The sequence below is a fragment of the Marmota flaviventris genome, chromosome X, assembly GCF_047511675.1.
Source record: "Marmota flaviventris isolate mMarFla1 chromosome X, mMarFla1.hap1, whole genome shotgun sequence".
Taxonomy (NCBI): Eukaryota; Metazoa; Chordata; class Mammalia; order Rodentia; family Sciuridae; genus Marmota; species Marmota flaviventris.
The window spans coordinates 59,614,582-59,902,939 of record NC_092518.1 but is presented as its reverse complement, the minus strand read 5'-3'; the positions used below and the strand labels follow the sequence as shown (position 1 = coordinate 59,902,939).

Below are 288,358 nucleotides of genomic sequence, written 5' to 3'. Positions count from 1 at the left end.
AAGGCATTCCCTCCAAAATCTGGAACAAGACAGGGATGCCCTCTCTCTCCACTTCTGTTCAACATAGTTCTCGAAACACTGGCCAGAGCAATTAGACACACAAAAGAAATTAAAGGCATAAAAATTGGAAAAGAAGAACTTAAATTATCACTATTTGCAGATGATATGATTCTATACCTAGCAGACCCAAAAGGCTCTACAAAGAAACTATTAGAGCTAATAAATTAATTCAGCAAAGTGGCAGGATATAAAATCAACACGCATAAATCAAAGGCATTCCTGTATATCAGCGACAAATCCTCTGAAATGGAAATGAGGACAACCACTCCATTCACAATATCTTCAAAAAAAAATAAAATACTTGGGAATCAACCTAACAAACGAGGTGAAAGACTTATACAGTGAAAACTACAGAACCCTAAAGAGAGAAATAGAAGATCTTAGAAGATGGAAAAATATACCCTGTTCATGGAGAGGCAGAACTAACATCATCAAAATGGCGATATTACCAAAAGTTCTCTATAGGTTTAATGCGATGCCAATCAAAATCCCAATGGCATTTCTTACAGAAATAGAGAAAGCAATCATGAAATTCATATGGAAAAATAAAAGACCCAGAATAGCAAAAACAATGCTAAGCAGGAAGTGTGAATCAGGCGGTATAGCGATACCAGACTTCAAACTATACTACAGAGCAATAGCAACAAAAACAGCATGGTACTGGTACCAAAACAGGCGGGTGGACCAATGGTACAGAATAGAGGACACAGAAACCAATCCACAAAACTACAACTATCTTATATTTGATAAAGGGGCTAAAAGCATGCAATGGAGGAAGGATAGCATCTTCAACAAATGGTGCTGGGAAAACTGGAAGTCCATATGCAACAAAATGAAACTGAATCCCTTTATCTCGCCATGCACAAAAGTTAATTCAAAATGGATCAAGGAGCTTGATATCAAATCAGAGACACGCCATCTGATAGAAGAAAAAGTTGGCTACGATCTACATACTGTGGGGTCGGGCTCCAAATTCCTCAATAGGACACCCATAGCACAAAAGTTAATAACTAGAATCAACAAATGGGACTTACTCAAACTAAAAAGTTTTTTCTCACCAAAAGAAACAATAAGAGAGGTAAATAGGGAGCCTACACCCTGGGAACAAATCTTTACTCCTCACACTTCAGATAGAGCCCTAATATCCAGAGTATACAAAGAACTCAAAAAATTGGACAATAAGAGAACAAACAACCCAATCAACAAATGGGCCAAGGACCTGAACAGACACTTCTCAGAGGAGGACATACAGTCAATCAACAAGTACATGAAAAAATGCTCACCATCTCTAGCTGTCAGAGAAATGCAAATCAAAACCACCCTAAGATACCATCTCACTCCAGTAAGATTGGCAGCCATTAGGAAGTCAAACAACAACAAGTGCTGGCGAGGATGTGGGGAAAAGGGTACACTTGTACATTGCTGGTGGGACTGCAAATTGGTGCAGCCAATTTGGAAAGCAGTATGGAGATTTCTTGGAAAGCTGGGAATGGAGCCACCATTTGACCCAGCTATTCCCCTTCTTGGTCTATTCCCTAAAGACCTAAAAAGAGCATGCTACAGGGACACTGCTACATCGATGTTCATAGCAGCACAATTCACAATAGCAAGACTGTGGAACCAACCTAGGTGCCCTTCAATAGACGAATGGATAAAAAAAATGTGGCATTTATACACAATGGAGTATTACTCTGCATTAAAAAATGACAAAATCATAGAATTTGCAGGGAAATGGATGGCATTAGAGCAGATTATGCTAAGTGAAGCTAGCCAATCCCTAAAAAACAAATGCCAAATGTCTTCTTTGATATAAGGAGAGTAACTAAGAACAGAGTAGGGATGAAGAGCATGAGAAGAAGATTAACATTTAACAGGAATGAGAGGTGGGAGGGAAAGGGAGAGAGAAGGGAAATTGCTTGGAAATGGAAGGAGACCCTCAGGGTTATACAGTGGAGGGGGTAGAGAGAGAGGAGGGGAGGGGAGGGGAGAGGTGGGGAGGGGGGATGGTGGGGGATGGGAAAGGCAGCGGAGCACAACAGACACTAGTATGGCAATATGTAAATCAATGGATGTGTAACTGATGTGATTCTGCAATCTGTGTATGGGGTGAAGGTGGGAGTTCATAACCCACTTGAATCAAAGTGTGGACTATGATATGTCAAGAAATTTGTAATGTTTTGAACAACCAACAATAAAAAATTTAAAAAAAATTAAAAAAAAGAATTATAATTCATTCCACAGTCATATATAAGTAAACAATTTAAAAACAGAATGTTTCCAAAGAAATAACATGGCCATCTTTAACATTAATTCATATAACTATAGATAGAATTAAATTAGGTAATGGAGGCTAGAGTTGTGGCTCAGTGGTAGAGTGCTTGCCTAGCATGTGGGAGGCACTGGGTTCATTTCTCAGCACTGCATACAAATAAATTAATAAAATAAATGAATAAAATAACATCAACATCTATAAAATTAAATTAGGTAATGGATGTAAACAAAGTTCTTTTCACATAGAACATTTGATTTTTCCTCTGTTATCCTACTCTTAACTTCTCAGCTCTCTTCCAGCTGGCCCCAGATCCTCTTGCAATCAAATTATCCTTCTCAGGCTTTGGAACAAGTGGTTCCTTGCCTTCATTAAGATGAAAATAGTTATGAATATAAAGAAATTCAGAGACTCACAGAATCTCAGAATTGATCTCATATTTTTCATCAATTACACATTCTAATAATAACTGAATCTTGGTTATCACTTTGCAAAGTCTTTCACATCCATACTCTCATTTTTTCTTTTCAAGAATACCTACCCTATAGATGAGGATATTGAGACAAAGGGAAGGAAAAGAGAACTAAAGTACCTAGTGGCAGATTAAGAACTTAAAAACACTAACTTTCCAACTTGAAATTCTATCTTTTTTCTTCTACACTGCAGACTGAATACTGAATTCTCTCTATAATTATTTTGCAAAGTTGTCAGTTTTCTCAAAACCAACATCAATAATGGAATATGCATTCTCATTATCACAATCATCTTGATAATCATTATCTGGTTCATAATAATGGGAGGTTGCATCTAGTCAACACTTAAAACATGTCATATACTTTGGTTTGAATGCATTATCTAATGTTAATCTTCACAACAACCTTATGAAATAGATATATTATAGCTGTGTTTTACAGATGAGAATATTAAACTGCAAGGCTTTTCGTGCAGAACACCCAAGACTCTTTATTCTTAAGCCACTACTCTTAGTAATGCCACACCATGTCACCTGAATAGCAATGACTCTATCTAAAGGATAGGTTGCTAGTTTGGGAATAAACTTTTATTTTGTAATTCTCCCAGAGACTCCTAAGATCACATCACTTTTTATTTTGCTTTTAAAGTCTTAGAAGTGGATGAGAGAAATTATGGGAACAATTAAAAAGAACACTGACAGGATGCTTTGGCAGTATAGAAAACCTCCTTCTATCATCTTTTCTGTTTGTAGGAGTTTGTAATACTGGTTTTTAGATACATGACATGCAAAACAGTAGAATGATAATCAAAGATATTAATGTGATTGTGTTTCTGCCAGGTATCACTGTTTGAATAGGACTTTCACTACCTAACCACATTCTTCTATATTCAAGAAGCCAAGTTCATGTCTGCATGAATAAAACCACAACATTTCATTGGTAAATTTCACACCTTACACCATACTTTTTCCTTCTTTCTTGGAGAGTTTTTAAAAATATTTTTATAGTTGCAGATGGACAGAATGCCATTATTTTATTTATTTTTATGTGGTGCTGAGGATCGAACCCAGTGCCTGACATGCACTAAGGTAAGCACTCTGCCACTGAGCTACAGCCCCACCCCTCTTAGTGAGTTTTCCTACAAAGAAAATGCAAAATTCTGTTTGGAAAAGTATACTTTGTTTGAAGTCTGGTCTCAAATAATTCATGTAGAAAGAAAGTTACAAGGAATAATAGTTCTCAGTTTAAAAATATCATAAAATGCAGAAACAGACAAGATATCGTGAGCAAGGGTCAGTAGAAATAATTAACTACAGACACAGGTACAGAAAGCTACTAGATTTTAGGTTGATTGGAAATAAAACAAGAAATAATTATCAATGTGTGGAATACAGTTAAAGCAATATTTAGATGGAAATTTATAGCCATAAATGCTTGTATTAGAAATATTAATTTATAGCAACTACTGAAAATTGACCATACTACTGAGAAATTGTACATAAAATAAAGAGAATACAAAACTAAGTTAAGTTGGGTATCAAAAAGAAATCATAAATATAAAGTAGATGAGATTTAAACAATAAGTAAACATTATTAGTAATTTTATGCCCCAAAATTAGAAAACTTAAGTGAGATGAAAAGAATATATGCCAAAATGAATTAATTAGAAGACCTCCAAGTTTTTGTGTCAAATGAAATGAGCAGCTGAAATTTTTTCCAAAAAGAAAATAATGTAGAGTGATTTTACAAGCAAATTCAACCAAACATTTTTACAATAGATTACTGTAATTCTATGCACAAGATAAGTAAATAAAGGATATTCCCCAATTTACTCTATAAATCCAATATAACTATCAGACAAAAAATGAAAATCAGAACATTTTTTAAAGAAAGACATTACAATTCATGAACATGGTTTTTAAAAAGAAAAGAATCTGGGCTGGGGATGTGGCTCAAGCGGTAGCGCGCTCGCCTGGCATGCGTGCAGCCCAGGTTCGATCCTCAGCACCACATACAAACAAAGATGTTGTGTCCGCCGAAAACTAAAAAATAAATATTAAAAATTCTCTCTCTCTCTTTCTCTCTCTCTCTCTCTCTCTAAAAAAAAAAAAAAGGAATCTAACAACTCACTAACCATCTTTTTAGTTAGTCTGCTTTTTTCCTGCTGCATTCAAAAGACCTGACAACAATATCAGAAAAGGCAAAGTTTTTTTTTGGGGGGGGGCTCATTTTTAGCAGTCTCAGTTCATACATGGCTGGCTCCATTGCTCTGGGCCCCAAAATGAGGCAAAACAACATGGCAGAACTAGGGGAAAAGTAACTCGATACATCACACCAGGAAGCAGAAACTACCCTCACAACAGTCAAAATATACACCCAAAGGCACACCCCAAATGACCCACCTCCTCCAACCACACACTATCTGTAGTAACTGTTTACCACCCAGTTAATTCCTACCAGATGATTAAGGCACTAATTAGATTAAGGCTCTCATATTCTGATTCTGTCATATATAAGTTTTCTTACATTGTCTTGCACATGACCTTTTGGGGGACAACTCATATATAAATCACAACAAACATTGTATTTATTTGAAAAACACAAATAGGTTCTATAATAAAAAATCAATGTAATTCACCACATTATGTTTAAGGGAAGAAATCATGTGATTGTTTCTTTACACGGAAAATGTCTGGTAAAATTCAACATCCTTTTATGATAGGAAAAAATAGTAGGGAATTCATTGGCTTGATAAAGGGTATTTGAAAAAAAATTAAATATCACTTCAGGGACTGATAATTTTATAGGACAAGTGTACAAGTACTAGCATAGTATGTGCAAGACGCTTGGTTGCATATCTAGCAACACACACACACACACACACACACACACACCCATGCACACACAAATAGAACAGACATCATACATCATAGCAATAATGAAATATTAAAATCATATCTGTTAAAATGAGAAGGCAAGAGTATCTATTATTGTCACATTTTTCATTTCACCAAAAGTCCTTGGGAAAAAATGACATTAATGAGAATTAAAGAGTCAGGGAAATTATTACTTACAAATCATGCAACTGCCAACATAGAAAATACAAAGAAACTCTCAAACTATTAAATTCAGAAGAAGGTTCTCCAAGATTTCCTCATATACAACACTATACAAAAGTCAATTATATTTCAAAATATGAGCAATAGACAAAAAGGTGCTTATTGCCTTTAATACTATGCCATTTAATTGAAGATTGCAAAGAAAGAAATAAAACTGCACCTATTTGTGAATGACAATGATTGTATTGTAAAAAATCCCAGGGAATTTATTAAACTCCTAAATATAATTTGTGCATTAAGCAAGATTACAGGACACAAGAATCATACACCGAAATCAATTACATCTTTATATATAGACAACGAACATATGGGAACAAATTTAAAACAATATCATTTACAATAACTCCAAAGAAAATGAAACACTAGGGTGTTACAAAATGGTGGGCTACTGCAAGACTGCATTCCTAGTTGCTTCATGGCTCGGGATTCAATCAGTAGAAGGACTGCTTTTCTGAGAGGGAAGTGAAAGAGGGATTTCACTAAAATTCAATATTGGATAGAATGCCTTAGATTCTCAGAAATTTGGGTACATTAAATGAAGAAGAAAAACTACACTGGAACCAAGCCAGTTTTGTCAGCAGTGGTGGTTACCATAATAGAAGTGCTGGTTCATCATAAAGAGAGGGAGAACACAGAAAGACAAGAAACAGATTAGATGGAAAAAACAGAGATTAGAAAAGCAGCCTGCCTTTTAGCTGATCCAAATGCTGAACTTGCACTGGTGATTGAAATGTGCCCCATGCTTCCCAATTAGCGATGGAAAACTGAGGCAGGAGCCATTCTGAATTGGCCATGCTACAGCTGCTACTACAGGAGTCAACATATCTGAACAAACATGACTACACTATCCTCGAACACACCTTTAATGTAGCCTAGGGTATACCTACCAGAACCACAGCAAAACAGGCACAGAAAATATTTTACCCAGGGGGATTTAAGTCAGAAAAGTTAAAGGGGCCCCAACTCACTTCTCCCTTTGAGTCTGGTGGTTCCTGTAACCAGCTGAAGTGGTTTGTGAATCCAAATAAGTGGGTGCAAATACACTCAAGTACTAAGCCTGGGAAGCATGGAAAGGCAGTGTACATGGGGAGTAGAAGGGGTGAAGGATTGGCTCCCCCACCCAACAAGTGCCATCTGTGGAAGGCTCCATAGATCCAGACTCCCAGCAGAGACTTGCTACTGTGAGGCCCTAGGGGTGCATTGATCTAATCTTTCCAGAATAGAAACCACCCAGCAAAGCCCCTGAGGCCTGCTTAACCTAAACCTCAATTGCTGGAACTCTACTAAACTACAGTGGTTCTGCCCCAGAAGTGCATCACTCTGCTCTCTGCAGACAAAACTCCAATGGACAGTACTTCCCATCCCACCCTACCTTATATTGGAAAGAAGAGAAGCTGAGAATTATTTCAATCAGATTCAGTCTTAGTCCACTCCAACTGGCGGCTTAGTGAGCAATACAAAAAGAGGAAGGGCTTAACAATTCTCAGCCTTTGCTCTAGCTCTCAATACATAGCCCATAAAGAAATGAGAAAAAAGTCAGTTATAGACAGTGATCACCTCAGTGAAAATAATTCAATTTTTCATTAAGAATTTTTTTCTTTTTTTAGTTCTCATGTGTGCTTTTGCTATACTGATTGGTTTATGGATAGATACACTTATACAAATTTGGGTTTTTGTTCTCATTTTTAGAATTTTTAAAATGTAGTTATTTTTCATTGCCTTGTCTTTTGGGAGTTAAGGGTTTTGATTAGTTTGATTTGGTTTTGTATTGTTTTTCATTTGTATGCTTCTTTTCTTTTTCTTTCTCTTTTCTTCTGATAACAGCCAAATTATATTATATTGTTCTCTCATTCTCACTTTATTTTCTTATTTCTATTTTTCTCCTCCTTTCTTATAATCATCACATGCTACATCTTTTATGCTTTCTCTTTTTTCACTTTTTGAAATTATAAACTCTTTTCTGTATTCCTATCACATTTACTTTTCTCTTAGTTAATGTATTCTTACCAACTTTAAGCCCTAATTAATTTCTATAACTCCTGCCTTTGCCATTAAAGCTCTTGCAATTGTTACTGCTCTGGATTACATAGTTAAAACCTGTTGTTTGCTTTATGACAGACAGAGCTCAGGGTTATTTATAGTTTTGCTGTTGGTAATTGCTGAAACTACCATTTCTGATTTTGTGGCAAATAACATTGTAGATGTCATAGTAGAAACTAAATATTTAGTTTAATGCTGTGTATCCTTTGTATTGGTTGTTGCTATTATTTGTTTCCCCATATTTTGTGAGGTGCTGGGAACCAACAGGAGTACTACAAGTTCATGGCATATAAACTCTGCTGATGAACTAAACTTAACCAAAAGGCAAAGCACCTTCCTCCCCAAATAAATGAATGACACTAAATCTTCAGTTATACCTTAATACAAAGAATGTAAGAGACAGAAACCCAAACTAATGACCAGCCCCCAAGTAGAAACAACTAGGTTTGGCTCTGTAGGTACCATCATTACTATAGTAGAAACAGAGAGAGATAACACAAAGGCTGTGGACACCACACTTATGAGAGTGTCTCAGTATAATTCATTCTAGGTCACACTGGCAAGAGAAGACTATTCCCTACAATGATCCACACATAAGAGTGAAAGAGATAATCCCTACCAAAAAATGCACAAAGCCCAACAAATGAATACAAGATATATGAAAAAGCAAGCTAACAAAACACCTTCTAAATTTCATAATTTATCAGCAAATGACCACAAAATTCCTGAATTAGATGAAAAAGCAGATAAGGAATACAAAAAATTATTATAAAATTATCAATAAATTCCAAGAGAACACAGAAAAACAATTAAATGTATTAATTAAGTCAATGCAAAATATTAATGAGAAATTCAATAAGGGGATAGAAATATTGAAAAAGAACCAAACAGAAATCCTGCAAATGAAAGACAAAATAAATCAAATGAAAGGTTGAGTTGAAAATCTCTCTACTAAAGTAGACCATATTGAAGACAGAATATCAGAACTAGAAGACAAAGTGGCCATCCTTTAACATTCAGACAGAATTAAAGAAACAAAAAGTAACCATTATCAAAAATATGAGAACTTTAGGATAAAATGAAGAGACCAAATTTAAGAATCATCACAATTTAGCAGGGCTATGAGGTGTGGTCTAATTGAATAGATAAACCATCCAGAGAAATTATAGCAGAAAATTTTCCAAATCTCTAGAATGAGTTGAACATCCAGATGCACGAGAATTTCAGAGCCTCTCCACAATACTTTATAATTAAAATGCCTAACATACAGAACAAGGATAGAATTTTAAAATCCTCAAAAGAAAAATGTCAGGTCATATTTAAAAGCAAGGTAATTAGAATCATTTCTGATTTCTCAGTACAAACTCTACAAGCCAGGAAGGCTGAAATAAAATAACTAATAACTAAGAATGCTGAATGCAGCAAAGCTATCATTCTGAATTGAGAATGAAATGAAAACCTTCCAAGATAAGTAGAACCTAAAATAATTCATGACTACTAAACATTACTACAAAACTTAAAGCAATTCTTTACAAAGAAGAAATTAAAAACAAACCTTAGAGCTCACAAAAGAACAAATCTCATTTGAAGAGTATCTAAGCAAATGAGAAACAGGACCAAATTAAACATGATAAAAAGATAAAAATGGCAGGAATTTATAAACATCTCTCTATAATAACATTGAATGTAAACGGTATCAACTCTCCAATTTAAAGACTTAGCCTGGCAAAATGGATTTAAAAAACAAGAGTCAACTATACATTGTTTGCAAGAGACACATATTACAGTCAAGGACAGCCACAGGCTGAAAGTGAAAAGACAGAAAATTTAATTGATGGAAATTAAGGGGCAAATGGAGCCTCCAAAACACGCAGATGGAGCTACTCTCATATCTTACAAAACAGATTAGCACCAAAATTAATCAGGAGAGACAAAAAAGTTCACTTCATAATGGTAGAAGGAAAAATTAAACAAGAAGATATAACAATCATAAATATTTATGCCCCAAACATGGGTGCAACTAATTACACACAACAGTCACTACTCAAAATGAGCTCCAGATAGACCCAAGTACAATAATATAGCATGATTTCAACATACCTCTCTCACCATTAGATAGGTCACCCATATATAAACTCAGTAAAGACTCTTTGGATCTGAAAAATATTATAAATCAAATGGACCTAACAGACATCTATAGAATATTACATCCACCAAAGCTTCATATGCTTTATTCTTAGTGGCTCATGGCTTATTCTCCAAAATAAGTTATATTTTAGGCCACAAAACAACTTTTACCAAATACAAACAATTGATGTAATCCCTTCCATCTTATCAGATCATAATGCAATAAAATTAGAAATTGACATGATCAAAACCTCCATAAATTATATGAACACATGGAGACTGAACAGCACACTTTTTAAATGATGAGTGGGTGTTTGAAGAAATTAAGGGAGACATTTTAAAAAATTCTTAGAAGAAAACGAGAATAGTGATACAATATACCAGAACATCTGGGACAATATAAAGGCAATCCTAAGAGGAAAGTCTATAGCTATGAACATGTACTTAAGAAAATCAGAAAGATCCCAAAGAAAACCTAATGATGCATCTCATGGTCCTTGAAAAAGAAGAATAAACACATTTCAAAACCAGTAGAAAGAAGAAAAACAATTTATATTAGAGCCAAAATGAATGAACTTGAGAATAAAAAAATAATACAAAGGATAGATGAAACAAAGTGTTGGTTCTTTTAAAAATTAAACAGGATTGATAAGATTTAGCCAAATTAAAAAAAAAAAGAAAAAGGAAGAAAAACCAAAATAATAAAATTAAAGATGAAAAATGAGAAGTCATCAGACATTTTAGAAATCCAGCTGATCATTAATAATTATTTGGACAACTTATATTCCCAATAAATTGGAAAACCTAAATGAAATAGATACATTTCTAGATAAATATGATCTTCTAAAATTAAACCAAGAGTACACAGAAAACCAAAACAGACCAATAACTTATAATGAGATATAAGTAGTAATATAAACCCTTCCAACAAAGAAAAGCCCAGGATGAGTCTCAGGTAAATTCTACCAAGCCTTTAAAGAGGAACTGATGCCAACAATCCTCAAATTGTTGCACAATAGAGACAGGGATGGAACACTTCCAAATTCATTCTATGAAGCCAGTATCACACTAACAACAAAACCAGAAAGGACACATCAAGGAAATAAAACTATAGACCAATATCCCTGATGAACATAGATGCAAAAATACTTAATAAAACATTAGAAAATCATATTCAACAACAATATATTACAAAGATTGTACACCATGACCACGTTGATTTGAATCCAGAGAATCAAGGGTAGTTTAATACACACAAATAAACAAATGAAATTCATCACCTATCAGAATTAACGAAAAAATTGCTTTGATGCCAAGAAGAACTTCCAAAAAATTCTCCACCCATTAATGATAAAAAATAATAAAGAAATTAGAAATAGAAGGAATCTATCTCAACTTATAAAGGCTATATATGAAAAACCTAAAGCCAGACTCACAGTAGATGAAGGAAAAACTGGAAGTATTTTCTTTAATATCTGGGACAAGACAAGCATGTCCAATCTCACCATGACTATTTAATCTACTACAATAAATTCTAGCCAGAGCAATTAGGCAGCATAAGGAAATAAAAGGGATAATAATAGGAAAGAAAAAAGTCAAATCATCGTGTTTGCAGATGATATATAATCCTATACATAGAAGATCCAAAACATTCCACCAAAGAATGCTAGAGCAAATAAAATAATTTCACAAAGTATCAGGGTACAAAAACAACATACAAAAATCAATAGCCTTCCCATATGCTAACAATAAATCTGCTCAGAATGAAATCAGGAAAACAATTCCATCAACAATAGCCTCAAGAAACAAAATATCCAGGAATACTTCTAACCAACGAGGTGAAAGCCTATTACAATGGAATCTATAGAGCACTGAATAAAGAAATTGAAGACCTTGGAAGACACAAAGACCTCCCATGTTCATAGATAGGAAGAATCAACATTGCTAAAATGGCCATAATTCCAAAAGATGTATACAGATTCAATGCAATCTCCATCAAAATACCAATGACATTATTCACAGAACTAGGGGGGAAAAAGTCCTAAAATTCATTTGGAAGAACAAAAGACCCAGAATAACCAAAGCAATTCTAAACCAAAAAACAATGCTGGAGTCATCAAAATATCTGACTTCTAGTTATAATATATTAAAGGCCTATAATAACAAAAACTTCATGGTAGTGTCATAAAAACAGGCACATAAGTCAATGGTACAGAATAAAAGACACAAAGACAAACCCATGTAGATTCAGTTATTTGATCCTTGACAAAGGAGCCACAAACTTACTTTGGAGAAATGATATATTTTTAATAAATTGTGCTGGGACAACTGGTTATCCAGATGTAGAAGAATGAAACTAGAGCCTTATCTTTCCTCCTACACAAAAATAAATTCAAAATGGATTAAAGACTTCAAGATTAGAACAGAAACTAGGTAACTCCTAGAAGAAAACATAGGGTCAACACTCCAGTTTTTAGGCACAGACAATGACCTTCTCAATAGGACCTGTAATGCTCAGTTAATAATGCAAATAGTTAATAAATGGGACAGCATCAAATTACAAAGCTTCTGCACAGCAAAGAAAACAAGTAGAAATATAAAAACAAGTAGAATGGGAGAAAGTCTTTCCTATCTACTCTTCTTTCAGAGGATTAATATCTAGAATATATGAAGAACTCAAAAAATTATACAAAAGTTAAATAACTCAATTAATAGGCAAATGAATTAACATTTCTCAAAAGAAGAAATACAAATGTCCAACAAATACATGGAAAAATATTTAAAATCATTAACAATTGGGGACATGGAAACCAAAACTTCCCTAATTATTTAATTTCATACCAGTTAAAATGGCATTTATCAAGAATACAATTAATAATAAATGCTGGAGAGGCTGTGGAGAAAAACGATTACTTTTAATCTGTTGGTGGGAGTGTAAACTAGTGAAATCACTAAGGAAATCAATATGGGGGATCCTCAAAAGATTAGGCATGGAACCACCTTATGACCCAGCTATACCACTTCTCAGTATTTACCCTGAAGATTTAAAGTCATCTTACTACAGCAATACCTGTATACCCAGGTTTATAGCAGCACAATTCACTACAGATAAACTATAGAATCAGCCTAAGTGTTCATCAGTGTATAAATGGATAAAGGAACTGTGGTATATATACACAATGTAATTTTTTTCAGCCATAAATAAAGATTTTGTCTCATATGCAGAAGCTAGAAAGGAAAATGGAAAACAAATGTGTGGATGGTTTCTTAAAAATCAAAGCAAGACCAGTAGAGTAATAGGTTGCAAGGGGTGGGAGGAGAAGTGGGAAGAGATGTGCTGGGAAGTAATATCAGTCAACTTACATTGTTATATCATGGGCATGTATGAATATGTAACAACAAATTCCATCACCATGTACAACTATGAAACACCAATAAAAATGTGGAAAAGATAAAACTGAAACACTGAAATATAAAGTCAATAAAACATGTACAGGATGTATATGCTACAAACTACAATGTGTTGATTAAATAAATAAAAGAAGACCTAAATATAGGTTCATAGATTGGAAGGAAAAATAGAAAATGTGTCAATTACCCCAAATATATCTAAATATTTAGTAAAATATCCATCAAATTATGAACAATGATTTTGTAGACACAGACAAGTTTATTTTAAAATTGACATGTAGGGAGACAGCAAGACTGTGGCTGAATAAGATCTGCCATAAGATTTCCCCACAGGTACACCAAGTTGAACAGCTATACACACACCAAACTAACAGCTCAGGAGTTAAGGAAATCAGGTAAAATAACACAGTTCTTGCTTTTAATATAACAAAATGAAAAGATACATTGAAGAAAACAGGAAGTAGTTTCATTTGTAAGTCCCCTCCCATGACTCTAAGGATCTTGGCATGGAGCGAGGTTTCTCAAGCTTGGGGGAAGGAGAGAGAATTAAAAACAAGAAGAAACCTAAGAAAATCTTTAAAAAGTCACTTCTTAGATTATAAATACAGTACCAAACCTACCAGTGTGAAACCTAGTGTTGGACACAGACATCTACCACCTAGCGAATACATGAAGACTGAGCCTCTGTAACTGTGTTAGGTGAAGAAGCAAGGAGATTATCTCCAAACACCCCTCTCCCAACCTCAGGTGGAAGAACAAGGAGCAGAATTTCACTCTGTGGGGAGCAGGGCATGAACACTAGCATAGGGCTTGTTTTGGAGCTAAATGAAAAGTCCAACACAATGAGAGCAAATACCTAAAATGAATTCAAGGCCTTAAGGCAGGCCAGAAGTAACAGACACAGCCATTAGACCAGCTACATCATCAGGCAGAGGCCTGTGTACCTGTGTGACAGACCTGAGTTTCTACTATATCACTTTCAGGTTTAAAGCAGGCCTGGGAATACCTTTCTTCTCCTGAGATGCTACAGGTCCCACAGCTGTGAGACTTGGACATGACCCAGATTAGCGCCAATCTTAGCAACCAAAGAACTATCTTTACCACCCATCCCCATAACCTTGGGCAAAACAACAATCACCAGGCCAGTGAGTACTGACAGACAGGTCTTTGTAACTATCCTAGCATCAGGCAGAGGCTTGGCCCCTAGTGAGACAGATCGATGTTTCCTCCTGTATTACCACTAGCTGTAGCATGGGCCTCAGCATACCCCTGAGATTGCCCATGTCCTTGAAGCTGTGAGACTCAGTCACAGCCCAGTTTCCTAGCAACTCACGTGACCAGGTACTTCCTTCATCAGTTCTACCCCAACCTAGAGTACCACTGTATGGTGCAAGACCACATGTTCTGGGGATAGAACAAGACAGTAACCACAATACTTTATCTTGGACCTTAGTGTAGGGCTCTTGATTTTGAACATATGGAAGATCCTAATGGCCCACATTACAAGCTCTACCTGTGGAAGAAGCCTCCTCAACAACTCCAGTACCAGGAGAAGATACACTAGTGCAGGCAATTGAATTTCTATTCCAGTTAGTATCACCTGTAGCAGTGTTGGGCCACAAGTTCATGTCAGCAATGGGCATCCCATAGAAATTTTGGCCTTAGATCTAACTAGTGCTGTGAAGTTGTGAGCTCAGGATTTGACTCAGCATGGTGGCTTTAATGACCATAGATGTTACATAGGGGCCTAGGGATGATCCATCCATGAAAGTTCTTCCCAGAATCAGACATAATTCTGCACTTTCTGGCCACAGGGCAGTGATGGTGGGCAAAGTGTCTGGGCCTACTCTAGCCCCAGGGAGAGGCTTGGGGTGACAGTGCTCTCTGTAGTTATTCTGATATTTCCTTCTAAACAAGGCACCAATCAAATATGTATAAAAAAACCTGGGTTTGGATTGCCCTCTAGTACTGAAATTGTGCAAACACACAAGCAGCAGAATTCTGGAAAATCTGGACCTAAGAACCATCTAGTGCTGAAATAGCACCAGTGACTATAGGCTTTTGGGGTTCTTTATATAACCCTAGAGATTAGTGCTCTATCTGATGGGTGAGTGGTAAAGATTTGCTCCCAAGATGTAGACCCTCTATTCACCTCACAGATTGTTTCATTTTGCTGAAAAGAAGCTTTTTAGTTGGAATCCATCCCATTTATTGAGTCTTGACTTTAATTCTTGTGCCACAGGAGTCTTGGAAGCATTTTTTGATTTAAAAATAATTCTTGAACTGAAAACTATATTTAGTAAAAATAAAAACATGATATAAGTCATCAATAACAAAATAAATCAATCACAAGAATTAGTGAGCTTGAAAACACTCTATTTCAAAATACACAGTTGGAGGACAGACAATAATAAAAAATGAAGAAGAATAAAGAATGCTATGGTAAATTTGGGACAATATTTAAAGGGGCAAATATTATAGATATTGAGGTACAAGAAGGACTTGTATGTCAAAGGTATACAATATTTATTCAGATAAATCATAATAGAAAACTTCCTAAACCTAGAAAAAGATACAAATATCTAGGTAGAGGGAGATCAAAGGGCACCAATCAAATTTAACTCAATTTAATCTACCCTCAAAACATCTTATACTCAAGTTCTCATATGTAAAAGATAAAGGGAAGATTAACAAGGATGCAAAAGTAAAGAAACAAATTACACATAACAGTGCCCCAATTTGCCTGAGCATTGACATGTCAGCACAATAATTATAGGCCAGGAGTGGTGTGAAATTTTGGCAAGTGGCAAATAAAAAAACCAAACTTTCCATGAATACAGTACCCAGCAAAGCTATCCTTTAAAAATAATGGGCGATAAAGACTTTTCCAGACAAACAAAAGCTGAGAGGATATATCATCACAAAATCTGTTTACAAGATATACAAAGTATCTTGTTGTTTAATTTTTTGAGTTCTTTGTATATTCTGGATATTAGGGCTCTATCTGAAGTGTGAGGAGTAAAAATTTGTTCCCAGGATGTAGGTTCCCTATTTACCTCTCTTATTGTTTCTCTTGCTGAGAAAAAACTTTTTAGTTTGAGTAAGTCCCATTTGTTGATTCTAGTTATTAACTTTTGTGCTATGGACGTCCTATTAAGGAATTTGGAGCCCGACCCCACAATGTGTAGATCGGAGCCAACTTTTTCTTCTATCAGGTGCCGAGTCTCTGATTTGATATCTAGCTCCTTGATCCATTTTGAATTAACTTTTGTGCATGGGGAGAGAAAGGGGTTCAGCTTCATTTTGTTGCATATGGATTTCCAGTTTTCCCAGCACCATTTGTTGAAGATGCTATCCTTTCTCCATTGCATGCTTTTAGCGCCTTTATCAAATTAAACAACAAGATAACAAACAACCCTATCAACAAATGGGCCAAGGACCTGAACAGACACTTCTCAGAGGAGGACATACAATCTATCAATAAGTACATGAAAAAATGCTCACCATCTCTAGCAGTCAGAGAAATGCAAATCAAAACCACCCTAAGATACCATCTCACTCCAGTAAGATTGGCAGCCATTATGAAGTCAAGCAACAATAAGTGCTGGCAAGGATGTGGGGAAAAGGGTACACTTGTACATTGCTGGTGGAACTGCAAACTGGTGCGGCCAATATGGAGAGCAGTATGGAGATTCCTAGGAAAGCTGGGAATGGAACCACCATTTGACCCAGCTATCGCCCTTCTCGGTCTATTCCCTGAGGACCTTAAAAGAGCATACTATAGGGATACTGCCACATCAATGATCATGGCAGCACAATTCACAATAGCTAGACTTTGGAATCAACCTAGATGCCCTTCAATAGATGAATGGATTAAAAAACTGTGGCATTTATACACAATGGAGTATTACGCAGCACTAAAAAATGACAAAATCATGGATTTTGCAGGGAAATGGATGGCATTAGAGCAGATTATGCTAAGTGAAGCTAGCCAATCCTTAAAAAACAAATGTCAAATGTCTTCTTTGATATAAAGAGAGCAACTAAGATCAGAACAGGGAAGAAGAGCATGAGGAAAAGATTAACATTAAACAGAGACGAGTGCGGGGAGAGAAAGGGAGAGAGAAGGGAAACTATGGAAATGAAAGGAGACCCTCATTGCTACACAAAATTACATATAAGAGTTTGTGAGGGGAAAGGGGAAAAAAAACAAGGGAGAGAATTAAACAACAGCAGGTGGGGTAGAGAGGGAAGATGAGAGGGAAGGGGAGGGGGGATAGTAGGGGATAGGAAAGGTAGCAGAATACAACAGTCATTAATATGGTATTATGTAAAAATGTGGATGTGTAACTGATGTGATTCTGCAACTTGTATTTGGGGTAAAAAATTGGAGTTCATAACCCACTTGAATCAAATGTATGGAAGATGATATGTCATGAGCTTTGTAATGTTTTGAACAACCAATAAAAAAAAGATATACAAAGTAAGTTTTTCAAACTGAAAGAAGGAGATATTAATTGGTAAGAAAAAAACAGGAAGGCATAAAACCAGCAGGAAAGAAAAATTATACAAATAAATTTTGAGTGCTCTAGTGTTGTGTGATGTGCAATCACAAGAATTAGTTTGAAAATTCATAGCTTTAGTGTGAAGACTAAACAAACAAACAAAATTTAAAAATAACAACTAAATCAGTATGGTAAGTGATATAAAATATAGAAAAATGTAAATTGGATATCAGAAAATTAAAATGTGTAGAGAAATGTAATGCAACTTGAGAGTTTTCTTATGAGTACATTTTCTCTTTCTTTTGTTTCTGATCTTTATGATCATGCTCAGTTGCTATCGTTTCAAAAATAACTACTTATAATCAAGAGATATTTTGGTAAACCTCATAGTAATGCCAGTACGAGAACAAATCACTAAACCACAAATGAAGATTTTAAATGAAAAAGAGAAAGGAAGAAAGAAACTAAACAAACATGTAAAAAGTTTAGATTTCTGTAGTTACAGCTAATGGAAATTACCTTGAATGGAAATGGATTAAATTCTTGAATTAAACCAGGCACAGTGGCAAACGCCTGTAATCCCAGCAGCTTGGGAGGCTGAGGCAGGAAGACTGCAAGTTCAAAGCCAGTCTCAGTAAAAGCGAGGCATAAAGAAATTCAGTGAGACTCTATCTCTAAATAAAATACAAAATAGGGCTGGGGATGTGGCTCAGTAGTTGAGTGCCCATGAATTCAATCCCTGGTACCCTCCCAAAAATTCTTGAATTAAAATACACTAGCTGAATGGATAAAAAACAAGACTCAACTCTATGTTGCTTACAAGAAACGCAATTCTAAGGACACTCAGAGACTGAACATGAAGGAATATAATGAGATATTCCATGTAAATTGAAGCCAGAAAAAGAAATACAGCCTTACCAATATAATATGAAATAGATTTCAAATCAAACAGTAAAATGTTACAAGGAAGTTTATTATATAATAACATTATATAAATATATATATATATATATATATATATATATATATAATATATGATAATATATATCAATAGCAAATAAAAATTCTACATATGTATATACCCAACATAAGAGTACCTAAATTAATAAAGCAAGTATTAATACATACAAAGGGAGATATCATGTGTGGTGACACATGCCTGTAATCCTAGTAAATTCTGGGGGCTAAGGCAGGAAAACAATAATTTTGAGGCCAGCCTAAGCAAATTACCAAGGCTCTCGGCAACTTAGGAAGACCCTCTCACAAAATAAAAATAAAAAATGGCTGGATATGTGACTCAGTGGCTTAACATCCTGGGTTCAATCCCAAGTATCATAAATAAGCAAAGTAAATAAATAAATAAATGAAGATGTAGACACCAACAGATTAATAAATAGCTCCAAGCTTTAAGACCCCCACATTCATAAATAAACAAAACATCCAGACAGAAAATCAACAAACAAGACAGAGTTAAGTTACACCCTATACCAAACTGACCTAAGAGAGATCTATAGTACTTTATTTTTAAAAAAGAATTTAACATTTATTCTATTTATATGTTTGTTGTTGTCTGTCTTTTATGTGGTGCTAAGGATCAAACTCAGGGCCTCACCTGTTCTAGGCAAGCACTCTAACACTGAACCATAACCCAGCCCCTATAATATTTTCAATTGAACAGCTGTGGATACACATTTTTCTTATCAGCAAGTGGACAATTACCCAAAAGAGATAATATGATAAGCCACAAAACAAATTAGCAAATTAAAAAAATAAAACTAAAATCAAACTGAGTATTTTTTTACCACTTGAAGTATAAATAAAAATCAATAATAAGAAAAACTTTGAAAACTATATAAATACATGAAAATTAATCAATTTACATTTGAACAGCTAATTGATTAAAGAAAAAGTTAAGAAGGAAACTTAAAAATTTCTTAAAATGAATGAAAATGGAAATACAGCATACCAAAACTTATGGAAAATAAGTACTAATCAAATAAGTACTAAGTACTTTTATATGTCATCTGGACATGCCATAGTTTATTCAACTAAGACGCTCCTAAACATTGAATTTTACACTGTCCCCAAATATGCATTATATAAACAATGTAGTAACAAGCATCTGTGAACACAAATCTATTATATGTATCTAATTTGGAAAGTTCCAAGAGATATGTTGACTACATTAAATTTTATTGGTTCTTTTTAATTATACATGACAGTAAAATCTATTTTGATATAATTATACAGGTATAATATATGTTATTCTAATTATGACTCCATTCTTGTGGATCTAAGCAATGGTGAGACTCATTGTGGTGTATTCACATATGTACATAGGAAAATTATGTCAGATTAATTCCACTGACTGTCCTTTTAGTATCTCCCTTTCTATTCTTCATTTCCCTTTGTCTAATCCATTGAACTTCCTTATGTGGGTTAGATTCCACATATCAGCAAAAACATTTGACCTCTGATTTTGGGGCCTGCCTTATTTCACTTAGCATGATAGTTTCCAGATACAATCGTTTACTAGGAAATGTCAAAAAGTCATTCTTTTTAATGGCTCTGTAATACTCCATTGTGTATATATACCACATATTCTTTATCCATTCATCCATTCAAGGACACATAGGTTGGTTCCATGTCTTAGCTCCTGTAAATTGTGCTGCTATAAACATTGATGTGGTTGTGTCACTATAGTATGCTGATTTTCAAATCCTTTGGATATATACAAAGGAGTGGTATACTTGGTCAAAACTAACCATTCTTAGATTTCTTTTTATAATTTTTTAGTTGTAGATGGACACAATACCTTTATTTTATTTATTCATGTTTATGTGATGCTGAGGATCAAACCCAGTGCCTCATACATGCAAGGCAAGTGCTCTGCCACTGGGCCACAACCCCAGCCCCCACTTCTTAGATTCTGAGGAATCTCCACACTATTTTCAAAAGTGGTCACAGCAAGTTGCAGTCCCACCAACAATGTATGAGTGTACCCTTTTTTCCACATCCTCGTCAGCATTGTTTGTTAATGATATTCTTTTTTAAGTCATTTATTAACACTGGTTGTAAAGTCAAATCTGGATCTTAGTACCAGCTGTCATTAACTTACAGTGACCTTGAGACCTCAGGCCTTTTCCTTGAAAGTTTTAATTTCTACATTGTAAAATGAGATGGGATACATGACTTCGGATTTAATAATGTTTCCAAAAATATGACTCCAAATGCACAGACAAATTTTTTTAAAAAGTAGATAAATTGGATTTCATTACTTTTTATTTTTCTAATTAGTTATACATGACAGCAGAATGCATTTCAGCTCATTGTACACAAATGTAGCACAGCTTTTCATTTCTCTGGTAGTATACGATGTAGAGTTGCGCTATATTTACAGTCATACATGTACCTAGGTAATGATGTCCATCTCATTCTATCATCTTTCCTACCCCCATGTCCTCTCCCCTCTTCTCCCTCCCCTTTGCCCAATCAAAGTTTCTCCATTCTTCCCATGCCCCCCATTATGGATCAGCATTCACTTATCAGAAAGAACATTCATTTATGAAATCTAGCAGTTTTCTGGTAGACTTTTTTTTGGTTCTTCTAAACATAAGATCATGTCGTTGGCAAATAGAGATAGTTTGAGCTCTTTTCCTCTGTGTGTTCCTTTAATTTCTTCCTTTTGACTAGTTGCTCTAGCTAGTGTTTCAAGGACAATAAGGAATCTAAGTGGTGTAAATGGATATCCCCATATTGTTCCTATTTTTAGAGGAAATGCCTTAATTGTTCTCCATTTAGAATAATGTCAGCCTTGGATTTGTCACATATAGCTTTTACACTTGTTGAGGTATGTTCCCACTATCCCTAGTTTTTCTACTGTTTAAATATGAATGGATCCTGGTTTTGTCAAATGCTTTTTCTGCCTCCATTGAGATGATCCTGTGATTCTTGCCTGTAAGTCAACTTATGTGGTGAATTTCAGTTATTGACTTCCATATGTTGAAATAACCTTGCATCCCTCGGATGAAACCCATTTGATCATGGTAAACTACCTTTTTAATGTATTTTTGTGTGTGATTTGTCAATGTTTTATTAATAATTTTTGCATCTATGTTCAAGAATATTGGTATGAAGTTTTCTTTCCATGATGTCACTTTTTTTTCTGCTTTTGGTACCAGGATATTAGCTTCATAGAATATGTTTGGAAGAGTTTCTTACTTTTGTATCTCATGGAATAATTTGAGAAGGATTGGTATTAGTTCTTCTTTAAAGGTCTGGTAGAACTTGGTTGAGAATTCATCTGGTCCTGGACTTTTTTTTCTTAGTAGGCTTTTGACAGCTTCTGCAATTTCATTACTTGAAACTGATCTGTGTAAATTTTCAGTATCCTCCTGGTGCAAGTTGGGTAGGTCATATGTCTCTAGTAATTTCTCAATGTCTTTAAGATTTTCTAGCTTAGGGGAGTATAAATTTTAAAAATAGTTTCTGATTATCCTCTGTATTGCATCAGTGTCTGTGGTGATATTTCCTTTTTCATCACAGATTTTAGATATTGAATTTTTTCTCTCTTTCTCTTGGCTAGCCTGGCTCATGATTTTCAATTGTATTTATTCTTTTAAGGCTCATATTTTTGTTGTGTTGAGTTTAGAATTGTTATTTAATCTTCTTTTTAATGTTGTATTTGTTTTATTTAGTTATACATAATAATAGAATGAATTTATGCACTTGGATATATCATGCATAGATGGGGTATAATTTCTCATTTTTCTGATTGTACATGAGGTAGAATCATACTGGTCATGCAGTCATATATATACATAAAGTAATAATGTCTGTTTCATTCTGCTACCTTTCATATCCTCATATACTCTCCCCTCCCCTCCCTTCTCTCTCTTCTACCTAATCTAAGGTAATTGTGTTCTTCCTTAGTCTCCCCACTTATTTTGAATTAGCATCCATATATTAGAGAAAACATTTGATTTTTTGAGATTGGTTTATTTTGTTTAGCATGTTATTCTCCAACTCCATCCATTTACCTGCAAATGTCATAATTTCATTTTTCTTTAAGTTTAAAGAGTAATATTCTTCCATTGACTATAGCATATTTTCTTTATCCATTCATCTATTGAAGGAAACCTAGATGGTTCCATAGTTTAACTATTGTGATTTGAGCTGCTATAAACATTGACATGGCTCATCACTGTAATAAGCTGATTTTAAGTCCTTTGGATATATAAGCCGAGGAGTAGACTAGCTGGGTCAAATGGTGGTTCCATTCTGAGTTATCTAAGGAATCTCCATACTGCTTTCCATAGTGGTTGCACCAATTTGCAGTGCCACCAGCAATGTATGAATGTACCTTTTCCCCACATCCTTGCCAACAAACTTAACTTCATTGATTTCTGCACTTAATTTGATTATTTCCTGTCTTCTACTGATTTGGGTGTTGATTTGTTTTTCTTATCTGGGTCTTAAGTTATAATGTTACATTATTTGGTATTTTTCTATACTTTTATGAACTTAATGCTGTTAACTTTTCTCTTAAAACCACCTTCATTGTGTCCCAGAGATGTGATATGTTGTGTCACTATTCTCATTTACTTTTAAGTATATTTTTTATTTTATACCTGATTTCTTCAACTATGTATTGGTCATTCAATAGTGTATTATTTACTCTCTAGGTGTTACAGTAGTTTTTTTGTCTTAACATTGGTTTCTAGTTTTATTATATTATGATCTGATAGAATGAAAGGTATTACCTCTATCATTTGTCCTTGCTAATAGTTCCTTTGTGCCCTTATATATGGTCTATTTTAGAGAAGGATCCATGGCTGCTGAGAAGAAAGACCATTCAGTAATTGATGGATGAAATACTCTCTCTCTCTCTGTGTATATATATATATATATATATATATATATATATATATATATATATATCTGTTAAGTCTAAATTATTAAATTTTTTAGTTTCTTAATGTCTTTATTCAGTTTTAGTTTAGAAGATCTATCTTGTGATGAGAGAGTCATGTTAAAGTCACAGTATTATTGTGTTTTATTCTATTTGACCCTTGATCTGAGCAGGGTTTAAGTAATATTCCATTGTATATATATACTACATTTTCATATGGTATGAAATGTTTGCACATATGTATGTATGTATGTTTGATTATGTTTTGATGGACACATGTATATATTTTGGATATATGGATGCCCCACTATTTGGGACATAAATAATTATGATTTTAAGTTCTTGTTGTATGATTCAAATCAGCAGTATGAAATGAAATTCTTTGTGTCTTCTGATTAACTTTGGCTTGAAGTCCCCTTTACCTGATATGAGAATTGAAAGCCCTGCTTGTGTACAATATCCATGTGGATGATATGTTTTTCCCATCCTTCCACCTTTAGTCTTTGGATATCTTTGCCCATGAGGTGAGTTCTTTGGAGACAGAATATTGTTGGTTCTTGTTTTTTAATCCAATCTGCCAGCCTATGCTTTTGATTGATCAGTTTGGACCATTTGTATTCAATGTTATTATGGAGGGATGATTTCTATTTCTTGTCATTTTTAGTTATTTCTAGTTTTTAAGTTGAATTAGATTTCATTTGATTGACTATTCTTCTAGAGTGATTTCTTCTTATGCTGGTTTTCATTTTATTTTTTATTTCTTCTCAATGCAATATCTTATTGAATTTTTTGTAGTGCAGGCTTTCTAGTTGTGATTCTTTTAACTTTTGTTTATTGTGGAGTGATTTTACTTCATCATCAATTGTGAAGTATAATTTTGCTGGATATAGTATTCTTGGTTGGCATCCATTTTGTTTCAGAGCTTGGTATATATAATCCTAAGACCTTCTAGTTTTAGGTTCTGGGTTGAAAATTGGTTGAGATCTAGATTGGTTAACCTCTAAATGTAACAAGTTGTTATTCCTCTATCAGCTTTAAAAATTCTGTACTTAATCTATATTTTAGGTATTTTCATAATAATGTAACTTGGAGTGTTTCTGTTGTAATTTTGTGTATTTGGAGTACTGTATGCCATTTGTATTTTATATTCCATTGCATTCTCTTGCATTCTTAAGGTTTATAAATTTTCTGATATTATTTCATTGAAAAGATTGTACATTCCTTTAGTTTGTACTTCAGAATCTTCATGTTTCTTAAAGAATTTTCAATTTGGCCTTTTAATATTATGTCATACTTTTTAAAAATTTTCTGTTCATGGTCTCTTAACATCTTTTCTCCATGGTCAACTTTATTTTCAAGATTATGTACTCCGTCTTTATTGCCTTAAACTCTACCTTCCAAATGGTCCAGTCTATATTAAATGCTTTCCATTGAATTTTTAATTTAGTTTATTGATTTCTTCATTTCAATGGTTTTCAATCGGTTCTTCTTCATAATATCTCTTTATTGAAGTGATCCTTTACTTTTATTGTTTTCTCCCTGATTTCACTCTTTACATCATCATTTAACACTTAGATCAGTTTGACTATGTACTTTCTAAATTCCTGCTATGACATTCCTCCACTGTAGTGTCAATGAAGTCTGTTGTTGAGGCATTCTGGGTTGTTTGGGATAAATTGTTCCCTTGTTTTTTGATATTTTGTGTCTATTCATTTATCTGAATGGATCTGAAGCACCAATGTTTCAACTCTACAAACTTGTAATGCCTCTGCATGTTTCTAGTTCCTCATCATTTGGGGAAGCCAAATAATAGCAATCACCTATGCAAACAATATATAGTAATAAACTGAGTACTTAGTTACTATTATGACATCTTCAATGTTATTTGATCCAATAGACAGAAATGGTAGAAGATAATTTTAGCAATTTCCAACTGTAAAAACAGTAAGTAATCATGCACTATGTCTGGCATAGAATCAAACATCAGGTGTTATTAGATAACTTCCACAGTATTTATTATTACTACAGCAATAGTGGTAAGAGCTGGCATATTATAAACTAATCAGTGCTACAGACTTCAAGAATAGAATTGATTAAGAGGAAAGAAGTGCTAGGTTGGTATAAAGGGGTTTACAATTTCAAAAAGTGAAAATAACAGATGCAAAAATTACATAAGATGTGATGGTTTTGTGGGGGAGCAAAAAATAGAAGTAAACATTAAAGGAAGAGTGAAAGAGAAAACAATAAAATTTGGATGTTAGCAACAGAAAGGTGAGAATAGAAACAAAGGAGAAAAATATTGAATAAAACCATACAAAACAAAGCCAAAATACACTAATTAAAAACCCTAACCCTCAGGCTGGGGTTGTGGCTTGGTGGTAGAGCACCCCTCTAGCATGTGCAAAGCCCTGGATTCTATCTTCAGCACCACATAAAAATAAATTAATAAAATAAAGGTATTGTATCAAATTGCAGATAAAAAATAAATATTAAAAAAGCCCTAACCCTCAAAAGATAGAGCAAGGAAAAATAACTGCCATAAAAAAAGCTAAAAATGAGAATATATATATATATATATATATATATATATATATAATATATTTATATATAAATGCCCATGAATCATTTAGCACACATTCAAAAAAAACGGAGGGTCTTGATGAAAAATTAAGGAATTATTTTCATTGCTGTGGACAAAATAGCCAATGATAATACATATTCACTCTCTGTGTCCAATTGTCTTTCTTTTTGTTTCTTCTGTAGGTATGAGCTGAGCACAAGAGTAGGGATCACAGACTGTATAATTCTTTTTTTTATTATTGTGTTGCTCACATAGATGCAAGTTGGAGTTCAAAACTTTTCAGCTTCTCTTATCAGCAGTATGATGTAGGGTGGACTGGGAAGTACTGTCAGCTACACTCCCATGGTGAAGTTGCCACTGGGTTGTGTGAGATGGGTTCCTGTAGTTGGAGCTTCTGGCAGCATGGCTTAGTTATAGTAAGGTCCCATGTCCTTTATTTCATGATGAGTTGTCTGTATTAAATCAATGCACCTCTAGAACCTGGCACTTATTGATTTATGCTGGGAGACTCTAGAGTTTCCTCAGGGTTCCACTCATGAGATGGGGGAGCCAATTCTTTGCCACTTCTGTTACTTATGGATACCACCACTTTTTTTTTCCTCCACGGCTCAGTTCTGGAGCACAGACACACTGGACTGTTCAAATTCCAAACCCGTTTCAAGGGTCCTGGGAGCCACCAGACTCAAATTGAGGAAGCAGCCAGGCTCTCCCCAGCCTCCCCAAATTGTATTCCCCAGGCAAAATACTCTCTATGTCTGCTATTCTCTGGATTTATTAGGCACAGAATAGGTTACATGGCTGGTGATACCTATTGCCAAGACTGTATGTCAGTCCCAGCCCCTAACTTGGATGTACCACCACAGCATGGTTGCCTCAAGATGGCTCCTGCCCCAGCTCTTCATGGAAAATTGGGGAACATTGGGGCATCTTTTGTGCACCAGTTTATTGTGCCAAATAACCTTTAGATCATCCTAGTGTAGCCTACCTTTTTGATCTCAGGAATTTTCACAATAAGACCATCCATAGTATTTCTCAACTTTTTCCATCTTTGTGTGTTAATTCTGCCACTTCCCCCAAGCAGCTTAACTCTAATTTTGTCCCTTTTCTTTGTTTAATGTTTCCAACATTTCTATGTCTCTGAGACCCTCTGACTGCCCAATATTTAGTATTAGGGAAATCCCTATTTCACCCACCTTGCAGAGAAGCAGTATTCCCACTGCTTTAATCCAACATCACTGATCCATGAGAAATGCTGCTTTTTCTCTGGTCTGTCATCATTGATGTTACTAAGTAGTTAGAAGAAAGTTTATAGAAATTAATGCCCATAAAAATAAGATCTCATATAAAAAATCTATCACTGCATCTCAAGAAGCTATAAAAACAAGAACTAAACCTAACATTAGTAGAAGAAAAGAAATAATAAAGATCACTGAAGGGCTGGGGTTGTGGATCACAGATAGAGTGCTAACCTACCACGCCTGAGGCTCTGGGTTTGAACCTCAGCATCACATAAAAATAAAATAAAGATATTTTGTCCATTTATAACTAAAACTAAATATTTTTTAAAAATCTTAGAATAAATAAATAAAATAGAAACTCAAAAAGAACCAGTACAGATGAGCAATGGGGGAAAAAGATATCAAAAGTATAAACAAAACAGACAAACCTTCAGCCGGACTAGGAAAGGCGATAGAAGACTCAAACAAATACAATAGGACATGAAAAGGAAAATATTATACTTCACACAAAAAATTAGAGATTATTATGAACAATATAGGTCAACAAGTTTGATAATCTAGAAAAAGTCAGCAAATTTCTAGACACATAGACTTTACTAAGACTGAATCATAAAGAAATATAAAACCCAAAAAGACCAGGACCAGATGGATTCACAGCAGAATTCTATCAAATATTGAAAGAAGAACAAATACCAATTCTCAAGTTATTAAAAAAAAGAACTGTAAAGAATTCTTCTAAACACATTCTGTGAGCTCTGCACAACCTTAAAATTAAAACCAAATGAGGACACAATGACAAAAAGAAGACCATAGGCCAATAAACTTGATGAACATAGATACAAAACCCTCAAAAAATATTAGAAAATGGAATTCAAAAATCACATTAAAAAGATTATCCACTGTGAACAAGTGGGATTAACTCCAGGGATGCAAGGATGGTTCAAAATTATTAAGTAAAAAAAAAGATGATACATATCAACAGAATGAATGATTAAAAAAAACATATGGCCATCTCAATTGATATTGGAAAAGCATTCAATAAAATTCAATATCCCATCATGATAAGTATTCTAAACAAATTAGCCATGCAAGGAATGAACCTGAACATAATAAATATGTTGGCCATATATAATAAGCCAAAAGCTCATGTTTACAGATTCAATTCAAGTCCTATCAAAATAAAAACAGTATTCTTCACAGAACTAAAAAATAAAATGAAATAAAATTCCTGTGGAACCACAAAATCCATGAAGAACCAAAATCATTTTGAGCAAAATGAATAAAAGAAGGCATTATGCTCCCTGATTTCAAAGCATACTACATTCAAGATGGTCAATTAGAGGAAGACTTTATTTCCAAATGTTCCACAGCTAGAGATTAAAGTGACAGGAGAACTGCTTCTCAGTGAGGGGGACAAAAGAGGAAACGCACTGAAATTCCATATCAGAAAGTCAAAGTCTCAGAGAGACAAAGAAATTTGGATGCATTGAACAAGGAACAAGAAAGCATACATGAAGCCAAACCAGTTGTGGCAACAGCAGAATCTGTGTTGCACAGCAGAGGGGAGGGAAGTAATAGAGAGAAGAAAATGAAAAATTTGGTACAGAAAATCTAATACATCAGAAAATCATCCTGAACTTAGCTGATCCGGAGGCTGCAAAGTGAACTTGTGTTTAAAAGCTCATTTAAACACAATGTGTTTTAAAAAGCTGTAGCTTTCTTCTATGGGAGCCCAGGATACCAATAAATGTGTACCCTGCCCTAATAAACCAATAAATGTGTACCCTGCAACCTAGGGTGTGCCTAGCAGAACATGAGTGAAATGGACAAAGAGAAGATTGTATCCAGTGGGATTTGAGTGAGATAAATGGAAGGAAATAAAACTTGCTTTCCCTTTGAATCTGGCAGCTCATATGGCCAGCCAAGGAGGGTCAGGAAACTATAAACATGCTGGTTTGAATACACTCAAGGACTAAGATTCTGAAGGCTGAATTGTGGGCAGCATAATATGTGAGATCTGTGGAGTGTTATCTCCTCAGCCCTTTGATAATTCTTGGAGAGCTCTTAATGTCCAGACTCGCAGCAAAGATCAGCATCTTTCTAGGTATGTTGATCTAATATTTCCAGAGCAGATCTAATATTTTCAACAAATTCCCTAAGGCCTGATTGGAACAAAGCTCCAACTACTAGAAAACCCTTCTTAGAACTTTGCAGTAGCCCACACTGGGAATTCTTTGATCTGTTCTGTCTGGAGAAAACTCCAATCAACCCTACTTCCACTTCATTTCTAACTTACACTGATGAGAAGGAAGCTGATAAATATTTCAAATATTTTAAGTTTTAGATCACTCCAACTAGTAGCTTGGTGAGCAACAAAAAAATGGATGGGCTTAACAATACCCAGCCCTTAGGAGATCTCTCTCTCTCTCTCTCTCTCTCTCTCTCTCTCTCTCTCTCTCTCTCTCTCTCTCTCCCCCACATCTATATCTGCATCTCTATCTCTCAGTACATAGCCCAAGAAAAAATGGAAAGAAATACAATCGGCATAGGCAGTTACAATCCATCCTCTTTGACTGTTTTAACAACCTCAGCAGAGACAATTCTTTCATATTTGATTAGAATTTGTGTGTGTGTGTGTGTGTGATTTTGCTGTGTTGATTGGTTCATGAATATATATATATATATATATATATATATATATATATATATATACATATACATATATGTATATATATACATATATATGTATATATACATATATATGAATATGAGAGAGAAAGATAAGACTGTTTTAGCATTTTTATGGTAGCTATTTGTCACTATCTTAGTGGTATATTTTTGTTTTGCTTTGTTTTGTTTTTGTTTGTTCCTCTTTTTTCTCTTTCTCTCATTTCTTTTCCAGTAATGAACAAATTCTATTGTTTTCCTTCTGTCCAACTTTGCTTTACTTTTTTAATTCTATTTTTCTTCACCTTTTTATAACCATCATTTACTACATCTTTTCAGCATTCTCTCTTCACATTTTGAACATTATAAACTTTCTTCTACTGTCCTAACACATTTTATTTTCTCTTAGTGACCTGTATTTTTACCATCTTTTGAACGGATATTTCATAAATAATTAGCTTATGTAAAAATGCTCCTGCCACAACCATTCAAATTGTGGTAATTACCAGTACTGTGGATGACAGAGTTAATATCTAATGTTTACTTTAATATGAGATCTAGTTCACAGCTATCTATTGTTTTTTGCTGTTGATAATTGCTGATCCACCATTCTTATTTTTGTAGAATTAGTGTCTTAGATGTGATAGTTGTCAGTAGTTATTTAATTTAGTACTATATATTGTTTGTATCAGTTATTGCTATTATTTGTTTCCCACTTTTCTGTGAGATATTGGGAATTGACAGGGACACTACAAGTTCATATGGATGAGACTCTGTTGCTGAACTAAACCCAAGCAAAGGACAGTGCACGGACCTTCACACAAAATTAGCTACACTCAAACTTCAGCTATAACTTAATATATTGAATAGAAGTGACAAAATTCCCAAACTAAAATTGAGGCCCCAAGTAGGAGCAGTTGAAGGATACTTGGGTCGCACTCACAAATGTCCATTCCTACAGCAGAAACAGAGAAGTACCACAAAGAATGTGGATACCATACCTATGAGGGATCTCAATCCAGATTACTGTAGAATATTGGCAAGAGAATCTTGTACCATAAGTAAGAGTGGAAGAGAAATCAACTCCAACAAATGTATTAAACCAACAAAGGAATATAAGAAATATGAAAAACACAGTAACACAATGTCTCCTAAAGTTTACAATTCATTGGCAACTGACTCCTAAAATACTGATGTGGATGAAATATCAGGTGAAGAATTTAAAAGAGGGCTGGGATTGTAGCTCAGTTGTAAAGCACTTGCCTAGCATGTGTGAGGCACCGAGTTCCATTTTCAGTACCACATATAAATAAAGGTCCATTGATGACTTAAAAAAAAATTCAAAAGAGTGAGCTGGGAACAATGGTGCATGCCTGAAATTCCAGAAGCTGTGGAGGCTAAAGCAGGGTGATTGCAAGTTTAAAGCTAGCCTCAGCAACTTAGCAAGGTTCTAAAGCAATTAAGTGAGACCCTGTCTCTAATAAAATATAATAAAGGGATGAGGATGTGGCACATTGTTTAAGCACCACTGGGTTCAATTCCAAATATCAAAAAAAGGTGATTATAACAAATGATCAATGAATTTCAAGAGAACCCAGACAAACAACTGGAAGGATTAAGTATGTCAGTCCAGGATATGAGTGAGATATTCAATTGGAAGATACATATTGAAAAAGAACCAAATGGAAATCTTGATAATGAAAGACACAATAAATCACATAAAATGTTCAGTTGAAAGTTTTTCTAATAAAATATACCAGACTGAGGATATATAGTACTAAATGAAATAACCCCTGACAACTATGACATTTAAGACACTAATTCCACAAAAACAGGAATGATGGGGTCAGCAACTGTGAACAGCAAAAACAATAAATAACTGTGAACTACGATCTCAAAGTTGGAAGAAAAAGTGGACGAGCTGGAAATTTCACACAACACTAAAGAAAAGAAAATAAATAACAATGACCAAAATACAAAACCAAAACTCTGGGACAACACTAAGAGACCAGATATAAGAATTTTGCTATAATTGAAGAGGGTGGTGAGATGCAGGCTAATGACATGAATAACCTTTTCTGGGATAACATAAAAAATTTCGAACTATGAATTTGAGATGGACATCCAGATACAGGGGGTATTTAGTACCCCAAATAGACAAGATTTGAAAAGAACCTCTCCATGTACATTATCATTAAAATGCCTAACATACAGAACAGGAATAGAATTTTAAAATGTCAGATTACATTTAGATGCAGGACAAAAAGATTACTTCTGATTTTTCAGCACAAATTTTAAAATCCAGGAAGACTTAGAATGATGTGTCAGAAGCCCTGGAAGAAAATAACTGTCAAATCAAGATTTTTAAATCCAGAAAAGCTATTCTTCAGGATCAAAGAAGAAATAAGTATCTTCCATGATCAGCAGAAACTAAAATAATTCATGACTGCTAACATAGCACTACAGAAAATAGACAAATACCTCACAAAAGGTAAAAACAAACCCCAAAGATCACAAAATAACAAATCTTATTTAAAGAGTAGCTAAGTAAATGAGAAATTGGACCAAATCAAACATTAGAAATAATCAAAATACTAAAAATTAATAAACACCTCTCAGTTATAATAGACATGGTCTCAACTCTCTAATTAAAAGGCAGGCTGTCAAAATCAATCAAAAAAACAAAATTTAACTATATATTGTTTTCCAGAGATTCACATTAGAGGCAAAGATAGTCACCTCCTAAAAGTGCAATGATGAAACTTGATATTCCATGAAATTGTAACATGAAAACAAGGGAGAATAGCTACTATCATCATATTCATTAAAGCAAACTTCAATCTAAAATTAATCAAAAGAGACAAAAAAGGACATTTCACAATGGAAAATGGTAAAATGAAACAGGAAATATCATATTATTACATACTTATTCCTAAAACATTGGTCCACCTAATTCTGTAAAGTGGATACTTGAATTATAGACTCCACTAGACCCCAATAAAATAGCACTGGGTGAATTCCACATACCTCTTTGACTGATACTTAGGTTTTCCAGATATAAACTCAGCAGAGACTCTTCAGACCTGAAAAAAATCATAAATATAACTGACTCAATACAAATCTATAGAATATTTCATCCAACAAGAGTAGACTATACTTCCTTCTTAGCTGGATATAGAACCTTCTAGAAAAAAGGGCTATATTTTAGGCCCAAATCACCTATTAATTAATACAAAGAAGTCATAATTCTTTGAATCTTATCTGGTCATAATGGAATGAAATTAAATTAATGCCAAAAACATTTTTTAAAAATATAAAAACATAGATACACTGTATATCTATGTTTTGTATAATACACAAATCTATACATGTAATTCACCATGAAAAGAAAACTAAGGACAAAAATCACAGTCATCTCAATAGATGCTGAGAAATTTTTAACAAAATTTAGCAACCATTAATGACAAAAAACACTGAAGAAATTATGGATGGGGAATAAATTAAAGTATTTACTTTAAAATTTGGAACAAGATAAGATACCCAACCTCACCATGCCTATTCAATACACAATTAGAAATCATAGCCAGAGAAATTAGGGGGATTGAAAGAAAAATATTCTATGAATAAAATAAATTAAATAGGAAAGGAAGAAGTCAAATTCTATTTACAGATGGTAGAATTTTCTATTTAGATGACCCCAAAATGCTCCATGAAAAGACTTCTACAGATAATAAATTTGGCAATATAGCAGGTTACAAAATCAACATAAAACAATCAATAACTTTCTTTCATACCAACAATGAAAGAAAATATGAAAAATAATTCATTCACAACAGCCTAAAAATAAAACAACATATTTAGGAAATAAATCTAACCAATGTGGTAAAAGATCTCTACAATGAAAAGTATATAATATTGCATAAAAAATTGGAGAATGCAGAAGAAGATAGAAGGACTTCCAATGTCCAAGGATGGGCAGAATTAATATTGCTATAATGGTAATACTACCAAAAGCAACATATAGATTCAGTGTGATCCTCATCTAAATACCTATGACATACTTCAGAGAACTAGAAATTTACCAAAAAAAAAACAGTTATAAAATTAATTTGGAAGAATAAAAGACACAGAATAGCCAAAGCAATTTTAAGCCAAAAAACTATGCTGTAGGCATAACACAATACCACACTTCAAATTATACTATACAGCTATAGTAACAAAAAACTGGATGTTACTGTCATAAAAACAGACACAGAACAAAGGTACAGAATATAAGACACAAAGATAACCCACAAAGATGCAGTCATTTGAGCCTTGAAAAAATTGCCAAAAATATTCAATGAAGAAGAGACAATCTTTTAAAAAAATGTTGCTGGGAAAACTTCGAATTGATATGTTAAATAATGAGATCAGATCCTTATCTCTCACTCTGCACAAAAATCAATTTGTAGTGGTTTAAAGACCTAGGAATTAAACCACAAACAATGCAACTTCTAGAAGAAAATATAGGGTTAACACTCCAATATATATGAGCAGCCAATGACTTTGTCAATAGGACATATAAAGTTCTTGTTGGCAAGAGTTAATAAATGCGATGAAATCAAATTCCAAGGCAAAAATTCAGAGTTTGAAAGAGAACCTAAAAAATGTGAAAACCTCACGGCTAGCTACTTCTTTGACAGAGGAATAACAGCTAGAATATATAAATAACTCAAAAACCTTAACATAAACCCCCCAAATAACCCAATTAAAAATGGGCAAATAAACTAAACAAAAATTTCTCAAAAAGGGAATACAAATGGCCACTGAACATATGAAAAATTGTTCAAAATTATTCGTATTTTAGTTATCTTTTGTGCCTCAAGACCAAAAATCCTAATAAGAACAACTTAAAGGAGTAAAAACATATTTATTTTGGTTCCTGGTTTCAGATACTCAAACTACGGTCAGCTGATAAAATAGCTCTGGGCCCAAGGTGAGGCAGAATATAATAACGAAAGTGCATGGTGAAGAAGCTCAGGACATGGTAACTAGAAAAAACAGTGAGAGCTCTGCTAACCAAGGACAAAATATAAACACCAAGGCATGCACCCAGTGATCTATCCCCTCAAGCCACACCATACAGCCAACAGTTACGCACACATATGAATGGATTGACACACTAATTATGTTCAAACTCTCATAACATAATCATCTCACTTATAAACATCCTTTCTTTATCATGACCCAACCATACCACTCTTTGCTATGTATTCTAAAACATGAAATGATAATCATGGGGCTGGGGTTGTAGCTCAGTGGTAGAACATTTGCTTTGCACATGTGAGGCCCTGGGTTTGATCCTCAGCACCACATTAAATAATTAAATAAATAAATAAAGATTTTGTGTCCATCTACAACTAAAAATATATTTCAAAAAAGAATGAAAATCATGATATTATATAGATGCAAGTATACCCAAGTATGTAGCAGGACAATTCACAATAATCAAACTATCAAACCAGTCTAGTTGTCCATGTATATATGAAGAAACTGTGTATATATATACACAATGGTGAACCTGAGAAAATTATGTTAAGGAAATAACACAAATTCAGAAAGTCCAGGGTCATGTATTTCCCCTCATATGTTCGAAACTAGAGAGGAAAAAGAAAATAAAGGTGGAGGAGATCTCTTAAAAATCAAAGAGAGATCAGTAAACCAGGGAAAGCAAGGAAGAAAGGAAAGGGGATACACTGGGGGACAATATTATCCGAATTTTATTGTTATATTTTATGTGTTGTGTAACAATAAATCCCATAATTATGTACAACTATAAATTCACAATTAAAATATGGACACGTGTCAAAGGATAAATAAACATACTACAATACTTTAATAATCAAAATAGGATGGTATTGGCATAAAACATACATAGAAACCAAAGGAACAGAGTAGAACTTAGAAAATAAATTGATGAGTCTACAACCAATGGATTTCTAAGCAATGGGTTTACAATACACACTAGAGGCAAGATTTTTTTTCCAATAAACATTTTGGGAGGGTCTGGGGATGTGGCTCATCAGTACAGCACTCACCTAGCACATGAGAGACCCTTGGTTCAATCCTCAGCACCACATAAAAACAAATAAAATAAAGGGATTGTATCCAACTACAACTAAAAAATAAAATATTAAAAAATTTTTGGAAAAAATTGATATTCATAAGCAGAAGAAAAATATTAGAAAACTATCACTGCCCAGTTACAAAAATCAACTCAAAATGAACTGAAGAGTTAAATTTAATAGCTGAAACTAAGATACTACAGGAAGAACACAGGAGGAATAGGTTCAAGACACTAGAATGTGCAAGGATATTTTGGACAATATTTCAAAAGCAAAGGAAGTGAAAGCAAAATAGGCAAATGGTATGACATCAAACTAAATAGTTTTTTCATAGGAAAGGAGACTCAACAGAGTGCTGAAACAACCTAAAGATTGGGAGAAAATATTTGCAATATATGTATCTGATAAATGATAGATATTCAGAATATAAGAAACTCAAAAACTAGATATCAAAAATTTTTTAAAAATCATTTAAAAATAGGCAATAGATGTAGATACTTTCTTAAGAAGACATACAAATGGCCAATAGGTATATGAAGATAACTCAGCATCACAAGTAATTAGGAAATGAAAAACAAAACCACTATATGATATCACATCACTCCAGTAAGAATGACAATTATCACAGATACTAAAGATAATGAGTACTAGTAGAAATGTGGAGAAAAGCACACTGTTGGTATGAATGAAAATTAATGTAGTCATTATTGAAAATACTGTGGACATTTTACAAAAAATTAAAAACAGTACTACTACATGATCCGATATTCTCACTAGTTGATGTATATTCAAAGGAAAAGAAATTAGTATGTTGAAGAGACATTTGCACTCCCATCTTTATTGCTAAACAATTAGCAATAGCCAAGAAATGGAAAAGAGCTAAGTATTCATAAACTGACAAATGAATAAAGGAACTGTGGTACATATGCACGATGGAATACTATTCAGCCACAGAATAGAATTAAATTCTATCATTTCTGACAAGATGAATGAAATTGAAAATCACGTTTGCAAAACAAGTCAATAATAGAAATACCACATGATCTCACTCATGTGAAATCTAAAAAAAGTTGAACTCATAGAAGTTGATAGTAACTTAGTGGTAATTAGAGGCCAGAAACAGTGTGGGGGAGGATGGGGAAAGTTTGTTGATCAATGTTTATTCAGTTATAGTTAGATAGCAGTAAGTAATTTGGGGGTATTATTGTTGTATATTGTGATTATTATAGGTAATAATTGCAAACTATAGATTTTATATAGGGAGAAGAGATAATTTTTAAAGTTTTCACTTTGAAGAATTGATAAATGCCAATGTTGTTGCTGATGCTGGCAGATGTCCATTCTCAGGGTGTGCTGCTGCAGCTACCACTACCCAGAATTCATTTTCAGAGGAGCTGAAGGTTTGGTTGCATGTGACCACCTCCATCTTGGGATACCTGTCAAGGCCTGGAGATCCAGTGTCGTGGTGCCTGAGGGTGTGGCTGCATCTGAGGTCTTCCTGCTGGGAGTGCTAGTGACCACTATCATGATGCTTCTTCACAGGGTCACTGCTTTGTGTAAACACATCCCTGGTGGTCTCTGTGCAAGTTTTAATGGCACTGAGGTCTTTGGACTGCAACTTGGCTGAGCCTGGGGTATCTTAATCCCAGATCCACTGGGTCTATGTGGGCCAATCTGGGCCAGGAAGTCCTGTGAAAAGTCAGAGACTGAGGGCATTTTGCACCTAGGGGAGCACACATTGGAGAGGCTGGAGAGAGCCAGGCTCTCCCCAGCTCCACAGGTCCTGGAGTGCACAGGACAGAAAGGGGACAGACCTGATGTAGACAGCTAGCTACATCAGGTCAGAGGGTTGAAAGGGGTGTAAGGGAATCTTGCTATCAGCTCATCCAACCAGCGAGTCCAGCACCCACCAGACTGGAACTATCATCAAACACTAGAAAGCCCTGCATATGGGCAGAGAAGGGAAGCTGAGAAACTTTTGAAGGCCAGCAGAAAAATTGTTTAATTTTCTTTCAAGATTTTTTCCCCCTCTCTCACATCTCTACCATATTGGAAACCAAATGTTTTTCATGCATAAGTTTGTTGAGGACTAGGATATATGAATAGTATTTTAGAGTTTTATTGTCTATTCTTATACTTTTAGTTTTTTTTCTTTTACTTTTTAATTTTTTACTGTGTTTGTATTTTTCCTATCACCTATCTGTTTCCCTGGATTCTCTTTCTCTCTTTTCTCCTGCAAACAGCCAAACTCTATCAATTCCTCTTTTACACTTCCTAAAGGTTTTTCCTTCAATCTTTTATCCTCCCTCCTGGGCATCACATCCTACACCACTTCTGTTCTCTCTTTGTCCACCATTTGAAATTATAAACCCTTTTAGTAAACTTATTATTTACATTGTAGACAATAATTGAACACATCATTTTTGTTTATTGTGACAAAGCTATGGACGTGTTAATAGGAGCTATCAGGTTAAAGGCTGTATATTATTTACATTGGGTACTGTTAATATTGGTCTCCTCATTAAAGGTGAGGTACTGGTGACTTCTGGGGACACTGTGTGTCTGCACGGTAGGAACTAAACTTCCTCAAATTCATATTGTTAGATGGGAAAACACACAAGCAACATGAAAAGCAAGGGGAAAACACCCAAACAAACCAAGATATTCCAATAATAGAATCCGTTGACAATACAGTAGAAGAAATGTCAGAGAAGGAATTTAGAATGTATATAGTTAAACTGATCTGTGAAGTAAAGGATGGTATAAGGAGTGAAATCAGAAAATACAATAAGTGAAAGACCACTTCCATAAAGAAGCAGGGATTCTGGAAAAAAAAAACAAGCAGAAATCCTTGAAATAAAGGAATCAATAAACCGAATTAAAAATTCAATTTATAACATCACCAAAATATTACATCACTTGGAAGACTAAACCTCAGGCCAGGAAGACAAAATATACAATTATGAAAACAAAGTTGACCATGCAGAGAAGATGGTAAGAAACCATGAACAGAATTTCCAAGAATTATGGGATAACATAAAAAGACCAAGTTTAATGGGGCTGGGGCTGTGTAGCTCAGTGATAGAGCACTTGCCTCACAGGTGTGAGACCCTGGGTTCGATCTTCAGCACCACATGAAAATAAGTAAATTAAAGAAAGAAAGAAAGATATTGTGTCCATCTACAATTAAAAAATAATTTTAAAAGACCAAATTTAAGATTTATTGTGATAGATGAAGGATCAGAGATACAAACCAAAGGAATGCACAATCTTTTTAATGACATGATATCAGAAAATTTCCCAAATCTAAAGAATGAAATGGAAAATCAACTACAAGAAGCTGCCAGGACCCCAAAAGTACAAAATTACAGCAGACATACAGCAAGGCATATTATAATGAGAATGACTAATATATGCAATAAGGTACAGTGTTAAAGGCTACAAGAGAAAAATATCAAATTACATATAGGGGGAAACATAGTCGGATCTCAGTTGATTTCTCAACTCTGTTCCTCAACTCCAGGAGGTCCCAGAATAATATATTTCTGAAAGAAAATGAAGGCCAACCAAAAATTTTATATCCAGCAAAATTAAGCTTCAGATTTGAAGATGAAATAAAAATTAAAATTAAACCAAAGTTAAAAGAATTCTCAATGAGAAAGCCTGCACTGAAGAGCATTCTCAACAAAATATTTCATGAGGATGAAATGAAAAAAAAAGTGAAAACAAACCAAAGGAGGAACTACACTAAAGGAGTACTCAATAAAAGGAGAAACTAAGTCAAATTAATAACCAGAAATTAATTAATTAATTAATAATTCCCAAAATGACCAGGGAATATAAATCACATCTCAATAATAACCCTGAATGTTAATGGCCTAAACTCATGAATCAAAATATATACACTGGCATATTGGATTAAAACATAATACCCAATAATATGCTATCTCCAAGAGACTCACCTCATAGGCAAAGACATCCACAGACTGAAGATAAAGGGATCGAGAAAAAAAATCACACGCATGGATCACCTAAACAAGCAGGGATTTCCATCCTCATATCAGATAAAGTGGACTCCAAGCCAAAGATAATCAGAAGAAACAAAAAAAGAACATTTATACTGTTTAAGGGAATTACACATCAGCAAGACATAACATCATAAATATTAATGCTGCAAACAATAGAGCATCTGTGTACATCAAACAAATCTTTCTCAATTTCAAGAATCAAATAGACCACAGCACATAACACTGGATGATTTTAACACAACTCTCTCAATATTGGACAGATCATCCAAACAAAAACTAAACAAAGAAACTATCAAAATAAATAATGCAATCAATAATTTTAGACTTAATGAACATATATAGAATATTTCATCCATCAACAAGTGAATACACTTTCTTCTCAGCAGCACACAGATTCTTCTTTAAAATAAAGCCTATTATATGCCACAGAGCAACTATTAGCAAATACAAAAAAATAGAATAATAGATAATAACCTGCATTCAAAGGAATGAAATTAGAAATCAACAATAAAATAAAATTAGAAGCTAACACCTGGAGAATAAATAATACACTAATGAATAACAAATGGAAAGCAGAAGAAATCAAGGATTAAATAAAGCAATACTTGGAGGTAAATGAGAGTACCAATACAACATATCAAAATTTCTGGGACACTATTAAGACAGTACTAAAAGAAAAGTTAATTGCATTGAGTTAATTTATTAAAATAATAAAAAGTCAACAAATAAATGACCTAATATTAGCTCTCAAAGCCTTGGAAAAAGAGGAACAAATCAACACCAAAAACAGTGGAAGACAGGAAATAATTAAAATCAGAGCTGAAATCAATGGGATTGAAACAAAATAATTCGAAAAATTGATAAACCAAAAGCTTATTCTTTGGAAAAAATATAAAATTGAAAAACCTCTAGCCTGCTAATGAAGAGAAAGCAAGAAAAAAATTACTAAAATATGTGGTAAAATATCACCACAGACACTACTGAAATACAGAAGACAATTACAATCTACTTTGAAAATTTATACTCTAATAAAATAGAAAATCTTAAAGACATCAACAAATTTCTAGAGGCATATGACCTATACAAACTGAATCAGGAGGAAGTACACAATATAAACAGATCAATTTCAATCAATAAATTAGAAGACGCCATCAAAAGCCTAACAATCAAAAAAAAAAAAAAAAAAAAAAAAGCAAGCCCTGGACCAGTGAGATTCTCAATCAAGTTCTATAAGACCTTCAAAGAATTAACACCAATATTCCTTAAATTATTCAATGAAATGGAAAAGGAGGATACACTTCCAAACATATTCTATGAGGATAATATCACCCTGATACCAAAACCAGAAAAAGACACATCAAACAAAGAAAAATTTAGACCAATATCCCTGGTGAACATAGATGCAAAAATTCTCAATAAAATTCTGGCAAACCATATAGAAAAACATTAAAAATATAGTGCACCATGATCAAGCGGGGTTCATTCCAAAGATGCAAGCTTGATTCAACTTATGGAAATCAAAAACATAATTCATCACATCAATAGACTTAAAAGGGAGAATCAGATGACTATGTCAATAGATGCAAAAAAAGCACTTGACAAAATACATCACCAATTCATGTTCAAAACACTAGAAAATGTAGGAATAGTAGGAACATACCTCAACATTGTAAAAGCTGTCTATGCTAAACCCAAGGTCAACATCATTCTAAATGAAGAAAAATTGAAAGCATTCCCTCTAAATATGGGAACAAGACTAAGATGCCTTCTTTCACCACTTCTATTTAACGTCATCCTTTAAATGCTAGCCAGAGCAATTAAACAGGAGAAAAAATTAAAGGGATACAAATAAGAAAGGAAGAACTCAAACTGTCACTATTTGCTGATGACATAATTCTATATTTAGGAGACCCAAAAATTCCGCCAGAAAACTTCTAGGCTAATAAATTAATTCAGCAAAGTAGCAGAATATAAAATCAATATCAATAAATCAAACATGTTCCTACACATCAGTCTTCAATCTACTGAAAGAGAAATTAGGAAAACTACCCCATTCACAGTAAACTCAAAAAATATATAAAATATTTGGGAATCAATCTAACAAAAGAGGTGAAAGACTTCTACAATGAAAACTACAGAACAATAAAGAAAGAAACTGAAGAAGACTTTAGACTATGGAAAGACTCCCCATGCTCCTGGATATGAAGAATTAATGTTGTTAAAATGACCATACTACCAAAAGTGCTATAATTTTAATGCAATTCCTATTAAAATGACAAAGACATTCTTCATAGAACTACAAAAAGAAATCATGAAATTCATTTGGAAAAATAAGAGACATAGAATAGCCAAAGCAATCCTTAGTAAGAAGAGTGAAGCAGGAGGCATTAAAATACCAAACTTTAAACTATACTACATAGCTATAGTAACAAAAATGGCATGGTATTAGCACCAAAATTGACATGTAGACCAATGATACAGAATAGAAGTCACAGAGACAAACCCACATAAATACAGTTATTTCACACTAGACAAAGGTGCCAAAAACATTCACTGGAGAAAAGATAGCCTTTTCAACAAACAGTACTAGGAAACTTGGAAATCCTTATGTGACAAAACAAAATGAACCCCCCCCCATATCATGCATGAAACTCAATTCAAAGTGGGTCAAAAACTTAGGCACTTGAACAGATACCCTGCACATAATAGAAGATAGAGCAGGCCCAAATCTTCATCATGTTGGCGTAGGATTTGGCTTCCTTAACAAGGCTTCTAATGCACAAAAAGTAAAATCAAGAATCAATTAATGGGATAGATCCAAACTAGAAAGCTTCTTCTTAGCGAACAAAATAATGAATAATGTGAAAAGAGAGCCTACAGAATGGGAGAAAATTTTGACCACATGCACCTCAGATAGAGCATTAATCTCCAGGATATATGAAGAACTCAAAAGACTTAACACCAAGCAAAAAAAATGAATAACCAATCAATAAATGGGCAAAGGAAGTGAACAGACACTTCACAGAAGAAAAAATACAATCAAGCAACAAGTACATGAAAAAATGTTCAACATCTCTAGCAATTAAAGAAATGCAAATTCAAACTACTCTAATATTTCATCTCCAATGGTGGAAAGAGGCATCATTACACTAGGTACATGTATGACTGCATATGTGGTGTGAATCTACATCATGTACAACCAGAATAATGAAAAGTTGTGCTCCATTGTGTATAATTGAAATGCAGTCTGCTATCATGTATAAATAATTAGAACAAATAAAAATGGAAAAAAAGAATAAATACTGTAAAAAATAAGATTTCATCTCACTCCAGTCAGAATGGCAATTATCAAGAATACAAGCAACAAGCAATGCTGATGAAGATGTGGGAAAAAACTTACACTCATACATTGCTGGTGGGACTGAAAATTGGTGCAACCATTATGGAAAGAGGAATGGAAATTCCTCAGAAAACTTGGAATGGAAGCATCATTTGATCTAGCTACCCCACTCTTAGATTTAAACTCAGAGGACTTAAAATCACCATACTTCAGTGATACAGCCATGTCAATGTTTAAAGCAGCTCAACTCACAGTAGCTAAGCTATGGAACAAACCTAGGTGTCCTTCAAAAGATAAATAGACAATGTGATATATATATATATATATATATATATATATATATATATATATATATATACACACACACACACACAGAGTGGAATATTCCTCAGCCTTAAAGAGGAATAAAATGTTGGCATTTTTTAGTAAATGGATGGTGCTGGAGAATTGCATGCTAAGCAAAATAAGCCAATCCCAAAGAACCAAATGCCAAATGTTTTATCTTATATGCAGAAGTTAATTCATAATAAGGGGCAGGGATGCTAGGGAAGAATATTGTGACTTAGGATGAGGCAGAAGGGAGTGAAGGAAGGGGAGGGGATATAGGGGTAGGAAAAATAGTAGAATGAATCAGACATTAATACCCTATGTGCATATAACACTACATAACCAGTGTAATTCTATAATATGTACAACCAGAAGAATGAGAAGTTATGCTCCATTTATGTACGACGTGTCAAAGTGTGTTCTCCTGTCATATATAACTAATTAAAACAAATGAAAAAAGAATTCATAAATGTTTAAGGAGATAAATATGTAAAAACCAATTAAAACATTAAGTAATTTATCAATATATCAAACACTACATGATATCTCATTAATACACATGCACAACTTTTATGTTTTATATATCAAAAAAATAAAAACAAAATTTTCACAAAAAGTAAAAGGCTTAAAATGAGTAAACTAACATTGAAAAGGAAGAATAAATGTAACAATCACTACAACTCACATAAAAACATTTTATATTTGTAAATACATATGTTTATAAATATTTATTTATTTATAATATTATATAACTTTATATATATAATATTGTATATAATATACTTATATAGTATTATGTATATTAATATAATATATAATTATAATATATAAATGCAATATTTATATATAAATATAATTGTGATATGCATAATTATCTGTTTTTGTATATATAAAATGTCTCAATATGAGTTGTAGTGCTTGTTATCTTTATTCTTCATTTTCAATGCTGGTTTATCATTTTAAGCCTTTTATTATTTGTGTGAATTTTATTTGTTTTATTTTTTGTAATATATGTTTACTATATATATTTATAATATACATGTAATTATATATATAGTAACCATTATATCATTATAGTGTGGTATAGATGAATGCATAGATATATATATTGATGGAACAGAATGCAGAACCCAGATACGGACATACACAAGTATGGCAAACTGATTTTTAATTAAGATGATAAAAATCATTCATCAATTTAAGAAATGGTATTGGAACAATTAAACTTGGACTAAGTCTAACACCTTATACAAAAATTCAATAGATCATGCATTTAAATGCAAAACATAAAGCTATAAAATTTTGGGGAAAAACAGGAAAAAATCTTTGGGGCCTAGTCTAAAGAGTTTTTAAACTTGACACTACTGGAGTCAATAAAAAAGAATACCTGATAAATTGGACCATATCAAAATTACAAATTTTATATATATATATATATATATATATATATATATACTTAAAATACAACAATGAAAAATAAGAATAGAGACCAATAAATTATAGGAGGTTAATTGGGGTAGTTAGGAAAGGAAGGAAAAGTGAAGGACAGGAGAAGTATTGGGGAGTGACTTTGAACAGTTATGAGAATGTAAGAATATGTAACATTGAATCCTACTCTTACATATAGTTACAATGTACCAATAAAAATAAAAATTACTTTAGCCATAAAAAATTTAAATTTTCTCCATGAAATTCCTTGTAAGGAAGATAAAAACAAGCTATACATTAGAAGATAATATTTGCAAACTATAAATCCAACAATTAACTAGTATCTAAGTTACCTAAATAAATCACACAACTCAAGATTAAAAAAAAAAATAATGCCACTAGAAATAATGGCAAAATTTGTAATGATTAATTTTACTAAAGAAGATATACATATGTCAAATAAGCACGTGAAAAGTTGTTCTACATCATTATCCACTAAGAAAATGCAAATGAAGACCACAGTGCAACAGCACTCAACACCTGTCCACATGGCCAAAAAATAAAATAAAATAAAAATAAGCAGTTCATAATACCAACTTCTGGAGATAATGAAGATAAACTGGATCAAACATACATTGCTAGTGGAATATAAAATGCTATCATCACTCTGGAAAGCAGGCAATTTTTTATAAAACAAAACATGCAACTAATATACATTCTAACCAATTTCACTTCTAGGCATTTATTTTAGATAAAAGAAAACAAGTTTACACAAAACGTGAACAAGTTTTCATGACAGTTTTATTCATAAACTCAAAAACTTGGGAAAATTCAATGTCCTTCAACAAGTGTAAGTTTAAACTAACTGTAGTATATTCATACAATTGAAAACTACATAACATGAAAAGCAGCAAACTAGTAATACATACAACAACTCAAATGAATCTTCAAGAAATTATGCTAACTAAAAAATTCAATATCAAAAGTCTAGATACTGTCTTGATTCCATTTGTACAGAAGTCTTGAAATGACAAAATTATGCAAATGGAGAAATGATTGGTAGTTGTTGTCATTGGGGCAGTGAGTAATTGAAAGGAAGACATAACTATACAAGGGATAGAGGAAGAATTCTTCTGGTAATAGAACTTTTCTGTACCTTGATTGTGTCATCCTGATTATTATATGGTACAATAGTTTTGCAAGATGTTAGCAATAAGAAAACTTGGTAAGTGGAACATGGGATCACTCCACTATTTTTTTATATCTTTATTTATTTGTATGTGGTGCTTAGGATCAAATCCAGTGACGTGCGAGGTGGGTACTCTACCACTGAGCTATAGCCCAAGCTTTCACTCCACTATTTCTTAAAACTGTGTTTGAATAAATTATTATCTCAAAATCAAAAAGTTTCTTGAAAAATACATGACTTAGAATAGCAATATATTTTTTTTCAGTTATCTAAAGAATACAACCTAACACAAATGTGAGACAATTATTGTAAAAAGTATAAAACTTTATTTAAATATATTGCAGAAGGTGTAACTAAATTGAGAAACAATATTTCACCATGAAAGATGGTCACTGATAATGAAGTCAGAACAGGGGTCCTCATAAAGTATATCAATTCTCCTAAGGAGATTTGTAGAATAATTGCAATTTCTATGACCATTCACCTAGTTAGTTCATGAAACTCCATAAGTTGATTAAAATATTACATAAATTATTTACCATGAATAACCAAGACTCCAAAAGAAGTACAAAGTGATTATATTGACATACAATAGTAGCTGATGAAAATGATTCAGTAGGAAAAACCATAAGAAGTAAGGAAATTGCTGCCAAAATGAAGGTTTTGAGAAGGCTAAAGTGAATCAGATCTAAAGCACAAGTAGGTTGATGTTTACTGATCTAACAGAGTGTGAGTAGAAAGGCAAGTAGTTTGGTTAGTTAACGGGTGGTAGAGTGAGATGAAATGAGGAAAGTATTGTTGAATGTTTAAAAAAATGAATTCATATCACACTTATCTGCTAAATGATTTTTTTTGGTACTGGGGAGTGAACTCATGGGAACTACATCTCCAGCCTTTTTTAATATTTCATTTAAAGATAGGGTCTCTCTGAGTTGCTTAAGGCCTCACTAAGTTGCTGAGGCTGGCTTTGAACCTACAATCCTCCTATCTCAGCCTCCTGAGCTGCTAGGTTTACAGGTGTACACCACTGTCTGCCAAATGTTGGTGACCACCCACTTGTTACTACTCAGGATGTGCTATAAGAGCTGAGACAACAGCAACACTATTAGAAGTAATTTAATATAGTAGTTAAGATTATGGGATCTAGAGGCCATATTATTGGCTGTGTGACCTTGAGCAAGTAATTTACCTCTCTAGATCTCAGACTCCTCTTTTTTAAAATATGTTTTTAGTTGTACTTAGACAGAATACCTTTATTTCATTCATTTATTTTTATGTGGTGCTGAGGATGGAACCCAGCACCTTCCACATGCTAGGCAAGTGCTCTACCACTGAACCACAACCCCAGCCCCTCAGCTTCCTCTTTTTAAACTGTATGACAAATTACAGACTGTTTTGAGGATTAAATGAGACAGACATTTAAAATGGTGCCTGGCACACAGAAGGTGCTCAGCCATCATTGGCTATTTGGTATATAGCAAGTCCATTTTTAAAATGGAATAAATTAAATATCTTCAAGGTCTCCAGATAAAACTTCCACTATAGGAGTATAGGTTTAACCTTCAAGGCTCTGACTCTTGAAGAAAATCTTCACAGGAGGTAAATAAGCCCAAAGCTTACTTTCCCCTACTCTTAGACATGGGAGTTTGATTCCAGCACTTCTGGGGACATTCCTGGGCATGCTTATAGCACAGAGTTCAGGAACATGAGGAAGAATTTGGATCATGTTTCAAGCTAAGAATAAAGTGTTAATTCATGGAGGATACCAAGAAGTCTGAACCAGATTTGTAAGGACAGTGTAGAAACTAGACTAATGTCAGACAGCACATAAAAGATATGTACCCTCTTTGGCACTGTATTCAATAGACCAATCAGAAAGCACCTCTAATCAGAACTATTTTAAGAGTGACAACTAGCAAGCTTGGCTTGGCTGTAATCATGCCCATTTGATGAAATGAGTTGCCATATGATTGTACAGTGGACAAAGATAGGTATTTCTTTGTCTTAAGGCCAGGGGAGGGAAAGAGATTCATGTGGGAAGAGGGAGGCAAGATTAATGGATGAGAAAGAGAAACTTCAAGGAGTTTCCGTGCACAAAAACTCCTTAAATTACCAAGCCTTGAAAAAGAGAGTCAATGTGTGGGTATCTGCTAATTTCTAGATAGCTAGTTTGTGACTATTTGGGTTGGATGGGTAAATGGAATTCTTGCTAGCAGCCTATCAAGACACTTAGATTATTAGTTCTAGAAGCTCACAGTTCTATAATGGAAATGTCATATCTACATTATAACCTGCTCACAAAAAGCCCTTATTATGTGTCATAAGTGCTATTGGAATACCAGAGCTACACAGATGAAGACATCACCAGAAGCAATGAGGCATCCAGTGTACTACATTGCTGCAAAGGATTTTCAGTCTGGGAATATCCTGTTTCTGGCTACAATAATGGGTCATACATTACCAAGGCACCATTATACCATGCCTTTCTACCTTGAGTGGAGGCACAGGGCAGTGGGATAGAAGAAAGGAATACATACAAAGTGCCATGCACTGTCACTTAAACTTCACAACAACATTTTGAGGTAAATGTTATCCCTCATCTTGAATCTATTTCCTCGTGGAAAATCACAACATTCTTTAATGCATCAAAGTCACCAATATGTCCTGTTGTAAATAAATATGTTTAACTTGAACAGTTTCACAACTCATTGTTTCTCAGAATACCCACTGATATTCCAATGAGCAATTAGTCACCCTGCTTTCTTAGGCTTCAATTGTCTCATTTAAAATAAACAGTGTATAGGGTTTTAAAAAAAGCAAAGCATGCTAACATATGTTATTTCACTTGATCCATAACTTTATAGAATTACTATTATTAACAAATCGATAATGATGGAGTCTAACAAGTCTCAAGTTTTACAGCTAAGTAACTGGAAGAGCCAAAATTTGGGAATCTAAGTCTTCTTTATCCATTTAAGTTTAATATTTTTTTTTCATAAGGTCATCAATTTTAACAATACGTGAGTCTATGATCTCTGTTACTTTGGCCAAGATCCTTCCCTTTTCTTAGCCTAATATTTCTAAAGAACATTTGGACTCTTAGATTTTAAGTCCCAACCATAAGTATCTCAGATGAATTTGAAATCGTGTTCAAAATTCTGGGTTACCAAATCAAGAGATAGAAAGAACTTACATAATATAGTGATATTTTAGTCATAAGTGTCTTTTGGCACCTGAGAATCTTGGAAAAACAAATCCTTGAATTTGAGCATTCAGATAAGCTAGTTTGATAAAATTCCCTACCATTCTTACCATTCCTATCTAGCTTATGTATTAACAACTGATAGCAACAGCTGCCCTGATAGTTTTCCCCTGGTCTTGTATTGACTTGGATGGGTATACAGTTCTCTACACATTAATGTCTCTACCTGTTTTCACAGTCAGACAACCTAGTATACTAGAAAGATCCAGGAATATAATTAGGAGGAATTCAACAATCCTGACTTAAGGAGATATACCACCATTTATTTTCCAGCGTCAATGAGCAAGACCCAGATTGTTTCAGTCTGCCAAAAAGATCTGAAGGCTTTCACCTTCAGTTCAGGCTGAGATATCTCAGCAGTGTGTAAGGTCTTAACACTTCAGTGTTTTAAGGACAGAAAGGGAGCTTACAGTCCCACTGCACTTTCCTATCTAACACAGGCATCTTTTCTCTAACATCCTATTTGGATTCTAAAATAGAATCAATCTTTCCTTCATTTCCTTCTTCCCTTTCTCTCTTCTGTGTTCTCTTTCTTTATTTCTCCCATATATCCTCTATCCCGCCCTCTTTAATTCTTCATCTTTTTTTTCATTCATTAATTATACCAAAATTTGGAAATTATGTCAGACACTGAATATAAAATAAATGAGACCAATTGCCTGACTTCTAGAAGTTTGTAACTTGATCAGGGAGCCTCAGGCTCTCTTACCATTTGTGTTTTGAAGTGCATCTTCTCGGAGGCTTTACTCTAATGATTATTTCTTTTCTTTTTTAGACATCTGTACACACTTAACGTCATAGACCCTCACTCATTGGCCTTCAAAAGTGCTCATATAATCCATCTTTAAAAATCCCTGCATTTCATTTTCCACTTCATCCATTGTCTGATGTCCTCCCTCTTCTTCACAACCAAACTCTATAAAGCAATTTAATACATGTTCTTTCTTTTTTTTTTTTAAACTATCATTACTCCACCCACTCTGGATTGGTACTAACCTACACCATTCCATTGTAACCACCCTTGCTCAGATGAAAAATGGCTTCCTTCTTGTTCTAGCCAATGGACTTTGTCCATCTTATTCAACCTTTTCCGAGTACCTAGAAGAGTACTTGGAACAAAGTAGGCATCCAACAAATATTTGTGGAAAACATAAGTGCTATCTTTTCTGAATTCCTTATATCACACTATTGTAAGAGTTAAACACTTGGCCTTGCAACACTTCCTCCCACTGGTTTCTGACATGAACTCTTCAGATTTTCCTCTACTTATTTAATCTCTGCTTTTGTTCTCCAACACTTGTGTCTATTTTTTTTACTAAAATTTGTAGTAGCTGGATATGGGTTTACCCTATGAATTCTTCTGTTCTAACTCTATACACTCTCCCTGGTGAACATATCCATGGATATGAATTTTACATATGAGTCCTCTCCAATCAATTTCTAAAGTTCAGACCTTTATTTTGATTTCCAAACTTGTATATTTATTTGCTTACTGCACATTATCACTGGTCATTATAGAGTAACCTTGAACTCAGCATGTTCGAAATTGTATTCTTCCAATCTATCATCTGCCCCTATAAATAAGGATATTCCCTCTCTAGTGCCATTTGTTCAGTAAATACAACTTCTATCCTCCCAGGTGCTCAAGCTACAAATCAAATTTTTCATTGCAATTAAAATTAAGTTCAAATTTGATAAACACTATCTCAGCCAGGAGATCATGAACAACATCAACATTAATGAACCATGTGATAGTTTGTATCTATGATATGATGTGTGGAAAACAGTGTTTTACTGAGTAAAATTCATGGCATTTGCAGGTAAATGGATGGCATTGGAGAAGATAATGCTAAGTGAAGTTGGCCAATCCCAAAAAACAAATGCTGGATGTTTTCTCTGATATAAGGACGCTGACTCATAGTGGGGTAGGGAGGGGAGCATGGGAAGAATAGATGAATTCTAGATAGGGAAGAAGGGTGTGAGGGAAAGGGAGGGGGCAGGGGATTAGCAAGGATGGTGGAATGTGATAGACATCATTATTCAAAGTACATGTATGAAGATATGAATTGGTGTCAACATACTTTATATACAAATAGAGATATGAAAATTGTGCTGTATATGTGTAATAAGAATTGTATTGCATTCCACTGTCATTTATTTTTTTAAAAAAAATCAATTAAAAAGAGAAAAAAAGAAAATAGTGTTTTATGTCTGTGGTCTTTCTCCTCAAAACACATAACCCCTATCTACTCACAATAAAAATAATTTTAAAATTCCCATTTGAATTTTACAAAATACTTGACCAGCACTTCCCCAAACTTTTAACATCATTAAAGCAAGTCTGAGAGAACTGTCACAGTCTAGAGGAGCCTAAAGAAACATGTCAACCAAATGATTTTTGCCTCAAGACCTAGAATACTTTTCCTGGGAATTTTCATCCAGAAACTCATATTCATTTCAGGCCTAAGTTTGAATGTCAGCACCTCAGGGAAGCCTCTGTTGAGTCCACAAACTCAGTTATATCCCACCATTCTTTGCTCCCATAACATCATATGTTGTTTTTTTTTTTTTTTTCAAGGAAGACTCAAAACACTTGTAACAATTTGCTCTGTGCAAGTGTCTCTCTGCTTTACTGTGTGATTAAAATGGAGACCCTATCTTTAATAATATATATCTCTAGCATATAGAAATGTGACCCACAGGCCAACTCTTACGTTTTTGTAAATAAAGTTTTATTAGAATATAGAGAGGTACATTCAGTTATGTATTTTTTTTTTCTATTAGTGATTTCACACTATAACAATAGTATCGAGCACTTCCAACAGAGATGTATAGTCCACAAAGTCTAAAATAAGTAACATATAGTCCTCTAACGAAAACATTTGCCTGCTGCTGGCCTTGGAACAGTGCCTACCATAAGGTAGGCCCTCAATAATTATCTGACCATTAGTTAATTAGTAACATTACCACAGTGGAGAAAAGAACACACACTTTTTGTGTCTTTTGATTATTTGTAATCAATCCTGAGTTGTTTTAGGTGGAGTTAATAACTCCCTAGCTAGAGAGAGATTTCTTAAAAAGCAGCACTTTGCTTTTTTTCTCTTTGGATAACTTAGAGTCGTTAGTTTGAGCTCTCTATCAGAGCTACTGTCACATTGTCCTCTCCCACTCTCCTTGTCTTCAATCACACCAGCCCATTCAATAGCAGAAAGGTAATGAGTAAGATCAAACACCTTTGCTAATAACTTCTTAAGAGACAAAACCAAGTTAACTTACTTTGTGGATGATTTCCAAGAGGATTAATGTCTGACAATCAGAGGAAATGCTGGGAACCTAGAAACACAAAACTGAAACAAACAAACAAACAAAAAGATGAGACAAACTGCTTGACCAAGAAGTATCCTAGCATAGGAGAATGCAGTCAGAATTGGGATATAGAAAGTATAAGTTTAGTGTGTATAAAAATTGTCCATTACCTAGAAATTTGAAGCCAAGCCAATCACTGTGTCCTGCTGGAATTCAAACCTAGAAAGCAAGGTTTGGGGTTCTGGAAGTTAAAAGAAGATGTGAGGTACAGTTTGAATAGTGGATACGCTTTATTCAGAGGCAGCAATAGCCCCTAGCCAGCCCTGGCCTTCAGCTCCAGCTCCCCAAGCCATTTTTATAGGCCTTTTTTGTATGCAGGCCAGACAAAGAAGGCACGTTGTGAGTAGATTACATAGGTGAGCACATGCTCACAAGAAAATGTTTATGATCACACTTCAAACCTCTCCCCATGGGCTAACAGAGCTACCTAATGAAGATTTAGGGGCTTTATTGTCAGATCTTGTACAATCCACAGTTTTATCCCTAGTCAGACCAGTGGGAGCAGGCAAAAGAACATTCCTTTGCTTCCCAATCACAACCTCCCTGGTTGTCACCTGAACCCATATTCGGGGTACTGTGTGGTACAGAAAAACATCTACAGGAGTTGGTCCTCCTCATCAGGGATGCTCATTTAGAGTTTGCACCACTGCCCACAGATGTTGTGTCCGGTACTTTAAAGAAGGAGGGTTGACTGCAGTTTTAAGTCCTTACTTAAGCAGGTCATTATATCTTTATATCATTTCTGTAGCTGGTGGATGATACAGAACATGCAGCATCCATTGCATCTGCAACAGAGTTGCCCAGTGCTGCAAATCCTGACCTGTAAAATGAATACCTTGAGCACACTGTATTGTGATGGGGCTGGCCATAAAGGCCATCAACAGTGTCAGAGCTCAAACTGCAGTATGTTGATTTTCTTGACCACTGGGCTAAGAAAACAACACTTTTGCCGTATCAACTGTTATCAAGACAAACATAGCTCCTTCTGACTTTCATAAATGGCAAATGTAGTTAACCTGTCATCATGTCAAGGGGATGCATCCATACATTTCCTGGCCATCTGTGGCCTCAAGGTGTTGAGGGTATGGATACTCCTGAACACAAACCATATACACCTGGCAGGCTTCTATCAGGCCATTCCACTTTAAAGGCATTCTTAGACTACATTTTACATAGTTTAATATCTGTAGAATGTAACCAAGCTACATACTCTAACCACTGTACCCTAGCCAAAGCATCTGTTTCATCATTACCTAGGCTAGTTGGGGAGGGGGGGGCATGGCCAGTAACCTGCCCTATATTCACCTGTTTATGATGACTTAGCTCCAGAGCTCTTGCCATGGAACTTGCCCTGATACACAGCACAGCTGTCAGTACATATCACTATGGGGGATACTTCATTTGTTACCATCACCCATACAGTGTGTAGTTCAGCTCACTGGCTACTTTGTCCTAGAACAATATCAAACAAGATAGAGTCTGTCTTTTGCTCCACAGTCACCACCATCCACACCAGCAGTTGTCCATGGCTGGAGTCATTAGCATATCAACACTGAACAATATAGTTGCCTAAACCCCAAGGTTATGCTTGTTTCTGATTTACCTATATAAATAATGGGCCTTAGCAGCTCCTGAATCCTTGGTCCATGCCAGCTCGTAGCACACATGGGTTCTCTCTTGGCCCCTTCCATTTCCTAATACAGTTTGGCTTTCTTAGCCCTCTGAGTGCCTCCATGGGGTTAAATATTTTGCAATCTCTGAAGAAGGAGTGCAAACTTCTCGATTTTAGGACACTACACATGATTTCATATACACATACATCTTACAAGCAGAGCAACAAAGTAGCCAGAGGCTCTCCTGACCCCTGTCTAAATTGTTTTCCCAAGTCCACCAACTCTTCTTGAAAGGCAGAACATGGTGAACGTGGTTACCTGGGATGGCCCTGATGGCTGCCCACTAGATCATCAGCTGTTATTATTTCGTTTTCTGCATTACCATTGAATGGGCTTGAAGGTGTTCATTTTCCTCCTTCTCTTCTTCCTCCACTCTGTCAACACTACAGGAAGTCCAAGGGGTACTTTTAATATATGAAGATCCTTCTCCAGTGACCATACTCTGACTTCCAAAGCCTCTTCCTTGTCTTGTAACTCCCTCTTTTGGCAGTCTTTCATAAAACTGCATAAATTTTGCTCTCAGAGCTGTAAGATATAGCCATCCCTGGCCCAAGTGGCCATGTGGACCCTTCATTAGACTGCTTCTCCACCTTGTCTGCACTGCTGCTGCCACTTTTCCCTTGGGTGCAGGCCAGTGCCTGGGCTCCAGTGCTCATTTCACAATGGTACCCTGCTGGGTCCATGTTCACCGGGGGGGGGGGGGTGGCAATCAGAAGCCTTCTCTGTTCTCACAAAGAACCCAACCATTTTATCCCAACTCTCCAGAAGAGTCCATGTTAAAAGCACTACAGCAACTGAGTGCTACATGTCTTTTGCTCCACAGTCACCACCATCCACATCAGCAGTGGTCCATGGCTGGAGTCATTAGCATATCAACAATGAACAATATAGTTGCCTAACCCCCAAGTTTTGGCTTGTTTCTGGTTCACCTATATAGACAACAGGCCTTAGCAGCTCCTGAATCCTTGGTCCATGCCAGCTCCATGATGTTTAGTGACCATAGGCCCCTTCCCATCTACTAGGATTGATGCATCTCTCACCTGCATAAGATTCTGCTGACTATGTCAGTTGTCTGGTTGGGGCTCAGATCCAGTAAGAATGTTTGGGGGCTCTGGCAGTTTAAAGAAGATGTGAGGCACAGTTGGGATAGTAGATATGATTTATTTGGAGGAAGCAATAGCCCCTAGCCAGCCCTGGCCTTCAGCTTCAGTACCCCAAACCATAGTTACAGGTCTTTTTTTTAACATGCAGGCCAAACAGAGAAGACACATTGTCATCAAGTTTTATAAGTGAGCTCATTCTCTCATCAGCAAATGTTTATGACTTTCAGTACATATGATGAATAAGGCATTCATGACCTTGGCTACATACTAAAAACATAGCCCACCAGAAGCCTCAGTGAGGGTGCCTAAATATAGCCATCTTGGGCCTGCCCAATACTTGGCCTTTCTGTGCTTCAGTTTTCCCATCTGAAAAATGAAGGACAGAATTCAATTTCTGAGCCTTTCGTGATATCCATGTTGGTATTGAAGAAATTTTCAGAAAAGCCTAATAGAAGTTCAGAGTAATGGCTACATTTAACTCAGGAGACTACAAACTTCCCCTGTGTAGCCCGTACATGGCTTCAATTAATAAAACTGGGAACACAAGTTAGTTGTTGCTGAACAAATGCTGTTTATTGAAAGGACAAATAATCTAAAAATAGGAGAGGAAAACTGAATCCAAAAGACTTTTAGAGGTTAGAAGTTTGGGAAAGCATAAAACTAGATGGTCTCAAAGGTCTCTTCTAGTCCTGACATTCCACATTTCTGGGATCTTATCTCACCCAACATTTGAGAACTCAAACAAACCAACCTTTCAAAAGGAAGAAGAAGCTGTTGGGCAATTGGTATAGTTACAAAGAGAACAAGACTTTAAAGTCAAAAGAAACCAGAGTTCACATACTACCTGTTATTGCGTTGATGTGAGATGTACCCCCAAAGCTCCTGTGTTAAGACAGGAATGTTTCCAGGTGAAATTATTGAATTGTCAGAGATACAATGTAATCAGCCCATCTTAGGTTGACTGGACTGGGTGGGGCATGACAGGAGGAGATGGATCACTGGCAGCATGCCTTCAATGGGCTCACCTTCTGTGGAACCTTCTCCCTTTTCCCTTTCTCTGCTTCGTAGCCACCATGAATGGAACAGAATCCCTTCACCATGTCTTTCTGCCACAGTGTTCTGCCTCACCTTGGACACAGAGCAATGGACTCAGCAGAGCATGGACCTCTGGAAATATGAGGCAAAATAAACTTTCCCACCTCTAAGTTGTCCTTGTCAGGCATTTTAGTCACAGGACACAAAGCTGACTTACATACTACCTTTGTCACTTATGTGTGACAGCGATGAAGTCATTTCACTTCTATGAGCCTCAATTTTCTTATTGTAAAACAGGCTTGATAATGCCTACCTCCTAGTATTGATGTGAAAACTAAATGTGATAAAGTACCTGTCACATAAGAAACATGCAGACACTTGGATTGTATAAGAGTCATCTCATCTTCCAGTTTATTTACTCTTTTTGCCATAAAAACTCTCACACTGAGCCCCTCCAAACCATGCTTAGAGATCAGCAGAATTCCTTTATAAGGGTTTCCCTCTGTTACCTTTTCTACCTCTCTTTCCCTATTATCCACAATGCAATCCTTCCAGTTAGTCCATGGCAGATACAGCAGAAGGAACTTGGGGCACACTCAACAAGCCAAACATTCAGTATGATTTCTAATAGACTTTGCATTTTTATATCTCATGTTGACATTAGTAGCAGCACAGAGAGACAGAAAAGGTTACTGGTCAAAGAGTCAAGAGGCCTGGATGAATCCATTCCTATCTCTGTGAAATGGGAGGTTATGTATATAGTGGAGGTCAGTAGGCTGGCACTAAATAAAATGACCTTCAGTGTTCTCCTAATGTTCCATGAGTCAAAGGACTGATGGTCCAAATTCATTAAGACTTGGAAGTTGAAACCAAATCATTCTAAAGAACCTCTGTTTCACCTCTCGTTCATTCCACAGGACCCGGATCACAGGCATTCCCTCTTCAAAGGAAGAGTGTGACTTGTATGAAACACATGGGATACACAAAAAGGGTTTTCTCTGGGTAATTTAGAATTAAAAGGGAGGGAAAGCATTTGAAGGGATGAATTATTTGAAATTATAAAACAAAGTACCCAGAGAGAGAAATTCAAGCTGTTGTAACTCTTCCAGGAAAATGTACCACAAATGCAGCTGCTTGGATTTTCGTGTAAATCTGTCTGAGCCATGGGTGTTTGTTCCAGCAAGGAAGGATGATGACACATTTAAAATCCATAATGATGCACTGCCATTCTCTTTGGTGCAATGTCTTGCCAAGACCAATTTTATTCCATGAGAAACTGTGTAAAGTTCAACAAGACCATATTCCATGAAGGAATGTGTCTGAGAGTACTAATGATGGGCTTTTTCTCTAGGCATCTAATAGTTATTCAGTTATAACAGATTAAATTTAGTTCTCCTTGTTTCCACTTAACCACTCCTTTTATTTCTTTTTTCATTTTTTTCTCATATTCTCATCTGCTTCTTCTTTACATCTTATCTTTATCTCTCTTCTCCTCTGCTGTTTCCCTCCTTTTTCTTATGCTTCTCACTTTCTAGCCTTTCCCTTTCCTCTCTCCCTTTGCCTCCTCTCCCCTCTGCTCATTCTTCTCTCTTACAACATTTTATCTCCAGTTATTTTCTTCATTGTTAATTACCAATGATGCTAAAAAACGTCTTACCTATGGTCATTTTCTTCTTTCCAAAAGAATTCCAATTCCAAACAGACATATAAAAATGGATTCTACATGGCTCAAAAATACGTACCCAAGAAACCTTCCAGTCAGTTTACTCCCACTAGTCATTTTCTTGCCTCCAGATCCTACTTCCTCCTCTCATCTTTTGATATCCACTCACCACTTGGCTGCTGTTATCACCAAAACTGTGCAATTAAAAGTTAACTCTGTATTTCCTATGTACTGAAATAGTACTCACAATCCTTCCCCAAATTAGGCCATAGCAAATATCACATGACAAAAGCAGATGAAAAAAAATACATAATGTTCAAACATCAAAGCAGGAGACTGCCATGTCTATACAATTCATGTTATGTGGTTAGATTAGAAAACTAAGGCGCAGAGAGAGAAAAACAGTCAGAAATCAAGTAGGCTTTATAGTAAACTTTGGATATTTCTTTCTTTTTTTAATCATCAATATCATTTTATATTTCTTTTTTTAAATTTTTATTGTTGGTGGTTCAAAACATTACACAGTTCTTGACATATCATATTTCACACATTTAATTCAAGTGGGTTATGAACTCCCATTTTTACCCCGTATACAGATTGCAGAATCACATCGGTTACACATCCACTGTTTTACATATTGCCATACTAGTGTCTGTTGTATTCTGCTGCCTTTCCTATCCTCTACTATCCCCCCATTTTATATTTCTTTAACTTTGGATATTTCAATGGCAATTGGTAGTGTCGCTTTTTGGTCATGCTTCCCTAAATAAAGTTTTGGGTCTCATTTGTTTCTATAATACAAACATGCAGTACATGGTTCTCCATAGTAAATGTGTACTGATTGACAGACCTCCATGTTAGAACAGGATCTTAGACTATATCCCTAGAAACTTCTCTTTGTTTGACTGTAAAATGGTTTAATAACATTAAAGGTTAATGTGGGGATTAAATGAGATAACACATTAAAAGTACTCATGGTATTGCCTGGCTCCTGAAAAGTACTGTGTAATCTTTAGCCATTATTACTAAGATATATATTCTAAGAAATTGTAGATGAACTACATTTTTTTCTGAATAACTCAAGTATTACGCTATATATATATATATATATATATATATATATATATATATATGTGTGTGTGCATAAAACCTGTCTTGATCCTAACCTTAAATAAAATAAAATTTCTCAACTCTGACACTATTGATGTTTTGGTCCATATAATTCTTTTTTTGGGGGGGTGTGCTGCCCTATGCCTTGCAGGATATTTGGCAGCATCCCTATACTCTAACTACTAGATGTTAATAATATACTCTCCCCCCATTATGACAAAAAGTGTCTCCAGGATTGCCAAATACTCCCTGGGAGGCAAAATTACCCTCATTAAAACCACTGACCTCAAAGTATATCAACATACAGTGAAATATGATAGCCATTTGAACTTATACAAGTCCTGGGTGAGCTTATATCTCCTATTAAGTGTCAGTTGTTTAATCTTGGGTGAGGAAGAGGGGGGAAGTAAGACCAGGAAGCTTGAATCTTGAATTGAAATTAAAATTCAGATAAGTTGAGCAAGGATGGGCCTACCAGAGGACTGTGGGACAAATAATCAAAGAGACTCCTCAAATTAGACTCATTCTGAAAAAAGGAAATAACATGTTTGAGAAGCTTGTTAAAGAGTTTTTTTGCTAAAAACTATGAATGATTAAGATTGTAAATAGTGCTGATTAGGGGTATCTCTGACAAGGTAGCACACAGGAGGATAAAAGACATTTTCTTCTTTTCTGACACAGGCCACCTTGTAACTTGTGTATAATGTGGGTATAAGGAGGGAGGTTGCAAGGCTACGCAGAACAGAGTACTGAAAAGAAAATAATGGGCATAAACATAAATGAGATATGTAAAAATTCTGGAAATTAAGAATAGACCATAATGTACTAACATAAAAAAGAATAGTCTTCCAAGAAGAGGGATCTTTAGTTATGTGGGAGAAAGATCCAGAAGTATTATAGTAGTATAATACTACTATATTGGTTATGGGCCTGTAACATAAATTATTGAATCCCAAGAAACCCAAGTCTATTAGACATTACTATATTAGACATTACTTAGCAAATGTTTGTTTAATATAACTATGACCAAATGATTGGGTCTCCAGGGCCTGACCTTCAGGCTATATTAATGTACATACTTGAGAGTTAGGAGACCTTGCTTCTAATCCCACATTAGACCTTCTGCAAGTCATTTGGCCTTGGTTGCCTAACACTTGGTAATCAGAGATTAACTTGATGATCTTCAAGTCTCCCCCCAGTTTAAATAGGATCAATTAAACAAACAGTTGGTTATTTGAAAACATTAAAAAAGTGACAAAACTTTTGCAAAATTAACCAAAAAATGAAATAAAATTAGAGATGAAAATGAGAATATTACAAGAGATAACACTGAAATTAATATAATCATTGGGAGATATTTTGAAACCCCGTGCATCTATAAATTGGAAAGTTTGAGGAGTATCAGTGTTAGTTGATTTTTTAAAAGTCTAGTAAAATTTATCAGTGAGTTACTCTGCTACTGAGTTTTTCTTTGTTGAACACTTGAAGGTTTTCTTGCTTTCCACAAAACGACTCTTAGAATTGATAATCAAATTCAGCAAAGTATTGGAATAAAAAGTCAACATGCAAAACTTAGCAACATTTTTAGACACCAATAATGAACTCATCGAGAAAGAAATCAAGAAATCAATACCATTCACAATAGCTTCCAAAAAATTAAATTCCTAGGAATAAACAAAACCAAAGAGGTAAAAGACCTCTTCAATAAAAATTACAAGACAATGAAGGAAGAAATTGAGGAAGACACAAGACATAAAGACTTCTCTTGTTAATGGAATAGAAGAATTAATATTGTTCTGATGGCCATTAAATCCATTATATTTTCAAATAACCAACTGTTTGTTTCATTGAACCTATTTAAACTGGGGGGAGACTTGAAGATCATTAAAATACCAGTGACATAATTCACAAAACTACCAAAAAAATCCTAAAATTCATAGGGAAGAAAAAAGACAGGAGCTGGGGTTGTGGCTCAGCAGTACAACACTTGTCTAGCATGTGCAAGGCACTGAGTTCGATCCTCAGCACCACATAAAAAATAAATAAATAAAATAAAAGGATTGTGTCCATCTACAACTAAAAAATATTTAAAGAAAAAAAAAGACATAGAATGGTCAAAGTCATCCCGACCAAAAAAGAGCAATGCTGGAAATATCACAATATCTGGTATCAAAATATACTATAGAGCCACAGTCACAAAAACATCATGGTACTGACTTTGGCTACTCTGGATCTTTATTTCTTCCATATGAATTTTAGGATTGTTTTTCTAGTTGATGATATTCAAGTCTCCCCCCAGTTCAAATAGGATCAATGAAACAAACAGTTGGTTATTTGAAAACATAAAAAAGTGACAAAACTTTTGCAAAATTGTATGAATAGTGTCACTAGTATTTTGATGGGGGTGGCATGGAATCTGCAGGTCACTATTGGTAATTTGGCATTTTAACAATATTAATTCTCTCAAACTATGGGAGCTCTTTCCATCATCTAGTGTATTCTTCAATTTCATTCCCCAGTGTTTTATATATAAAAAGATTTTGTGGAACTATTGTGATGATTGTGAGATTTTTTATACTTGGTTCTATTTATGTTGAGCCAGTCTTGAACTTCTGGGATGAAATCAATTTGATTATGGTGTATGATCTTTTTAATGTACTATTGAATTTGATTTTCAAGTATTAAGGATTTTAACAGCAACACTTATCAAGGATACTGATTTCTAATTTTCTTTCCCTGATGAAACCTGGATGAAGCCTAGGAATAAACAAAACCAAAGAGGTAAAAGACCTCTTCAATAAAAATTACAAAACAGTGAAGGAAGAAACTGAGGAAGACACAAGACATAAAGACCTCTCTTGTTAATGGAATAGGAGAATTAATATTGTTTTAATGGCCATATTACCAAACGAGGCCTATAGATTCAATGCAATCCCCATTAAAATACCAGTGACATAATCCACAAAACTATTTTCGGATCAGGGTGATATTGGCTTCATAAAATGAGTTTGTAAGTGTTCCCTCCCTTTCAACATCATGGAATAGTTTAAGAAGTATTAGCATTAGTTCTTCAAAGACATGTCAAAATCAGCTGTGAACCAATTTGATCCTGCTATTTTCTTTGTTATGAAGTTTTTTATTACTGTTTCAATCACATTACTTGTAATTCTGTTTGTTTTCTAAAAAGTTCCATTTTTGTAGGCTGTATGTGTGTAGAAATTTATCTATTTATTCCAAATTATTGTAATATAATTTTCTAAATAATTCCTAATAACTATGAATTTCATTTGTGTTTGTTCCTATACTCACTTCATTTCTATTTTTATTAATTTGGTTCTTTGATCTCTCTTTGTCTTTTTAGCATGGTTAAGGGTTTGTCAATCTTGTTTATTTTTTCAAAGAAAGAGCTCTTCGTTCCATTGATCCTTGGTATTATTCTTTTAATTTCTATTTCATTATTTTTATTTCTAATCTTTATTATTTATTTACTTATATTAGTTTTTTTATTTTTTTCTTGTTTGTCTAAGACCTTAAGCTGCATCATTAGATTGTTTATTTGAGATCTCTCTCTCTTTTTTAATATAAGCACTTTTAAGAATTGCTTTGTGGCCTACTTAATATATGATTAATTTTGGAGACATTTCTATGAGTGTCTTAAAAGAAACTATATTCAGTTGTTGCTGAATAAAATATTCTATAGATATTTCTTAAGTCCAATTGATCTATAGTAAGGTATAAAATGTGTGTTTGTTGATTTTATGTCTGAATGACCTGTTGGTGAGAGTGGTGTATTGAAGTCCTCCAGTATATTGAGATCAATTTGTTCCCTCATATTAAGTAATGTTTGTTTTATATAATTGTGTGCACTGATAACTGCAACATAATTATTTTTTAAACATTTATTTTTAGTTGTAGTTTGACACAATATTTTTATTCCATTCATTCATTTTTATGTGGTGCTGGGGAGTGAACCCAGGGCACTGCAAATGCTAGGAGAGCGCTTTACCACTGAGCCACAACCCTAGCCGGAACATAATAATTTTTATCTTTTAATTTTCTTGGTGTATTTCTCCCTTTGTCAATATTTAATGACCTTCTTTGTCTCTTCTGCTGAATTTTGGCTTGAAGTCTGCTTTGTCTGATACAATGGCTATTCCTACCTGGTTCTGCATTCCATTTGAATGGAGTATCATTTTACTTCTTTTCACTTTCATTTTATGAATGTTTTTGTCTGTTAAGTGTGTTTCTTTGAGACAACATGCAGTTGTATCTTGTTATTTAATCCAATCTCCTAGTCTATATTTTTAAATTGGTGAATTGAGACCATATACATTCAGCGTTATTATGGAAAGGTATGTGACACTTTCTGTCCGTTTGTTTTATTTCTACTGCTTGATTTGTTGCTAGTTCTTATTTGCTCATTTATTTTTCTAATGTAATTTATTATTTTCCATGCTTCTTTGTTATTTTTATCCCTGTCTTCTGTTTGTAGGATTCCTTTAAGTATCTTCTGCAAAGTTGGCTTAGTGTTCATGAGTTCCACTGGTTTACGCATACCCTGGAGGCCTTTATTTCTTCTTTGATTCTGAAGGATAACATGATTGACTATATTAGCTATCATTTTCTTTCCCGCCTTGAAATACATCATTCCATGCCCTCTTGGCTTTTAGTTTCTTTTGGATTTCTAAGAAACCTGCTGTTGTTCTGATTTGTTTCCCTTTTTAAGTGGGTTTGTGCTTCTTTCTTTCATTTTTCAAGAATTCTTTCTTTATTATGAATTTTTGGCATTTTAATTATAATATGTTGTAGAGTGGTTCTTTTCTGTTCCTGTCTGGAGTTTAAACTGCCTCCAATACCTGCATGTCCAACTCCTACACAATATTAAGGAAGCTTTCTGCTACTATTTCATTATGTAAGTTTTCTGTATCATTAGTCTGTATCTCCTTCCTTATATATATATTTTAATTTAGTCCCTTAATGTCATAGTATATTCTGCTTATAGTTCTTATTTTTTTGTTTTTTATTGCTGTATGAATATTCTAATCCTACAACTTAACTTTTAACACTGATATTCTTTATTCTGCATGGTCTAGTCTGTTGGTGAGACTCTACACTGAAGATTGTATTTGAGTAATTGAGCTTTTCATTCCCATTTCATTTGGTTCCTTTTCAGAATCTCTCTTTTGAAATTGTCTTTTATATCTTGCATTTTATCTCTTATTTCATTCTTTAGATCTTCTTTTAATTCCTTTATCACTTTAACAATCAATATTTTAAACCCTTTGTCTTGCATCTCCTTCAATTTGATGTTGATAGGATCAATTCCTATAGTGTCATAAACTTTTGGAGGCATACTGTTACCTTGTTTTTTTTTATTTTTCCAATATTTATATGATATTTGTTCATTTGACAGAATGGATATCTCCTCCACTAATGTACAAGGGACCTTTTGTTGAACTACTTTTTCTTTACTCAGGAATGGGTGTGTATCTCAGTGTCAAAACACCATCTCAAAGTGATCATAGTGTTATGATAAACCTTTAGCACTATTCTGAGTGAAGACACTAATCACCAGAAACTTACCACTTCAGAGCAAACCACAATCTAATAAACCATAAAACCTTATTGAAAATGTTCTCCATAACTCCTGAGAAATAATTGCATATTTTTACAGAAAATTATGGTGAAGATTTATTTATTCATCCATAGCCCTACTGTACTCCCAGGGATCTTTCTTTTTAAACATTTGAAAAAGAAATTTAAATGGACATATAATAATTGTGCATATTTATGGTATATAATGTTATACTTTGATACATACATTATGCAATGATTATTTTTAAAAATTTTTATACCATTATTTTATTTATTTATTTTTATGTGGTACTGAGAATTAATAATCTAGAATAGGCTGAAAAATAAGACATTAAAGAAAGTAAAATTACTACTAATCAATATCATTCATGAAAATAAAAAGGAAACAGAAGAAGCAAAATAAAGTTGGGAAGAGAGAGACAGAAGCAGATATTGCAGGAAGAGAAAGAAAAATAAATAAAATGAGAAAGAAGAAAAAACATAGAAATACTAAACTAAGTCAACACATTAAAAATTAAAAATACACAAAATTGTATTGAAGTATGCAGTATCAAATAATTGGGAGAACCTGTCAAAATACCACAGAAAACAAAACCTGTGAAGTAAAAAAGAAATTTAAAAAAACTAATATTATATGGTCTTGAATTATCCCTTGCCAAGCTATTTGAGATGGAGAGACTATTTCCTGGAATGAAAAATTAACATCAACAAAAATGATGGCTAAAGAAAGTGCCAGTGTGTATTTAGTGGATATGCTTCTTATTTACCATGAAAATAGAGCCTGAGTTCTTATCTGACTCATTTCTCATTGCCTCCAATCTTCTATATATCTAGACCAGTTTGTCTTTCAAAGTTGGAAAAAGTTGTATTTGCTGAACCCAGAAAAATGAGTTTCAATGTTCTAGGAAAAAGTGTGAAAATAAATAATAATAATGATTTAAAATTGTAGTATTTGTATAATGCTTTACTATTATAATCCCTGTTAACATAAATAATCTCAATTGATTTTTAAAATAATCATGTTTTTGAGGCCCTTTTTTGGACCCTTCCTCTGATTTATCTTTGCCTAGTTCTATTAAGGATTTGAATCTTAGGTCAGTGACCACTTTAAGAAAATCTTTTATAAATTCAGTGCCTATATCAAGTCTCCCTGTGACATACTCAAGGTACATGTACCTTGCCATAATTGCAATTTTATACATAGTTATTTTATTATTATATCCCTATAATATAAGATTATTGCTGAAATGAAGCTTCCCAGTCAGATATTGTATTTCTTAGACTTTCTAATATGAGGGCAGGAGGACCTTGATAGAAGATAAGTTCTAACAAATTTATTGGGAACAAAAATTGATTTGCTTCACTTTCCAACCACAGCTGTTAAAAATCAGATGCAGACCAGCATGGTCTTGCATGCTTACAGTTCCAGCTACTTGGCAGGAAGTTGCTTGAGCTCAGGAGTTCAAGGCCAATCCGGGCAACATAGGCAGACCTTGTCTCAGAAAAACAAAACCAAACCAAAAAAAGAAGAAGAAGAAGACAAACAAAAAAGATGATGTGCCTTCATTATTCTCTCTATATTTGTCCTGCTTTGGCTTAGAAGCAAAGTTCTCAAACTTTATTATATGTTCGAATCACCCAGAAACATTAAAAAATTCTGACACCACTGCTGTTCTACAGGCCAAAGAAATCCCTGAAAATATCCATCTAGGCCACAGTATTTTTGACTCCTTAGGAGATTCTAGTGGGTAATTAAGTTTGAGAACCACTACCAGTGGATAGCTTCTAAATCTCTGAAACTGTGTGAAAAAATACTTTCTACTAAGCAGAAATATCTGTACTGTGTTATCATGTGATCAAGAAATAAACTTGTGTTAAATCTCAGAAATATTGGGGTATACTTGTTATCCCAACTAGTTTACCTAATATAACCGCAACTACATCCCCAGCATCTACCAATGCCAAGCACATAGTAGGTGCAAAATAACTATTTATTGAAGAAAGGTATTATGTTTCTCATCTTCTAGATGAAGGCCAAAGAGATCAAAAACTAAGTTTGTATAGCTAGATATTACCAGTCTGAATATGAGCTGAGGTGTTTTTGATTACATTTTCTTCCACTATAATATAAGGCCTCATTTTATAGTGAAAAAATGTGTTTGGTTTTTAAATTCACCTGCTTAGTTCAGTTTAAACAATCCAAATTTTCGTGTTGACAACATGAAAATCATGAGCCAGTTGAGAGCCCCTTCTTCTCTCCCTGAGGCCTGATCAGGGTTATGACATTGACTGACCACATCAGTGTTTCAGAGATCCTTCACAGCCTGTTTGATATGTTGCTTGTTGGCCATGAAGTCCACAAAAAACACAGGAGTGTTGTCTTCTGCCTTCTTTATGGTCAATTCAGTGGCCAGGGAAAACATAATGACAGCACATTGATCAAGCCTTTTTCTCCTCGTAGCACTCTTCCAAGGATATTTGGGCTACTTCTAGAGACCCACCAGAAGGTGAGTGATAAATTAATCTTGATTTTTGAGGAGTATAGGGAGTACTGATGCTTGTGAGTACTGCCTTCTTGGCCTTCAAAGCCTTTCCTTTGGTTTTAGAAAGGGCAGGAACTTGCTTCTTTGTTTTTGGTACCATCTTAGTAGAAAGGATTTATTTTTCAGATTTGGAAACCACAGGATTTCAGAAACACAGATACTCATTTTAACATCTCTTATAGTTGACAATAGTAAGGCATGATGTCCTGAAGCTTCTGGTAGCAAATTCTGGGGCTATTACCATGTCATTCATAGTAAATATAGAAACAGAAAGATAGAGAAGGGAGTTGGTGAAAGTTGGTGGGTGGTAATATTCCTTAACTTGTCTTGGTTTGATTAATTTAAATACAAGCCCAATATCTCAAATTCTTGCCAAGCTAAGACAATTTTGTAAAAGGACATAAAATAAAGAATTAGAATATAGGGTGAGGGCTGGGGTTGTGGCTCAGCAGTAAGAGCGCTTGCCTAGCATGTGCGAGGCCCTGGGTTCGATCCTCGCATCACATAAAAATAAATAAATAAAGATATTGTGTCCAACTAAAAAATAAATATTAAAAAAGAGAATATAGGGTGACATGGTAGAAACACCGAACCTTAGGTCTGAACTAAATCAAGATCTGAATAAATGGTCTCACTGACTAGAGTTTTACTGCATCGCCCAATACTTGTCTAAGTGCTTTCTAAAGACTACCTGCATCATTTCACTCCAAAGCTCAAGCATAAATAATACCTTCCTGTTAATTCTCACATCACTTCCATGCCATTCTTCCAAAATTACTACAAGACCCTCCATAATCTATTCCTGTTCTGTTTAGTCAAATTTTCTGTCAGTGTTCCTTTACACATCCTCTTGTCCAGACAAAACACCCTCTAAACTCTGTAATACATCAACAACATCTTCAGCAAACATATAAACCTTACTTTATCCAGGTCTACTTCTCATTCCTGCTTATGTCCCACCACTCTATGAAGTCTTTTCCCACGATTCTGGTTGACTAGTGTACTTTTTTCTAGTTGTTATGTTTTGTGTATTGGATTCATTTCTCTAAAATAATTTGTTAATTCCATGATTGGCATGCCCCCATAGCAATCTTTCTTCATTCCTGTAATTTTTTATCATTGATTATTTCTTTATAGAAGTAGTTTACAAAGCACCCCTAAATACAAAATCCCATTTGTCAGTCATATCCATTCTCTAGGCTTGTTTTGTGCTACTATAACAAAATACCACAGACTGGGTAACTTATAAGAAACAGAAATTTATTTTCTATCTGTTCTAGAGGCTAAAATGTCCAAGATAAAGGCTCCACCATTTTGTTGTCTGGTGAAGATCTAGTCTCTTCATTCAAGGCAGCACCTTGTATGTTCCATCCTCTGGGGGAAATTAAATACTATGGCATCACGTTACATAAAGAAAATGGCTAGAAAAAAGAAGGGATAGACATTTTCTTTTAAGCCCTTTTATCTGGACACCTAATCCTGTTCATGAAAGATGAGCTTTCCTTACCCAATCATCACCCAAAGGCCATAATGCCCAAAGTATTGTTTCAAAATGAATTGTGGAGGTGACAATATATTCAACCAATAGCACTGACCTTATGAAATAAATATTGATTTTCTAAGTTACAAAATAGTTATTGAGTTTCTGATACCTGCCAGTTACAATGGATGGAAATTATTTCCATTTTTTTTTACAGATAAGAAAACTGAAAATATACTGTGAGGTAAATAGACATCTGTGAACTTGCATAGCTAAAAAGTAATGGATCTAGAGATCCAAGTCAGGCTTATCATTCTACATCCAAGATTCTATTATATGTTGTATCTCCCCCAAGAATAAGCCTTAAATACTTTTTAATTAAAATAAAAGATATTTCATTTCCATATATTTAGAAACACTTGTGTGTTATTATTGAGATCATTGGCAACATGATTAACAAATATTTTTGGAAAACCAACCGTTTTCTAGATAGAAAGGGTATATACAAAAAAAAAAAAAAAAGTAGACATACTCTACTAAGTGTCAAGTGAGTGGCAGAAGTATAGTAAGCCTTCTGAGAAATACAAGTTTTGTGAGTTAGGGTGGACCTGGAAGTTTCACAGGAAAGGTGGACTTGGTGGTAAGCCTTGGAAAACAGATAAATTTTGGTAAAAAGAGCAGGAAAAGAGAAAGAACATTTTAAAGGATGAAATAGTGTAAGCAAAAGCATCTCAGGGTGTTGCAAAAGCAAGTCAGGCATCACTGGTTTGGATCAATAGTAAGATAGAAACTTTTAAACCAAATTTGATAAGTGAAAACACAGCTGGTACTGAGGATTAAAAGAATTTGATAAAAGATAAACAAATGAGAGATTGAGGCCTTGAAATGAGGTACTGGAAATGATAGCACTTTATAAACTGTAAGTCACTATGAGTAGAAGTAATTTAAAATATAAATGTTGTTTTTGTTATTTCTATCACAGAGTAAATTATTTTACTTAATTACCACTGAGTTAATCATTGGGTGGTGAGCATTTTTATAAACCAATCAATGGCATAACTTTTTCCCATAAAAGCTTTGAAATATATATATATATATATATATATATAATTTAAAAAAAAAAAACTTCTTTCGTTTCACATTGGTGTGAGCTTCTTGGAAATTCAGAAGGACCTGCATTAGCAAGTGGGTGACTTCCTGCACTGTTAGTCCTTCACTCTTAAGGAAGTTTCTTGGAGGAAATGAGTTTAGGAAAAGTGAATATTCATTAAGCAAAAATAAATAACATTTGACAGAATGAGCCAGTAAAATTTATAATCATCTCTCCTTTTGGACAACATTTTGATCCCATTGGTAATTTACATGGACTCATTTTCTTCTCATTCTGATTCTGAGAAATGAGAAGAAGTTATATTGCAATTCATTATAGAGGCAGTCTTCAGGGCTATGGAGCCAAGGTTCAAATACCAGTTTTGCAACTTCCTTCTATTTGATTTAAAAACACTTGTCTGAGCCTCAGAGAAAAAAAAAAGATAATCTCTACTACTTTGCAGAATTCTCATGAGAAATGAATAAAACATGCATATATGGTTTCTGTGTGTTCCTCAAATATATGTTCTTGTTTGCTTCCTTGACATTCTAGAGCATGAATTTGAGAGTCCAAGAAGGTATTGTCCCAAGTATAGGAAAATTATCCATGGATTCAACAAAAGGGAATTGAGTTTGTTGTAAATGTCAGGCTCAGTGGAAGGAGCTACATACAGAACAACAACAACAACAACAACAAACATTATAGACCAAGAAACCCATATTTTCATTGACTTCCCAATTTTTTCCCTCCTACTCCTTAAAAGGAAACTGCTCTAAGGAAATGATTGGTCTACTCATTCATACTGATGTGTCAATGATCTAAAATTATTCATGAATGAAAACTCCCAAGGAAAAGGGGGGGTAGCTTAAAGATAGAGAACTAAGAGTAGAATTCTGGGGGATATCAATAAGTTTCAGGTTCTTCTGAAATTGCACATTTTGAATAAAGGGTGGTACTCTTATATGAGAACAAAATATCAGAGCTAAAATACTTCTCAACTAATATTGCCTAGAATACTGGTCATTTGCTTACTCTTCCTTAAAGGAAGAGAATGGAGAAGCAATGGATAATATCTCTGGAAATCCTATTCAGTAACCTCAAAGCCTATGCCTTTTATGAACCATTGTTAAGTTTGATGGGGGCACAAATCTGTTGGTACATGCAGAGAAATCTATCTCCAGATCACACTAGTATGGCCCTTAGGCTAAGCTAGTTGGCTGAACATTATCTTTTGTTTGAAGAAGAAAGTCATTTATTTGATTGCCTTCCCAGAAGCTCCCTTAGACTGAAACTATCCCTCACTTTCTCCAGAAATGCCCTCCCTCATGCATATGGTTACTTAGGGCAATAATTTTCTACAATAAGACTTTATCTACTCCCTGGTGATAATTAGCTAACTGAAGGATGGGCATCTGACCTAACCTTGTACAATCAGAGTCCTCACTTGGATTTTCAACCAAGATATTTCAGCTCAGCTAGACTTGAATTATAGAGATATTAGCAATGGCTATTTTCTCCCATGTGGACTCAGAATGGATAAAGAGGTCTGCAGAGAGAATAGAAGGAACACACATGCCAAGAGAAGGAGAGACAATAGAGGGAGAAAGAGTGCTGGCAGTATTCAGTACCTTGTTCTAATTGCTTCCAAGGCCCAACAGAATTCTGGTTCTATGAAACATCCCTTTAGGCTTAGGTAAAAAGAGCTCTGTAGGTTAAGTTATTAATTTTTTTTTCTTTCTCTTTTTTTGCTTAAGGGAACTCATTTGGCTTCTTTTACTTGCCACCAAGACTCCTAACTAATAAAACCCTATACTTACCAAAACCAAAGACAAATCATTAGGGGCCTTTTTATATCTACAAAATCCTACTATTGTGCAACTATTTTCTGCTTTTATTTATATTATTGTCACATACAATTTTAATATGACAACTTGTAGGCCCACATGCGGTTTACATGGTTGAAAGCTGTAGAAACTAAGGCAGACAGAAGTACAAGGACTTATTGAAGGTCAGCATCAAAGCTGGAACACATATTGAGGTATTATGATTTGGGGTCATTCATGAACATTGTTTTTTCAGACCAAGGTGGAGGCCTTTTACTTTGAACTAGTGACTCTCATTCATAGAGATAGCAGGTTAAAATAGCAAAAAAAATATTTCCTCAAACCAACTTACTAATAGAACCTATAGTCCCAAAGCTACTATCATAGCATGTGAACATAATCATTTTTAGTCCAAGGCTGTCAAGACATTCATTTCATGAAATATTTCATGTTATAAAGTAGTTGAGAACACAAATTATGGAGTGAGAAGTTGTTTGGATCTTGTCTCCATCATTTTCAAATTGGATAATATTGAGCAAGTCATTTAAACTCTGTGAACCTTAGTTTCCCCATCTATGAAATGAGAATAAAAATACCTTCCCAAAGTGGCAACAACAGCTAGGGTTATGAGCATTATGGGCTGTGGGCTTGAATAACAACACTATTTTGTGCCCTCCACCAATAGGGAGACTGCAAGGTTTACCTTGTAGTGTGCAGGACATTGCTGAACCAACCTAGAGTCTGAAGAATTTGAACTTGAAAAGTTGCTGCTTGATCTCAGAATCCTGAGCAAAAGGAGATGCTACTCTGATCCCATATCCTATCAAGAGCCCTGGGCTTTAGGCCTCTTTTGTGTGAATTGAAGTTGTCTGAAGAAGTCACATCTATATTAAAGATCTTTCAGACTGTTGACTTTGGATGACTAGATCATTTTGATTGCAGAGAGATGAAATCTTATAGATATAGAGGCAAAATTATCTTGGACAATCTAAGTCCCTTTAATATTTACCCACTTTCAAAATCTGCATCTGGCTTAACATCCTTTTGACTATTAGGTTACACTCTGGAATAGATCATTAAACTTGGCAAAACTCTCTCTTCCACCAACTCTAAAACTAAGAATGCTATAATATCTAAAATATAAAAAATGTACTTCCCCCAATCTACTATAGCCTGCCTACTTAATGCCCTCACCAATGTATTTTTTGATGCTTTCATTTCTGATTTCTTTGCTCTGTGACTCTAAAAGTTTATGTAGTCCCTTCCATGGCACAACATGTAATTTGGGATAGCTTGAATCTGTGTTCCTAGGCCATAGTCACTCATATGTGGCTCAGAATAAACTATTTTCTGATTTACCTTAAAGCAGAATTGTTATTTTATATGGACACTTGGAAACCCTCTGACATTCAGGATAAAGAGAAGGAAACAGGACTGGTGGAGAGTGACCCAGGAAGTGGCACCATTAAAAACCAAGAGCTGGAAGCACTGGAATCAGGAAGATGGATAAAGAAGCAGAGAATCTAAAGGAGTTACAGAAAAAGGTAGAGAAGCACATGAATACAAGTTCACTTCCAGTCAATGTTCTCCAAATGATCATATCCACTGAGGAAAAGATGGAGGCTAATACAGGATCCATGTGTGTTAGCAATGTGAATTATAATGTAATTAGAAAGGTTGGAAGCACACATTCACTGATTCAGTCAATTGTGTTACCATCATCTGACAAACAGTGGCTAACCCAAAGGGTTTGCAAATATGGAGTTTTCAGACATTCTTCTAACTGCTTTATATGAATGAACCTATTTGATCCTCACAACAATACTATGAGAAAATTATTATTATACTCTTCTTTTACAGATGAGGAAACAGAAGCTATGAGAACATAACAACATGTTCAAGGTCATACAGATAGTAAATGTTAAGAAGCAATATTTGAACCCTTGAAACCTGGCTATAGAGTTTATATTACTCTATCAAGTGGTACTTGGATAGCATCTGTGACAATGAGTCATTGAGCACTTGGACCACCAACTAAAACAGTCCCTGCTCTTGATTCTGCACTGATTTTAACAGCCTACCCTGAAGTTCCGTCTACAAAGACTGAGTTAGAAAGACATTATAGTATTCCCCTCATTGAAAAGGTATCTATTAGAAGTGAGAGGTAATAAAGAGAACCAAGGGGGAAAAACAATTTTAAAAAAGGAAAAACAGAAGATTGGGGTAAAAGAAATCTCAGCTGAACTTAACACAGCATATTAGAATTAGATGAAAAGCTTTCAAATGTCTAAAATGCTGAATATGTCCTAATTGTTTGGATTTTTAACAAAATACAATTTTTTGCAACTAACATTGAAAATGATGAGCTTGGTTCAGTTTATATTGTGAATTTCTTTAGGGAATCCCTAGCACATATTAGATGATGTGAAAAGGGAAATTATTCATTGAGATTTTCTATGTATTTTGACAATGGAAAGAACCCACAGAGGTGATATACAAATACCATTTAGAAGTCAGATGCTATAAGCTCAAGAGCCAGGTTTCAGAGGTTTCAATCCTAAGTCTTATCATATGCTACCTGTATGACCTTGAGCAAGTTTCTGTATTTTCTGTGTTTCTCTTTACTCATATTTAAAACAAGAGTAATAATAGTACCTTTCTCACATTTCTGTTCTCAGGATTAAATGAGTTCATTCATGTAAAATGGAAGAATGACTGAGCACAGAGTAAGCACCATTTCTATTAAATTAGTTACTTTGTGTGAGGCTCTTAGAAGGACAGCTACCACACAAAGTTATGTAGTAAATGTTAGGTGTTAGTGAAATCTGTCCTCTGTGCCCTGAATATCAGAACTACAACTTAGGTATTTCTTGATGAGGCCCTTTGATTTCAATCTGATCACATAATCAAATTGATCTCATAATACTATGACATTTGTGTTCATACTCTTGCCCTGGTTTGTTATCTATGACAGGGGTTCATTTAGCAATTGTGAAAATGAGTTTTTGGGCACTTTCATAGCACAATTGCATTTGGGAAAGCAGGTGACTAAGGAGTGGTAATTTTGGAGACAAAGGGGCTATTGCTGATAAATGGTATTTGATTGTTGTATCTGAATACATTTAGTCTCAGATTTCAGTTTACTTAGAAAATAAAATAGCCATAATTGGTATCCCCTGCAACTCTATGAGAGTGTAATCAGTTTTGATCTGTTGGAAAATACTGTTTGCTTTTCCCTATGGGTTTGTTCATAATAATTCATAATTCTAGTATACACAAGCTTGAATCATCTCTCTAAATCAAGGAAAAGATTTTCAGCTGACAAATATCAAGGCACTGTTTGTGATTCATTAGGTAAAGGGTAAGAAAATCTTCTAATAACCCTCTACTTTCCAAATTATGAGAGAATGATGCACTTTCCATTCATAGATTCACATTCCAACTGATACAGAAGTTCAAGAAAGTTTTTATGTTCACAGTTTGATTCATGTCATTTCCAAATAGTTAGCTGCCATGGATTAAAATGGAACTAAGAAGAGGCTAGGTTTGTAGCTCAGTGGAAGAGGACTTCCCTAGCCCATGTGAGGCACTGGGTTCAATCCTCGGCACCACATAAAAGTAAAGAAATAAAATAAAGGCATTGTGTTCATCTACAACTAAAAATATTAAAAAGATGGAAATAAGGGGACAAGGGCATTTTCTCCGGGGCTCAAGAAATATGTCATACTTTTCTGTGGGGAAGGCATACAGAGGAAGCCAGAAGGGATGGATTGGAAAACTTTACCTTTATCTTGTCCTCTGTGTTACTCCTTTGTAACATCAATGCCACCCATTTCCAGAAGCAGTTGAGAGAAAACTGGGCTACAGAGAATTGGTTCCAATTTCATGGCAGAGCTAGTCCAACCCTAACCCAAATTCTCATTACCTGTAAATAATTTGTGTCTCTAAGGATAAGGTATCACTTCTTGAGGGATACTAATCACTGAAAATTACTGGTGTAGAAAACAGAATTCTGATCAAGGAGAATGCTGACCCTGTCACATATTTCTGTATCTGAATTGTTCTATGACCTAGGGAAACTCACATCAGTTTTCAGAGACTTAGATTCTTCTGAGCAGTAGAGATAAGAGTTCATACTCTACTTAACTCTAGAAGCTGCTCTCAAAACTGACTGAGGTATTACATGCAAATGTTCTTTGTGAACCTTATTGTCCTATACAAAATAAGGGTAGTGTTATTTGTTGTTAGAGATTGATGATGCAGAAACAGGGAGAAGGCACCACTCCTCTTTTTTAATCCAGAGAAATAATATGAATGCAATTATAACCATTAAGTGGGTTGCCTCTCCTAGCTTTGAACTCTACAGGGATATTCTGCTACTATGGAAAATAGCACAGATCTCAATTTTATCTTTTGGTCGCAGGCAGTTTTCCCTGGAGTGCTCCATTCTTAAGGGCCCATAGGTAACACATGTTGTCTAGGTGATGATCTTTTTTTTTTCTTTTGGCAACTAATGATTCCGTCCTCACTACCTATTGGAGCCAAAATGAATATGATCCAAGATTCCCTTTATATTGCCATCTTTAAGTATGTATCATGCAGCAAAGAATGTTGCCAAGGATCTTTCTAGTGTAGAGTGACATTATGTCTCTTTGCTGAAGGAACATTGACATGTGAATTGGGAGTGAGAGGGATTTTGTAAAATGTCCCCAACTGTTGACCTCTGCTTCATATGTTTTCAGATCTTTTAAATGGTAAAGTTTAAACTTTGAATTCCAATGTTGTCCCTGGCACCTGAATTGGGATTAAATATCTTTAGGCCTTTTGAAAAATAAATAGCACTATATGGATGATACCAGTAATTAACTATTGCCTAATGCCTGAGAGGCAATAAGACATTTTGTTTGGTGTCAAACAGACTAGGTTCCAAGCTCTAGCTCTATCTCAATATTGTCATGGTTAAAATGGAAATAATGATGTTGGATGCAGTGGTGCATGCCTGTAATCAAAGTGGCTGAGGAGGCTATGGCAGAGGATTGCAAGTTGGAGGCCAGCCTCAGCAACTTAGTAATACAACCGGAAACTTAGTGGGACCCTATTTCAAAATGAAAAATAAGAAGGACTTGGATATATTGGGCTGGGGATGTGGCTCAAGCAGTAGTGCGCTCACCTGGCATACGTGTGGCCCGGGTTCGATCCTCAGCACCACATACAAACACAGATGTTCTGTTCGCTGAAAGCTAAAAAATAAATATTAAAATTCTCTCTCTCTCTCTCTCTCTCTCTCTTTAAAAAAAAAGGACTGGGATATAGCTCTTGAGTTCAATCCTCACTACAAAAAAAGTTAAAATTAAATAAAGTGAGAATAATAACAAACAGTAATGTTTCCCTTGAAGAACTGTTGTAAGGATTATAAATAATATACATGCTGTCATATAATGGGCAAATAATAACAATAATCCTTACTACACATTTACTTTACATTCAACATTTATTTTTCACAGCAAATCATCATGAAAGAAATTATTTTATCTCCATTTTCAAAAAAGTAAAATAAGGTCCAAAGTGATTAAGGTGATTAATAGGAGGGGTTCCTGGCATGGTAGTGCACCACTGTTATCCCAGCTAGCCAGGAGGATGAGGCACTAGTATCACCAGTACCAGGCAAGTATCAGCAAATTAGCAAAACCCTGTATCAGAAAATCAATAAGTAAAAAGGGATAGGAATGTAGGTCAGTAGTAGGGTACTCCTGGTTTCAGAACCCAAAACCACAATCTAAAGAATGGAAATTCATTTTATTTTTCATCAAATGTAACTTTATAACTTTATTGCAAAATGCTTTCTATGTAAAACATTCAGTAATGCCTCTGCTTTCCCAATATCTTTTCTGCGTATTATAGATAAACAAGGCAATTTACAGTGACTTCAGAGAGACAACTGATGTATACTGATAAGAGATCAGTTGCAGTTTTAAAAGACATCTAGGTTCATACTACCAGCCCTACCTCCTATGAGCTGACTGACCTTGGACAAGTTATTCAATATTTCTGAGACTCAGTTGTGCTCTTTACAACAAAGAAATAATTTAGCAAGCGTGGTGGTGCTTACCTGTTATTCCAGCTACTCAAGTGACTGGGGCAGGAGCATCAAAAATTCAAGGCCAATCTCAGCAAATTAGTGAGATCCTGTCTCAAAAAATCGATAAAAAGTTCTGGGGATATTACTCAATGGTAGAGTGTCCTGTGTTTAATCCCCAGTACCTCAAAACAGGTGGGGTATAAGTCCTACTCCCTAGATTTATATGTAAAAGTAAATAATTATCAGTGGCCCGCAATGGTAGCATGTCACAGTGGAGTCATAGTGAATTATCACTAGCAACGAGATAGCAGAGATGTGGGCAAAATTCTCTTTTTCTTATATCACTTTTGTAATATGATTACATCTAACATTTTATACCTATATTTTGGTTAAATTGAACATTTAGAGCTCTTAATCCCAGTGCCTAGCTGAGTGCCTGGCACATAGCAGGAGCTCCCCATATTTGTTGAACAAATAAACAAAAAAATTGAATGAATGACATTTCATAAAAGAGGGGGATACTACCTGGGAAGGAGAAAGATCTTTAGCCATAAAATTAAGACACATATCTGTGATAACTGCTTTAAAAGAAATAAGAATAAAGTGCTGTTTAAATTAACTGTGATTAACAAATACAGGAAAGCTTCTCAGAGAAGTCAACAGTTGAGCTGTGTTTTGGAAGGTACGTTTGGATTTGGTCATGGAGGAATAACATTTCAGTAGAAGAGAACAGCATGGTCCAAAGGTAGTCAGGTCTTGAACAGTAAAGGTATATTCAGATGGAACCTAAGAAGTCTGAAAAGATTGAAGGGGTAGATGGTTGGCAGGAGAAAGAGGTGGGACAATTGGTTGCAAAGAGAGATAAAGACCTTACTGTGATCGACTTTAAAAGCTAGGCTATAGAACTTGGACTTGAATCCGTAGGCCAGAGGACTGCAGATTGGCAGCCCACAAACTGATTCTTGTCCATAGACATGTTTTGTTTGGCTTGCAGAGGGTTGGCCTGCATGATGTTTTCAAACCATCTGAATTAGAAGCCAACATTTTAAAAAAATCAGGAGATTTCACATTAAATCTGGAATGCTGTTGTTCTTGAAAATAATGGAACATCTGGAACACTGAGGCCACATTCCTGCCTGGCAACAAACAGTTAGGGCTGAGTGGTGGCGGCTTCTTTTTGATCGGGCATCTGCTCTCTAGTTGGCCACTGCCTCCATCATGCCCTTTTGGGTCTCTAATACCAGGCATTCCATATTCAGTTTTTGTTACTTCATATGCATTTGAGTTTGAAACCCCTGGTGCAGGTGATTAAAGCTTATAGAAGCAAGGTTCAATATTACCAGAGTTGTCATTTAGGAAAGAACTCTGATTCTAATTCTGTTGATGATAGTCTGGAAGAGGGCAACCAGGGAAGAAGTTAAGAATGGAGTTCTGGGAAAGGATGAAAGTGAACTTAAACATTGAGGGGCAAAAAAATGAGAAGAGAAAATATTCTTTAAGTAGAGGAAATGCTGCTGTCCACAAATCAGAAGAAGGTAGAACTTTGAGGGTTTATTTATAAGTCCTGATCTTCACTTCCAGCCCAGCTCAGAAGTAGTTATTTAAATAGTTTTTCACTCTTGTTCCTGGACTAAGAATGAGCTCTTCACAGACAGTGTCCACAGTATTGTATTCATCTGTGAATCCCAAGTGCCTAGCACAGAGCTTGGCAAAATACTAAATCTTTAAATAAATATTCATTCTCAGAATGAATTAAACGGATTCTCTAATTTGCTTGTAATTTGAAAAAATATTCATTACATTCCTAAGCATGCTGAAACCACAAAGTTTTTTTTTTTTTTTTTTGCAAACCCCCAAAGCAAAACTCCCAGTTTAGAAATAGAATTTTAATTTAGTGGATATAAAAAACATTAATTTATTCAACAGATAAATTTATTAAGCAGTCCCAAGGATTCAATGATAAGCAGAAACCAACATGGTCCCTGATCTCTGGAAATTTGGAGTCCAATGAGGAGAAAAGATGATGAGAAGCCCTTTGAAAGAGAATACTGTATGGAGGAAGAGAATTTGAATTAGTTTAGGAGGTCCAGGAAGTCTTCCTGAAACTGCAATATGTTTGGCATAAATTAGATTATGAGGGAGAATGATGAACCAGCATTTCAGATTGAGGGAATAGTATATGAAAAGGCAGGAAAGACTATGGGGCATTTAAGGAACAAATAAAGGCCCGTATAAGCTAAGCTTAGAAAGCAAGAGGAAAAGTGATATGAGATGAGGTCAGAAGGCTTAGAGAGGCCAGATTATGTAGGGTGTGGTTAAAATTTTGAACTTTTATACTATGAGCAAGGGAAGGCCCATGACAGAATTTAAGAAGGGAAATGGCAGAACTAGATTAGATCTTCTAAAAGACCCCTACGTACAAACATCTATTGATAATTGATAACTGAACAGGTCCAAAGGTAATTTATGTGGGTAAACAATAGCCTTTTCAATGAATAGTGCCTAAAGCAGGACATTGTATATAGAAAATCCAATATCTACATACAAAAAATAACTCAAAATGTATCATACACCTAATTTTACAATTGAAAATTATACAATTTCTAGAAGAAAACACAGATAAGAATCTTTGTGATGTGATCTTGGATTAGAAAAATATTTCTTAAATCTGATACCAAAAGCACAATATATAAGGGAACAAATTAATACATAGGACTTCATCAGAATTAAAATTGTCTGCTCATCAAGAGACACTGGTAAACCAATGAAACTACAGATAGAAAACATTGTTAAATCAAAATTTTGATGTAGTATTTCTTTGATGAGTACATAAATAACCAAAAAATTCATAATAAAATAAAAACTAATTTTTAAAAATAGACAAAAATTTTGAGACTTCATTTTAAAATGTACAAATGGAAAATAAACACATGGAGAGTGCTGTATACCATTATTCTTTGGGTAAATGCAAATTAAATGAAAAATCTTTATCCATCTAGATTAGAATGCAAAAATTAAAAAGACTGATCATACCAAGTGTTGGTGAAGATGTGTAGAACAGGAATTCTCATAAGAGAATTTAAATGAAAATTTAAAATGGTATAACAATTTCAGAAGAGTTTGTCAGTTTCTTAGAACTGTGACACACCCATTCCATAAATAAGTATTTTATTACCAAAGGGAAATGAAAGCATTAATCCATATGAAGGATTTTGTATAAATATCCATAACAACTTTATTTGTAACAGCCTGAAACTGGAAAGAACTCAAATGTCTATCAGTAAGCAAATGGATAATCAAAACTGTGATGTAGCAACACAATGGAATACTGCTTAGCAATAAAGAAGAAAGAACTAAGTAGTAGTATGTACAATAGCTTAGATGGATACCAAAGACATTATGCTCAGTGCAAGATAAAAGACAAAAAGTATGTATTGTGATTCCATTGCTATAAAATTCTGGAAAATCAAAAGTAATCCATATTGACAGAAAGCATATCATTAGTTGCCTGAGAAGGTGGAGTATAGGACAGGTGGAGAGGAATTACAGAAGAAACTTTTCAAGTGATTTACATTTTCACTGTCTTGATTAGGTGATGATTTCATGAGTCTATACATATATAATTAATAATTTAAAAAATTAACCATTTGTATGGCTTTAATATATGTAGTTTATTACATGTCAAATATGCCTTGATGAGGCTATTTTTTAAAAATCTCTGTGTAGAACCAATTGTGGTAAAATAAGAGTGGAAGGAAAGAGACAATTTGCAGTGGGCCCGGTAGCAATAAATAGTGTCTCAAACTAGTTTGGCAGCAATAGAGATGAAAAGAGTTTGGTATATTTGAGAGATATTTAGGAAGTAAATGTTCACCATTTTCCAGAGGTCAGCTGATTCTAATTTTAAAGAGCAAGGAACTAAGGTAGATTCCATTAACAAAGCCCACTTGAAGTTGCAAAGACACCCATAGCAGAACTTACTCTCAACTAGACCAACCTGAGAGCACACCTCTAAATCTATTACAGTTTAAAAATTGCAAATGAAGGGGGAGGAGAAAGAAGAAAGCTGATATAAATACTGAATTTTTGTAATATTCTTAAATACATGCCTGTTTATCTTCTTAAAACAATGGGAGGAAAATAAGATTGAAGACATTGGATCAGAGTTCAAAACTTTCAAATAAAGTATGCATATGTCCCTAATATGCTCAAAGTAGTTAACTTTCCTTATAACACTTGTGAATAGTTTGCTCTACTTTTAAAAATGTGATCCATTACATTTTTTAGAATGCTTTCCTATTTATAAATTTGTTCTGTGTATATGATACCTTTAAATTGCTACATCAGCCTTCTAAAGGTAAGTAATATTGGCTACAATTTTCTGATGAGGAAAGTGAAGACAATTTTTGTGCTATAGAGACAACATAAACTTTAGACTTCTTCAGATGTAGGTTTGGCTGCCATTTATTCAAAAGGTAACTTAGGAAAAATATTCCTCTTCTTAATTTGTTCATGCCTCTTTTCTTCTAACTTCCTTCCTCCATCTTGCATTGTTCATTCACTGCCATTAACACCTCACTTTATTGTCAGACCTCAGAAAAGTAGTTCTTCTGGTTCTGAGATCTATGTTCAAGTCATCCTACCATACTTCCAGCTGACTAAATTCCCTTTGAGCAACTCTAGTTTAAAAGTTTGGTGGGCTTGAGGTTGTGATGATCATTCAAATAAAGTTACAAAATGTCTGTGCATTTGAGTTATATATTCCTATTTCCCATTACCATAAGGAATGGAATTTAGGCATATTACAATTTGGCATCATATGGATTGTAAGACTGCTTCTTTACCACAGGGAGGGATTTGTGAGTCTTCATCAAAAAAGGGGGGGGGGTATTATTGGCATATGTCCAGGGAGGTCTGTAGCTATTAATGTCTAAGCTGACAATGTTTCACCTCCTCAGGTGAAAGGGTCCTCAGGCCTTAGTATTCTGGAATGTTCATTTATAGCCATTTACCAAGTGCCCAGGAGATTGACAGGTCGAGCTAAAATAATGAAGAAGGCTGGCTCAGGTTCTACTATTATGGAACACAGAACAAATTATGTCCTTGCTTCTACTTGTTCATCTGTGAGATAGAGCTGATCATGTCCACTCATTTTTGCCTTTCGATTTCAGTTACCTCTTTTGGTCAAGTAAGTAATGCCCATAATACTTCCCTGTGAGCAAGATAAAGCAGCAATCCCTCTTTTCTCTTTAGAAGTCTGTAATATTCAAGTCTTAGGGAAAAATCTACATAAGCCTTTTGGGACACAGTGGTCTAAGGAATATAAAAGCTAGGGAGGCCAAAGGCCTTCCTGTGAGAAAGCATTGCTTATAGGTCTTCCCTTTTATTTCCTCTATTGTTACATTCCCACCTCTGCTCCATCTTTACACAGGGGCTGTGAAACTCCTCTGGAAGGAGAGTTGCAGTCCCACATCACTCTCCACCCTTAGCTGCCAAACAAGAGGAAGAAAAGCAGCCCTACATAGGTTCTATTCCTTGGATAGTACAGTTCAAAAGTTTAAAATATGCAAAGACATCTTGGAAACTCCAAGAATACAAACAAACATTTGCAAAGCTCTGGACAAAATCAAGGGTCCACATGTAAATGGCAAGCAGTTGCTGTGTTTTGCGTGTTTGCCTGTTTGAGTGTTTTTGTACTGTGCAACTTTGGATAGGTGTGAACTGCTGGTTAGAGGCAATTCTAGACAGGAAGAGGTCAGAGAATACAGCAGGAATGACCTCTGGTTTCTAGGGCCTAGGGTTCCCAGAGCAAATGGCACCCTGCCATGAGGCCCAGTCTAGCTCCATGTGGTAATCGCAAAGGTTTCAGCAAGTACCAGCGGGCTAGGCTGTAGCTTGCTCCTTAATTTGTAGGAGACAATATTTTCATCGTGCTCCTGTAGCCCCTTCCCCTCACCACCCCAAGCCTCTGATTTGGTACTGGGCTTTGGATTCAAATGTGTTGAGTGCTGGCCTTCAGGAGATCCCATAGCCCTGTCCTCAAAATAAAGCTCCAGGTTAAAGCTTTTGGCCCGGCTCCTGAAGCCCGGTATAGGAAAGTAAGAGGTATTCCAGGAGCAGGGGTCCTCCGAGGCTACAGCGAACCTCTCCTGCCCTCACCCATGCTATGCCAGCACTTGTTTCTCCAGAGCCACTGGGCGATAGCTTGCGGTGAGGGGAGGGGAGAAAAGGAGAGGGGAGGGGAGAGAGAAAGGAGTGGGAAGACTAGGAGGCCGGCCTGGCGGGGGCGGGACCGACTCGCAAACTGTTGCATTTGCTCTCCACCTCCCAGCGCCCCCTCCGAGATCCCGGGGAGCCAGCCTGCTGGGAGACACGGAGGGTCCGGAGCAAACCTGGAGGCAGAGGAGGCGACGGAGGGAAAAAGATCTAGCTAGCCGCTCCAGTACCGTACAGGAGCAGAAGGGACGCACCGCGCCACCCCAGCCCGGCTCCAGCGACAGCCAACGCCTGTTGCAGCTCAGCGGCTTCGAAGCCGCCGCCCCGGAGCTGCACTTTCCTCTTCGGCGAAGTTTCTAAAAGCTGCTAGAGACTCGGAGGAAACGAGGAAAGTGCCGGGTAGGACTGACGGCTGCCTTTGTCCTCCTCCCCTTCAACCCCCCACCCCCACCCCAGGTCTCCTCTCCCGCAGCTGCCTCCGCCAGCTACTCTCGGTCTGTCCCCCCTCCCACAAACCCTCTCCCCTTCAACCCCGTCGGCCCAGCTCTGCCAGCCAGTTTGCAGAGAGGTAACTCCCTTTGGCTGTGAGCAAGCGAGCTAGCTGCACGTTGCAAAGAAAGCTCTTGGGATCTGGGCGACTGGGGAGCGCTTCAGCACTGCAGCCAGGACCTGACTCCTTAGCACGCAGGGAGGGCCCCTTGGTTCCCCACAATCCCCCTCTACCTCCTCCTGCTGCCCCCCCACCGCCCCCGTGAGTGCAGAGCCAGAGATCAAAAGATGAAATGGCAGGGCTTCAGTAGTTGAAAACAAAACCAAACAAAGTCAAAACAAAACAAAAAGAAAATAACCCAATTTTTATTTGCACCTGCTTCACTGGACATTGAATTTGGAAAGCAGAGGACCTCCCTCCCCCCAAGATTTGAGCATCTTTTGAATCTGTCATTCAAGTATTTTGAAACAGACTGTAAGCCTAGCAGGGCAGATTGTGTCCAGCGAGTGTTTTCCTCAACACAGGACTTTGAGGCTGTCAGAACGCTTTTTTTTTTTTTTAATTGTTGTTGTTGTTTGTGTGTTTTGGTTTGTTTTGTTTTTTTTGCTCCTGCAAGTTTTCTTCCCTGGAGCTTCCCGCTGGTGGACACCTAACTGCAGCGACTACCACATCATCTCAGCCTGTTGAACTCTTCTGAGTAAGAAAAAGGGAGACAGGGTAAGGGAATTAAGTGGAAGATTCAGCTTAGTTTAAGGATGGAGGTGCAGTTAGGACTCGGGAGGGTCTACCCCCGACCTCCGTCCAAGACCTACAGAGGAGCTTTCCAGAATCTGTTCCAGAGCGTGCGCGAAGTGATCCAGAACCCGGGCCCCCGGCACCCTGAGGCCTCCAGCACAGCACCTCCCGGCGCCCGTTTGCAGCAGCAGCAGCAGGAGAGCAGCCCCCGGCAGCAGCAACAGGGTGAGAATGGCTCTCCCCAAGCCCACATCAGAGGCCCCACAGGCTACCTGGCCCTGGACGAGGAACAGCAGCCTTCACAACAGCAGTCAGCCCCCGAGGGCCACCCCGAGAGCGGCTGTCTCGCAGAGCCAGGAGCTGCTACCGCCGCCGGCAAGGGGCTGCCGCAGCCGCCGCCAGCACCTCCAGACGAGGATGACTCAGCTGCCCCATCCACGCTGTCCCTGCTGGGGCCCACTTTCCCGGGCTTAAGCAGCTGCTCCGCCGACCTTAAAGACATCCTAAGCGAGGCCGGCACCATGCAACTCCTTCAGCAACAGCAACAGCAGCAGCAGGAGGTAGTATCCGATGGTAGCAGCGGGAGAGCTAGGGAGGCCGCTGGGGCTCCCGCCTCCTCTAAGGACAGTTACCTAGGGGGCAACTCGACCATATCTGACAGCGCAAAGGAATTGTGTAAGGCGGTGTCAGTGTCCATGGGCTTGGGTGTGGAGGCGTTGGAGCATCTGAGTCCTGGGGAACAGCTTCGGGGAGATTGCATGTACGCGCCGCTCCTGGGAGGTCCGCCCGCTGTGCGTAGCACTCCTTGTGCCCCGCTGGCCGAATGCAAAGGTTCTTTGCTGGACGACGGCCCAGGAAAGGGCACTGAAGAGATTGCTGAGTATTCCTCTTTCAAGGGACCTTATGCCAAAGGGCTGGACGGCGAGGGCCTGGGCTGCTCTGGCAGCAGCGAAGCAGGGAGCTCAGGGACACTTGAGCTGCCGTCCACTCTGTCTCTCTACAAGTCCGGAGCATTGGACGAAGCGGCAGCGTACCAGAGTCGCGACTACTACAACTTTCCGCTGGCCCTGGCTGGGCCGCCGCCCCCTCCACCACCTCCCCATCCGCACGCCCGCATCAAGCTGGAGAACCCGCTAGACTATAGCAGTGCCTGGGCAGCAGCCGCGGCGCAGTGCCGCTATGGGGACCTGGGAAGCTTGCATGGCGGAGGTGCCGCGGGACCCAGCTCCGGATCGCCCTCAGCAGCCACCTCCTCTTCCTGGCACACTCTCTTCTCAGTAGAAGAAGGCCAGTTGTATGGACCATGCGGCGCAGGCAGCGGCGGCAGTGCAGGAGAGGCAGGGGCTGTAGCCCCCTATGGCTACACTCGACCACCTCAGGGGTTGGCAGGACAGGAGAGCGACTTTTCTGCACCCGATGTGTGGTACCCTGGCGGCGTGGTGAGCAGAGTGCCCTATCCCAGTCCCAGTTGTGTCAAAAGCGAGATGGGACCCTGGATGGAGAGCTACTCTGGACCTTACGGGGACATGCGGTAAGTTTCTCCTCCCCAAAACGTCACCTTTCTAGGCTCAGGGCACAGATTCGCTATGCATTCTAAGATAGCTAGCCACTCCTTCCCACGCGAGCATTTCTACTAACCTTGGCAGAACTCAGACTGGTTCCTTAGGAAGGGCTGCACTAAATCTGGAGCCCTCCCAGGGACTCTGAGCCCGCCAAAGTTTGGACCTGAGCATCTGAATACCTGCTGTGCGCACTGGGTGCTGGTTCAAGCCCTTTCATATTCCTCCACAACTCCCCTGACCATCTAAAATCCTCATTACCGTCTGGTACTCCAGGTTCCACAGGCTTTAAATTAAAATTCGATTACACTGGACTCTTTCACAAATAAAGCCCTTAAGCCCGCCACTCCCTTTTACCTCCTCCTCTCAAAGTCCTGTAACCTCCATCAGAATGACCACAGTTTTTTCCTCTTGGGGTCTGCTAGTGTTCACCTTCCAGTCTGTGCATGGCCGGTCTTGACAAAATAGAGGTAAAAGTGCTGGACCAAGTGTTTCCTAGCCCGCCTCCTCCAAAAGGATAAAACGGAATTCCGGGTTAGGGAAGCAAAAAGCCTTTGGGTGCTGAGGCCTCTGTGTGAAAGAGTGAGGTTCCCTTCCTTGGAAGCAACTGGGGATGTGTTCCAGGGTTGGGAGGTCAGCAAAGAGAATCCAACCAGGAACATTTGGAGCGAGTAAAAGGGCAACTTTCTTGGTAAAGACTGGACAAGATTTACCCTCACAGGTTTCTCAGCATTGGTTGACTTATGTTAGAAGTAGTTACTTCTTGGGTCGGTTGTCTCTTGTAAAGTGTTTATTTTCCCTGTGGATTATAACAGATCCACAGCCCCCTACTGCAGGTTTGCTTCAGATGTATAAAGAGATGAATGTTCTTTTAATGAACAATGTTACTAGATTTGAGTCTGACTTGTAAAAGTGTTGGGAAAAAAAAAATTTGTAAAGCATTTCCTGCTATTCCAGTGTGCTAAAAAATCTGTATTGGGGAGGTAGGAGTAAGGCTCTTTATTATAATACTTCATTTCAAGAACGTGCTTGCATTTTAAAACATGAGTTTTACTGCTAATAAATGGAGTAAGGATTGTTAAGTAACCTATGTTCTATAATTTTGCCTGAGTTTTAATTAGGACATGAGAAATGTGGCCAGCAATTTCATCTTGTTTATTAAAGTATTTTCTTCACTGAAGTTTTTGAGCTTCTTGGAGACCATGTTGAAGATCTTCCCCCCCACCCCTACCAAGTTAAAATATTCGTTTATCTGGTGAGAGAGGAAGTATTGATTGGGGAATTAATTCTTCGGATTTCTCAGGTGCTGAAGTCCCTTGGACTTCTGTCTTACTTTATGTTTCTGTAGCAATTTTATTTTATCTATGACTTCTCCAGATTTTTTTGGTTAGACTTAGCATATTTGTTTGATGACTTAAATCTAACAATTTGCCTCCTTTCATTGATGATTCTATTCTTGGAAGGTTGATAGCACAGGGTCAAAGAGAGAAAAAGGAGGATAGGAGTTCATAAAATACTATTTTCTGTATTGTTGAAGAAACAGCTTCTTATCAGGCTTTACATCTTATTGGGTTTTTAAGGTTTGGCTTACTGGATTTTCAAAGTGTTCTTTTGGTATCATCAAAGTATTTTCTAGATAATTTACGGTGTTTATTTTTGCAATGGGTTATGCTGTGGGATAAAAGGTCTTCTTCATTTTATGAGAACAGATTTACTTGGTAGGGTTAATTTTTGGGGGGCTGTCATTAGAGAACAGAGTTCCATTTCTACTGTAATTTTTTTTCCAAGGGGAAATTGTCTAAGCTGCTTCTTGACCTACTGTGATGCTAAATCGAGTCACTGAAACCTTCCATATTCTGTATAATTCTCCCCTGTTGGGAGAGAGGTATGTTGATATTCACTCAACAGGGAGGAAACTAGTAGTTCTACATATTTGTTTAGGGATAAGTGTCTTTGAAAATACAACTTAAATTTTCAGTGAGCGGCTGCAGAGCAGGGAGTTCTTCCCATCAGGTATAAGGTAAGCTTGGTGATTTTATCACAAATCTTAATGGAAAAACTTTTCTATTAGGAAGATCATCATACCATAATGCCTCCTTGACACTGTTCAAATTAATGAGCACAATTATAAGAATTTAGCAGAACCTGAATAAATTTTTTTAAATTATTTAATCTTTCCTGAATTTAATTGCTGCACTGGCTATAAGGAGTTCAGTAAAAGGGAAAACTGATGTTCCTGTCGTGTGGGTTGACAAATAATTTTCATTTCTAGAATATACAAAATCCTTAAGTTACTTTTTTGGGAAATTAAACAATTTAATCAGAATCCCTCTTTAAAAGTTGAAATGTTTTCTTACTTTCTCTTTCTTTCCCTCACTTTTTAAGAGCACAGTTTGGTGAAATGCAAAGGGACTTTAAAAACCAAAGTCAGTTTTTTATTTCCCTCTGTATTGTGTGTATTATGTGCTAAATTTGAGTTTAAAAATCTCAAAATTCTAGAATGCTTCCAATAACTTGTTAGGTTCCTTCTTTTCCAAGTGTGTGTGTTTGTGTATGTGTGTGTATCATGTACATTAGTTGGTTAAGTGGAGGGTTTTTTAAAACTTTAGTTACTGCTGCAGTAACTCTATGTTCTTATATATCAACAATGTTTCTGCTCAAAGAAGGTCAGAAGACAGCAGTGGTCCTATTTTTACTTAATTTAGAATGTGGTTTGTGAACAGAAGGAATAATAAAAAGTGATGAAGCTTGTTTGCGACCCCGATGATATTTTATGGATCTGTCTTCTCTCAGAGATCAAACAAGACTATACAACTTTTTTAGCTGACCACTGGTCCACTTGACAGATGTAGGCCCCTTCATATCTCAGCAAGAAGCACAATAATATGGCAAACATTTTTTTCTTGGGAGTTGGGGCCGAAAGGAGACCATGTAGAGTTGGGATTTAGAGAAATTATCCAGAATGCAAAAAGAACATTTTAATTTTTCTCTTGGTTGTGCACTCCAGTCTCCATAATAGGTAATATTTTTAGTAGTGCTTTGAGATTGGAGAGTCCTGTCTTTAGCTATTACCTTTTTTCAAAATATGGAATTTTATCAATTCCTTCTTTTATTTCTGCTCCCCTCCCCAATTGTCAAGCAGCTTTTTATGTCTATCTTATAAAGACTAATTTATCTGTTTTGTAAAGCAAAATTTTGCTATTTGGGCCTCAGTTTCTGATATCTGGCTCCAAGTAATCAGAACATGAGACCCAAATAGCCACACTGAGTGCACCCTATTTGTAAACATATACAGGAGGTAGCCAAAGAAGGACCCTCTTGCTTGTCCACAGACTATCTCTCTCAGCACAGCCAAAGGTTAACACATTGGTGGGGGATGTTTTCAGAGAAGCTTTCAGCCTTCCAATTGCAGGGTTACTTTGGGGTGCTTTCTTCCCAGCACTGGTTTTACCTTATCAAACTTTCACTCTTTGAGCTGCAAACTGTAAAATAATATATTGAATTTGCTGGCATATTTAATTTTCTTCGTTAATATTAATAATAACTTTCTCATATTATGTGTATATATATGCTTTTAAAACTAAGAATTCCTTGGTCTCCTGACTCGTACATGTATAGTAACCAACCTTGGTGGGATCATGTGAGTTGAATGTAGACAGTTTTATTATTAATACTTTTATTGTTATTAACAATGATTATATCAACACCACTGGTTTCATTTGGAACTATGTTCAAGCAGGGATCAGAATGCAGGCTGGTTGTGGCAAAGAAAGGGGCTTCTTTTACCATCGAAGCTGAAATCATAATTCTGAAAACTGAAAAACAAAAGAAAAATGGTTTCATGAGCTTGACTGGAGAGGGTAAAAGGAGATCTTTCTCTAACCCCATCTCCACCATTTTCTCTTTGTCTGCAGCTTCCTCGAGTGCTGCCTATCCCCGATTTTATTTTATTCCACTCCTTTCATGCTTCTGACATTGAAATATAGACTCTTCTTCCTACTTCTCAGGATATTTTTCTCATTACACCTATGGCATGCTACTAAAGAATTTCTTTTTTAAAAAATCTGCAGAGTAGCAGATCAGATCAACCCCAGCACCTCTCTCTTAAGAGTAAATGACATGAGCCGATTGCAAAATGAATAGCTGGGCTTTTTACCTTGAGGTTAGAGCCTGATTCAGTAGTTTCTGAGGGAGCGAAACTAGATGGCTTGAGGACTTGGAAATTTAATGAAGTATTTTGCTGGCTGCCTTCTTAGTCTTAGTGTCTCTCTCTTGATCTCTGTCCCTATCAGTCCACTGGCCCTGTTGATAACCTTCTCTTAGTCTCTGAGAATAACTGGACCCTTTCTCTTGCTAGACAGCTCTGTCTGGATCGGACTTGTGCAGTGCACCTAATCTGCAGGTGAGGGTACTCATTGGAAGTGTCCAACTGAGCTAACCTGCTCAAGCTCTGTGTAAATCAATCATTTGAAAACAATGGGAAAATCTTAAATAAATTATTCTACTCCAGACTTCCTCCCTACCAACATTCCACTGAGTCCTGGGATATTAATTCAGAAGAATTAATAAAATCCTAAATTCAAAGCTGACTTTAAAAAAATGCTTGTAAAGTTATGTGCAGTAATCAGCATTGATTACCATTCATCATAGGAAAAATTTTATGAAATCCTAAAGTTACGTAGTCTTTTCAAAGAAAAGACTCAGAATTTTCCAGTTTATTCACTAGCCATTTTGTAAGTTTAAGTAGACCACGAAGGTGCTTAGCTATCACCTCTTTGCTAGGTGGGGGAATATAAATAGTTGCATTTTCTATGATATTTGTTTATCATGTGGGGAAACCTCTCTGGAGCAGAACTTACATCATTTTTCTTCTGGAAGCTTCCCACATGACTCTAATGCTTTAGATTGTTGCTCAGTAAGGGCTATACTCAGGGACGGCTGCAGAGAGATGATAGCTGACAATTTATTGCTTGTACACTCATGAGTGATACCACCCCTTCTCTCTCAAACAGATTACTGCTGACAACCTGCAGGCCATATCAGGGTTGAAGGTGGCTCATTTAGAAAAATTTATAGCATTAAAATTCTGGTCGCTGGAGAATGCTGTCAATTAAGATTACATAGTATTGAGTTTTATTTTGTTAGTAGTATTGAGTTGTAATTTACAATCTGTAGTATTCACCAATGTGAAGTATATAGTTTGATGGTTTTTAGTATACTTAGAGTTATGTGCAAACTACCATAATTTTAGAACATTTTAATCACCCCCAAAGGAAATACTGTGCCACTTTGTAATCACCTCCTTACCTAGTCCCAATACTGAGCTACCACTAATCTACATTCTTTCTGTATGGATCTGCTTATTATAACATTTCATATAAATGGAATCAAGCAATATGGGGGTCTTTTATGACTCACATTTTCCACATAGAATAATGTTTTAAAGGTTCAAACTTGTTGAAGCACATGTCAATATTTCATTATTTTTTATAGCTCAATAATGTTCCATCATATACCACATTTTGTCTATTCATCAGCTGATGTACATTAGGATTTTTCCAACTTTTGGCTGGTATTGATAATACTGCCATGAAAATTAGTGAACAAATTTTTTGTACAAATGTGTTTTTTGTTTTTTGGGGGGTATTACCTAGGAGTGAAATTTCTAGGTCATATTGTACCTCTCCATACTTTGTGAGAATCTGCCAAGCCATTCTCAAAAGTGGCTGCACCATTTTACAAACCCACCAGCAATATATAAGGGTTCAATTTTCTCCACATTTTGTCAATATTTACTATTATCTCTTTAGGATAGCTATCCTAATGGGTGTGCATGCAGTGGTATCTCATTGTGGTTTTGATTTGCGTTTCCATAATAATCATCATGTTCAGTATCTTTTCATGTACTTATTGGCTGTTTGTATACTTTCCATGGCAAAACTATCCTATCATATACTTTGCTCATTTTCAGGTGGGTTGTCTTTCTTTATGATTTAGTTGTGTTTAAATGTGTGTGTGTGTGCATGTGTTTATGTGTACACACACACATATATTCTTGGTACACGTTCTTTAACAGATAATTGTGAATGTTTTCTTATATGTTATGGGTTGTCTTTTTGTTTTCCTGAGGGTATTCATTGAGGCACAGAGTTTTAAGTTTCATAAAGTTCACCTTATGTATAATTTCTTTTTTGCCTATGATATTACTATTTTATCTATGAAGGCCTTGCCTGATCAAAATCACAAGGATTTATTCCTATGTTTCCTTCTAAGAGTTTTATAATTTTAGCTGTTTGTAGTTAGGTCCTTGATAAATTTAGATTTAATTTATATATGTGATGACAGTAGAGATCCAGATTCATTCTTTTGCATATAGATATCCAGATATGGTAGCATCATTTGTTTATGTTTCCCCATTTAACTATCTCAGCATCCTTTGTGTAAAATCAGTCAAGCATAAATGTGAGGGTTTATTTCTGAACTGTCAACTATATCTCATCAATCTGCATGTCTGTCCTTATGTCAATATTACACTGTCTTGATTATTGCAGGTTTTAGTAAGGCTTGAAATAACAAAATGTGAATCCTCCAACTTTGTTCTTCTTCAAAATTGTATTGGCTCTTGCAGTTCCCTTGAATTTTCATCTGAATTGGAATCAGCTTGTCGTCTTCTACAAAGAGGCTGGCTGGGATTCTGATAGGGATTGTACTGGATCTGTAGATCGATTTGGGGAATATGGTTTCTTAACAGTATTGTCATCTAGTACATGGTTATGTGATGTCTTCCTATTTATTTAGGTCTTCTTTACTTTTTTCAAAAATGTTTTATAGTTTTCAGAACATAAGTTTTGCGCTTCAGTTATTAAATTTACTCCCAGGTATTTTATACCACTATGAATGAAATTAAAATTATTTTTCTGATTTTCTTTCAGTATTGTCCATTGCCAATGTGTATAAATATAGTTAATATTAATTTTAAAATATTAATCTCATAACTGCAACCTTGTTGAAATTACCTGAGTGTGAATATCTCTGGAATTACTGCCCTGAAAGTTGAACTGCACTTCATTTCATCCTTTATGAATGCTGTATGGAGACACTAGTGTCAGTTTTACTCAGGTGCATATTAGATCTGGTAATGCCATCCCCTTCCTGGATGAGGAGGACAATGTTTCTGCATATTTAGCTCTTTGGGAAACAGCAGAAATGAAGCCTAATTAGGTTTGTATTGTTAATAGTCTCATTTTTTTAGAATTTGGATTCGGGAACTATTAGCAAGGGAGTAAGGAATAATTATGATTTCTATGTAGAAAAATAACATGAAGAAGTAACGAAGATAAACTAGGCCACAGAAATCACTAGTTATATTTGGCTTCTGTTTAGGTTTGTGTAAGCAGCTGAAGTCATAATTTTATGTTTTTATATGTTGTCCTTTGAATAAAGTAAATGTCACCACTCCTTCTGGTGTGTATTTCTGGATGGAGAAATGGTTGATTTACTGTCATGCAATTTAGGCTTCTTTTCAGGAATGCACAGCATAGCCATGAAGCAGAAATAAAGTTCTTCTCTACAGGGGCTGAACTTTGGCCTCATTAATACTTTAGACTAAGAGTCATAGCTATAGCTGTAGTGCTCTGATAATGAGAAGTGAACTGCAAGCTACCGAGCAAAAAGGTCCTATTTGACCTCATGGCTAGCTTTAGAGATTACCTCAATAAAGTGTCATTTAAAAAATCTGTCAGTCAACCACTTTCCATTAAGCACCTGCTGTATGCTTAGCATCTGTTAGAAGGAGACACATTAAGGAAAGGCAATACAATTGAGAGAGAATCTTGAGGTTGCTGCTTTGCAGGAGCATTCAAAAAAAGAAAGAAAGATAAAGAAAAAGAAAAGAAAGGCAGCACTCTGATACTAATAGGAAGTGATGCTAGTTTTTCTTTTCTTCTTTAATGTAGGCATTCTACAAATAAATGGACCGATATAGACAGAAGTGGCCACAACTATGTATTACCTGTTGCTGCCTCTAATCCTTTATGGACATAGGTAGGGACATGACTGAACTCAAGCAATAAATCTATCTTGAGGTCTTGGTGAATATTTCAAGCAATGGGACATTATATCTCTGGAAAGATGAGTGAACTATCACAGGGGTTGAAATCTATTTCTGCTTATTCAACAGTGCTACTCTAGTCAAGTTAATTATTAGTTTCTTCCTAATTTTCTTGGCTCTATAATTGCACTTGCTGAGAACATGTTTTGATGTCTTTGATTGGACAAGTCTGTGATAATATGAGTAATGAACTAAAGTTGAAGGTGATTAATGAGTCTTAAGTTTTGTGTGAGAGCCAGTGAAGATGCCAGTGTGGTGGACAGATGAAGAGTTATTCTTCCGCTTGTAAGTTTTCCATTAATTTTGGTGACTTGCTTTGAAGCTCTAAATAAATTGGGGTTTTGAAATGTTGGTAAGGGAAGTTCAAGGAGTAAGGGACACATGACAATCGTTTTCTTTTAAGAGATTTGCTGAATTAAATGATGTAGCTTTTTGAAATGGCCCACCACCTAATCTTGGGCTACATTTTCTAAAGATTGAGTAGGTTCCTGGCTTGTGAAATGTGGTCCCACTATGTGGCCACTAGGGGGACTACAAGTGTCCCATGACTGGATGTCCCTGGGAGTGGCCAACCTCCTTAGGTGGTTTCAACATACAGCTAAGGCTCAGGATACTTTGAACCAGAACCCCCTAACATTTAACAATAAATAAGCTACTGTGGTATTTATTATTTTATGTGGGACGTTCTTTCCAAGAGTTTCAACCATTTTTTGGTAATACTAATTGACCCCTTGATACTGTTTTCTGCATATAGATCAAGGAGCAGTTACAATTTGCACTTTACAAAATATTTTATATTCCTCTATTGAATTTCATTCTTATTTCTGCCCTATAGAAGTGGCCAGAGTTTAGAGTAATATAATACTATTATATAATCAGTATTCCTATTATAAATATGCTCAGAGAGGCTAGGCAACATGCCTACATTTAAACAGCTTCAAATTGGCAGATATGGGGTTTCAGTCTGACTCTTTTTCCAGTCATGTGTTACTGCTTATTGCAGACTTTTTACTTGATAGTTAGGAAAGATGAGATTCAGAGAGGCAAAGGAATATAACTGGTATCAATAATAGAAACTGGTGAAGGTCTTAAGGCTTTTAGATTTTTTATCTACCAATCAGACTGATGGGTTGGGTTGTGTGAAAGTTCTAGGTGTCAATATCCTTGCTGTTTTACTTTTCAGACTGCATTTATTCAACAAATATTCATTGAGCATCTACTATATGCCAAATTCTGCACTCAGCATTGGTGATGTAGCAATAAAAAGGCAGACAAGAATTTCCTTCATGGAGCAAAAAGTTTAGTGAGTGGAGACGTAGAATATATCAGAGGGTGATAAGTGTCATGAGGAATAACTTAGCACAGGGTGGGAGGTAGATGATGATGGTAAAAGGGAATATTTTATATTTATTGTTCAGAGAAGGCCTTACTGAGATAATGATATTTGAACAAAAACCTGAAAGAAATGAGGAAGTCAGCTATGTGGTTATCTTGGGTTAGAATACTGTAGGCACAAAGGCCCTGAGGCAGGAGCACAATGTGAAAGAGGACAGTGAGGAGGTACAAAAGCCTGGGGTATAGTCAGTGGGGAGTGATAGATCATGACACCAAAATTATGTGGGGCATAATTGGTATTCCTTAGGACTTTTGATTTTACTGAGATTTTGAGCAAATTAACATGATTTGACTTATACTTCAACAAGATCCTTCTTCATGATATATCTATTTGTTTACTTTGCATATGTGTAGAGTAGAGCCTGTGGGGGAAAAAAGCAAGAAAGGAGGTTAAGCTACTTCAGTGATCCAAGTGGGAAATGATTGTGGCTCAGGCTAAGTTAATAGAGGAGATAAGAAATGATTTGATTTTAGATGTATTTTGATGGTAGAGCCAACAGCATTTACTGACAGATTGGATATTTATTGTGTAAAAAAGAAAGGAGACAAGGATGATTGCCAAATTTTTTGTCTGAGTGACTGGAAAAATGAGATTGCCATTTATGAAATGGTGAATATTTATGGAACAGGTGCATGGGATGGAGTAGGAATCAAGAGTTTCATTTTGGACACGTGCAAAGTTTGAATTATCTGGTGAAATCTTGGTGGCTTCTTGTCAATTTAGTTTCTTGCAATGCCCTCAACTTTCCTGTTTTTTAAGGAGATTAAAAGGAATCTTTGCAGATCCCCAAGGCTGTGTTCTGTCTCCTCCCCCTTTTATTTTATAGTGACCTATAGAATGACAGAGACCTATCTCAAGTGAAACAACAAGATGGTGATAGAACTAGGGCATAAACTAAGTACTTTTGGATTCCAACTCTGTGGCTCTTTTCTCATTGTTATTCTGAGGCCTCATTCAGGAGAGTGATTCCGTTCCTTCTTGTCCCAAACTTTGAACCAGGTAATTAAACTAAATAATTAATCAAGAACTGGCAAACTACATTAATTGGCTGCTATCCCCAATCACACCAAATTGTCATTATCATTGTGTTTTTACTGAACCACATATCAAAATAAATTAATGCTGAAAAACATTGAGCTTTGATCAAAGCTGGGACCTATTGAGAACATGAACAAAAATGGCCTGATATGCTAGAATTTAGAATTTATAGATTTTTAGAGACCATCTTGTCTAGCTAGCTCTTTTTATATGTGAAGTACCTGAGGCACAGAGATAGAAAAGGACTTAGCCAAGGTCACACAATCTAGTGCCTGAGCCTGGTCAGAGCCTGTTCTGAAGGTTAGCTGTATGTTATTTCCTTAGAAAGTTTATATTGGAAAAGTGATTCCATGATCATAACAAAGAATTATAAGAGCCGTTATAGTGATAGCACTTAATGTTTTAGTAAATCAAATATTGGAAAACTACACACATTGGCTGCTACCACTAGTCACACCAAAGTATCATGATTATAATCTTTTTACTGAACCACATACAAAAAATTTAATCCTGAAAAAAAAAAAAAAAACGCTGAGTTTGATCAAAGCTGGAACCTATTAGGCAACCTAAACAGAAATGAAGTGAAATCATAGAATATTCATTTAATTCTCACATTGAACTGGAGATATAGGTCTAGAGACGTTAAGTAACTTGGCCTAGTTTCACACAGCTAGAAAGTAGCAGAACTTATGTGCATCCCCAGGAAGTCTAGCTTCTAACCTCGAGGTTCTAACCACTCTCCTATACCAGCCATTGACCTTTACCATCCAAAAAGACTAGTGACTGAGGTGACTTTATTATACACTATACTTATTATATTCCAATGCTCCTCACTAAGTAGTTGAGTAGTCTGAAGGTCAAAGTGGGGGTAGGGACAGAAAGGAGTAATAAGAAGTAGATAACTTATGATAGGGATTTAAAAACAGGATTATATGAGTTATTGAAAAGGGCATAGAGATCCTTAGGTGACTGAAAATTCAAAGCCCACTACAATCCTGGGCAATTCAATGTCTGCTTAAACAGGAGAATTATCGAGGTAAGAAAAGGCAAACAGTCAATTTTGAAACTTTTTTTGTGCTTTACATGTGTTAATTAATTTGATCCTCAGAAAATTTCCAGTAGGAAGCTGCTTTTATCATTCCCATAATACAATTGAAGAAATAGACACACAGAAAATAAATAACACACTCAGGATTATAGAACAAATAAGTTAAAGAGGCTGTATTAGCATCTAGGCAGGCTGGGGATGGGTTTGGGGCTCAGTGGTAGAGTGCTTGCCTAGTATGTGTGAGGCACTGCATATGATCTCCAGTACCACATAAAAATAAATAAATGAAATAAAGGTATATAAAAAATAATCTAGGCAGTCTAACTCCTCAACTTAAGCTCTTTTCCACTACATTTAGGGAAAGGGCAGAAAGTTTTCAAAATGTAAAAATACTGTGCCTGAACAAGGATGAGCAACTCTCGTTCTTAACATACACAACTTCTCTGAAGGGTGCTTAGAGAGAAAGATATTTACTCAAGATCACATGGTGAGTAAGTAGCAAAAAAGTCTTTTGAGCTAAAAACTCTAGCTAGCTAGACCTCTTTTCACTCTATCATTCTGTATCCCTTCTCACAATGACTTGTCTCCTTCCATTCCTCTGCCTATATCAACCTGCCACTTACCTTTAAAAACTGACTTTTGCCATCAAGAAGATTATGCAAAGATTTGGGAGTATAAACAGAGTCTATCTCCTTCCAGAGATTGGCAAAAGGAAATAAATGCCAGTAAAGGTAAGCATATGGAGTTTAAATTAAGAAGGAGAACTTCCAAGTTACCAGCAAGTTGCTTCCTTCATCTCACTAGGCCCAAATGTGTTGTATATACAGGATTTCATAGGAAGTTATGAATGCTGATGTCAAATAACATTTTTGTTACTATGGAAATGAAAGCTGCCTACTGCAAAAGTATGGCTACTGTGAAAGTCTGCATCTACCCAGGTTTTCTTTTGAATAAAGTACAATCTTACTGCTTACAAAATGGAAACAACTTCCACATTTCCTTTTAAAATTGCCAGTGGCTGAGGGAAATCACCTTTGCAAACTTGTCATATTGGGACACTTCTCTGAACCATCCTCTAACTTCACATTAGGTGAGGAGATCACATTAACTACAAGTTGAGAGTAAAGTTGGAAATATTTCATGTTTGATGTTTGGTGGCAAAAAGGATTCCAAATCATGTTTTATGTGTGTTTACTCAGCCCACCCCTCCTTCCCTTTTATCTTTGTTTAAAAACCAAGGTTAGCAAGTGTGTAGGCTGTGGGAGTTTCCAATTGTTCATCTGAAATCTGTTTGATCAGCCTTTTAAATAAAAAAAAAAGTTAGACTGAGATATTTTACTTATCTAATAATAGACCAAAAATCTTGACCATGCTCTTATTTTCAGATGGCATGTTGTTTGATTTGGACGTTTACTGGGCCTTGGTGAGGTGCTGGAATTACTCAAAATATGCCAGGTCAGATGTGGAAATGAATGGGATGGACTCTTCTCTGAGGACATCTTACCCTTTTAGGCTCAGAGTTCCCCATCAGAGCTGACCTCACAGTGTCTGAGAAAAGACAAGCTGGAGACTTTGAGAATTAGGGGGTGGAGGGATGTATCATGTGCCAAAATGTTCTCAGTCATTCCCTCTACTGAAGTTCAGATTCTTATCACTTCCTACCTGCTTAATGCAGTGACCTCATGTCTCCTCTCTCTGCTGCTCTCTAAATCATATAATATTCATGCCACCAGACCTTCCCAAAGTTTCCTTCCAGTCCTGTCAGTATCCTGCTTTAAACATCCATTAGACAGGCTTGGAGCCCTGTCTGATTTATTTCAATATTTTCAGTGTTTGGCACAGAGGAAGCCTTGCTGAGCAGTTATGTAATACATGAATAAAATTTCAGCTCCTTGTGCTGGGGGTGTAGCTCAGTGGTTGAGCACTCTCCGAACATGTACAAGGCCATGGATTCGAGCCCTAGTACCACAAAAATCGGGGGCGGGGGAAGCTCCTTTCCATTTGCTTATAGGTTAAAGTCCAAATTTTTTTAGTCTGGTGTTCATGTCTCTTCATGATCTGGCTATTTTTCCAGCTTGAATTCCTATAATTCCTGTACAAAAATCTTAAATTCTAGCCAAGTGGATTTAGTCACTATCACTTTAAACCATCCACACTCTTTCTTTCCTCAAATTATTTTTTCTATTATCCATTTAACCTTGAATTCTGTCCCAATTTCAACAGTGTCTGTTTTCTAAGCTTAGTCCAAATACAGCCTCCTTCAAGAGAATTTTCTCATTCCCTATCCCAAGGGGAAGTGATCTCTATGACATGATATAGTTGAAAGAATATTGGTTTCAGTTTCCTCATTGTAAACTAGGACTAGAAATCTGTAGTTTATAAGATTTTGAGGGGAGATCAGCTGAGTTGATGGATATGAGGTACAAATGAAGTATCAATGCTTATAAATAAGTTTGTCCCTTTATTCTTTCTTCATCTGTAGTACTTGATCCCTTGAACTATAATTATTTGCACGTCTGATAAAGCCTTCTAACATACTTGTCCTTTAGGGCAAAGGTTGTTTCGTGGATATCTCTGTACAAGATCTCCAACACACAGAGCTTAGAGTGTGTTACATAGTAGATGTTCTTTATTAAGTGATTGTCTAGAACAACTGATGGATCATAAGTTCCATTAAAAGAAATATGGGATTCAGAATAAAAGAGATGATTATCTTGCTCTGCTAAATTCTAGTATTTGCAACGTGGTGTTTAACTCCAATATTCATGGGGCATTGAATCTTGTAAAGCATGGAGGAAATGAGATGCTGGGATAAATATGGTAAGGGAGGCAGGGAGAAGTAGACATAACTAGTATCTCAATATATCCTAAACACTGTCCTGGAAATAAAATGGATATTTTTTCTGTAGTACCAGAAAACACAACATCAATGAGGACAGATTACAATTTAGTAAAGGGAAAGTTTATCTGAGAGTGATTTCACCCTAATTGAAAGTTGACAAATCAGACCAGATGAGCTTTGTTTAGCTTATTCAGTGTGCCTCCGTGTGTGTGTGTGTGTGTATGTGTGTGTGTGTGTGTGTGTGTGTTGAATCACTTGCTAACATTGCACATGCAAATTCAGATTTTTCACCTTTGGGAATGAAAATCTGGCAATACTTGACCTTCATTCCTGCCAGGCAATGATCTGATGGAGGTGAAAAGCCACTGCTCCTCTTGATAGAGCATTAGCTTTCCAGTTTGCTCAAGCACCAGTAACCTGCTTTCTTTACTGAAGTTACCTTACATTTACAAATTTAAATTTGCCATCCATGTCAAATCAGAGACCTGGGGAATCTTGAGAGGCTTCCTGACTCCAAGAGCTTTTGCACTTTATGCAGGAGGGGCTAAAAATACAAGGGTCACTGCAATCAGAGCAAACTTAGCTTTTAAATCTGGCTTAGCCATCTATCAGCTGTATGACCTCAGGTGAATACTAACCTCTCTGATTCTCAAGATCTTCCTTATCTGTAGAATGTGCTTCTTACAAAGTTATTGTGAGGATGAAATAAGGCAACTTAATTAAAAGGCATGACACTTCAGTAAGTGCCAAAACATTAGTTCCCTTTTTCTTATTCATCACTCCTTGTTTATTGGCAAGATGGCATAAGTAGTAAATTCACCCTCATTGAATGCATTAAAAAAGAGACTGGACCTTTTGGGAACCATGTGTAGGGCAGAGGTTTGGACTCAAATGATTTCTACAGTCACTTCTTAAAAATTTAAAAACTTATAAATGACTCCAAAATGCCAATCTAGATGATTTTATAATGCCTTATGTAGCTAGGGATTTTGAATAAGTAACAAAAGAGCTGAAGGGTCCTTGAGAAAGAAGCTGGGGACAGGGCGAGCTAAAATAAATGTTTAGACTGACATTTAGGCATAGGCTTTGGCATCTAACAGCCTTTGGTTTAAATCCTGGCTCTGACTCTTGCTGGATGTGAATTCTGGGCCACTTCACCTCTCTTTTCCCTTATTTCTAAAATTAAGATATTAATCTTTTCCTCATTGGTTTTGGTGGAGAAAAGTGAAATAATAAATATGAAACATCTAGCCCAGTACCTGGCCCAGAGTATAGGCTTGAAAAGTTGCACCTGTCCTCATTATCACCACCATGATTATTATTATTATTATTATTTATTAGACTAGATAAGTAGAGTTCAGGGAAACTACTTCAGCTTTTTCCTAGGCCACCACTACCCAGCCCTCCCTTTCACAAAGCTCCCAGTTTCCAAAATGCTTTGGCTAGAATGTAAGTGTGAGGTCATTGCAGATAACAGGGAGCCTGATTTGCTTTGGTAATGCAAGTCATTAAGTTTCTTCCCTCCATGCAGCTGAAGCTCTTTTTACTAGTTGATGCTTGCTTCAGATTGCATGACTGAGCTGGTTTGAGAAGAGAGTGAGAGTGAGAAGATCTTTTCTCAGCCACAGGTCATGGTCCTCCACAGGGAACAGAATGACCCAGTGCAGAGTCTGGGCTCTTAGTGAGTTCAGATCCTCTATTTTTCTATCAGTCACTCCATTACACACATTCGTCCCCTTCCCCCACAAATCACTGGATGGTAATTTCCTTGACTTCTTCTGTGGCCTGGAACCATCCCCCTTCTTGTCCCTGTGATCCACACAGCTGGCAAAAGGCAGACAGCAGAACAAAAACAAGCCTTTTAGCATAGAGAAAGGGAGATTCGCAGCAGTCCTGAATTAGCTTGGGAACCTCATGTTAACAAAGGACCTTCCTGACCTCCTTGCAAGACCCCAAACAATTAAAAAAGATTTTTAATGGCTGTGTCTCAGAGAAACTCCTTGCCTAGATATATTTAAAGATCTGCTGAGTCATTTAAGAGCAGCCTGAGAGATCACAAGAGGCAAGGACTGTATCCCAGTCTATGGGGGAGTAAGTGGAGAGGTGAAATCTGTTTGGTTTTTTTCTCATGGGGATGAAAAAACATGACCCATCTCTAGCCCACACAACTCTAGGGATCACCTATTAATACTTCTTTTTTATCATATTTGGGCTCCTCAGTTTATAAAAGAGTAAGAGTGAGAGGTGGAGTACTTTAATCCAGTGTGTCTCTTATCTGGAATTGTAAATGTGCCTGTTATTGGTAGCCAAGAGTGACGTGAAAATGTCATCTTGATGTGTTCATTTCCCTCTTTCCTTTTCAGTTTCTGGTCACATGCATTGTTACCATGGTGCATGCCAGTTGCTGGAAAATTATATATTCACACACACACACATGTATTTTTGTATACACATGTACATTCACATATGCATATGTATATATATATATATATATATATATGCATATACACACATATTTCTATATGCACACATACATACATATACACATATGTGTGTATCTATCTATCTATATGCACATACACACACATATATCTTGTTTTACTTTATTCTCCACTGCACTTCTTAATTAATTAGTGTAAAAATCAGCAGCTAACTATAGTTCACTGTAGGTACGCATCGGGTGCCCTTAGAGCCAGTTGTCTCCATGGTTTTCATCCTGTTATCCTGCAGATCTGTAAGTTGGTAGAATCCAGAGCTTCTCCTTGGTCCTGGCCTCTTTGAACCCTGTCTGACAGACCTGAGGCTTCTTTCTTTTTCAGGGCATTTGTTCTTCTCTTTGTTTACCTACTCCATGTTGTTTCATTTTCTTTTCCCATCTCTAGCATATTAGTCTGCCTCTCATATCTGCAATAGCCTCCCACTCCACTTTCACAATGCCATCTCTATCACTACCATCTAAACCTTCCTCACAGCCCCCTTCTTCTGCTGAAATCACCTCTGGGCAGAGGATTCAGATTAGACCAGAAAAGATGATTCCTGGAAGACTTTAAAAATATTAATTATTAAGAGCTTTTATCATTGGTCACATTGAGTTGTTCACCAGCCATGCTAAGGACCTAGATGAAATCAAGTAACCTAAAAGTTGCTTGGAGCTGGTAGGAGACCTAGTTATCTGCCTTTGTTTGTATTCAGTTTTTAGATGGTTTTCAGAAGGTCAAGTGGGAGGGAGGCTTTGGAATAGCCAGTTGATATGAGGAATGGGGGAGGATGGGAAAATGGGAGTGGAACCACTGGACATATTTAAGCCTAAAATATTACAATCTCTAGGAAGTATATCTACCTGAAAATCCATCAAGCATATTCAGGCACATAATATATTTTAATTCTCATAAGAAGCAAACTTGAAAGTAGGTACATCAAGAAGCAATATCTCCAGTTTGTGCATAGGAAACTAAGGCTAGTGGCAATAAAGGGATATTCCAATGAAAATCAGACTAGAAGTGGTAAAACTAGGATTTGAATATTTTATTGTAGGCCCATTTTTTTTAAAGATTTCCATTTTTTTTTTTGTGCAGGAATTAAACCCAGGGCCTTTCACATGCTAAGCAAGAGCTCTACCACTGAATTATATTCTAACCCTACAGATTTGCTGCTGAATAAATGAATGAACAAGTACATATGTGCACTGGGATCATTCTTCCCAAGTTTTGATTAAGGATTTGGTCCATCCTTTGTGGAACATTCTTTTAATTCTCAGCAATGCCATTCTGGTTAAGTGATAACATTTTTTCATTAATTCACTAAGTAATTCTTTCATTCATTAATGCATTTCTTGAATGCCAACTTTGTACCAAACCCTGTGCTGGATTCCAGGGTTACAAAGAGGAATAAGAAACCATCTCATGACTCAAAGATCTCATGGACTGGAAACTGACATTTCAGTAATAAACATTTAATCAGCTGCTTATGAAATGCCATTAGCAAAATCTCAAGTTATATCCATCATACATAGTAAGTATGACCATCATAAGAACGGGGGTGTCTTTTTCTTGAGAGATGATGATGAAGCCTTATGAGTAATTGCATTTTAATCTAATCTTGTCTTCCAAAGAACAGAGGTAAAGTAATTCATCCTGTTTATGCATGTGCTGTGTATTCTAGTGAGTGTGTGTGTGTGTATGTGTGTGTGTGTGTTTGAGAGAGAGAGAGAGAGAGAGAGAGAGAGAGAGAGAGAGAGAGAGAGAGAGAGAGCGCGCAATGGGGAAAGGCTAGATGCACGATAATGGACAGGAACTGGGAAATCCCTGAATAGGATCTATGGGTGACTTAGGTTCTCCTGGTGAATTCAAACCCCCTGTATTTCTGTTGTACATAGAGGGTAAGGGTGTCAAAGATTGTTATATAAGAGCTGATTTTAGATTTTTTCCAAGTAAATAGTTAGCTGACTGAAATAATAACTCGTTTTGAAAACCTGACACTCAAGGCACTTTCCCACCATGGTAATCAGTTTCTGGTCAAATGTGTCCGTTTTTGATCATTTACCTCTCAGTGCTAGGTGCCGTTAGATGTTGCCTCTTTTCTTGTTTAATCTTTACTCTGATACTAAGTAGTTCTTATGAGCTCCATTTTATGGATAAGGAACTGAACTCCACAGAGTTCAATGACTTATTGAAAGTTACACAATGAGTACCTTGGTGGATATGGGATTTGAATTTTGATTTTTCAATTTTTGTCCTCTGGTCTCTGCTGTTTTCACTATTCCAAACCACTTTAGCTTTATTTTTCATAGAGGCCATTAAATCTACCCTCCATTAGCCAAAGCCTCTTGCCTCCCTTCAACATAACTCTTCTCTAGCATGTTCTTAATAATCCTCTGAAAAGGTTTTACAGCCTTCCTGGGTACTGTGGCTCAGAGTCTTAATCCAGGCTCTTAAGTGCCTTGGTTAACTGTAAAATGGAAAATCAAAGTCACAGCTAATTCAGGAAAAATGAGTTTGGGATGTGTATTTCCTGGGCAACTTGTCATCTCTTTTTTATTTCTTTAGCTTCATAAACTTACCCACAATGTTCCCTGAGGACTAGGAGTAATGGGGATGATGGAGAAATGCTTCCTTCTTTTCCTTTCCAAGAGTCCTTCAGCCAAGTGCTACACCTCCTCCTACTTCCCTATTCACTCTGCAGAGATGGCAATGAGAGGTAGACATGAGTGCCTTTCAAACCTGAGTTCATGACAGAGCTTTCTTTCCCTCTGGCTCGACTAAGGTAGGAGGAGAAGTTGAATGGCTACCAACCAAGAGTACCAGGACTAAAGAAGAAGCCTGAGGTCCTTGAAAGAACAGTGGACCTATGCTTAAAACACCAGACTTTGTGGGTTACTATCTGCATTCCTTATCTGTAGATTAGAACATAAATTCTAATTTTATAAATGAAACATTAATTCTAAAAATATTTTGTAAACTTGGAAAGGACTTATAGATTTAAAGCATAGCTGTGTTTATTATCGCAAACTGATGCTATATTTTGGCAACCAAACCTCATCCTCTTTATTCTAAAATCCTGAGCATGTGTTGTTTCAGGGGTGGGTCTTGCCCCTGTACCATCCACTTTATAATCATAGTAATGATGGGCTGCTTACGCATTGAGCAAGTGTGAAAGTCCCTTCAAATGCCCCTCTCACCCCCAAAGCCAATCTTATTTATCCAAACAACATTTGAAGCTCATTTCAAGTAGACATGTCTGTGTATGGGCTTTTTTTCTCCCTTCTTTGTATATAATAGGTATTTGTTGGCTTGAAGAAAAACATTACTCTTCTTTCCATTCCCTAGGACTAATTGTGCCTCTCCTGTAGACAACATTTCAGAACAGTGTTGAAAAGAGTACAAGCTTAGACCAAAGAATCAGAGGTACTAAGAATTAAGAGAGTACCCTAAATATCAGTCCCTTTTGTGTAAACTGGGTAACTAAAACCCAGACAGGAAAGGAGATGAAACCAAGTTCACAAAGGATGTCATTGGTATATTTAGGCTGTAAATCTGGATTTTCTTCTCCAAGGTCCCTAGTAGATGCCCTTTCTAGCTCAGATATTTGTTGATCTCAATGATTCTGACTCTCTTTCTACTATACTGTGGATGATGGGATCAGAAATCCCAGCTTAGATAAAAGTGAGAGTATGTGCCATCCCCACTCCATTGTTTTTATCTAGGGGTCTGGCAGTCAGGAGTACAACCTTCACATGTACTATTTTCACATAAAAAAAATCACATTTTGAAAATTGTAAATTAACAAAGTAGTTATTAGCATGGCGAGAGTGTGTTTCTTCATTTGACCCTTCCCCTGCCTTCAATCCACTATGCCCAGCAAAACGTTTTATCAGCTCTCATTTGCCAAGCTGCTCTTTTTTTTCCTGTAAATTCTGAGAGCAGAGTGGTTCTTCAGAGGGAATCTCCTTCATCTTCCTGCCTGTTCCAAAGCCTTCCCCAAGCTTCTGGAGGTTGGCTTTGACTTTGTACACAGCACCAGGGAAATGAATGCAGAGTGCTTGTGGTATCCTTTGTCACTTTTCCCCTTGATTTTCTGGCCTCATAGGTGGAAGGCTCTTCAATTAAAAACTTAGAACTCATTATCTATGGTAGTGAGTGTAATAAAGTTTGGACTATGACCCGTAAGATGCATCATTATTTATTAGGCATCTAGACTAGCTATCCTGGTAAACTGTTTTGTGTGCAGCAATTTGGGGCAAACTACAGTGTGGGGGGATAGTGTTGGTGAGTTTGAGAAATTCATTATTATTCTTACCAGGCCACCTTTTTCATTCATATTGGCCTGCCTGTAGAACATTAGAGACAGTAATTAATGTTCCTGGAATCCTCCATTTTGCAACTTTTATACAAGTGATGGTTTGGGGTTTTCACACATGTGTGTTTGGGCTTGATATTTGCATGTGATTATGTACCAGACCATGTATGTTTATTTTTGTGAATCCTAGAATTTCTGAGTAGTTGTGACATAGAGATCTAGCAATAGTTTCTTGCTCTGTGTTCTTTGCTAGTGGGATCATGTCGCTTGTACCTGTGTCTCTGAATAAGCATGTATACTGCATCAATGTGCCTCTGTCATTTTACCAGCTCTCCTAACCTTGTATCACTATGCTTTTTTTTTGTTGTTGTTCTCTGAGTTTAGATATATGTCTGTCTTTGTGGGTAACTCTCATTCCAGACCCACCTTTCATAGTGTCTGTATGTATAGCTGTTTCTTACTTACTACGTATGGATCTCCCTGTCTGGTATGGTTTTTATTTGTGTGTCTCTGCACAACCCTATTTTGTGTGAATATTTGAGGGGGATAGTAGTAGCCCTTCTTTGCATGTCTGCTTCTCTGTGTATCTTCTTCTTTGTTCCAAGGTTCCCATCTTCATGTGTTTCTGCTTTGATGCATCTATTTCTTATCTGAGTTCATGTTTCTCTCGGCATGAATCTGTCTTGCTCTTCTGGACCCTTGAAATTTCTCATTTGTTTTTATGTTTTGTTTATATCGGTTGAAATTGGCCTCTTCATCTTTTTCCATGTACGCATCTTCCCTCCTTTTAGTTTGTGTGCAATAACACCTATCCCCCCCACAGACACACACAAACACAACTCTGGCTTTATTTTTGGCAGAATTTATGTGTGTTTACTATCAGTTGTGCCAGCTCTCTCTTCCTATGTCATCATGTATACATCCCTGTATCTTACTGTTTCTGCCACCAGGTATTTCCATGTAGGTATTTTCTGTGTGTTGCCTTTTGTCTGTTTCTGTGTCATTGACTGTATGTCTGTAAATACATGCCCCTTGATCTTCTAAGAAATCTGTTTTTTGAAGATTCTACTAGATTATTTTGTGAGATAGTTCACAGGTCTTGTTTTTAACCTTGATTACTTTCTGGCTTGCCGGCCGTCTCGGTACTTAGGTGGTGTATATACATAGTTGTGCATAATTATTCATAAGTGATGTTAAAAGATCAGTTAAAATTAAACATATTATCTTTATTAATAGGATAGATGTGTTTAAAGAATTGTTGGGAAATGAGTAGTATATAGATTGTGAAACCTTTCATGTTAAGTTTGCTATGTCAACGAATTACATTTAAAAGTTTGGGGTTGGATAAGATGCTATTTATCCTTAGAGAAACTCAGCATATTGATGGTAGAGAAAATACTTAGTTATACCATCAAATCCAGTTTGTGTTGTTTAGTACTGGGCTAGGTGTTACTTTCTGTTTTTGTTTGGCTTTTTGTTTTGAAGAGTTCCACAAATGACATGGTGAAAGCTATGGAGCTTGAGTCTAAGCTCCATGTTCATTAAGATGTAGAATATGACCTGGGCATAGTGGTATATACCTGAAATCCCAGCACCTCCAGAGGCCAAGGCAGGAGAATCGCAAGTTCAGAGCCAGCCTCATCAACTTAACAAGGTCCTAGAGACTCTGGCTCTAAATAAAGTATTTTTTTAGAGGGGCTAGAGATGTCACTCAGTGAATAAGTGCCCCTGAGTTCAGTCCCTGATACCAAAAAGATGACTGAGACATGGCCATTCTTCTTATCACATGGAGCAAGCCAGGGGCCCAAGATGAAGTTCACAGAAAATGAAGAGATGAATCATGGAAGGAAGCTTTGCAGAGCCCCATCTTTCCTTGTCTTGTGTCCTGTGTCCCTACAAGGAAGGTGGTAGGGGTGGAGCAGGAATAAGGAGGAAGCCAGCTCTTCCTCTTCTTTCTGGTGAAAGGTCATTTCGTATATGTATATTTTCTGTTTTTTTCCCCCATTTGGCTTCTCTTTCTTTGCTTGATCATGTTCTTTTCTGATCTTATTTGACCACGGCAAGAAGGAAATCCCAAAATGTGGCTTACCCATTATTATACTTTTTTTCTTAGTAAGATGTCAAGGAGAGATTTTCTAAATGTCACCGTAATTTGCATAAAAACTGATCAAGTAATATGGACAGGCATCATTTATGACAGCTCTGTACCCTTCACAAGGTTTATATTGTGCTTACTAAGGGCAGTTATGATTTCTGTGATAGTAGCCTGTGTTGTGTTGTCAGTTTATAAACAAAATGCCTAAGACTTTAGTCCCTTTTTTACTCTAGCAGTCTCTGAGAAGAAAGTGGTCACTAATACAAGACTAGACTTGATGGAAACATCTAAAGCAACTAGGTGTAGGAAATTAATTTGGAATCCATCTAAGGGAATGCCTATCTAGAAGTTGGTTGTTTTATGGTTAATAAAGAGAATACATATGTTCCATGAGTATTTTAATGTGAGCCATGAGTATTTTAATTTCCCATAAGATTATTGGAGAGATAATTAAAATATTCAAAATATTGAGAAATTAGCAAATATTCTAGACATACTATTTATGTAGTTATTTATATACTTTTTATATACAATTAAACCATTGTATCTGTTTTATTATAGCAGACTCTTAGCTTACTTTGAATGTAAAATAAGACAACAAAATCAAGGGATGGTGGAAGGGATCTATCTTATTTTATAGTTCAGACAGTTGAGTTTTTATTTTGTATGCTATCTTAAATACAGAGGAGTCTGTGGGACTGGGTTCTAGTTAGAATGTGGAAGTTTAGCCTGGCACCATTGAACACGTCTGTAATACCAGCAGCTGGGAAGGCTGAGGCACGAGGATTGCAAGTTCAAAGCCAGACTCGGAAATTTAGCAAAGCTGAAAACAACTTACTGAGACCATTTTTCAAAATAAAGAATAAAATAACTGGGGATGTGGCTCAGTGGTTGAGTGCCCCAGGGTTCAATCCCTTGTGCCAAAGAAAGAAAATAAATGGAGATCTGTATTTTGGTTCCACATTCTGATCAACTTTGATAGTTTCCAACCTTAATTTCCTCATTTGTATAATGGTCTTAATAAAACCTCTCTCAGCAGTTACCAAATGACTGCATATGACAAACTTCTCATTTATTTAGGGAACAAATATGGAAATAAGGATGGGTGGGTGACTTTTTCATAAAGCAATATTGCAAGATATTTCTTTTGCAGCAAACTGTAGCTATTAAGTTTTGTTTAGGGAGATAGTTATCAGGTCTGATGCTGCCTTTTCTGGGGAAGGACAGTTTTGTGGTGACAAGGAATTATCACTTTTCTAGGGTAAAAAAAAAAGATTGTCCATTTTATAAAAATTTAATCTTGTTTAAATACTTAAGTGGCACTCTTATGACCTTGGGTGTATAGTGAATTCCTTACTTTTTATTAATTAATTGTAAAAATAAATCTAAATCAACATGTCTGGTAAAATCTCATTACAGAAATATTATAAAAATTTTTATATTCTAGGAGTTGAGGTCCTCATCACCATCTAATTCATTGATAGAATATTAGATTTTAATCTGGTATCTAAGAGAAAATACACCTTCTTGGAGTTTATTGTGATTTTATTTGAAATGTCAATTCATATTTTTTCTATTTTACAACCAGATCAAAACTGGTTGTGAGTTCTAAGTACATCAATAGACTGCAAGGTAAGCGTTAAAACTTGAGGAATTAAAGTAATCCAAACAGTGTATCAAATACATCAGTCTTCAGACAGGAAACTCTGTCATGTACTTTCCTAGTTCAATATTATAGTTGACAATAGTTAAATATCCAAATCAGCATTCTAAAAAAAATTGTTCCATTGTGCCTTTTTGTACTGCCTCAGCTTATTTATTGAAAAGATATGATATACATATAAAATGATCTGACATGATCCTCAAAAGAAACCCATGAGGTGGGTAGTGATCTTCAGCTTTATTTTATAGAACAAAGAATTAAGACTTAGACACATAAATTAACTTGACTAGAGTTCTACCACTGAAAGGTGATAGAATTGAAATTTGAACCTCACAAATAATTATCTCCCTAAAGGTATTCATTTTATGATTGTATGGAAATCTGCCAACCAACCTTAGTCTCTGCTGTCTGGGATTAACCATTCTACAAAGTAGGAACTAGAAGGTCATTCAGATGAAGTGTCTACAGATTCGGAGGGCCATTAATAATGCTCCAGTTAAGGAAAAGCAAACAGACAAACAAAATACTTCAACTAAAGAACTTCAGAAAGCACTTGTGAAACATTTAACCTTGGATAAGTTGGCTTTGAAATAGAAAGGTGGAGGAGTAAGATGGAGGGACCAGTTCTTCCCTGGATTGGTATTTATTTACCTTGCTCTTCTGACATTGGGTCAACAGTCATATTTGTTCTGCATAGTCCCAATTAATTTCTTTCCATTTGAAGACAATATATTTTACACAAATTGATTGGATTTCTGAGGTACTATATAGAGTACTGCAGTGATTGGCTTTTAAGAGTCCCTTCCAACTCTTCAAACCTGTGACATTTTCTTAGGATCTTCTGATCCCAGTCCTTCATTTGTGATATCATTTATCTCACCTTTGTGATTAACAACTGAAAACTGCAAGCTGACTTACTACAAATACGGACTGATGCTCCTGCCCCATCACCCTTTGAGATACAATTCAAGGGTGGCATTAACATCTCTCATTATATAGAGAGACTGTGAAGATAAAGAGTGGCAAAGGGGCTTTCCCAAGGACATAGCTATTGTCAAATGAGATACCAGGTTTGAATTTGTAGAACCCATGGCTTTTCTCCTAATGTCTTAGTTTAATGTGAAAGTTTTGGGAACAATAATTTATTAAAAGTAGAACTTTTGGTAAACAAATAAATGCATATGTAATTGTAAAAACTTTATTGCAGCACCACCTAAATTCATTGCACCCTCCAACCAGTAGTATATGTTCCCTAACTGGATTAATATTGCCCTGAATCTTATAGTCATTGAAGAGGCCCAAATCCTTTTTCTCTCTGGTCCTATTTCCCCCCGTTTGTGAGGCATGATGGAAGTGAAGATTACTGTGGTCCCTGCCAACACACTGCATCATAGGATTCTTCTAAGTGCTAACTTATTTCACTCCAGCTATGGAAGGCCCTATGGGACACCACCCACAGAGGGTAGTTTGAAAAAAAATACTGGTGGTTAAGCATGTTTCCTTCCTAATGTATCTTCTAGAAGGTGATGAGTTCCAGGTTTTTCAGAGTTACATTTCAATCCACTTCTCCACCCATCCTTTCCATCAACAGAAGCAGCATCCATTTATACACTTTTTAATAGAAAAGTACTCCTGAGAATGCCATTTGTCAAAATGGAAATATATTCAAATATTCCAGTGTCCCATTGGGCTAGTTTGAAAGTGTGCATGCACTGTGTTCTCAATTTTGCCCTAGGCTCACTCCCCAACTAGTTGAGAACTTTTATGTCACCCAGCCATGAAGCCTAGGGAATAACTTTCATCACATCTTTTTCTGTTGCCTCTCACAACATTGAAGAGCTTTGTAGCAAAAGTCTACTCTATCATTCCCAGAACCTTGGTAGTAGTATTGAGTTAAAGAAGAATTTGAATCCAGTGTAGTGTTTCCCAGACTTTTCTTATAGTTGCTCCTTAGCCTTTAGAAAACAAATTCTACAGAAGTGCTATAGTTAATCCAAACAAAGGAAGAGATGTCAATAAGCCTTTCCTTCTTCTTACATGTGTGACAACTTCTGACTAGTGACATTAGAAAAGGTAAGAAAATGTTTTATTTTATTTAAAGAAATATGGATTGTGCTGGGTGTGATGGCACACACTTGTAATACCAGTGGCTTTGGAGCCTGAGTCAGGAGGATCACATGTTCAGAGTCAGCCTCAGCAACTTAACAGGGCCCTAAGCAACTTGAGGAGACCTTGTCTCAACATAAAAAATAAAAAGGGCTGGGTATGGAGCTGGGACTGTGGTAGAGCCCTTACCTAGCACATGTGAGGCACTGGGTTCGATCCTTAGTACCACATAAAAATAAACAAATAAAATAAAGGCATGTTGTCCATCTATAATTACTTTTTTTGTTGTTGTTAAAAAAAGGCTGTGGATGTGTCTCAGTGCTTAAGCACCACTGGGTTCAATCATATATCTATCTATCTATCTATCTGGATAGTTCATAGAATCTTTGCTGATTGTACTCACAGAGTCCTTATGAGATTTCTGCCTACTTTCAGGTTCACTGAATAAATATAGAGAAAGACAGATGTGCTGAGGGTATCAAAGTTAGGCCAAGAATGAACACATTCATTCACAGCTCTGTAAACAAACTTACTGGGTAGTGTGGGAACAGTGAAGAAGTAGTTGTAATTTATTTGTTAACGGGAGAGGGAAAAAGAAATGAAAAAGCTGGATCATCCATCCATTGAAAAGAAACCTTGAAAGAGGTCCAGAAATCCCTAGAAATCCTTGACTTCTTAAAAGCGATAAGTGTTTGTTTGTTTGTTTTTCCCCTGACCCTCTTAGAGGTCAGAGAGTTTGCTTTTCTATTGCAAAACACTCAGTGGGTGTAAAAATAATTGTAGGTAGCTTAACTCTGGCCATGGCCAGAAGTTTTGCTCTGTCTTTAGGGTCTGTATGGAATTGTCTAAATGAAGGTGTAAAGATTCTATGACTTATCAAATTGTACAGTTGACAAATAGAACTTGCTAGTAATTTGTACCTAACATTTTTGACCTATCTTCTGCTGTGCCAATGAAGGAGCTACCATATTCAGTATGTACATAAGACAACAAGTCCAGGGAATTGTGTTCATGAATTAAATCATGAGTTGGTTCCTTGGAAGCTACAGTTCAAACATTTGCTGTTTCTTTTAATTAATGAAAATTTTATTTGAAAAGACAACCACAGAAAGGAAGAAATATAGGCTGGCAAGTAACTTCTTTGTGATATACTTATTCAAGGTTGGATTCCTTGGTCTCAGCCTCAGAGGTCATGTTTTTGGCAAAATGGCCAACAGCAATAGAGATTTTATTTTCCACAGTTGATCTTTAGAGCTAGTTTGATAAGAACTGGTAGAGAGGATTTTACTTAAGGAGAAATGACAGAGGAGAATGGATATGGGTGGAAATGGCAGAGTGTTTTCTTCTTTATGTATATTTTCTCTCTTTAAGAAAAAAACATTGATGATAGATTTTCATATGAGGTATATTGTCTTTGATATGAAATTTAGATACCATAAATCACACCTCTATTTAAAGTATACATACAGTTCAGTGTTTTGTGAGTTAATCATAGAGTTGTGCTGTCATTACCAAAATCAATTTTAGAACATTTTCACTATTCCAAACAAACCTTGTAGCCATTAGCAAATACTCCACATTTCTCCCATTTCCTCCAGCCCAAGAGAACCATGAATCTACTTGCTGTTGGTATATATCTGCCCATTCTAGACATTTCATATAAATGAAATAATGAGTATGTGGCCAATTGCATCTGACTTCTTTTATTTAGCATAGTATTTTATGCTAAGGTTGATCTACATCACAGCATGAGTCAGCAATTCATTCCTCTTCATGGATGAATAATATTCCCTTGTAAGAATTAACCACATTTCTTTTCCATCAGTTGATCAACATTTGGGTTGTTTTCATTTTTTGCTATTAAAATTGGTATGATGAACATTCATATATAAGTTTTCATGTGAATATTTGTTTCTATTTATTTTGGGTATATATCTAGGAGAGGAATGCTTTGTCAAGTAACTTATTATCCTTGAGGAATTGTCAGATTTTTCCAAATAAATTGAAACCTTTTATATTCCCTTCAACAGTATATGAGAGTTTCAGTCATTTTTTTGTCCTTTTTTAGTTTTTCTTAATAATAATAGTAGGTGTGTATTAGTATCTCATTGTGCACTTCCCTGACAACTAATTATCCCAAAGATAATGTTGACTATCTTTGCATGTGCTTATTGGCTAATTGTATATACTGTCTTTGATCCTTAGGTCATTTCCAATTTGAATTGTATTTTTATTTTTGAGTTGGAATATTTAAATATATTTTGTCCATGTTTGTCTTTTAAAGGATAATGTCTTAAGGTTTGCTTTTGTTTTCTGGTAAGCATTTGTGTTATTTTACTGGTGTTACAATCTTTAACTGAATTTGCCACTTGGCTGGATATGAATGCCAAGAGAATCTGAGTGACCTTGGCTTCCCTGCTGAGAATGCAGTCCAAGCCCAGAAATGTATCAGAAATTTACCATTTAAACCCACCACCCCCATCCTTATCTGGGGCAAGGAGAATTGACATTTAAAGGTCTTTATTTTTGTTTTGTTTTGTTTTTAACTTCAGCTTACTTGAGTTGGGAGTGAGGGGATATGAAATTATCATAGAAAAATGAGAATATGTTTTATTCAAATTGGCATATTCAAGTTGACATGTATGGTGGGTGATTTGACTGAAGAAACCTCTCATTTGAAGTTCTGGGATATTTCAAAGTACCAATAAGACCTATCCTATGTGTACTTACTTTATGTTTGGGCTCTTATGTACTTGTGGGTGAAACACTGGACATGAATTGTAGTCCTCTCTACCTCACTTTTTTTATTTGAAGCAATACACATCAGTGATTTAAAAGCAAAGTAACTTAAATTGTAAAGTCATGGAACCCTATATCAGAAGAACAAGAACAGTTTTTAAAATTTCACAGACCTGAATTTCAAATATTGATTATTTTATTTTTTAGCTGTGTCGCTATGCAAGTTATTTTGCTTCTCTGAATTATGATTATTTATTATTATTATTATTACTATTGATGTTGTATATAAAAAACCAACTTCTCAAACTATTGTGAGGAAAAACTAAAATGAACATAAAGTGCCTGAAACATACTAACTAGCTCAATAAGCTAGTTACTATTTTGTGTTTGAGGATAGGGATAAATAAATGAGTTTATGACACTGTACCTTAATTATATAGTTAGATATGGGATGATATTAGGGAGTCCATAGACAGAATAGGTTGGGAAAATGAAAGAGCACTTATTTTCCATTTTATCTAAGCATAAGTGCTTAGTAATTATTGATAGTTTGTTTTCTTGATTATCTTATTTTTTAAGAAACTATTAGCCAGGAAAAAATTCTTATAATAATAATAATCTCGTACACTTACACATTGTTTAATGCTTGTAGAAGAGCTAAATACCCTTTACTTACTGTCTAATCATTAATGTCCTCTAAAACAGATATATAGTCAGCACCAATTTTATTTTTCAAATGAGACAGTTGGGGCCCAAAGTATTTCACAAAGTAATTTGGAGACAGTCTCAACCAGAGTCCAGGTCTTAGCTATCAGAAAAGCTGTTTTTCTGTGGTTTGTCATGCGTAGTGGGGATATATTCTTTTAGCATCTTTTTATCTTGAAGGTCCTTTTAGTGATTTACTTTCATCAAGGCTTTTTATGGTTTGGTTACATGTTCATTATTGTGTCTATAGCATTGTCATTGATATCATAATTATTCTGGTGAAAAAAATCTACAGAAGATTGGTGAGCAGCTACCAATCACTTTTAGGGCTGGTTGACTTTTTATTGAGACAATTTGCCAAGCTACTTTATATTATCTAAAAGTACTACTTCAGGTGAGTGGTGTGAGGTATAAGGTATAAGGAATAAGGTAAGGGCTGTATACATGGATGGAAAATGTAGTGGATGATTATCTAGCATTATTTTCTTTAATGTCAAGAATGAAGCCCTTGAAATACTGTTTCAATAAGCATTGGATAGTATTAAAGATATAGTTATAGATTTTGAACATGAAATTCATAATTCTGTAATTCTCCATTTTCCTGGGCACATGAAAGAAAATTAATGAGCTTCAGGTTTCTATGCAGTTATTAAAGCATATTTAATCTGCTTTGAGTTTATTCTCATTTTGTCCTCCCCCATCAAACTGTCTTTCTTTACTATTTTTAGTTTACAATCAGCAAGTAGGTTTGTTTTCCTTCAGCAATCATCACTGCAAACATTTCTAATATTTCATCTGTTAGTTCAGCCAATGTAAAACAAAATGGCAGTACAGAGGAGGCTGAAAAAGGTGAACTGTTTCCTTCAGTTTTCTCCTCCTTTTCCCAGTTGGCACATAACCCTGATACCTAGTCAATAATGGTGTGGCCACTTTTTGTCTTTTATTTGCCTTTCCTTAGTCACTGTTCCATTGGTTTTCACAGACATTTGTCAGAGCCTGCGTACCCAATTCCATCGGATTTCTCAATTCATCTTAAGCAGGTTGATGTCTGTCTTTTTCCTCAAAATTCCCCAATGAAAAGGCATATCCAGGGTAAATTTAGTGTCTTGCAACTCTGAGAGGAATTTCTTCCCAAACACTAATGGAAAAACTCCTTCATCCAGTTGTTTCTATTGTGTTTGAGGAGAGGTGAAACAAAATATTAATAATAAATTTGTATACAATAATGACTTTTAGAAGTAGTAATTCCTTCATCAAAAATAAAAAAAATGCAGAACTTTGGATTTATGTATTACAACCATTACTCAGCTATAGTTTAAGAACAGCTATAAATATTAATTTTATAATAATTACATTTCATAATATGTAACTTTCAAAAAAAAACTGTTACTAATATTTTGACCAAGGAATGAAGTGTGTTTCTTAGTTACTGATATATAACTTGAATTTTTGGTGTACTTCTTATTGAAGCTGAAGGTATTTCTATGGTTGGTCCTTCTGACTCTTTAGATAGCAACTTAAAAGGCCCTTCTTCAGATAGTCCTTCCTTGAACACTCTATTTCAAGTTGCCGCTGCTCCCATTATTTACCATTATAACATGTTATATTTCTTTTGAAGCACCTTATTCTATCAGTATAAATGATTATGCTTATTCACTTGCTTATTATCCATTTTCATCATAGATTATCAACACTGAGGGCAAAGACCATGATCTTCAGCACTGAGTGTTTTCAACTAGAAGATACTCGGTAAATATTTGTTGAAAACAAATCATAAGAGTCATATTTTAACTCTGAGTTGAATAAGTCTAAGCCAGGAATTCTCAACCTTGGTTGCACATGAGAATCACTAATGGAATTTAAAACCATATCAAGGTTATCCCAATTTACTCATTCATATTCTACAGGTCTAAATTTCAGCAGGCATAATTTAAAGGACTATAAATGATTGTAATGTTTAACTAGGGCTAAGAACAACTGGTTAAATAGTATAAAATCAATTTACTGGATGGAAGATTTTAGACAAGACACTTTGTTTCTCTTTGACTCCAGTTTCCTCACTTGTAAAGCGGAAATGATAATAACTCACAGTGTTTTTACGTAGGTTACATGATATATCAGAGCTCCAATGTCTAGGAAGATATTTGACATATAACATATAAACCCTGAGTATTTGTCAACCAACCAGTCAATCTCCTTCCTTCCTTCTCCTCATCTCTTTTCTCTTCCCTTCTCCTCTCACGTCATTGTGAAATTGGTATGGCCCAACCACAGACTTTTAATTCACAATACTCACTGAAGAGTGTTATGGGAAAATGAGGCACATTGCCTTAAGAAGTTTTCAGATACCTCTGCTAGAGTATGTTTTAAGAATCATTACTTATTATAAGAATTTCAATTCAATCATCGTTGAACGTTTACAAAGTTGCATATACACATGTTTTATTAACCTAAACTTATGAAGTTATGTCATGTTCAACTCTAGTTTCCAGCATGTATCTCTTAGTCTAGCATGTGTCTTCTTTGCAGGTACAAAATTGTTGCTGTTATTATAAATGGCACATAATGATTATACCAGCTGTAATTTTTGAGCACATGCTATATGCCATCTACTATGCTAGACAATTTGTAGTATTTCTTATAATCAAACTTCAAGGTAGTTAATATAATCTCCTTTTACAAAAGGGGAAACTGATCATAGAGAGGTTGGTTTACATAGCCAGTAAATGGCTAAGCCTAGATTGGGATGGGTGTGGGTGTGAAGAAAAAGGAAGCCTATAAGAAAAGCGATAGAGATGATTTGTTAGATACGTAATTTTACAAAACTCTAAGAAAGGACTATGTGAAAGGTAAGTTGCTAGCTATTGGAGTGAGTGCCAGAGTATAAATACCTGATTTACCTTAGGATTTAGACTAAATTAACTTGTTTGCTATCCAAACTCTTCATCTCATTAGTTTGAAATAATCTCCCCTCAACACATTTCTAATTTTCAGATTTAAACTCATGGCAAGATTAAATTGATTTAAAGTTTATCTTCCATTCCTTACAAATTTAGGGTCACATCTCTTTTGCAAAACTCTAGTTTTAAGTATTTGCACATTTATACATATGAAATATTTTCTTAATCTGTGATGTTTCTTATCTGTTCAATGGTGAAGGGAGTTTTAGAGGAAAGGTTTGATATACTATCAATCCAAGGTCTAAGTTTCCTCAACTTTGACCCTGCTCCTTTTGGTCAATGACCATACTGACAGTACATAACACTCTTTTGTTCTAATATTATCTTTGCATCACATTGATTGCGTGACTCTTCAGAGCACTGATATGGGGTTCCTCTGTTGATAACCAGGAAGCATCAGGTGATATTTTCTCCATAGGGAGAGGGTGCTTAATATGTGTCAACTTTGGAAAAGGCAAGATTGTTGGCTCAACATTGTGTACAGCATGGCCTTTGATTTTATCTGTTTCAGTCTTTGTTCATGCCTAGCTTGTCCTGAGGAGACTGATATTTTAGGTCTTTCTATTTACTTTGTGTTATATTACACAAAACTGAAGGTATGGGTTCTTAGCCATGAATGTAAAGCTTTTGTAAAGCAAATGAAACAACAGAGTGAAGAGATAGTCTACAGAATCAGAGACAATCTTTGCTCGCTGTGCATCTGACAGAGAATCAATACCCAGAATATATAAAGGCAATCGCTTCTCGGCCTTTTGGCTAAGATCAAGTGCAGAATATATAAAGGCTTCAAAAATTTAACACCTAAAGAACAGATAAATCAAATCAAGTAGGCAAATAAGCTGTACAAAAACTTCTCAAAAAAGTGGTACAAGTGGCCACTAAAAATATGAAAAAAGAATCTTATTTTTAGCCATAAGGGCAACACAAATACAATCTACATCGAGATTCCATTTAAACCCAGTCAGAATGACTATTGCAAAAAATAAATAAATTACAAGTGCTGGTGAGGATGTGGGGGGAAAGGAACCCTTATACATCACTCAGGAAATCAGTGTGGAGGCTCAGATATACCATGTGATCCAATTAGACCACTCCTGTGTATATATCCGAAGGATTCAAAATCAGCAATCAAAAGATATACCTGCATACCCATGTTCATTGTAGCACTATTAATTATTCCAATTTATGGAATCAGCCTAGATTCCTATCAACGGATAAATGGATAAAGAAAATCTGGTATATATAGAAAATGGAGTATTATTCAGCCATCAGAATAATGAAATCATGTCATTTGGAAAATGAGTGGAACTAAAGATCCTCTTGTTAAAAACAAAATAAGCCAGATTTAAAAAGATAAGTATAGGAGAATAATAAAATCCAATTTAAAAAGATGAGGTAGAGGTTAGAGGGAAGATGGATAATATCCAAGCATTTTGTATGTACACATGGAAATGTCACAATGTAACCCATTAATTTGAACAATCAATATGCACTGAAATTATCATAATAAATACTCCTAGAAAACAAACATCAATTATAACAGGGCTAGGATGAAGTTCAGTGATAGAGCACTTGGCTACCTTGCACAAGGCCTTGAATTCCATCCCCAGCATGACAATAATAATTATTATGATTATTATTATACCAGCTATAATTCCTGGAATTTATGATTCATTTGATCTGGCAGTGAGGGCAGGAATCTGTATTTTAAAATTTTATTCAAATTGCTTTGATATACAACTAAAGTTGAGAATCTGTGACTGAACTTGTTCACACCCCCAACCCCTGCAATACTTTCTACAGTGGCATTTGAGTTAGACCTCAAAGAGCAGATAAGATTTCAATATTAAAGCATGAGTCAGAACCTGGGTATGTAGCTCAGTGGTAGAGAGTGTGCTTAGCGTATACAAGACCCCAAGTTTGATCCCTAGTAACTAACATACACATACACACACACACACACACACACACACGAGTAGAAAGTGAAGATTTTTCATATGGAGGGAACTTGGAAGAAAATTTGCAAAACTTACAAAATATAGCAGCAGCTAGAACTTGTGAATTTTTTTTTCCAAAGGAGAAGTATCTCTTCATTTTTGTTCATTGCAAATAGCAGGGCCCTTACGTGGGAAAAGGAGAAGATGTGGTGCTTATCAGCTTTGAATACCTTTGTATAGAGCCCTTGATACATCTCTATGCTTATTAAAAATGTCTTTACTATAAAGGTGATTTACTTATGAACAATAAGTCACTGAAATTTATGTTCACAGTTAGAGGCCTTGAAGTGTAGGAGAATTACTTGTTTCTTCAAGAGATCCACTTATTAGATATTTTTCCTATTATGGATAACTCCAAGAGAACCACATTCTACTCCATTTCATTTTGACTTATGCAAAAATTTTCAAGCTCCTGAAGTGGGGTTCATTAATAAGGCAGTGATCTTCAGTTCTGTTGCAAAAGTCCGGGAGTTGTAAAAGGAAAATGCTACTGACAACAAGAGCTCTTTGATATTTGTCACTACATCACCACGGGGCTAAAAGACTGTGTGAGTGCTTGATATTTTTCTTGTTGATGGGTAAGTCTGTGTTTGTACTGATGCAATGATTTGGAGGTAGATGTCCACTGTGAATCATGAGGTTGGGGTTGAATGTTGGCTACCAGTGACCACTCTGATAACCACCTGGGTTCTCCTTTAGATAGAAGCCTATTCAAGTTTCAGATCTTTCTGTATTTTGTGACATAAATATGGTACACAGCAGATGTATTAAACAACCACAAAGAAACCAATTAGGGCTCTGTAGTGTGTGTCAGAGTGTAGTCATTGATGGTATATAACTCCCCACTTCCACAAAGACTGAGGGAGAGTGCATTGTTTAGTAGCTGCATCCTACATTTGGCAGGTAGAATTGAGGGGCAAATATTACCAGTAAATTTGGTGGTTCTTTGGGACTTCTTAGCAATCCCAGCAGAGCTTTCCTGGTGTCAGTTTTGTTGTAAAGTTTAGGAAATACACATTGCTGTTACTTTGTTTCTGTTTGTATAGCAAATGTAAGGTGTAGGCTGAGCACACACCTAATGATCCCAGTGGCTCGGGAAGCTTAGGCAGGAGTATCAAAAGTTCAAAGCCTGCCTCAGCAACTTAGTGAGTCCATGAGCAACGTGAACAACTTAGCAACAACCTGTGTGAGTAAAATACAAAATAAAGGCTGGGGATGTTGCTCAGTGATTAATCACTCCTGAATTCAATTCCCAGGGCAAAAAAAATAATAGGGTGCAGGGATAGTTTGCCTCCTCGATGAAGGAGAAATTAGCTAAAAGATAAATAATACAGGGTACGGTTCTCTCTCCAGTTACTCGAAGAGTATTTTCTGGGTGTTTTTTAGTTCAGTAATATATGCTATTATTTGGGGATACTAAAGAAGAATAGGTAGTGTATATTACAGGGATCACTGAGGCCCCCTTTCCAAACAGAAATTCCTCATCCTTACCACTCTTCACATTCATTGACCCAGGGTATATTTCATAAATAAGGGAGAACTGAAGCTGCCTCTTAAATAGAGTTGGACTTCATGGTAAGAGATGTAGCTCCACAGATAAGACTGGCTACATTCTTTGCAGAAGAAAATGAATTGGGTAGGTTCTGGTGGAGGTCTTGAGTAAGTACTTCTGGAGATAAGCTAAAAGAAAAGTAAGTTAAAATCTTGACCCAGAAAGAACTCTTAAATATATTTATTCTATTGAAAGGGTACTTAAATTTGGATTCAGACACATTTATTTTTGATTTGTGGTTTTGCCATTTGCAAGAACTTGAGTAAGGATTTTTTTGTTGTTGTGTTGTTGTTGTTTTTTTGTTTGTTTTTGGTACCAGGGATTGAACTCAGGGGCACTCGAACACTGAGCCACACCCCAGCCCTATTTCGTATTTTATTTAGAGACAGGGTCTCACTGAGTTGCTTAGCGCCTCACACTTGCTGAGACTGGCTTTGAACTCATGATCCTCTGTCTAAGCCTCCCAAGCCACTGGGATTACAGGTGTTGCACACCGCGCCCAGCTAGGATTGTTTTTAAGTAAGATGCTTTATGGAGCCATGTACTCAGAAAATATTTGAATCTAAGAAAATTAACTGCCCTGCTTTTCTGTTTTTCAGTGGTCCCTCTTTATGAGAAAACCTGAGAACCACTGATATTCTTTTCTCAGAAATCAACCTGTCAGGATAGAGACTAGAAGAAATATAAGAAATAAAAAAAAAGTACATTTCTAGTTTTTCCCCATATTATCTTTACTTCTCCAAGGCTTCTCTGTTTACAAAGGTGGCTTATTTAACTCTTGTTGGATAGAGAAGGTTCTTTTTCTTTGTATGTACCCCTTTGGGGTTAGACCATTCGCAGCATTATTATTTTCTAGTTCTCAGCTAACTTTACTCACAGTAGCCTCACTGGAATCAATTCAGCAGTGAGAATTTATCTCCTATTTGAAATAGTAGAAGAGTTGATAGCAAAATAACTATATCATGGGCCTAAGAACTGTCATTCAGTATCAGCCTTATTAGCAAAAATCAACAAACAGTATGTATTCAATTTCTATGGAGTGGAACAGTGAAGTGCTTCATGGGATGATATAACTTGTTATTTGATTTCTTTATAAACATTATCAATTTGGAGCCCTGTGAATCATGTGGTGGACATTAATGTAACTCAAATGACTGGCCTGGTCTGCTCATTGCCCATTTAAGGCTATCCCTAGATCAAGAAATCTGGGATTACTTGACCCTGAGGTTCCAGTATAGTAGTTTATGAAGACAGTGTATTCAAGACTTTCAGATGTGCCTGAGGCACCTCATTCACCTTTTGTACCATGACCACAGCCTACCCCTGACGCTTATAAGTAGGTTTAGAAATCACATATCAGCCCATAGCACAGCCAGTTAGCTCTGTTGTATCCAAAGCACATGAATCACCACCTATACTATATTGATAACTTATAGTCTATAATTCTGCGTCAGAGATTCTGTGAAAAACTGGAAAGGCTAGTGATAGGCATCTTTGGTATCTACATACAATCCAATATCACCAAAACCTTTTCCATATCTCCTTTTTGCAAGTCCTCCTTGCCCTCAGTTGAATATCTACTATTTCTACTCTGGTTCCTAGTGTTTTTTCCCAAGAGTACTTGGACTCTAATACATTCATACATTGCTAAGCGATAGGGATACATTCTGAAAACTGTGTTGTTTTGTCATGTTGCAGGCATCCTGGAGTGTACTGACACAAACTAAAATGGCTAGGATGTCACTAGATGATATAATCTTAGAGGACCACCATCATGTATGCAGACCATGTTGACTGAAATGTGATTTAGCAGTGCATGACTGTAGAAGACTCTTGAAGGAAAGAGAAAACTTTCAAGATCCAAAATAATGAATTACTTAGGGTGGGATTTTAATAATTAGCAAATGAATGAGGAATGCATATTTCAGGGGAAGATGATTTCCTATGTACCCCTCAAATCATGGTTGAAGATGATAGATAGCCTGTTTCATCTCCATATAAGAGCATTCAATTCCCTGCTACTTTCTCCCTTCTTCTTCCCCTCAACCCCACATGTGTGCATGGACACACACCCTGTGCTTCAACTACACACAAATTTCTCACTATTTTCTCTCACTTCTCTATGGCTTTGAATGTTCTGCTCCTTTTGTCTTCTGTCATATAACAGACACCCTGTAAATGTTTGAAGGTTAAGTGAATGATTTAGTGAATTAACTTCAACCTTTTGGCCTTCCAGTTTTTCCTGTGAAAAAGAGCTGAGTGAAACTGTTAATTTTGGAAGATGAGGTCAGGTGGTTGGTAGGTATAAGCAGAGAACAATTATTATTGAGACATAGGGAGCTGTATAGATTCTGTACATAAAATTCAGTGTAACGATGGTCTCAAATATAGTAAAAGTCCACTCCAGGCCCAGTTATAAAGTTGATCTTAACTGTATTGGTTCTTTTTTAAGAATTGGCTAAGAAATGATAACTCCTTATTTTTTTGCCTTGTAAAAAGAGTGAAGTTGCAATAGTGTCAATTTCATTTCATTTGTTGATTTCCTTTTCTTTCCTAGTGAAAATATAAACACACTTTGACTTTTCTGTAGCTCTGTCACATAGAGATCCTTCCTTCCCATTATCATATTTAATATTCTGAACAACCTTGTAAAACAGTCATTCTCATTTTCCAAAAGAGATAACTAAAGTTCAACTAGATGAAGTTGCTCTATCTATTGGAACACACTGGATCAGAAAGTAGGCAGTAAAATCAGGGGGGATGGGATGCCATGTCTGATGTTTGCTAAATGTGTACATCATTTGATGAAAGCCAGCCATGATTTATGCTGGATAAGTGTTTAATAATGTTCCTTTCATTTATTTGGCTACCCATATGCTTTCCAGGGGGAGGCAAGCTAGGGCAGGTACAGACAAACAGCCATAAAGATTGGGTGCTTTCCTTTGAAGTTGGGCTGCCTGTCTGAAAAAAAAAATACTTCTTGGTGATAGAAGATGGCTGGAGTACAGATTTTATTCATCACCGAATCTACATGGATGGACATTTTCCAAATAATCACTGAAAAGTCCCAGAATATTTTCTGATTTATACACACTCCATGAGCATCACCACCACATTTGAGATGTTAGGAAATTCTACTAGAATACTTATGAGGATCCTGGTATAGGGGAAAAAATGGAATGGAATTTGAAACTGGTTAGAGTTGGGTTTTAGTTATTTACAATGTGATGTTGGGCAAGTCATCTAGCTTATCTAAACTTCATTTTACTTGTCCTTTGAAGTGGAATTTTAAAATGCCATATTTTCTGATTGTTGTGAAAAAAGAAAATAATATCCAGCATCAGTCACAAAAAGCCATTCAGCAAATATTATCTCTCTCCTTCTTCCCACCGCAGTCCTGTCCCCAGCTAGTAGCAGAATCCTGCCTATTGCTCCATGCTGAGATGCATAGCTCTTGCAAGAACTGATTGTTGTTCTTCATTTCAAGGCCCCCTTTGTTCTACCTCACCCTCCCAATTCTGGGGGCTTCCAAAGTGGACAGGTACAGGATGTTCTGTGGAGCATCAGAAGCTGTTACTCAATCTCCTGGCCAGCAGTCCCAGTTGCTCTTTTCACATGCTCCATATGCAGGCATGCTCCTGTTCTTGGAGCCCACAAATGTGTCATACATTGCTCTGCTTCTTGTACCCAAATCCATCTCAGGGTAAAAAGACCAGGCTCAGTCTTGTCCAGTGAGCAAATCTTCCAAGTTGCCCTTGACCCTATAACCTTTTGATTAAAAGGAAATGCTTTAAACTCATTGGACTTTATATAGACTAGAATCAGACGGTCGTGCCTTCTGTCCGCAAGTATCCCAAAGCACTTTGTAAGGCAATGTGACAAGCACTAAGGCCACACAGGCCAGTGCAGCAGCCACCACCCAACACTTCACAATTAGTCATGCCTAGCCTGGGATCATCAAGCTTGTTTTTATTGGAAGAGCAAGAAAGGGAGGGGATGTTAGTTGGCAGTTTCCCTACGTACCCTTTATGAAAGCGCCCTTGGCTCTTCAAATTTCACCTGAATAACCAGCTCAGGCAAATTTTCCACTATCAAAAAGCAGAATGTGATGGTGTGAAGATGATGCCAGGGTGACACCTCTGGACATTGGCTAAATAGGCTTTGCCTCACAAATTTCAGCCTACTTTTATCCCTTATTTTCTTTTTGCAGCTTGCTTTCTCTCCTCTTCCTCACGTCTACTTGTTTTCAAGCCAAAGGGTAGTTGTGTGTCTTTAAAAAAATTGTAGTTGAAGTGGACAGAATGCCTTTATTTTATTTGTTTCTCTTTATATGGTGCTAAGGATTGAACCGAGTGCCTCACACGTACTAGGCAATTACTCTGCCACTGAGCTATAGCCCCATCCCAGTTGTGTGTCTTTTTAGAAGGTTCCCTACTATTTCCACTTTTCTTATTCCTCACTATCATACCACTGCTTTTGTATGAAGGAAAATTTTGGAACTGAAACTACAATAGCTTAGGCTTCTTTCCTACTAGTAACAGTCAACACACTTGTAACTACATGCTCAAACTTGTCTTATTCTACTTAGATTGATGAAGGCAAGGGCCATGCCTATCATGCTTATTCTCTCTTGGTGGGCACAGTATAGCAAGTTCTCAAAAATGTTTGTTAACTATAAATTAATGAGTGTTTAAGAACTCCACTGCTAGTATCTTATCTCTTGCCATGCTTATAAGCAGCTGACCCAGTCTATTTGTAGGCTGCCTCATTTTCATTTCTACAGCCCACACAGCTCAAGGCCTTGCTAAGAGTGTGTATGTTTAAATTAAATTAACTCCCCTTCTCTAGGCTTTCTAATTGGTATGAATTTGAGGCTAGACTTGCATTGACCTTTGTCCTGACTGTCAATAGAGTCCTCCTTTCCCGTTGTTTTTACTTCTGAAGCCCATAGGAGTTCCTCATGGGTAAGTTTATCATTGATATACATTTGGAGGGTAGACTCAAACTGCCATCTGCCTCCTAAAGATCACTGCCTGCAACCTGCTAAAAAGAGGATTACAGGAGCATTCTCAAGGCAGAGAGGCCTAAAATTAGACATGGCAGCTGTGTTTTTGGTGTGCAGGCGAGTGGGATACAGGCAGCCAGTTTCTCTTCTTTTCCCTTTGCTAATGCAGCCTATTTCTCCTCTCTTTCCTCCCTTACTTACACAGCCAGTGGGTGGAGCCAAACCTTTAGGGGAGGAGTTTTCTCCTCACACAGGCCCTTGCCTAGTGACTATCTGATACTCTAGTAAAGAAGTTTAGAACACACCTGGTTTGCCACTCTTATTCACAGTTTGGTATTTTTAAAAGAGAAACTTGGGGCTTGAAGAAATCTTTTCTTTTTTCCTGCTTTTGATTTTTGAGTTTTTTAAAGCTACAAAGTCCAGACTATCTAAACTCTGATTCTCTTAATTTCCTCTGATTATGTTTCCTCCATCTTCCAGTGTGTTTGATGATCAGCAAGAGCCTCATCTTTGTTCAACCCTGGACAGTGATAGAGTCAAGAGTTTGGTTTAGACCATAAATAATGTGAGAACTCAAGGACTATGTTGATGTGGAGGAGGTGAAGAGATTTTTTTTCCTTTCAGGGTTAAGCAGAAAGAAGAACTTAGACCTCAGAGTGAAAACCTTGAATTGTCAAATATATTCAGTGAAGAAGACTAGTTATTTGCTATAATCACAGTTGCTTAGGCTCTCTCATCTGAAGATGTGGGGTCAAGCCCTGGCTATAACCATTTAATAATCTCAAGACTTGTGATTGAACCTTTTTAAACTTTAGTTTTCTTTATCTGTAAAATAAAAATGATTATAATAATTACTCTTTCACAGGGGTGCTAAAAATAACTATCTCATTAGGGAGAAAATTAAGTTAGATAAGAGATGGGGAAACATGTTGTAAATGGTAAAATGTTATACACTTAAAAGCTATTACTCTTTTCCTTTTAATCTCTATTCTCTATTTCTTGCCTTTTGTATAGCATGGGTGATTTAGATATAACTTTGTGGCTGAAGAATGGACTGGATGTCCAATTAAGTTCTCCTCCAAATTAAGAGTTTGTTTTCATACTTGGGAAAGCCTGTAAGAAGGAAAAGTATAGATTGCAAACTTAACTGTGCTTTGCACCTGTTCCAGACTATCCCATGTAAGAAAATCATATTGAAAGGCAAAGAATAAATCTGGACTTCATCAGTTTTGATAATGTCTCTCCAAGTGTAATCAGAGATGGTGTTCCTCCATTTCATGCTGGTATCTAACCATTGTTCAAATAAATAGTAAAATGCAAATGACAGGAAATTGGCTGTTCTGAATCCTCTTTGTACCTGAGGTAACAATAAGCCTGTAATGGTCACTGTGACCTTTGATTTTCTGTTTTTGCAGTCTTACACTTGTCTCAGGACTTTCCTTCTGCTTCTGCATTTTATGTTGAGATTTCTTCTAGGTATCAGATAAAACTTTAAATCAGCCAAGTATATGTGTCTGCTCTGTGGGCCTGAAAGAAATTAGCCTTAGTTTGTGTGGAGATGTCAAAGTTGTGGGCAAGAAATAAGCCTAATACTCAAAAAAGAATTTGGGACCTCAGCTAGAGCATAGGAAAGCAACCTGCTAACTTCACCAATTAGGGTAAGATGGGTTGGTGGAAAATCTGCTAACTGTCTGGATGGGAGAGAATAGAGTCAAAGCATGTCTCTCTGAAGCTAAGAAAAAAGAAAGTGAAACAAAACAGAAAAAATGAGTTTAGAGGTAAACAGGATATCATATTAGAGTGTGAAAAACAAATTGAAAATTATGATTTCTCTTAAATATATTTTATGATTTTATTAGTGCATTATAGTTAAACATAATATTGGGATTTATTTTGATATAATCATAATGCATATAATACAGTTTGTTCATTTTCATTCTCCAGTACTTTTCTATGTTTTCCTCTCCTCCCTCCCCTGATTCCCTCTATCTACTGGTCCTCCTTCTATTTATTTATTTATTTTTTAATTGTTACATTGTAATTATACATAAAAGTAAAATTCATCCTGATGTATTCTACATGTATATTGCATAAATTGGTCAATTTCATTCCACATTTTTCCCCTATCCATCCTTCTTCCTTTCCCCTCAACCTTATCAATTTCACTGTTTTCCTTTTTATTTTCATTATATCCCCCTTACTTTCCCTTAGTTTTCTTTAGCCTGCATATGAGAGAAACATTTGACCCTTAACTTTCTACATTTGTCTTATTTCACTTAGCATGCATGATGTTCTCAGGTCCATCCATTTACCAGCATTTTTCTTTATGGCTGAATAGAACTCCTTTGTGTGAAAAAAAAAAAAAAATATATATATATATATATATATATATATATATATATATATATATATATATATATATAACATTGTCTTTTTTCATTCCTGGATTGATAGGCACCTGGATTGGTTCCATAACTTGCTTATTGTGAATTGTGTTGTTTTACACATTGATGTAACTTTTTCCCTGTAGTATGCTGATTTTAGTTCTTTATGATAAAGTGGGATCGCTGGGTCATATGGTGGATCCATTCCCAGTTTTTAGAGGAATCTCCATACTTCTTTCCAGAGTGGTTTACTAATATTCTGACCCAATAAAAATCTATGAGAGTATATTTTTCCCCACATCCTCAGCATTAAGAATTATTATTATTATTATTATTATTATTATCATTATTATTAGTTCCTTGATGATTGCCATTCTGACTAGAGTGAGATTCCCTGTAGTTTTCATTTGCATTTCCCTGATTGCTAGATATGTTTTTTTTATTGGTTGTTCAAAACATTATAAAGCTCTTGACATATCATATTTCATACTTTAGATTCAAGTGGGTTATGAACTCCCATTTTTACCCCGTATACAGATTGCAGAATCACATCGGTTACACATCCACATTTTTACGTAATGTCATATTAGTAACTGTTGTATTCTGCTACCTTTCCTATCCTCTACTATCCCCCCTCCCCTCCCCTCCCATCTTCTCTCTCTACCCCATCTGCTGTAATTTAATTCTCTCCCTTGTTTTTTTCCCCTTTCCCCTCACATCTTCTTATATGTAATTTTGTATAACAATGAGGGTCTCCTTCCATTTCCATGCAATTTCCCTTTTCTCTCCCTTTCCCTCCCACCTCATGTTTCTGTTTAATGTTAATCTTTTCCTCTTGCTCTTCCTCTCTGTGCTAGATATGTTGAACATTATTTTCATATATTTGCTAGCTATTTATTTCTTCTTTTTAGAAATATCTGTTTAGTTCTCTAGTGCATTTACTGATTAGATTATTAGGCAGGGGGATTGGTGTTTTTTGAGTTCTTTATGTATATTCTAGACATTAATCCCCCGTTGGAGGTGTAGCTGGCAAAGATTTTCTCCCATTCTGGAGGCTTTCTGTTCATATTCTTAATAATTTCCTTTGCTGTGAACAAGCTTTTAACTTTGATGGGATCCCATTTATTGATCCTTGCTTTTATTTCTCAAGCTTTAGGAGTCTTTTAAGGAAGTTGGTGCCTGCACCAATATGATAGAGTGTTAACCCTATGTTTTCTTCTAGCAGTTGCTGGGTTTCTGGTCTACTTTCTAAGTCTTTGATCTGCTTCAATTTAACTTTTGTTTTCAGGATGAAAGGTAGAGTTATGGTTCCATTCTGCTACACATGGATGTCCAGTTATCCCAGCATCATTTGTTGAAAAGGCTCTTTTTTCCAACATATATATTTGGCACCCATGAAATGATCATAGGACTACACAAATGTGGATATTCCTGTGTCTTCTATTCTGTTCCATTGGCCTTCATGCCTGTTTTTTCTTTTTTTCCAAAACCATTCTCTATTTGTTCATATAGAAGTACTCCTTTCAATTCCAATTACTATAGGCTTACTTCCCTTATACCATTCCAAAGGGGAAAAAAGCTGAATAATTAAGATGGGCTTCACTATGTGGATCATGCCCCTTGGTGAGTACTGTGCCCCTTCCACAAGCCCAGTTAAGCCCAACAGGGATCTCCAAGGAGGCAAGCTAGTAAGGATCCATTGCTCTTAAATGGAGGTAGGTGCAAAAAACCTGTTAGAATTAAGTTTCCAAACATAAAGTCCTTTTGGGGCTTGGTAGAATTCCTAGAAAAGAGCCAAGAGATAAAAGCCCAGGCGGGAAGGACAGTGTAGCCTCAGTGCCATTCCCTAGTTTCTGAGTTATCATTGCCCCTTCATTTGTTACCACTGCTAACACCACTTGTAAAATAATTCTTTCCTTAAGTAAGCAAGACATGCAGTCTGCTAAATTACCAAACATGAGATGTGGAAAATAAATCTCAAGGGAGTAGTTTTCTCAATTAAGGGGTGATTCTTTTTACAGAACTAGGGTAGAGGATGTGAGAAGAAGAATAAACAATGATATATGCTGAATTTAAAATATATTATATCCAAATACAAAACTGTGGGAGTTGATGTATACCTTACTGTTCTCTTTGACTGACTTGAGGTTTATTAGTAAAGAATGTGTGATTTGAGTTTTTTTTTAAATCAGCCACTTTAGGTTTATATGTATATGTGAGGATATATGTTCACTAATTGCAGTCTGACACAGGCTAACCAATAGGGAAATATGTAAACTCCCCAGATATTTCACATGCTAAGCAAACAATATAGGAAAAACCATGCTTGCACAAGGGGTTAATTTGGGAACAACTATCCTCCTCTTCATTTGCCAAAAGATTTTGAATAAAGTCTATTTTAAATAAGAAGCCCTATAAATGCACTTCAAATATGATTTGATTTATATACATTCAAGTTTCTCTTACCTTTTTAGAAGGTACTATGTAACATACACACTTATGCAACATAAACAATTTTGGAGTTATAACTTAAGTTGTGAAAAAGCACAATTATGTAAGCCAGTCCCCGCAAACCAAAGGCCAAATGTTCTCTCTGATAATTGGATGCTGATCTATAATGGGTGGGAGAGAAGCATGGGAAAAATGGAGGAACTTTGGGTAACAGAGAGGGAGGCTAGAGAGGGTGCATGGGGGCAGGAAAGATGGTGAAATGAGATGGACATTATTACTCTAGGTACATGTATGACTGCACATATGGTGCGATGCTACACTGTGTACAACGAGAGAAATGAAAATTTGTGGTGCAATTGTGTCCAATGAATCAAAATGCATTCTGCTGTAATATATACCAAATTAAAATAAATAAATTAACTTAAAAAACACAATTATGGAACTCATACCCTAAGTTATGATTCACTTCATTTGTCAGTATTGAGAAATTTCAAAATGAGTTCATTACTTTTCACATCAAGTTCCCTTTTGATTTTTTTTCTTTTTTTAAATGATATACTTAGGGAAAACCTTTTTATCTATTAGGACTTATAGGTGAGACTGAAAATTAAACTATTTAACCTATGCCAGTATCAACTACTTATAAGGATTTCTATGGGCATCTGTCACTGTAGAGATTTGAGCATCTCCTAAAGGGAATGGTTAGTGACCTCTAAAACTGTGTCAGATTTATTAAGATATTACTAGATACTGGTTTTGGTGCTTCATGTTTTGATAGCATAGAAGTATGAATAAGTTTTAGTAAAACAAAACTTAAAAAGTCCAGGGAAAATGCCACCCCAGCATTTTTATTTGTAAAAAACAAGTAAAATGGTGCCAAGGAAAAATAATGTAATCTAACTACCCACAAAAGTCTACAGTGTAACTGTTTGACTTTGATAATGCTATTCTAACACTATCTGTTTCCGTCCATTCCCACTCAGCTGACTTAGGAATCAAAGTCCCAATGTTTCATCACTGTTAACACTATTGTTTTACTTCTTAATTTATTTCTGAAAAGGCACAATGTCTTAAATTCCTTAACCTCCTTCACATTTGATTTCTTTTGAAACTTTTTACCTTGTCGTTAAGGCCCAAGTGATCATTTTTGAAATAGACCTTTATCTTTAGCTGCTTCTTTGGAATCTTCACCTTGCTCAAATTTCTGAGTTTATTAGAATGGCTGTTTTGAAATTGCTGTAATTGGTAACAGGAGCAAGTTTTCTTTAAATTATTTCTTAGTAATATGTTTGTTTTTAAAGATCCACACTATTTTGTTAGGCAACAAAATGTTAAAACTGTTTCACAAAGTGATGGCAAATATTACATAGATTCCTCCTTAGTTACAAATGTTCTTCAAGAAATGAAATAATATCTTTGAAAGATTGAATATGTTTTTGCAGATTACAGATCGGTTTGGTTTTATTTTTAGAAAAACACAAAATAAATTTAAGATGGAGGTTAATTAATTAATTAATCAGAGAGAACTGAGGAATGATTTGCTTATTACACATTTTGTCAAGTTTGGGAAAAGGAATGATTTCCAATGTAAGGGAACAATTATGGATATATTGGGCTTATTTTATCACAGTATATGTGGTCAACCACAATTCCTCCTCAGATAATGTCTTTATAATAGTTTCGTTTAAAAAATAAAAAGGTTATCTTTATGTTGATCAACAAGCATACATATTTTAATGAGGCAATCATCTGCAGATTAAAATTAATAACCCAAACTATACTAAACCAACACCTTACAATAGTGGTTATTTTTTAACCAACAAAATCAAGACATAAATTTTCATCCTAATCTGTGAGAAAAACTGAACTATTGCCTTATAGAACAAACTCAATCTTAAGCTTCCTCATCCTCTTATCTGGTAATTAAGAAATGAAAAACCGCCATGCTTATTTCAATTCTTGATGTTTTTTCAGTGTCAAATGCAATAGAAGGAAGACAGTTGCCATTTCAAATCTACCAAATTTAGACTAGAATATCTGTCAGATTACAGTGGGTCTCACCAGTGCTTGAACCTGCCTCTAAAATATTCTAAGTAAACAGATTCCTTAAAAATTCTTAACACATACCACCAGTGAATCTCACCATCATGTACATACAGAAGACAAAAATTAAAGAAAAACTATAAGTAAATAGCAGAAAGATCTGTACACTAGAGGGAAGGGAATAGGGTGGGAGGAGGGGAAGGGAAGGGGAAGTACTGGGCACTGAATTAGAATAAATTATATTATATGCTTTTATAATTATGTCAAAATGAATCATGTTGTCATGTGTAACTAAAAACAACCAATAAAAAAGTCTAGCTTGAGTACTTAAGAGTACAATGCAAAAGGATTATTGATGAGTGCTATGTCACAGTTAACTCTTATTCAGTTTAGAAAAGCTAAAATAATTCTTTTAGTCTAGAAAACTTCATACCAAACACATACAAATTTACCAGCAAAAGGATCTTGGGAGAAATCATGGCATCTTTGAAAAATATTTTAGAAAGATTATAGTACTCTGTTATTTGTAAATACAGTACAATAGAAAACATAATTGTGCTTTAATAAAGCTATCTTTATACTTCAGTCTTAGATGAAAATCATTTTAAAACTAAATGATCTTTTTTGTTTACTAGTTTGTTGTATATTTCCAATAGAGTGCACAAAATTAATTAGCTTTTCAGTTTCATAGTTCATTCAATATCTGATTTGGCAGTAGGTTTCAGAGATGACTGTTCTATCTGTTTGCTTGTATTCAAGAAAGAAAAGCCTTTAATTGTCAGTTTAATCACTTCTGATAAAAATTTTAACTTTCCTGGTGTACTCACCTTAGAGAACTAGAGAACCTTCACTCTTTTTCTTGTTTTGTTCTGAATACCCTGATTTTTTTTTCTATCTTGAGTGAAAACATTTTAAAGAAGGAGACTAATTAGACTAGTAAGTTACAATTAGAATAGTGTAGCTCAGTGGTTCTTAACTGGATTTGATTTGCCCCCCTTCCCCCCGCCCCCTCCCCCTCCCCCCACACTTCTGGGACATTTATCTTTGTCTGGAGACATTATTTGCAAGCCTGGGTCAGGGACTGGACACTGTTCTACTGGCCTCTAGTGGGTAGAGGACAAGGATGCTGCTAAGCATCCTACAGGCCTCACACAAAGATAGGCCTCACGCAAAGAACTATGTAACCTAGTATGTCAGGTATATCAGAATCCAGGAAACCTAGAATCAAGTCTCAAATCTACCGTGGACCACAAAATTATTTAGCATATCTATGACCTCATTATCCTCAATTGCAAAATGATAAATTGAATTGCATGATCTTAAAGAATTTTGAAGCATTTAAATTTTATAAACCTATAAAACACTGTAGTGACTTCTTTCATCTCAGGAATGGGGTTTCTTTAGTGACCCCATATCTTTTGTTTGTCAGTCCTGCTAGATAATGTATTTATTTACTTTGTTTCTACAATTTTTATTTAGAAATTAAATTACCTATATATTAATAGGTAAAAAGCATTTAAAATATGTTTTACACAAAGCAGTTGAGATTCGAAGTCCCATCTTAGATTATTTTGAATTTAAAAATAGTTTACCTTGGCCTCCATAAGCAATTAAACAAGAAACACACTTTAAGTATATTGCATGTTCAGAGGATTCTGCCTTCCTCTGAATTTTCAGACTGTGTATATTCAGTTCTTCCAAACTGTAAGAAGCTAGTCAGATGGATAAATGGATTATCATGCCACATAATCTTAGCAAACTCATTTTAAGCTCATACAGATTAGTGGACACCACATATTACATGTCATTTTTCTAAAAAGACCGGTTGGAACATGGCTGCAAGACTCTCACTTGCAAAATCGCATGTGGTGATATTTACCATAAAATGGTCCTTGATTTTCACTGAAAAGTCAAGATCCCTTTATGGGGAGCATTTCTAGTTCCCCCTTATATGCCAAACATTGTTCTCTGTTCTGAAACAATAGCTAAGCTTTATACCCTGCCATGGAGACTATGTCCCACCCATTTTACAGTGATAGATACAGAGAAATGAGTGGTTTGCTCCAAATTGTATGCTAAAAAATGTGGGAACTGGTTTGGATTTGCTCCAAATTGTATGCTCTGTGTGGGAACTGGTTTGGAAAGTCCTTTCATCCAAATGTAGGAAGAGCTTTTGATACTTCTCTCAAGCAGGGATTAGCAAACTTCTTTGCAGTGACCCAGACTCTGTGGGTCACATGGTCTGATAAAATTGTTTTACTTTGTTGTTATAGCACAAAAGCAGTTATAGATAATATAGCTAGGTTCTAGTACAAACTGACAGAAAGCGCAGTAGGTTGGATTTGGCTTTCAGACTATAGCTTTCAGACCCCACTCTTGGCTATTCTCTAAGGTCCTATGACCTAGCATGGTATCTCCATTTACTTTCTATTTCACTTGTGAGAGAATAGCTAAGTTCATTAGATGCCTTTAATAAGAACACAGTTATACTCTTGGGATACTCAGGTTGTCAGAAATTAACCTCCTGAACATTTTTAAACCACAGGCTGGGCTTTGTTCTAATCTATTCCCTTCTGGCCCCATCTTTGGAACCCTTGACAACCAAACATGAAAGCTTTTCAGAGAGCTGTATGATATTGAGTGGAGAACAGTTGGCTCATACTAGCCTATGGACCATCTATTAACTGTCTTAGTAACTATTTTGCAAGGTAATCCATGGTCTTTCCTTTCTAAAGAAAAATATTTGCTAGTCATAACCTAGAAATTGTAGGTATCCCTTGTTTTTAGGTTAGATGTGTTTCAACAGGATCAGCTGGCAAAGATAAAATAGAATTATCTGACTGTCACTTTATAATTGGACATGAATTCTTTGGGGATAAAAATCATTTTAGCAGAGAAAATATACTTTTGGTGAAAAGAAGCATGTCATAGTGATAGTACATTTGAATGAAATTTCGATGAACTTTACTACCGGCTTTAACGCAGTGTTTTAGATTTGGGCAAATAATTTTCCCTCCTAACCTCAGTTTATTCATCTTTTAAATGGGACTATAAACATATTTACCTCTTAGAGTTATGTGGAAAACTGAAGGAAATAATGGATATGAAAGTGCTTTAGTGCCCAGCATGGTTCCATATGAAGACAAGGAAATGTGAGGTGAGAGAGCCATTGAGGCAAGAGTTCAAGAAGTGCTGAAAATGTCTGCCTAAATAAGCAGATGTTGCTGCTTTTGCAATTCTTGTTTAACAATTAGTTTTGATTATGATTAGAAAAGTAATCTCTGGTTTTGTTTGGCTTTTTGTTGACTTTATGCATAATTAAGGGTACCTGTTTACCTTTCAAAAATTAGTTCAAATATTGTTTTATAAACATAAATTTATTTTGCTCCAACTGGAGCCATAACTACCTTCTTAGCTACCCCTTATCCTGTCCTCACTGTTTTTTTTTTTTTTTTCCATTTTAACCTACTCAGGGCAAAGTTTCAGACTAAGAGTGTCTTCTAGTGATTATAAAACAAGCGTGGTGACAGTTTATTCAATAAGCATTTCCTCTGCCTGTGTGATGGATGGAGCAGAATTACTGCACTCAGTGAACTTAGTCTAGACCTATACTTTTCAACTAGTAGACTTATATGGCATTGGAACACTTAAATGTCACTAGTTTAAATGGAAATGCAAAGGACAAAATGGAAATGAAGGTAGAGGAAACTAATCAGAGGTAGGTACCCAAACAAACCAGAAACAGGTATTTATTGGGAAAGATACCTATAATAAATAGGTCCAATAAGGCAAGGGGGTCAGAATGGTGCATGTGGAATTAATTATTCCTATATATTCTGATTTAAACTAGATATGGCTTTGGTGAATATAGTCTTAAATCTAAGTTAACAAGGTTATGTTAATATGTTATAGCAATGTAGATTAAATAGGTACTCATCCTAAGATTATTGGGCAATGAAGATAATTTGGTTATTTTTGCTGTATGGAAAATATAATACACTCAGTAGATGGATTCATAGCATGGTGAATTTAACCTTTGAAATCAGACCCTGAGAATGGGTTTGAGTTCAGTAGCTATTTTGGAAGGCTGGATTCAGGGCACTTAGTTAAAAAAGACCATTGGGACTATTGTTTAGTCTCCAGGATTTTGTTTAAAGTGTTAAAACCTATAGTTCTTTTCCAGTAATCAGTAACATTTGGCAACATTTTTGTGTTATTAGTTCATCAGTAGTCAAATGAAAAAGAAGACTCTTTAACAAACTGTGCTTACTTTTGAGATTTTTTTCTGGCAACCCAGGATATTTTTTGGCAAAAAAATGTATTATTATATTTAATCTAAGATTCAAGAGAAAATTGTGTGTTTTCAAAGTAAGTTAAATGAATATTTTTAGGTAGATCATCCCTCGAACACATGAGATAACGGGCTGGGCTGTGTAACAGTTCATAGTCGCTACATTTTTGGTTGTTTATTCAATAAACTAGGGAAGAAAAGCACATTTTGGCCCATTTACTCCCCAAATAATTACCTGTTTGTCCAGTAGAGTTGTATTTTTTTTTAACTAGGGATTGAACCCAGAGGCACTTAACCACTCAACCCATATATATATATATATATATATATATATATATATATATATATGAGTGTGTGTGTGGGTGTGTTTAAATTTTGAGACTGGGTATCACTAAGCTGTTCAGGGCCTTGCTAAATTGATGAGGCTGGCTTTGAACTTGCAATCCTCTGTCTTAGCCTCCTAGGCCACTGGGATTATAGGTATGACACCACTGCACCTGGCTAGTTATAATTTGATTGATTTCAAATGTTATATCTTAGAATAGGCATCTAAGATTTTCAGGGTTGGAAGAAATATTAAATGCAATCTATATACTACAACTTATCTTTGGTTTCTTGAAATTCCCTTGCGGTAGGAAATACACAATACAGATTAGGTACTCCACAAGGTAATTATTGAATTTTGGGGGAGAGTTTTGTGCTCATAGAAGATAGTTTTAGGTTTATTATTTAAAACAGACTTAAGAGTTTACGTAATTTACCTCTTCATTGTTTTTATTATTATTAGTTATATAATTAATAATAATATATAATATGTAATATTTGATAATTATATAAATATATAATAATTTATAAAATAACTGAATAATAATTTAATTATTATTATATTATATTATTATTAGCATATATTAATTGTATATGTAATGGGATTCATTGTGATGTTCCCATACATGAATATGACCTGCATTGTGAAGGTCCATCTACCTTCATTCTACCTTATCAACACCTCCTTTCTTTCCCTCTCCCCTTGGCAGCATTTCTAATCCTTAATAGTCCCTCTTCAACTTTCAGGTCACCTCATTTGTTTTTAAGTTTCCACATGTGATACAAAAACTGTGCTATTTGTCTTTCTGGATATGCCTTGTTTCACTATTGCCTTCAGTTCCTTTATTTGTTTTGGAAAATGACATATCATTCTTCTTTATGTATGAATAATACTCATATGTGTGTCTATTTGTGTGTGTATATGTCTATTTTATCCATTCATCTGATGATGGGCACGTACACTGGTTCCAAAACTTGGCCATTGTGAATAGTGCTATAATAAACATCCATATGCAGGTATCTTTTTCAGATGCCAACTTCGTATCATTTGGATAAATGTCCAGGAATGGTATAGCTGAATCATACAATAAAAGTATTTTTAGTTTCTGGAGGAGACTCCAGACTGTTTTCCATAGAAGCTATACTAATTTACATCTCCACCATTAGGAACTAAGTGCTCCTTTTCTTTCCACATCCTCACCAGCATTTTTTATTTTTGTTTTATTTTGTTTCAGTAGCCATATTAACTGGGTGAGATGGAATTTCAATGTAGGTTTGTTATTTGAATTTCCCTGATAGCTAAATATATTGAGCAATTTTTTGATTTTGATGTATTGTGCATGTGAATTTCTTATTTGACAAGTGTCTATTCAGATATTTTGCCCATTTTTACTAGCTTATTTTTTAAGATTATTTTAGTCCTTTACATACATAAATCCTATATAAGATGAAGAGTTGGCAAAGATTTTTCCCATTCTACAGGTTGTCCCTTCACTCTGTTGATTTTTCCTTTGATGTGCATAAGCTTTTTAATTTGATGGAATGCCATTTGTCAATTCTCATTTCTGTTTCCAGTGCTTTTGAATTCTTATCTAGGAAAACTTTGCCAGTACCAATATGTTATAGTATTTCCCTTATGTTATCCCCTAGTAATTTAAGTGTTTTAGGTCTTAAGGTCTTTGATGAGTTTTGAGTTGATTTTTTTTTTTACAGAGATAGGGTTCAAGTTTCATTTTTTTAATTAATTAATTTATTTTTTTTAAATTCAATAGTTTTATTTATTTTTTTAAAATTTTTATTGTTGGTTGTTCAAAACATTACATTATATGATATATCATATTTCACACTTTGATTCAAGTGGGTTATGAACTCCCATTTTTACCCCATATACAGATTGCAGAATCACATCAGTTACACATCCATTGATTTACATATTGCCATACTAGTGTCTGTTGTATTTTGCTGCCTTTCCTATCCTCTACTATCCCCCCTCCCCTCCTCTCCCCTCCCATCTTCTCTCTCTACCCCCTCTACTGTAATTCATTTCTCCCCCTTGTATTTTTTTCCCTTTCCCCTCACTTCCTCTTGTATTTAATTTTGTATAACCCTGAGGGTCTCCTTCCATTTCCATGCAATTTCCCTTCTCTCTCCCTTTCCCTCCCACCTCTCATCCCTGTTTAATGTTAATCTTCTTCTCATGCTCTTCCTCCCTACTCTGTTCTTAGTTACTCTCCTTATATCAAAGAAGACATTTGGAATTTGTTTTTTAGGGATTGGCTAGCTTCACTTAGCATAATCTGCTCTAATGCCATCCATTTCCCTGCAAATTCTATGATTTTGTCATTTTTTTAATGCAGAGTAATCATTTTTTTTCACATGTGAATACCTAGTTTTCCCAGCACCACTTGTTGAAGTGGCTGACCTTCCTTCAATGAATGTTTTTGGCACCTTTGTTGAAAATCTGTTGGCTAAAGATAAATAGATTTATAAGTCTTAGTTCAGCATTCTGTTCCATTGGCCTACGTGTCAGTTTTTATGCCCAAACCATGCTGTATTTGTTATTATGACTGTATAGTATGCCTTGAAATATTGTGATGCCTCTAGATTTGCAATTTTTGCTTAGGATTGCTTTGGATATTTAGGATATTTTTGTTTCATGTCTATTTGAGGATATTTTCTAGTTTTCTGAAGAATAGCATTGATATTTTGATTACATTGTATTGGATAATATAGCCATCATAAGAATAATATTTCTTCCAATCTATGAACATGGGATTTATTTCTGCTTTTTGGTTTCTTCTTTAGTTTTTTTCTTCAGTTTTTTAAAATTTTCTTTATACCTTATACAGATCTCTCATGTGCTTAATGTGAATAGGGTCATGTGATTTTTTTGATTTCTTTCTTAGTAAGTTCATCATTGGCCTATGGAAAAGTTACTGAATTTTATATGTTGATTTTTGTGTCTTTTTATATTAGTGAATTATTGGTTCTACTAGTCTTTTGGTGGAGTCTTCAAGGTTATCTGTATTTAGAATTATATTATATGCATACAGGAATATTTTTATTTCTTCCTTTCTTATCCATATGCCTTTTAGTTCTCTCTTTTCATTAGTTGCTCTGGCTAAAATATTAACTACTATATTGAATAGAAATGGTGAGAGTGAACACTTTTGTATTGTTTCTGATTTTAGAGGAAATGCTTTTTTTCTCCATTTGATATGATGTTGGCTAAGAGTTTGACATATATGTCCCTTGTTATATTGAGGTTTGATCCTTCTACAGTTTGTTCAGGGCTTATATCATGAAGTATGCTGAATTTTATCAAATGTTTTTTCTTCATCTTTTGAGATGATCATATGATTTTATGCTTGATACTACATTTCTGTGCTCTGTTTATTGATTTCCATAAATTGCCCTATACTTGCATTCCTGGAATTAAATTAAATATGGTAATGTTAAATGATCTTTTTAATGGGCTGTTGAAATTGATTTGAAATCTTTTTAAAAAAATTTTGCAATCATTTTGTTTAGGATTTTTACATGTGTATTCATCAGTGATGTCTATCGGTGTTTTTTTGTTGTGTCCTTGTTGGATTTTGGTAGCAGTGTAATGCTGGCTTCATGGAATAATTAAGGAAGGGTTACTTTCTTTCTGTTTTGTGGAATAGTTTCAGGAGCAGTGATTTTATTATTTTTTTTCAATTTTGATAATTTTCAGTGCTGCTTGTTTTCAGCTTTCATTTACTTGAAATATCATCTGGTATTGGGCTTTTCTTTCTTGCGAGGCTTTTCATTACTTGTTCAGTCTCATTAATTTTATTGGTATATTTAGGTTCTGTGTTCAATTTTTGTAAGTCATATATATCCAGAAATTTGCCAATTTTTTCTAGATTTTCCAATTATTGGCATATCTTTTTTCAACATATTCCATAATTATCCTTCTTATTTCTCCAGTATTAGTTCTAATACCTACTTTTTCACCCCTTATTTGTTTGTGTCTTCTCCTTTTTTTTAGTCTAGCTAAAAGCTGGTCAATTTTGTTTATCTACTCAAAGAACTCTTTTTATTATTTATTTAGTCTTTATTTCATTTAATTCTTCTCTGATCCTTTTTATTTCTTTCCTACTGTTGATTTTAGTTCGTTTGTTCTTGTTTTATGAGATCTTAGGATGTATAATTAGGTTATTTATTTAAAACCTCTCTGATTTTTTGATGTAGGCACCAATTGCTAAAAAGTTCCCTCTTAGTACAGCTTTTGCTATTTCCCATAACATTTGTTATGTTGTGTTTCTATTTGTTCTTGATTCAGAGAATTTTAAAAATTTCCCCTCTGACTTCTTCAGTGACCCACGATTCACTCAAAGTGTCATGTCCGATCTTTATTGTATGCATAATTTCTGCATTTTCTCTTTCTGTTGATTTCTAATTTCATTTCATTGTGATCAGAGAAGATGAAGATATTATTTCACTTTTAGTTAAGATTTGCTTTGTGGTCTAACTAAAATATTCCATGTGCTGATGCAAAGAATGCACATTCTGCAGCTGTTGGATGAAATATTGTATGAATGTACATTAATTCAGTTTGACCTATAGTGAAATTTAATACTGATGCTTATTCTTTTGTGGGTGTGTATGGATGATCTATATATTGGTGAGAGTGTAGTATTAAAGTCCCCTACTATTATTGTATTAGGCTTTACTTCTCTCTTTATGTCCAGTAGTGCTTGTTTTATAAAAGTGGTTGTTCTGATATATGGTACATCAAAATTGGTTATTGTTGGGCTGGTGTTGTGGCTCAGTGGTAGAGGGCTTGCCTAGCATGTTTGAATGCACTGGGTTCGATCCTCATCACCACATAAAAAATAAAATAAATAAAAGGCATTGGGTCTATCTACAACTAAAAAATATTTTTTTAAATTTTTTATTGTTGGTTGTTCAAAACATTACATAGTTCTTGATATATCATATTTCAGACTTTGATTCAAGTGGGTTATGAACTCCCATTTTTACCCCGTATACAGATTGCAGAATCACATCAGTTACACATCCATTGATTTACATATTGCCATACTAGTGTCTGTTGTGTTCTGCTGCCTTTCCTATCCTCTACAATACCCCCTCCCCTCCCCTCCCCTCCCCTCCCCTCCCCTCTTCTCTCACTACCCCCTCTACTGTCATTCCTTTCTCCCCCTTGTATTATTTTTCCCTTTCCTCTCACTTCCTCTTGTATGTACTTTTGTATAACCCTGAGGGTCTCCTTCCATTTCCATGCAATTTCCCTTCTCTCTCCCTTTCCCTCCCACCTCTCATCCCAGTTTAATATTAATCTTCTTCTCATGCTCTTCGTCCCTACTCTGTTCTTAGTTACACTCCTTATATCAAAGAAGACATTTGGCATTTGTTTTTTAGGGATTGGCTAGCTTCACTTAGCATAATCTGCTCTAATGCCATCCATTTCCCTGCAAATTCTATGATTTTGTCATTTTTTAATGCAGAGTAATACTCCATTGTGTATAAATGCCACATTTTTTTATCCATTCATCTATTGAAGGGCATCTAGGTTGGTTCCACAGTCTTGCTATTGTGAATTGTGCTGCTATGAACATCGATGTAGCAGCGTCCCTGTAGCATGCTCTTTTTAGGTCTTTAGGGAATAGCCTAGAAGGGGAATAGCTGGGTCAAATGGTGGTTCCATTCCCAGCTTTCCAAGAAATCTCCATACTGCTTTCCAAATTGGCTGCACCAATTTGCAGTCCCACCAGCAATGTACAAGTGTACCCTTTTCCCCACATCCTCTCCAGCACTTGTTGTTTGACTTCATAATGGCTGCCAATCTTACTGGAGTGAGATGGTATATTAGGGTGGTTTTGATTTGCATTTCTCTGACTGCTAGAGATGGTGAGCATTTTTTCATGTACTTGTTGATTGTGGAGAATTTCTTTTATATTCATGTTTCTTTGGAGTTTATGCCTCCTATAGTTGGATGTCTATTTCTTTCTCAAGGTTTGGGAATTTTTCTCCTAATATTTCATTGAGTAGGTTTTCTATTGCTTCAACCTTTAGCTCCTTTCCCTTGGTTATGCTGATGAACCAGATATTTGATTTTTTAATGTGTTGAACTGATCAGATCTTTGATTTAAAAAATTCTGACAACAGTGTAGATAAATATTGGTGGTGAAGGATGGATTGTGGTGAGGCAGAGACTGGAGACTAAGTGACCATTTAGGAGGGAAAGACAGTGAGAGATGATAAAGACATGATGTAGAGGAATGGTTTGGGGAAAGGAGAAGAGTGGGAAGGTTTTAGGGGTATAACATAGATAAAACCAAAGTGAGGCCCAAGGGTTTTGTAAGGTCCCAAGATAGGTCACCATTACAGAGCTAGGTTGTGTCAGAGGCAGAATCAATACCCCGACTGTTTGGCTCTAGAATTCATGCTTCAACATTATAGTATAACCCTGAGAGCATTGACGATAGTAATGGTCAGGGTAAAGAGCTCTTATGCATCATATTACAGAAGCAACCCTCCCATTCAAACCTGCAGTTGCTCTTTGACAGAAGACTAGGATTTGGGTTTGTGTGTGTGTGTGCACGCACACACACTCATGCACATACACATCTCCTGTAAATGAGAATGGGAAGCAGATTAGGCAAGGTCACTATAGTGGGGTCTGTGAGTTGTCAGCCCTCACATGCTCCAATGAGACACCTTAAAAGCATGGATCGGTTTCCATGGCATCACTACATTCTAAAAATCTATGGTCCTTTGATAGAATAGGGTGACTCCATTTCACTATGGCTGAACATTACTTTGGGCATCTATGTTTCTTCTGAGTGTATGCTAAAGATTTGCCTACTATCTGATGGTGAATCTCTCTGATTCCTAGCATGTATAGACTGACCCATTGGGAAACATTTACATGTAACATTGTAACATTTACAGAATGGGAACATTTGTAATGTGATCCTAGGTCTACCTATATAGAATCCTCTCTGTGTGGTGGGGTGCTTGTTACAAATGGATATTTCTTGGCCCCACTTCAGTGGCTTAGAAATGTGAATAAATATTTATTAAAAAGCATAGGTCATTTTTTTCAACAAACCTGAATGTTTAATGCCCTCTTTAAATGTTTGAAATCTCCAAATAAATTAGTCATTGTGCCAGAATATCAAAACAATTATGTTATTGCATATGTTTCTTCTAATGATTCCTTCTTTCATGTAATCTGATGTATATTCCCCTGTACCCACACTTCTGGATAACTATCAGTACTTCTAAACCCTTTCCCTGAAGAATGAGAGTAGGACTCCATACTATTATTAAAAATTCTTTCTCTTGACTCTCAACAATGTGAGGGCGACTGTAATAAGAGCATACCATGTAAAAACGTTAGTATTAGTGTATTAAACTACCAGCTACATTTAGGGAATTGTACAAATTCTTTAAATTTATCTTACTTCTGTGAAGCTCTTTATTCATGCAGAACAGTTTTCTCTGCAGGCTGTATTTGTGTGCCTCTGGAGGAAGGTGTTTAACATGGTCATGGTAACTGGGGAGTGTTTTTAAAAAATTCTTTCCAAGGTTGATGACCATGGCATCTTTGGAATAATCTCCTTCCCTTTATTTCTTCGTTGACCAGTATAAGAAAGGGAATGTTGTGGTCTAGAGTTGGTGTAATGAAGTCCAAAAATAATTCGGAAGGCATTTCCTTCCCTGGAGATGAGTTTGGTAAGAATCTCCCTGCGTTGGAGAGCACCAAGATCTTAGCCTCAGGCATTCCCAAAGGATTCTCCCAGTGTGATCTGTGTTACAGAGGACACAATTGGAATTGCATTTTAATTTTGAGAAATGTGTACATGGTTATGGGATGACTCACCCTTTTTGCTTGGATGGTTCTGCTTTCATTGTAGACAGACTTTCTGGAGGGCCAGCTTGGCATGCACATGTGTATTCATTCCACCCTCAAGGATTTTTTTGTGAGAAAGCATTTGTTGAGTGGTTTGCCATCTTGTTTTACAGCTACTTTGCAGGCTATGAAATGGTCATCTGGTCTCTTAATTTTTCTGAGAAAAGTGGTTTTCTCTTTCTTATCTTTGTGACTGCCAAGTTATATAATTCAGGGAATCCAGGTGACATCTTTCCATCTGTCTATTCAGAGATGAATAAGAGACTGCACTGGACCATTCATCAAATCTGAAGTTTACTAGTTTGTATTTGCCCCAAATTGGACATATAATATTATTTGTTTGGTAGCCTAAGAGATCATTGGCAATGCTTCTTTGAAGTGAATTAATATGAAAAACATGTAATAAGTGTCTGATATGTGCCAAACATTGTGCTAAGCATTATTTTAACAGAGATGAGACAAAGATCTGTTGTAGGAATTTGCTGTCTTGTAGAAAACACAAATACTACAGTATATGTGAGCATAAATGCTGAATATGTGATTAATTCTGAGAAAAAAAAGACTGGTAAGGGAAAGTTTTTAAAGGCAGTCAAGTAGAAGAAAGGCACTTGAGACACAAGGTCTTTAGTATATTGAATTTGAGGGAATGGTGCATAGTCCAGTGTGCTTCAGCAGAATGTAGGTAGTTGATAATATTCTGTCATATCACAAAGAGCCTTGGATGTCATCCTGAACCTTCAGGGTCTGGCTGGTTTCATTTAGTAAGATGTTTTTGAGTTTTATCCATTTTACTGAAAATTTCATAATTTTGTTCTTTATGGCTGAGTAAAACTCCAGTGTGTGTGTGTGTGTGTGTGTGTGTGTGTGTGTGACATTTTCTTTATTTATTCATCTGTTAATGAACACCTAGGCTGGTTCCATAACTTCATTATTATGACGTGTGCCCTTGTTACATATGTGTCACTATAGTATGATGACTTTTAACTTTTTGAATAAATACCAAGGAGTGGTGTACCTGGGTCATATGATGGTTCCATTCCTAGTCTTTCAAAGAGCTTCCATGTTTATTTGCTTAGTGGTTGTACTAATTTACATCCCTAACAACAGTGTAAGTGTTCCCTTTTCTGCACATCCTCATCAGTGTTTATTATTATTTGTATTTGTTATTGCCATCCTATCTGGAGTAAGATGAAATGTCATTGTAGTTTTGTTTGTAATTTCCTAAATTGTTAAAGATATTTGAACATTTTTAAGATACTCATTGGCCATTTGTATTTTTTATTTTGGGAAATGCCTGTGTATTTCATTTGCCCATTTTAAGTTGTTTTATGTTAATTTTTAAAATTATTTTTATATTCAGAATATTAATTTTTGGTCAGAAGAGTAGCTGCCAAAATGTGTTCCCGTTCTGTAGGCTCTCTCTTCATGTTCATCTCTCCTTTACTTTGAAGAAGCTTTTTAACTTGTCAATTCATTTATGAATTTTGGTTTTATTCCTGAGTGTCAGGAATCTTATTGAGCAAGCTGTTGCATATACCTGAATGTTAGAGTATTCATCTTAAGTTTTATTGAAAATTTTCTGGTCTAATTCTTAGGTCTTTCTTCCATTTTGAGTTGACTTTTGTGCAGCATTAGAGGTAGATATCTAGTTTCATTCTTTTACATGTGTACATCTAAATTTCCAAGCACCATTTGTTTAAAAAGGCAATCTTTTCCCCAACATATATTCCTGCCTTTATCAAGGTTCAGATGACTATATCTGTGTGAATTTGTTTCTGTGTCTTCTATTCCATTGGCCCATGTTGTCTGTTTTTATGTTAGTACCATGCTGTTTTTGATACTATAGCTCTGTAATATAATTTAAAATTGGGTATTGTGATGCCTCCAGTATCAGTCTCCTTGCTCATTGTTGCTTTTGCTATTCTGGGTCTTTTATTCATCCATATGAGACTTAGATCTGTTTTCATTCCTAGTTCTGTGAAGAATTTCATTGTTATTTCAATGGGGATTGCATTGGACCTTTATCACCTTTGGTAACTTGGTTATTTGACAGTATTATGTCTGACTATCCAAAAATATGGGAGGTCTTATCGTATTCTAGTATCTTCTTCAGTTTCTTTCTTCAATTTTCTATAATTTTCATTGTAGAGACCTTTTAATTCCTCAGATTTATTCCCAAGTATTTTTGAGACTAACGTGAAGCAATTTTGAAATATACATTATTATTGATTATAGTTCTGTGCTGCACAGATCTCAAAAACTTATTTTCCTAACTAAAACATTGTAATCTGTGAAATTTTTCATTGTTATCCTATGAATGTCTTAGAAGTATTTAAAAATATTTTGCTATTTATTAAGCAGTTCTTATACATACTGTGCATGAAATGAATTCTGCCTTTTCCAATATTAGTTTCCCTCAGCGAGGCTTGTCAGTTATCAGTTTATATGTCCTTGGAAGGATTTTTAAGAAGAGGTATGCACTGGTAGGATGTGCAGTTTAGAATGATGACTTTGGAAGTGATATGCAGAGTGGTGAAAACACAGGTAGTGAGATCATTCAGGAGGCTGTTGCCTAAACTGAGCAGTATGTGGGTAGAATAGTATGAACATTATGTGTATCAGATGGTTCTGGTGTTGGTATTGACTGAAAATTTAATGAAAGAGTCTTAAGTCTTCTGTTGGCTGTTTGTGCACATTAACATACACGGATACAAAAAGATCACATGGTGTATTTAAAAACACTGTGAGTTTAGGATTAGTACACTTAGGTAAAGGCTATGGCACTACTTTGTAACCAGTTGTGCATTCATAGGCATACTCTTTCTGCTCTTTGGTGCTTGAATTCCTTAATTATAAATGGGAAATTAAAACTTTCTAGCTCCTTCTTTGAGTTATGAGGAACAAGTGAGAAAGATAGTGTGAACACGTGATAGATAATGTGCTATATGAATATTGGTTCTTGAGGCAGCTGTTGTTAATTGACTGAGTATTGAGCCTACCTCACAGGGTTGTTGTGAACATCACATGGGATAATGGACTTGAAAGTATTTTGCTAACTTTGAAGCATGATTCAAATGTTAGGAATTAGTAAAAATAATAAAAAGGGAACAATTCATTCTTCATCCAGATGTTTTGTCTCCACTGTGACTCATGTGCTCATTTAGAGTTGTGCAGATGAACCTCTACTTAATTTGCACAAACTAGAGTTCCACATGGAATAAAATCAAATGGGACCAAAAAATTCTGTGCATTGGCTTCTCTGTCAGATTTTAGCTCTGGAACTGAAAGGACACCCATTTTGTATGAGCTGCCACTATGCTTGCACTCATGTCTATTCCTGTTGCTCATGTGCCTGCAGGATTTGGGTCCAGGCTCCAAGATCTCACAGGAAATCCTAAGATTCCTTCAAATTTGTGGGACATACCAATCTTCAAATTTGATGACCGTCAGGGCCACAGGTTTTTTAAAGGCTATCAATCAGCATGAAACAAGTCATGATCTGTAAATCCAGTTTCATACTGCTTGTGGTCAAAGGAAATACCCTAGCAGGCAAAACTCAGCAGCCTTTGCTATTTCCAGTGGTGTTAATAAATACATGAAAATTCTGCTTTGGGTATCTATAAGATGGAATATGAAGATGAAATATCAGTAGTTCTAACTCCTATCCTCCACATTCCAAGATAAAAGAGGCCTTGAATAATCTTCTATCCTTTTTTTATTTTAATAACAGAAGTATGTTCATAGCTACATATTAATTCCATCTCTATTCTCTTTTAATTTCAGTGAAACCAGCCTAGGGATGCTCTGGCTTTGGCTTTCATGGACCATGTCATACTTTAAAACATTTTTGGTAGGGGTATCAGGGATTGTACTCAGTCAGGGGCACTCAACTACTGAGCCACATCCCCAGCCATATTTTTTGTGTATATTTTATTTAGATACAGGGCCTCACTGAGTTGCTTAGTGTGCCTTACTTTTGCTAAAGTTGGCTTTAAACTCGAGATCCTCCTGCCTCAGCCTCCCAAGCTACTGGGATTACAGGTATGCACCACGACACCCAGCTAAAACTTATTTTTAAGAAAATGAAAATTAGGCAGAAGAATTCCTATCTCTTTGCTCTTGGCAAAGAAGTGAAGTTTAGAATTATATAAAGAAATTCTATATTGGCGAACTTGTTGAACCAATATTAGTGAATCTAATGCATTTTTCGAATTTTGTACCATAAGTGTTGAAATTCACACCTGTAATGTAACCTTTTAAAAATATTTAAAATTTAAAAAAATAATGAAAAAAATTAAAAACAAGTAAAACATATCACTGGCTATCTGATCTTCCTGCCAAAATTCACTTTCCTGTTTGTAGATTTAACCACTTTTATTTTCTATATTTATCCACATATCCATGTTTTATATCTTCTTTATATAAAACATAAAATCTATATCATGGCTTACTTCTTTTTGATTTTTGTTTTTTGACATATGTAGTTTTAAATTTTGAATTGCTTCCTGGTATACCAAAGAGCTACACCTTTAAGTACAAATAGTTAATCAGACATACATTTAAGCTAATTAAAATTAAGGCAAACTTAAATTTCAGTTTCTTAATCCTATTATCTAGAAGTCAAGTGTTCAGTAGCCATATATGTATAGTGGCTATGGTTTTGAACACTGTAGATATGGAACATTTCCATCAACATAGAAATTTCTGTTGGAATGTGCCACTATAGAGTAAATATACCTTAGTGTACCAAACTATTTTTGTTCTGATAGACAACTAAGCTACTTTTCATTTTTAGATATTATGGATAACTTGGCAGTGAATGTACATATGCCCATGCCTATTTGTTTTGGCTGAATTATTTCTCAGGATCAGTTTCAAAAGCAAAATTATTAGGTCAAAGAAAATGAACACTCTTTGGAACCTGTAGTGCATTGCCATAGTTCATTCAAAAAGGTTTATATCAACTTAAAGTTCTTTTAGCAACATATATATGATTGAACTAGTTTCTGTGTGATTTTAATAATACTAATATGATCGATTTAAATTTTTATTCTACCCTGTTTTTCATTAAGATAAATTATGTTAGATTTGCTTTACATTTCATTTGCTTTCCATTTGATGATGATGTATTTTTCCTTGTATAGCACTGTATGTTTACATTTTTGCCCATGTATATTTTGTTTCTTTAGTGTCTTCCCTATCAATTTGAATGAAACCTCTCTTTATCCCTCTCTTTCTTCCCTCCTTCTCTCTCTCCCTCTCTATCTATATATATGTAAATTTTGCCACCAATAAATCTTTGCAAATACTTTTCATAAAATGTAATCCTGTTATATTCTCTAACATGTTAGAAAATTTTAAATAAACACCAAAGTTTGTGAAGATTTTTAAAGACTATTTTGTACTATTTTTAAATGTTAAATTTAAGTTTCATAAAAAGAGACAAAATGAGATCATTTTTCAGTAAAGGATATGACCATTTAACCCTTGTCAAATTCAAGAGACATGCAGATTTCTGTAGACCAAGGGAAGAGGGATTCATCATTGTATAAGTGTTCCTAACACCCTATCCTATAATGAAATTTAGAACTTAAGGACTTAAATTTTTTAGGCTTGTTTAGTTTGTTCCTTCTCCTTAGAGCATATCTGAATAACCTGAGATAACCTCCCAAGGGAAAGTTCTTCTGTTAATCCACAGGGCTGAGAGTATCCAGAATCCCTTTTGGTCCTGGACCTGATGCCTGGGAGACCCAGAGAGGAAGTTAGTGGCATTACAGCTCAGTGTTAAAGCAGTTCATACATCACATTAATAAATTAATGTCTCTTTTCTGGTAGGAGGAATGTGACAGATAGGATCATTTGGTAGGGTGCTTAAAGTTCGTTTGATGGGTTCTATTTATTTTTTTACCTAATAATAATAATACCTCCTCATGGTAAAATAATCAAACTGAACAAAAGGATATAAAATTATAAAGATTTTACTAATGACTCACCCATTCACCTATTCTCTGCACTACGCAGTTCTACTCCTCAGAGGTAACCAAAGAGACCAACTTCTTGTGTATATTTCCAGAATTTTTCTGTGCATTTAAAAGCATGTATGTGTGTATATATATATATATATATATATATATATATATATATATTTATTTATTTAAACACATGCATATTATTGTTTACAAATATTATCATACTAAAATTACTCTTTTACAATTTTATTCCTTCACTTAATAAATCAACCTTATTTTACATATTATTTCATCTTACATGGATCAATGTTAATCTTCTTAATGATTGTATGTTGGGTTGTAATTTATTTTGTTATTCTTCCTACTAATGGATATTTAGTAGTTTTGTTCCTAACCTTTTTGATGTTGAAACTAGGGCTGCAATTAACATCCTTAAGAGACAGTATATATGGTGCCGAAAACAAATGACTCAGGAACTAAACCAGTTTTGTTCATTTGTTGATGCCACCACCTCTTTGCTATGTGGAATTGAGCAAATAACTTCATTTTTTCTTTTGCTTCAATGTCCTCATATGTAAAACATAGATAGTAAATGATCTTTATTCCATAGGGCTGGTATATGTTTCTGAGTCAATAATGTACATTAAGGATTTAGGTATTGAAACCCATTATTTTGTATAATTAATATGCATCAATAAAGAAAAACTTTGTTATTTATACAGTAAGTAGTGCAGTTAGCACTCTGAAATTGTCAGATAATGTAAGTGTATACTTTTATTAGCATACTTTTGTATATCAGATAAATTTTTAGATGTTAAATAGTTGAATAAAAGAGTTTATAATTTTAAGTGCTGGTTGATATTACCCTTTCCCTGCCAAAAACCTATAAACATTGGATATTTTTCATTTTTTAATATTTGTAAATTTGATCATTAAAAACAACAGTATATCATGACTTCAAGTTGCCTCTCTTCAACTATGAGTGAAAATGATCATCTTTTCACATGTTTATTGGCCATTTATATTTATTTCCACTTGAACTGCCTGTTCTTGGCCTTTACTCATTTGTTGTTGTTGTCATTCTTTGAGTCTTCATCTGTTTCTTATTGACTTGTGGAGCTCTTTGTATATAAAGGAATTTGGCTCCTTGTCATATGTGTTACAAATACTTTTCTCTATTTGTCTTTCAACTTTGTTCATATGTTTTCTGATCCAGCAGTCTTACATTATATACTACAATTAAATTCAACATTCTTTTTCTTCATGGCTTCAGACTTTGGAGGCCATATTTCAAAGGTCTTCTTAGGTGGGATTGATGTAAATCATGTTCAGTAAGTATTTTTGCTAAAAAGGCTCTCTAATAATGGATGTGACAGCTAGAGATAACCATAGAAATTGCCTGATTCAACCTTCATTTCTTTATATGTTTTTAATTTTGTGTTATACAGGAAAACAAATTTAGTTTCAAGAAGGAAACTGACTCTAAAAATTCCACAGTAATCTGATAGCACAAGTATTGACAGGATCTCCTGGTTCCTGATGCCTACTGTAGTGATCATTCATTTCAACAACAAAGGCTTTCATATGTAAAAATACATATTTAAACAACTCAGAGATATGTTTCATTTTGAAGAAAATATGCAACACACTTTGAAACAAAGATTTATTTTGTTTCTCATATAAATTTTCACTTAGAGAAACATTAAGGTATGAGCTATATCAACATAAATCACATATATGTTGGGTATTTAGTTGAACAAATGAACAGATATTCCAAACAAAGGATCATGTTCTTTTTTACCTCCTTAACTATTTTAGTTATGAGTGGGAATTGGATTTATCTTAACAGTAATTAAATATATTTTTATCTGATATGAAAACTGAAAAGCACTGTGTTGGCTGCTAACTGCATTCTCACCTTCCTTTCCCTGCTTTGGCAAAGTCTGGGATTAAACCTAATTCCTTTTAAGTTGCTCAGGATCTTAGTCAGTTTGACCTGTCTTGATTGCAGAAGTGCCCAGATAATTCCCCATCCTAAAGCTCTCTCATGGCTCCTCAGTGTCTGTAGGATGAGATCCAAATTGCTTAGCCTAGCTTACTCACTGCAGCTACTTGATCTTCACTACTAATGCAGAGTCTCCCAGCCTTATTAATACTTACTTTAACATTTGCTGTTTTCCTGTATGGGACAACTTTCTTCTTTCCAATCTGACTGCCCAACAAAAACAATTTAAATAAACATTATTTTTGTGTATTCTGTGAGACCTTTTCCAATCATTCTACTCTGAGACAGAGGTTTTCATAAAGGCAGGCATTCTGGAATGGCAAGTCAAGGATCTTGGTAGACCTTCTACCCAGCAAAACAACTATTTTACTGATAAAAATTATCCAAAAAGGTTCTCCAAATAGTGTTCTAAGGTCATACAGTAAGAATAAAAAATTTATTTAAGTAAATCTATTATATCTCAGTAAGAACAGCAAGAATCTATGATATGTGAACAATAACACAGTCATATACTCACTCCTCACTCCCTGTGATGGAATATATTCTAGAGACAGATATAACCAAGAGGATAAATGCTATATCTCCTTCCAACTCCTATGTAGGGAAAGGCTTTCACCCTCAGTGGGGTTGGCTGCCAGCATCTCCTATGCCTCTAACCATGCATTGCAGAAGCACTGCTTTAATAATGCAAAGCTGAGAGCAAAACCCTTTCTACCCCTACCTTCTACTCATGAGGGCTTTCCCCCAGGGGTGTGTTCATCCAAGAATAATTGACTGTGCATACTTGTATATATGTGTGTGTGTGTATATATATATATATATATATATATATATATATATATATATATATATATATGCCTCCATACTAGAAAAGGCAATCCTGGAGGACTCATAACCAGAATATTCTTGTAGAGTTGATAGTGGGGATGTGTTCACTCTAGGAGAAGCAGGTCTCAATTTCACTGCAGTGACACAAAGGTTCTGGTGTGGATGAGGGGGAAAAGACATGTCATTAGGACAGAGAGCTCTGAAGGTCTTCCTGAGATGATTGATTGACTTTATTTGAAACAGATCATGAGGAAGTCCTGTGCTTGAGGACACCACTAAAAAAAATGAAGATCTTGGTTATGAGAAATTAAGAGTGAATTGGTAGTTCTGTGATACCAGTAGCCATAAGCCAAAGAGCAGACCAACCAGATTACCAGAAAACTAGGTGGGGGGCGAGTCAGCTAAGATGAGTATTCATAGGATCACACTCATTGCTGGATATATGGAAAGTTATGTGTATCTGATCAGGATGTAGAGCAGGTTCTAAAGTATTCCTAAAACCATGCATGGAACCATTAGTAAAATAGAGAAGGCTTTAAGCTGAAAAGGCTTAGGCACAATCCATGACAATTGATTATATTTTGACCAAAGGGGCCATCCCTACAATTCCAAACTTAACAATAAAATCACATTTTTCCCCAGTGGAATAAGACTGTACCCTCTTAAAAGCAACTAGAGGGAGAACTTCTGAATTACTTGTCTCTTGCTGAATGTGGTGCAAAATCCTAAAGTCTCTGAATTGTGGGGCTGGGGCTGTCACTCAGTGGTAGAGTACTTTTCTAGCATGTGTGAGGCACTGGGTTCTATCCTCAGCACCACATAAAATAAATAGATAGATAGATAGATATAATTTATAGAAATATATACTTAAAAAGTCTCTGAACTGTGAAAATATTCGCTAAGCTACATGAACATCCAGTGGTAAAGAGTAAATATCTGAAATAAGGCAGTTTAAGAAAAACCTCTGATAAAAAACTGGTTTATGTAAATCCAGAATTGACCAATAAGAAGCCAGTTTAAATGATTAAAAAGAAGGAAAGATTTGAGCAGAAACATCAGAAGTTTCACAATCTTGGGGGAGCAGAATCACATAATTAGTTCAGCCAAGTCACTACACAAACAAATGACACAGCACAAGATAAAAAAAAAATCTCAGGAAGGGGTAATCTTGTATCCAGAGTTATGATATTATATCTAAAATATCCAGTTTTCACCTAAAAATTATGAAAAAGTATGGCCCATAGAGGAATTTTTTTAAAGTCAATAAAAGCTATTTATGAGAAAACCCAGATGTTGAACTTTCTAGATAAGATTTTAAATCAGCTATTTTATTTTTGTTGATTTTTAGCTTTTTAAAATATGTGAATTTTAATTGTACATATCAGTGGGATTCATTATGCCACATTTTTACATACATTTAAAAATTTGATCAATCTCATTCCCCAATACCTTTCCTTTTCTTCTCCCCCTTTCTCCCCTTGATACCACTAGTTACTGGTGATGCATTCAATTTCCCCAAGTATTGAAGCTTGAACATTGGAGGAAAAGCAAGCTTAGAAAGCAAGTTTTGTTTAAAGAATAGTAACACAGACTACTCCCAGGAGGAAGAAGGGGGCCATAGCTGGTATCCAAAGAAGTGGGAGTGTCCTGCCCCTTTTGTAAATTTTAGATTCTCTTTGTTTTTCTGCCTTCTTCCTCCTTATCTCTCCCCATCCTATGTAGTGGACCAGTCCAGAGGATCTACCAAAAGGTGAAAAGCAAATGGGAAAGGGGGAAGAGTCAAATGGTTGAGTGATCTCAGGCAGTAAGGTAACAGCCAGGAGGTAGCAATTAACAACTTTTACAACTCCCTGTAGGGAGGAACAATTCATGTGGCAGGTTACCTCAGCAACAGGTGGGAGCAAGAGCACGGAAGGACTCAGGAAGAAGTAGGGGGTAGGGCAGCATTTGATATTTTTTTCCAACCAGTCCCCATCTTCTAGATCAGACCCAATTATTTATTATCTATATTGACTGCCTTTCTGCTTCCTGGCTTCACCTTGACCCTCTGCTGATCTCCCTTTTAGCTATTATTATTTCAATTAATGCATTATGCCTATATATAAGCAGGATTCACTGTGGTATAGTCATACATAGACAGAATAATTTGGTAGATTTTTTTACCCAGTACTTCCCCCATGTCCTCCCCTCCTGCCTTCCTCTCAGTTCTCTTCCTCTACTCTATTGGTCTGTCTTCAACCTTTGTGAGATCCCCTACTTTTTTTCCTTCTTCCCCCCTTTTTTCTCTGTTTTTAATTTCCATATATGAGAGAAAACATTCAAGTCTTGACTTTCTGAGTCTAGTATATTTCACTTAGCATAGTGTTCTTCAGTTCCATGCATTACCAACATATGGCATGATATCATTCTTCTTTATACATGAACTACTATAGATATATTCAAAGAACTAAAGGAAATGTGTCTAAAATAATAAAGTATTATAATAATTTTTTACCGAATAGAGAATGTTGATAAAGAGAAATAATAAACAAAAAGCAGAGGAAAATTTATAATTAAAATGCACAATAATTGAAATGAAAAATTAACAGGAGGACCTCAAAAGTAAATTTGAGTTGGCAGAAGTATTAAGAAATTTCAACATAGATCAAAGAGATTATGCATTTTATAGTAGAAAGGAGAAAAGAATGAACAAAAATGAAGATATTAATATAAATGCATGCAATGAGAATATCATATGGAGAAATGACACTTTAAGGAAAAAACTATTATTAGAAATAAAAAATGACATTTTATAATAATCAAGGGTCAATCAAGGATATAACATTTATAAACATATACTTACCTTACAACAGAGCCCTAAAACAGATGAATCAGAAAAGTAGTTCAATATCAATAAAGAGTTTAATACCTTTCATTCAAAAAACAGATAGAACAACTAGACCAGAAAATCAGCAAGGAAATGGAAGATGTAAAACCCTTCAAAACAACTCGACCTAACAGACAGCTATTGAGTACTCCACCCACCAACAGCAGAACACAAAGTCTTTCCAAATGAAGAGGAAACATTCTCCAGAGTAAACCATATAATAGGACATAAGACAATCATTTCATGTTGCAAATATACAGTCAAGAAAGCAAGAGCTGAGGTTGTGTCTCAGCGGTAGAGCACTTGCCTACCACGTTTGAGGCCCTCGGTTCCATCCTCAGCACCACATATAAATAAATAAAATAAAAGTATTCTGTCCAACTAAATCTAAAACAAAAATAAATATTTAAAAAAGCAAAAATTTAGCCTGTAGAATGGGAGAATATATTTGCAAACCCTGTATCTAGTAAATGACCTCTATACAGTGTATATGATAAAAATGTTACATGTATGTATGAATGTGACACAATAAAACCCACTGATCTGTAAAATTAATATGCACTAATAAAAAAAGTTCTTACAAGCTAATAATACAAAGATAAATAACCCAATCTGAAAATAGGTTACAGAGTTTAATGGCTATTTCTCCAAAGAAGATGTATACCATTTATGTAAATGAGAAGATGTTCAACATCATTAGTCATTAGGGAAATGAAAATCAAACCACAATAAGCTACCATTTCACACCCAGTAGAATGGCTATTAAATAAATGTAATAATTAAATGGAAAATAACAAGCATTAATAACAAGTGTTGGCAAGAATGTTAAGAAATTGGAACCCACATGCACTGCTGGCAGGAATGTAAAATGGTACAGCTGATTTGGAAACACATTCCAGAATTCCTCAAAAAGCTAAATATAGAATTACCATATGACAATTTACTCCTAGGTATCATAGGTATTATCAGTTTCATTCTTATGAATTATCCATGAGAATTAAAACCACAGGGCCACATAAAAACCTGAATGTGCATGTTCATAGAGGCATTAATAATATTAGCCAAAAAAATAGAAACAACTCACATTTTTCTCAACTGATGGAGAGATGACTAAAATGTGGAATATCCTATAATGGAGTATTGCTCATCCATTAAATAGAGGCAAGTACTGATAAAAGCTACAACATGCCTGAAACTTGAAAACATTGTTAAGGAAGTCTGTCATGAATGGCCACATATTATATGATGGTATTTATCTGAAGTGTCCAGACTAGATCAATTCATAAAAACAAAGCAGATTAGGTTCACAGCAGCTGTAGAGGGGAGGATAGGGAGGGACTGGTAAAGGTATGGGGTTTTACTTTGATGTGATGAAACTCTCCTAGAATTGGATAGTAATTAAATTGTACAACTCTGTAAATACACTAAAAACCATTGGATTCTACACTTACATGGATACACTTATGTTATATAAATTATATCCCAATAAATCTTTTAGAAAGATGGTATTCCCCCCTCCATGATCTTATATCACTCTGTAATATTCTTGTTTGTGAATTTCTTTCACATTGCTTTTAATAACTCTGTGATCCATCGTTACCTCAAGAGACAGTGTCAGTGGTGGCCTACTCCTCTGTATGTCCCTGACCCATAGAGTGGTTCAGTTGCCACCTTGTTAATAGATATGAAAATTTTGGTAAATATAATGAGCTCTAGCAAATAGAGAATTAGCAGTTTTATCTGTGCAAATCTTTAAAAGACCAATTCCATGGTTAGGGGGACTCAATGTATAAAATGTGCTTCTTCCATAAGAAGCATAAATGAGTTTTAGCACAGGTTTATCTTAACACTCTCAATTCTGATTTATACCTTTATAAAAGTATGATTTTTTTTTTTAGATTTAACTTCCATCCTAGGCTCAACAAGGATGGAACTGCAAAATTGGAGTTTCAAAAAATAAATAATTTGCTCTCAGCACTGGTATACGATGGAATTAGTGTAAATCAATCAGGATTTCTGAATATCTACTACTAGTTGTTAGTTGCAAGGCTTTATTTTGGCCTTTTGTGATATAATGAAAGACTACCCAATTGGTCCTAAATTCTAATTATTGCTGTGTTTCTTCCTAGTTTCAGAACCTTAAGAAAGGTATATACTTCCTCTGCCTTTATTTCTTTATCTGTCAGATGAAGATGATAATCTGTACATGCAATATTGTCGGGAAGATACATATAATAATTAATGTGAAAGTAGATAAAATATAACTGCACATAGATGATCATAGTAATAGTAGCAATGATGGTTATAGCAGCTTATTTTGTTATGCAATGCATACATATTTTATGCCAGGCACTGTGCTGAACACCTGACATAGATTAGTTCACTTAACCTATATAATAACCTGATAGGTAGATATTGTGAATACTCCCTTTTCATAGATGAGAAACTCTAGTTGGTCATTAAGTATGATTACAGATACTGCAGTGATGATGTATGGTAAGAGTTAGTTTCTTCCTTTCCATGGGTATTTTTCTGTCTCCACCCAAGTCATTTGGAGAAATTGAGAAATCACTCTGTTTTTCATATGTATATAGCACAAGCATCTAGGCAAACTGAAATTAGGACACTTAATAAAAAACCACCAAAGGGCCAGGCAGTCCAAATTACTTAGCCCCAAGAAAGGTCTCCAGACCACTCTAGCCTTTGTCCTTTTCATCTTCCAAATTGTGAAGAAGTCAAGAATTGCCACTTTTCAGATCCATTATTTCCTCACGGTCTAAGAAGTGTAGGGCACATATTGTAGATTTTCAAGGCTGAGAGAGAACAAGAAAGGCATATCACAGTCCTCTCTTAACTATGTCTTGGACAAGGGCAGTTCATTTTCAGCTGGCCTGATTTTTCTTCTTGTAAGATAATGCTCTATTTTCCTCCTCCTCCTTCACTGCCAGCTCCCACCTATATCTTTGCCATGCTGGTTTGTTCCCAGAAGAAAGTAGCTGAAACTTTGGAGGTGTGTGTGGAAACTGAGGGTACTTTAACTCCTTTTGCCGGAAACACACCAACCCAGTTTTTGCAAATTTTGTAAATTCATTCTTTTGTTGGTTTGTTTATTCATTCATTCACAGATTCAATAAATATTTAAGAAACACTAAATAGGGACCAACCCACACTAGGCACTAAAGATAAAAAAGTGAATAAAACTAGTTGTGGCCTGGCAAGGTGGAGGATGCTTGTAATCTCAGTGACTCCATAAGCTGAAGCAGGATTGCGAGATGGAGAGCAACCTCAGCAACTTAGCAAGATGCTATCTCAAAATAAAAGCTAAAAAGGATTGGGTGTATAGCTCAGTGTTTAAGCACCTAGCTCCATCCCCAGTACTGGAAAATAAAAGAAAACAAAACAAAACAAAAAATAAGTACAGACTACTCTCAAGGAACTGTAGAGACAAGTGGACCAGCAAACACTTTGGTCCTGTTTTGAAAGCTAAGTGCCTGGTGATTCACAATCAGAAAGCATTTAGCCTCATTCCCCTCATTATTCAGAGATAAGGCCTTATCAAACCAAGTACTCAAGAGTCAGTCATTTGGAGTCTAAATCATGGAATCCTAGAAAACAAGTGATAGGAACAAGGCAGCAGAGTGGAATGAGCATGAAATATAGTCAACAGTTATGGTATCTAGGCCCATCTGTTGCAGACTTGCTAACTAAGGCACCTAACTCATCTGCTTTCTTTTGCTCCTCTGGCAATGAGATTAATGAAAAATCTCCATGTGGCAGTGAATTTGGGAGCGTGACATAAGATACTGCTCTGCCACTCAGTCTTCTTTTGCCCTGCTGTACTTGGCAGTGTCAGAAATTTTTCTTTTCAACTCTTTCTTTGCTTGTTTCATGCACTGCCTCCTCAAATGGAAACTGTCTTGAGTCAGGGACTTTATCTGAGTCATTTATCACTAAATCCCCAGTCTCATGGTGCCTGGCTTATGAAATATATCAAATACATTTTTATTGATAGAGTGGATGCCAATGAGTGTGCTGGCATTCATAAATGTATGCAATGTTGTACACATTGTTTTTGTTGTTAAAGTTGTTATATTAAATATTTTCTAGTCTACCCTTCTTGTTTTATAGATAATCAGAAGGCAGTTTGGTATATTAGAGACTTCAAATTGCAGCCTTGCTTTCTTCTAGCTGTTCCAATTTAGATTCGTTATTTAACCTCCACAAGCTTCCTTTGACTCATGTTGGCCTCACACAGCATTTGTGCAGATCCCACGAGATAAGTGTATGTGAATGTGCTTTATGTGCTTGAAGTGCTCTACAAATGTGGGTTTTACAAGATGAGAAAACCGAGGGTCAAAAAACAGGTCACTAGCCCAAGGTCATGCAGTGGGTTGGTGTCAGAATTATAGTGGAATTCCAGGCTTCTAACTCCAGACTAGTATACTAAGGCAAATTCCAGAGTAGAAACAGTGAAGAAGAGTAAGCAGTGACAAGGGATAAGGGAAATCAGGCTCTGCCTGGCTTCGATTTGTCTCTTCATCATACTGGTAAAAGGAAATAGGAAGGTACCATGCCAGAGACCACATGATCACTTTGCAGAATGGAAAGAGCTTGTTCATCAAGCTGAACAATTTATCTGTGTTTATTTAACAATGAGAGTTCCACCACTTTCGTACCACTTCACCTTTACCTAGATCTTTATGATGCCAAATATGACACATTTCCTTCTCAGGTTTTATCCTAGATTGCAGTTTACTCAACCTTTTGTTTATTTGTAATATAGAAGCAAAGGTAAGGTAGTAAGCAAAAGTAAGGTAGTAGTATGGCAAGTGGTCATTCTTTATTTCTAACAAAGACAAAGAAAAACAATCTGAGAGATTGGGATTAGTTATGAGGAAGAACTTTGTGGCCAAAACATAAGAGGTACTGAGAGTAAATGGATATTGTGAAATCTTGTATATTTGAGAAAAAGAGAGATTTAAAAAAAAATTGTGTAATTTACTTTAGCATTGTTCTAGTTTAAGACTCACAAGTTGTTCAAAGTTTATCTTAACCTTCAAATTAAGGTGCTTTTTGAGTGGTAACATGGCTGATTTCAAACTCTGTTCTGTGGCTTGAGAATGAAGGGAGGAAGAAGAAGAATTGAGCTGAAAGTGTCCAGGCAGGGTCTGGGATAGACACCAGGAGTTCATCAATGGAGGCTACTTGGAAGGTGAAAACAGACATGTGCACAGATTATTTCTGATATCATAATTTATAGGTGCTTTGAAAGAGGAATACACAAGTGGGGACATGATCATAAAAGACTTCATGGAATAGGTGATGATCTCTTGGGCTGAGACCTGAATTATGAGATGATGTAGAAGTGGAGACATATGGTTTGGGGCAGGGTGTAGTTAATCAAGTTGGAGTAAGTGGCAATGTAAATAATGACAGAGGGGCTTGAAGCAACAGGATTACATTGCAACAGGGTAGTATCCCTGAAATATCATTTGGAAAAGGTTGTGGAGGAGACAAAATAAGGAGCTAGAAATAAGTCTTGAATGTCATGATAGCACTTTGAATTTGTATTCTGTAGGCCAAGAGGTTTTTCACTTGGTCGTTTAATAAGAATACACTACTCAGTTCTTACCTATAACTTCAGACCTAGAGTTACGGCTAAGTAAGGAAGGGATCCCATCTCTATATTGCTAATTAGCTCCTCATCTCTTTCTAACACATCAGTGAGTTAGGTCCACTGCTATAAGCTACTGGGGAGTAATTGAGAGCTGTTAGGGAGAAAGTTCCAGAAGCAGATATTTCTGATAAGACTCCTCTGAGGTCCTGTATGAGAATCAGAGGAAGCAGAAGGATATGAATAAGGCAACTGTGGTTATTTTGAAGCAAGGCTGTGTGTATGTCTGTGTGTGTGTGTGTGTGTGCACGTGTGCGTGTGTGTTCATGTGTATGCACACATTCTGGTGTAGGGGAACTGTTTAGCCTGTAAAATGAACAGATATTAGTCACTGATTGACTGATTGGATGGTGGTGTAGGTGTGGTGCATTGAGGAAGTGTATTGCATTAAGTCCAGAATGACTCAGGTTTTCTGGGTTGAGTCATTGGGGATTGCCATCCACTGAAAGAAACTATAGTCTGACAGTTAATCTTGGAGTCAAAGAGACTTGAGTTCAAATCAATTTACTGTCTACGGATCTTGAACAGAATGTTCAAGGTTTTTGGACCTCAAAGCTCCTTTCTATAAAATGGGGATCACACTTACCTCATTCATTTTTAGTAAAGAATGAACTATATAATATGTAGTATAGTAGCTGGGACATATAGGCACCCAGTAAATACCAACTGTTGTTATTGTACTGTATGTTGCAATATATACTGGAGCGAGATGGGGTTGGGGATTTTTTAATCTCTGCTAATGATTCTTGTCCACATAATCAAAATCAAACTCTTATTGTGGGGAGAAAGACACTGTTTTCAAATGTCTAGTTAATCCCTGGCATTGTTTGTCATTAGGCTGGGTCTCATTGTACATAGGTTTTAACAGATCAGGGTAAGCTCTGTTATTGGTATCTCCAACAATGTGGGTATTTAAAGTGGGCTGTTTTTCTAGGTACTGTATGTTTTCTGAGCCAATATGAAATGTCTAACCTTGGCTGCCTAATTGTAGACTGAACTTGGAATCTCATCAGCATTTCATTGCTACCCAAGTTGTGTCTGCTCACATCGTGCTATCTTCCTTCTTTGGGTTTCTGAAGTCCTCAGATACTTGGCTGAACATTTTTCACATTTCTTCAGCTACATCATCTGTGTTTTTCTGTCTCAGACAAACTCACAAAAGAACTTTAATGATAGAGAGGTCTTTTTCTTTTTTCTTTTTTTTTTTTGTGTGTGTTGTAAGTTTTAGGTAAGGAGGTTGTGGTAGCTGACAGAGGAGGCACATAGGAGACAGCATGATTTCAGAACTCACTGGGCTCTGAGTTCAATGCTCTAGATTCATAATTTCAAAGGGAAGAAGAGTGGAATAAGGAAAACAGGGAGAAATTATCATTTATTTTGAGTGTACTAGGCCTTTTCCAATATTATCCAATGCTCTTTTTATAAAACCCTTTTGAGTCTGGAAAGTTATTCCCCTCATTTTATAGTTAAGGAAACTGATGAGCAGGGAGGTTATGTTAACATGACTAGTTATCAGTAGTACTGGAATTAGAACTCAATTCTTTGTGCCATATGCCTTTTCTTTTCTTTCTTGCTATGCTTTAACTTTCTAGAAAATGTGTTTCATTTGCCTCAACTGTGAAAATCTGGAATATGTTCTCTGAATGACAGTAAATCTCTTCAAACAAAACTTAAGATAGGGGAAAAGGATATCCGTATTTGTGAGCCCGTAATGTATTCCAAGTGTCTCTCACAGTGCCTGACAGATAGTAGAGTGCTCAAAAATATTTGTTGATCTCTTCTGGCAAGATGGTAATCCTATAATGGATGAGACCTATTTTGATAGCTGCTTTACTGTTTAATGCTTTCACTATCTTTTAAAAGGATTATGGAGTAGAGCTAAGTAATTGTTTGAAAATGGTTATATAGATTAACACAGGTTGTCTGTTTCTGATTTTAGGCCTTGGGAGAAATTATTGTGCAAAATGACAGTAGAAATGTTGTTCTGCAACAGAACTCTGACATAGGAATCATAACACCTGACCTCTAGTGTCATCTCTGCTTCTAAATAACTGTTTCTCCTAATCCCTTTCTGTGCCTGAAAGTTTGCCCTGAACAATAAAGATATTGGACTAAGTCAGTGAGCTTCATTTCTTACAGAACATTAAATCATTTAGAGAACTTTTTGGGAAAAGTATATGCCTGGACCCCCAAGGAAGTTTGATTAAATCATAGTAGGGAATGTGGAGAGAAACATTGTTATTTTATGCAAACTTGCTTTTGAGTTTAATGTGCAGTCACCATTGAAAAAGCACTGGATAGATGGTCTATAAGGGCCATACATCTCTGACAGTTAATAATGGACAGTGCTATGTATCTTGGTGAAGAGAGCATGGTCTTTATAGTTATCCAGGTATGCATTTAAATCCTGGCTCTGCTACTTAATAGTTATGTGATCTTAAAGAAACTGTTAAATGACATGGCATCTCTGGCTTTTTCATTTGTAAAATGGAAATACACTCTGTACCTGCAATAATAATTATTGGTATTAAGGCCTTCCCCAGTGTCTAGCACATAGTAAGCCCTCAAGTAAATGATGTCTTTCATATCAAATGTTCAAATGGAGTATGTGAGGAAAATATTGGTCTAGTAAGATTTAACATGTAATTGGAATCAGTTTTTTTTTTTTTTTTTTCATTTCCTGTTTCCCTGACAATGGATTCCGGAAACAGAAAATGTGGAAACAATTCACAGCCCTAAGATCTGATGACACTGCAGAAAACAATCTGGCTAATTCTTCCATGGCTGATTGGCTATGATGGCTAGGAAGCTATTGGAAAAAAAAATTTGGCTCAGAGAAGATAGCAGATGTGGCTTGGGAAGTGCAAGGACATGACTATAATAAGGATTCATCTGTTCAGCTTCATTTCTAATAGTGATACCAGGAGAAAATGACAGATTTTTCATGTTGGTGGGACACTGATAAAAACAGTCTTGCTACCACCCCTATAGCTGTCTTGGCATGTTTGTCAGTGATGTAAAATTCAGGAAAATGGAAATCACCAGTAACTCTATGGCTGATGCATAGTGACAAGTAATATTTCTATTCATGGTTGTATGTTGTGCAAAGTGGACCCTGCATGTCAGGTTTGAGGCTTTAGTATACATGAGACTCATAGATACTACCATCTGATCTCTAAGTAGATTCCAGACTAAATATTTGATAAACATGTAAAATGTCTAGCTTGGTCAGTAATGAGGCTTAGGACATGGTGGACATTACCCTTTAATACCCACAGGCAAAACAGATTTTCTCTTCCAATAGTAATTACCAACTTGGACTTTTATAGCATTTCTGTTGCCACACTTTGCATTAACTATTTATGCACTTGTTTTAGCCTTAAATGAGTTAATGAGAGCTCCTTGAGGATGAGGCTCTGTATTTCTCATATTCATATATCTATCCTTTAGCAAAGTTCTACCTTATAACATACAGATTGCTGAATGAAGGAATTAATGGATGAATGAATAAATAAAGAGGTAAGCGACTTTTCTTCCTTTATTATTGTTTTTGTGTGTGTGTGTTTGTGTGTGTGTGTGTGCATATGATTTTTGCATCACATAAAATAAACCTGACTTGGAAGATGAGACTTCCAGAATGATGGAGAGAGGACTTCAATATATGTACCTTTTCCTTAAATTTGTAAAAATCAACTTCCAGAACTCTGGCAAGGAAACAAAATCTTGCAAGAATATGAGAAAAATTTAGTCAAGAAAAAAAAGTTTCAAGTTCTCTCATTATAATGAGAATAATTAGAAATCAGTAATGGAAGCAATTTGAGAAATTCACAAATGTGTGAATGGAATTAAAGATCACAGTCCTAAAAAAACCACTGGGTCAAAGAAACAAACACAAGGGAGATGAGAAAATACAGAGATGAATGAAAATGAAAATGCATGGGATGCAGCTAAGCTAAAGCAGTGCTTAAAGGGAAATTTATAGTTGCAAATGCCTGTATTAGCAAAGACAGAGGATCTCAAATCAATAACCTAAACTTCCTTCTTAGAAAAGTAGGAAAAGAATAGCAAACTAAAAACAAAGAAAGCAGGCCAAGGAAAGATTAATGGCAATTAGAGTGGAAATAAATGAAACAAACAGTATAAAAAAATAAAGTAAATGAAATAAAATATTGGTTCTTTGTAAAGATCAGCAAAATTAACAAACCTCTAGTAAGATTGGTAAGAGAGAAGATCCAAATTACTAAAATGAGCATTGAAAATAGAGACTTCATTATCTACTTTAGAAAAATATTTGGAAAGGATTAAAAGAGAGTACTACGAACAACTTATTACAAAATATAGGTAATGTGCATGAAGTGGAAAGATACTCAGAAAGACCCAAACTACATAAACTGATGCATGAAAAATGAGAAAATCTGAATAGTCCTCTGATAAATAGAGTGAATTACTAATTTAAAAAATCACACAAAAAAGTCCAGATACAGATGCCTTTGCCAGCAAACTTTCAAATGTTTAGATAGGGTTTAGCACAGATTGTCACCAAGAACAGTAGAGGCAAGAACACTCCCCACAGGCTGGAGATATAAGTACATATATGAAGACATGAATTGGTATGAATATACTGTGTATACAACCAGAGTTATGAAAAATTGTGCTCTATATGTGTAATAAGAATTGTAATGCATTCTGCTGTTATATATAAATTTTTAAAAAGAACACTCCCTATTAATTCTGTGAGGTCATCATTACCCTCATACCAAACGCAAAGATATCATACAAATAGAAAACTACATGCCAATATCAATTTTGAATTTAGGTAAATTAAAAAAAAAACTCAACAAAATATTAGCGAAACAATCCACTAACAAATACAAAGAATTATAAGCAAAGATCAAGGGGGGGATTTATCTCAGAAATTCAAGCTTGGTTTAATATCTGAAAACTAGGTAATATAATATACCATAGTAAAAATAAAGAACAACAGCAGTATGATCAATTGCTTCAGTAGATAAAAGAAAAAAAAAACATTTGGCAAAAATCCATTGAGAATTCATCATTAAAACACTTAAAAATCAAGCATAGGAATGAACTTTCTTAACATGATGGATGAACATCTGTGCAAAATGCACATGACCTTTGGTTTCTTGGCAATGGTTTCTTGAATATAACACCAAAAACCCAGGCAACAAAAATTCAATAATTTGAATTTCATTACAGTTGATAATGATTTTGTTGCAAAGGATACCAAGAAAAGAGTGAAAATGCAGTAAATAGAATGAAGGTATTTGCAAATTATATCACTAATAAGGGTATTGAATCCAGAATATATAAGTAACTCCTACAACTCAATAACAAAAACAAATAAACCGTTTTTAAAATGGGCAAATATTTGACTAGAAATTTCTACACAGAAGTTATGCAAATGAAAAAACGTGCAACACCATTAGTCATTAGGGAAATGCAGTTGGAGACCAAACTGAGATACCATTTCACACACATTAGTTTGGCTATAATAAAGAAGACAGAAAAAAAAAAAAAACAAGACTTGGCTTGTATTAGAGAAATTGGAATTTTTGGAAAACCTGAAATATTTTTAAAATGTTACTGTTTGACCTGGCAGATCTATTCCAAAATATATGCTCAGGAGAAATGAAAACATGTCCACACAAATGTTCATTCTTCATAATAACCAGAGCAGAAGAAACCAAAATGTCGGCCACATGATCAATGGAAAACCCAAATGTAATATATCCATGTAATGGAATATTATCTAACAAGAAATGAAGTAATGATGCATATTATACTATAAATGAATCTTGAAAACATTATGCTAAGTGAAAGAAGCAAGTTACAAAAGATCACATACTCTATGATTTTATTTACATCAAATGTCCAGAAAAGGAAATTCTTTAGAGACAGAAAGGAAACCAGTGTTGCATGTATCGAGGAAGAAGGGTTAATGGGGAATGGCTGCTAACTGCCATAGAGCTCCTTTCTGGGGTGATGAAAATCAGTCTTCCTTTGTCTCTCCCCAGATATCTACCTGTCTCTAAAATCTGTGTGTAGCCAAGAAGAATTCTCTCTTTTTTTATTTTTTAGGACATTAGACATCTTTTTTTTAAAAATTGCAAAATGTAAAGGCAATCAGTACTTACAATGCACCCACCATGAGGCAGTCATAGAGGAAAGTCCTTTATATATGTTAATGTAAGTCTCACAAACTATTTAGAACTGAAAATATGCCCAACTCTCCAGATGAAGATTGTGGAGCTCAGAGATGCTTTATTGATTTTGCCCCAACATCAGTGGTGGAGTTAGGATTTCAGCCCAGATCTGTCTGATTTCAAAATCCTGCTGAGTTGACATTCCTCTACTGGACAAGGAAAATTGGTTTGTGATTTTGTATTTCATCATGTTTCTATACTCATTGGAGAGCTCACTCAAATGAGTCATACTTCTCAGAGTATCTCTGTGTCCTCCTTGGGAGAAAGAGTGGGGAGGGAAAGGATGAGGGGAGGGAGGGAAAGGGAAACCAGAGAACTCAGCTGAGTGCTTGAGGTTAACCTAAACCCAACTTCCCCTAGTTGAGCTGGCATTTGCAGCTTGACAGCTTCTAGCAATACACTTTTACTTAATTAGTTGTGCAAATTTGGAGAATACCAAGTGGTGTTCTGGATCAGAAACCATCAGTTCAATGTGGCAGTGCTTGTGCTTCATGCCTGTGAACCCAGATGCCCTGCCTCTGGATAATAAGTAAGTGGGTAACCCTGGGGAAATGGGAGGAAACACAGTACCACATGCAGATTCTGCACTTGTTCTCAAAGCAAATCTCTGTTGCTGTGGTTGAAATTAAGACCTTACAGAAAAGGATAATTACAACTTCCAGAGTATTTTTTCTTGTATTATGCTGTTATAGTCACACAAAAGAATGCGTGTAACATATAAGTTAAACAGTGTAACAATAAAATGAGTGCTCATGAGCACTGATTAACAGAATAGCAATTTTACAGCAGCATTGCATCAATACTACTAGAATATAAGGCCTTTGAGGGCATGGATTTTTGTTTTGTTCACTGCTGTATTCCCCAGGACTTAGAATGGTGCCTGGTATACAGTAGGGAATTAATAATATTTTTAAATAAATACATAAATCCACTCATATTCTCTTTCTTTGGATCATCTCCTCCAGCCTCCCCTCACAGCTAATCATTATTTTATATTCCAGGTTTATTATTCCCTTGTTTATTGATGCTTTTTTTCACATATATATTTCTAAATAACACATCATTTGCTTTGGCTGCTTTTAGAAGTTTAGATGATAGAATTATATGTGTGCTATTGTGAGTTAGGTCTGTTATAAAACATTAGTATGTGGGATTCACCTATATAAAACTTTATCCAGTTCCTTATCATTGCTGAATTGTATTTTATTAAATGAGTGTCCCATAATGTATTTATCTTTTCTCCCATCAGCATACATTTACCATTTCAGCTTTTATAAACAAAACTGCTATGAGCATTCTTGCATGTGCTTCCTGGTACACATGTGCATGAGTTTTTCTAGGATGTAAACTTGGGAGAAGGACTGCAGCTGGAATTTTCATTTCCAACTCCCAAAGGTTAGGCCAGGAGTCAAAACTGCAGTGTGCCCTTTGTCCGCACTAAGCCAGGGTTAGTGGGAGTGCTGTTCAAAATATTTTGAAAGAGAGAGAGAGTTGAAAACTTGTCTGGTGAGGCCAGGAGTTATCTCAGGCCTCTAGGCAAAGGGAGATATAGTTAGTAAAAGCCCAGATTCTAAAATCCTTTTCATTAATTCTCTTCTTCTGTTTTTACAGGCTTTTTTGTGCAATGCATGCTTTATTAAACTCATATCTAATAAAATGTTGATTAATTAACTTAGTCTTTCATTGACTATAAATTTGATTAAATTATTGTATATAATAACAATATTTACAATTTCACTATAGAAGAAAATTTGTATTATTATAATTTTTAATGATAATAACAACTAACTAACATAAGGTCTACCCTCATAATAATATTTAAGTGCACAATACTATATTGTTAACTAGGCACAACTTGATCAAGAGACCTCTAGAACTAACTAACCTTATATTACTAACCATCCATTGAACAATTCCCCATTTCTGTTTCTTAAAGGCCCTTACAAGAGGACTTCTTATTTACTTTCTGCAGGTTTCCATTTTGTTGCCATTTTGATATTTATTCTGTGACCACATAATAATATTGTTAACATCTTCATCTCAGTTACACCTACATACTTTTTTTGGTGTGGAAGTGTACCAGGGATTGAACTCAGGGGGCACTCAATCACAAAGCCACATTCCCAGCCGAATTTTGTATTTTATTTAGAGACAAGATCTCACTGAGTTGCTTAGCACCTTGATGTTGCTAAGGCTGGCTTTGAACCCACGATCATCCTGCCTCAGCTTCCTGACCTATTGGGATTATAGGTATGCACCACTACACCCAGCTACCCTTACATACTTTTATGCTATTGAAAAAAATAATCCTGCCTTTGAGGTGCTTTCACATCTGCAGAAAACTGAACTGTATATCATTTACTATATCTTACTGTTCTTTGCTCCTTGTTTTTCTTCTCTGCTAGAGAGTGAAAATATCTTGATCACCAGTATCCCTAGAACCTAATCTTGTACCTCATCCATAGGGGTAGTGCCACATGTTGAATTGAACCAATCTACCTAAATCTCAAACTTAAATCTCCATAACGTGGTTTTCCAGTGATTAAGAATCTACATTTTGGAGTCATACTTACCTAGGATGGAATTCTGGCATTGCAGTTTATAGACCTGTGATCTTGGGCAAATTTACTTAATTTTTCTGAGCACTGGTTTCCTCTTCTGCAATATAGGGATGATACAGAGCTACCTGGAAGTGTTATTGGGAAAATTAAATGAGATGATTATGAAATGGTCTGTCATGTAGAGTGCTTAAATACAGATTCGTCTGATTTTAATTGAACTGTTTGTGTTACTTATAGAAGTCAAAAAAGGTGAAGAGAGGAGGTAGAATCTTGTGTAAAACTTTGGCTTCTCCTTGTTTCAGGACTGAGGATGGGAACACATATTTTACCCATGGAAATGGTACTTTAGCCCAAAGAAAGACATTCTTTGCATTTGTCTGAATTGTAGGTCAGAAGTAAGTTCCATTCTTGTGAAATGCATGGCCTTGCTGGTCTTGATTTAGTGGTTAGACTCTTGATGGCATTTTACTTAGGGAAGGACGGGGAAGGCTTGCAAGGAGAGTAGATTGGCTACCTGTTTATAGAATATTTCAAGTGCTTTTTCTTGTACCTAGGATTTGAATAAAGGCTGACATTTATCTTGGAGATTCAGTAATTGTAAAGTGTAGCCTAAGTGAAAACTTTCTTGGCTCTTGCCCTGCCTACATGGGGGGTTGAGTGGAAGATAAATATTGATGCATTTTTGGATTCTGATGCATGTGTTAAGCATGATAAAAAACAAGCCATTAATAGGAAGTAAAAACAAGTAGTGGGAAGATGATAGGGTGAAGAAAACTGTTGGATTTGGAGTCAAACCATTCTGAGCTGTCCTCTCCATGTCTTAACTTTTTTTCATCTGTACAATGAATATACTAATGAGACAGTATGCTTGTCTTGACAAGTTGTGGAGTGTTGAAATGACCCAACACACCAAACAGGCTCCCATTAAGTCTTATTTTCCTCACTAAGGAAGAAGTACTCGTAAAATATAGGAGTTATATTCCTGTGGTTGAGAGTTGGGCAGTTGTCATCTATCTGAAGCAGATTAACCACAGGTGGTCACTGAGTTTTACTTTTGCTTAAGCATAGGACATAGGAAAGACCTAAATTGACCTTTGGTAACTAATAACCATGTTCTATTTGTTCAAACTAGAATTAATTACAATGGGAGATTAAGAATTACCATTCCATGAGGGTTTTGGATTGATTTTCTTGCCCTTCTCTTTCACTTCCACCTAGAAGTATTCAGGCACAAATATTCTTATGGTTAGGCAGTCAACTAGGTGACTTCTAAAGTTCCATCATTATTCAAGGAACCTGTGAATTTTGTAATGGCCAAATGTTTTGATAAAAGCCAAAACAATATCCAGCATCACTGTGTATCATTTCTCAACAAAAGCTTCAGGCCTACCTAGAGATTCTGCTACTTAATTTTATACAATGGGGCAGGGGAATATGATCTGGAGAGACTTTTAAGGGAAGTGAAGGAATGGAAGAAAAGACCATTGAAGACTAGCTTGATAATACTGTGATCCTTCACCTGTGTATTCATCCCAAGGACCATTGTCTGATTATCCATTGTCTGACTTATATTGCCACTCATAGTAGCAACTCAGTAGAATGGGTGATATTATCCCCATTTTATGGATGAGATTCCAGGGTTAGAGAGCTAAAGGAGAACACATCAAACTGTTTTGATATTTGGTGTAGTTTGGCTATAGATCTTGTTTCAGATGAGATAAAGCTATAGGATACTGTTTAATTACTCCGAAAATGTTGCCTGACCACCCACTTAAATTAGATAACTTAACCTCAGGTTTCCTGCCTACATTCTTGACTCATATAGACATTTCCTATGAGATTGGTTGATCCCAGAGAACTTCCTAAATCCCATACCAGGATCCAAATGGTCTGTCTACACCTGAGGAAACCCTACAAATACCATCCTTAGAAGAAATCCCAGGAAAATTCAGCTTCACAGTAACTCATTTGACCAATGAATAATAGTAGTTTATGCATACAGTTTATTCCTTAAGACTTTAGGATTCTGCCCTCCTAAGTCTGCTACCCACTAACATGTTTTGCTTTGTGATTTGTGTGTGTTTCTAGTATGGAGAATGCCAGGGACCACGTTTTGCCCATCGACTATTACTTTCCACCCCAGAAGACATGCCTGATCTGTGGGGATGAAGCTTCTGGCTGTCACTATGGGGCTCTCACATGTGGCAGCTGCAAGGTCTTCTTCAAAAGAGCTGCTGAAGGTAAAGCCTTATGTACACTCACTTCTATTTCCCTTTCTCCTTTTCCTCTCAGAGTGACACATTCCAGGGCCCAGGATTCATGTTGGTGATAGGGTCATTGGCAGGGCTTTCTTATAAAACTCAGAAGCCCAAAGAAGTAGATTTTCATACTTGCTAGTCTCCAGGCTTTGGCTCCCTTGGTTGTACAGGCAATACAGGCAATGAAGGTGGTCCCAGCTGGTGCTTGGTGTTCAGTGGGTCCTAGGAATAAAAGAAAAATTAATGATTTGAAAAATGTAATTTCCTTCCTGCTTGTTTTCCACTCTGCTGCCTAGTGAGGGAAAAAATTGTCCTTATTAGAGAGGTTAGAAGTGGAGAAACCCCAACTGAGTCCCCAGCCTGTTCTCAGTGGTGAATATAAGACTGTTCCTCTGCAAAAGACTTCCTGGCCTCAGCCCCAGAAAGGAAGTGTTCTCGCTGTTCAGCAGACCATCAGTCTCTGCACCTGCTCCCTCCTGCTGCTGCCTCCTTGGGATCTCTCTTTGCATTAATAGCTCCTGAGTAGGTAAGAACCCAGAGTGAAGAAAGGCTTTTATTGTCCTCACTAGAGGAATGACCTCAGGGCCTCCTCATTGGTCCAGAATCTCAAGCTAAGTAGTATTTTATATCTATCTAAGTAGGCTGAAATCCTGGTTGCTTAATCCTATTTCACTTGAAACAACTCATGTCTGCTCAGCACCCAGAGGTGCTCCTCCTATATCCTATAGGATGAATTGCCATTTTCAGACCTGTTAAAAATTCTAGTGACTCTGTCCTAACCACCTGGGGCTTAAGCCCCTATTTGTCAACTTCACTCCCCTCCTTGTACTAAGGGCTTCCTTCTCAAAGGGACACTGTACACCAGCCTCACACAAAGATTCTCTGCTATGTGGCCAGATCTGATTGTTAAACACCAGTGTGCTCGCCTGCCCCACTTTCCAAAAAGCAGCTACTTCCTGCCAAGGCCTTTTTCTCTTCCTGGTCTGGAAGAGTCAGAGTTCTAAGTCACAACCAAGACAGAGAGCCTTTCCTCATGTAAGGGCTATAAATCCTGAGGACAGTCTTAAGAGAGGTATGTAGGTCACACCTTTCACCAGGAATGTGCTGATATCCATCAGAGGGCAGCAGAAGTACTGGAGAGTTCTTGGGTTCAAGAGGAAAAGTAGAAGTCTGGCATGGTGGCACATACAATATGGCAGGGGTGTATATTGCTGTAATCGCAGCAACTTGGGAGACTAAGGCAAAAAGATTCCAAGTTCAAGGACATCCTCAGTAACTTAGTGAAATCCTCAGCAACTGAGACCCTGTCTCAAAAAATAAAAAGCCCTGAGGACATGGCTCAGTGTTAAAGTGCCCTTGGCTTCAATCCCTGATACTGCCAAAGAGAGAGACAGACAGACACACACACACACACACACACACACACACACACACACACAGAGAGAGAGAGAGAGAGAGAGAGAGAGAGAGAACAAAGTTAAAAAATAGGTACCCTTTAACTTGCCTCCTTGTTGATAACCAATCATAAATGATGATGGCAGTTTCATCATTTTCTTCCAGTGCCCAAAGACGTAAGGAGGCAATTAACATTTTGTTTTACTAAAAACATGCTTTATATTCCAACTATACCCCTGCAACTGTTTATGCTGCGCTAATACAAAGTTCAGGGCCCATTCTACATACAGGCAATTTCAAAAGACCTGAGAGAACTGCCTTCCCTTCTTAACAGTACTTATGAAAGATGACTGTCAGCAAAGGAAGTAAGGAGAAGGTTCAGGGACTTTAGATTACCCCAGCTTTACCAGTAATACCCTGACACTTCCCCATACCCTGTCATCTCAAAGGCACTGTATCTGGGGCAGTGAATGGCCCAGAGAAGCTGTCTAGTATTTCAGCAAGTCCAGCACCACAGTAGTTAGTAGTCATATCAGATTTTGATATGATAGAAAATGAGTTCAAGTAAACATGCAAATAAACAAATTCAGTAATAAAATAGATTAGATTATACTAATGTGGGTTTTACAAATCTGGGTCACTAACTTGTTGTTTTCAAAAAATGGGGAAAGTGATCAACCATATTGTGAAGGGTAGATTTTGCTATCACATTCTATTTCCCACATGGGAGATTTATGAAGAACTTAGGGCTGAAAGAAGGAGATGGGCAGAAGGGCATTTGGTGGGGCTGTGTACATGGGAGATGCTCTGCTATGATGCAGATCCTGGGCTATTTAAAACAGTGAAGAGAAGTGATGAGGTAGTGGATGGAAAGAATAACCCAACTTTCAGAGTACTTAGAAATCCTATAAGGTCTCAAAATGCTGCAGACCCTAGAATCATTTAAGTTAGGGAAAGTCGGTAATATTGTCTTTAAGAAATTGACCATCTGTGAGCTCACGGGATCAAAATCACTTGAAAAGCCATAGACAGACAGCAAGCCTTTTGAGCCTATTGGTTACTTTGAAAAATGGACCCCAGATTCCAGTTTTGAGGCCTTTGAGGGACAGGAGAAGGGGGTTTAAAAATAACACACACAGATGTGGTGACACATCTGTAATTCCTACAACTTGGGAATCTGAGACAGGAGGATTGCAAGTTTAAGGCCAGCCTGGGCAATTGAATGAGCCCTTGTCTCAAAAAGGGCAGGGGATGTTATCTCAGAGGTAGTATGCCCCTGAGTTTCAATCAGCAATACCCAGTCCCCCACATTCCCCTCACCACACACACACACACACACACACACACACACAGAGAAAAAAAACTCAAAAAATAAATAAATAATTGGTGTTTGGGTGTTTTCTTTTTCCTCCCAGCAGCTATAAAGTTAGAAGGCTTGAGTTTATTGCTGTCATTATCCTTATTTGAAGGCAGGGGGCTGTCTTATTACCTAAGGAGAACATTTATTGATTTGTTTTCTTTCCATTTTTACAATGCATCTTTATTGCCCAAATAGCCTTTCTGAAGGTGGTTCTGCATTTGCCTTGCTTATACTTGGAATTCTACCTGTTTTGAGAGAGTAAGAACACAAATCTTTCTCTTTCTCATTTGTTTGTTGCTCTCAGCTAACTTATACTGAGTATTCTGAGTGTTGATTATCACTTTATTCATAGTTTTCAGAAATCTCTGGACTGGGCACAGGTACAAGAGTTAAAAGCCTGGTGTGTCAGACAGAAATGCATTTCTAGATTTGGTGGTTCATAAAGCATGAAGCTTTAATGCTGTCACTGGTGAAGAGCTCTGCACAAAATCTAAGGTAATCTGGCCAGGTTCCCCCCACCATTAGGGAAGTAGAGGGGGAAGAGTCCCACATTTTCTCATTGTTAGTAATACCAGGGAACATGAATGAGGCAGGGAATAATTTGCATATTTTTGAAAGAAGAAATAATGGTATTAGGCCATAAGGGTAAAATCACTAAAATCTTTAGTAAGTTTCCCTTGAATGTGGAGGGGTATGGGAGTTGTTTGGGGGATGGGCTGTGGGTTAGTAAAAATCATGAGTAAAAAAGCAGGTTTGTGGTGTGAGTAGGGGAATTAGAAATGAAAGGGAAGGCATGTAGGATACTATGTAAAAACCTAGGAAGTCAAACGAAGGTAATACCCATATAGAGCAACTTACAGAGATTTGGTTGTGTAGCGTTGAATAATAAATTCCCTCCTTTCAACCTCAGTTTTCCTTTTGTAGTATAAGGGGAGGGGGTTGGACTAGATGTTTTTATAATGTCCTTTGTGCTTAGACTTTTTGTGAAAGTTGTACAAATATCATCACCTTTATTACAGCTATCACGTATTTATACCTGTGTACACTTTTGGTTTTTGCCTTCCCAGTAGGTGGTAATCCCCAGATCCTAATTAATAAAGATGGTGCCAGAGCCAGCTAGAGAGCAAGCGCACTATACACAGTAGGGTTAAAACCCAGGACTCTGAGATTCTCCCTTGTGACCATGGCTGGGTAACTTCCTTTCTTTTCCATTTTCTCATCTGGAAAATCAGGATATGAATCCCCATCTCCCCCTCATCATGTTTCAAAGAGGGTTAATTAATTCATCATGTGCATTATGTGCTCAAGAATTTACTATTTTTTCAGACATTTTCTAGTAAAACGTTAGAGATTGTACATCCATTTGTTTTGTACACATGGAGCGCTGTTTGGTACACATCATAAAATTGAAACTGTAGTTTACATTCTGAGCTCAAAGAATTACACCATCCTCACTGATGTTTACAATAGGTCCCAATTTAGTTTCCTTGGCAGATTTTATATAAGTATGGCTTTGATTCTCTCTCATGCCCCAGGTTTTTGTGAGGGAAGAAATGTAAGTGAACCCATATTGAACTCTTTCTGTCCTTTAAATCCACTCTTTCCCACCTCAACTCATATGGAATTGAATGTTACCTCTTTTTTGGAGTGTTGCAGAGAGTTTTTGGTGAATGTTAGTTTCCTCTTCACTCCCTGACTTTTTCAGTAACATTTCCCAGGGGCAAATTAACTCTGCCAGGAGGGTCTGCTTATAGCTTCAATAGACTTTATCAGGTATCTTTGGCCAAGAAGTTGACTGGTCCTGACTTTTTGACTCTTAGAAATCTTTTCACAAAGCTCCTCTCATCTTTCTGTTTCTCATTTTCTTAAAAAGTCATTGCCAGACTTTAGATCAGAGGTTGATAAACTTTCTGTAGAGGGCCAGGTAGTAAATATTTTAGGCTTTGCATGTCACATGGTCTCCCTCCTCTCAATTAGTCAGCTCTGATTTTGTAATGTGAACTCAGCAATAGACAATACACAAACTAATAACTGGGCTCCAATAAAACTTTATGGGCACTGAAATTAGAATTTCATTTAATTTTCACGTTATGAAATAATATATATTTTTTACTTTCATCAACCATTAAAACTGTAAAACTTAATCACAGTTCTTACAACTCACAAAACAGGTGGTAGACTGGATTTGGCTTTTGGGCTACAGTGTGTTGACCAACACTGAACATAGTTGTAAATCTGCATAATAATTTTTCTCTTTCCAGTCTCCTAATATTTTAGTAACTTTCTAGGTTATCTAATTTTGAAAATGCTTCCCAGAATGCCTAGTTCAATGAAGCTTCTTGGTCTTGAGCTTTCTTTGGGGTGGAAGGGGGCTACCAAGGTTGAACTCAAGGGCACAACTACTGAGCCACATCCCAGACCTATTTTGTATTTTATTAAGAGACAGGGTCTCACTGAGTTGCTTAGCACCTTGCTTTTGCTGAAGCTGGCTTTGAACTTGCAATCCTCCTACCTCAGCCACTCAAGCTGCTTGAATTATAGATGTGCACCACTGTGCCCAGTGGTCCTGAGTTTTTTTAATAAACAGGAGAAAATGAATCTGGGAATGCTAGAACATAGATACTTTTTGATGAGCTAGTACATCACTTCCCCTTGAAATATCCAGGGAGAAACTGAAAACATTTCACACATTTTCTAAACTTTTGTGTGATACTTTTTATGTTATATGAAAAATATATGAATGAGTTTTGCTGGATGCCACTTATACTCCACATGGTAAGGAAGAATGGCTTTGGGGACTATCTGCTACCAAATGATATGAAAAAAAAATATCTGTTTCATAGAAAGTAGAGCCCATGTGGCCATCTGAATTGTGGCTCTGTCACATATTACCCTATGGTTCTCTGTATTCACACATTTTCTGGCTTAACTCTGGCCTTCCCTATAATAATACTAGATCCCAGACTTGCAGAATAAATAATTCAGCACTGTAACTCACTGCAGTTGGTACCCAGTCAAATCTCTGTCAGTGCCCAAATTCGGAGTCATGCCAAGAAATTGCCATTGATGCTCTATAGTATCCTATGCCTGCTTATTTATAGCATGTGCATTTTATTAAATGGTGATTAACCAGAAGTTGCCATAGCACTTGTATCATCATATAAATCTCTTTAATGTTTACATGACCTTTGTCATTTGCAAGATCTCTTAAGTCTGTTACCTCCTTCCATCATGTCTTACTGGTTTCCCAGTCCCTTATCATTTTTTTGGGGGGGCGGCCTGTACATATAGTAAAACCTGAAGCTTCTTCAATTCTTCACAATAATCACTTGGTGACTGTCAAACTCTGGGTAGTTCATTTGTGCAGTTGGCTTTTATTGCAAGGGTAAGTGGTAGATGTACTTTCTCTTCAGAGGTAAGGATTATGTATTACTTCTTTGGGCTTTAGTCCCACACCAGGAAACATACTGTCCCTCAAGGTACTTGAGCTCTACAAGAAATCATCATTGTAAAAATAATCCCTTAAATATAATAGTCATGCATGCATATTTTTGGAACTTGTTGTTCAAGTGTCCATGCTCTGTACCCTGCCCACTTCACAGTTACATAACTGTTGTTAGCTTCTAAGGAGGCAGATGAACTTGGTAAGTAAACCTGTTGAAGAAAGAACTGGGACTGGGAAGTGGATAACTTGTTATAAAGAGAACAAGAATTAGAGTTCTCAGTCCCTTTGCTTCCATTCTGTGTAGTGACTCCTGAGACACCCTAGTAGAATCACTATACCTCCTGGCTATGCTAGTGCCTATGTGAACAGTGCACATCACATGAATAGGCCTGGTAGTAAATCTACTCATGCATTCAGTCAGTAAACATTTCACAAGTGTTTACTACATACAAGGTATTGAGTTCACATACTCAACTGTAGATCCTCTTTGAAGAGATTATAGTCTGGTGATTTTAACCCTGGCTATCTGAAAAGAGCTTCAATAGCTGAAAGGCCAACACATTTACTATTCATTTGAACTTTCCTTTCACCTGGGACAGAAGGACAAGTCATTTTCTTGGTCTTCCTTAGGTACAAACTTAGAATTTCTAGTTGATCAACATGTAGGCACTAAGTAGTATAGCTGCAATTTGAACTTAGATCTTCTGAAGCCAAAGGCAGCATTTGCTCTGTTTTAATACAGCCTCCCCTCAAATATATAAATATACTAACACAAAGTAGAAAGGAAATATTATGCTTATGCAAATAAGCAAGACAACAATGAAAAAGACCAAGAGAGTCAAGATATGAAGGAAGAAAATTCAGACGTACCTATCACGGTGAGAAACTAAGGATACACTAAAGAGCACTGACATCAAAGGGAGTTTATCCTCTTAAGTAGGTGATAAAAACTTTAAACAGCTGGTAGTTTACCAGCTAATCTCTTCATTACCTCAGGCCAGGGACATGTGAGCCACCCCCCTTCTAACAACTCATAGTTGTCAGATGGATGACACTCTCATCACACAACCAAAGAAGAAGAAGTACAATTTAATACCTGTGCTCATAAGAAGTTTTGCTTCATATTACCATGCTAAGGGAAGAAAGCTCAGAGACAGGATGTATGGATATAAATGGTACATACATGGCTCCTTGGCCTTTCCTCTGAGCCTTCTCAGTGGAGCATGCTGCAGTATGTCTTACATGGGGCCAGGAACAAGAGAAATCCATTTTCTCCTCTTTTATGTCTGAAAACAAAGAATGCTGTCTTTTAGGACAGGGCTTAGAAATCACAGATTGTTATTTTTCTCTATCAGGGGTTTAACATTCTGTTCTTCCTTCCTCTCTCGGGATTCTTATTGTGAGGATGGACCTTGACTTCATTGTGGTATCTGAATCTATACCCTAGAGACTGTGGACAGTTCCTTAAGTTAGACAAGCACATTCCTACAGTTCAGAAACAAGCTCATTTACTTTCAGGACAGTTGATTCAATCACAAGATTTTTTAAATGGAGATTCTTAAAAGATATGTTGTCCTCAGAATCACAGAATCTTTCAATGCTAACCTGTTAAATCTTGAAGGCAAGGAAATTGAAAATCTAAAAATCCATCCAAGCCATTTCATGGATGAGGAAACAAAAGCCCAGAGAGAGGAAGTGATATTCCCAGGTTTGTTTAATATATAAACAGCAGAAATTGAATCTGGTGTCACTAATATTTTTTTGTCTGAGGTCTCACAGCCAACCATCAGAGCCATGGAGCTTATTTTTTGAAACTAATAATTACGTGAGGCAGCAGAGTAAGCATTTAGCATACCCCCTGACTTCTGCAAGGTGCTCAGTTCCTATTAATCCTCTCTGCTTCCACCATGATGTGAGATCATCCTCTGTAACTGTATGTCTTCCCAATTAGCAAAAGAACAAGTGATAATAGCAGTGTATAGTGCAAGGTCTCTGTAAGGCATTACTTGGTATGAGGATTCTTACAAAATCTATTGTATGTATATGCATGTATGAAGATTTTTAGGGGAAGATTTCATAGTTCTCTTATGATTCTGAGATGTTGCGTATCCTAGATATGACTACAGAACTCTGACCTAAATTTATATAAAGACATTCTAGACTTACAATGGAGTTTCATGACTACAGTGATATTCAACATGGCTACTGGTGACTGGTTCCTTTCCCACATAGGATACATTTATTCAATAATCAGTGCTTATTGTGTACACTGAACCTATGCCAGGCATTGGTATAAGAGATAGAAGGTAGCAACAAAATTAATTTATTGAGCACTTAGTATACATTGGTTGCTGAATGGACATTTACTCAGTCAACACAACAATGCTACAATGTAGGTATTATTGTTATTACCCCACAATTTACAAATGAAGGGATTGAGACACAGAAGAATTAAGTGACTTGCCTAAATTCATTCAACTACTTACTGATTATGAAGCAAATGTGACAAATGTTTATCAATATAACAGAGTGGGATCAGTGATGCACTACAAGTAGGTACAAATTTTCCTGAGCAGACTGAATGAGAGAGTACAATATATCTACTTGGAAAGGTATCATAATTGAATTAAGGATTGATCTATATCTTTAAGGATGTATAAGACTTATACAGGTACAAAAAGGCATGAAGAGAACTTTGGGAAGAGGACAAGGACTGAGAAAAGGACAGGCTAGCATGAAAGCAAGAATCTTATTTGGGGTACACTGTGTATAGTCTGGAGGTAACTCTGGTGAATTCTTCAATTGGCCTTTTGTACCTGGCTCCATCTCCTTGCTGAGATGTCCATAACTGCCCTAATTTAGTCTCTATTCCTTTTGAAAGCAGGATTCTCTCCAGGTAGTAGAATATGATGTAGTGCAAGAGCACCAGATGGGGCTCTGGCTCTGCCACCAAATCACATGTGGCCTTAGGCATGACTTGTTTCTCCTTTGCAAGGGAAAATTGACATCTGACAAATAAAATGGTTTGACTAAATGATCTCAAATATTTTAACAAAGTCATAACGATCTAAATATTTAATGATATTTTAAAATATTAAGTCAGTGAATTTTTTATAAATACCCCAGATGTTTTCAGTGGTTTACTTGGTATGCAAGATTCCTGGGAAACAAGCAGAGCTGAGATCAATCCTTAGCTCCATGACTAAATAGATATGTGACCTTGAGAAAATCACTTAACTCCTCTGTGCCTCTGTAAAGATAATAGCCCACAGAGCTATTGTAAGAACTAAATAATATGCAACACAGTACTGAGATACAATAATTTTTTTCTCCTTCTCTTGGAGTGAATTCTTGGTCATTGACACACATACAATTAGGGGGTTCCCTGGGTAGGCAGTAAGCAAAGTTAGGTGATGGTATCTATGGCAGTCTCCTGAGTAAAGGAGGCCATGGATTAGGGTAAGATTCCTAGCCAAGTACTTGTTCTCAGTGCTATTTAATTAGTGACCAGAAAGGCCAAAACACTTGTACAGGAATATAGAAAAAGTCAGTCTCTTCCTCTTTCTTCTTTGCCTCTCAGGACATAGTGAGTAACATTCCCCAGACAGACAGCAAATGTTCATTGTCTCTCCTGAATTCCAGGATTCGGACTTGAAGGTGTCAGAGCTCTCTGTGTACCTTTGACTCCAACAAGATAGGTCTGGCCCAGCAAATTGAAGTCTCAAGGTACAGGCCAGAAGAAAACTTAACAAAGGTCATAAATTATCCTCCATGATCTTCAGCCACTGGTTTCCCTTGTCCAGCCAGAGGTGTGTCTTAAAGTATGCTGAGGCCAGATTCAATAGAAACCTGAGCCAGCACCTGTGTAAATAAGTTTTAAGGCTTCTTTTCCTGAAGCCGGATGAGTATTTTTTTTAAACCAAGCCAGATTATCTTTTATCTAGAGTTCTATCTCCTACATTCCTAGTACATTGGACCTCTTGGAGGAATGTGGCTTGGTTGTAGTGACACTGTTTTGTTTGTCTTTGGGGGTCATTTCTCTCAAAAACAGTGTGATACCTTGGTATGGCCTATGACTTTGCTGTGTTTAAAACAGAACTCTAGTGATAGACTGGAATCAATTCTGTTTCCCATAGATCCTCCATCTCCACCCATTCTCCAATTTTTATGCTTTTAAAAATCAATAGCTAACCAAAACCAGCTGGAACATACTGCTTATCTCTGGTTCCTACCTGAATTGCCTTCAGATGTTTTCCAAAACTCCGTAAGAGGATAGGGAGTCAGCACCCTCCCAAGGGCCCTGAGGGCCCATCAATGAGCTGGTATCCAGTGCTTGAGGTCACTTAGCTCTTCACGACTTCAGAATACAAGCAGGGTGGGTCCTTTGTGTTACCGAGGACTAAGAGCCTCTGACTTCCTGCTCTCCCACATGGCCTCTTCTGCCACATCACTGTGTGTTGCCTCTTTGACTCCCCAGATGCTCCTCTGTAGCTCATATGAAAAGAGTTTCCTTTGTCTCTTTTATAACTTGACAAGAAGTAGCTAGCAAGCATAGGTATAGATTATGGTTTCTGAGGAGCAGAGACAGAAGTAGGTAACATAAGATAGGAGTGTGGACTGTGGAATGATTTCTCACTTGCTTAAAGAGCCCAACAGAGCTGTTTAAGGGCTTGTTTGCTCTCTTACCAGGAGTCCCATGGTGTAGGGGTGAAAAGCTTGATCTTGATTTCTATATTGATGTTCCTTGACTAATGATGGTGTTATACCCAGATTAAACCATCATAAATTGAAAATGCATTTACTACACCTAACTTACAGAACACCACAGCTTAACAACACAGTACTGTAGAGTATCTGTTGTTTACACTTATGATCATGTGGCTGACTGAGAACTGTGGCTCCCTGCCTCTGCCCAGCCTTGTGAGAGATCACCCCTTTGAGTCTTAAATCTATCACCACTAAAATAGCCATATAGACCATCATTTCTAGAGAAATTATATGAATAACTCGAGGTAAGACAACTTGAAATTCCTAGCGTAGTGCCAGAACTTTGAAAATGAAATGAACCAATACTGTTGACAGTGCCTTCTTGAGCACGAATAAGAAATCACTGATTCTCTTTCCCATGGAATTAAACAGTGATGCCACAGTAGCAATGATAATGTGAATTAAATAATTTACCTGTTGCTTTTTTTCCTGGATAATTTGATAGTAATTATTTTAACACATGGATGATTTTGCAACCTTGCAGATGAATTTATTCCCAGTACCAAAATCTAAGGAAGGTGGACTAGAGCAATGGCAAGGAGGACAGCAGAAAGCTTCGTGGGCCTGGCGCCCTAGCTAGAGTAAACATTAGACTGTAAGCATTTGTATTCTCATAGTCCAATAGCACAGAAGAAGGAGTGGAAGCAAGCGGCTTTCGCTTATACATCCTTAAACAAGCAGGTATTGTATCAAGTCTTGTGTGAGCTCAGAGATGACTGTGAGCCAGCCATGTCCTCAGAGAGCTTCCAGTCAGGGAGGCATGCCTTCCAAGATCAGCTGCAGATTTAGCACTGAACAAAGTACCTAAGTGCAGCAGAGACAGTGTTAATGAGACATGGAAAGGAAAAGCTGACAGGCATAGACCCCCTTCCCCAGGTCCAGAGATAACCTTGACTAAGGCTGGCATAGTTTGAAGGGCCTGTCCCCATCAGTAGGTCTTGAAGCCTTAGCAACAATAAGCAACAGTGATGATAATAATTAGAGCACCCAATGTTTTTGAACATTTGTTATGGCTTATGTACTATACTAAGTTCTTAATTAATTCTTATAACCCTATATGATGTAGTATATACTCTTACTAACATTTTCACAAATAGAAAAGTGAGGCATACAGGACTAACAGAACTGGAAGGAACCCAACTCACCTCATTTTAACAAGCTTCATGCATCTGTTATACGTCAAGCCTCATGCTGAGTGCTGGGGAGGAAGAGGTGAGCAAAGCATGATCTTAGTACAGTGACAGTGGAGACGACAGAGCACAGTAAAGCAGGTATATTCCAGGCCTTCTGCTTGATGCTAAGAACTCAGTGATGAATGAGATACAGTACTTTCAAAGATCTCAAACTTTAGTGCAGTATATAGATGTGATAAGTCATATGAGAAGTAAATTCAAAATGGGAGAGAGATTATGCAGCAACTGATGGGCTTAAACCAAAGCCCAAAAGAAACAATGTCATTGAGAATTATAGAGCAACTAATTGATTTACATCAAAGCCCCCCGCCCCCCCAAAAGAGACAGCTTTCCATATTTTAATTAAATTAATAGCTTTTTTAAAAAATTTATTCTATCCCTATTCCTCCAAGGTTTACCAGAACACTACAGAGGACTATACTACAAGATAGTTAAAGTATTTTTTTACCCCAATGTTTATCCATACTTTCCCCTTGTTTTCCTTTATTGAGTCTGTCTCTTCTGCCTCAAGTGTCTTTTTCCACATCTCCATATCCTTAAGTCCTATCTTTCTCCTAGGCCCTACTCAAATTCCTCCTCCTCCTCCATTTTGATACCCTATCAAAAGGCACCCCACCCTCTCCTCTACTCTCACAGTACCTCAAGGGTGTCTCTCTTGTGGCTCTTACCACTTCCTGCTTTATCTTTCAGTAATGCACTTACTAATCATTTCCTTCTGCTGGTCTGAGCTCCTTAGTGGATGGTTCATTTTGCTGAAACTATGAGGTTATTTGAAATGCATTGAAAATGTATTCTGTAGTGCATTGTGCCTGGTGTGTTTCATTTTCAATCTTAAATTATACCACCTGTCTGGAGGTTTACATTTTTCTGTTAACGACTTTTTTGAAAGTTCCCCCATCATAACACAACTGATTAAAACTGTATTAATTTCCTTTAGGTCTGGCCCTTATGCGAGCATATTTTAGAGCCAAAGTTCAGGCCTCTTGTTGGAGACTTAGATTATTGACATGTTTTTAGGTTATATTAATGTTATTTTTTTCTTTTTAAATTTTTCTGAGGATCCCATTTCTTTTTTTTAATTTTTTTTAAAATTATTGATGGACCTTTATTTTATTCATTTATTTATATGTGGTGCTGAGAATCAAACCCAGTGCCTCACACATGCTAGGCAAGTGCTCTACCTCTGAGCCATAACCCCAGCCCTGAGGATCCCATTTCTACCAGTGGAAATACCAGGTCATGTGTCAAACAACAAAAATAAATATATAAATAAAAATAAAAGCAAGGGTAGGAAGTAGGGGTTCTTATGTTATGACTCATGGATTTATGAAAGGCCCTTCTATTTGAAAGTATCTTTGTACCCATGATCTGTCATGATTTCTGAAACTTCCATGATATGTGAAATTGTTTTGGAATGCTTTGACTCCTGGGACACATTCAGCCATCTGTAGGAAATGATAATGGGAATTAGATTGTTAGTATGTCTCTTAGTAGGACTCTGGAAGAATGGGAGACCTGTCTCTTGTTTTGAAAGGGAGAGTCCCCTATTTTGTTTAGGACAGTGTCTGAGCAGAAGACACTTATCTAGAATAGTAAAGTATAGATAAAGCATCAAATTTGTAAGCTCCGAGGACCCACGAATCAAATGAGAGCATTGAGCACTTGGTAAAATGAAAGAACAGGAGAAAGGACAAGCAGGTTTTACCCGTTTTAAATTGTAGTCATTTGACTACTAAGGCCAACAAAAGCAGTGACATTACGTTAAACCAGAAAGAAATGTACGCATTCTGTGTAACAATAGCTGGCTTGAGGTAAACTTGTAGGGATCCAGGCCTGAGGGGACATTCTCATCCAAGTCAGCTTCTTTGGACATCAAAATACCATGGTTATTAGAAAACCAGCAGGGACAGGAGAATTGAGGCAGCAAGACAGACTAGGCACACACAAGTTAGTTCACACCAGTCATCAGACAAGATTGTGACTACCTATATGGAATAGAGACTTCCTATCCCTGCTGTGTAACAGGCAGATCTGGGGAATGGCAGGGAAAATCTAGGGAACTAGAGGGAGGCAGATGACTGTATTCAACAATTGGTTGTCATAACTGTCATAATTTGATGAATGTGGCTTCCAGACCCTCAGGTTTTATTCATTCAGTAGACACTGAAAGATCTGTTACAAAACTCTAAATTCCATATGGGAAAAAATAAGAAGTTAGAATATGCTAGAAGTAAAGGTGACATGGAGTCAGGAAATCCACCTATTAAATTTTGGTCTTAAGCCTCAGTTTCTTCATTTGTAAATGGAAATAATGTAGTAACTGAAAAAATGAAAAGTGGTAACACTCATGAAATTACTCCGTAAATTGCAGTGCCATTTGTGTGTTTCTAGGGTTCACCTTGCCATTGTCCTAGATAACCGTGTCTATTTTTGAATAAATGATTACTTGTCTCTGACCACCCTGGAACCCTTGGCAAAGAGTTACCTTTGGATAAACAGGTTTAATTGCAAATCACTTCACTGCTTTCTTTGTACACAGCTTATTAATATATAAGGCACATCTCCTTCAAACAGCACTCAACACCAGAATGATCATCTCTTTGAAGTACCTCTCAAGGCTCTTCAAAGTGAACTTTGTATATCCTAATATATATATATATATATATATATATATATATATATATATATATATATAGTGTATTTCAAAGATAACCTCCAAGTGGAATGACAGTATGCCAGAACACTTTTGAATAATGCAGAAATAGACAATTGTATAGTTTTATTATAGAGATAATTATTATCTCCCAGCGAGTGATTCCTGGTCAGAAAATGGCCTAGAGACCATGGGGAGTGCCATTCCATTTAAGCTCAGTTTTGGATATTAGTTGCAAGGTTATGAGAAGCCTGTGCAGATAAATTATAGGGTTTATGGCAAAAGCAAAACTGTCTCCAAACACAATCCTTTATTTCATTGTCTAGTGTTTTTAATCCCCAGTATACATGAAGTTGATTTGGCACTTAGCAGCAGGGCAGCTTTCTAAGTTGCTGTATACATTTTGTAGAAGAGTGGTGAACTTATTGAAATTAATCTATTTCTTGTAAGTTGTATGTATATGGGCTTTTCAACCTCATCACTCTCAAAATTTATCTGTATCCTCCAGTGAGTAGGTCTCCTCAGTCTTTAACATACTTGTTTTGATTTCATGGATGGACATCCCTGCCTGGCTGACATGTGGATCTTGTGAAATTGCTTCCAATGTTCTTTCCTTTGTTTTTTCTTTGATGACCAAACTAACAGAGGCAGTAGTGGCTGTGTTGGGATGACAGTGAAATGACATGAAGATGAGCTTTAACCTCTGGCCTCCCTTTACCTGTTCCAGTCACCATCCAAGGGACTTAAGTCAGCACTCTACAGAGTGGTCTCACCAAACTCTAAATCTAAGATTCAGACTGAATAACAGGATTCCAAACAGCCATTATGGGGGAGGTGGATAAGACCTAACAGTTTGTTAAAAAAGGGTAATTTCTCTGTTGATTCTTTTCTCTCTAATAGGATACTACTTTTATGTAGAAAAAATTCATGGTCTTCCTTGTCCTGGACTGCTTCTTTAAGAATCATCTTTAAGAATCATGTTACAGGGAGCTCCCCTGACCAATAACATATGAAAGGATCCATCAGTCAAAATCATCAACTCAAATAATTTATATATATATATATATATATATATATATATATATATAGAGAGAGAGAGAGAGAGAGAGAGAGAGAGAGAGAGAGAGAATGTTCAATATGCTATAAAGTGGGAAGACAAAAAAGAATATGCCTTCCACTTGTCTCGTTCACAGTCTAATGAGGAAAAGAGTCATTTTTTTCCATTTATAGTGACCTATAACTTTTCATACACTGCTGGATATCTTGACATGGTAATGACACAAGGGAATGATTGAAAAGTGGACAGAGGCCAAGGGAAAAAGAATTAAATGTGGATATAGCCGTTCTCAGGGTTCCATTTTGAAATACTGGGATTGCAGTTTCAAAGGGTTATTTTGAAATCACACCCCATGGCACTGCAGATAATAGAATCTTGCTGTCACTGGAGGTAACAGAATGGTTGGTAATAGAATGAAATGAATAAGATGAGAAATTGGGATGAGTTACAGTTCATTTTCTTTTAACAAAGAGTCTACTTTACAAACCATGAGAGAATAAAGTCACCACTGAACAAAAGAAGGCTAGCCATATGACTCCAGGCATGTTACTGAGGCTCTTTGGGTTTCTGCTTCCACATCTGCAAAGCCATTAATGGGATTTTCCTTTTCTATTTCCTAGGTTTGTTGTGAGATGATACATTAGAAGGGCTTTGCCAATGGGAACATACCTTAAAAATGTATTCAATTGCTAATAGGACCTAATAAAGGTAGACCTGCCTTCATTAATGACTGGTATGTCCTTAAAAAACCTCCACATTCTTTTAAATTAGGTCAGTTATGCTACACTTTACAAGGCTCTCTTGATTTCTTTTTCTGACTTCTCTCCCAGATACTAAATATTATTGGTTCCAAAAAGATATGATTTACATGCCATAATGTTCCTTTTTTTAAAAGTATACAGTTTTGTGGGTTTTAGTGTGTTCAAGAAGTTGTACAAAAATCATCACTATCTAATTTCAGATTATTTTCATTACCTCAAAAGGAAATCCTGTAACCATTAGCATATTACTCCCAATTTCTCCCTTCCCCCAACCCCTGGAAATCACTAATATATTTTATATATCTGTGGATTTGTCTACTCTTAATATTTCATATAAAATAAGGCAATCAAATATGTGGTCTTTTTATCTGGATCCTTTCACATAGCATAATATTTTCAAGGTTCACCCATGTTGTAGCATGTATCAGTACCTCATTCATTTCTTTGGCTGATTAATATTCCACTATATGGAAATACCACATTTTGTTTATCTATTCATCATCATTGTGTTGGTTCTACTCTTTATCTGTTAAGACTAATGTTTCTGGCACTGGGGTTGTGGCTCAGTGGTAGAGTGCTTGCCTAGCATGTGTGAGGCAGTGGGTTCCATTCTCAGCACCACATATAAATAAATAAATAAAGGTCCATCAACATCTAAAGAATATTTTTAAAAGAATAATGCTTCTACAAATATTCATGTGCAAGTATCTGTATGTACACATTTTCATTCTGTTGTTTATATACATTGAAGTGAATTGCTGGGTCATATGGTAACTCTAACTTTATGAATAACTGCCAAACTGTTTTCCTCATTGACTGCAACATTTTATATTTTCTTGTCAGTATTTTATCAGGGTTCTAATTCCTACACATCCTTGACAGTACAAATTATCATGTTTCTGTTGTGGTTATTATTATTATTATTATTATTATTATTATTACTACCATCATAGTATGTAGAAAATTGTGGTTTTTCATTGTGGATAGCATTTTACTAGTAGCTAAAATGTATGTCTTTTTAGCCATCTGTGTATCTTCTATGGAGAAATAACAATTAATATATTTGCCTATGTTTTAATTAGATTATTTGTCAGTTAATTATTGAGTTGTGTGTGTTTTATGACTTCTGAATACTAGCCTCTTATCATATATGTGATATGCAGACATTTTCTCCCATTCTGTTTTTTTTCACTTTTATAATGGTATCCAACCAAGAACAAAATATTTTATTTTGATGAAGTCCAATTTATCTAGTTCCTCTTATTATTTGTGTTTTTGTTTCTTATCTAAAAATTCATTGCCTAATCCAAGTTTGCATAGATTTATACCTATGCTTTCTTCTGTGAAATTTGTGGTTTTGGATGTTAAAATTGGGCTTGTTTAGTTTGAGTTAATTTTTGTACATGATGTAAGATAGAGATCTAGCTTCATTATTTTGCACAAGTATATCCTGCTGGCCTAGCATTATGTATTGAAAAGAGTATTGTTTCTCCATAGAGTTGTCTTGATATACTTGTCAAAAAACTATCACAAATGTATGACTGTTTTAGCTTTTTTGTTGCTGTGACCAGAAGACCTGACAAGAATAATGTAGAGGAGGAAAAGTTTATTTTGGCTGACAGTTTCAGAGGTCTCAGTTCATAGATAGCTGACTCCATAGCTCTGGGCCCAGGATGAAACAGTACATCATAGTCAAAGGGCATGACAGAGGAAAACAGCTGAAAATGGGGCAACAGGAAGTAGAGAAGGGGTGCAGAGAGCATGTTCCACTCACCTGGGACCAAATATAAACCCCAAAGTCACCCCCAATGTCCTAACGCCAGCCATACCCTATGTGCCTATAGTTATCAATCACCTAGTTAATCCAGATCAATGGATTAATCCACTGATAAGGTACAACTCTCATAATCTAATCATTTCCCCTCTAAAAATTCTTACATTGTCTTATAAAAGAGGTTTTGGAGGGTACCCCATATCTATTTGTTGTTGTTGTTGTTTTGATCATTTTATTATTTATTTATTTATTTATTTTACAGTAGAATGCATTTTGACACATTGTACATAAATGGAGCACAACTTCTCATTCCTACAGCTGCACATGGTGCAGTCACTCCACTAGTGTAATCATACATGTATTAGGATAATAATGTCTGTCTTTTTCTACCATCCTTCCCATTCCTACGACCCCACCCTAACCCTTCACTCCCCTCTACACAAACCATAGTTCCTTCATTCTTCCCTATCCTCCGGACCCACTATGGATCAGCAGACACTTCATATCTGAACCATAACAATAACCTTACATCTGGACTCTTAAGTTCTATTTTGCTAAACTGTATGTCTATTTTTATGCAACTAATCTATCCTCTTGTGATTTATTCCTTGGCCCCTTGATTATGAGGGATGCATTGCTTAATTTCCGCATACTTGTAAATTTCTCAAACTCTTCTCTGTTACTTCTATTTTTATTCCATTTTGATCAGAAAAAATGTAGGACTCCAATCATTTAAATTTATTGATAGTTTTATAGCTTCAAATATGTTTATGTTTTACTGAACAATGTTTCATGTGCTTTTAGGGAGAATGTGTATTGTGGTCTTTTGCAGTGGAGTGTTCTATAGATGTCTGGTAGGTCTGATTTGTTTATAGTGTTGTTCATGTTTTCCCTTTCCCTATCTTCTGCCTCATTTTTCCATTAATAATTAAAAGTAGGGTATTTAAGTCTCCAACAATTATTATTGGATTGTCTATTTTCCATTCATTGTTTCTGATTTTTATGTTTTAGTTGGCTCTGTTATTAGGTGCATGTGTTTATCATTGTTACATCTTCTTAATGGATTCAAATTGTTACCATTATAACATGTCCCTCTTTATCTCTACTAACAATTTTTGTCTTCGCATCTATTTTGTCTGATACTCAAATAGCTGCTCTAGCTGTCCTTTGGTTTCTGTTTGCAAAGAAAATTTTTTCCATTCATTTCTTTAACCTAGTTCTCTCTTTTATTCTAAAGTATCTCCTATAGACAGCATATAGCTATATCATACTTTTCATCCATTTGGAAAATCTCTTAATGACAGTGTTTATTTCATTTACATTTAATGCAATTACTGATAAGGTACAATTTGCAGCTGTCAAAACTCCTGGTTTGTTCTTGCTGTTTTCTATTGTTGTCTTTGCTGTTTGCTTGTTTAGTGACTTTTTAAAAACCTAACTCTAGATTCCTGAGTCTATGGCAGAGCTTTTCAAAGTACTCTATGGATATTTCATTCCTGATTTTCCCTTTTAAGCTTTTTCATGAGCTTGTTATTTACCCTAGTTTTTATCTATCAACTCATCCAGCCTCTATGTTCAACATTTGTCTCTGATTATTTCCTACAAAATACCCCAGGGAAAAAGCTGTTCACACTGGGCAAGCTCTGAGTCAAGTTAAACAAACACATCCTTCAGAGTAGAATCTTCCAGGGAATTTCTAAACAGCTCAAATCATGAAAATTTTCTGAGAAAGGGGCTTTAAGAAAACCCCATTCAGCCTCAACCAGGTTATACCAAGCTTCTAGTCTTCAATGTTGCCTCAGGCTATTGATTTTCATGGCTACCATGGAACTGGGGAGTGGAGATAGGCAATATGCAAGTTAAAATGCCATAAAACATGATATGCTTATCACGATGTTGCAATTTTTCTTTTTAATATATGGTCCTGATTACTGAATATCATTAGCTAATTTCTATAGTTCTGAAAATGTTGATTCTGACTTTTTTTTGCCAGGCTTTTTTTAAATGCAGGACCAAATTTATGGTGTTCTTCATTCCACCATTTTCTCTGATATCACTGCTATCTACGAATTTTTAGTTGAGCACTCCTCAACTTTCAAAAACTAGAATATCTACTGTGTTTAGGACTAATGGACTAATGTGTGTCCAGGGAAAATTTGGAGACAGGAGGTTTCCATATCTCACTCAGAATTAAAAGTTTTTGATCTAGAAATCAATGACCTATAAGGTCACAAATGATCTGTACTGTTATCACCTCTGGAACCTCATCTTCTACCATTTTTCTCCTTACTGTAGTTGCACTGGCCACTTGGACAATACTTGGATATGGTAGGCACACTTCCACCCCAGGGCCTTTTCATCAGCCATTTCTTCTTCTGGAAATTCTCTTCCTTGAGATATCTGTATGTTTTATTTCCCCCACTTCCTTCAAGTATTTGCCCAAATGGCATCTCAGTGAAGCCTGCCATCACCATTCAATTCAGATTTGCTCTTCTCCAGCATTCTGTATCCCCTTTACAATGATTTTTATATATTGTTCTTGTTGCTTTCCAGCACACCATTTAATTTCTTGATTTATTGGATTTATTATTTATTGCCTGCTTCCTCTCCTTCTGTAAACCCACACACTTAAATTAAAATGTATATTCCTCAAGATGGAAATTATTGTTGCCCACCTATATATTCAAAGTACGTGGGATATATAACATTGCCCAGCCCAGAGTAGATAATTAATATGCCTTATTGAATAAAATACCAGCATGTTTGCATGCAAAAGTAAATGAGTTTCTTAATTCTACCTGGATTTTTCCTGATATCTTATTTGTTTCATGGTCATAGAAGGTAGTGTCTAACAGATTCTGGCACTTAGTAGGAGTTTAGTAATTTTTTACAGAATGATATGATGAACACTGGGCCCCATTTCCAACAGTTTATTTATCTAGTACTGTTGTATAAACCAAATGTTCCACCTAAGTGAACTTTCCCAAATAACTGATCTCCAGAATACCTAAGATTTAATAATTTTACATACCTCTTAATGGAATAGGTAAATTGCTTGGCATGCTTTCCAGAGCATAGCAGAATGACTGCAATTTAACATTTTTGTTGATATTTGAGAAGTTATGAAAAAAGGATAGAAATAAGAGTCAGATACTTGGTTGTGGTAATGACTTCATCTTTTATTTAACTGTATGAGCATGGGCACTTCTGTTAACCATCCTGAGCCTTAGTTTTATTATAGGTAAAATGGTAATTATAACTTCACTGAATAGCTCATAGATTAGTGTGATATTCAAGGAAGAAAATTTGTAGGAACACTATCTAAGTTGGAAAGCTACCTATAAATGCAAGTTATATAAATGTTTATTATTTGGGAAAGGGCTGAGTGTATATGAACTGTTTTCTATGTATGAAATTTTAGGGAACAGAAAAGGGGCATACTCAACATGAAAGTGGTTAAGCCCAAATAACACTAATATTACTTTCATTTTTGAAAATAATTTTTCATTCCTGATAATTGAAATTCAGCCTCTTTTAAACTGGAATTTCACACTTCTCATTGCTCTGGATTGTTAACAATTATTGCTATTTGAGAGCCAAGGATGACTCTTCTGTTTTCCAGGAAAATCTCTGGTGCCCTTGGTGCTGAAATGTGCTCCAGAATACATAGATCCAGAGCTAACTAGGGACTCTTGGAACAGTGGTGGAGGGGGGAGATGATATCATAACTCTTTGTCAGCTGATGTTACTCAAGTTAGCCCTGATGTGGTTTTGGAGGATTTTGTTTGTTCTCTTCTTGTTTTGTCATCAAGGAAAGCCAAGCACCATATACCTTTGAGTTTTTCTGATCTTTTGAATAACAAATGGAAATGAATAGTTTATACTCTTTACATTATACAAGAATTTTAATCTGCTGGCCGTAGGAGAACTTTATGTCATTTTACTCATTTTTGTCAGTAACTATTTTTTATTTTTGTTCATAATTAAGTTGATATCAACATTTTGGGAAGTTATAAATAAATTTATAAATTTATTTTTATATAGACATAATATTTTTACATATTTATAGGGTATAGTATGATAATTTAATACATATATACAATGCATAATGATTAAATCAGGTTAAAAAGAACTTCCAGCTCTTCAAATAATCATTTATATGAGTTGGGAATGTTCATACTCACCTACTTATTTTGAAATATTACTATAGATTATTGTAGTCAGTAGTTAATATTATATGCTATGGAAAAGCAGAACTAATTCCTCCTATGATATTCTTTTAGGGAACACAAATATATGGGAATAAAATGCATTATCTTCATAGCCAAGTGAATGATCTAGGTGGACCTTTCTCCATAGATGCAGTCTTTCTGACTCCTTAGACTCTGATGGTTGTAAGGAAAAGCCTAGGACTTCTTTAAGTACCAACAGTGCCCCACTAGTTTCCAGATGGCATTTTTCTGGTTATGCTTATGGGCCAGTTCTTGTAACTGGTCTAATGGGAGTAATCACCAAACAGCAGGCCAAAACAAGGACTAAGGGAAGGAATACTCAAACCTGTTTGGCTGTTTTAAGGTAGTTGTAAAAGTAAAATCTTTGTTTTATTTTTTCATTACAAATTTCTTGACATATCATATTCCACACTTTGATTCAAGTGGGTTATGAACTCCCACCTTCACCCCATACACAGATTGCAGAATCACATCAGTTACACATTCATTAATTTACATATTGCCATACTAGTGTCTGTTGTGCTCCGCTGCCCTTCCCATCCTCCAACATCCCCCCTCCCCACCTCTCCCCTCCCCTCCCCTCCTCTCTACCCCCTCCACTGTATAACCCTGAGGGTCTCCTTCCATTTCCATGCAATTTCCCTTCTCTCTCCCTTTCCCTCCCACCTCTCATCCCTGTTAAATGTTAATCTTCTTCTCCTGCTCTTCGTCCCTACTCTGATCTTAGTTACTCTCCTTATATCAAAGAAGACATTTGGCATTTGTTTTTTAGGGATTGGCTAGCTTCACTTAGCATAATCTGCTCTAATGCCATCCATTTCCCTGTAAATTCTATGATTTTGTCATTTTTTAATGCAGAGTAATACTCCATTGTGTATAAATGCCACATTTTTTTTATCCATTCGTCTATTGAAGGGCATCTAGGTTGGTTCCACAGTCTTGCTATTGTGAACTGTGCTGCTATGAACATCGATGTAGCAGTGTCCCTGTAGCATGCTCTTTTTAGGTCTTTAGGGAATAGACCGAGAAGGGGAATAGCTGGGTCAAATGGTGGCTCCATTCCCAACTTTCCAAGAAATCGCCATACTGCTTTCCAAATTGGCTGCACCAATTTGCAGTCCCACCAGCAATGTACAAGTGTACCCTTTTCCCCACATCCTCGCCAGCACTTGTTGTTGTTTGACTTCATAATGGCTGCCAATCTTACTGGAGTGAGATGGTATCTTAGGGTGGTTTTGATTTGCATTTCTCTGACAGCTAGAGATGGTGAGCATTTTTTCATATACTTGTTGATTGACTGTATGTCCTCCTCTGAGAAGTGTCTGTTCAGGTCCTTGGCCCATTTGTTGATTGGCTTGTTTGTTCTCTTATTGTCTAATTTTTTGAGTTCTTTGTATACTCTGGATATTAGGGCTCTATCTGAAGTGTGAGGAGTAAAGATTTGTTCCCAGGGTGTAGGCTCCCTATTTATACCTCTCTTATTGTTTCTTTTGCTGAGAAAAAACTTTTTAGTTTGAGTAAGTCCCATTTGTTGATTCTAGTTATTAACTTTTGTGCTATGGGTGTCCTATTGAGGAATTTGGAGCCCGACCCCACCGAATGTAGATCGTAGCCAACTTTTTCTTCTATCAGACGGCGTGTCTCTGAATTGATATCAAGCTCCTTGATCCATTTTGAATTCACTTTTGTGCATGGCGAGAGAAAGGGATTCAGTTTCATTTTGTTGCATATGGATTTCCAGTTTTACCAGCACCATTTGTTGAAGATGCTATCCTTCCTCCATTGCATGCTTTTAGCCCCTTTATCAAATATAAGATAGTTGTAGTTTTGTGGATTGGTTTCTGTGTCCTCTATTCTGTACCATTGGTCTACCTGCCTGTTTTGGTACCAGTACCATGCTGTTTTTGTTACTATTGCTCTGTAGGATAATTTGAAGTCTGGTATCGCTATACCGCCTGATTCACACTTCCTGCTTAGCATTGTTTTTGCTATTCTGGGTCTTTTATTTTTCCATATGAATTTCATGATTGCTTTCTCTATTTCTACAAGAAATGCCATTGGGATTTTGATTGGCATCGCATTAAAACTGTAGAGAACTTTGGGTAATATCGCCATTTTGATGATGTTAGTTCTGCCTATCCATGAACAGGGTATATTTTTCCATCTTCTAAGATCCTCTTCTATTTCTCTCTTTAGGGTTCTGTAGTTTTCATTATATAAGTCTTTCACCTCTTATGTTAGGTTGATTCCCAAGTATTTTATTTTTTTTGAAGATATTGTGAATGGAGTGGTTGTCCTCATTTCCATTTCAGAGGATTTGTCGCTGATATACAGGAATGCCTTTGATTTATGCATGTTGATTTTATATCCTGCCACTTTGCTGAATTCATTTATTAGCTCTAATAGTTTCTTTGTAGAGCCTTTTGGGTCTGCTAGGTATAGAATCATATCATCTGCAAATAGTGATAATTTAAGTTCTTCTTTTCCTATTTTTATGCCTTTAATTTCTTTCCTCTGTCTAATTGCTCTGGCCAGTGTTTCGAGAACTATGTTGAACAGAAGTGGTGAGAGAGGGCATCCCTGTCTTGTTCCAGATTTTAGAGGGAATGCCTTCAGTTTTTCTCCATTCAGAATGATGCTAGCCTGAGGCTTAGCATAGATTGTTTTTACAATATTGAGGTATGTTCCTGTTATCCCTAGTTTTTCTAGAGTTTTGAACATAAAGGGATGCTGTACTTTGTCGAATGCTTTTTCCGCATCTATCGAGATGATCATATGGTTCTTATTTTTAAGTCTATTGATGTGGTGAATAACATTTATTGATTTCCGTATATTGAACCAGCCTTGCATCCCAGGGATGAATCCTACTTGATCATGGTGCACAATTTTTTTGATATGTTTTTGTATCCGATTCACCAGAATTTTATTGAGGATTTTTGCATCTAGGTTCATTAGAGATATTGGTCTGTGGTTTTCTTTCTTTGAAGTGTCTTTGTCTGGTTTAGGTATCAGGGTGATGTTGGCCTCATAGAATGAATTTGGAAGTTCTCCCTCTTTTTCTATTTCCTGAAGTAGCTTGAAAAGTATTGGTATTAGTTCTTCTTTAAAGGTTTTGTAAAACTCTGCTGTATACCCATCCGGTCCTGGGCTTTTCTTAGTTGGTAGTCTTTTTATGGTTTCTTCTATTTCCTCAATTGGTATTGGTCTGTTTAGGTTTTCTATATCCTCCTGACTCAATCTGGGCAGATCATATGACTTAAGAAATTTATCTATGCCTTCACTATCTTCTAATTTATTGGAGTATAAGGATTCAAAATAGTTTTTGATTATCTTCTGTATTTCTGAAGTGTCTGTTGTGATATTGCCTTTTTCATCCCGTATGCTAGTAATTTGAGTTCTCTCTCTTCTTCTCTTCGCTAGCATGGCTAAGGGTCTGTCAATTTTGTTTATTTTTTCAAAGAACCAACTTTTAGTTTTGTCAATTTTTTCAATTGTTTCTTTTGTTTCGATTTCATTAATTTCAGCTCTGATTTTCATTATTTCTTGCCTTCTACTTCTTTTGCTGTTGTTTTGCTCTTCTTTTTCAAGGATTTTGAGATGAAGTATGAGATCATTTATTTGTTCGTTTTTTCTTTTTTTAAGGAATGAACTCCAAGCAATGAATTTTCCTCTTAGAACTGCTTTCAATGTGTCCCATAGATTCCAATATGTTGTGTCTGTGTTTTCATTTATCTCTAAGAATTTTTTAATTTCCTCCTTGATGTCTTCTATAACCCATTGATCATTCAATAACCTATTGTTCATTCTCCAAGTGATGTATGCTTTTTCCTTCCTTCTTTTATCATTGATTTTCAGTTTCATTCCATTATCATCAGTTAAGATGCATGGTATTATCTCTACTCCTTTATATTGTCTAAGAGTTGCCCTGTGACATAATATATGATCTATTTTTGAGAAGGATCCATGTGCTGCTGAGAAAAAAGTGTAACTGCTTGATGTTGGGTGGTATATTCTATATATGTCAATTAAGTCTAGGTTATTAATTGTGTTATTGAGTTCTATAGTTTCCTTATTCAACTTTTGTTTGGAAGATCTGTCCAGTGGCGAGAGAGGTGTGTTGAAATCTCCCATGATTATTGTATGGTGGTCTATTAGACTCTTGAACTTGAGAAGAGTTTGTTTGACGAACATAGCTGCACCATTGTTTGGGGCATAAATATTTATGATTGTTACGTCTTGTTGGTGTATGGTTCCCTTAAGCAGTATGTAGTGTCCCTCTTTATCCCTTTTGAGTAACTTTGGCTTGAAATCTATTTTATTTGATATGAGTATGGACACTCCTGCTTGTTTCCGAAGTCCATATGAGTGATATGATTTTTCCCAACCTTTCACCTTCAGCCTATGTATGTCTTTTCCTATCAAATGCGTCTCCTGTAGGCAGCATATTGTTGGGTCTTGTTTTGTGATCCATTCTACTAGCCTGTGTCTCTTAATTGGTGAGTTTAAGCCATTAACATTTAGGGTTATTATTGAGATATGGGTTGTTCTTCCAGCCATTTTTGTTTATTTCTGTTACTCAACATGGTTTGTTTTCCTCTTTGATTATTTCCCCCCCCCCTTTACTGTCCTACCTCCCACTGTTGGTTTTCATTGTTATTTTCCATTTCCTCTTCCTGTAATGTTTTGGCGAGGATGTTTTGAAGAGATGGTTTTCTAGCTGCGAATTCTTTAAACTTGTTTATCGTGGAAGGTTTTAATTTCATCTTCCATCCTGAAGCTTAATTTTGCTGGATACACAATTCTTGGTTGGAACCCATATTCTTACAGTGTTTGAAATATGTTATTCCAGGATCTTCTAGCTTTCAGAGTCTGTGTTGAAAGATCAGCTGTTATCCTGATTGGCTTACCCCTAAATGTAATCGGCTTCCTTTCTCTTGTAGCTTTTAAAATTCTCTCCTTATTCTGTATGTTGGGCATCTTCATTATAAATTGTCTAGGTGTGGATCTCTTATGATTTTGCACATTCGGCGTCCTGTAGGCTTCTAGGATTTGGGATTCTGTCTCATTCTTCAAGTCTGGGAAGTTTTCTCGTATTATTTCATTGAATAGACTGCTCATTCCTTTGGTTTGGAGCTCTGTACCTTCCTGTATCCCAATGACTCTTAAGTTTGGTCTCTTAATGTTATCCCATATTTCTTGGATGTTCTGCTCATGGTTTCTTAACAGTCTTGCTGAGCTGAATATGTTCTTTTCCAGTTGAAATACTTTGTCTTCATTGTTTGATGTTCTATCTTCTAAGTGTTCTACTCTGCTGGTAGTATTCTCCATTGAGTTTTTAAGTTGGTTTATTGCTTCCTGCATTTCTAGGATTTCTGTTTGTTTGTTTTTTATAACCTCTATCTCCCTGTATAGTTGATCCTTTGCTTCCTGGATTTGTTTGTGTAATTCATTGTCGAAGTGATCTTTCATTGTCTGATTTTGCTGTCTAATGTCTTCCTTGATACTCCAGATCATCTGAAGCATGTAAATCCTGAATTCTTTATCTGACATTCCATCTGCTGCAGCTGTTACCTCTTCTAAAGTTGCGTTGACCTGCATTGCTTGTGGTCCTTTCTTTCCTTGTCTTTTCATACTGCTTGCGTATCTTTCCTGCAGGCGCGGGCGGTGGCTCTGTTCTCTCCTTATTCCAATTGGGGTGTCGTGACTACCACGCTGGCAGGTCACTGGGCCTGTTCTGGGCGCTGGTGGCGGCTCTGTTCTGCCCCTACTCCAATTGGGGTGACGAGTGTACCACGCCGGCAGGCCACCGGGCCTGATCCGCCCGTCGGTTGCAGGTTTGCCTACCCTGCAGGCGCGGGCGGCGGCTCTACTCTGCCCCTACTCCAAATGGGGTGACGTGTCTGTCGTACCGGCAGGCCACTGGGCCTGTCCCGCTGGTCGGTCGCAGATCTGCCCACCTTTCGGGCACGAGTGGTGGCTCTGCTCTGCCCCTACTCCAATTGGGGTGTTGTGACTACCCCGCCTGCAGGTCGCTGGGCCTGTTCCTGGCATGGGCGGCGACTCTTCTCTGCCCCTACTCCAATTAGGGTGGTGTGTGTACCACGCCGGCAGGCTCCTGGGCCTGATCCGCCGGTCTGTCGCAGGTCTGCCTACCTTGCAGGTGCGGGCGGCGGATCTGCCCTGCCCCTCCTACCACGCCTGCGGACCACTGGGCCTGATCTGCAGGTTGGTCACAAGTCTGCTCACCCTGCGGGCACGGGTGGCGGTTCCGCTCCGCCCCCACTCCAATTGGGGTCACGTGACCACCACACCGGCAGGGCCTGATCCGGGCGTGGGCGAAGGATCTGCTCTGCCCCTACTCCAGTTGGGGTGACGTGTGTACCACGCTGGCAGGCCACTGGGCCTGACCCACCAGTCTGTCACAGGTCTGTTTACCTTGCAAGCGCTGGCGGCGGCTCTGCCCTGCCCCTCCTACCACGCCCGTGTACCACTGGGTTGCGGGTCTGCCCACCTTGTGGGCGCGGGTGGCGGCTCCGCTCCGCCCCCTCTCTAATTGGGGTCACGCGGTCACCACGCTGGTGAGCCGCTGGGCCTGCTCCGGGCGCTGGCGGCGGCCCGGCTCCTCCCCTCTGGCTCGACGACAAATCGAGAGAGACTCAGGTGTCTGTGCCTCACCCCACCTACCAGGAGACCAACTGTTTCTGTCGCCGCTGGTATTGATGAAGTTCTCTCCTCTGCCGCTTTTTGATGACATGAGATCTCTGCCATGTTGGTATCCTATGCGAATGGCAGCATTTCGTTCCCCTTGCCGGGCAACCAAAGCAACGGGTGAGTCCTGACCGGCCCTCAGCAGGACCCGGACCGAGAAGCAGTTTCCGCGGGCTCCTAGCCCTGGGCCAGGGCAGTTCCGGGAGCCGGAACTCGGCCGCTCCGTGCTCGGTGTATGCTCTGATAAGAGCAGGCTCCAAGAAACACCCTCCGCAGGCTCCCCAGCCCTGGGCCAGGGCGGTTCCGGGAGCCGGAACTCGGCTGCCCCGCGCTCGGTGCTCGCTCCGATAAGAGCAGGTTCTAAGAAGCACCCAGGCACTGAGCCCGAGCAATCTGTCTGCAAGCCGCAGGCGAATGGCAGCCTGAAATTACCTGTTCTATGGCTGAATCAAAATCTTTGTTTTAAATAGAAAGAAAAGAGTATGTTTGATCAAGGCTGATTGAATAGTTTGGAGTTTTTGTTGATTAGCAAATCACCAATTTCACATCCTGTTTTAACTGTGGATCTTAACTCTTTCCAATCCCCTTGCCTTTTTAGATACATCATCCTTTCTGCCTGAAATGCCTTACCAACAATTTGTTTGCTTAGTAAAATTTTATGTTTTATCAAGATTAATCCTTCTGTGAAATACAATTTCTAACTCATCTTTAATCTCAGGAGTTTAACATCTGTTAACTGTTAGCATTTCTCTTTCTATACAAATTTTCATCATCTTGTTTTTATCTTCTGATGGCATTTTATAACAACTGCTACTCTCTTTTGTCCAATTCATTTACACCTTCTGTTAGGTTCTATCTATATAAACTCAGTAATCCACTATATGTATTTTACTCAAAATTTATTGCTTGCTTGTGTGTGCCAGACATTGTATTAATTGGTTTTCATACACTATTTCATTTAAATGTCACAACAGATCTGGGTGTTTTTATTTTATTTTGCAGTAGGCAAAATTGAAGTCCAGAGAAGTCAAGTAACTTGTACCAAGTTACAGCTAGTAAGAGGCAGATAAAAGATTTGAATAAAAATCTTGTCAATCTACCAAACCTCCCCTTTTTTTGGTATTGGGGATTGAACTCTGGGGCACTTGACCAGTGAGCCACATTCCCAGCCCTATTTTGTATTTTATTTAGAGACAGGGTCTCACTGAGTTGCTTAGTGCCTCGCGGTTGCTAAGGCTAGCTTTGATCCTACTGTCTCAGCCTTCTGAGCCACTAGGATTGCAGGCATGTGTCACTGTACCTGGCCCCATTTCTTTTTGACTAAATTATACTGGCTCTTCTCTTTTCTTTAGTTTCCACTGATTCCTATATAAGTATTGCATCTTAGTCTTTGAGCACCCTTGTGAGGCTTTCCTAGAATCAGAAATGAATTTTGGCTTCTTAATGCTTTGGGTCCATCACTGTATTACTTCCTAAGCAGGAGTTGTTCAAAATATTCCTTGAGACTTGTAGTGATTAGGAGGGAAGTTATTTTCTCCTTCTCCTTGCCCCAGATAGTACTGCTTCCAACCCCAGTGATATGACAGACCACTTTGAGCCCAGTGAGGTAGCACCTATGCTGGACAAAAGCTTCTTGAACTTTTCTTAAACTGGTCACACAGCTCAACACTTCTTTAGTAGGGTCCAGACTTGAGCTTTTCTTTCTAAATATTTCCCTTATCCCTATCTACCTTTTTCTCCTCCACTTCCCCATCCTTGTCCCCATCCTTCTTTTTCCTCTTCCCTCCTCCTCTTTCCCCTTTCTCTCTATGTCTCTCCACCTGTCCCCCCATTCTTGTTCAGTATCATATAAGTGTTTTGTAAGGAGTACACCATGATCACCTTGATAAGTTGCTTTTGATTTTTTTTAGGAAATCAAATCAGAAGAGCACCCAAAAGCAGAGCACAATGCTGGTGTGTGTCTGAGCTACAGATTAAATTGCAGTTATCCAGGGGACTTACACTTTAGAACTATATAGGATGCAAAATATGAATAATTTGATTAAATCTCTTTATCATAGAGTACTTTATAAGTAAACAAAATTAAGTGCAGTCTTTGAGTGCTACACAATAAAGATTTCAGCAGGTTCTTTATTCAGCCTTGATCAGCTCTTCCTAAGTTTCACATGATTCCAGGAGCCTGCTCATCATTCTAATAATTCTGCTTTATCAGGTACCTATATTTTGTGAGATGCTTCATGTAACATTTTTTTAGTTGTCCCAGCTCTGCAAAAGTAGATATATTATACTCCCTGTTTTGTACAGGAATAAAAGAACGATAATCACAGAAGTTATATTATTCACTAAAGGCCATGCTATTTGCCACCAAAAAGTGGCATTTCTGGGATCTATAAGACAGTCCCTCTGACTCTTAAATCCATGTGCCTGTATCCACATGGTATTGCTTTGATAACTAACCAATATTAAGAACAACTAATAGAATTTACCATGTATGCCTGATGGTTCTTAATCTCTGTGCTATTAATTTATTGAGAGATTATTGAATTCATCTAAGCACAGCATCCCTCATTTTATATGAAGAAATTGAACTTCAAAGGAAAGCAGTATTATTTCCAAGGCCTCACAATGAGCCAGTGGAGGTAAGGCATGACCAAGACCTCCTTGCCTCATTTCATAACTCTCATCTAATCTTTTGACTTATTATAGCTTCATGTGTATTTATGTTACAGTAGATTACAAGCTCCTAAAAGGCAAGAACTATGATTTCTCTTTCTGTCCCACAGACTTTGGCACAGAGCTGGACCATTGGACTTTTAGTAAGCATTTGTTTAACTGAATAATTGATATTTTGGGCAATAATGGAGACACCATTTCTGACCGTGTTAGAAGAGCCGCCTCCCTAATTACACAGTGTAGTGACTATAAATTGTAAAGTATGGTGTACTGGGTAGAGCTGTTCTTGGTTTCCTCTGTACAGTATAATAAAATCTAACCTTTTTGTTGGGTAGATAGGAAGCCCAAAGAGAGGAAAGAATTATCCCATGATCACAGGGACATTTCACAACAGAACTGGCATTATTTCAACTTACATTTAGAGCAGGAAGTGCATGCAAATAACATAAAATTTTTAAATTAGGAAAGGTTAAAAAGTGAAAAAATAGTGCCCTCATTTCACAGATCTAAAATTCTCTTTTACACACAAATATGCTTTGTTAGTTCTGTGTATGCTTATAGACAATATATATATATATATATATATATATATATATATATATATATATATACAGGCATACAAAATAAAGCAATTTTCTTTGTATACCTCATGTTCTATATTTTTTCTGTGTTTTTAATAATTACTTCAGTTTTGGGATATTATTCCATATCAGTACTTCATATAGAACTACCTCACTTTTTAATGACTGAATTGTATAACTACATCATAATGTATTTAACTAGCCCTCTATTGATGACCATTTAGGTGACATCCAGTCTTTGGGCTATAATAAATGTTATAGTTTGTGTCCTCACATATGTTATGTCACACCTGTGCAAACATGTACTGGGACAAAACATATGTTTTATTTAATTTTGAAAGCCTTTTCCAGCTATCCTTCAGAAGGGTTGTCAGACTATCATGCAAAATTTGGATTGGGAAAAATGGATAAATGACAGTTACTTTTCATTTTATGAGAGGTTTACTTTCATGACCTTGAGGAAGTATTCAACCCAGAGCTTTTTTAAATGATCAATCCCTACTCTACAACACATTTAAATGAGAATTCAGTTTAAAGAAATGTGATTTGTACACTACTATTCAGGAACACATCTACTGGGTAAAGCAGGTGAAGATGGCAATATGTTTCTAAAATGCAATTGAGTCTACACAGGCTGTGATCCCAATCATATTATCAAACCTCAGAGGTGCACTTAAATGGAAGTGTAGGGGGAAAATAACAAGGGGGTCAGACTCAGCTAGAAGGGAATAAAACTACCATAAGGATAGAACTAGTGGTGTGGTCATATATTGGCTTTCTTGGGCGGGGGGAGGCTGGAAACTGTTTTGTGGTGATTGCTGATTTCCACAATGTAGTTATTCCTATCATGACCCATTCCAGACTATAAATGTGATAATTCTGAATATGAATTTGGGAAGATGTGTTCAAAGTCTGTGTTTCAAGTCAGTGTAAGCCAGCTCTAGCATCACACTGTGCAGAACATAAGGGAAAGCTGTGTGAGAACATAAGAATTTGGTTTCGACTAACATCAGGTGATCTTGACGAGAGTGAGCTGGGCTAATACTCATAGTGTTTTGCTTAGTGACATTGGATCCTCTACTTCTCCCAGATGATCTATCCAAATCTGAACTGAAGAACATCATCTGTTTGATGTTCCACATATTCCTTACCTAAGTGGACTGAACCTCTCTGGTCTCCAAAGGAGGGGAAAACATGGAAGGGATTTTGTGAATTGGCAGGTGTGCTTTCACTGTCAAGTATTCATCCTGTTATGAATCTAGTGTCAGCTGCAAATCTCCATAAGAAGATGACTCCTGTGCAAAAATCCAACCCCAGCAGTTTTGTCCCATAGATAACCATTAGAAGCAGTGGAGGAGCTTTTAAAAACTTAAGTTGGCATTAGTTTACCCCTCAGTCAATGAAATCAGAACCACTGAGAGTGAGACACCAGGCGCCAAAATTTTGTAAATGTTCCCCCTAGGGATTCTTATTCACAGCCAAGATTGAGAATTACTGCCCTGAACAACCTGGTCCTGCCATCTGATCAACTTTTTCTACCACCTCCTCTCCTTCATTGCATGCTGGCTACACTGGTCACTTGGTATTCCAAGAACATATCAACTTAATTCATGACTTTCAGCCCGTGTATTTGCAGTTCCTTCTGCCGGGAATGTTCCTCCCCTGCCTCTTTGCATGTCTGGTTCCCTCCTATCATACAGGTCTCAATGCAGCTGCCACATCCTCAGAATCTTTCCCTCAAACACTCCTCCTAAATTAGTCCGCCCCATTCAGTCACACCACCTTGTTTCATTTACTTCATTAAATGTGTCAACAATGTGAAAAGATCTAATTTTTTAACTCATTTTTTGTTTGTCTACTTCCACCAAAAGATACCTAACTTGAGGACAAACCCTTTGACTGTACTGTTCACTTTTGTTTCCTCCAACACCTAGAAAAGTACCTGGAGCATACAATCAAAGAGTATTCCTCAACTATCAGAGAAAAATTATTGAATTTTTTCTATGATTAAACTCAATAATGGATTCAAATACTTTAGAATGTTCAGGTTTGAACTGCAGAGCATGTCAATCAAGACTATTTGTGGTCTAGGTAACATCTAATTTCTCAGTCTCACCTTCTTCTGCTTCCTATCCTCTTGAAGAATGAGGTCTGTGTGGACCACAGTAGTTGGGCAAGGTGATTCTGGAGGTAGACGCTGCAGAGTTAACTTTAGCAGAGGTGTGGTTGTGTGTGTGCAATAGGGGTAGAGGGCACAGGACAGAATGTCTTTGAACAGGACAGAGGCCAGTAAAGAGAGCACCATGGTTAGAAGAGGGCCACTGATAGAAACAGAATACATGAGCTGGTTACAGTGACACACACCTGTAATCCTAGCAGCTCAGGAAGCAGGAGTATCTCAAGTTCAAAGCCAGCCTCAGCAACTTAGCAAGGCCTTAACAACTCAATGAGACCCTGTGTGTAAATAATCCTGTGATATTTACATTTCCATTGTATGGAGCTTGGGCCACATCATGGAAGGTACTAAACTCCAGGGAGTCTGGGTTTGATTCCTGTTCCTTTTAACTGAAGCTGCCCCTTGTCACTAAAGCTAGCTGTTAAGTTCAAAAGAAAGAAGTGTGCTTATGGGCTTCATGACCACTCTCAAGAAGCCTCTCTGTAGGGCATTAGCTGAGGACCCCTGCTGAGGGCCCATCCATCATATGGTGTTAACTGCTACCTCTAGGTGGATGCAAGAGAGCTAGCAGTCACATCCTTGGGGTCACAGAGATCCTGCCATCACACAAGAGACCTGCATTTTGCCAGGACTGTGTGCTTAGAGCTCTCTTGACTGTTCCACAGGCTCAAAAGCAATAACCTAGGAGAAAAAAAAGTAGCTAAGACTCAACAGTGCTTTCAAGAATTTTTCAGTGAAATGCACCCTTGAGTGATGAGGCCAAAAGTTCTGGACTGCCTCAGCCCCATAAGACACATGACCCCCATAAGACACATGACCATAAACAGACCTTGGGCTGATACTTTTCAATTGAGATCACTCAGGAGAGGGACCCTTAACTATTCCTTCCTAAAAGGTTGTGCTTTTGTTTTTCAGGAAAAACCCTTAGAGTCAAGTGAGTTGAGATTGAAAAAGTAAGATAAGAATGCAGACTGCCTTTATTCTCTTAGAGTCACACTCAGGTATACTGTGAGATTCCCAAAAACTTCTAATATGAATAGTAGGCTCTTGAACCCACCTTCTTTATGTCGGTATTGTTCTCTTACTGTGTTCTACATCCCTTTCTTGTTGTATATCAGGGGATTTGCAATCAAAAGAGGTTAAATGAGAAATCTCTCTCTCTCTCTCTCTCTCTCTCTCTCTCTCTCTCTCTCTCCCTCCCTCCCTCCCTCCCTCCAACCCCTGCATGCATGTGTGTGTGTGTGTGTGTGTGTGTATAGAAGAGATACATGGATATACATATGTAATATATATATATTTCCACATAATGATTCATTGAAGCAGCAAGGCTAGCCCTCAGATCTTCGACCTTTCTGCTCTGTGCTCTTCTTTATTGTTATGCCCTGTCTCTGTCTTTGAAGCACAGGGCCAGGGCTCATTTCAGAGTACCCATCACGTTGACATCATCAATGCACACATATCATAGAGACCTGGCTTGCAATCCTGCTTTAGCTACCTACTAGCTTCCAACATTCAACATTTCTGACTCTATTTCTTTTCATCTCTAAAATAAGAATAGTAGCTACCAGGAAGATACGGGGCAAGATTTAAATAAGATAACACATTTGTGGTCACCTTGAGGGATGCCAATAAAAATACAGTGCTTTCCCTCTTTGCATACCTCTCCTTAGGCAAGCCAAGCACTATTCTTCCTTGTCTCTCTGAAGAGGCAACAGGTAGATTTAGAACATAGAGGGCATATAAGCAAGAAGAGATACAAAAGATTTGTCAGGTATATTGCTCAGTTATACTGGTTAAGTAGAAGGAATATGGCAGCCTGGATTGAAACAGTGCTGTATTCTCTGGTATTAGTACACACTTTGTATCTTTCATTTCCTAATATATGAATTGAAGATAATGGTCTGTATCTTCTCTATTGTGAAGAAGGCCTAGTGACAAAGAATATAAAGATGATTTCAAAATAATAAAGTAAATTTGCAGAGAACATAGTGGTCAATAGACCAGAGTTTTAGTCCCATCACTGTTATTGACTCATTATACAATCTTCAGTTCATTCTGATCCTGGATCTCAGTTTCTCCATCTGTAAAATGATAATGTTGAACCACATGGTATCTGTGGAGGTCCTTGCCTATTCTGACATCCAAGGAAATTCTTATTTAAATAATAATACATAGGATCTGTAGGGTCATTTATGCTTCAAATGCTATTTCCCCTATTTTCTCTATTATCTCATGTGAGCTTAGTATTCGTACTGCTGGAATGGGAATGAGGACACCTGTTTTTTGTCTCAGTTTTGACAATGACACATAGTGTGACCTTAAGCAAGTCTCTTCCATTCTCTGAATCTCTTCTCCTCAATCTGTAAAATAAGGGATATGAAGATTGAACTAAAGCAGTAGGTTAATAAACTGCTCCACAAAGCACTGGGTTGACCTACAGCCTTTCTCTAAAGGCAACCATAAGGCTATGCCTGTAGAGAAGAGGAAGAAAGGAGTGGATTGGCAGGAGGAGTTTCAAATTTTTTATACCTGCTTCAGACAGATTAGGTTCAATTTTATCTGCTGTGTATATGGAGCTTCTATGTAATGTTTTTTATAAAGGTCACAGCAAAAGAAAAAAAAAACCTTGATTGGTTTCCTTTATGAAAGATTCCATATATAAATGAGATCATGCACTATTTCTCTTTTGGTGCTTGATCTGTTTGTTTCACATAGCATATTGTCCTCTAGGGTCATCCATGATGCCATACATGACAAAATGTCCTTTATTTATTTATTTAGTTAGTTTTGGTACCAGGGATGGATCCCAGGGTCACTTGATCACCAAACTACATCTCATCTCCTTTTTTTAAAATTAAAATTTGAGGCAAGATCTCACTAATTTGCTCAGCGCCTCGCTAAATTGCTTAGGCTGGCTTTGAACTTGTGATCCTCCTGACTCAGCCTCCCAGGTCACTGGGATTACAGGTGTGTACCACCACAGCCAGCTCAAATTTTCCTTCTTTTAAAAGACTGTATAGCATACTATAGTGATGAAGCCACATCAGTGTTTATAGCAGCACAATTCACCATAGTTAAGCTATGGAGCCAACCTAGGTGCCCCTCAATAAATGAATAAATAAGATGTGGTATATATTCACAATGGATTATTACTCAGCCATAAATAGAAATGTCTTTATGACATTTGCCAGTAAATGGATGGATCTGGGACTATCATGCTAAGTTAAATAAGCCAATCCTATAAAACCAAAGGATGAATATTTTCTCTGATATATGGACACTAATCCAAAATTGGGCATGGGGATAAAAAAAAGTATAGAAGAAAGTTTAGTGGATTAGACAAAAGGGAATGAAGTGAAGGGGGTAGGGATGGGACATGGAAAGACAGTGGAATGAATCTGACATAACTTTCCTAAGTACACATATGAATACAGCATGGTGAATCTCACCATCATTTACATTCAGAAGGCACTAATTAAAACAATAACTACAAGTAGATAGCAGAAAGATCAATAGAGAAAAGGGAACAGGGACTGAGAGAGGGCAAGGGAAAGGGAAATACTGGGGACTGAATTAGAACAAAGTATAGTCCATGCTTTCATAATTATGTCAAAATAAAGTCTATTGTTGTAAGTAAGTATAAAGAACCATCAAAAAGGCTGAGTAGTATTCCATTGTGTATATATATTTTTTTACGTTTAGGTTTTTTTTTTTTTTCTGTTTATAACTATTGCAAATAATGCTGAAAAGAGATCAAATAAGAAGAAACAGAGAATGGAGGTTACCAGGTAGTGATAGGCAGTTAATGGGGGCAAAGGATGATATTGGTTGAAGGATACAAAATTTCAATTAGAAGGAATTACCTTTGTGATATATTGAATAACATAGTGACTATAATTCTTAATAATGCTTTGTATGTTTTAAGATTGCTCAAAGAATACATTTTGCATGTTCTCACCACAAAAGCATAATCAGGTGAAGTGATAGACATGTTAATTAGTTTCATTAATCTTTCCACAATATGTTCATATATCAAAACATCACATCATGCTCCATAAATATAATTATTTCTCAATTAATTTTTTAAAACTTGGATATATGAACTCTAAGCCTTAGGTATTAAAAATAGAACCCAGCATATATATTGTTTGAAAACTTCATTTTTGTTGTTTTAAAAAACCAGTATGTTGTGAGCATATTTCCAAGTTACAAAAGAAATACATTGAGATCATCATTAATAACTGCACAGTGTTCCTTTGCACGAATATGAAATAATTTATTTAACCATTACCCTAATGTTGACATTTAAATGTCTCTAATTTGCTTGTTTAAATAGTACTAAAATTAACTTTTTGTGTGCTTCCTGATTATTTTCTTATAAAACATTCCTAGAAGTGGAATTTCTAGTAAAAGCTTATGTCGATTTTTAATTTTTTGAAATTTATTACAAAATTACTCTCTAAAAATGTGCACTCCCACCAACAATACCTCTTCAAAAATACTTAGTTATTCACCTTAATCAATCTGACTTGTAAACACAATATTTAATTTGTATTTCTATGATTTCTAGGGAAGTTGAACAATTTTCATGTTTATTGATAATTTGTATTTCTTGTTTTAATTATCTATTTATGCCTATTGCCTATTTTCTATTGTACTGATTATTTTTACATATCAAGGATAATTTTTCTTAGTTTGGGGTTTATCTTTAAATTTTATTATATTTGTTTAATATAGAAATTTAAAACATTTTTGTTGAAAAATGTCAAAATGCTCACTTATAGTTTCTTTATTTTCATGTTTAAAAAGTCATTTTCTACCTTCAAAATTTTCAATTTTCACCTGTATTTTCTAATAATAGTTCAGTGATTTCCTTTTTTATCTATTGACCTCATTAATTCAGCTGAAGTTTTATTTTAACTAGTAATATAACTATTGTATTTCCAAATAATTAACTAATTCTTCCAAAACAAATTTAGTGAATTATTCCATCCTTTCTTCACTGAATTGGTATTATGTATTACATACAGTATATCTGATTTTGGCTTTTCAGGATTCTTCTTTCAATTTACCTTCACTGGAACAATATCAAACTATTATAATTGTTGTGGCCTAATAATATTTTAAAGAACTTGTAGGGCAATACTTTTTAAAATATTTTTTTAGTTGTTGATGGACCTTTATTTTATTTATTTTAATGTGGTGCTGAGGATTGAACCCATAGCCTCACACATGCTAGGCAAGTGCTTTACCACTGAGCTACAACTCCAGTCTGGACAATTCTTATTATTCTTCTTTCCCCAAATATCTTGGCATTATCACTTTACTCCTCCAGATGAACTTTGGGACTATTTTGTCAATATTTAGTTTTAAGTTTTTTTTTTTTTAATTTGTAGATTTCATTGTGGGAAATCTTTTCTCATCTAAGAACATGGTATATCTTTCCATTTCATTCAGGTCTTTTCTTATACACCTCAGTAACGTGTTTTTTTTTTTTTAATTATTTTCCATAAAGTTTCTTCATTAGCAGTATAAATTGTGAGAACTTCTGTATTCTTGGGTTTTCTTTGTAGGTTAGTAATGAGAATTATGGTTTGACCCATTCTTTATTTGCATGATGTTGACACTACAAGTGAGTACCTCTCCTAGTTTCTTCTTCTACTCCAAATGGTATATTTTCAGAATAAGTGAATTAAAAGAAGCCTGTTCATGGGGCTAGGGTTGTGGCTCAGCAGTACAGCACTTGCCTTGCACATGTGAGGCACTGGGTTCAATCCTCAGCACCACATAAACATAAATAAACAAAATAAAGGATATATATATATATATATATATATATATATATATATATATATATAAAGCCTGATTAGATGCTGACCTCAAATCATACTACATGTGCTCACCATGGGGGATAATGAAAATAATAGAAATTGGGAGCCTACAGAGATGAAATACCTAATAGATATCTGTCACATGATCTCAGTTTCTGCTGGAGCTTTAAATTATGCTTAAGGAATATGTTGAGAGACTAGGACCATGAAGAAAGAGGCAGAACATCATCAGGAAGTCAAGAATTTCAGAGCCAGATGACAAGCAGAATTTTTTCATGTCAACCCATTATGTGACCATTTACAGTATTTTAAGGGTTTGAGTTGTTCTAATAAGACAGTTACAAAGCATTTCAAAGGGTGGTCTGTTTGCAGCTCTATATTGTGGCCTTACCTACTTTGATATTTGCCAGTCATTTCATAGTGACTTTTTGAGAGATCTTGAGTATAGGATGAATATATATAATTGTGTTGTTGAAAGGCAACAGTGTCAAAGAGTTGAGTTTAATATTTGTAGACTGTCAGCTAGATAGGAGTTTGTGTTCTGTGCATTAATTTTTCAGTCACCTGGACTATATCATGTCAGATAGGACCTTTTAGAACTACCTTGGAGCAGACCAAGATCCCACTTGCAAAATTCTTTGTCACCTGAATAGAAATGAGGTCCATTAACTTCCTAGACAAAGAACAAAGATGCCTGCTACATTCAGATTGCATTGTGTTTAGAATGTGTTCGTCCACCACATGTCTCTATTGAATGCCATTTCAAGGTTTGTGCTGGCTTTACCACCAACTTGTTGTGGTTTGGTATCTTGCAATACTTTGTGTCCATTTCATAATGGAGGAATTAAGCATAACATTGGGGCATTTTACTATAAAGCTTGTAAGGTTTTTTTTTTTTTTTTTTTTTTTTTACAACTCAGAGATTCTTTGTTTCTAATTAGGCCCAATGAGTTAGAGTTACAAGGATGCATATAATTAGCTTCCTAGAAGGAAGAGTCGTAAGAGTCCACAGTTATAGTAGGTTGAAATATAATTCAATAAATTAGGGGCAGGCATTATGTAAGGATGCTACAGAAGGGGATTGTTTTAGTCAACTTTTTCACTTCTGTGACCAAAACACATGAACAATTTTAAGGAGGAAAAGTTTATTTGAGGGCTCATGGTTTAGAGGTCTCAGTCAATAGATGATGACTATTCTCAGTGCCTGAGGTGAGGGGGAACATCATAGCAGAAGAGTGTGGAGGAGGAAAGAAGCTCATGAAATGGTACCAAGAAGTGGAGAAGAGAGAGTTCTGCTCAACAAGGGCAAAATACATATACCCCAAAGGCAAGTCCCCAATGATCCTCCTCCTCCAGCCACACTCTAATTACCTACAGTTACCACCCAGTTAATCCACCATCATTTCAAGTCTGAACATCTTTTATTATCTCACACATGAGTTTTGGGGGATTCTTCATATCTAAACCCATAACAGGGATTCAAGTCTGATGTAAAAGTATGGGTGTGGTGTGCCCAATAGTGTTTAAAATTCTTTCTAATCTTTTGGGTTCATAATTTTGTGGATTGTGATTTGGATCAAATCAAGGATATAATGTCAGGCTAGATAATATCCCTGATGAACACAGATGAAGAAAATTCTTTTTTAAAAATATTTTTTAAATATGTTGATGGAGCTTTCTTTTATTCATTTATTTATATACAGTGCTGAGAATTGAACATAGTGCTTCACACATGCCAGGCATGTGCTCTACCAATGAGCCGAAACCCTAGCCCCTGAAAAAAAATTCTTAACAAAATGCTAGCAAACCAAATTCAACAGCACATTAAAAGAGTCATTAACCATGACTAAGTGGAATTTGTTCCTTGGATGCAAGGATGGTTCAACATATGCAAGTCAGTAAACATAACACATCACATCAACAGAATGATCATCTCAGTAAAGGCCAAAAAAATCATGTGACAAGACTCAACATTTTTTTTTTCATGAGAAAACTCTCAACAAGTTAGGTATGGGAGCAATGATCTTCAATCCAAAATAAAGGTCATATATGACAAGCCCATAGTTTACATCATTAAGATCATCAATGAGACAAAGATGCTCATGCTCACTACTTCTAGTCAATATAATACTGGATGTCCTAGTCAATTTCATCTTAATGATTCTTCTTTATCACAGAACAGGATGTATAATCATCCTACAATACTTGCTTTTTACTAGATTAGTAGTAAGCTTTGGAAATAAATCAAATGGGAAGAATTCTTGTTATTATTAAGAACCCTGAAAGCTTCAACCAAATATATAGAAAATATATAAATAATAGGTAGGAAGTAATAGAAACTCAGGGATTTTACATTGGTTCTGCCATCATTGGTGAAGTGATTATTCAATAGGAGAAGTGGGTTGAAAGGAACCTTGAGTAGGTGTCAGCCTCATCCCTTGTCTCTCTCCTATCCCAACAATGCACTTGAGTTAGGGTCTAATTTTCAGAACTTCCAGATAACAGATACCTTTCATAACTACCTTTGCAATCCTCAACCACTTTGTCACTATTAAATGTCATTTCGAAAATTAGATTCATTATTATGCTTCAAAAGGAATATGTAACATGTGTGCATCTGTATGTTTTAATGTGTTATATACTGTTACATATCAAACATATATGTATGTATTCACATATATTTCAGGAACACAGTTTGCATATGTGTATATTCACATTCACACAGGTGTGAAGCACTAAAGAAAACAAAGAGTAGAGACCAGATGACTCTATATGTGAGCTACAATGTTACAGTCAGTTATTATCCTAAAAGTACAGATTGAAGAGAGAAGAGACCATTATTTTGAATAATTTCTTGCTTATATGTAGTACTCAAGCCCTTCAGGTGAAAGACTGCAAATATATTATAGATGAAATTCAGTCATCCTTCAAGACTCCTGACCTAGCATATATCTTAATAATTTTCCAGTTCAACCAATTTCATATTATCAGTGGGGAACAGAGAGGGAAAAGTACTTGTCCAAGGCCATTTGGTGAGTTAATGATAAGGATGATTAAAGATCTAGATCTTGTGACTTCTCACCCATTGTTCTAATCTGGGTTGAATATTTTTATCCAGCAAATGTTTTCTTCTGTTACTTCAGCACCGAATACCATGCCTGGCATGTATAAATACTCTGTGAATGTGAAATTAATATGCAATTTGTTTGTTTGTACTGGGCATTGCACTTATTCCTGGGTAAATCAAAAATAACGTCTATATTTTAGGTCACCTTGTTTCAAGTCAAGAGGCATCCTTGGAAAAAGTATGATCCACAGGTAAAAAATGGTCTGAGTTTCTAATTGAACAAACCCAGATTCGTTTTTTCCAACTGGAACCTGCTTCATTCCTAAGGTTGGGTGATCTTCTTTCAGAAGTGGAATCTAAAACTCCTCTTGAAGTGTTATTCCATGCTCCTTGAAAACTGCAGTACAGGAACTAGAATTTTCTTTTGGAAGAAGAAATTTCTCAAAGAAGTCAAGTTCTCCTACTTGAACTTCTTTCAGTAATCATTGTGATGAGCTACTTTGGAGGAACATAGCAGCACCAGTACTGTGAAAGTGTCCCACTTCAAGCACACCACAGCACTGGAACTGAAACTACTGGAATTGGATACAGGGCCTGCTTTCTAGGAGCTGACACCCAAAGATTGAATGGCACTCATCCTTTCTGTGAACATATTGTAGTCCTCAGTTTTCAGGAGGAAAAAAATGCTATTAGCAAATTATGTATTCTGTTTATACAAATAAAATCCCTTGGTACAACAGTTAGAGTACTGTCTTGTTTGATAAATTTATGAATGCATATAACATAATTTGCTCCATTTCATTCTCCAGCACTTCCCCTTTTCCTCCTGTCCTCCCTCTCCCTGATCCATTTCAGTCCACTATGTATAAATATAATGCACTGATTGCAAACATAAAAAGAGAATATCAGAAAATTTACTATGAACCTTAAACTTTGCATACTTTGACTTGGCAATTCACCTTATATAAGAATTTATATTTAAGAAATGTACTAAAGAAATGTGCACAGATATGTACAATAATTTTCTCACAATATTATTTGTAAAGTAACTAATATTGCTTTAGCCATAAAAACATGTTCTTGAGAAAATGAGGTTAGGAAATGAAGAAAATGAGAAAAATAAAATAGAAATAGTAGAAACGCAGGGGAAAGAGTACTGACTTAGAGGTCTTAGTTTCCTCACCTACTAAATAAAGTAATAATAATATTTACCCCAAAGTGCTGCTGAGATTATTTATTTTATTAACATAGGCAAAACTCCTCACATAGACATAGTTTATGCTATGTGCCCAATGTAGCAAAAATTTCTTCTTTCAGGGACCTCTGATTCATGTGCTTCTTCAGCAAATCATTTCCTCAAAACTCATTCTTGGAATGAAACGGTTGTATGGGTGTGATTTTTAACGGTACCTTTAAGCTCTGTGGCCTGGGGAATAGAAGAATTTTTCATGTTTCAGAGTAGTTGAGGATATATTTTTGACAGAGGGAGGGGGGAAAGAAGAAGGAAAAGAAAGAAACAAGAAAAAAATTATTTTTCAAAAGGAGAAAGAATTCTTTATTATTATAATGCTATCTTCAGGTTCTCACAAGTGGCCCTTAAAAGCACTATTTTGCTGATCTGGTTACTACTAAATCTGATACATAAAATAACCTACTCTAATAGATATATTTCAGCACCTTATCTGCACACTTTAGGCTTAGTGAAGGGAAAAGAAAGATGAGCTGTACCTAAATTTATGTTTGGCTATGTTTTCCTTTCCTACTATCAAGTAGCAATCACCCTTTAGTTTTTCTTCCTTTTTACTGCCACAAATGCTACTTCTTTACCAAAAGAAGCTTCTTTAAAATTCCATTCTATTCAGTAAACCAAAGCACAGCAAAAAATATGAGGAAAAATTAACTTTTCTTCCTCAAAGAAAGGGTGTTGTAAAGGGATGCACAGGCTTAGTGCTTTGGAACTGCGAAGTTCTGCAGGTTTCAAAGTAGCCAAAGATGTATTTTTGTTTATCTCTACTGATAACTATTGAATGCACAGAAAGAGAGATGCACAGGGATATTCAGTCCATCCATGTTTGTCAAATGTCTACTATATGCCAGGCTTGTACTGGAGTCAAAGAAACTTAGTATTGAACAAAGTAGATGTTTTTGAGTGAACTACCAAATCTTTGAGTAACTATTATCTCAAGTATCTCTGAGACTCTCTTTCTCCTCTAGATAATATAGAAAGTAAGGATCCTTGTTCTGTTCTTCTGTTGACTTCAGAGGACTTCCTTTTGCTTGCTGTGATTCACTACACAAAGTGTGGACTTGATCTGTTATATTTATATAATGTGCAAGATTGGGAATATGAACATGAACAATTTAAAAACAGGAATCCCATGGAGTTCTATTTTATGCAAGTTTTACCTGTACTGGCGTTACAAATTATAAGTGTCTTATGATTCCATGAATGATTACAGGTGTCAGTGGGAAGAAATGTTGGTTGAACCATGGTAAACGAATGATCATTTCCTTATGGGCATTCCTGGCTTTTTATTAAAGATTGAGAATCTTATTTTAAAAACCATTGGGTAGTACTAATAATGGAAGTATCAACAGGTCCTGTATTATTTCACTCCACAAAAAAATACCTATGAAAACCAAATAGTATAGCACCAAATTAAACCTGCCTATTTTTAGTTGTTAAATTCTGTGTGATCAGATTGTTTGGGACCATTGTTCACTTCTCTTCTTAGGTAGTATATATTTCCATGCCATTTTTATCTAGAAAATACTTGGTGTATTTCCTTAACATATATGCTATTCTTGTATTTGTTCTCCCAGGAAAACAGAAATACCTGTGTGCCAGCAGAAATGATTGCACCATTGATAAATTTCGAAGGAAAAATTGTCCATCTTGTCGTCTCCGGAAATGCTATGAAGCAGGGATGACTCTGGGAGGTATGATTCTTTTTGTCCTCTTTCTGTTTTCCTTCTCCCACCCTGTCCCTCCGTCACTCTCTAGTTCTCTTTCTAAATTAGACTTTCTTCTTTGATGCTTCCAAGAGGAATAGCCATGTTCTAGATGCAGGCTAACCTTTTCATATCCAATGTGGCCATCAGCCAGCTAGTGCCTACTTTACCTTTAACCACTCCACTCCCTACTCTGGAATTCAGCATAGAAGAAGGAGGTGTGAAGCAGTGATCAGGGGCCAACAGTAGATGAGTGAAGATGGACCTGACTGGGCAGAGTTCCCAGGGGACATAAGGGTACTAGCCTGATGCTGTTCAATGGTAGTAAGGACAAGGGAACTAAGGAATCCAGAATAGTCACAGGTGCAGGATGACCCAGGCACATACTGGCCTTGAACACCCAGGAATATCCCTCAGCTAATTGCTGCTGCCTATGTTATAGAGCCAGCCACCTGGAATGAGAAGCTGTTTCCCTTTGGAGCGTGTGACTAGGCTGTCAAATGAGCCAATTTCCTATCATAGCCTTTTAATCATTCCCTTTTATTTATAAATCTATCGATCATTTCCAAAAATATTTTTCTGTAGTGCAATAGCTTGAGAGAAGGAAGATACAGCTCTTTTGAGCGTGACCCTCTAGCATAGGCTCTCTGTCCCCTGAGCCTGTGTCTACCATGAGCACTGTCACTATTCCAGAATGGCTCAACACCACTTAAATGACACTTTTCCCTCTCCAAATTCTCCATTTCTTCATGTTTACATCTGCCCAATGCCAGGGTCCTCCCTGCTGCCTGCTGTTCTTCAAAAGATGCATCTTTCTTAAGAAAAGCAAGCTCATTAGTCTACTTTGATTTAGAAATGTAGCTCAAAGAAAGGCAAGCTTATTTCTGAGTGCCCAAAATTACAGCCTCATACCTGATTATTCATTATCAGCTTGGAAAACCCAAGTGCCTGGATTCCAGCCTTCCCTCCTTCCCTCACAAGGCTAATTTAGAGCAATTGTCCTTCTCTGGCTTTCTGTGAGGTGCTCAATGCCTTGTCTGCCAATGTGCACATTTTTAAACACCAACTTGTTTTCTACCTCTGGAGCAGGGCCATGTGTAGTTCTTCATTTAGATAACTATATCCTTCCCTCCCCACAACCAGTAGTATTCTTTAAGCCGACAAAAGTATCTCAAACAAATTGACCCAGGCTCCATCTCAGGCAGTTTAAGCAGAAGCTTCTTAAGTAACATCTAGTACTCCCAGCCATGACAGGCAGATGCCCTGCGAATGGCTTTCTAGGCAGCCACATCAGATGAAATTCAAATATTAAACCAACCTTCTTTTTGTTTGCTTGGTGTTTGCCAATGAAACCCTGAATTTGTGATATGCAGTGGGGAGGAAGACACAGGACTAGGGTGCTGAGTGCAGAGGGAAAGCCAGGAAAGGTGCCCAAGGAATCAGAAAAAGAATTTTTTTTTCATATGAATGTTGCAAGCCCGGGGCAAAGATTCTGATACACTCAACCCTCAATTATGTGGCTTTCTGAGAATTATGTCTAAGACATATGGACTTCCAGGTAGAGAGACCTGTGGCTTGCCATCTACTGATAGGAATTGCAAACCTATGCTGATTCAAGTCAAAAGTCCTCATACATACAGGCTCAAATCTTAAGACATAACACTACATCTTAGCCAATATCCTCCTTCGTAAGAGAGTCTTTGTGGCTTGATTTCAGTGAACCATTTTGAAAAAGAGCCTGTGTATAACATATAATTTCACTATACTCTAAAGCAGTCATATATAAGTTGGTAAATTATTTTATTGGAGAGTGGTACAGTAAGTTTTCAGATTGGTTTGTTGGGTAGAGTGCTCAAATTTGAATAGGTGTGGTCAACACATGAAGACAAACTGAGAAGTGCTGTGGCTGGATTCCATTTCAGTTCCATTCCCATGATATTTACTTAGTTGTCTGTTTTGTGTAAAGCATAATGCTAGGCATTAGAACTTAAGACTGGCAAACTTCATTCAACACCCACATGCTACGAGGATATTTGATGTGTAAATGGCCTTGCCTTTGGAGTCAAACAAACCTAGGTTAAAAGACCAGCTCCATTATTTACTGTGTGCCCCCTCTGAGCCTCAATGTCCTCATCCGTAATTTAGAGATGCCATCCTCACTGTTACAGTGAGTAGAGATGACGTGAATGTGAACATTATCGATAAATGACAAAGTGCTAGACAAATGTGAGGGTTATTATGACAGTTAAGTCACTAGTAATTTAGCTGGGAAGGCTGTTCATAGCACTTCTAAGTGACTTTTATCCTGAGTGATTTGGCATGCCCTCTAACATGTAATAGCTCTACAGGCAGAGAATCACCAGAAAGCACTCTTGATCACCTAAAACTAAAAAAAGTACTATCAGGATCCTGTTTGGAAGCTTATTTTAGTAATTAAGAAAATTATATGCTATGCTCAAGTACCATGTCAGTAAAAATCCAACTGTTTGCCTTTTTAAACCACCGTTTGAAATAACAAAATTTTGCATTTTGCTGAACATATCCCTTGCCTTCCTCCCTTAATTTCCACCCCCCCTCCCAAATTTACTGTTAACCTACAAATTCAGCCCACACCACACCTGTACTCAAACAATGGAGAAAAGAAAAGCATCAATACAGAGTGGCCCTTGTGAATAACAATAGACTTTTATATTCATAAGATTTTGGTTTAGCATAGACATTTTGATTACTTTGAAGAATTCATATAATTTCAGTCAAATCAAAATGATGTATTTTCCAAAGTGTCAACTAAGAATGAGTCCCTTCTCTCTTCTGAGGCTCATTATAAAATTGGAATAGTGGGTTTCATTGAGGACATTTCTGGTGCTAGTAATTTTGGATTTTCTGTCTAAATCCATACAGGAAGGATTTTAAATTTACCAGCCAGCTACTTCTTGGATTGTCTTTCCACTGTTCCCAGAAGTATGAGTGCATTGACTTGAATAGTAATTTGAGCTATCCCTGTTCACAACTACATCAGAAACATTATGTGTCTAAATGTAGACTGGATGGATAGATTATTGAGGGAGTGGAGGGTAGAAGGGCTGTCTCTGTATCTTAGAGAAGCTGGCACTGCAGCTGATGGCTGCTTGGACTCAAGGTCTCAAGACATCTAATCTGGCTTTCTCTATAGTGTTCCATTTACTGGTGATGGGAGCTTTGAATTCATAGATGCTTTGTTCCTTTTGCTTCTAAGCCTACATGCCTGTCCTTGCTTTGTCTCTTAGCAGTTATTTCTTATTTCTGAAAGGATACTGTGGCTGGTTGTATTCTTAGGATGATTCCCTTAAAGAATACCTGCAGGCTCTCAATGCCCATCCACTACAGGCCTTTCTTTATACCTGGTTCATTCCTTGCTACTTTTTGAAAACCACATATTATTAATTGCTTCAAAAATTTAAATCCCTTATCTACTTTTCACTTAAGAAAACACTTATAAATATAACTGTCCAGATACAGACCTTCCCTCCAGTGAATTAACTGTGGCTTTTCATAGTCCATATTTAGAATAAATACCCAGCCATCTCTCACTTTTCTCTGTACTTCCCAAGGATACACTCTCAGTCTCCAAGATGGAATGAGAAAAAAAAATAATTGCCCTTCCTGTCATTTTCTCATCTCACCCTTCCTTCTATCCCACTTTCACCCCTTTTTCTTTTTGAAACATTATTTCTTTTTGTGTTTTGCAACTCTTGAATTGTCAGCTTTTAGTAAATAGCATTGACATCTGTTTATACCTTCTCCTGGCCCATGGAAGGTTGTAGGCCTTTCACAAATTTCAGGTGGCAACCAAACTCCAGAAGAGAAGAGGGAACATGGATCCCCAGAGCATGTGAGATTCTGAGGTGTGCAGCATGTCCTTCAAAGGTTGAGAAGTCTCTTTCCTACTAGGAGACTGAATTCTTCATCTAAGAATCAAATATATCTGCAGGTTTTAACAATCTTTATGAATTCTCTGTTTGGGAGGATGGCCCAGGGACCCCCTGGAAATGGTCTGATTTCATCATGGACGGTATGAATATCCTTGGTTTCCAGTGTTGAAGACAGTCCTGATGGAAGCTGTCTCCCCATTCTCCCTGTGCAAGAGAAATCCAGAATTGCTACTTCCAGATCATGTTTCCTGGATGCAAGAGAGTGATTCCAATGATGAAATACCATTTATGGCATGGTTCTTCACATCATTTATTCATCCATCTATCCACCATCCTTCCAACCAGACAAAAAACTAGTGTTTTCACCTTTCTATCCACTCATATGCATTAATTTAAAAAGTATTTATTGAGTACCAACTATGTACCAGACACTGTGCTAGGCTTTTGAAGGAAGTAAAACTTGAATAGAACATGATCCTTGCTTTGAAAAGTTAAATAAAGGGAGACAATGATAATCAATACACCTTGGCTGTAAAGGATAAGTAGGAAATTATTGGGAATAAGTTTAGTGAGAGAGAAGGGAAAGGACATTAAAGAATAAGAGCAGAGTTTGAATAAAGGCACAGAGTCATGATAAAATGCATTGAGGAACTGAGGAACATCCAGTAGTTTAATTTGGCAAGAGATGGGGAAATGGGGAAGGAATGCTGTAATCACATTGAAAATGAACTTGATTATTATGCCTAGAGGGTTCACTTCAGGCAGTTGCAGATTTATGACCATAAGACAGGCATGGCCACTTGACATATTGCTTATTTGTATGTGTGATTTTTTAAAGGAATTGATGGCAGCATGAATCCTATTCTAGTGTGGGCTTAAGTTTTACAAATGGAGTCATTAGGCTATGTAGAGAGAAATATCTAGCATCAAATTTTGTTAAACACGTTGGATTGGTACCTGGTTCTAGTAGTTTGTGCTTCGGATGATACCTACAAGGACTGACCATATACATGAGGAATAACTTGTCTAAACCAAGGCTTGTATAAGGGGCAATACTGCATTACCGCCCCCCCCCAAATTGCCTTTGTCTAGGCCTGCAGTTCTTCGTATAGGTTCTAAGAAAACTTTCCATGGCATACCTTATGAAAAATTATTTCCTTGACCAAATAAGTGAAGTAAACATATATTATGGTCTTCTTGGGAAGATTTATATTGTATATTAGCATATAACAGGCCCTGATGTGCACTGCAGTAAAGTTACCTGATGAGCTTGATAACTCAGGATTCTTAAAATTAATTCAACCAGAGTACCCTTTTTTCAAATAACATCTGTTAATATCATACCAAAACACTGTTCACTAGACTACATTTTATATTTTAGAAAACATACATACAGATAAGGACTCTGTGCTTAGGCAGACAGTATGCCTAGCTTAGTTCATCTATTTTACAGATGTCATTGCTCACCAGGAGACACAGTCAAGAATGTGTTAATGATCAAGAGCAGACCATACTCAGCATATCTAAGTAATATGCATCAGTGGCTACTAAATCTACTAATGTATACCATGTCAGGCCTGTAGCATTGATGTCATACACAAAGGATAAGATGCAAAAGCCAAAGTGTAGCTATTTCCCAAGTCATGTAATGGTTGCAGGTACATAATCCTGACCCAAAAGTGTGCTAGATAAATTATTTCTAATAAATACAATGTTTCAGCATCACACAAAGTGATCACTAAATATTTTGGTTATCTGAACGTTCTGTTCTAGACTTTACCAGTTCTATTGTACGCAGTCAGATTAGCATCCCCACATCTACCCAGAACCCCAACATGGTGCTACTACATAATTTCATCACTAAAGTGGGAGGCCTAGAAACCATCCAATGATCAAATACCCTATACCTCCTGTTAGGCAACAAAGTGTCAGAAAGTATTAGCAATGTGAAACTCAGTTACTAGGAGTTCCCTTCTCCTTTAACTCTCTAGACTAGAGCCCTAAAGGTTTTCAGGCTGGAGATAGAAGCAGTAAGTCAATTCTAAGAATTGCTGCTTCCTACACATAATTCTCAGATACTTGAGTGTGTCTGACAGCTCTATATAACTAAGGCAGGCAGAGAGGGGTAAATTGCCCTATGAATTTTGGCATCAACATGCACAATGTATGACTGAGCACTCATACCTCTGGGGTTCTTTCTTGTTTTTAAAACAAGATCTTGTGGTGTAGTGAAAATAACATGATTGACTCAGATAAAGGCAAACCTTGTTTGTAGTCCTGACTCTGCCACTTAACTGTCTTCATGACCTTGGGCAAATCCTCAGAAGTTTCTGAGCATCAGTTTCCTCAGTTGTACTGTAGGAATAATAAAATCTTTCCTAAAGAATTATTATAAATGCATTAAAATGGTACATATTAGGCATACAATAAATACTATTGTACCCTGACTCTTGTTTTGGATGAGAGACACAATTTTCCTTGTATTCTCATATTCTTGAGCGCAACTGCAAAATCTTTTCTTTCTATGCTCTTACAGTATGTCTTTTGGTTCTTCTTCTTGGTTCTTTGAACTCTGAATAACTCTTGAAACAACCCTTGATTACACAGTATATATTGCCACCTTCAGCTGGCCATATACATATTTGGTGACACTTTGGTGGGGGGGCGAGATATATATCTAATTGTGGTTCTCAAAGAAACTTCTATATGGAGAAACTGTATCTCTTCATTCCACCAAAACAAATTATCTGGGACAGTATATATATATATATATATATATATATATATATATATATATATATATAAAATACTCTGTCTCTGAGCATTTGCTTTTAGAGAACTATGGTTAGAGGTAATTTTTTTTCTAATCATCAAAATTGATGATGCCCCATATCTAATACTCAAATGAGTATTTGCTTATAAAATTTCTACTTAAAATCTTTGATTTTTTTAAAGTGCAATAGCAGTAGAGATTTTATTGTTGTTTACTGTAGCTGTGAGTACTCAAAAATCCCTCAGTTGGTCTTGAGAGAGTAAAATGATGTCATATGCACTATTTTCAAAGCTTGTAGTCAGAAAACTAAAGATTACATAGCACACAATAGGACATGTACACACACATACAAAGGCAAGTATTTTCCAAATATAACAATTCAGGAAAAAAAGGTAGTTTTTTGTTTGTTTATTTGTTTGTTTGGTTTTTTTTGGTTGTTTTTTGTTTGTTTTATTTTTCTTGCTGATAACATACCTAGTTGTTTGAAAATGTTCTATTTTTCCTTTAATGAGTGCCAGCTCTTGTTATAGATTGTAGGATTTAGTCCTTAAGATCACAAAAAGTTTAAAGTATTTTCTCCTTGTGCTTAACTCATTCAAAGACAGTTTACCGGAGAAAGATGTTTTTTTGGAGACTTTTGGACATCTTTGGAGATCATGTTCCTTAGAGGTACAACTAAGGTGGAAAGTAAAGGGACACTCAGAAATCAACAGAAACTTCAGATTATCTTTATTGGTAATATCTGTGAGACAACAGATATCTAGGAAGTTAACTGAAAATGGTATCACTACCCTAATTCATCTCTGTTGGAATCAAATTTTGTTCTTCTTATACGAGTTAACCTGTGCTAAACTATTTTAAATCTCTTAACCCAGACATATAAATGTTTTCTTTTCCCCAATACCCTATTGGATGAATGCTTCTGTGGTTGAAGTGAGAATCATTGAGGAAATTTTAGCCTTCTGGTAGTCAGCAGTTGAAACAATGTAAACATGAAGCACCAATAGAAAACTTGGGCTGACATCCCCAGCATTTTAAAATTTTATTTAGAGACAGGGTCTCACTGAGTTGCTTAGGGCCTTGCTTCATTGCTAAGACTGGCTTTGAACTTACAATCCTCCCATTGCAGCCTCCTGCCATTGGAATTATAGGCGTGTGCAACCATACCAGTGAAAATATGGATCTTGACCAAAATGTAAGGTCACCGGTTCAAGCCTGCACAGTGAAGTGTCATTTTGGTCACAGTAACACCAAAAGAAACTGAGGACTCCTCCCCAGGATGGAAAATAAAATACAGAAATTTTGATTAGTGAGATATTAGGCAGACAGACATTAATTTGAAACATTTCCATTTCTAGGCTAAGAATGCTGAAGGTATTGTGAGATTATTTGGCTGCTGCAAGAAATTCAGAAGACCACCAATAAGGAATCTGTGTTGGTCTCTGAGTGGCTATAATGAAACTGTTTAATTATACCTCTCTTCCCTTCCCCACTCCCAAAATAAGTCCTTGCCCATTATGTGCAGAGAAGTACACATCCACATCCACACACACACACACACACACAAACATATATAATATTTTTTCCATTGGACACTAATGAAGAAAAGAAGATAAAATCTATAGGTAAACAATTTTCCATTTTCCCATCTCGCCTCTATTTTACAAGTAGGTAGGAAAAGAAATGAAAGACCCCATTCCAAAATGACAATCACCCTCTCATCCTAACTTTTCATGCTGCCTCCAGTGTCAGAGTACCTGATTTACACAACTAATTATGGAGCCTATTTGGTGCAAGTTCATCTTTAAGCTGCTACACTCAACAGTATCTCTCTTTCATATTAGAAAAATTCCGAGTTGGCAATTGCAAGCATCTCAGAACGGCCCAACACTGAAGAAAGGCGGTCCTGTCTCATTCAAAATGAGGGCTCTGGAGGGCTCTAGTGGATATCCTGGAAAAGTCTGGAGTCTGAAGCTTAGGAGCTTAGGAGTTGGAGTCTTCAATACAGACTCTGGCATTGGGGCTAGAGGCTACTCTCTTTGTTGACGACTCCCCCAAATGGGACTGATGTTGTTTTCCTACCTCACAGGGATGTTGTGAGGACTAGCTGTAGAAACAGTAGCAATTATCATTCATATAGTTTTGTATGTTATGATTGGGGCTTCCTGTAAAGTAGTGTGGCATTTGCAGCATGTTTTTGGACTGTTCTTCGTCACATGTAATGATGATGGCAGCCAGACACTGCCTCAGGTGGACACAGTCTTGTTCACTTGCTTTTCACAGTGTGCTGCTGGAAGAAACATTGCTGATGTGACTTAAGGTGCTACCTTGGGCAAGAAAGCATTGTGTCTATCGCTGAGGCTCCTGTGGTCATCTTTGCTGGTTTCTCAGGCAATTTGTAGGGTTTTCCCTTCACATGTATTCTTCCAGACTTCTGCCAAGAACCTAGCTCTTAGCCTCAGGCCCCATCAGTGAGCTAAAGGTAGTAGTTAATCCACAAATGTTCAGTATACAAGGACCAAATTTCTGCTTCTGGAGAGGATTCCAGACAGCCTCTCCCTTAAAATCAAGAGAAGACTGGAGTCAGACAGTTTTTTCCATCTTACTAAAGTCAAGGCAACCCTTTACCTGACACTTAGAAGCTTAGGAGTTGGAGTCTTTACAGGAGTTCACACACTTGAACCTCTCAAGGAGGTAGACGGCAATGTCTGAGAAGCAGTACCTACTTCTCTTGTTCCCTCTTAAAATTAGGACTGTGTTGGAAAGTGGATCTGAATTTCCCTCTATATTCTGGCCTTAGGACTCTCACAATCTCCATTACTCCCATGCTTGCCTCTCCATCACATATGAGACCTTCCAAAGACAGTCTCAAACATTATATTGAGATAAAAGAAGAGGTACTTGGAATTTGTAATATCTTGCTCTTTCTCTGTCCCAGGGCCTCCATATTGAAACCAGTTCCCTTCTGGTGGAGATGGAGTCTTGTGATGCCAGAGGCAGACAAATATGAGAGGCAGAAATACTCTCCCTTCCTTTTCAAGTGCCTGCCTTTTCCATACCCTTCCTTCTCCAGTCTACACACACACACACTTCCCCCTGACTCAGCAACATTCTGGAACAAAGCCAAGGAAGAACTTCAGGAGGGGTGTTACCCCCTCTTCAGGGCATAATTTTAATCCCCTGGCCAAAAAGAAGTTCCCTAATGTGGATTGAAAGGCTAATGTGGTTTATTTTTTAACTGCTTTCTATTTGTTTGAATGTTGCATATTTCTGCTAGTGAAATTTTCCTTTAATAAAACCATTAATACACCAATGGTATTTTCTTATTTACAATACACTGACAGAATTAATGCTGTTAACATTGGGACATTTTTTCTTTTTTTTTTTCTTTTCCCTCTCGTTTGCTTTCCAGGTCATGCTGACCTGTTCAGCATGGGCTGTTTCGCATTTGTTTTTAATGTCAGTTTAAATGTAATTGTAAAAGCATGTATGCTCTAAATTCATGTAGTTACTTTTTCCAGTGGAAAAGCCTGGTATGCAAAAGCATTTCCAGGCTCTGCAATTTCACATGGGCAGGGTTTTGGTAATGACCTTGTGCTCCTCACTCGGGATGGCATCTGGACAGTGAACCCCTTTCTTCTGGCTCAGTAATCAGAGAGAGGAGACTTGGAAATAGTTTCTGCCAGATCCTGTGCTTTGGCAAGGATGTGCAGCATTGCATATCATTCTATCATTAATTACATTTACTCCTCCATGAACTAAAAACCATTAGACTAAATAGTCCAACATAAACCTTGAAAGATAAAATTTGATATTCTTTCCTCTGGCTATTCTTCTGACCCAGAATTGGGACTGGGAGGAGAATGAGGGTGTGGGGAAAAGGCTAAGGAGTCTTCTTGCCAGAGGGAATTTGGCATATACTTATTAATCCCACTTGGATGCACCCCCTGCTAATCTCTGACTCCATGCCTGCCAAGGACTGGCTCAGTCCCCTGCCTTTTGTCCCCGTCCTAGTTCTTCCCCACCCTACTCCAACTACCACCATTGACCCTTCTCTCCAATAACATGCTACTCAACCAGAGGAAAAACAAAATACCACCCTAGAAGTTAGGACACCTGGTTCTAACTTTTTCTCTGCCAGAATCTAGCTGTGTGGCCTTGATCAGGACATATCTTTGGCCTTGGTCTCTTTATCTAAAAAATAATGTTTGATTTTGAGGGAGCAGGATGGGTTAGACAAGATCTGGGACATTCAAACTCTTTGGAAATGGAATCTTTTCTTCAAACCAAATCTGACATGGAGACCCCAAATGTAGGTACAGAAAAAAAGTCCTGTTTCTCTGGTTTCAAAGAACATGGGATATGTAGAGCCACTTGCTCAGGCCCACTTTGCCTTCTCTCAGGAGCGCTTACAGGAACTTGTAGGATCCTTCAGGTTCTGCTACTATACCTGATTTGATGTCTGGGGAATCCTTCTAACCCTGATTTTCTCTTCCATTAGACATTGATCCTGGTGTGTAAACTGTTTTTTCAGTTAGCTTTTTCAGAAACAAATTCAACTTCCTGGGATAAATGGCATTAAAGTGGCATAATTGGGACTCAGTAGCCAGCAATAGTGACAGCCATCATTGATTAGAATTTCCTCAGTGCTAAGCATTGTGCACATATTTCTTTCCGAAAGGCACAGTAATCCTGTGAGTTCGATCCTGTTTTTATATTAGGATTCTGAAACCTGTCAGTTTGGCCCTCAGTCTCTGGCTTGGTGCCAGATAACCAAGACATGAGGCCATATTTCTCATAGTTTGAACACTGGAGAGTTTTTCAGAATGTCCTCTAGCTGGAGATACATTCTTAGAAATGTATCTTAGAAAAAATCATAGCTTCCCATTGGCATATACTCTCACAGGATTCAGAGCACTTTCACTGGGTTTATCTCATTTTCTCCTAAAAAATAGCCCTATGCACTAGTCAGGTCAGATTGTCACCATTACATAGGTGAGAAAACTGAGGTGTATAAGAAATCAAGTGATTTGTTCAAGGTTGCACATCTACAGAACACTCTGATACCACCACCAAACAATAATAAGCTCTTTATTGCAAATAGAATTTTAAAACTTTAATGTCATCAGTGCATTCTGTCTCCTGGAATTTAGTACATTTTTTACCATGCTTCAGCCTTGGAAAGTCCTTTTGGTGATATAGAATCTGCTTTCTAATTTCAGATATCATCATAGTGCCCATATTCCTTGAAAAACCTTATGAATCATGTACTGACATTATCCCCATTTTACAAATAAGCTAACTGAGGTTCAGAGATATTGAGATTTGCTCAGAGTCACAAGGGTGGTCAGTGGCAGAGCCAGTGTTACAACTGAGGCAGTCTGAATCTAGGATCATTGTTCTTAACTACTACCCTTCCTACATTTGTAAGGAAACTAAGGCTAGAGAGGGTCAGGGACATTACTAAAGTTCCTTTGGAGTTCCCTTGGCTCCTGATTTAGTATCCTCTGACTTTCCAATCTAAAACTCATATAGTGAGATCCCCTGACTCTAATCCTAGTAGATAGAAAGATGGCTGGCATGATTTAAGCCAGAGGCCAAAAACTGCCTTTCCTCCAGGCAAAATTCACCTGCAGAATTTTGTTTGTCCAGAACAGTGTTTGTTTAGAAAATTGACATAGGCTCCCTCTAGTCAGGGCTTCAATCACCATCACTGTCACCAGACCTTCCTATTTACATTTGACAGACTTTTTAACTCACTTATCTATCTACCTGACTTGTGAAGGTATTTGAGTTCATGACCCTTATATTTAAGCATTATAATATATAAGCACTTTGCACACACACGTGTTTGCATGTGTTCATATAAGTGAGCCTGGTATGGTTTCACAGAGAATTTTCAGCCTTGCAGCAAGCATGCTTTATGTTCATTTAGCATTTCAAATTACATTTAAGGTCTGAAGTTAGTTTTGGAGGAATTCAAGAGTTGAAGGAACTCAGCTACTGTTTTTCATTTCATACTGTTACCCTTCCCTCCCCTGCTATATCTGGTATCTGTCAATCCTGCTCTCTTCCCTTTCCCATGGGTGATCTAGGTCACCTACAAGCTGTCCATTCACCCTTAGTCTTTAGGAACAGAGATTCTTATGTACTGGGCATTCTTTGGCTTTGTTCTCATAAGTGGACTAAGAAATAGGTGGCAACACCTGCATTTTACAAATGAAGAAACTGCATCTTTCAGAAGCTGAACAAAAGCCTCAGAGCTATTACATTAGTAATTGGCAGACCTGGGATTTGAACCCAGGATTGTTGCCTGATTCCAAAGCCTACTCTTTTGTCCTGTATTATCTATGTAAGGAAAGTGTATTCACTTTCTGTTGCTGCATAACGTATCACCACAAATTTAGTAGCTTCAGCATTAATCGGCTTATGGTTCTCTACGAGGTCTAGCATGGCATGGCTGGATTCTCAGTTGAAAGAATCAATTTAGTTCAGATTATTCTTTCTTACTGGGTGAGTGTCCTTCTAGGAAAAGTCTAGTACTTTTTAAGGCTTTATTTGATTAGGTCAGGTCCATCGAAGATGACCGCCCTTAAAATCCCAACTGAATTAGGACTTCAATTACATCTTCCCAGTTCTTGCACAATAACATATAGATTACCTCTCAATTGCATAATTGCAAGGAGATGTGTACGCTTTAGGGTCTTATGATCTTGGGGGCCATCTGAAAAGCCAGCCCCCAAGAATGTGGTTCATTTATATTACAAATTCCATGATGAGATATGGATAAGAACATTCTTGGCCTTAGGCAGAGGGATTTCAACTTTGGAAAGACTTTGGAAATGTCACCTTACCTTCACCTCTTCTGTACCCATGGGCAAAAAGGCATATATCTTGGGGTGGCAGGGAATGAGGCTGAAACAGTGCCTGTGGGCCACAGAGGGTAGAGAAGCTACAAATTAATCACTTCTGCTTCCTCTTGGGAATGTACCATGGAATCTGATTCGAAAAATCTTTCTCTGGTACTTTAGAGACAGCCTCTATAGAAGTCTGGTGCCCTAGGACTGGAAAGCGAGCTCCCCAAGATCCAGTTATATCAGGCAGGATGCTCCAAGCCCAGATATGGATAAGGAAGAACTTTGCCAAGGTCCTTTCTTGTCACCACTTGACCTAAAAGACAGGGAAATAATAGAGAAAATCACCATTAGTACTATCCAGTTTTACTGACCCCTTTGTTTTGGCTTCATCACTCAGTTTAAGGAAGTCAATGAGTCTCTGCCTTAACACAGTGGCTGTCTGGCCTGTACCTCACATGGAAGAGTTAGATTTGACTCTGGGGCTCAGGTGCAGGGGAAGGGTGGGGTGTGGGGGCAGCCTTCATGGAAGAAAACAAGGCCTTGGGCATTGAGTAACAGCTGAGACTAGCAAGCCTCATTGTCCAGCATTCCAAGTCATTTAGCAACATGCTGGCCTCTGCTATGGAGAGAGAACAGAGGATCCCCCGGCAGAATGAATGGAATCTGATTTCAATTATGTTCAGTACAGTCACCCTCTTTAGGCTGAGAGGCCAGAACACCTGGTGCGGTTTGGGCCACTGTGGCTATAGGAACAACACATTATCCGGGTCCTGGATGCAAGCGGGAATGTGGCCTCTCTTCCTCATGCATATGCCTTATAGGTCTAGTGGAAGAGGATGCGAAATGACAGACAAGTTTTCATTTGCACTATGTAAAGAAAGGGGAATTATTTCATCTTGATGGCTTCTCCCCACAGTCTCTGTACATATTGATCTTGATTGTAATGAGTTTGCTTCAGTCCACAAGTCATCACCCCACTGAGAACTGAGTCAGTGGTGAGAGAGTCGAGGTGACAGATTATATCTCACTGATCACGCCAGCGCCATGCTCTGTGGGTCCCTCCACCTTTTGAAAAAGCTCATGGATTCATCTGTATAGAATTCATTTGGATCCTTTTCTTCTTTATCAATAGCTTTAGTAGAATATGGCAGATGGAACAGCTGCCCCAGAGAGCAGTCTATATTCACAGCACTATTCAATAAAACTTTTGAGATGATGGAAATGTTCTGTATCTGTGTTGTGCAATTTAGCAGCATCTAGCTACCTGTTTCTTTTGAACACTGGAAATACATCCAGGGAGACTGAGGGATGACATTTTCAATTCTCTTTAATTTTAGTTAATTTAAATTTAAATAGCCACACATGGCTAGTGGCTACTATATTAGGCAGTGCAATTCTAGGAGCTCAGAAAGGCACATACTGAGATAGTGCAGGAATGAGTTTATCAAAGAGAGAATGGAATATGGATCATGTTAAATTAGGAATAAGAGCCCTGGTTCTAATCCCAGCTCTGCCACTAGGTCACCTCACCCTCTCTATGTTCAGCCTCCCCATCTCTGACTTGAAAGGTTGGACTAATATCTGAGTCCCCAAATGGCACCTAAGGACTTAATTTAATTTTAGAATACCTTTCCAGTGGTAGGACAATAGTATGACACTCATTCCAATTCACTACAGTGCCAACCATTCTCCTACACATATGTGCACACAAAAGTACCCATCCACTGTATTACCTGTGAGGATCCTGAGGGTATTTCAATCTGTGACCTCTGGATAATATGATTTCTATTGGTCCCTTCCTGTTTTGTCATGCTGTGACTCTTAAGGCACTATAATATTCCAAATATGGTTTCATTTAGGCAGGTGACTGGAGTATTTTCATTGCTTCCTGTTTCTTCCCTTCTGGATGTGATACTAATTACTGAAGTTTGGAGTCAAGGGTAAAGATGAGTGGCAAGGAAGTTACAACCCCAGCAACACTCTTCAATTCTTCTTTTAGGCTTAAAGTTAAGCTTTGAGGCATAGGCCTGACATCATAAAAGAATGTGTACTTTGAAGTCATCAGGGCAGATTTAGATTATTGGGTTCTCCTTCTTGACAGCTGTGTTTACCTCAGTTTACACATTTGCAAACCAGGAATAAAAAATATCCCTGACCCCCTACCAAGACTGCTGTGGAATTAAATGGTTTAAGATATCCATAAATTGAAACACAAGAAGGGGAATCACATGGTCTTGCAACTACTAAGCTCAAGGACAGAAAGTACCACTGATGGGGAGGGTGGGGTCTGCTTGTAAAAATTGCACAAGGGAAAAGATCCTAAAGGCATCACCACTGTGTGGAGCTGTGTTTGAGAACTCATGTTAACAATGGATTTACCAGACAATGAGATATTGTGGAGGCTAGGCCTCTAGCTCTAGAAGAAGATTGACTTGGCCCAGACCATACCTTCCAGCCATTGCCCTTGGTGGGAAGTAGGAGTTGGCAGTGGGTACTCATATCTCATTACTGGCTGTGCCCAAGCCCTGCAGAAATGATTGTTGAACAAGGTCATCTTGCACTCAGGGTTGGTTTCCCAGGCTTTCTTCTTATTTTTCTCTGAGTTCTTCTCTGAGCTCCTCTTGTGTTACCAACCCCATCATTGTCCTCTTCCCACATTGTCAGTACAGACATGTGATCCATTCTTGCATTGATTTACTGAGCAACACTATGATTGGGGTTTGCATTGCAGGACTTATTTTTCCAATTAGAGTTTAAAGTCAGTTCCAGATATATGTCTTTTTCTGCAGGAGGCAGAAATAGATGAGCAGTAGGTTTTCTTGTATTTATCAATTTAAATTGAGAAATCAAACTTGTCTTAGTTTTATACCATTTTAATATATTACTATTTAAAAAGGATTAGAGAAAAAGTGGTTTATGATACACTCTGGTGCATCTGTCTATGCTAGACTTCAGAGTTATGACCTTTTCAATTATTTATAGTCATGTCAATAAAAATGCTAGGCAAAATAGCACAAAGTAAACATTGGAATGCCAAAGGACCTTTAGCTCTGTGTATGTGTATGTGTGTGCATGTGGTGAAGATGGTTCTTAAAGTTAGAGTTTTGGATTATTGTGGTTTGTTAAAAGAATGTTATTTCTATTATCCTTTCTAATGGCTGTCTCCTAGTATGGTTCCCAGTTTACAGACAGATGGTAAAGGCAGAGACATTCCATCATTTCTCTGATACAGTTAAGGATTTCAGCTTTTAGAGCATGTTCAACTATGGGTATAATTCTGACAACATCTGAGGCTCGTTACAGTGTTCAGTGAGAAATAGTACACTAGAAAATTCCTGTTCATTGCACCCAAATTGTTATGATAGAAATTTGTAGTCTGAGAATGTAATGGACCATGTAGGCCATTTTTTAAACTTCATTCCCATTTGATACTTAAATTCTCAATTATTGTACATCTATTCTCTGATAATCCATAGTGACATAAGTGCCTAGAAACTTTTCCATCTTCATAGAGCTTTAACTATAGAAATGTATGTGTGGAAGCAAACTAAATTCCAAGAGGCTATACTAGACACCCAAAGAGAAAGTTTCATCATCCTTCAAGAGAGCTGTTTCCCTGGCAATTTGCTAGACATCCTAGACGTAGACACATTTACATCACTGTCTTAATTTACAGTGTTCATTATTTATATATTACCTATAAGATAAAGCATAAACTTTTAATAATATATGCATGCACCTTTAAAAATCAACCCTCATATTTGTGTTCAATCTTATAAATAGCCACTCTTCTCAATATGAAATATGCACACCATCCATATTGTTCTATAGTTATGTCTCTGCATAGTGTAATTCTCATCACTCTTCAAGGGCTAGGTAAGATGCCCCCTTTCATGTAAAGCATTTCCTAACCCCCCAAATTAAGTGATATTATTGTTTCTTCTCTTTTTTTATGCTTCTATTGTAGCATTTACAAGTGTGGCATTTTCTGGAACTGTTTGTGGGCATTTATTTATTTTCCATCAGATTGCACCAGTACCTATCCTTTTCTTCACTCAGAAAAAAGGTCTAATAGTGTATGTCTGTTGAATTAATTAATGAGTAATTGAATGAATGAATGCACCACAAATATTCATAAATGAATTAATGCAAAATTCCAAGTATGAATAATGAAGGCTGTATTCAGGCAGAAACAATTGCAAGGGTATATTAGGTGGCCTGGCAGGAGGATCAGGGGAGAAATAAAGGTAAGAAAGTTTGGGTTTAGCAGGAATATAGGATGACAAATCATCTATTCCACCAATGTTGAATGATAACATGTTATTAAGGAGTTTAGAGTCTGTGACCAGGGAGTATGAACATCTTTATTTTCTTAGCTCAGGCAATTTACCGAACAGGGTAGCTCTGCTGTGTGCTTTTGGTCACTGATGATAAATTTAAGTTTCTTTTCCTTTTTAATAGCCCGTAAGCTGAAGAAACTTGGCAATCTAAAACTACAGGAGGAAGGAGACACTTCTAGTGCCGGCAGCCCCACTGAGGAACCAGCCCAGAAGATGACAGTATCACACATTGAAGGTTATGAGTGCCAGCCCATCTTTCTCAATGTCCTGGAAGCCATTGAGCCAGGTGTGGTGTGTGCTGGACATGACAACAACCAACCTGACTCCTTTGCAGCCTTGCTCTCCAGCCTCAATGAACTGGGCGAGAGACAGCTTGTGCACGTGGTCAAGTGGGCCAAGGCTTTGCCTGGTAAGGAAAAGGAAACAAGGGCAGGGAATGACTATCATATTTAGGGAACACTCCTGTGGGCAATGTATTCATTAATTCAGGCAGTCCTCACTATTAAGCTATGGGGACAGGATTGCTATAATCCTCACTTTAAACAACAAGGAATTGAGACTCAGAAAGCAACAAGAAAGGCAGCATGATTTGAGTGTCCCAGATGACTCATGATAATGTACAGCTGTCAGATCCTCTTGTTCAACATGCAGAATTGGTCAGCAAAAGGTACAATAATTATTAATCATATACACATACCTACATATGCCTTAAGATGCTCTTACATATACATACATATTTATGGCTAACTCCAGAGATAATCTTGATCCTGACAGTGCATCTTCAATGTCACTTTCAGGAGCTATACCACAGGACAACTTATATAGTATGAGATGATAAAAAAAGAACACAGGGTTGGGCGTTAGAACACTTGGATTCTTTTGTAAGGTACTGGGTATTGAACCCAGGTGTACTTAACTACTAAGCCACATCTGCAGCCCTTTTTGTTTTGTTTTAATTTTTATGAGACTCTTGCTAAGTTGCTTAGGGCCTCCCTAAGTTGCTGAGGCTGGCTTTGAATTTGGGAACCTCCTGCCTCAGCCTACCAAATTGCTGGGATTACAGGCATGTAACACAGTGCCCAGTAGAACACTTGTGTTCTAATCTTAGGTCTGCTGGTAACTTCACCTTCTCAGTCTGTTTCTCCAAATGTATAATGTGTAAGGAATGCTTTGGATGGAATTAATAGTTTTAAAATTTTGATTCAAGAAACCTTTAGTGCTCTATCATGGTTGAAAGAAAATTTATGTGATAGTGAAATAATTGCCAAGTGTTCGTCTAACTTCTGCTTGGACACCTCCAGGAATGGAAAACTCCCCTCCTAGGATATCTGTTGTTTGAACAAGTCTGATTAATAAAATATTAAAGCTTAAGGAAGCGATCCTCTATCCAAGGATTCATAGACTTTCCATTAGCAACCCAAATTCTTTATTTATCCAAAAACAATTGGGGATGTAGCTCAGTGGTAGAGCACTTGCCTAGCATGTGCAAGACCCTGGGTTCATTCCACAGGACCACAAAAACGTTTTTATGCAATTACCATGAATTAATATTTATAATTAAACATCAGTAAACTAAAAATTAAATTTAAGAATCATTGTACCCAGATACAAGTAAAGCTATTGATTTAAAGGCAGTCTTTTGCCTGTGTCTCACTAACTCAGCTTGTCCCTCACTACTGCAGGTAAGCCCCCCTCTTAGTCTTGCAGAATCTTGTGGCTTCAAGTAAAACAGTTTGAAAACCAGTGAAGCATGTGCTCTATAAAGGTTCTCCAAATCCTGAGATTGTGATTCAAAATTCTTTTGAAATATCAGCAACCAAATATCCTTTTGTGAAGTCAAAGATTAACCTGCCTTCTAATAATATTTGCTATTCAGATGGAAAATTATAGTGAGAAGAGCAGTTACCTGATTTGATTCTCATAAGAATCCTGTAAAGTAAGGGTTCCTTCTTAAATTTTTCAAAGACAATGAAGCTCTGAGAAGAGAGGTGATTGGCCTATAGTTACACAGCCAGAAAACAGTAGGGCCAGAACTTGAGCCCCCTGATTTCAAACATCCTCCTCGTTCCACTCTATATTCTGTAGCACCTCAGCCATTCTGTAACTCTGAGATTTACAGTGAGGGGTCAAATCCTCACCACCAAAGGCCACTTGGGTCATATGGTGGGCTTGCTATTTTCAGAGACATTGCATGTGGGCCTTCAAACTCCTACTTTGTACTTCTACCTCACAAAGCCCAGTTGTAGCCATTACACTGTCTCTAATATTTTCCCAGGTTGGAAAGCTGTGGTTATCTAACCAGTGTGATCTCTGGGAAAGAGGCCCAAGGCCTCTGGGTGAATATGTACTGTGCCAAAACTGAGAGTTCACATAGACAGGAAAAAAAATTACAATAAAGAAAAACGAGAAAGTTGTTTTAATTCTTCTTATTTATTTACCTGGATGTCTTGATGTCATGTGTTTGATAGACATTTATAGTTTAATCTTCCATGCATGGTGGTACACACCTGTATTCCCAGCAGCTTGGGAGGCTAAGACAGGAGGATCATGAGTTCAAAGCCAGCCTCAGCAAAAGCGAGGTGCTAAGTAACTCAGTGAGACCCTGTCTCTAAATAAAATACAAAATAGAGCTGGGGATGTGGCTCAGTGGTTGAGTGCCCCTGAGTTCAATCCCTGGTACCAAAAAATAGTTAAATAAATAAAATTTAATCTCCCTAAGCCATAACCAAATACTTAACATGTGTCTATTTATAGGGTGCATAGATTTTCATAAATGGGATCCTCAAAATTCTCCTCTGAATCATAGGGACAATTATTTCCATTTTACATGCCACACCTCAAAGAGGTTAACTAACTTGCTACACTGGTCACTTAACAAATGGAACCAAAAATTGAGCTCAGACCCTCTGATTGCTAATTCAGTCATCTTGAATATAATCTACTGCAAATAACTATGGCAGAATTTGTATAACAGGACCACTGGCTTTCCTTGGCTCAAGCCTTAGGAGGAAAGCCCTCTTCTTACATTAACAAATCTTCAAGCCAAACTCAGCTCACCATCTAGTTTGCCAGAGTAAATGATCTCTAACTCTGAGTCATTTAGAAGAATAGCTTTAAAAGAAAACTGATTACCACATTCATAAGGACTGCCATTCACATTGTCAATAATTACCTCTAGTTCAAGTAATTTGTTCATCCAACAGATTGAATTCCTATCCTTTGTGAGGCACTGTGCTAAACACCTAGTCAGATAATTTTTTTTGTAAGTTTTCTGTGATGGTAATGTCTGGAAATTGCCTACTAGGACACTTGGCACATTAATAAATTCTAACTATAAATGAAAGCCAAGCAAATAGATTGTATGTGCACAGTATATTTAGAATAAGATGTATCTGGTTTGGAATGCTAGCTATGTACTGGTTATGTGCCTGCAAGCAAATCACATGTCTTCTTTGTGCTTCTTTCTTTACATTTGTAGTCTTGAGTTCTAGGCCACTTCTCTCACTAAGCTTAATCCAACCTACCACTACCCTTCCAAGAAGCTCATGCAGGGACCCCAAGTTTGAACTGTCTTCTTTGAAAACCTTGACTGGCAGGTGCAATACAGCAGCAAATATTTCTAAACCAGTCTTGCTTTGAGTCTGTTATCCCAGACTAGATGTGGGCCTTCAAGTTTCCACAGCAGATTGCTAATAAGGATTGGATTCTAATGAGAAAACAAAGAAACTGCCTCTGCTCCCTAGCCTGTTTGGTGGATTTTAAAACATCAGAAGGGCTCCTCTCTAGTTCTCCAGAATACCCAAACACATTGCCAAATAGGTGTTGAGTGAATGTGTGCCTACAGAAATATGTAGGGCTACTGTTACCTCAAGCCATACCTTGGAAACCATGCTATCTGAGCAGGCCATTGTGCAAGCTAGGCATAGAGTTAGATGTTGTAATCAGATTATGCCTATAGGAAAATTGGCCATCCACAGTGCTAATGTGTGCACAGTCATTAGGTTTGCAAGCTGAGCAGTTTTCACTAAGGACTGTTAGTACGATAGTCATTTTCATCTCTTACATTAGTTTTCTGGTGTCTCGCGGTGGGAGGAAGCATCTGTATAGACAATTTCTTTACTAACTTTATAATTTAATCTTCATCCCTCCATCATCCCTCACATTCATCCCTCACATTCACACACTTCACTAGAAGATCACGATTCCCCAGTATTGTTGTTTTGGGGTTTTAGGGGGGTTTTGCTTATTGGTTTGTTTTCTTTTTGTTTGTTTTTGTTTGGGGTTTTTTTGTTTTGTTTTGTTTTGGGTTTTTTGTTGTTGTTGTTGTTGTTTGCTGTCTACTGCCTCCTACTCCAGAGGTTCAGGGTACAAAATCCCAGGCCACTTTCTCAAGGAATCTCAGATATTGCCCTCGTGGACCCTGTATCTTGTCTCTTACTGGGAAAGGTCGGTTTCAGGCATTCTGTAATATGGGAAAGCTCCAGGCAGGAAATTGTCTGGGTTCTGAGGATCCAGTCAGTCTGTTAGCATGTCAGTATCATCAAGGTAGAAAGCACAGGTCTAGGAGTTGAGATTACAGCCAGGGGTGTGCTGTGAAAGACTCTAGCATCCCTGATCTCTGGAAGATGGGATCTAAAAGAAAAGGGAAGTGGAGATGTGAGGGAGTGCAGATGCCAACCAAGCAGAACAATATGTCTGGGTAGTGAAGTCTTCAGACTCAAGCCTATGGCAAAGGAAGGTTGGTGACCTTGGTAGCTCCTGAGGTGAGACCTTCAGCAGTGGAGCGGAAAAAGCATTGGAGCAGAGAATCAAAACACCTGGGTTCCAGATCCAGTTCAGCCACATATAGACTATGTGACCTTGACCAAGTCAGTTAATTTGTCTGGCCCTCAGGTTCCTTGTTGATAAAATAAGTGTCACATCACCTACCTTCCAGGGTTATTATGAGGATCAAATGTGGTCATCAATAGGAAAGTGAGAAACTTGATCTGAAGTCAAGACAGAATTCTAAATGAAGTCAAGCAAAACAAAATTTCAGATAATTATGAATTTATTGGGGAAAAGAAAAGGGGATACTGGTAGGGATGAGGTCTGAGACAATGACTTTATAACTTTAAGCATTCAACTCTTTTGCAATCTTCAGGGAACATGGCTATGTCTATTCTACCCATGTGCTATTTCAGAGGTAGCTTCCAGAAGGGTCTTGTTTTCTGAGCTTAAGGGAAGTCATTTGGATATTATTTAATTCCCATTTTTTCAAAATGGAAATAAAATTGAGGGCCCTTAACTTATTTGTTTAGTATTTCTCAAATGCCCAGTTAAACACCTGAATCATGGTATGTACTAAGAAAGCAAAGATCAATTAGAAGATAGGACTCCTGTCTTCAAGTTGCTCCAAGGCTTTCAGGCAGAAAACAAGCATATAGATGGATTTCAGGGCTGTGAAATTATCACTGTAATTGGCTAGGGCTACAGTACGTGCAATGAGCAAGTAAAAGAAGAATAATTATTTTGCTTGGATGAGTTGGAAAACGCTTCAGAGAGGAGGTGGCCTTTGAGTAAAGACTTGAAAGATGAGTAGGTGTTTATCAGATGGAAGGCTTTTGGAGGGGGAACACAGGCAAGACAACTATCTATTCAGAAGTAGCAGAGCTGTAGAGGCCTGGGAAAGGATGAAGTTTTCAGTATATTTTAAGTTTTTCAAAAGAACTAGGACCTAAATTATCTGAAGGCAAGTTGCAAGAAATTAGTCTGGAGAAGCAGACTATAAAGGGCCTGTTTGTATATAAGTGAAGTAGGCTGAGAATGGCAAGAGTGTAGAAACTATTAAGTATAAAAGAATGGAGAGGAGGTATATGGGGTAGAAAGAAGGTCAGAGAAAAGAGAGAGAGCCTGTAGGTGGTTTAAAGAAGGCCAGTGGCTGTCAAGACATTCCTCCTATAAGATAATATATAGTAATATCCCTTTCCCAAGATTGTTACCAGGATAAAATCAAACTGTAGCTAAGAGAGCTTTGTAAACTTAGAAGTGCTGTCCATGTGGAAGAACTGGTTATTATACTGTATCTTCAGAAAGGTGTGGTGATCAAAAGCATGGCCTTTGGAGTCTGATTACTTGGCTTTGGAACTTGATCTGCCAGTTAGTAGCCATATGATCTTGGACATGTTATTGACCCCTCTGTGACCCATTCCTACTGATTTGCAGAATGGGGATAATAAGAATACCTATTTTATTCATTGTCATGAGAATTAAATGAAGTAATATAAGTAAAGTGCTCAGAAAGGAGTTCATTCATTATAAGTAGTCAATATTCAATTATTATTCTCTTCCAACTGACAATGGCCTTTTGGCCTCCATCATGATCTCATTTGAACAGTTCAGTGAAGTAGGGAGGGCAAAGAATATTATCCTTACCATATAATTTGTGTTTTTTTTTTTTTTCATCACTCCTCAGAAGCCAGTACTGATATTCCCTGGGGCTTCTCAAGGGCTGCCTGAGTACTAGAGATTCTCAGTTCAGCAGAGGTAAAGACTTAGCTCAGTCCATCAATGTCTGCACTGACCACTGCCTTTGTGCCTTCTTTTCTAGGCTTCCGCAATTTACACGTGGATGACCAGATGGCAGTCATTCAGTACTCCTGGATGGGACTCATGGTGTTTGCCATGGGCTGGAGGTCCTTCACCAATGTCAACTCCAGGATGCTCTATTTTGCTCCTGACCTGGTTTTCAATGAGTAAGTATTCCTGGGACCAAGTCTCATATAGTTTCCTATTTTTAAAATAATAATAGAGACATCTCAAATGTTTTGTTATAACTAAATTGGATGGATATGGAGTATCTAGCCCATGGTAGGCAAGAAATTTAAAAAGGGAGTCCCTTTTTTATTCCCCCTTTTCCTAATGATGATAATCTTATGTTTACTGTCTGAGATCCTTCAATTGCATTGTGAATGGAGCTGGCCAGAATTATCATCCCAAAAACCTTGAGCTAGTTTTGCCACAGAGAATCTTTTCAGTCAGGCAGGAGTTGAGCTTCCCTCTTGGTCAGCCTTTAACCCAGAAGAGCCTTAAAATAAAACCTCCAGGCAGTAGTTCCTGGTAGCACAGCACTGCTATGCAAGAGAGAGTAAGTGTCCCCAGTTGCACTCTCTCAACCCAGCCGCCCCTGGTAGCCAGAATCTAAGAATAACCACTGGGCTTTTGGCATGACCTGCGTTGTGGTTTCCAAATCTCCAAAAAGTTACCTATGATGCCATCTTCTGGGCAAGACCTTGAAAAGCCCCCCTAACTGTTCATGTCCAACCCCCATGCCCCTGCTGCCCTCCAGTGATTGAATCAACTCCTTGAGCACATGTTCAAACTTCTTTAGAGTCTTGAGACCTTTGGAGTGTTGCCCAGAGACAACTGGTTATTTTCTGAATCCTTATTTCTTTCTTTGTTTCTATGTAAGCTTGTGGCATCCCACTTCAGCTTTCTGGCTGAGTCTCATCCATTTTGTCCAGAGGTATCACAGGGCTACCCATGGATCAGAGTCCTAGATGCACCAACTCCCAGAGTTCCTGAACCCTATTGAGGCCTACTTCCCCATCTTATTATATTAGGGCTTGCAAAGTCTCTGCAAACATCTGGACCAATGTTTCTCAACATCAATGCTGTTGACATTTGGGGAGGAATTTTTTTTCATTGTGTAAAATGTTCCTGCATATTGGAATATGTTTAACATCTCTGGTACCTGCCCACTAAATATTAAACATAAATCCAGTCACTCTGACAGCCTGACTGACCCACATATGTCTAACACCTACTGAGTAGACAGTGAACCCCAGTTGAGGGACAATAATTGCTGGCAGTCTCCTCAAAATACTAACAGAGGGACTAAGGCCCAAAGAAAAAGATAATGGGGGGACTGGTCCAAGCTGGACCAAGCCATATGCCATTCTCTCTGATTCAAAATCCTATCATTATCCCCATTTTCCCCTTCTTTCCCTTTTTTGCAGGGAGCATATGTTGTAAGGCTAAAGGGCTTGAATCCTAATTGTGACCTCAGGGAAATTACTGAACTTCTCTGAGCCTCAAATCTTACCTGTAAAATCTTAGTGTCACCTCCCTACATGTCATTTATTGAGCACTTACTATATGCCAGGAACTATGCTCAGTGTTTTCCAATCTTCATTTCCCACCTTATCCATTTTTGTATCCCACCTACCTCTATTCTCCTTCCTGAATTCCATTCCTGCCTCTCCTTTTCTGACCTCCCATCACCTTCCCCTTTCCTTCCTTTAACTTTCTGTCAATTCATTTTGCCCTTTTCCATATTTCCTTTTCCTTTCCCTTCTGAATCCCTTACTTGCCTTTTCTCATTCTCTCTTCTTCATTCCCTACCTTCTCTGTCTCAGGAGCCTACAGCAATATGCTAGGAATCCTTCATGCCAGCACCATAATTTGAGCAGTAAAAAGGTTGCAGTGTTGTCATCAACAGAGGCATGGAAGTACAGTGGAGATCAGAGAAGGGCCAGGCTCCAGAATTAGCAGGTCTTACTGAAAAATTCCCCAGGGTGATGGAGCTTAGAGCAACACTGTTCTGGTCAATTGATTTGTGATACTATCTAAACACTTCCTCTTTCTAGTTGGAATTCAGCCTGAATTGAATTATTCTGCAGCACCTGCCCCCTTTTTTCTTTATCCAGGAGACCCAAGATCTGTCTGAAATAGGTTGCTGAGCTTCCACCCACACAATGCCAAGCCCGCTCAGCTTGTGGAACAGGCTAGTGGCTTGGAAACCAAAATGTCAAACCACAGACTTTAGGCTCCATCTGGGAGGTCTTTGTCCCCACCACTTAAGTGGGTGTCAAATCCCTTTTTCTTGACATGGTACACAATCAATTACTGTCTTACACACACACACACACACACACACACACACACACACACACACACACTTGATTTCTGAAGTGCCAAACCCGGAAGGCCTACTAGCAGAAAGATACTGTATCTTCCCTTACAAGTATGCGATGACCCATCATGGGACAGAGGGGTTGCCTCCTCCCCAAGCCTTGGCCACTTCCCCATATAATTTATAGGTGATAATGTGATAATCTGTTCACAAGTCACCATAATAAAAGCAGCTCACATGTGTTTACAGCTCCCAAACTGTGGCAAGGAACAGCCAGCCTGTGAGGGAGTGGTCTCCCCTTCAGCAGGAGACATTTAGATTCAGACATTCAGAAAAACTTCCTGGCAGACATGGAAGCACTAGAACTCATTTTCAAAGGACAACATGGAATCTCTATTGCTGCAAGTTTTAAAAGAAATGGTTAAATTTGTACTATGAGAAATGACTTTCAAACCAAGAGCCAGTCAGGGGTGTTGACAGGATAGACACCTGTGGTCACTTGCAAATCCTGTGTCCTTATGTGAAGTGCTGATTGCTGGATCCTCTCTCCTAGAAATCCTTCAAGTTTGGCTGCCTTGGAGGCAGGTTCTGCCTCTTGCTGTAGCTGGGATACTAGAACTGTAGTCAGGGAGACCATGTGCTTGCCCCATTGTGTTCATTTGGTTATGCTTTCCTGTCCCTGACTCAGGAAACAGAGGGGGCATGGAGACCTGGAAATTCCATGTGCTAACCCATATCCTGGCCAGGGAAGATGAGTAGTTAATTATCAGGATGCCAGGATTTTAGAAAAAAAGAACAGATTTGTTCTTTGTCAATGAAGCACCAGCAGGACAAATAGACTTTTTTTGAAGAAGCCAAGGAAGGGAGGAAAAACTAGAGATATTTCCTCTGGGCTTTTTGGAAGCCTCCCCTGATTCCTCTTCTTCCTCTGTATCTCCTTCACAGGTACCGCATGCACAAGTCCAGAATGTACAGCCAGTGTGTCCGAATGAGGCACCTCTCTCAAGAATTTGGTTGGCTCCAAATCACCCCCCAGGAATTCCTGTGCATGAAAGCATTGCTACTCTTCAGCATAAGTGAGTACCTAGAGGCACAGGGAATGCCTGTGTGGTCACAAAGACTGAGGGGGGGCCACTTTTTCCATCAAAATATTATCAGGGAGGAACCAGCTCCTGGACAATTCCCTTCTTCCCTCCCCCCACTACATCAGCATCTTTTTCCCCAACAAAAACCAATGTCATGGCTACAGATCAATTTCTTTGGTGGACTCGAGCCTCCATCAAGTCTTAATCTACCTGTCCTTAAGACTAGGTGTTTTGACTGGTTCTAGCACGCCTCTGATTTTTTTTCCCACATTTTCTGGGATAAACAGGCATGAACCATCCCACTGTGTATTCCTTGCAGAGTAGTAGAGCAGGAGGGATTGTCTCCTGGAAGACATTTTCTCTTCCACCAACAGGAGGAAGTCTATGTTAGCAGCTTGTTTGGCAGCCAAGCAGCCTTTCTTCAATGTCTCTTCTAAGAAGAGTGCTATCTTAGCCTGTGTGAAAAAGAAAGGAGGCATGATTTCATATTCAGAGCCCTGTGTTTTAATTCTCTCAATCAGAGCTGAATGATGAAAAACATAAAAACTTAGATCCTAAGAAATGGGTACTTGAGAAGACTAGCAAAAGAAAAGTTTCAATGAATTTTATTTGTTTCACTGCCTTCCGATTGGGTCCAGCTCTCCTTTTCCCTGAGATCTCCCTGGCAGACTGAAGGCCCCAGGCACACAGATTTCAATTGTCAGTGAGCCAAGTAGATGGTTCCCTCCCTGTGGGGGTGGGGGTCAAGTTTGTGGTCAGAAAACTTGGTGCTTTGTCTAATGCTCCTTCGTGGGCATGCTTCCCCTCCCCATTCTGTCTTCATCCCACATCAGTTCCAGTGGATGGGCTGAAAAATCAAAAATTCTTTGATGAACTTCGAATGAACTACATCAAGGAACTCGATCGTATCATTGCATGCAAACGAAAAAATCCCACATCCTGCTCAAGGCGCTTCTACCAGCTCACCAAGCTCCTGGACTCTGTGCAGCCTGTAAGCAAATGATGGAGGGTGCTTTATCAGGGAGAGCAGCCTGATAGAGCCAAGTGATAATAGGCTTCTGGATGGTCTGGCACCACCTGTTGGGAGGTGCTTCCATTTCCCTCTGGCTTTGAGTGTGGTCCAGGAAGAAAATGCGATGGAGAAGAAAGGAACTCAGGTCACAGTGTTCCAGCTGGATGTTGTGAAAGGGGTGGAGGAGTGAATAGAGCAGTTGGGACTCAGAGAAGAAGCTTAAAGCACATGAATTCTCTAGTCAGACAAGATAGACCTGGATATTTTTCACCTCTTCCTTGAGTCATGTGCATGTGAATTTGCCTCTGTGTGTGGTGTGGTGTGTGTGTGTGTGTGTGTGTGTGTGAGAGAGAGAGAGAGAGAGAGAGAGAGAGAGAGAGAGAGAGAGAGAGAAATGGGAAATGGGGGGCCTGTACTGTGGAAGAGGAACACCCAGTTCTGAGTCACAGAGCTTGCAATGGTGTAAGAGATCTCTTGGGAGCCCCCAATGACTCCCCAGAGACAATTTAATACACACACACACACACACACACACACATATACACACCACACCACACACAGAGGCAAATTCACATGCAAGACACACACACAGGCAAATTCACTCATGGGGCAGGACCAAGGATAGACAAGGGGACATAAATGCTAAAAGTCTTGGAAATCAGAGGTGGGGGTAGAGTCTGGCAGAAATAACTCCTTATCAACCTTGTTTTCTCTTTCTCTTACTGTCCCCTGCAGATTGCAAGAGAGCTGCATCAGTTCACTTTTGACCTGCTAATCAAGTCCCACATGGTGAGCGTGGACTTTCCGGAAATGATGGCAGAGATCATCTCTGTTCAAGTGCCCAAGATCCTTTCTGGGAAAGTCAAGCCCATCTATTTCCATACACAGTGAAGCTTTGGAAGCCCCCATTTTCCTCCCCCACCTCACTCCCCTTTTCCAATGTCTTCTGCCTGTTATAACTCTGCACTACTTCTCTGCAGTGCCTTGGGGAATTTCCTCTATTGATGTACAGTCTGTCATGAACACGTTCCTGAGTTCTATTTGCTGGGCTTTTTTTTTTTTCTCTTTTCCTTCTTGCCTCCCTTTCTCATCCTCCATGGCAACTTCACACTCTGCTCCCTGTTGTGGCTCCTATCTGTGTTTTGAATGGTGTTGTATTTCTTTAAATCTGAGATGATCCTCATGTGGCCCAGTGTCAGGTTGTGCTTGTTTACAGCACTGTGCTGTGTGCCAACCACACAAACATTTACTTACCTTATGCCACGGGAAGTTTAGCAAGCTAAAAGTGTCTGAGGAAAAACAAACTAACAAACAGAAAACAAAAAAAAAATTAAAAATAAAAAAAAAAACCTGAGAGGACATTTTCCTCAAAATAAATAAATTAATAAGCAGAAATCCCCAAAGAAGCCAACAAGTCACTAGAAGGTAAAAATTGCAGGTCCGCGGGGAGTCACTGTTTTTGTTCATCCTCTCCCTCCAGGAAGACTTTAGCTTTTCCCAGTGACTATTGCCATTAAAGGACAGGGTGACCCCAGAGAGGATCTGGGGGCACAGAGAGAGGAGGAAACAAGTAGGGCAGTTGGATCACCAGTACCTGCCCACAGCCTTGGTCCCTGAGGGCTAGACTGCTCAACTGCAGTGCAATTCATTATACTGAAAATGTGCTTCTTGTTTGAAAACTTGTCTGCATGTGAATGCCTTCCCCCTCAAACCCTTCTCTCTCTCTCAACCTCTGCCTCCACCCTCCAATCAAATTTCAGTAGCTTTTCAAAGAACTTCAAATGAAGTGTTCTCTTTAGCCTAAACTTGACCACTTCCACTGAAGAGTCAGATCAGTGAGAAGGAGAGGAGAGATCTGACCCGTTGGAAGGATCCTATAAATTCCAGTTCTGCTTTCCCATGCGTGATCCAGGGAGGAGCTTGCATCTGGAGTCAGAGAAGAAGGAAGTGATGGCTTGGCTGTTCTGCTTAGGAGACAGTACAGTTGATCCCTTGATGCTACCTTCTTTACCTCCACCTTTAAAAGACCTATGGACTCTATGTGGCCACAAGCTCCCTCCACCCTTCCTTGAGTGTTTTGTAGGCCACACTGCATTTCAGTCATGGTGGTAAAGCTTATTCACTTCTTTAGGCATGTTCACCGATTGTCTGCTAAGATCCCTCCACACTATGAAGGCTAGCCCTGACATCTGTCTCTAGATGCTTGTAGTCTCAGACATCTTACCAAGTGTCTCTAATCAACATTTAGTTTGTTGGAGCCCTTAGAGAAACCCAAAAGAAGGCATCGAAGGGATCAGACAAACTGGGTGTCTTGCCCTTGTCATCCAGAGATGAAACTCTCCAATAAATGGAGACATATCTACTTCCTTCTTCAAAGCAGCTAAAGGGGCTACCCAGATCAAGGTGGAATACCAGGGTTAGAAGAATGAAGACACTAAATCCAGAAAACCTGAAATGCTCTCCTTGCCACCCAGCATATCTGCCTGAAGAACTCATGGCAATAAGCAAGCAGACACCAAGAAAAGACTTTGACTATTAAATAAAGCCTTCAGAGGCAAAGCCTAAAGTCAGAATGGCACAAGTTTACTCAGCCCCCTCCTCTGCTGCTGACCCTGGGCTCTGACATTGACCATAGTTACTCAGATTCCCCACCATTGTTGCTACCTCTATGTCAGAGGGGCATGCAAGACCAATGAGACTCTCTACAGAACCATTGCTTCCTTTGGAAAGGTCTGGCTGTTGTGGCACTGATAAATAGGCTGCCACCCATAAACTCAGGGTATGCCCCTGGATCACTGGTTTCATATAGTCCTTTGGCACACCTCTGTTCTCTGGACTTTGTTCCCCAACCCTGAATGTGGGGTGGGGAGGATGTTCACCTACTTTCTCTTCTTGGCCCCTGCCTCCTCAATTAGCTCCTAACATCACTGGATAAACTCAAAAAATCAAGGGCCAGTCACCAAGCTGCCCATTTTAGTTGGTTTATTCTGCTGGTTGAGAAGATAGTTTTCTGAGTGACATGATACTATTCACATGAGTTTCCGTCCCTGATTTCTGTGTTGATATTAATAGCCAAAGGAACTTGCAAAACAGCTTCTTTAAATAACAAGGGAGAAAGGAATCTAACATGAGTGATATGCCAATCCAAGACTGGTGGACAAAAACTGAAGCTGATAGGTTCCTTTCTGGGATAGGCTAGATTCTGATTTTCTTTGTGATGACACCATCTGGCCTATGTACAGGATCACTTTTTAGCTGTCTTAGACAGAAAAAAATAACATCCACGACTCCTTTCAGTTAAGCTAGGTTACACTTTAATAGTTACTTTACATCTGTTTTGATTTTCATCTTTTGTGGCACACGGATTCAATTATATCATTCTAATACCTCTCCTTGTAAATACTAGAGGCTCTCCTTTCCATTTCTCTATCAAATTTTTCATCTTTATGGATTTCCCAGTCTTGACTTTTGTCTTCATGAATATATGTTTTTCATTTGCAAAAGCCAAAAATCAGTGAAACAGCAGTGTAGTTGAAAGCAACAACAATTGGATTACTCTGAATTTCCAAATGACAAAAATAGGGAAAAAGAGCCTAAACAAGGCTTTAGGCCTACTGATTCTGCACTGGGGTTTGAGTGAGCAGAGGAGGTATTAGCTTGGCTTGGTTCTCCCACAGCTGAAAGAAGAATACTTTTTTTTTTCTTTTGGTCATTGATATTCCAACCAGTGTGACTGACAGAAGTCTCATTTCACATGCACTCTACAAACAGAGTTGATGTGGTTGGTACACTGTGCTCACCTGTGAAGGACTGGCCACCCAGACCCACTCACCTGGTGAGCTAGAAGATGAGGATCACTCACCGGACAAGTCAAGGGGACCATCTCCAAAGAGGTGTGCAGTGTTTGATGGGGATGTAAAGTGAGAAAGAGAAAAAGAGGGAGTATCGTGGAGAAGGCCCCATCTGTGCTGGGCAGCAGATAGCTGCCAAGGTCACGAACTCTAGTCAAAGAAGAGAGTCGTGTGGCAGTTTCAGCCCATTCATTGGGCAGCTCACTGGGTCTGGCCTCTGAGCTGATGTGGGGGTTGAATTCTTTTTCCTTAGATTTTCTATGCCACATACAATATCGTTGTTCTTGGAAAGTTCATTATTTTTTTTAAATTACCTTACTCTGAGAAAGGGAGTTTTTGAAGGATTCTGTCATATATCTTTGAAAAAAAGAAAATCAGTAATGCATATATTTTTATGTATGTTCACTGGCACTAAAAAAAAAAAGAAAGAAAAAAAGTTTCACTCTGTCCTTTGGGTAGTTGCTGAGGTTAATTGTTCAGGTAATGAAATAATGTGCTGATGCTCAAATCCCTCTCTGTCCATACTCTACTTCTACATACATGTAGACATATATAAACAATATATTTGTATTTGACTTGTACTTTCAAGAAAATGTCCACCATCCACATGACACTGACACTACACAAATGACCTACCTTTGAGCTTTGAGTAGCTTCTAAGTGTTTGTTTCATTAGGCACAGCACAGACGTGGCCTTTCCCCCTTCTCTCCCTTGATATCCAGCAGGGCACAAAGGCCCAAGCCACCCCTGTCCCCCTCCTTAGCCGTATGCCAGTGCTGCACTTCAGGAGACTCTCTCCAGACAGCCCAGTAAATATCCCTGCATGACCCCTGCATAGTCCTGGAAAAGCAAGAGGCTGACTACTGATTATTCTGTGCCAGTTGCCCAGGTGAGAGGGCTCTGGGCCGAGGGCATCGCTTTAGTGCTTAACCCACTTTTAGGGGGTTCACACGAACCAGGAATGCCAAAGCACCACATCAAATCCCAACTTAAAGTCAAAAGAAGCCATTTTACATGTGAAATTTCTTGGAAAAGGAAGTTCCTACCCCTGTTGCTTTTATAGGCAGATCTGTTCTCACCACTGATCTCTTTGAAAAAATTTTGAAAGCAGTTTTTTAAAAAAAGACAGAAAAAGAGATGAAAGCATCACATTATGTAACCAAAGATTACATTGTATCTGCTAAGATACCAAAATTTTTAAGGGCAGGGAGGGAGCAAGCATTAGTGCCTCTTTGGTAAGCTATCCAAAGACAGACTAAAGGACTTTCCTGGTGACTGACTTCTAAGAGTTTTGTGGGATTTTTTTCCCTTCACAAAATAATATTTAGAAGAGTTGAAGATAATTTGGAAAAAAAATGGGATTCTGGGTCCTTCATTAAGTGATTTTATAAGCAGAAGTAGCTTTCCTTTAGTAGTTGCTGAGCAAATTCTTGAAGCTCCATCATTGCATGGTTGGAAATGGAGCTGGTCTTGGCCACTGTGTTTGCTAGTGCCCATGTTAGTTTATCTGAAGATGTGAAGCCCTTGCTGAGAAGGGGAGCATTTAAAGGACTAGATTTTGCACTAGAAGGACAGCAGGCAGAAACCCTCATTTCTGCCCAGTTTGGACAGCACAAAAAGTTCTCTGCAGTTTAAGGCAGAAGGTTGAAATATATTGTAAATGAGTATTTGTTTCCGTGTTTCAAAATTGAATTATATATATAGAGATATAAAGTGTTCTAATAGCTTTACCTTTCTCTGCACCTTTATATTTGGTTCCAGGTCATATCTGATGCCATGTACTTGTGAGAGAGGCTGCAGTTACATTTTGGAAGCTCTCTCAGAATGGACAAGACACCTGGATTGATCAGATAACTAAAAGATCTCTGCCCCTATTGGGCCTGATGCACAGGCCTTGCAAAGGGGTAGAGGGGGGAAAAGGGTAGGGTATGTGATGTATTGCACTTTACTTGCCTAAGACAGATGAATGTGGAAAGGGTGGTGAAGACTCATTGGACCTGGCTATTTACCATAGGGAATACCCAGACATGGGGTCAAAAGCCCACCTGAATGATTGGCCAATGGCCCCCTGATGGGACCTGAGTTATTGGAAGAACAAAGGGTATTCCTTGGTCTTCAACATTCTTGTGAGAGAAAGGCAGTTGCCTGTAGTTGGGAACCTGGAGCAAGTGCTCCATCTTTCAACCAATTCTCTCCCCTGCGATTGAGGTGCTCTTGCTACTGGGTGTCTGTGTGCTCTAATTCTGGTTTTGGATATGTTTTGTAAAGATTTTGAAAATTGAAAATGTGTTTTTCTCTGTTAAAACTTGTCAGTGTACTAGAAATTGTATCTCTGTAGGTAAAGGTCCATCCCTGCCCATGGGTAGAGGTGTTTTTCTTCAATTAAGAGTTTGACGCTGGGGTCTGTTGCCCAGAGCCTCCCAACCCTCAACCATTTCTAGGTGAAGGCAGAAAAATCCACATTGGTTATTCCTCTTCAGACATTTCAGCCAAGATCACACATCACTTGGAATTCTCCTAGTCCCCAAAAGAATGGTAGATATTTGAATCTAGCGGGTGGACTTTCAGAGTGAATAACAGCTTTTGACTGAGCTTTAATGTGACTCTATTAAATTTGGTTGGAAAGTATGTATTGATTGATTTTCAGTCCCAATTCATTATAACAGAGGTTCTGCTTCCTTTCCTTGATTCACTTGTCTTTTAGCCTTTTTGGAATTAAATAAGAAGCCATGGAATAGGTGACCCTTGTGGCCCAAAACAGTTCTCACATAATCTACTTGGCAAAGACCATTACGTAGTTGCATATTCCATTGACCCCCAAAGACTGGAACATACACATACGCATACCCAAAGGAAAAACTCTTCCAAAATGTTGCTGTTTCTCTGGTGGTGCCCTCCTTGGCTGCTGCCTCACAGTCTGGGTCCCTGTAACAGGCCAAGCTAGCAGTCTCTCTCAACCTTAGCCCTTGGTGCTAACTGTCCTGCAGTGAAGTGCCTATGGGGTTGTTCTATTTCAGAAGCCACTTGGGTGCTGAGAGCAGCCACCACTGGAATGACCCAAGAAAAGAAAAGAGTGCCCCCTTAACCACCCAGTGACATCTTTCTGCTTTTCCCTAGACTGGACATTGATTAGGGAGTGTCTCGGACATAACATTCTTGTGCTGTCCTTGAGATTAATTTGGCAGCCCAAGGGAGCAGACTATATAACCAGAGATAAGAATTAATTTTCAATGTTGAGAGGAAAATGAGAGAGAGCATTATTCAAAATAATTTTAAAAGAAACAAATTAATTTTGCTTGAAAGTTCTTTCAATGGGGCTTCAGTTCTTACAGTGGCACTTAGCCTCAACTGGGCAGCAGGACCAGCCACAAGCGCTAGTGTTCTGTTCTCTTTTTGTAATCTTGAAATCTTTTGTTGCTCTAAATACAATTAAAAATGGCAGAAACTTGTTTGTTGGAATACATGTGTGACTCTGGGTTTGTCTCTGCGCCTGCTTTCAGAAATGTCATCCATTTTATAAAATATTGGCTGGCTGGTCTGCCAGTGAAAACTTGGCCACAGCCCCTGTTGTGGCTGCAGGCTCAAGTTATTGTTAACAAAAGGACCCGAGAAAAGCTGCTAATGTCCTCTTATCACCGTTGTTAATTTGCTAAAACATAAAACAATCTAAAATTTCAGATGAATGTCATCAGAGTTCTTTTAATTAGCTCTTTTTATTGGCTGCTTTTATTGAAGTTGAGAGTTGGTATCATGCCCAGTGGCCTTTTATGCTACTCTGATTTTCATATATTTGTAACAATCTTCACACAGGGGTTATGAATTTGCCTTGCATTGACCTTAGCATAGGCTAACCTGGGACCACCAAAATCACAAAGGATCTGGGCTACAAAGCACAGATGGGCACTGGAAGCCCATCACAACCTTTTACACACACACACACAAAAAAAACCTGAGTTTAACAGCCTGAAGAGAGCTGCATAAAGCCCAGCTGCTCACCCTCATCCTCATCCTAGTGGGAGTATAAATTAATGGCATCACTGCCCAGTTAGAGCCAAGTTTCAGATAAAGAATGGGCACATTTGCCTCCTTACTTTTTCCAGGGTCGTACCATCTTTGACCATGCAGGTAAAATCCAAGTCAGCCTTCTTTTGTGTTCTTCAGTTCAAGCAAGGTCCCTTCCTGTTGCCTCTTGGCGCAAATGAGATGAGATTCCCAAATTGGATTTCTAGGCTTGATAGAGGCCATAGATGAGGTGTGACAGGTATCTTAGAGAATAATAAGAAAAGTCTCTATGCCTCAGTGTCCTCACCTGTGAAGGATGGTTACAATGCCTCCCTCCCAGGCTGAATTGGGGATCCACTGAGAACATATGTGACACAGCTGGTGGGCTATTTTCTCTGGCTATGCTCCCTGTTAAAATGCCAGAACCCCTGAGAGAGATTCCACATTGAACCATGTTTATCATTGACCACCTCAGAGACAGGGATTTTTCCTGAGATCAGCATGTGATGGAGAGGAGCACAAAACAAAACAAAAACCCAAAACAACAGAGATTGCTGAGATGTGTGTTTGTGTATCTAAGTTACAGAGAAAGAGGATGTATGTGTTTGTGGGTTATATGTGTAAATCAGAGCCTGCCTCCAGAGAATCCCCCTGAGAATCATTGCTTAGGTCCTCTTCTATTGCATCTACAGAGTATGATCTAAAAGCAGCTCTACTTGGCTTCACTCATCAAGACAGCAACTCTAAATCAGCTCCTGTCTAAACAGACAAGGTGGCTAGCATCTATCATAGATTTTTCCAAAGAGTAGAAAAATACAGAAGTCAGGGTGTCAGAGGACACTTAAACTGTTGAAAAAAAAAGCCTAGAGGCAGGAATCCTGTATTTTCTCATGGCTAGGCAACAAATGCTTAATGAGGATTCTGGCCTGCTGTTCACTGTATGATACTAAGCAGTCCTCTGCTCTTTTCTGGACCTCAGTTTTCTTGTCTATAAAATCAATGTGTGTTGGAAGGTATGGACAGCTAGATGAGATGAGAATCCCCTGCCAGTGTGGATACCATGGTTACTGCAAACTATGATATTTGGCTTTATCCTGACCTAAAAGGAAAAGAAGGGGACTTTTACTACCACTCGAATACAATTTTGTAGTTAGAATCCTTATGTTTGTACTTAACAAACTTTTACAGAACAAATCAGGGGCAGAGAGTCAAAAAGCAATTGAGTCTTGTGTAAAAGATGCTATCCATTCCTTGGTGGGTGAAGGAAGGGCTTAAAAGTAAGATAATTTGTTTACCACTGAGTTCATCTCATAAATGACAGAGATAAGAAGGACTTAATCCATGCACTATCTGTACCTTCAGTGAGTTTACAGTCTATTAAATGCTTTAGGCCAGACCAGGCTGGAAATTCAACTTATCTATGCAACCCCCAATCCTTCCACATCCTTCCCTCCAAAGAAATTAGGATTATTTTCAATTTAGTGTTGCTGCCTTTAGAGCTAACAAGGATCTTAAGTGTTGTCTACAACAAATTTCTCATACTTCACATGAGAAAACTGGGTCAAAATACTTACTGAATGTGATTGTAAACTAATGCCTGTGGCCCGGGGCAACCCCAGAGCCCCCACTTCATGATCCTCCTCTCATGAATTCAGGCAGCTTGTCAAGGAAGTGGGACGTCTGAGAAGGCTTACCATTCCCTGGCATACAGATTCAGAACCTTGAGGAGAGAGCTTCCACCCCTTGTGTGGCTCCCATGTGTGCAAACCAACACTCTTCACCCCAATCTCTACCCTGGCAGGTAGAAGATAAGGGGAGATTTCTAGTGAAATCTAGGCTGTGACCCAAGTTGAATGAAGATGGGGCTGCAGAAGAGAAAAGTGCATTCTTTCTCACAGGAAAGACAGCAGCCTTGTAAGGGAAACTGAAAATAGGGAGGAGTTTGAAGGATGGTATCACTATCAGAAATGAGGATAGAAAAGGAGGCCTTAGCAAAGCCAGCCTTCATCCCCAAAATAAATGGGAGACATAGAAGCCCTTGCTAGCATTGCATTTCACAGAATAATCTGACACATAATCTCATCTAAATCTCATAACATCCTGAGAAGGTAAGCAGGTTAGTGATCAACTGGTTTGTACAGAGGAAAACTGAGGCTCATCAAGGTGAAGTGATTTGTCCAAGGCTGCTGTTAAATAATTGATAACCTGAAGTCTAAAGTCTCCTGATTATCAGTCTCCATTCTGGTTTCCAGAAGCCCGAATCTCCAGATTCCCAATCTCCATCTCCTCACATCATACCAATCTGTCCAAGACCCCATATTCTGCCATTGCAATTCTTTTTTTGGAATGCCCATGTCTCTAAGATAACAGCATTCATTGCCTACTACCCCATCTACACTTGTCATGGCCTTCCTAGGGTAATATTCCCTGTCATGGGGCCCCAAATTGGCAGGCAAGAAACCTCAGAGAGCAAAGGTAGCATCATCTTAAGAGGTAATGGCTGTGGTAAATCAGGTAAATTAGTGCTCAGTGGGTTGTGGAGCTTCATTCACCCAAACAAATAGGAAATGAGGAAATGCCAAGGAGAAGAGACAGCATTTCAATTTCCTAGAGAGGTGACATCTGACTCTGGCCTTCAACAACAAGATAAAATTTCCCAGAAGAAGAAGGTATCTTGCTTGTCAGGCAATCAGAGCTGAGAGAATACCATGCAGTAGAGGTAAGAGAGAGTGTGGCTTCTATTTTGGTGTAGTCAAAGTGTATGGGAACTGGTAGGGAGTAATTAGAACTGAATCTGAGCTTGTATGTCCTATTAAGAAGTAGAATATCTTCTGTAGGCCACTCATCTTCAATTGTCACATGTGAAATATAATGACCTTACATGTGACATGACCTCAGTCAGGGGAGCCAAGAGAGATGTGTGCAGTTCCTGACACACAGCTATCATCAGCTCATTTCTTTCCCATTTAAGAAGCAAATATAAGTGCAAGTGAGAATGACCATATTAAAAGGAAATATTTGGGGGCTGGGGTTGTGGCTCAGTGGTAGAGTGCTCGCCTAGCACATGGGAGGCCCTGGGTTCAATCCTCAGCACCATAAATAAATAAATAAATAAATAAATAAATAAAAATTATATTGTGTGCAACTACAAATAAAAAATATTTTTAAAAGGAAACATTAGAACATCCTATCATATTTTAAGAAAGTTATCCATGAACTTCAGTATGTAAAATACTATTAACAATTATTTGCCACCCCTCACAACTGATTATATAACAGCAGTTGAGATAACCAAGATGTTTTTTGTTTTGTTTTGTTTTCTGTTTTTTCTTTTGTTTTTTTTTAAGAAAGCTGTAACATAATAAGTTTGAGGAGGTGAAAACTATGCTAAAAGTTATTATGTGAGAATAATATAATAGAAAGTGAAGCAGAGAGTGATTCAAGGGCAAAATTAACAGTGATGCTGATGGCCACAACAACATAAATAAAATGTATTGCAAGTTTACTGTGTGTCAAGAAAAGTGTATATAATTGTCATATCAACCCAATGAGTCCAGCCCAGTTGCCTCCTTATATAGATAAGGAAACTGAAGCCCTGACCCAACATTATTTCTGGATTAGACCCAAGATTATATCTAAGTAATAAAGCCTAAATTCAAACTCAAGATTATTGCAAAAGATTATGATCTTGGTCACTACATCATTCTTAAAAGGCTGACTGCTTTTCTCAAAGCCTTTGAAAAGAGGCCCAGGAAACTCAAAAGCAGGCAGTATTATGAGCAGGAATAAAGAAGGAACTATATCAAAATGTAATTATCTTCAAAACCACCCACGTACAAAAAAGAGTTATGTCTGGTGTACATGACCTCACAAATTCCCACACGGCCTCTTCCCCAAAATTCAGATGACTCGTACTGGGAGAAAAAATGTTCTTTTCTACCCTACCATCTTCTAAATGTCTTATAAATGCACTTGCCCCTCCTTTCTGTCTGGTTAGAGGTATCTGGGTACAGCAGAAAGCTGGATAATCAAAGAATCTGTGAATATATTTGTCTATAAATGCAGGCATGGGAAAAGAGCATTGGATCAGGAGTCAGGTTACCTACCAGCTTCTGTCACTAACTGGCAGATAAAATTATGTAGAACCTTTCTCTTTGCTAGGACTCAATCTCACCTTCTGTACAGCAAGGAAGATAAAGAAAAACCTTATTTAGTTCAGCTTTAACTTGCTTTCTTAGACTATGAAATTGTTGGCAAAAACCCAAAATTGTCCCACTTCATCTTACTCTAATTTCTATAATCCTGTGCCTAATTTGTTTTTCACTACAAATTTAACCTAGGGAAGTTCAACCACTGAGTCTTATTATCCCCATCCCTTTTTATATTTATTTTGAGACAGGATCCCACTAAGTTGCTTAAGGCCTCATTAAATTACTAAGGCTGGCTTTGAACTTGCCATCATCCTGCCTCAGCACCCTGAGTCATTGAGATTACTGGTGTGCACCACCACCCCATTTTAAAATCCCATATTCTAAAAGAGAGCAATGATAGTTTGTTAGACTAGAAATATCTAGCCTCCAGCCTCCTGACTACACACCTAGTAATGTGTTGCTTATTGTTCCACAGCAGTCTCCACCCTATATCGCACCAACCTACCTGCTGCTCATACACACTTGTTGATCTTGGTGGGAATGTACTTCTAGCAATGATCTTTGGGCCATTCTGTACCTGGATTATACTACTATAGGTCAAACACCCTGCCAAATTTCCCATCTAGAGTACATGTGAGCAACTGTAGCTGATTGAAGGGTCTCTGAGATGGAGAAGGTATGGAGCTACAAGAACCAGAGTACAGGCAATACTATTGGATAAGCATTAATGCTCAAAGAGACCAGACCAAAGATTACCCTCTGGTAAGAGGACTATATATTTTACCATTTTTTGCTCACATAGTTTTCTCCATATGAAATGCCCTCCCCTATTTTTGCCTGGGCAAATCCTTCCTATCCATTGATGCTCAGCTCAAAAAACAGCTCCAGTATATTTTTCCTAATTTCTGAAACTGGAAATTAACCCTCTGTGCTTTAAACTTCAAACTTCCCTCTCTGAAGATCAAACAACTACTTTGGTTTGCAGTTCATTTATAAAAGCAACCCACTGCCATCTAAGTAATGCTTTATAGCTTGTAGTACTTCAATATCTACTGTGTCACTGAAGACTCACAGGAACCCTATAAGGAAAGCAGGGCAGAAATTATTAATACTGCTGTAAAATATGAGACAAGAAGGAAGCATTGTTATTTTAGAAGTTGGCCATAGAGCTTTATTTATAATAGTATGTCTTACTAGATACTCTGATGGCTCTCCCCCCCAAAATTAACTAAATTTCCTAGTGAAATTAAAAAGATAATATTTTAAAATTTATCACTGCATTAATATGTTAGTAAGGAATCCTGAAAGGTAATAATAGAAATAAAATCAGTAGCTATGTAGTGTGACCAGTTAGATATTGCCCTGAAATTTTTATCCAAACCTTGGGGATTCTGAATTTCTATTATAATTACTGTAAGAAATTAGAGGAATAGGAGATTAAAATTAGGGCCTGACCAAGGTATGGGATCTTATAAGAGACTTCCACATAAAGCTGACACCCTCAAAGGCCATATCCTCAGTGTAAGGGTAAATAAGTATTAAATCTGTGACACATGGATTTGTAGTCCTAATTTAAGACACATTTTCAGTGTCTTCAGAAAAACCAAAAGTAGAGATCTGAAAATCACCATTGGAATTGGCAAAAGCAAATGTTCTATGAAAAAATGCATCTTTCACCAGCCTCAAAAATTCCTACAGGTCCAAAGAAAAGGAGCATCTCACAAACAAAGGTTACAAAACATAAAGAGATAATCCATCCAGATTAAAATCCCAAGAAAAAAGAAATAACAGAATCAGATCCATAGACTTCAGAATGTAGAATCATCACACATAGAATATAAAATTAACTTTACTGGCAATGTTGATAGATATTTTAAAAATAATTGAAGTGTGAATAAGTGACAAAACCCCATAAATAACAATTAGTCTTACTGGGAAAATAACAAAATATAATGCTTAGAACTAACAAGTAAAATAGTGGAGCCAAAAATTATTGATAGATTAAAGAACAGGATATGTACAACTGTAGAAAGAATTAGGGAATTGGAAGATAGATGAGAACACAATTAATGATATACAAAAATATCCATTATAGTTAAGATTAGCATCCATAATGATAATAGTAGAAGTCATCAGTGGAAAATACTTGTAATGCGCTAAATATCTTTCAAAAAAGTTAAAATAATACATTTTAAAATCAATCCCATGCTAAAGGAAATTTTAAATGATGCACTTCAGAGTGAAGGAATACAATCTTAATGGAAGTTTTGAAATGCAAGAGGTAATACTGAGCAAAGATATTGGAAAACTTGTAGGTAAATCTAAAAATTCATTGAGTTTATACTAAAATAATAGTAATGTCTAACCTGTAGGACAATAGCAACATAAAATTAAAGACTTAGAATTAGAAAATAACTTATTGATTGGGATCATTACACTTAAAAATTCTAATATCCTTTAGTTTTTGAGGACAAAGAAAGATATTCATTGTTTATTTTTATTTAAATTGTTTTACTGATCATAAAAACACAAAATTGTACATACTAAGGAGGTTCCGTGTAAAAATGAAAATGACAAATATCTCAAGAAAGCTATTGTGGATAATCATTATCTGACATTTTGTAATTGCAACCTTATTGAGTATAAAGTAGTATCTCATTGTAGTTGTTGATATGCATTTCCTTGATGGTTGATGATGTAAGCATCTTTTCATGTCATTTTATTGGTCATCTGTATATCTCTCTTGTAGAAATTTCTATTCATATAATTTATCCATTTCCAGACTGAGTAATTTATCTTTTCACTATTGATATGTAATGTCTTTATATATTCTAGAAATAAGACCCTTAAGTGACTTGTAAAAATTTGCTTCATTCTGTGGGATGTCTTTCACTTTCTTGATAATGTCCTTTGGACTGAAAAAGCTTTTCATTTTGGTGATACCCATTCATTTATTATTTCTTTTGCTGCTTTTGATTTTAGAGTAATATCTAAGAAAACATTGCCTAATACAAGTTCAAAATATGTATGCCAATATTTTCTTATAAAATATGCTAAGTGAAGCTAGCCAATCCCTAAAAAACAAATGCCAAATGTCTTCTTTGATATAAGGAGGGCAACTAAGAACAGAGCAGGGAGGAAGAGCATGAGAAGAAGATTAACATTAAACAGGGATGAGAGGTGGGAGGGAAAGGGAGAGAGAAGGGAAATTGCATGGAAATGGAAGGAGACCCTCAGGGTTATACAAAATTACATTTAAAAGGAGGTGAGGGGAAAGGGGAAAAAATAAGAGAGAGAAATGAATTACAGTAGATGGGGTAGAGAGAGAAGACGGGAGGGGAGGGGGAGATAGTAGGGGATAGGAAAGGCAGCAAAATACAACATACACTAGTATGGCAGTATGTATAAACGTGGATGTGTAACTGATGTGATTCTGCAATTTGTATACGGGGTAAAAATGAGAGTTCATAATCTACTTGAATCAAATGTATGAAATATGATATGTCAAGAGCTTTCTAATGTTTTGAACACCTAATAAAAAATTTACAATTTTAGCTACTATATTTAGTCTTCGATGAATTTTAGTTAACTTTTGTATATTAAGTCCATTCTTTTGTATGTTAGTATCCAGTTGTCTCAGCACTATGAATTTAAAGATTATTCTTTCCCCCATCAATTTTTTAGTATACTTGTCAAAAATCAATTGACACTAAATATAAAAGTTTTTCTAGAATCTCTACTCCATTGTTCTATATGTCTATATTTACACCAATACCTTATTCTCTTGATTACTATATCTTTGTGGTAAAGTTTTGGAATTGGAAAGTGTGAATCCTCAAACTTTGTTCTTTTACAACATTGTCGTGGCTATGTGTGGTCCCTTGCAATTGTATGGGAATTTTTGAATTAGCTTCTTGATTTCAAAAAATGTGATAACTAATATTTGATAGGGATTGCCCAAGATCTATAACTCAATTTGAAAGGCATTTTTATCTTAACAACATTAAATCTTCTAATCCATCAACATGCACTATATTTAAGATCTTCTCTAATTTCTTTCAGCAATGTTTTATGGTTTTCAGTGCATACTCTTCAAATCTCTGTAGTTAAATTTATTTCTAAGCATTGTATTCTTTTAATGCTATTGTAAACATAATCAATTTGACTTTTATTATTGGCTGCCTCATGGTTTAGTTGAACGAATTTCTCTTTCCTCTGTATCTTCTGCAAATTGGTACTTGGAACTAATAGTTTGATCAAATTCAGTCTTTATTTTTGTCAAAATCACTTCATAGATATACCTACCTTGAGGCACAGAATATCTAGTTATCTCCCTGCATGGCAGTAGCCATTGATGATCATTGAGTAGACTCATTAATCCATTAGGGATTGAAGATAGTGATATTCTAATTCCATCATATTTTTTTTACTAGCTGGAATGTATCTAAAAAACAAAAATTCCCTTTATATATTATTTGATATTAGACCAAATGGAAAATTTTATGTAGGGAATCACTCTATTTTTAAGTGTGTATCAAAAGAAATTGTTACTTCCTGGAATGAATAAAATTGGAGAACATTCAGATGAAAGGCTTAGTGTCTACCCCACTCACACAACTCTCTACTCTTAACAACACTTAGATTAGTATCTGCAACAGAGTAAGATAAAATAACATCATGAATTCATGTATTTATTCAACAGATACTTGTTTATCTCATACTTCAAGATAAAGATAGAAAGTATCTATTGACTGGCAATCCAGATGCTAATGATTGTGTGACAATTTCATTGGAGAATTGGATGCCTACACTATGTTAGGCACTATGTTCAGTATGTACAGATATGTTTCTTCATTTAATTTAATAGACAGTTAATCAATGTACATGATTTTTCGTATCTGTTATCTAAGATAATGTACATAACGCTTTATTATCAATGGGTGTTGTGCTTTGAGTTAACAATAAGCAAATAAAGTCAGTGTTTATTATATAATCCCTCAAGTTAGCAGTTATTTAAAAAATGGGATATCCATGTTGTCATTAAATATGTAGCAAAAAATGAGAACATTAATTTGTTCATGCATACTTTTAAGAAAATAAATTCAGCTGTGTCACAGGCTTTGTAATGGCCACTGAGGAGGCAGAGTGTGTGAAATATGACCTTGAGAAGTTCATGGTCCTAGAAAAAGACAACTACACAATGTAGTCAGGGATGTGACATACGGGAGCACAAAAATGCTGTAGCCAGATAATTGGAAAGGGGAAAAAATCACCAAAGTATGAGGAAGAGAATCCAAATGATGTATCACACTGAATTCTTCTGATTTAGAGTTCATAGACACTTTACTCCAGAAGATAAAGTGCTCAGTAAGTCAAAAACAATGAAAGATATTGAGCCTACATGCTCCCAAGGTATTTCAGTGGGGGCTATTTGTACTGCTAAAAAGCAGTCTAGTGCCTATCACCACCCAGAGAGAGCCACCTGAAGACTTCTCACTCTCAGGGCCTGCTCACCTTGATTCCTCTGAATAAGATCTGATAATAGATATGTCAGGTAATGGCTTAGAAGAAAGACAAGACTCAGGGATTTTTAAAGGACATCAGAAGGAGGCACATTGCAAATTTCAGTGTCTGTTTATTCCCTGTCATTGTTTGGGCCTGGTGCCAAGACTGCTGTAACTGTCCCTCCTACATATAAATGGATTTGTTGACAATGATGAGAAAGCATAACATTCCAGTTTGGGAGGTTAAGAAAAAAAATGATACCTCTTTGTTTTCAATTCAGAAAAGCAATGGGAAATGAGGTTTTAGAGATAAGAAAGGAAGAAAGAATTGATAGCACAACTTGGAGAGGAAAAATCCTTAGAAGGAGTGATATAAGGAGCAGTCAAAAGCATGGAAGGCCCTGATGCACAAAGCTTGGATTCCTGGTTAGATTAGCACTAGAGAAGGGAGGGGTAAAGGTTTCAGGGAGCAATTTTCCTGGCACCCCTCTTTTCTATCAGACAGACAAGAACTTTCCAACCTACATTCTGTCAAATCCCCTTTATGGCTCACTTTCCTTCCTGCTTTTCTTGGATCTCAGGACAGGATAAGCCCATTTGGCAACTTAATTTGACTGATCCCAGGCTGTCATTCTTTTTCTTTTTCTTTTATTACTTTTTTTTTCTCATCTGTCTCTGCCTCTTTCCTTTCTTATCTCTATTTCCTTTCTTACCTCTTTCTTACTTGTTCTTTCTTTCTCTGCTTCTCCTATGTTGTTGAGAGCCACAGCCAAAGGGGCCCCAGCAAACTTTCAGACTGCCAGCTGATGATTGGCGCACAGCGGCCCCGGCAACTTCTAGCTGATTGGCTCCTCTGCGGTGATGCTCATTGGGCTGTTTCCCTGCCCTTTCAGACCACGGAGCTGCTCATTGGGGGACTTTTATGGCTCCGCCACGTGACCCAGCCAATCGGCCTCAAGAGCAGGAGGAGTGGGGGAGGTGGTGAGGCTTGTGGGAAGCCGGTGGTGGCAGTTGGGCTCTGAAGATTTTTCCTGAGGAGCTGTTTTGTTTGGCGTGTGTGGTTCTAAAAATAAAGTTCGTTTCTTTTGACAAGTGGCTCCTGAATTGTGCCCAGCCAGACTGCGGCACTATGTCTTTCTCCTCCTTTCATCCTACAGGTATTTTCATCCTCTTTGTTGCTTTCCCATATTTGATGTTCTCATTCTTTTGCGTTTCTACTGCCCCATCTCTCTGTCTCTCCTAGTTGGATCTCGTTCACTCTCTCTAATCTCAGTCTCTCTTTTCTCTTAATGTCTTGGGTTTAGCTTTTAAGCTTTGGCCAATTCCTGTTCAGGTACTTATACAAAACCATCCAAAGAATGTAGTTAGCCTTGAAATGTATGAGGATAAATCTTTGCCATATCTCCCAAACTTTACCTAAAATATTTTAGTTCAACAATATTTCTAAAGCATCCTCTATGCATCAGACATTATATTTGACTCCATTATATGTAATTTCATTGACTTCACAAAACCTTTCAAAGAAAGAATAATTATTCCCATTTTACAAACAAGGCAAAGATTACTGAGAGATGAATTTCAGTGAGGAAGAGGGACATGGCTAAAATTGCATACTAGCCAGATGTAGAATCAAAATTCGTATTGGGTTCAGAAGTGTGTGCTATCTCTACTGGCTGGATGTGATTAATACTCACCCCAAGAGATGAGACAGGGAACTGAAATGAAGGGTATGTACAAGTAGGGGATGGAAGGGAAAAGTGAACAGATGTTATAAGCCCCAGCTTTTCCCCTGACTGATTTTCCACCCCAAATTTGCCACACTCATGACCTCATTCTCAGAACTCTTCACCCATTCCTTAACCAGTCTTAACTAAGACAGAAAGAATCTTAGAAAATTTAACCTCTCTATCCAACGCAGCCTGGAAAGAAGTTGCCCATCTCAGACATGGGTGACTACACTGTGGCTTCTGCTTCCCTTTAGTCATCTTAATAACTGATGGGCAAGAAGTGAGAAGTGGGCATCAGTGTAGCCATCGTCTCCTCACCTCATGATTGCCTAGTGCATAATGTTGGCATCCTTCCTGGTTATTCTGCCTCATATAGCTCTAGGCCTGAGGCTATGAACACTGCTAAGAGTCACCTCACTTCAGCCTTCTTCTCCTGAGAGCAGGTTCCACTTCTATGCCTCCCATTCTTCCCATCCATGCCAAATGTTGCATCACCTACCATGAAAGTGCTGAAGGGACCCGCAGTTCTTCCCTGCCTTGTCCTGCCCTTCCTAGGCTGCCTGCATTTACTAGGTTCTATCACTGTAGTCAGAATAGTCTTCCTGTGGGCTACTTCCTCCCCACCAGGCCCATGTCACTAAGGTCTTAGAAACCCTGGAAGTCCTACAGCTGAGTCACATAAAAAGCAGGTTTAACCTTAAAGGGAGGACTGAGTCTGGTCTCCTCCCCCATCACATTATCTTGCTTCTGCTGCTACAATTCAGACTAGAATTAATTAGGTAGTACACGTTTCTCAGGTACAGCATAACCTTTCCATGGAGAACTCTGACTGACAGATTCTAATTTATAAGCTTTATTCTGGTGCATAGACAAACACTGCCATGCTCAGACTGTATCTTTTGAAGGTTATAGCATTTAGACCCCAAAGCTCTTAATTTTATTGGAAATGGGAGAAAAAATGTCATACAAATATTTCATTTCAAACCATAATGACTCTGACACACACCTCTTATTGCAATAATTACCACCCACCCGCTTGTACCATAACCTAAGAATCAGCCACAGGAGGGCCCAGCTCCCTGCTATGTCTGCTTTGGTGGTCCCAGAGAAGCAGATGAGAGCTTCCTCTTCCCCTCTGATGTTTTGTAGAGTATCCTCTTCCTATTTCACATCAATTGGGGTTGGGTTTTCACTGTAGATTTAGTATTTTAGTGTATTCAGTATAAACACAGAATTTTTACATATAGGGGGCTATCAACACTTGTGTCTAGCCCAGATTTTCCTGGTTAATAGAACAGCAGAAGTACCCTGATCATTCTAGCCTAGATGGAATAAATGCTGCCTATAAGGACAAAAAGGAAGAGAAATTGACAAGCAGAGGAATATACAAAATTTGGTACCAAGGGAGGTGAAAATAGATAAATTGGAATTCCAGAAGGGCCACTAAATAACGTTCCAGCCAGCATTCTTTTGATTGCCACTCCCCACTTTCAGATATTCTCAGGTGGGATGGAGAAAAGGTGGCAGCTACAAGAATGTCCACTATAGCTGGAAAATCAATTATCAATGGTGTTTCATTGATGATGTCTATCCTTGATCCACATCAAATGGAAGCTATTCCTCTATGAGTCATCTGGGATTTTTCTGACATTTGGCTCAAATCCTTCCACTGTCCACTTCTCTTCTCCTTCTTCTTCCCTTCTCCTGCTTCTACTCCCAGTCATCAGAATAACTATGGGAATCATCTCCTATTGGTCTTTGTTGGGACTTCAGATTACCTTTCCCTGTATCAACATTTATGGCTATAATATGCAAATACATGGTTCCAAACCTCTCCACTTGTCTTTTCAGCTTAGACATTGGTAAATTTTGAGGGGCACTAGAATTTATTGAGAGCCAAGTGTATGCTGACCATTTTGATGGACACATTGTCAAACAGGTTTTATTAGTTTTTTCTCAATGTATCAAAGCAAAGTTCCTATAACTACTTTAAAAATGAGAAGACTTAGGCTAAGAGGGAGGTGATAAACTTATGCATGATGACATTGTTAAGAAGCAGCTGTGTCAGTACTATGGCTTTCTGACTCCAAATCCAAAGTTCTAACCACTAGAAGACCCTCTGGGGAAGCCTGGCCTGCTGCCTTTACCATAATCAGGTCTATATGGCAAAGGGCCCCCTTCTGATTTCATATATGGATAGATTACCATATGTGGTGGAGATGAGGAACCATTTACAGATGACCTTCACTCATATTCACACAGGGCATTCTTGTGATTGCCACTCCCCACTTTCAGATAATCAGAAAGCAGGTGCTGATGCCTCTGTTCATAATTTCCATCTCAGCATCCCTAGTATGTGTCTAAATTAGGTGAATTCCATGCCATGGATAAGATGTCAAGGACCAAATTTCCTTATCCTTACTCCTATTCTAATGCCACTACCCCTGATAGGTCCAGCTCCTACCCTTATTCTTAGCCGAGAATCTCTTGGCAAATATACTGACAGAAGCACTCTGATCTTTATAGTCTGATTGGAGTTAATGCTGCCTAAAAAGAAAACAAACATAGTCCTGCACTGACAGATACCACAAATTAGACCCAAGATTCCACCTTACATGCCCTTCATCATCTTCCTGGTAAAAGATAACCCGAGTTTCAAATCAGCCTACCAAAGGCAGATAATTTCTGCCATTTGGCCATGGCCTGGCCCAAATCTGCACCTTGGAAGGATAGTGAACTAGCCAGGCTTGAGAGCTCAGCCCCAGCTGCTCTGGGAGTCCACAGCTTATGCCTGGCCCATTCTCTAGCCCTACAGTTTTATTAGCTTCGTTTTTATGTGCTTTTTAGCTCCCTGAATGCAGCCAAAACCAACATCAAATAACATCAAGGAACATAAGGTCATGACTTCCCCACCCCCTCAGTGCTCAGCCCCCAACTCACTTAGATGTGGGGTAGAGAGAACAAAACTCCACAGATTTCCCCTGCCTGTCTTTTCAGAGGTTGGGGAAGACTGCTGCTGCTCTCTGAGCTATTCTCAGACACTGCTGCCTCAGAACTCATTGTGAGAGACGTTTCAGGTCACCATAACCCAAGGAACAGAGGGAGAAAAAAAATGAGAGGGGAAAAACAGAAAACCCAGCCAGCAAGCAATCTTCAGATCTCTGCCTCCCTGAGGCCACAAGAGCTGGGCCTAATGGTCCCGGCCAGTACCTGCCGGGAGGGACAGTTGGAGGAAACAACTCCTTGCCTCTTTGCCTCCCTCCTCCCTTTTCTTCTTCGTTTTTTTTTCCTTATTTCCTTCCAGGGCCAGCTAGGAACAAGCATTCTAACAGGCCTCCCAGATGGGCTGCAATTCCTAGCCACCCCCAGGGATTCACAAGCCCCTTCCCTTGAGCTCTTAGGTAGGGAAGCCAAGAGCCCCAAACTGGTCTGGGAAGTTTCCCAGCATTGCAAGTTCGGCACTGGGCCTGAAACCAGATGAAGGAGCCAAGGTGCCTGATCTGAAGGAGTTTTTTTAGTCTAGGGAAAGTCAGAAAACCAGTTTGGATTATAGCTTTCCTGATTCACAGTGTGAGGAAGCAGAGGCAGGACTCTAGGACTGATTGAATGAAGCCTTGATCTTCTGGTCAGGAGCCATAGGTTTTAGTCTAGACTGTGTAACTATGAAAGGTCTTTTTCCTCTCAGTCTCAGAATCCCTCACAAATACAGCAACTGCTTCCCCAAACACATTCTCACAACATGGAACATAAATGATTTTTGAGAGAGAGAGAGAGAGAGAGAGAGAGAGAGAAAATTTTAATATTTATTTTCTAGTTATCGGTGGACACAACATCTTTGTTTGTATGTGGTGCTGAGGATCGAACCCGGGCCACACGCATGCCAGGTGAGCACACTACCGCTTAAGCCACATCCCCAGCCCATAAATGATTTTTTTGAACACATAATATGTTAACATTTTGGTTGATAAAATTATTAATGATGAGATCTTAGTGGTAGCAGTGTGAAAACAAGATCATGTGACAACAGCAATGTAATTCTAGAACTTTTGTTGTGCTTTCTCCTTTTGCAAATAAGGGTTCAGATGCTCTACTGTGAACTCAGTCCCTCCAACATGACATCCTTTGTTAGAATCTGGCAAAGTGTTTGTTTGGGATTCCCAGCTATAATGTGGCCAGAGGATCTTTAAAAGTATTTTCTCCATATTATTATAACTCTTGAGATTTCTTTCCTGCTGATCATGATGAGAAAATTTAAGAGAGTACTTTTTTTCCTCATTGGATATCTATTTGTGTATATCTATATAGAATATGTATCTCCACATATATCTATCTAGCTGTATACTGTCTACATATCTACCTACCTAGTATTTACAACATTAAATATCCTTATGCCAGTGCAAAATAAGATAAATTAGCTAAACTAAGTAGTAATTCTGCTTCTGATTATAATCTCATGTTTGTGGGCCCTTTTTTCCTTATAAAATGAGCTCAAAATGTAAATTAATGAGTTCATTTTGTCCATTGGTGACAAGAACAGGTAAATAACATTTCTGTCTTTTGAATGAGTATCTATGGCTAATACAGAGTGGATAAATCTATTATTTTATGGTCTATTAAAAAATCCACCAAGTCAGAAGCTACAATAGTTAATTGTGAGATCCAGTCAGAGATGATTTTGGTTCTGCAGGCAGCTTAGGTGTTGAAATACTTGCTCAATACCCACCCAAGTAACCTCATATCTTCTAAGCAGTGAGAGGATAGATACAGGGAGGGAGAACAAGAAGGGAGTTCCAGATAGTCTATGACCTCTATAACAGAACAGGGAGATGGGGTGAGAAGGAAAATATTTAGGTCAACTTTCCCATCCATTTCTTCTGGTTTATCAGCTTCTATCAGAAATTCCCCAAAATTCTTGGTTGCCAATGCCAATACCATCTCATTAATTTTTCCATAGTTCCTCTAAGCAAAAATAATTTTCTAAAAGTTCCATTTATTAAGTAGCCAAGCTCACATAACCTAGTAAGTATTAAGTGGATAATACTAGATTAGTAGCCACTTAAAATAAGGCACATGCTTTGAGAGAAAATATTAGTAAACATATTGATATAAAATATTTTTATTTCATCTTAAATAACCAAATTTCATACAGTACTCAGCTTTTCAGACCTTAGAATCAGATTGGACACTACCACCCTCATTTCCTGTTCCACCTGGATTTTCACATAGTACTTGATTTTTATCATACCAGCCATCAGAAAGAATGTAGTACAATTCAATGTTGAAACTGTGAAGTACCTCAAACTAGCAGCTTATGGGATGTTGAACAGATGTTGGGTATCACTGTGTTTCCCTCAAAAATTTAAAATATCCCACAATGCCCCCTATGAGTCCGCTGAGGTGCCCTGATGAACCTCAGCTCATAATTTGAGAACCATAGGGTTAGATCAACAGATTACTGGACATTCTTAAACATAAATTTTCCCTTCTCCCTTCACTGGCTGAAATGTGTTTCCTAGTTCTATTTCCCCAAACTGTCCTTTGCTTTAATAACCATCTGAGATAAGATGAGGAGTATGTCTACATCATCCATAAAATTGCTATTGAAGACACGTTCCACTCTTTCCCCTTACAAGGCATATTTCACATTGGAGCTGGGGAGATCTTTTTAAAAGTGCACATCTAACACATCCATCACAAAATTGGAAAACATTTAAAAGACTGACAACAGCAAATTGTAGTGAGAATGTAATGGGAGTTCTTGTATACTATTAGTAACAATGTAAATTGGCACAAACACTTTGTAAATATGTCTGTCATTATCTATTAAAGGTGGGATATATGTATCCTATGACCTAGAATTCCACAACAATTTATATGCTCTGAAAATATACTTGTGCACCGCAATACATGACAGATTGGTTATGATAGTACAGATGTTCCCCAACTTACCATGATTCAACTTAAAATGCTTTTACATTAGGATGGTACAAAAGCAGTATTTATCTAGTAGACATGATGCTTTTGGATTCTGATCTTTTTGTGGATTACCAATATGTAGTATAATACTATCTCATAATGCTGGGGAGTGGTAGTTAGTCACAGCCCTATAGGCCATGTGATCATGAAGGTAAACAATTGATACTCTACCATGTGCCTTGTTTATAAAGTATGATATTCAGTTATATATATATATATATATATATATATATATATATATATATATATATAAATAAAATAAATGCTCTGGTAATATATTGTATTTTCAATGGGCTTATTTGGATATAACCACATTATAAAATGAGGACTCTCTTTATTATTCATCATTGCACCAAATTGGAGGCAACCTAAATGTTTATGTAGAGTAGATTGCATAAATAGACTGTACCATTTTTGCACAATGGAATACTACATGGGAATGAAAATAAAGAAACTATAGTTACATGTAACAACATGCATTGATCTTATAAACATAATGTTGAGCAAAAAGAAACAAAAAACATTATATTATTCCACTAATATAAAATTTCTAAAAAGCAATCTAGCTATATTTTATGTACATATATGCTGGAACTATATTTAAAAACAGACATTCTTCTTGTTCTGCCAAGACAGTGTGGCCTCAATGGGGCTAAGGCTGAACCTCTAGACACACCTGATAGCAATGAATCTGTAAGGCATAGGCAAAGCATGGTTGGTTGGCACTCCTTCCTTCTCCTCCCACCTCTTCCTGTGTCAATAGGGTCTATTGCAAATGGAATTTCCACCCCAAGCCAGCAGCAATGGAACAATTTGAATTAGCCTCCAGTGGGTGCAGTGAAACCAGTGAGGGATTAATATGATACCCCACTCTGATGTAACAAGATTGAGAAGACATCAGAGGGATGAAAGGGATAACTAAACTTCCTTTCCTTTCCATCTGTATTGAAGAAATGAGTCAGTGTACCACTTTTGCAGAGGTATCAGCAGGACTGAGAGAGAAGATGAAATTCCACACTCACCTAGTTTTTGCACATCTAAATAGGGGTGGTGCCTGCTTTTAAAAAGAAGATAAAATATTTAAGATTCTGAATATCAAAATATTATATTCAAATTCTAGAATTCAATAAAAAAATCACACATAATACCAACCAAGAAAACCATAACATGAGAAAAACCAATCAAATGACACCAAAACTGAGGTAACACAGATATTGTAATTGTTCAACAAAGATATTTTTATTTTTAATTTATTTTTATTTTTTAAATTTTTTGTAGCTGTAGATGGACACCATGCCTTTATTTTATTTGTGAATTTTTATGTGGTTCTAAGGAATGGACTCAGTGCCTCACATGCATCTGACATGTTTTCTGCCACTACAACCCCAGCCCTCCAACAAGGACTTTAAAACAGCCACCAGAAAATATTTCAACAAGCAATTTCAAATTTTCTTGAATAAAATAAAAAATTTTATTCAACTCAGAAAATTTCAGCAAGAAAGAGGAGTTAGAAAAAAAGCAATAATTGGAAATTATAGAATTGGAAAATATGAGAGCAGGAATAATGTCTTCAGCAATTAAGCTAAATAGTAGAGTTGGTATGACAGAAGATAAAATGAGAAATGAGAGAACAGAATAGAATTCACACAATATGAATAGATTGAAAAAGTGAACAGCACTGAGGACCCATAAGACAATAACAAAACATTCAATATTTGGACCATTGGAGTTTAAGATATGGAGAACAGGATGATGTAACAAAGTATTTTTCAAGTACTGTAAGAAAAGAATTGGTAATCCAGAATTTTATGTTCAGCTAAAATTAATTTTTAGGAAGGAAGGAAAATAAAGACATTCTCAAAGGTAGTGAAATTAAGAAAATTTGTCATCAGCATTGCTACCCTAAAAAATGCCGAAGTTCTCTAAATAGAAAGCAAGTGGTAACAGAAGAAAGGTTGGGATGATACATAAGAAAGAGCAACATTGGAATGGATAAACATAAGCATAATATCGTAGACTATTATATTCCTCATGGAGATCTCAGATAAATATCTGATGATTGAAGCAAAAATTAAATAATTAATAATGTCTTTGTGATATTCAATGTATGTAGAATAAATATTTTTAAAATTATAAAAGTGGGGAGGGTAAAAGGACTTAAAGAAAGTAAGGGTTCCACACCTGAGTTGAAATAGTAAAACATTGATAAAATAGACTATGAAAATTTTGTATGTATATTATAATATGTATATTATAATACATAGAGTAAACACTAAAAATGATGCAAAGCAACATACTACAAAACACCACAAATAAATTAAAATGAAATCATAATAAATGATCAATTAACCTAGACAAATGTAGGAAAAGAAAAAAGACTAACAAGAAATAGAGAAATCAAACAGGAGGAAAATGTCAGACTTAAATATTAACAATCTAAATACAATTGAAAGATAAAGTTCTGCAGAGGACGAAAAATAATTGATCCAACAATGTGCTTTCTACAACAAACTCACTTCAAATACAATGGTATACCTAAGTTGAAAACAACATGATAGGAAAAGATATAGTGTGAAATCTTAATTTAAAATCATAATTTAAAAAGCAGGAATAAGAGTTGGGGTTGTGGCTTAGCAGTAGAGCACTTTCCTCACAGGTGCAAGGGCCTGGGTTTGATCCTCAGCACCACATAAAAATAAATCAATGAAAGTGAAGGGACTGTGTCCAAAGACAACTAAAAAATAAATATTTTTTAAAAAGCAGGAATAACCATATTAATATAAGATAAAATATAAGTCAGGTCAAAAACATAACTAGATACCATAATGATGATAAAGGTGTAATCCCCTGGGAAGACATATAATCCTAACTGTGTATCCTTCAAAAAATTGAGCCTCAGAACTCAAGCTTCAAAAAATGACAGAGCTGAAAGGAGAAATAGAGAAATCCACAAATGTAGTTGAGTACTTCAATATAGAATTATAGAATCACTTATAATTTGACAAAGTATATAAAGAAAAAACAACAAAGCATATAGAAGAACTGAACAACATAACCCACCCAGAAGATTTGCTATACATGTACAATAAATGATATGAATAGGAAAGACAGTGGAATGAATTTGGCATAACTTTCCCATGTACATAACATGCATACATTAAAATGAATCTCAACCTTGTGCACATCTATGACTGGGATTCTCATTAGAATAAGATATATTCCAATGCTTGTATAATTACATAAAAATAAATTCTGCTGTCATGTAGAACTTAAAAGAACCAATAAAAATTAACAGAAAAGAAAAATAAATGAATGAATTAGTATCTACAAAGAATCCTGTAAGTCAACACTTATACAACAAATCCAAGTAGAAAATTGGCAAAAGACATGAAAATATATTTCATTGGACAGGATATAAAGATGACAAATAAGCAAATGAAACAGTTTTCATCACAATCAAACATTAGTGAAATGCAAATTAAAATCAAAATGAAACATCACTAAGAACCTATCATGATGGCTAAAGTTAAAAACTGTGACAACACCAAATACTGAGGTGACCATAGAATAGTTTAACAAAAACTGTTGTTTGGGGTCTTATTCTAAGAACCAGCCATTAAAAGGACCCTGATTGATTTGCTGCTCTATTGTAAAGGTTCCAGTACCAAGCCCCCAGTGGATTCTTCTCTGTTCCTTCAACCTTTTGTGTCTGGGCAAGAGGACCTCATAGAAACTCAGAAGTCCAATTACTCAGAGATAAAGTTAGATTCCCTTATAAACTTGCTACCTGATCAGTCTCATAAAAAAAAACTGAGCCATCCTAGGGGTCTGAGGCACAAGGCATGTGACCCAGGAAGAAAGACAAAGGGCAGATTTGGAGCTCCAGGACAATACACTAGCACTAGCAAAAGGAAGCCAAGTAGCACCTTTTGGAGACTAGAACTAAAGTCCCAGTCCAAGTCAGGTAGGGCTTACTAGTCAGGTTGAGGGATCCTAGCTATTCTTGGAAAAGGGAGGCAGAGGCTGAATTGCAGATAGGGTCTAATGAGACAAGGCCATGATGTCTTGTTTTCTGTAGCTGTTCCCGTCAATTCATGAGCCACTTCTTCCCTGCCCATGCTATAGGGCTGGCTTTTGGTTCTGCTATGCCTGTGGACTATGTTTCCTTGCCTGGACCTGCTTAGCTAAGATGAGTATGTAATTGGATACTAGCTTTGCCAACAAGAACTGTCAGCAGCAGAATAGGTTGCTGATGACAAGTCATGTCAAACAGCTAGGGCTATTTGACAGAAGACTGATTGAAGTCTTGTCCATCATTCCATTCACTAGGCCCCAAACACTGCTAAGTATTAGTGCTAGCTCTCACCTATGGGGCTTACTATGTCTGTTGCAATAAGCCCTGTACTGATTACCACAGTTCTTCTTGGCAGGGAGGATCCCAGACTGCAAGCCAGAAACCTCAGGTTCTAGTTCTGGCTTTGTGTCACATTTGAAATATGACTTTGTGAAAGTCCCTTCCTTCAATATCTCACTTTGTCCATCTGATAGATAGGACTTTGCTCATCCTATTACTTTGTGGCTTCCCAGAGACTCTGACCCAGTTTACCCTTCATATTATGCCAGTCATTTCCCTATAATTTTTCTCTCCTGCCCCTTTTCCTTTCATCTGTACGTTCTCTGGGGCCCCTCCGGTCTTAACTTGTAGCATTATCTATTCCAGAGAAACTCCTATATTTTAAGAAATGCCTTCAGTAGATACCATCTTAAACCAGAGTTTTTCAAACTGTGGGCCACAACCAACACTAGCAAACTATGAAATCAATTTTGGTGTATAGCAACTGGCCCTTCTAAAAAGTGAAATACAATAAAACAGAAAATATTGCAGGGATCACCCATACCAAGGGTAAGTATTCTTCACTGAAATTTTTTTTTATATATTAGGTTAAACATTATGAAACTGCAAATGTTCAGAAATTTTGAATAATAAAGCCTGCAATTTGTATTTACATGAAAATATACACAAATATATTCTGTGTGCATGCACAAAATATGTACACGGGTGTACATAATTTTGTAAACACACACAAGTAAAGTCCTTTACGGGTTCATATGTAAAATACATTCTTCAATGTGAGTAACAGTAAAAAAAAAGTTTAAAATCCATTGTCTTAAATGGTAGAGATGACCAATGGGAGGTAGACCACAGGGTGGTATAGAGAGACAACTTTTGGTGGGGCCTTTGGGATCCATTACTTTTCTATTATAGTTAGTGACTTTATTATCTGAAGAGTCTTTTAATTCAGTTTATATAGCAGTTCTAGTGCAAATTAGATAGTCCTGTTGTCTGTCTCTGCCAAAACAATAGAGTACACACAGGAGGAACTTTTCTGCAGAACCATGCTTAAAAGGAGAAAAGATAAACTAAGACTTCTGGCACTGGAGAGCTGGGACTTTGTTCCTCAGGCCTTACTTACCCTGCTGTGACACTGAATAAGTGGGATGAATGAGATGGGTTCTCCAACAACTCCTATTGCATGAGATGGGCTCTCCAACAACTACTATCTGACAGGAGAATAGATTTTTGGGGGACAGGAAGAAGGGCTTTTGCAATTTCAGAAACGCATAAACATCAACTCTGTCCTCATTATAATATGCAATGTGATTATCATTAACTCTTTTGCAGGTTGGAGAAGGTAGGGACATGGTTAGAAAGCAGAATGATGACTATCTGTCATGCAAGTCTAGCCAGAGGGGTTCAAGTAAAAGGGTCCAGCCAGTATTTGCTATTCGTAATGTTCTTAAGATCAAGTTACCTGGCAGCCATTTCCTCTTTGGTCATCTCCATATAGAGAGGATATTGGCCACTGTTAGGAGTACAGGGTGTTTCTAGAACTAAGTCTTCCAACCTCCACAATAATTTCCCAGGAAAGACCCTAAATACCATAAAAACTAATCAAAGCCTAGATGCCTGAGTTGTATCATTGGCTTAATGAAAGAGCCTGGCCAAAGATTTCTCACTGCATTCATTAGGCATGAGTATTGTTATTTGCTTCTCATGATAGAGTTTTGAGTAGGGAAGGAAAAGCAATGACTGGGCTAGGACTCATGGGACATTTACATAAGGAATCCTTAATATCTTCATTCTCTGCTTACAAATTTTGAGACTTCTGTCCTGATTTCCTTGTTTTAAATCCTTTAAGATGCACCTAACTTTCACCTTTTTATTGTAAAATTTCTTTTCTTTATCCTGAAATGGCCTTGCCATTCTTCATACTTCCATATATTTTCTGCCCTTTTATGAATCACATTATTCTCTGACATATTAAACTTTATGTTCTATGTCATAGATGCATGAACAAGGGCATTTAACATGTATGAGGCCCTTGGTTCTATCCCCAGCATTAATAAAAGAATTAAAAAAGAAGAAATTATTTGTTCTTATTCTGAATTGACTTTTAACTATTTAAAGTGATGCTAGAAACAATATAGCATATGGACAAGCCAAATGAATGAAAGTAATATTATAATGGACAGAATGAAGAAATTGGAAATATTCTAAGGTAACTGCCCTATACATGAAAGTGATATAGTATTATTTGAAAGTGCACCTAGATAATGCAGAGTTAGGTTATACTGCAAATCCTAGCACAACCACTAAATTGTTAAAGAAGTGTAATTGATATGAGTGGAGAGAAAATAAAATCCTTTAATTCTTAATTAAGTTAAAGGGATCATAGTTTTTCCCCTTTAAATGTCCATGCAGTTTGTTTCTTGACTTTTCTTTTACCCCCATATTAGTACATTTGCCTTTGGTTACACTTTCCTGCTGTATATTCAAGACCAAGTAGGTAAGTAACTCTTATATTGGTCAAAAATTAGCCTCTTTCCTTTCTATTGTTAAGGTCAGCTGAGATTCCTCAGGGATTGCTTTTAGGAACTTTCAAGGAGCCTCTTGGCTCCGTGAGTCTTTTCTTTCTGCCAGTTGTCATCTGCAAGGTTGGATCAGGATCTTACTGAACACCTGTGGCCTGCCTTGGAAGCACTGGGGACACTCCCTTCCCCAATAACCTTCTGGTTGACTTCTTGGTCTCTATAGTCCCTAAGATTCCCCTAATCATGTTTGCGGAGTTTCAGGGCCATTTAGGTAGTTCTGTTTTGGCCTGGATCCTAGATGACTTTGGAAGGTAAGGGCAAGAACATTAGATATAATTTTAACTGTTTTATCTCCCTTGACTTTGGCCTTTAGGTCTTAGTGACTGGACACGCAGAAGGCCAGTTTCACCAGTTTTGAATTGGGAGTAGTGGGTTTTATTATTTTTTTAAATAACAAAGATTTATTTCTCACTTATGTTATATTTCTTCCTAGAATGGCATAGGGGCTGTGCTCATTGTAGTTACTTAGGGAGGTAATATGATGGTGCAGTTTTCTTTTTTTTTTATTATTAGTTGTTCAAAACATTACAAAGCTCTTGACATACCATATTTCATACATTTGATTCAAGCAGATTATGAACTCCCATTTTAATTTTAACTTTTGAAAGGTTACATTTACCTCTTCCATATAATTGGGGTCAATATTAGTATTGGGAGTCAGTATCATCTCCAATCTGTGCTGTAGGTGATGGCTTATTGTCTCAAATTAATTCAGGTTGTTCTGTTAGAAGTTGTACTTCTGCAAAACACTAACAGGCAGTGGTTATAAAGTTTTATTAGAAAAATACAAAACAAAATTAACAAGAACAAAAATATATTCAGTTTGTATAATAACTCTGAACCAAGAAATATCTGTTTGGCCTCTACAAAAACCCATAAATAATTTGTCAATCCAATCACACATAAAATCTTTTACAAGTTCTATTCCTTTTAAAAACCCTTTTACAACCTTTAAATACCTTTTATAATTTATCAAACCCTTACTTAGTTTTACATTATATTTCTTTCTATTTTGGGATCACAGCAATTTTTACAAGAATGTATCCATTAAATGGGCTTAATTTTAGCCTAATTTGGGGGCCATCCTAATGTGAAGAAAGGCAAGAGGGAGAGCCTTATCCCAGGTAAGGCTGGCCTTTCGACAATTGTTAAAGCTTTTACATTTGAAGTTAATCCTTTTCCATTTCATAAATATCATTCCATTTGCAAATATAAGAAAATAAAGTTCTCATATATTGTTTGCTGAGTCTATATGAATATCAACTAACATAACATCACATCTGATATGTGCACTTATTTGGCTTTACCAAAATAAGTAAAGCTGAGAGGCTATGGAGAAAGGGTTATTATGCATAATTATCTAATATTAACCACTTTAAGAGACTTTGCCAAAATCACAAATTTGTCCTGATTTAACTTGAGTCTCATAACAGAACTGATATTGGAAAAATAATCCAGATTTTGAGATGTGTTGAGGTGAGAAATTATTAAATATAGCCTAGTTGTCTAACCTCACCTGGTTGTTACCAATATTAGGACCTTTGGTAAGTATACTTCCTAATCACCTAGTTAAACTTGTATCTTCCAGATTATTACAGTTTCATAATTAATATGATGGCAATGTAAGGATTCCAACACATCCCCAAAAGTGAGGGTTTTCTCTCTCTGTTCCCATTAGATTAAGAAAAGACTTCAGAACCCTGGTTACGTATGGATGATACCTCATTTCAGCTCAAATCAGACACAGAAGATGAACCATCCCCCCTTATGTGACCTTTTAGGAATAAGAAATATTATTCTCTGGTGAGGGAATGATATAGGAATTTTGGGATACGAAAAATGTTGAATCTCAAAAGAGTGACACCCATGAGCCATCTGGATACAGGAAACACACATGAATGATTGTCATGCAAAACAAGCAACTCCTGAATAATTCAAACTGTGCCCTTATGCCTAGATCCTTGCACCAACATTCTTGACCAGAAGAAGCAGCAGGATACAAAAGCAATGTGTTGACGCAAGGAAAACTGGCACAAAATTATATAACTCTGCTCTGGTGTCTAGCCCATACCTATCATCTCTCTATAAATGTTAAAACCCCAGGGGCTAGGTTTGTAGCTCAGTGGTAAAGTGTTAGCCTAGCACGTATGAGCACTGGGTTCAAGCCTGAGCACAACATAAAAATAAAGGTATTGTGTCTATCTATAGCTATTTTTTTAATTAACACTCCAGACCAATGCGCTACTTCTTACTCTCAAGACAGCCTGAACTCTTTCTTTATATTTGAGTGCACACTCCTTACTTTCCTAAATAAATCTCTGCTTATGCCTCTAAAAATGTTCATTTAAAATCAGAGAAGTCTGAGAGAAAGGGAAGAAAAACAAAACAAAGAGCAAGTGCAACAAATATAAAATAGTTATAAAAACAATAGATATTTATTCATCATATGAATGATTGCTTTAAATTTGAATGTTTCAAATACACCAATTAAAAGACAGAGATAGGTGGAATGGATTGAAAATGGGATAACTCTGATAGAAATCTACCTTAAATCTAAATAAAGACCCAAATGGGTTAAAAGAAAAGAGATGGATTAAAGAAAACAAATTGACACAGATACATGTGAATATTATGATAAAATTATTTCAGATAATAAGAATTAAAAAATAGTAGCTATAATTGTTATTTTTTATCAGACTTGGGACTCCTAGGAGACTCATGCCTAAACTGCTTCATATTTGCTTTGCCAGCACCTAGAACAAAGGAAATGGGGGAGGAAGTGTAGACAAATCTATTTATATAAAGTTGATTTTTGTATGAAGGAGTGAGAGGTGATTTATATCCAGATAGTCTCTTTGAGTATGTCATGATCAAATAAAGAAGATAGACTTGCATTCTCTCAACAAATATTTATCCATAAATCAATAAGGACAAATTCACATGGTAAGTTTTTCACATTTTGACACCTCAGAAGTTGAAAAGCTTCTTGAGATTAATGGTATCTTAGCAGTGTGTTGTGGTTTAATTGATAATATGATTTGTTTTTAGTGTTACATATAGGTTTATCATTATTTCCCTGTAAATGCCATGATTTTATTCTCCTTAATTGCTGAGTAATATTCCATTGTGTATACATGCCACATTTTTTTTTATCCATTCATCCACTGAAGGGCATCTAGGTTGGTTCCACAGTTTAGCTATTGTGAATTGTGCTGCTATAAACATTGATGTGGCTGTGTCCCT

General features: G+C 36.8%; 1 protein-coding gene across 4 annotated transcripts; it reads left to right on the top strand.

Annotated features, from left to right (window-relative positions):
- The first annotated feature begins 84,977 nt into the window (after nucleotides 1–84,977).
- Nucleotides 84,978–260,283, top strand: Ar (androgen receptor). 4 transcript variants are annotated; one of them, XR_011705582.1, is made up of 9 exons: nucleotides 84,978–87,611; nucleotides 177,305–177,456; nucleotides 223,971–224,087; nucleotides 242,102–242,389; nucleotides 248,570–248,714; nucleotides 251,819–251,949; nucleotides 252,792–252,949; nucleotides 253,706–256,863; nucleotides 258,584–260,283. XR_011705582.1 is itself a non-coding variant. In XM_027935871.3 (9 exons), the coding sequence occupies exons 2-9, from the start codon at nucleotides 86,101–86,103 to the stop codon at nucleotides 253,859–253,861; spliced, it is 2,658 nt and encodes an 885-aa protein (XP_027791672.2). In that variant the 5' UTR covers nucleotides 84,978–85,254; nucleotides 85,962–86,100; the 3' UTR covers nucleotides 253,862–260,283. The 4 variants fall into 4 exon arrangements, 2 of the variants coding, with proteins under 2 accessions (XP_027791672.2, XP_071462132.1); XR_011705581.1 differs by having other exon boundaries at nucleotides 253,706–257,711; XM_027935871.3 differs by having other exon boundaries at nucleotides 84,978–85,254; nucleotides 85,962–87,611; nucleotides 253,706–260,283.
- The last annotated feature ends 28,075 nt before the right edge of the window (nucleotides 260,284–288,358 follow it).

What these genes read in the sequence shown, in the direction of transcription:
- Ar (XM_027935871.3), top strand. Translation starts at nt 86,101, where the DNA reads ATGGAGGTGCAGTTAGGACTCGGGAGGGTCTACCCCCGACCTCCGTCC. An exon ending in AGCAGGGATGACTCTGGGAG is followed by an intron (nt 224,088 to 242,101) that starts GTATGATTCTTT and finishes CCTTTTTAATAG; the next exon opens with CCCGTAAGCTGAAGAAACTT. An exon ending in TCCTGGACTCTGTGCAGCCT is followed by an intron (nt 252,950 to 253,705) that starts GTAAGCAAATGA and finishes TGTCCCCTGCAG; the next exon opens with ATTGCAAGAGAGCTGCATCA.